We start from the raw sequence: 246,620 nt of genomic DNA, 5'->3' as shown, positions 1-246,620 counted from the left end.
TGCTTTAAAAAAATACAGTTTGTGTATGTAGCTTTTATAACTTTACTAACGGTATAATCATTGATTCGAAATAAAAATCTAAAGTATAATTAAAAATGGAAAAAGCAATAATGATAAAAATGTAGGAACAGAGGGATATTGTTCTCTAGAAATAGCTTAATAAAATTACGATGGAAATTATTTTCATCATTTACTACTTTGTCCAAAGCATAAGGCGATTAAATGTTTGTGATGATAGCTTCTGATTTAGTACGCGAAGAAGAAAATTTTGGCTCAAAACGGGACAAATTAAACAATTTTACGAAAACGCAAAGCACGAAAAAAAACGGGATTGTTCCGGTCAAATCGGAATATATAGTCACATTTACTATGTAAAAAAGTATCATTACATTCATAGACTTTCAGAAAAATAAATCAATTGTTTTTTTTTATCTAAATAAGTAACAATAGTCATCTGCATGACCAACCAAGGATTAAAAATAGTTCATATCATTAGGCATATGTGAAGTAAAAGTTGCGTCCGGGACAATGCCTTTATCTGGCACCCCCCTTTCTCCCAGAAAGAGTACTAATAAATATTTTGTACATGTACAAAAAAATAAGATTTTTTTGTGGCAATACAAGCCGTTATGGCTCTTGATAGTATAATTATAAAGCTCTAAACTGGAACAGGTAAAAAGGTCACCTCAGATATTTTTGTTCAAAATGAACGAAAATGTCTGAGATGTCCTTTCTTTTTGCATAAAAATTTAAATTTATAAGGACAATTTTGGCGCCCTTTGATTATGGTGCCCGGGGCCGTTGCCCCCCGCCCTTTTTGCACAGGCTTTTATATAATATAAATTAAAGTAAGATTTTCTGTATTTTTCCGCTTTTACGGCAGCGCTAGTGTATATCGTACACTTTATTAAACATTTAAAAAATAACATTCCCCTTTTAGAAGTTCTATTTAAAAATAATATTAATATTAATTATTTTAAAGTATTAGTTATTAATATGAATTAACATTATTTTAATTATAATTATTATTGTACGATATTATTTTAAAATACAAAAGCATATTTATAAACAAGAAATAAGATTATTCGCTCATGGTGACAATTGCAGCACTTACGGCCAATACTAAATCAGAAGAAAGTTGCTAGTGAGTCGTCGTTTGTCAAACACACCGGTTAACGATGGCTTTAGAAACGCTTTGTGGTTACAATCCCTTCGAGAAGACTTCGATCCACGACCAGGATCCGAAGCTCAACCTCGAAGTTCTGAACCATCAGACCAACCTAGCAGTTCCGCCCTACAGTGATGTAAGTTGAGGTTACGCTCTGCGATGAGTTGACGTTTTACTAATAACGCGATTTTATACAACATATTCTGTGCATTTCAATAATTTCAGCCAGCTGCAACGCTAGCTCAGTTGGATGGCAAAAATGACGGAATCAAAATGCATTTCGAACATGGTACCACTACTCTTGGCTTCCAATATCAAGTAAATGAGCAAAAATATTTTTAATGCTCTTTTATTAGATTTTAATGGCGATTTGATAACTAGGGAGGAGTTGTGCTGGCCGTCGATTCTCGTGCAACTGGAGGTCAATACATTGGATCACAGAAGATGAAGAAGATTGTCGAAATTAATGAATATTTACTCGGTAAACTGTTTGACTAATAAATTGAATCCGCAAGGCAAGAACATGTTAAATAAAATATGCTTTTAGGATACTTAATTCGATTTTTGACTTTAAATATACAGCTGACTCATACTGTAATGCCTTCCGTTCTTGTTTTTGCATTTATTTAATTGAAAAGATGATTGCTCATAATATTTTTATGAAAAAAAAATACATAACCACAAATATTGTATACAGGAACATTGGCCGGAGGAGCCGCAGATTGTGTTTATTGGGACCGGGTTCTGGCTAAACAATGCCGTTTACACGAATTGAGAAACCGTGAGCGTATCAGCGTTGCCGCAGCCTCCAAATTGATGGCTAATATGGTCTATCAATATAAAGGAATGGGATTAAGCATGGGTATGATGCTCGCTGGTTGGGATAAAAGGGTAAGAATCATATTACATATCTCTTAGTGATCATTATAATAATTTGGTGTATTCATTTTTAGGGTCCCAGTCTATACTATGTCGATTCTGAAGGTGCTAGGTCACAGGGCAAGAGGTTCTCAGTCGGTTCTGGATCTATTTATGCTATTGGAGTGTTGAATACTGGATACAAGTGGGAACTCGCCGACGAAGAAGCTTACGGTATTAAAAAATAGATGTTTTTCTATGCAACTTAATATTTTATGTATTAATATTTGTCTATTAAAGATCTTGGAAGAAGAGCTATATATCACGCTACTCATCGTGATGCATATTCAGGCGGTATTGTGAGAGTGTATCACATCACGAGCGGTGGATGGAAACACATTAGCAATAACGATTGTATGGAACTTCACTATAAGTATGCAGAAGAGAAAGCATTGGCCGCTGGATCTACTGATGTGACAATGGCGGAATAACTTTTTTATAATTGAATTCTTTATTTTTAAAGTATGGTAAACGTTTTTTAAATAATAAAAATATAAAAGTATTGAATAATTATTCATTTTAGTGACTCCTTTCCTTTTATGTTAGGAAACAGGATAAATACATTTCCTTATTATTAGATTTTAAAATTGATTAAAATATCTTGAATTTAAAATAATAAAAACAACTAATCTAGGTATTTAAATAATATAATCAACCAGCGGTTGACTACATTAAAATTATTAAAAATGTAAATTTTGCAATCACAATTGCGCTATTTCTAGTTTAATGCAATAAATTAATTACATACAATAGAAAAGGGTCTCATGCCAAAGACCATACTAAGCTGAGTGCGCTGGTTCTTTTTAGTACTTGGATCCGTGACTGCGTTAGAACACCACCGGATGTTGTTGGCGAAATGTGAAGTTAATCACATGTCCATCCAAATAATAAGAAATGGATGACAAAACCAAAAAAAAGAAGGTGAAGACCCATCTTAGGCTATAGTTAATAAAAAATTCATTCTTTTTAAATTCTGAAGGTAATTCCTTCCAGTTTAAATATTTCTAAATAATTTTGTATATTTGGTGATAAAAATAGGTATAAATCGTTTGAACTATAAATTAAATGCCCACAATGGCAGGATTGTCTTCAAAACACATACAAAAATAGTGTTTCAAGACAATGTATAATTGGGAAGAATAATATTCTGTTGTGTCAAATAAACACGGTTCGGCGATTTGCTTGATTTGCTGTGAAAATGTTATATTAAGAAAATATAGCATTTCTCATCACCATATCACGAAACACAAATTATTTAACGACATTTTATCCTCGTGGGTCTTTAAAATGTGAAAAGTTACCTTTCTTTAAGAAGTCATTGCAACTACAATAAAATATATCGGTGGCGATATACCAAGATGTAGGTGACAAAAGTATCATATGAAGTTTATTACATACACGGTAAACATAAGAACCATTTACTGATGCAGAGATTGTAAAGGAGTGTTTTATTAATATGTCCAGATATTATTAGAAATTAAAAAAATGTAGCTCTGATTTTACCTGCGTTAGACCCATTGAAGATATTGCAAAATATATTTTTGATCGCATAATAAAAGATTTGCAATATTGTAAATACTTTATTTTGCCATTGGATTCAATGTGATGAAAACCGTTATGAATTGTATCTGAATTGATTTGAATTGTATCTGAAAACAAAAACTGAAGCACAGAAAATTTTAAAATCGTTTCGAATAAATGGACAGTAGATATAACAATGTTATTTTAGATACCTTGGTGTGATAGTTAAGCAGAGGGATTTTTTCTTTACTGCGAAAAATTGTTTTGTTTTTACAAGAGAACAATAAAATTTACAGAGAACTGAAGAATGATGGATGATGGTGAATTTTAATGCTGTGTGACATCACAGAAAAACTTAGCGATCTCAATCGTAGTTTACAGGATGAAAATTAAATCATTTCACAAAAGGTAAATAATTATTTGCTTTAGAGAAAATAAACATATAAACCAAAATTCTGCGTAATATTTCAACTCTAATAAAAGCTAAATAAGATGGTATTGATATTTCTCTGAAAAACTATATTATAATTTCAAATTATTTAGCTGCATTATCGAAAAAATTAAATACCGAATTTGAGGATTTAAGAAATATTAAAAATTGTCTGTTGCTTATGCTCCCTGGCACTTGGAAACAAAAAGTATTGGAACAACTAGCAGCATTAGCCCCTCCGCACACGGAGCAACTGTTTTGCAACTCGAGTTGCAAACTCGTTGCATACTCGTCACACACACAACCAGTTTGCAACCAAATTAAAACCTCACACCGCACACAAGCGCAACTGATTCTGGATTATTCGGAGCAAAGTTCTCTATAAGTTTGTAGTCACAAATCTGTTTTTCGCAAAAGAAAGAATATTATTGACTGTGAGGTAAAATTTTTATTATTTTGATCCAAATACAAAATTACAAAACTCCAAAAAAGAAGTAAACATTACATTTTCAACTATTAAATATATGTATCTTATAATAGTTTCTATATTATATATTGGTGAAATTGAGGCACTGCCGAAAACGTTATTTTGAAACGTAAATGACAATCTACGAATTGGCCGCTTCACTCATTTCTTGAACTTTTAGTGAAGACACGTGCAACCATGCAACGCAACTGTTTTGTGACTAGGAAAAAAGATCGCATGCAACCAGTTGCTGACTGACTTGAAATCGGTTTGGTTTTAGTTGCTCGTGTGCGGACACACACTCCCGTACACAAGCGTGGTCACCAAATAGTTGCATGCGCAACTGGTTTGCACCTCGAGTTGCAAATTTGTTGCATACTAGTCACACACACAACCAGTTTGCAACCAAAATAATACCACATACCACACATGAGTACAACTGATTCTGAATCATTCGGAGCAAAGTTCTCTACAAGTTTGTAGGCACAAAGCTGTTTTCTTGCAAAATGTCAAGTAGTAGTTCAGATGAAGAAGACATAATTAGCTATTATCAGTACCGCCGAGTATGAAGAGCACTAAGAAGGGAATATTGGTGTCATCAAGAAGGGAATATTGGTGTCTATATAGAGAGAAATATCAAGTCAAATCTGTTTGCAGCAGAACAACTGAATCAAACAGACAGAAAGTTTATAGCATTCTATAGAATGTACCAAAGTTTCTTACCTGGAATTGTTGAGGATGCTTACTCCTTCCGTAAAGAAAATGGACACAAATATGAGGGAATGTGTGACTGCAGAAGAAAGAATATTAATAACTGTGAGGTAAGTTTTTATTATTTTGATCAAGTACAAAATTACAAAATTCTCCTTCGAACTCGGTTTTCCATCTCGCCTCCAATCTGAGCAACCATCTCCAGGACACGCGCTCGAGACAAATACCGACGATTACTAGAAGGGTTTAGCTACGTAAACAAAGGTTCACCGTCAACACTACGTCACAAATACTGAAAGGTTTCATAAGAGCCACTTTGTACAGTTCGCTGAACAAATGTCCTACTACTACAAGGGTTTATCACTACATAAACAAAGGTTGACCGTCAAACACTATGTCACGAATACTGAAAGGTTTCATAAGGGCCACTTTGTACAATTCGCTGTACAAATGTCCTACTACAAATCATCGACCGGCACTGCTGAAAACGTTATTTTGAAGCGTAAACGACAATCTACGACTTGACCGCTTCACTCATTTCTTGAACTTTTTGTGTAGATACGTGCAACCATGCAACGCAACTATTTTGTGACAAGGAAAAAAGATCGCATGCAACCAGTTGCTGACTGATTTGAAATCGGTTTGGTTTTAGTCGACTCGTATGCGGACACACACTCCTGTACACAGGCGTGGTCACCAAATAGTTGCATGCGCAACTGTTTTGCAACTCGAGCTGGAAAACAGTTGCTCCGTGTGCGGAGGGCCTTAGGATTTGATTATGCAACTTTATTTGACGAATTCATTAAACTTAAAAATAATACCAATCGGAAAGCAATTTTTAAGAAAAATAAAAAATTAGTCTAAAATAACTAAAAATTTTATTCATTTTGTGACACACTAAGATGTGCTAGGTTGAATGACGAGATGCTGAGCGTGCTAAATTTTAATAAATTTGGCTCCCAATAACAGGAAAATACCTGTATTTTTCATTATTTTGAAAAAAAGTTGAGTATGACTGGTCTAGTAGGCAATATAAAATAAAAATTTGGTTTAGTATACGACCGTTAGGTTAAAGGAGCTAATGTGTTTTTTTCAGAATCTAATTTATTCCTACCTAATTGCCTTTTTGCATCAACCGGCTTCAAAAATAAAATTTCGGGTATCTATCCCTAAGAGGTGATTGCAGTCAGTAAGACGCAGGTGGAAACTAGTGAGATTTTTATTAGATTATATTACATACTGCGACAGACTATGATGGGCGAGGTGTTTTTTCCAAGCAGTGGTGGAAAAGCTGGCGGAGGGATGATGTCAGTGGAAGATCCTCAGGGGTCTTGTAGGTGGCGTGGCAGCAACAGTATAGCGGAGGTTGATCCCTTTCTGTTGCGGTGCTTGAATGGTAATGTTCCTCTCAGGATGTGAATGCCCATGACAGTATGTTGTCCGCGGGCGGGCGAGCGTCTGCTAGTCTCTGCTGGAGTCTGCCAGGTGTGACTGCTTGTGACTGTCCTCTCCGCATCAGAGTCCAGGCTTACGTATCCAGGACTGCAAAGCTTGCTGACCAATCACAATTGTGCAGCGATCATCCAGCCAATCGCTGCACTCACTTCTTAGAACAACGAAATAAGTATACGCCTTTAAAAAGTGAGATTTGCTTAATGGATATCTCCGAGGTTGAATTGTGTATGTGTAACAGGAATATTGTGGCCTCACGGTGCTATTTGTCTTCCAGTGATATATTGTTTCCCATGACCGTTTCATAACAAAGAAATATTCATTCAATGCACCGAAGAATCCTTGCGTGTTATTTATTAGGGAACCATTTAGTTCTAGTCGTAACGAGAGCCTTTGTGTGTGATCGTACTATTGTCTAAATAATCACTTTTGGTCAGAGGAATTTCGCGAGTTTTAAGAATAAGACCCCCCACAAACGTGGACAACTGTGTAGTCCCCCATAAAATTATAAGAACAGTCTCTCAATGTGACTAACTTATTTGTGTCCTAAACAAAGGACATTCAGTGTTTATACTTACACAAATTAATGCAATATGGCAAAAAGGACCAATATAAGTGCCGATAGTCAGTGGAATGCGCTTATGAAGGTGCCTGGAGCACCTACAAGTACCCAGTGACAGCTATACTAAATCTTCAGCTGTTTAAATAGTGGTTGTTATGCAACAGTCTTATTAGAAATGTAACAAACAATAATGTAATCTGATTCCATCTGACGTCCGGGTTGAGAGAAGGAAACAGTTAAGCACCTTCCCTATCTTTAAAAAACGGTACATAAGAGCACTTCCATTCGAAATAAAAAAATCTTTTTCGAAAGTATCTTTCAACAGATACTTCCAACTTGAGGCACACAAGAGTTCAGCTGAACTCGCACCTAGTGAATAAGCTTAAGGCGCACACTTAAGCTAGCAGCTGCATTCCATTTCATGTCAACCTTGGTTCAGCTACAAAATCCGAAATCCAAGAGTTCAACCTGATCTACGGAGAGGACTTGAAAATTACGTGACACAGACAAGGTTAGAGGAACAATCACATATCATTTTCGTACCTTATGGACTATACTATTTCGACCTAAGTGATGAATGCTATCCATAACTTTACAAAAAACATATACTTTAGTAACTGTCACAGAATGTTATGTAATTGGGAATAAAACTAGGTACAAAAAGTAGTATTATATAAATCAACTGAGGATTGTTATTGAAGTTTTTACTAAAGACTAATTTTTAATGACGCGATTGAGACTATCAAGGCCATGGTGGCCTTTAAAGTAGATACACTTATTATAACTAATATTAATAAACCAAAACAATAATAAAATATGTCTATGTTTTAAAATATTTGTGATGATTGAAATAGAATAGGTATTTATTGTTAATGGTCTGACTCCGAATATTGCATCATTATTTATGGTCGGTATTGCTCCATAGATATGTAAGCATGAATAAAAGTAGAAAATATATTTAATATTTTATTTAAGTATTAAAATGGCAATATTCCTAACATATCACAATTGAATTCTTCGGCAAGTTGTAGTAATCTCTTATCTGGAAGTTCTTCAATATTTATATCAAAAACAGTATCTTTGATTTTCTAAAACAATAAAACGTATATTAATTATATATACAGCAATTACTTATAGTAAATTAAATACTTTACCTGAAATTTCATATAATCAAAGTTCGGTATTGTTTTATATATATAATGTTCAGACGTCAGATTATCGCAAATGAAGCAATAAAAATCCCAGCAAACTTCAATATTGCTTCCAGAGATCTTTATTTTTGGCATTGTGGAATCTGATACAACCTTGATATCAATCGAAGCATCCAAGATTGTAATTCTTAGTGATTTTCTATGAGATATAAAATTATCTTCTGTAAATTTTTCAGCTAAATCTTTTCGCGCCTTTGTTCCAAGCCAATGTGTCACTTTTTTATGGAATGTTTGAAGAAAATCTTTGTAATTTTCAGGCAATCGAATATAATAAGATACATGTTTATTTGTATTGTTACATTTCCTTATATCACATATTTGACTTGTATATTTTGAAGTCAAACTTAGAATTTTGTTGCTACTTATGTTTGACTCATTTGATGAAATACTTCTTTTAAATAGATTTTCTGATGTAACTTTTAAATGATATTTCGAATCAATTAATAAAGGCGCTGAGGGCAGTAAACACCATACGTCCACATTTTTATTATACACTTCCGGTATTAAAGCAATCAATTTTACATCTAAAATAGATGGAATTGTAACAATTTCTTTCTTGATGGGAATAGCAACGTTGAAAGAGATAATGTTATTCAATCTGATTGATGTCGATTGTGTATATTCCCCACATTTCATATTTATATGAACAAACCATAAGTTTTCAGTATGTTTCATGATTTCTTCTAATACACTTTTGAGTTCGCCGAATATTTCATATTTGATTAAATATATACACGTATTATTTGAGTAATAATTTTGTAAATCGGTAATCAACGTAACATCTTTTTCATCTAAATTTGCAATATTATAATGAATTTCAAATTTAGACGATATGTGGCTTAAAATAAGATTTGACTTTTGAGACAATCCAAAGATTTTTAATTTGAAATTTTGATTTATAATCTCTTTAACAACCTCTTGATTTTTACGATTCTCATCCAATATCATTTTAAAAACTAATTGTGTTTCATTCAAATTTTTAGGCAAGGAGAAGTATTCGTCTTCACGAATGGATACATTATTAATTTGATTCTTATAACGGTACAAAGAATTATAAAGAGTGACGCAATATATAAAATCATTAACACTGTCGTATACAAGATCATAGACATTTGTTAATTTTAACATTTTATGTCTAATTTTAAGTTCTTCTTTATCGTAATAAACGTAGCTTGTCCATGTTTTATAACCGTCTAGATATATAAATTGGTCATTTATTAAAATGATCTTTTCAATGGAACAATTCATATGTAAAACATCAACATTAATACATTTTTGCTCTGAATTATGCGTTAATACTACAATTGAACCTGTACATAAACATAAATACATTTTGGAACACTTTTCATCGCCAAATAAGAGTTCCTTTATTGGAACTGGGCATGTATGCAATACTTTGATAATGGTAAATTTTTCAGACAAAAAACATGCAAAAACAGTATCATTTTGTACAACAAATATTATATCAGATTCAATACTTTGATTTTTAAATAATAACACATTATCAAGAAAGGTTTTATCAAAAAAACATAATGATTTTATATAAAATTTCGTTTCATTATTACAGTTTATATCTGATAGTACCATGTCAATAACAGCATCATTATTAAAGTTTACATAATATTTATTATCAATTTCCTGAATCATAACAACAACTTCATCATATCTAATAATATCGTATACATTTTCATGTATGTTATTATGAACAATATAATTGTCTGAGTCATACATATCAGTGTTTTCCTCATTATATTTGATAAAATGAACTTTTCGCTCGGCACTCAGCAGAACTATACTATTATTAACTGCAATTATCTTTTTAATAGCAAAATCAAAATTGAATATCTGCGGTTGATTATTAAAATCACTACATTCGTAAATAAGCAGAGTAAACTTATTCCACAATATCACTTGATTCGTTTCGAAACACTTGAAAGTAATTGGATGAAAAGGTTCATAAGCTTTCACTTGAACATCGAATTGTTCGATTTTATCAGATTCTACGTATGATATATCCATTGTGTAGTTTTGTTAAATTAAAAATAGTTTATTAAGTTTGACGTTCAAAGCTGTCAAACGTTAGCGCTATTTTTTAATATTTTGGCCTTAAGGTATGTTTTAATGGCGTTTGACGCGTGCGCGTATACTGTCAAATAAAAACTTTATTTTTAAATTGAATGAAGATTAATAATTTAAAATATCTTTAATATTATTCATATATATATATTTGTAAATTATGTTTATAAAATATTTATTTTATCGAATGTATTTTTTGTGGGGCAATGGCATATTGAGTTTTAATTTTAATTAATTCAGTTCTTAAATAAAAAAATATTATGTGTTTTAATTTATATAAAATTTTAAATGTTATTATATTAATGAATTATAAAAGAAACATGTATGTATTATACACATAGATGCATTTGATCGCACATGAAACTAATCAATAAATTAAAAATAGATAATAAGACATTTAAAACCACTTATATTTTTATGTTAAGCTATATATTTACAAGGAATAGTAGGGTACAAGTCGGTATTATCACTGCCATCGCCGTGTTTGCACATATACACTTGGCACAAGCGCAAAAGTCGTGTTTTTATTTCCCAAACATTGGTTAAAAATCGCAAGTAACCGTTCATCAGTGGTTATTTAACCCCCGCTGGGTCACATTGACGAAATTGACAATGGTATGGCCCTAACGGCTATGAAAGAGGCCAATAAATTTTTGCTACATAAATACGTTTTAAAACAGCGTGCGTTGCTAGGAACAAATCTTCGCAATGAATTTACTTAAAATAAGAATTATATATAATGACAACAAGGTTTATCTTATATAATTATGTAAATATTCTGACCTACGCTCGCTCGCTCGCTCACGAATTCATGTATTTATGTAGCAAAACGTTGTTGGCCTCTTTCGTAGCCGCTAGGGCGAACGCAACGGAGAGTTCATAGCCAGTGGTTTCTGAGCGTGGCGCCGACATTCTTAACAAGTATCTTTTTTATTTTATTAATATCAAGTATCAAAATATTCAGTTGCTTTGTAAATATTTTTTTAAACTAAAAATAAAACAAACTTTATGATTTTAATTTTGATCTTATGCGACTCACAAATTGAAAAGCATTGATAAAATAGTTTTAATATATATTACTTTGAACAGCAAATGGACATTTCACAACTGTCAAATTTAGGTGTGGCGCCGTAATAATTAACAAGTACCAAACAAAAACATTTGATAATTTTTTTTTTAATTTCTTATAATTTTGTTGTTGTTATAACTCTAAGTTGCGCAAAGTTTCCGCGAAACAACCGTTTTCACACATCACGCAATGAATAAATGGCCCGTCGGTCGGTGGGTGTAAAGACAACTATTGCGCATATGCCAAATTGTTTCATTATATATGTGTTTGTATACGTGTGCAAGCGCGGCGGTGGCAGTGATAAAACCAACTTGTACCGAAAACAGTATAGAAAATATTTTAAAACATATTTATTTGGGATAAGCTAGTTTTATTCTTTTAAGCATGCTCATTATGAATCTTAATTAATGTTTAAAACATTTCTCTCTATAATATTTTTTGTTACTCGTTGTATTTTATATGGTCCAAATTTTGTTAGTTATTGACTCATTGCGAATTTTAGTCGTGGGTTCAAATCTCATACGAACCTATGAAATTTTTTTAATTTTATAGTGTAAAAATAAGAGAAAATAATTATTATTAATTATAGTTTCGATAGCTCACTTATGTAAGTCAGGGTTTCTATAGCTTTAGTCTAATATCATTAACATTCGTCGAAGCGGTTATTTACATTTTTACTTATGTACCTCTTTGGAGTAAAACTATCATATTTGCATGTATGCATTATGAAAAAATTAAATACTTTTTAAGATAAGCTAAAAACTGCAGTCTATTTGAATCAGTCGGCAGGTAATAACTCCCTTGCCGATTGACAAGGTTTGTAAAAGAGCAATCTGAAATAATCACGGTGTCAAATATCGAATCTAGATTTGCATATTAAAGCATTGTAAGTGAATGAATGGTAGCCATTTTATTAAATAATGATGAAATAATATCCGAGTGATTTTTACTGGTTTCTATCCTTTAAAGTTCATCAGTACAAAGTAATTTAAAGTTTTTTTTTAAATAATATACATTCAAGATTCTTTAATGTAGTTATATTAAATAACTGCTAATTTAATCCAACCTATCAGCATAAATAGAACAAGCTTTGGGCGTTTCATAAAGAACAGCCTTGGACATTTTTTGACATTGTTTATAGGTTCATCGATCATCAAAATATCGATAACGAATGGCCTTCTACGAATTTTACATATTTTTGTTCAAAATTCAAGACATAATTTAACCTATTCATAACGCCATAACCATAAATAATTCACAAAGAATTTCAGCAGCAATTTATTATTCTGCATAGAATAAATAAATCAATTAATCGCACTCAGCGGGATTATGAATTGGCACACATAACACAAATACATCCTGATCTGTACACGTCACGCAGACCCTAGAGGGAATGGCAGTATTGCCAACGAAGAAAAACCTAGCATTGGATCTGCACATTTTAAATATCCTTCGTTTATATACAAATTAATAGCGCGATAAACAGTAATTAAAAATAGTTTTATTGCAAAAAAACACATTAAATTAATTTTATTAAATGCCATAATGGTTCTCTACTCCTTTGTAAGCTGATTGTATGTATATATTTTATATTATGAGTACTGTGGCGAATCGAAAAAGAAACGTTTTTCGTAGGCTTGAACACAAATCGTAATTGGAGGTCGTACGTCCTGAATATTAATCTTGTACATACAATTTATGTATATAAATATAAAAGAGGAGTACAAGACTAATTGTGTACTAATTAGGTAAAAGTTACTTGTAGACAAAATACGTCATGTATACATTTTTACATTAAAATGTAAAATATAATGTTTTTACTACATATAAAAATAACATCTCTCGTTAGATATCCAATTCTGGATTTATAGCATGGTTAAAAAGTCCTGTAATTTAGTTTAAAAACTTTAAATTACCTACAGTTAACTCTCTGTATTTGAACAGAGAGGAAATGTCAAAGAAAATCACGTATCTTAAAGGCATGCTATATAATGTGAGAGAGTTGAGCGCTGAAAATCGTTTTCAAATAATTAAATTAGTGCCTAGGGGAATATTAATTTCGCGTTTTGCCTGCCCGGTAATTCATTTACACAGTGAGATTATATTGATTTACACGCGGTAATGACTAAAGTGATGAAAATTCTTAACGTTATTATAAAATCAGTTTAAATTTACACGTGTCATTATTCGTATCGCTTTCGCGAAAGATAACGGGCGTGATAAATTCCAATAAAGCAATTATCACGATAGCATATACAAAACAAACTGTAAAAATAAAATAATAAGTATATTGCATATATTTTGGTAATGCATCTCTTTTTTCGTTCCATTTATACAAAAGTGCTTTTGAGTTGTTTTCTTCGAAACTTTTAAAAGCTTTTATCATGTAAACAAACTATGCAAGATATTCTTAATAAGTTAATTTGAATGCCTATTCATAAAATAAAATCTATTAGTGCTTTATTTTATTTTTTACCCAAAGTCTTACAGCTTATATATTTGATACCAAATTTTCAAAAGCAGGGTTTAAAAGCATATTTATAAGTGCAAATGTATTTAAAATGTTGAGAAAAAGCAGAAAAATAGAAAACTAGCCATAATCGTTTTTAATGTTTAATTAAAGATTCATTAAAGAATGTAAAGTTTTATTGGCGGATTTACCTATGATAAGGTAACGTATGTCCTGGTCTATTGCCAAGGGTATTTATTGCGTGTTATTGCTGTGTTATAAATTATTATTGGGCAACCTTTTTAATTACGTTTAAGTACAGATTGTATGGTATACGTGAAGTCCTCTTTCCGTATCTGCGTCTAAAGCATTCAGTCTCGTCAAACTTAACGTGAAGAGAGAAGCGGTTGCCTCTTTGATCTTCGATGGTCTGAAGTTGTCGGTCTCTTCTTGAATTCGAGTTTAAACAAAATCATTGAATCCAAGTGGAAGAAGGGAGAGTAAAGTTTTAACGTTCTGTCTGAAGTAAGTCTCAAAGTGGAAGTAATATTTAGACTTTGTTTATCAGTCTTTTATAAAAATGGCTCTTTCTGAAGGAGATTCAGAGTTCAAAATTTTTTGCTGCCACTGGTTGTAACCATAACCAGCACTCGTTTGCCAGGTTTTTAAACGGCGGATAATATTGAACAATTGCTATTCTAATTATCTTTAGATTTATGGCTTAGTCGTAAACGTGCGGCAAGATAAACGTCCTGATTTGTCGGCATGCAGGGACATAATTTAGGTGTGGGGCTGGTGGGGTATTCCCCCTCTTTGAATTTGGCCAAAAATATACATGTCATTTAATTAAAAATTATAAATATTAATAAAATTTAAATATAAAAAAAACTGAAATGACATCCCTGATTCTAAACCAGAACTTCAAGGGTTATTCTTAAAATAGTCTCGAATCTATCCCGAAAATATTTCAACATAAAAACATTTCGTAAACAACACAATAAAAGATAGTGTATAAAGTGGTTTTTGAAATACCTGAATGTAATCAAGATTGTTTAAAAGCTTCTTAGTGTTTAAAACACGAAATATGCATAAACAGGCAAGCAGATAATTGGTTATAAATATCTGCAACTTGAGTCGAAATTCGATCTGCTTGTTTATTATATTTAAAAAAAAATAATACGAAGACGACAATAGTTACTACATATTCATTTAAAGAAAATATTTTGATACTTGAATCGCAAAATTCGCAAGCATGTATCTACATCCAACAATATATTATATTATAAACTTAGCAATAAAGCATTCAGTTTAACTTTTAATTATTTTTCGGTCTTTTTTATTAGCAATTAATAAAAAAAAATTCGAATAATATCTATACTGGTATTAACTGTTTTCTCTCTCGGTAATACCGGTATTATTGCAAACCATATCCGGTACACGTATACGTTTGAAACATTTTAACCTTACCAGAAGTCGCCCTATATCTATTTTTTGAAACGAAATTAGCTGGTGGTGTACAAGATTTAACAAGTACTGCTCACAACTGTCAGTTGAAAACCACAATTTACGTTGCTTTTTACATGTTTCACATCTGTCAAATGACAGTGTAGAGCAATATAAATTCACTAGTACTTGTCAGATAAATTATATTATCATTAGTTAACTGGTGAAAATGTATTCTAATATGATTCAATGATAAGTTTTTTTTACATTCACTGTAACATATTATGTAATATTATTATTTCCACATTTTTTTACAACCCAGAAATTCGCCTAATATTATCAATATTATTTTGGCACACGAACACAAAAAGGTTCGCTATCACTGCCGTATGTTGTATGCCAGGTACAACTAGTTTCTCAGTATAGAGACAACAGAGTGCGAGTATATCTTTCAATTCAATCAAGTTTATTATTATGTACAAATTAGATTGAGAAAAATATAAAAACTGAGATATCTCCATATTGCAAAGCACATTGCAATTTGTCGACATTGAACGAAAAAGACCGACAGGCATATAATTCGCATTCCCCAGACCTCTTTTAGATTATCTCTGTTTCTGAATAATGTTAATGGAACAAAATCAAATTATGAATATGTCAAATTGCATTAGTCGATCGTTTACGAATCGAAACGAAGATCTGTCCAAAATAAATTCGCACTAATTGGTAAGAGGTCGCACGCATCGGAAAAGGGGGACGGGATCTAGTGCCCAAGGGTCCCGGGGGGACACTGTGGCCATTATAACTCTTTACTTGGTTTTATTAGCGACTTTACGAGTCGGAAGCCATAAAGCTGATATAGAGTTTTCGTCTACCAGCATGTCCCTTGTGACATTTTTTCAGTACTCATTCTCTATATCTTTCCTGGATTTCGTTTAATTTTCTTCGTCGAACGAGCGCCACTGAATGGAAATGTGATAGCGCGTATTAAATAGCCGTCTGGATTTGACGCGTCATTATGACGTCATCTGGGTTGTGATTACGTGTGAAAAAGGAACGTTAAGTTTTGCGGACCGATTCTTGAATGTCGTTGTTTTTATATTTTGTTATCACGAGAGCGTCTCGTGGATTGTGTTTTATATATTCGTTAAGTAGTCTCTCTTAGAATTATGTATTTTTAGTGGTTGATACGAGGAAAGGTCTGATTTTTCCAATCTTTTACGGAAATACACATATTATGTATATTTTCGTCATAAAAGTTCTACGAAAAAGGATTTATATCGATTATAGAGAATTTTTATAACGTATTCTATAACACACGTCATATGATACATTACAACTCAATTGGAACAAATTGTTGAGATTTTCACAAATATCTTGTAAGGAATTTTAGGCTTTGACAAAACGAGCTGATGCATAAGATTGGACATAAATTTATGATGCTGACAAAAATGATATAAAAGACTGTTCATTTATATTGTACGATGCTAGTTATTATAAACACATGCAAAAAGATGAGTTTGAAAATTACACTAATATTATAAACAGTATCAGCTATAAATTCCTAAATAATTTCCTTTTTGAATTATAAATAGTTATGTACATGTACGTATATATTAATGTGATTTATAATAATTTGCTTTATATTTAAATTTGCATTACTGGAGACGCCTGGGTGAGTGTGTTTATGTGAAATCTGCTCTCTTTCGGCTTATATGGGGCGCTATATTGTGCACTCGATAAATACTTTACTCAAAAGCGAGTTTTTAGATTACCAAAGCTAAGATAAGGCTGATAGTTGTAGTTGAAAAAATCGTAAATATTTTGTTGCCATTCAAATACTTCCAATCTCTATTAAAAGCTTTCAAAGAAGCATGCATATTTTTAAGCATCTGGTACGGAGCCACCCTTTCTTATGCAGCGATATAAAAAATGTAGCAATAGTAAAATATTTTAAAATATTCGTATAAATTTAACTTTTAATAAAAAAATGCTATATGAAATATCTCGAGATATTAGCAAATTTCATGAAAAATGAGAATTTAATTTAATTTAATTTAGCAACTATTCGAAAATTTAATATTAGGTCACACGCTTCAAATTAGCTGTGGCAGCAATAAATGGACGAGCACTGAGTCTTCCTCGGGCTGGTTTAGTGCTCGTGTAATGGATACACAGCACCTAAATAAATAACTTTAGTTTGATACTCGCTCCTTACATTATCATCATGAACAAACGTGAAACTAGTGGTAAAAGTCAGTAACCGATACCAGAAAGACCTGAGTTAGATTTCCATATGGACTCTGTTGCAGTGGTGTATCTAGGGCATGTGCCGCCCAGGGCGATCCATAAAATTGCCGCCCCCCCCATACATTTTTTGCTGGGTCATAAAATCAGCATTTCTTAAAATAATAAATTGGTTATTATTAGGATCTTGTTATTCGTGAGTTTATATATGTTTTAGTGCATTCAGGGTTAAGAACCACACTAGACGATCCTATCGCGAATATGCCGCCCCCAAGTAAGTGCCGCCCGGGGCGGCCCGCCCCCTCCGCCCCACCATAGCTACGCCACTGCTCTGTTGTTTTACAATTTATATTATGTCTGGTAAATTTAAATTTGTGACTATTATATAATTATAATTCCGATCAGGCATCACAGATAATGTTTTCTTAGAATTTACTAATCTCACGAAGGAATATTGGGATGAATTGTAAAATTGATTTCTTAAGACTATAAGCTGTGATTAATAAAATATATGTCACTGATTTCTCGATTCAGTCACGAGTCGCACTTTATTTATCCCATTATACCGCATTGGGAAAAAAATCGTCATATTGCAACCATTATTGTGATTTATAATTTTCCCATGAGAGTTTCAAGTATTTTGTTATACACGTTAATTATTATTTTAAAAGTTTTCATATCACTTAAATTCATAATTTCATGGTAATTTAAGTGGGACACATTTAAATAAAATGAACATTAAATTATTATAATAGTTGAAGGTATTCCTTTGAAGATTTGTAATCCATTTATAGCGGAAGCGGCGAGCCATTTATACTTTAGCGCCCATTCGTATCCCTCAAGTCTTCTTACTTTGATCGATCTTTCGTTTGACCAAAATAGGACATGTCACATTGTTGGCAGATCGTTTTATGTGTGGCCCGAGATTCTACTTTATGGTCGGCTTTCGCATCTCAAAGGGTTTAATTTATGGTCCACTACGAATGTCATTTTGCTATTAAATATCTTCTGAACTTTAACGCCTATTTTAAATAAAACTGTTTTATTATTAAATTTTATTTTAAGGATTGATCGCAATGGTTGCCGTAATTGAGTATTCAAAGACAGTGTCTAGAATGTCTAGACTGTGCATGTGCATGGTAGTTTTTAGTGCTCTTGTCAAACTCTATTTTCGTTAAAGTGCGCTAGATCGAATACGGACGGTGAATAGACGCGCCGCCAAAACACGACCCCTTCTAGCTAATGAATGGATCAAACATTTTAAAGGTATCGTAAAAGCGGCGAATGGACCATTCGACGGAAAATGTACGCTGCTAAAGAGACCACAACAACAGTGGAGATTCGAAACAAACGGTACATCGTTTGCCTTTGCTACATGTACTGCCTCAAAGGAAATGTTTGCTGTACTGGATGTGAATTTTCTCTGATAATGAATATTTACAATTAATTGCCGAAAACATATTTATAAATATTGCCGTTAAAACTTCACAATCTTCCTAATATTGTTAATCGGAAGGTTAGATTTCTTTGTAATTGTAAACTCTGATACTTAAATAATTTTATTTAATAAGAATATTGTTTTTATTGTTTTTCAGTGCATTCCATAAATTACTACTGTAGTGCATTTTCAAAAGCAAAATTTATTTTCATATGAAGTAAATATTGATAAACCACATATAGTTGACAAAAGCAAGGTGTTTCCAAATTTAGACCAGCCTTTAAGATATTGCCTCTAAGATTTTAAACTTTAAGAGATTGTAACGAATATTATTGTATAATATTACATATATATTGTAACAAGCTATGGCGGGCGAGTATCGCTTTTTTCCGAGCGCTGGTTGAGAAGCTTGCGGAGAGATGATGTCTAGTGAATTATCCCTTGGAGATCGGCCTTAAGCATTATAAGTTCAGAAAGCTTTCTAACAAATCATAATCACGCCGTGACCATTCAGCCATTTGTTGCACTCGTTTATTGACCGACGAGATTGAAAAATATACACTGGTCCGAACACTAAAAATGTTTGAGTAGCACTAGCTAAAGAATATTTCTATGAAAAATATTTTTTTGTGGGTGGTAACCAAAAATGCATAGAGTGATATTGGGTCGTTATTTTATTTTTAACTAGTCGGTGCCAAAGCCAAATGTATTCGCTTTCATTGTGTGATTCATCGGCAATATGTAGATGAAAAAACCTCAGTGATCGCCTGCATATAATCAGAGTCTATGCAGTCGATGATAGATTGTTTGCAAAGCTTTGTATTGAAAACCACTGACGCTTCAGTCGTTTGATATTCTAGACAGAAGTACCATTACGGGTTCATGTTTAAGTCAATATAATTCAACTTCGACTTGCTTAAAAATAGATTTTTGATTTAGTTTTAGACCTATTCTAAAGTTCAAATACTCATTATTTAAATTACGGAAGGTATAATATTCATATTATAAAAAGCTACATTTACAATTTTTAAACGTGCACCAATAACTTTTATTGCAGAAGCAATGAAAATGATTAAAAAAACTCACACTTATCCTGGATAAAATGCTGTGGTAAAATAATATATAGTTTTCAAGAGGGAGGCGCTGAAATTTTGTTTTTGGAAAAAGGAGCGTTGAGTCAAACTTTTATTTTGGTGCTTTTATTTTGTTATGTGTCATTAATAATTTATTAGATATCAGTATTCAAAGGTCGTTTTTATGGTATAACATGTATAAATATGTATTTTTTTCTATAAATAAACAATATAATTACAATATTCAGATAATTTTGTAATATAAAACGTCGAGCAAGGTTAAAGCATTTATTAGGGAAAAAATCTGCTCGATTTGGAAAACATTCTTGACGAATGTAAATCCCATAATTTCGAGGCTATTATTGTCAGCGTATTTTTTAAAATATTTTATATGTATAAAGGAAAGTCAATAATGAGTTGCGTTATATTATTGTTTAATTTACTCGTCTATCGTGCTAGTTTCAATTACAGGTGCATACTATTTAAATTAATTTACAGTTATATATTCCTCTTATTTTAATAACACACTGTTGTTTAAGTTTACATTTGCAAATATTTTTAAATTCATTGATTGAACCACTTTTATATTCATAATTTTTTGTTATTTAATCATAAAAGGCCAATTCAGCACGTGATAAAGCGTTTTAATCATCACAGAAAAAATACGTTTCTTTGTTAAAAAGGGACACCACCGTTGAAAACCTATGAACAGCTTAAGTCAAAAGGTACATGTTATTAACCATAAAAAAAAAAAAAAAAAAAAAAAAAAAAAAAAAAAAAAAATAGAATATGCGTCGTATCTACATAGTGGCTTTGATAGTAGATTTCAGGTTGCGTTGAAAAATCATTCTAAAAGTCGTCGTTACTTGTTTTCGATCATGGGTTATTGAATTGACTGCTCAAATAAAAGGTCGAAGAAGTCCGTGTAGCAAAGTATTTATTGGAGCGAAGTAGTAGTCCGAGCGTCGATGTGTAGTGAAGTCAAGTGTGTAAAGTCCGGTTTTGTACCGCGTAATATACACTGTCGTTCGCGTAAACTGTTTACCCACTCCACACGTTGAATATGGTAGTCGAATTGCTGTATTCTTCTAGACACCTGCTAGGTTCGTATGCACAGTGGCGTGTTTCTTGACTGGTATTGTGTGTGAATCCCTATATCTTCAAAACCACCGTTCGTGATTTGTTTATCGGCCAACTAAAATTTCTTTAAAAAAAAAAAACTCTCCATGCTTTTGTAATTGTCGTTCCGCAGAAAAGCGACCGACAATAAGATCTACCAAGGAGCATTCGCACTTGAAAATCCTCTTCGGAGTGCAATAACTTTCTTCCTTTTTTCAGATCTTCAGGAACCGACTCAGCGTCAGACTAGCAAAGATCGCAGATATCGCCGCTTCTCTCTTCGCATCCACTGATCCAATTGCACGTCTGGAATTCAGAGTAAAAGCGCTTCGGCCACCTTGAGCCTACAGATGCACCCACGGACAGGACTTCTCAATAAAGAATACAACAGACAATGTCTTTAACCAGCGTAAAACCACAATTTTGATGTTTAGAATGTGTTAATTTTGCAAATTTCATTTATAAAAGGCATGAGCATATTTCCTTGATCATCCGATTTTTGCGTTTTTGTAATTCGCCAGAGGTGTTTCGAATCAAGAATATAAAAGATCTAATACTTCGTCACATCGGTAGACGATCTTGCGATTCGAGACAAGAGGGTCAGAGACGATCTTGCGAGTTGAGATGAGAAGGTCGGAGGCGATCAAGCACATTCAAAGCAGACGAACACGATTCAAGACGGCAGACAATCAGACATAAACCGAAACACGAGACCTCAGTGGATCATCCCGAGGATATCACTTCTGCACCAGCGCTCAATCTATTGTATAATATGTTTACTACTCGACAATATTTCGCTTTAGTAAATTGTACAATTTAACTGAATAAACTGTTACTGGATTTCCGGCGTCTATTTTGACTGCAAATTCACACCCCTTTTGCCTCAAAACCCAAAAATAGTAACCGCGTGCATATATGATATTAAAACGCAAAGCATATATAAATATATAAAATTAATTTAAAAATATTGTGTTGATTATTGACTTGTTCCGTGAGATTATGTGTTTAATTTTCCATGGGAAAAAACAATAAAAAGTACCCCCTACGGAACATTTTATCGCATTAGTATGATTCATTCATTCTGGTGCGTACCCGCGCAGGCAGACGGAAAAATAATGTTTATCTCTTGAAATTTTGTATGACTTAATTTGGTTTTATCCGACCTCCAGCCTTAGGCCCGCAATATCGGATTCGCCCTGCAATAAAAACCCGGCAAATTAAAAACGTGAGTTGCGAAAAATTCGAGTTGACAACGACTTATGCCACCGACGGTTCTTTTTCACACGGAGAAGAAAAAAAACAAATAAACAAACGGCACACGAGATGAGCACGAAAGAGAAACGGAGGGTTTTTATATACACCAGGACCAATTTAACCTTAAGTGATTTAGCACGCAGGATATGGGAGGTAGGTTTGTTTTTGTTTGGAATAAGGGCGAGTTCACACAGGGCCGTTTAAATTTGATATATGGTATGTAATGTGTGGAAAATGGCGAGTGGCGCAAGGGTCTATTTTTTGACATGGGCGATCAAGAACTCGAAAATGCTTGTTACGAAAAGTTCGAGTTTTCTGCTTCATGTGTTTTTTTACTTTATTATGAAAGATACGCGTATTTTTTATCTCGGGTTATTAATATTTATTATTTTTCTACTCGTAATGTTCTGCTAAATGTAATGCATTAGATATTTTCATTATTAAATAGAAGTATTAAAAAAAATAAAATAAATCAATAAACAGAGATCAACAAGAATCGCTTCATAAATAAATAATTGTTTATATTAAAATAAATTCCCTATAAAATATATATACATACATTATGTATATAAATATCGAATCAAAAATGCGTTGTTACTAAAATAATAAGAACATATTTTAAACCCATTGTATACTATGAAGTGAAATATTATTTTTTTTATTAATGGCAAGAAATACCTACGAAAAGATGAAAAATTTCATCTTTTTTTAAAATACGTATGTGTTTTTTATTGTTGTATTATATGATCAGATGGTGGAATTTTGCCAAAAATATTCTCCTGATAATACCGGTATTGAAAATCTCGTTATTATTGCTAAATCCATAAAAAATAATTTATTTAAATTTAAGATACAATTTTTAAGATAAGTTATAATTTTGTACAACTATCAGAATAAAATTTTAAATTATATTTATAAAAAAAACATTAAAAAGAATATAGTTTGAGCACCATCAAAACTTATAAAAATGTTACTTAATATTTTTTTTTAAGGATATGCGCTGGACGCACAAACAGATGTTAATCTTTTCTATAATAAAAAAATGATATGTAATTTATCATTTTATTTGACATGTTGGTAATTAACCCTTTTTTTCTCTCCGAGACCTTGATACAAATATAGTTACTTATCTACTACTACACCCTTTTACCTAGCCCAAAATTTGCAGCAATCAAAACCATGTTCTGCTATTTATTTTTATGTTTTATTATAATTTTTGGCGACCACACACAGTTTAAAAAGGTATTTGTCTCAAAACTTGCATTAATTTACTGTGACCAAAATGATCACCTATCAAAAAGGAAACAATAAAATAGTGATATAATTACATTACATTATATTTTTTCAGTTATCTTCCAGGAACCTGATAAAATTACAGTTACCCATCCCTCATTACATCCTTTTTCTACCTAGCTTAAAATTTGCATCACTTTTTATATTTCAAGCAACCCTTATCGTCAAAGAAATAATGCGTAATTAAACATTTACTGAAAATGTTTGTTAGTAACTCCCTTCACTATAAGCAGAGTGGCGCAGCGGAAGCGTGCTGGGCCCATAACCCAGAGGTCCGTGGATCGAAACCATGTTCTGCTATTTATTTTTATTTTTTAATCTTCTTATATATAATTGTTCTAAGTCTTATCTTATATATAATTGTTCTAAGCCGCTTTCGGATGCGCATATTTTAAAATGTAACATTCTCCGTTTAATTTTCTACTCTGTAAATCGTATCGCTTTGTATGAACGGTGTATAATTTTACACGTAAACAAAGGAAATATATTTAATTATAATTAATAAAAATAAAAATAGAGTTGAGACAATGATTTTCGAACCTCCGCTAATGAATTCTTTTGTTGTCGACCAATGAAAAATAAGCATTCAAATATAATATAAAACAAGATGGCTGACAGTTGTGAATAATTTTGCTACGCGACAATAGTTTTCATTATTTTGGCATGTGCGTTGTTCGATTTGATTGAATATATTCGGATTGCATATTAACTAGGTATGTTATAACTATTAAAATGAAATATATACATAATGTGTGTAAGGATTATAATAATGCATTGATTAAACTAGATAAACAATAAAAAAACGATCTTCGTAATGAAATCTTCAAATTTTGAATTCCCGTCGACGAGCTACGCGGCCGAAAAGTGAGTTTTTCCTTTTACAATACATAAAAATTATCATTGCTTCTGATTTAATGCACATATTCGTTGGATTAGACAAATTGCAAATTAACCAGGTACGTTTTGAACGTAAACGTGTTATATATCCTTAGTATGTATGAGGATTGAATGTTAATGTCGATCAAATCGATGCTGTCACAGTGTGAACGTTATATATATCAGGCAACGGACTGCTTATAAATGTGTACTTTCTTGAATGTTATCTAATGGACGACATTATACAATAATTATACAAAATATATGATTGCATATCTGTAATAATCGATAGCCAAAATATCTAAGAGTGGGTTATTTTTAATCCGATGTGGCAAAATATGTATCTACGGGCAGCCGGTCAAAAGAGCGTGTGTCAAATGAGCGCCGTCATATAAGCGCTGCGTCATAAGAGCGTTTACCAAAGTAGCGCTATCACAAAATAGCGTACGTCAAATGCGCAGAGAGTCATATGAGCGCTTAAAAAAAGAGAGCACGTCATAAGAGCGCAAAAACAACTTGATATATATCAAGTAATGAATATTTTAGGAATTATGTATACAAAATATAAGTAATTGCGAGAAATTTACTAAGAATTAAAATTCACAAGATATAGGCGGTAAAATTAGTATTTTATGTGCCAGAGCGCAATGACGATTAAAATGATTAGACAATAAAAATATTATTATTTATTAATTTTTACGTACATACGAAAGTATAGCTCCCCATCCCCATACATGCGATATATGCATATCAGTGTCGTGCGATAACTTTGAAACAGGGCATGCGGTTAGGGGGGATAGGAACAAAAACTATATTTTTGAATTTATTACAATTTAGGTGGAACTCGTAAAATAGGGGGAATGGGAATAAACACTATATTTTTAAATTTATTACAATTTAAATGAAGCTCGTAAAAAGTAAGAATGCTCTCAACCTCACATATGCGCTACTATACAATTAAAAAAAATTAGTAAAGAAAATCGTATCGATGATTTCTTCAGTGCTCAATTTAAGGCAAATGTTGAATTAAATAATAAGAAAGTTACTGCAAACAGATATATTATTTCCAAATTAATTGACGTGATTTGCTTTTTATCTAAACAAGAACTTTCTTTTCGAGGACACTCTGAAAATAATAATACCGTAAATGAAGGCAACTATGTTGAATTATTGTATTTTCTAAGCGAATCAGACACATTATTAAAAAAAGTGAGAATAGATTGTCAGCTCTTGCATTAATATCAATCGAAAAAAAACATTTAGACAAATTAAAGAAAGACAATATACTGATTATATAATGCGGTTATTGCTGACTTTTGTAAGAAGGAGCGTGGAATAAAATTAATTTTCAATAAAAATAAATACATAACTATATATGCCAACATAAATGCCAACGCTCATATGACTGTCTGCGCATTTGACGCGCGCTATTTTGTTACAGTGCTACTTTGGTAAGCGCTTTTATGACGCAGCGCTTATAATGCAGCGCTCTTTTGACACACGCTCATTTGTCCGCGCTTATTTGTGACGTTGCCGTATCTACGTCGTGGTTTTTTATCAATTTTTCTTCTGTGCAATAATTTCTCTTTTGGAACAGCCAAATTCAGGATATTAAATTACATCAAACTTATGCAGTATGTTCGTTATAAAAAGATAATACTTGCTGAGTGACTTCAAATTTTTGTTTATATGTACCAATTCCACGTTGTCGTCATATAGGTCATCAAATTGTTTTATTATTGCTTCTGAAAAATAATTAAAAACAAGACCTTTATCAAGAGTTAAACATTGAACACATTATTACTACTAATATAATTCATAAATTAAATTTAAACGACAACCGAAGAACAAAATTAAGTTACCGTAGAGAATTAAACACGTAGATTGGCATCACTTCTTAAACTGATTAGTTGTACGTCATATATTAATTGTTTGCCATACGTAAATGTTATTAGATCTTTCATTGCTTCCGAAACTTAACTGTAAACGATACTATATAGTGGGTAAAATGTAACTTTTTGTTTACATTAATATGAGATTTTTTATTGTTACTACCATTGTTATATGTTTATTTAACTTTGATACGTATATCATCAATTACCAAATCACTGCTGTTTGTCTTTAAATACTTGATCCTAGAAAGTCAAATAGTAGTTTTGTTAGAATAACCGTGATATATTATTCATATAACCAAACACTTACTGGCACACTCATAATTTAAAGTTTTGTTTATTTTTGCTATAATTCTAATGCTACAGCATTTTGAATCATCTTCAATTAACACTTTGTAAGAAAAAAGCTGTGATTATAACATATTTCACTGTTTATTTATTTGCACTAACCCGCGCGTGATGTGAGCTTGACAAATGGCAAGAGTTGTCATATGTAAGCAAATTTAAAATTTCGGGGAAGTCCCAGTTTTGAGCGCGCTTGAGAACGAACGACGCAATTGATTTTATCGATTTAAATTGTAAAACACATATCAAAATATGTAGAAAAATCATCAAGTTCTAAAAAAAATACTTTTGTAACTAAAGAAAAATATATTTAATTTATAAAGGATTTTAAATATATTATAAATAATATGGATTTGTATTAGCTTCACTATAAAGAAAAAAAGTCTAATTAAATTTTAGTGAACGTTGAAAATTTAAAGCTATATTTTTTAGAGAATTCTTAAAATTTCGCTAAAATAAATTGTCAACAAAAACCATTTACAGACGCGTTCATAAGACAGTATTAATTTAAATATTTTTAAAATTATAAAATTTCAAGCTTTATTAAATTTATTTTTTTCATCCTTAAAAATAATTTTTATTTTATTTTGGATTCAAAATATTTTAAATTTATTATAGATTTTAGATATGTTTAGTTTATTATAAATTTTAAATACAGTGATTTTTTTTTCACTTATTAAAAATTTAAATATTTAATGCTGCGCAAAAAAAATCTATACTTTAAAAAAAATACTTTTTAATAAAAATACAAAGGTCTCAACATTATTACTATTTTTAAAAGCACATATTGTGCTTACTGTTCACTTTTTGTCTAAAGTAACAGATTAGGTGGTCGATATTTTCAGTTAATCGTTTCTTTCTAATTACTAATTAGTTATTTTAAAACGTAATACAGTGAAATCTCTTTGTAACGAATACCGAAAAAACGAAATATCCAGTATAACGAAACTTCAATTTTTCTCCAAAAAACTTTCATTCAAAATGTTTTCATTGTAACAAAGACTGATCTCAGTATAACGAAATATTTTGATCTGAATTTTAAAATGACGTTACAATTATATAAATTTTTTTCTCCTTTGGACTTTGACTTGGCGTGTGTCGGATGTATTCACAAACGACAAAGTGTTTCGCCGATCCTCAAACTTTTTTTACAATTTTTTTTTACTAATTTTATTGTCATTCATTACATTATCTTAAAAAATTGACAAAAAACGATCTATCACTCTTATAAGAGGTTATTTTGATGCTGTAGTAATATGATAATTAACAATAAAATAAAAATATATCATCTTCCTTACATTCAATATAACAAATTTTCATTATAACGAAATATTTTCTTCAGTCCCGTTAGCTTTGCTATACTTAAATTTAACTGTCCAATGTTGAGTTTAATTGTTATCTAGGTAAGTTTTAAACCTAATCTTAAATTATAAACAATATTTAGTTTTATCATTTAATATCTAAGTTTTAAATCTAACTTTAAATAATATATAATATTTTCTTATGAAAATATTTAGCTAAGTTATAAACCTATTTTCAAATGAATTGAAAATGATAAGTAGTTTTTTATAAATTGAGCCAATAATGTCTAACTTCAACAATTAAATTTAAAAATAGATTTTAAAAAAATCAGAACGAATCAAAAATAATATTTAAAACCCAAGAAGTTGAGGGGTCTGATATTCCTACAATCGTTAGCTAGTATAATATAATTTGTCTATTCCTAATTATTTGAAAACATCTACATTACATATTTTATATGTGCTATATATGACAATACCTGTTTTATATGTGTTATATAATACTTGTTTTATAGGTGTTATATAAAAATAACTGACAACTTTGATAGAGATTTTAGTAAATAGTGTCTCCGCTATAAGCAGAGTGGCGCAGCGGAAGCGTGCTGGGCCCATAACCCAGAGGTCCGTGGATCGAAACCACGTTCTGCTATTCTTTTTATTTTTATGTACTGAATGTATTTAATTATATATGCATATATATTAATTTTTAGTATTTTAACGTATTTATATTACATCATTTTGTAGATATATTATCAAAAATATGACTTAGAATCAATATAGTTATTTTCGATAGTTTGTTTTAATTTTTTTATGGAAATAAACTAGTTGTCTTAAAGGTCATCATTTTTTCTTTTTTTCAATCGAAAACATCGAATGACGTATTAAATTATATATATCGAATTAATCTTGTATTAATAGCTTAAAACCAAGCTTATATATATATATATATATATATATATATATATATATATATATATATATATATATATATATATATATATATATATATATATATATATATATATATATATATATATATATATATATATATATATATATATATATATATATATATATATATATATATATATATATAACATATTTTCATAGTAAATGAAGCTGAAAATAATAATAAAATAATAACACGTTTTAATAATTAGCGTCCATTAGCCACCGCAATTGGTCGTACTCTTAGTAATATATTTTAACTCTCAATAATCTCTGCTCTTTTGTATATATTTTAACAATGAGCAATTGTATATAATTAAATAATTGTAATCCATTTAATGATACCAATTTCCAGCTCATTAAGAAAGAAGTATAAATGAGCAATAAAAGAAACTCATGCCGTATATTTAGAATATAAATTAGATTTGAACAATGCTGCACTAATTCAACGGAATGAATATGAATGAACGTTAATAAAAGGATAGACATGCTTAGCTTTTTTTCCTCTTTAAACATATTGTCTGGTTCACAAATTATAAGATTTCATTGTACAATAGATCTAAGTGAGGCTAAATTGGGTATTTAGTTTTTATCTCATATTAAAATTAATGTTAATATAAAAATATAATAGATATCATATAGTTAGTTGAAGTTATTTTACTAGTGGTTGTGAATATATAAACAAAATTCTGTAATTAATGCACGATATTTATACAGTATACTGTCGAATATTTAGGTTGGGGAGGAAGGGCACTGATAATTGAAAAATACAGATAATCTAAGCAATTATTTTTTATTCAATTTTAAAATAAGTCTGATATATTTAATCTGCAGATTATATTTTTTTTTATTAAGTAAGACAATCTGTAATTTTCGTTTGCTTTTTAAAATCTCTCAATTGTATTTGAATATCAGTACGATTTTTTTTAAAAGCTATTATATCGTTATATTCGTCAAAGTCGAAATATTAGACAGAAAGTAATAAATCACGGTTTTAACACTTTTGGTTTAAACCGACTGTAATAATACTACTTAATGGAAACAACTCTGTACTGCGCACTTTTACTCACTGCGTACTTTGCCCAATTCTATAGCGTTTTGTATGTATTTACTAAAAATATATAACTAATTGTATATTCCAAACACGTTTACTAGCCTGCTTGTGAAAAAGTAACGTTTTTTTTTCTATCATGTATCACTATTGCAATTTCGTGTCGATAAAACCCAACACTCTTGCAATGATTGGTCATACAACTCTGGCTCTTTTATGGTTGTATGGAGTGTGTTTTATTGTGATTTATTTTCGCCAATCGAAGCTCTCTACCGCACGTGTGTTTTCACAAAGTTTATTCAATACTTTACGGCGTTTGACAGGCGCTTTTGACACTAACGACCCTAAGGTCTATACCTTTTGACCTCTGAACTCGATGGCGGCTGTTAAAAATTTAAATGCCACTTGTACACACACAATGTTACGGGAAAGTTTCATAATTCATTTTTATGTGGAATATGGCCGCGTTAATTTTTATCGTCCATTATTCAATTTCACAGAATACATAAATCATACACAGGAATGTATATTTTTATTATTTTTATTAAAATTCAAAGTGTTTCATATATCCCTTATGATTAATTGATGAATTTTAAAGTAGTAAAGCAAACGAGATAATATGTATCAATTCGTTATTGTATCTTGAGTCTTCATATACATTAAAAGACTAGAAACAAATGTTTATATTTTAGATAAAGATGATTAATACATTTTTAAAATAGGAATATTATTTTGCGCTTAGTTTTAGCACAATGAGACGATGTGTGGAATTTTAAAATAATAAAATAATGAAACATTTTCAGAGCATGTTTTTCTTATTTTTATTGAAAATATTATAGTCACGCGACCGATTAACGATTGGCTATATCATAAGCGTTCCACTATAAAATGAAGACAATAATCCTCTTGTCGATTTGTTCACAATGACATATGCAGCAAGAAAGCTGGCTCATTTCCCTCTTACCAAACAAGGTCTGTCTTTGTAAAGGTACATTGGCTGTCAAGCCACTAGTGAAAATCCCAATGTCTAGTTGCAAAGTAAGGTGAAATCGAGGTGTGCTCGTGACAAGGGATATGTCAAATTTGAGCTTAAAGCTCGGGAAAATGTGCTATTTGAAAAATAAATAACATAACCCTTTCGGAAATACGTATCTAAAGATAGCAAATAAATTATTATGTGTACGATTTTTAGAACGTGTAGATTAAAAAATAATATAATATATATAAAAATTAATAAATGCTTTAACAAAGTAATTTTTATGATTTTTATACTTCCTGTATTAATTTATTACCAGAACATGTTCGAGAATCACGATCGCGTCCTCTTCTTGTGCTTGTTAAAGCCAGGACGACATATAAAAAATCGTATGTTCTTTACAAGCGCATACCTTACATTGAAGTTTTTTAAAAAGTTATTTACATTTAAGAATATTTATACCCACGTGCATAAATAAGCCACTCATAAAATTATGTGTTTAATTCAGACATCTAATAGACCAAACGCATAAGTGCAAGTCTCACAAAGAATGTTAATTCAACTACGTTGACGATTAAAATAACGACTATGTTAGAGTCGCAATCAGATTTTAAAAAAAAAGGGGGGACAAAACATTTGACCGACTGTGAATACGATAAAGCATCCCTTTGTATTTGTCAACTCACCAACTGGCCTTTGTTTATGGTCCATTTGAAAGATGCATGCATTTACCTAATGTCAGTTTATCCTATATATTCATTATAAGGATTATAATATTACATTTCATGCTAGTATTTATAAAAAAGTTATGATAGTAAAATATAATAAAAAGTATTGACAGGAAATATTTTGATTAGCTATTAAGTGAAAAAATTGTGAAGATTATAAAAAAAATAATGTTACTTTTCTAGTTTCTTTAGAAAGTTTATCATTACTTAGAAAACATGTTTTTATTACAATAATAACAATTTATCTTATTATATTGAATATATTTTATAATCTAAATATGTAAGATTAAATAATTCTTAATTGTAATAATGATAAATAAGTAGTTTATATATAATAGTAATATTTTATTATCAGCTATTATGAATATTTTGGATTTTATGTCTATAGATATATTTTTTTGTAAATTATGTTATTATCAGCTATTTAGAATATCTTGGATTTTATAAGTTAATAGATAGTTTTTTTGCTAAATTAGGTTATAATGTATTTTATTTTAAATTAATTTGCTTATAAATAATATTATATTTAGTTTTTTATTAAATTGTACTTTTGATTCAATTTTTATTTATTATCTTTACATTTTTTTTCTCTACATTATCTTAAAATGCCTGCTTCATTACTTATTTATTTATTTATAAATTTGGGAAAATTATTTATTTATTTACGTATAGATATAAGTTTCAAATTTTTATCTTCCATATGTTTTGAAAATATTCTAAATTATCTAAAATTATATATAATTTCTTATAAGAGCAATATTTTTTTTATTTTTTTCTCTCATACTAATTAAATATAATATTTTATATTTATAACCTTTAGGGATGTTGCTATTTACAAATATAAATACTTGAAGAAACTTTAGAGGACCAATAGCCGGTGCATCTAATATTATTGTCCTGAGTTATTTTCTTCATCTTTTAACAGGTCCTAGAAGTGTTCCACTAATCTTTGATGTCTTTGGTTTTTCAGTTATAATGGCTTCTTCTTTATCATTATACATAGAGTTCCTTGGTTTAAACTCTCTCCAAAGCTGGTCAACATTACGGTAAAAGAATCTACTGTTATTGATTTTTCGGAGTTGTCTCGTTCAGTGTGTGTTTTTCGCTTTGATATTTTTTCTCCTTATGGATTCTGTTTTTCTCTCTGCGTAGTTTTTTTTACAGTTTTTAACAAATGCTCTTCTGTGCATTATTATATATGCCAGGTTTTTAACTCTGATTACTTCTTGCTTTCTGTTCCCAACCAGTTCTTGTTTATATTTAATTAAGAAATTTTCTGCCGCTGTCATGCTTAGAGTAATTCAAATATGCTTCAAATTCTTTTTGTGTAGCATTTTTTTCGTTGTTACGCAAGTCCTCTTTTATTTTTTGTTTATACTGTACTGTTACGTCTTTATTTTTATTTTAGATGTTATATTTTCGTATAAGCGTTGATTAATCCTTTTTGGAATCGGATAAACGAGCACTCAGTTTTGTATAGGTTAAGTAATGGTCCAAATCCACATTAGCTCCACAGCAAGTTGCAAATACAAATAAAAACATAATTGTTTCGCTTATAAAGATTTTGACAGTGTCAAGATAGAGAAATAAATATACTATAAATAATCAAAACTATAAATATTTACTTTAGTTATATATACCTAAAAGGATATTATTCTGTTAATAATTTAATTAAAAAAAAATCTATGTAATTAGATTCTTCGTAAGTAATTTAAAAAGTAGAAAAAGAGTCAGTTTTATTTGTGACAATATTTTTTTTTGACATTGGTCTTGGGGTGAAATAACACATGGAAAAAATTACATGTGATAAAATATAAAAAAACTTGCTTTTTTTCTCGTTTATTTTTAACAAGTAACCGTAATTTTATATTATTTTTTTAATATATTATTTTGATTTTTAGGAATGGTAATCAAATCATTTATGATTTTTGATGTATACATTTAAAATTTTTTACATGGGTGATATGTCGGATTGAACTTAATTGGTTTAGTTTGCTCCACTTTAATAACGAAAAGTTTTAAATCATTAGGCTATTTATAAACCTTCATATATTTATATTTGATTATTTTTTAGTTGCGAGTATAATCTCAATGTCCGCAATGGTGCTCAAAAATTTTTATTTTACAACCAGATGGTTGTTGATGTTCGAATCAACTTCGAAAGATGTGTGATTCATATTTTATGTATGTATTGGGTAAATTATGTTCCTTTTCTTGGTACTTATTATTTACTGTGTAATGTTTTATTTCAATCTATGCGCGACATTGTAGTGTCATAAAATCAAAATAAGTTTTCATATTTCACAAGAATGGATTTACTACGTGACGCGTGTATAATTTAGCCTATTTTATAACTTTACACTTTATAACAAGTTTTTTTATATTTCTTAAGCACTTTGCATTAAATATACATTGTCACTTTGTAGTAAAAAGTTCACAAAAAATACCAAGATTTCCGCTTGTCAATGCGAAAACGTAGTAATAAAACGCATGCTTTTTATTTTTTTTTTACATTCCCCAATTCTTTGCTAGCTTCGCAGTTTCTTTTACGTATTCGCAATTTTATGCACGTACAAGGCGGTGAAAAGCTCTACAATGTATTCGAAAGTATCGTCTACAACTACATCGACGTAGTGATAATCTGGTCTCAAAAAATAAGTTTTGCTTTTCTACGAGAATATAATTCCAGAATGCAATTCTATAGTAGTGCTCGGAAGCTAAATCGTAAACAAAAGTTTAATCAAGTCACTGCAAGGCGTAGACTATTATTTCTTTCAGTTGCGAAAACTAAAAGTACCACTAAACTAAGACAATACCGCTGAACAACGTGGTTGAGGTCATAATTTACCTTTTAATGAATAAATTATACAAACTGTAGGCTTCAACGCTTGCAATACCTAATAATTACAATGTTTAATTACAGCACAATTAGTGTATGTATTATGAAAGTTAAATAAGGATATGTTATACGGCGTAATGAAATACTAACATTGAGATATAAGCAAGATAATATTATTTTATGCGAATTACTAAGTGGCACAATGGTTTTGTGGATGCAGTCAAAAGGAAGTAGATAAAAACTTTTTTCATTACAATGTAAAGTAATTTAAGATTGACTTTAATTTAGTTAATTAAATAACCGAAACTTTAATTTAAATTTAATTTACAATTATTTAAATTTGATAAATAAATATCAATATACAGCTTAAAGCTTAGCTATAAATAAATGTAATAAAATAAGTATAATATATTATATCATATATTGTCAAAAAAAAAGTTTTTAAATACTATAAGCATTACACAAAGTTTTTTGGGTTACAATCCACTTTTATGTTTTATTTATTCTTACATTTTAGTATAAAGTATAATGCATAAGAATAAGATAATGGAAAAATATGAAGGAAAGCCATTATCGTAAATATTTATGAAGCACATTTTTAACAACGTCCTTCTCATAGATCGACGCCTTCCTAGGAACTTTTACTAGAATGTTGAGCAATACATAAATATAATCGAAATTGTTCTGTGCACTTTGAGATTCCTTTATTGTTATTTCCCATTGTTGGACGAAAATCTCTCCATTCGTATGCAAGTTGGCAATCTCTGGTGGGAAAAATCTCAGCGTTGAATCCTTATTTATCCTAATGCCAAAAAAGAATAATCTAGCAATGCCGAAACATGGAAATTGTGTAGAAAGGGCGAATTTTTAAAGCACCGTCATCGACCCGCAGAGATATGATAACTCCATAAGATTTTCAGTGCTCAAGGATAAGGAATTCAAATTAAGCCCTGGTGTACGCTACGATAAGGAGTAAAAAAAACGTTCGGTGTCACGTAAAAAAATATTATACTAGATTATGCCATCAGCGGTGGAGTGTGGGTGTTTTTAAATATTTTAAAATATATTTTTATCTTCGTGTAAAATATCAGCTAAGACCACCTGTTATCATTTTAAGATATTTATATATATGATAAATGTTCTATAAGAAAACAAAAATAAATAATATTTGGAGTAATATACGAATTATATTTATATAATAAATATATTAAGTCTCGTGAAACGTTAATTATAGAGAATTAGGGTTCGATCAAACAGATACGACATGTGTCAAGACTCAAAGTTGTTACAGTGACGATATTTACCTTATATACCTTACATGTGTCGGTTAATAATATGACGCACTTAGGCACAACACGACAGCATGGTTGTAATGAAAACGATGCTACGTTCTTTGACTTTATAGAAACGTGCTAAAATAATTTTTAATTTGATATTATCTATATATCACAGCCAAAATAGTGTAGTAGGGATAAGAGTTTATTTTATTAAACCTGTTTATTCATAAACGAATTATCTAGTACACGTAGTTCCATATGATTCACCAAATTGTGACGTCACATTGTTTAAAAAATATTGCAATATTTAAAAAAATCAACCAAACACAAACCATAGTTTTAAAAACTATAGTTTGTTTTAGAACTTATCGATACATAGATTACCGTATTTCTTATAAGTTAAGCTAATTAATACTATGCATGTTACAATGAATGTGTATTACCAGTGATGATATATTTTCACTTAAATATCAATAAAATTATATTGAAATACATTTTTTTACTGGTTATATTTCTGCTAGTAAAAATATAATTTCACTGATGGGTACTTTTGAAATTATATGCTACGTCTATTTGCGTGGTTTATTAAAAAAATATTAAGTAACAAATATTAAATATATGTTATTTAAGTTGACTAGCAGAGTAGTGCTTATTTTCGATATTTTTTTTCTGAACCAATACATGGACGTTAAGATTTTATCGATGTGCTTTAAAATGTAAATTATAAAACTGACTGGTCCACCGTCACCTTGATAAATTTTGTTTCAAAAAATTGTAGGGGCAAAATGCTCAAACCCAAACCGAATTATCCAAACCCAGTTTGCCCTAATGAAAGTTTTGAAACTTTCATTAGGTCATGTTGGGTTTAGGTAATAATTGTAGGTTAGGATTATGTTCAAATAGTAAATAGACGTTTCATAACTATAAAATTAAGTTGCATGAACATTATAGAGCATCATATAATTTTATCAGCGCCTATAAGTTAAATGATTTTTTTGCTAGTATAAATACATACTATATATTTACTAAGGAAAATATGTTTGAATATGATTTTATTAAAACATAAGTAAAAATATAACTTCAATATAGTAATTAGTACACAATTACTGTGTCATATATAAAATGAAAAAACCTCAATGGAGTACTGGTATTATACGGAAAATTGAGCGTTCATAATTTTAGAAAACAACACAGTTACTGAATCTGGTATCAGATAGTCGAGGGTCTTATATTTTTGTAATTTTTAAAATACCTGATATTCCACACATTATTAAAGTTTTTTTTAGTAAAAGGGTCCGTACTCTTTTTCATTATAAAATTAGCGTATGCTCCAGCAAACCATTATGTTTATGTGTCGTAGGGTGATCTTAAATTTATTACCCAGAAAATATTTTTAATTATTATTTTAAATATTTTACATTATTACATATTATTACAAATAGTTTAATCCTGTTTTAAATGGTGAAATATACCCAAAAAATAATTATGCATAAATTTATTTTATTTTATTAATTTATTAAGCTATTATAGCTAATATTTATACTAAGCAAATTTTAACTAAAAATACATATAATATAATATATATAATACATAACAAACACTAAATAAAAATAGATATTATAATTTATTTCTTAATGCTCGAAGGTGTTTCATTATTCTATTTAAAAAACCCGCTTCATTTTTATTTTTGCGGATTGTCCTAGGAATATTATCACATAAATGCACACCTCCGTACATAATTCCCCTGGCCGTACTCATTTTCTTGAATACATACTAAATAAAATACTCTGCTAACAATAAATTTAAAACATCGTTTTACCTAATTTAATAAACATCAAATATTGTTGTAAAATAATTAAAATGGGGTTCTTTAATACTATGGTAAATTATTTTGTTTTGTATTTAAACTGAACATATTTTTCATTCTGCATAATATACCTATTTTCTACTATTTTTTTTATTTATAATTACTCCTAAATATTTTATATTATCAATAATTTCTATAATATAGTTATATTTATAATATTATCTGAAATATTTTTATAATTAATAAACATACATTTAGTTATATTCTCATTTAGTTTAAGTACATTATTTTTTAACTATATTTCTATTATATATAATTTATAATTTAAATTTTCCACAACTTCTTTAACAGTATCGCCAATGCAAACAGGCGTATTTTAAATTTTCTTATATTATTAATTATATCATTACATAAACAGGAATGGTCCCAATTTAAATCACTGTGGTACACCTTGAGATATTATTTTCTCTTTGGAGTACGCATAATTTTTTTTTAAATAATTTTTTAACCGTTTTTAAACTATTATATTTTACAAATTTCCTCTAATTTCCTTAATATTATTTTTCTGTCTATTGTTAGAAGGCTCTCTTGAAATTCTATAAAACTGCTCCAATGATTTGTTTAATACATATTAAATATTATAAAGATTATTTTCTATACGAATTACTCATATATTTACAAATATAAACATAAAATTATATATGTATCTTATATTTGTATAAATATATTTTAGTAATTATTATAAAAAAATCTCCGTTTCCATAAAAATATATATATATATATATATATATATATATATATATATATATATATATATATATATATATATATATATATATATATATATTTATATTATATATGCGGCAAACTATTTTATATTCATACATATATCTAAAACAATTTAATTTTAACGTTGTTTTGCAAAAATTGACCGATTTTTTTTAACGTCAAAAACAGACTACGAAACAAGACAAGACAAGTAAAAAACAGGTTGCTTTTTATAACTTAAAGGATATTGTTGCTCTTTTAAATTTTTCACTTTACTTAGGGGAAAAATTTGTTGTGTTTTTTTGCGCTACAATATAATATGATTTTAACAACAAATTAGTCTATTTGTTTTTTGTATAAGTTAAAATAAAGCGTATCATATCAAAGGTCACTGAAATAATCTAAGAATAATATTGGTACACTTTCAAGATATTCAAATGTCTTTACAACAAAAGTTTCACGACTTTTAAATACCATCGTAAAAGTAGAAAATGTAAACATTACACAATTTAATTTACAACTTACTATCGCAAAATTGAATAAGCTGTAGACTTTATTTTAATCCTTAACATTTTTTTTACCTTTTTATAAACATTTTGATTTTTATTTAATTTAAATAAAAATTGTGATATTAAGTCCGTTGGATTCAGTAACTTCTTAACTTACGTGATTAATTGCTTTTGAAGGTTTACGTGTAAGTCAAATAATTATTGAAGAAAATTTAAAATTAAACATTTTACGATATATGTACTAAAGTTATAAAGGATAGCTGATAATAAAAATAAATTCATGTAAGAAAATGAAATGTAAAATAAATTGCTATTTTTTAAATAAACTACTCATTGAAATATGTATGTACATATGTGGTGTTTGCCTTATGGCCCTTCTATAAATTATTTTATAACATACAGTAGAATCTTTCACTGCTTTTGACCCTTTTGCAAATCATTCTCTTTCTTATCTTTTTGCGTAAAAATTGCTTTGGTCGCTCATTTTATTGCTGTTTATCAGAATTTCGTTGCTCATTTCCAGTAAAAACTTAATGCTCTTTTAGATTTTACCGATATTTTTAACAGCAATATCATACGGTTTAATCATATGTTAAAGATTTAATGTTCGATTTGACATCAATAGCTCTAACTTTGATCCATTTTCTGAATAATAGAGAGTGAACTCAGAGGAAACAACAATATTTTTTATGTTTTAATAGCTATATTGTGGACTTTCAAATATTAGTAAATATATTATATATAGCATTGACAATAAAACAATTTGTATTATTTTGTATTAATCAAGGACAATTAATGCAATTAAATACTTTTTTCCGTCATCTAAAAGTCGTTAATATTTTTCACGTGTACTCCAATCAAATCCAGACACTAAATAAACTTTCTTTGTCTCTACCATCACGAACCAAACTTGCTAAAATTTCAGTCACGAAGTTCGATCGTTTTGTGACGCAACAACTAATGTCTATAAATATAATATGTCGGATATGTTAATTTTCTTACACCCCTTCGCAGTCATCCAGTAAGGTCTACGACCGCAAATATACCTTTGTAACAATTTCACCGTCGATAAGTAAGGGCGCATTAATACACACACTATCACTTAGTTTCCAACAGATTGCAAATATCTATCGCCCTTGTTATTATTCAAAACAAGGCATTGAAAAATCAAATCAGCATAAAGTTGTTTTCGCGAGACGGCATAGGCAAATATTGTTACCTGGAAAAGCTTTTAGAGAAAATCGAGGCAAGAAAAGCGTTTGTACGTATTACAGATAACAGCAACAAAATGGGAACATTTAGCACATTAAAAAATCGTTTTATAGTATATACTTTATATGTAAGTTCAACCTGAATAGTGATTTATTCAGAAAATTAGAATTAGAATAAGGAAAATTAGAGTCACAATTTATACGACAAATAAAATATTTGCTTAAAGTCAAAGAAATATTATATTATTAATATTAAATCATATAATTCAATAAATTATGGTTTGTTAATAAAATATTTAATATTAGATTCGCTTACTATTTGATCAAAACTTTTATTTTTTATTTATAATTCTTCCCGAAGAATTTTACATTTCATTCATATAATTCTATAGCAAAAAAATAAATTAAAATTGCCTTGAATTAACACTAATAGAGCTGATGTGTAGTGTAATATAACTCATAGCATTCTATTTATATAGTTATTGTATGTACCTATTAATATGACCTTATCGACAGTGAAATTGTTATGCGTATATGAATTACGTTTCACACTACACATATTTTATTACATAATTTATAGATTTTTTCAATAAATATTTTTAAGAAATGCATTAATAATAATATTATTATCGCATATATAAATAAAATAAACTTGCAATATTTATTCTATTTTTTTTTCTATGATGAAACTTTGATAATGGCTAAACTTTTCGTCTATGCGAGTTTGATTTTATTACTATTTTATGGCTTAAATATTATTATTAACGATAAAAGTATATATTAAATACTATATCAAAATTACATAACACTTATATCCATATTCCATATAAATATGTTGTTCCTCGTTCTTAAGTAAACATGTTTGCGGTTGAAAGATCACGATCCCAATTGTTTTTATGCATTCTGGTCGCAAAATGTGAACCGAATATATCGTTTATTAAATTCAAGAAAATATATTGATACGAAAACTAATTTAATTTATGTGCTTAGACAAATTAGATTATTAGGTAGACGAATATTCATTCATTAAGATGAAACAAATTGTTATTACGTTATAATACGATTCACTTGCAAAGTAAAGAAAACACAAAAAAAGTGGTAAAAATAAATACAATATTAAATCAACCTTAAAACTCTACGATGTTAATTGGATTTGGTTCAGAGCAATTCAAATAAAGGGCTGCGGTCTTTTAGAAGATGAAAATTACAATAAAAGGCTTAAAAATGTCGGTTCTATTTACATGATAATTACGAGCGAATTTTTAATTAGGATTGAATATAATAAAACGATCGTTAATTAATTTAGATTAGTAAAATATGAATAGTATTATTATTTAGTTTTCTATTTGATTTTTGTTACGTAAGATAAATATGTACAGTGTTGTAAATATAATATTTTGAAATTAAAACAGCTTTTATAACAAATCTGATGAAAACGTATCTCGATGGATAATGAATAATCTCATATTAGAATATTTTTTATACATTCCATATAAATTTAATATCCCTAATTTTTCATAAGGTTTTCTTATATTTCATCATAATTTTCTTATTACGATTAGCTAGAGAGCAAAATTGACACTTTTACGCCTCGATACATTTACGTCTCCTACATCATTATTTTTCTCTGCAATAAGGATTCACACAAGGATGGCTTCATCTTGCTTTGGTAATATTACAGATTGAGTTGTAATATTATTTTTTATATGTATGTAATATATAAAAAATAACACAAAGACATAAACTTTGTTTTTTAATTCAGAATTAAATTAGCAAGCATACTTAATATTTAATATGTATGTATGTATAATACATGATTCGCTTTACTATTTGTTTGTCGGTTTATGGACCTTGAAATATCATATATCATTGTACCTTAATCTATTTTTTAATTGTAAGATATTTTAATCGCCATTTTTAGTGTATCACTAAATATGCTAATTTTATACATAATTTTTTTTAATAGTTTGGGGATCTTTGTCGTCTGCAATTTTCTAAGAGCGTGGGAGTGAAAACAGCGTCTCAAACATAATTTTCTTATAATGAAATTATATTTTTTCAAGTAAACACTGCTAAAATTTACTATGTATTATATAAGTGAAAGCTTTGTTAGGATTATCCTTATTATTCACATGAAATATTTATAATAAAGTATAGTGGAACAATACAAAGCAAAACACATAAATAGCTTTTTTTAATGGCTAAATTTTTTATGATTGAGATAATGCTAGTGAATTAGTTATTTGTTATGCTGTTATTATATTTAACCATTAAATCATCTCACATTATTACTGATGTGATGGAAAGTTAAATGAAACATGTCGATTGTTTATCTAAAGTAATATTTAGAACATTGATCAACAAATTATACATTATTTCATATATTTCAATTACCCATCGTTTTAGCTATCGTAATTATGACTATATATTTTATAATATAACTATGCAAATTGTAGCTTATTTATGCATAAATAATTTTACCTAAAATATATTATTAAGATGTAGTCAATAATTTGACCTAAAATATATCAATTTATTTATTAAGACTTTGATCTAATAAATTATTCATGTGGAATTATTCCTTGTTTAACGCGGTTAGGAAAAAAATATATTAAACATACTCTGAATAAAATATTTTGTTTCACAAACAATGACCTTACTTACAATTCTTGCAATTGATCTACATCAGGAACCTCTCTCACTGCCTATGCCGTGTCCTGATTTGCGTTTTAGAGTGCACTCGCGTCTTTTAAAATTTTGATCGTTTATTTAATTTTAAGAAATGTTAAAAAGTACAACTGAAAAATGGATTTATGTCTGGATTTACGCAATATTTTCGGAAGCGTATCTATCGCGTTAATCGAGAGATAAATGTAGAATTATAGAATTCTCTTCTTTAGTAATTTATTTATATTAAACATGTTTTAAAATATTATTTAATTAATTCAGTTGGTTCAATGGGTTAATAATTTTAATTTTGTACGTGCTTTCGAACGGCAAATATGTATTAATCCAAATAAATTTGCAATGAAATGCATCTCAGTATGAAACCTCTTAAAGATTTTCGAATCCCGGTGCTGAAGTCGTCATTAGAGAGAAGTTTCTATCTTATTTCCTCCTACGGAGAATTTATGGTTACATTGTTTTCGATTCGATCTTGCGATTCAATTCCAAATCTGAATTATTTAAAAAAATTTTCCTTGTATGTTATTTTAATTTTCACATTTCAAATTCGACATTAAATTAATACATATAATATATCCATGACTTAAGTGTAAATTTGCTAATTCAACTGAGTGAAAATTACTTATTAATTACTTATCTTGCACACATGCCCAAAAAATTGCTAACCTAAAATCTTTAATTAAACACTAAAATCACTAAATTATAAACTTAAGATATTGTTTTATTTTTTTATTTTCAAGTTGTTTATTAAGTTTTTTGTTTCCTTGTAAATATGAAGTTAACAATTTTACACTTTAATGAGTAATCTTACTTTGAATAAATTAATAGGGTTTTATAATCATAAAAAAATAGACTAATATAATGAAATATATTGAGTAATTAGTTTTACTTTCAGTTCTAAAATATGTTTTTTATAGTTTTATAAAATTACATATTAAAACGCATTTTATTCAAAATATAAAACATTTTAAAATAGTGGCTTAAATATTTCAGTAACAATAAATATGTGAAGTTATTCTTTATCCCTTAATTAAGATAAAACTACTTAATTTATGAAGTGCATATCTCTTGAAAAATATAAAGGCTTATTTCAAAATTTTCTAAAGAAAGATCGCTGCAATTATGTATAACAATTCTTAGAAATAGTCTTATTATATGCTTTGAGAAATATAATTTTTAAATAATAAAATATCACTATGTTAATTTTGCCCTTGTTATTTTTAATGATTTTATTATTGTGAGCAAATTTCCTGTATATTAAATTACATAAAAATAATTTGTATTTTTATTTTTACAGTGTATATTTTTGCTCCTATTAAATGTGATATAAATAATTATTTTGTATTGTTGAATTTCATTTTTACTTTAAAATAAAGTTTATACATAACTTAACTGAAAAATTGTAGTATTAATTAAGCCAAAATTGTCAAAAGCCAGTATTTAAATTTATATTACAATTATTTTTAAAAATATATGATAGTATTAATGAACAACACTAGCTCTTTAGAAGAGAATTTTTGTTACCATATAAGGATATATGATTTTAATTATACCGATAGTCATCCACAATATTAGGAAAAGCTGTGAAAACCTAATCTGTGGTCATTAAAATTTATATACATGTGGGATTCAAACTCAGATCTCTCGAGTGTTGGTCATCGACTTACATTTCTGATTTATTGTGCTGTAATTTTGAAAAACTCTGAGAAATCTACAATTGCTTCATTAAGTATTTTTATTTTAAACTAACTTTATTGTATTTTTTTTTTAATTAGTTAACTTCTAATTATAATGATATTTTGAAGTGGTTACTCTATTGATATATTATTTTTAAATTTAAAATATTTAAGAATAATGGATATTTCCATTGTTGTAAATAACCGTTTAAAAGTTAACCATATGACACACGGCTAATAAAAAGTTTGTTCCTCAGTGTTGAGGATTTTGACCTCCAAAATCATGTTTGACTAACACAATGAAAATCTTTTGCTACCTCTTTCTTCCTTAACACTCTAATAGATTTTATATTTTTATTTTTTTCAATATATAAATAAAATGTTAATAGAACTTTTTCTAATTTTTTGAAAACATTGTTGTGCTCTACATTCACGTCACGCAATGTGCTTAAATATTTTAAAATGCGCATTAAACCTATATTCGACAGACAGATTAAAGTATTGAACTTAGACAGTATAGAGGCTGTATTTGTTTAGTACCCTTGACAATCTCCTTCAGCATTACATATGAAAAGCACACGATTCGGCTCCATAAACAAATATTGAGAACACGAGAATTTTCACAAGTCAAGTTCAGTACTTCGATTCTGCTTTTGACATATGTATTATTTTAATTATATTTGTACTACAACTTTTATCAAAAAGTTTGTTTGAATCCATATATAAAAAAAATACTTTTGTATTAAATAAAATACGTTTGATGTAATATATTATCTATTAATAATAAACACTAAAAAGATAATTTATTATTAAAAATGCATAATATTTTTTTATATTCTTTTTTATATTTAAGTAAAAGTGACATCTTAGATTCTAAACATAACGCATATTTTATTATACATAAGGTAATTGCTTAAAGCATTTGACATTAGATTTTTTAATATATTTAATTTTTATGTGGTTGTATCTAAAACAAAGTTGTACAATAATAAACCAAATGAAGATTTCGTGTATAAATTGAGAAAATTTACGTAATAATTTTAGACAGGTTTTCCAAAATTTATGTCGGCTGACAAGTCTGAAAAGTACCAACCCCTAAAGATGACAACAATTAATTTTCCATATAAATATATATATTTTTTATATAAAAAATATATTTGAAATGACCTTTGTTGAAAATACTCTTATTTTTTTTAATTAATATTTCTTAATAGATCATTTAGTACAGTGTTTATAAAATTCCATCTGTAAAGTATGATCCCATTGTGTGCTACTGTGGCGTTCGCCAGTCGCGCTCAGACTTTATCACGGCACGCACGCCTTCGCGCGCACTCGTCGGGAAAGTCGCAAATTTTCCGACCAAAGGACTATTATTTAGTCACCATAAACTATAATAAAGAACTGTATGTTCCTTTTAACATAAAAAAAGGAATCGTTTTTTTCGCTAATCGCGAGTTAATCAAGAACTTTTCCCCTCTATGCAACGACAGTGTTTAAAAGTACGCGAAATTAAATACGTGCGAATTTCCTTAAGCTTTCAAGGTAAATATTGTTTGTTTTTTCTTTTAATTTGCACGTAAAAATACTTTTAAAGTATCTTTTTAAGTGTTTCAAAAATATTTTAGATTTTCCATTTAAAATATTAAAATAAATTATAAAATATTGGCAAATATTATCTCACATGTAATTATTTTTTTATATATTTTTATCTATATTTAAATACCCAAAAATAAGCGGTGCCTTTAATAAATAAATAAATTATATCTAAATAATATACAACATACAAGCTTTATTGTATTGTTATAAATTAAATACTGATTGTTAAATAAACAATTATTTTGTTCTACGTGCTCAAAATTAATAACTATATTTAATATCTACTTTTATATTGAATCATTAATTTAATTTTTCCGTATATTATCGTTTGAAATTTTCTCACAATTATGTAAATAATAATTTGCGATAACATTATAAAATAATATGTAGGACTATAATTATTTGTAATAAAAAATATTAAAAAATGTCACAATATAAAATTAGAAATACCACCTATATTAAAATGGATTTAAAAAATATACTTTAAACTGATCTTAACCTCTTCTAATAAAAAAGATTTTCAACTTACTATTTATTATAAATTTACATTAATAAATTGATCGCAAATTAACGTCACTATCAGCTCATTAAAATAAATTCCTATATTATCTTTATCTTTTAAAAAACATAAATTGTATGTAATTTATGAGAATTAAATTCACTTTTACCTAGAAATTAAACTGTTTTTTTAAATCGATGTTAAAAAAACCAATGTTCTTAAAAACAAATGACTATTTTTTTATCATAAACTTATTGAATCAAATCTATAATTAATTTCAAGTTAGTTAAACATTTATTTTATTAAAAATATTATTTAAGATCAAAATACTATAAAAAAACTTGAATTGTTTCTAGTTTTGAATTATTTTATTTGTAAATAAATATATTTTTCAAATATACAATAGCATATAAATTTTTATTGTACAATCGCTGAATTAAATTACTTATTTGATTTATAAATATATATATTTGAAAGATTTTAAAGCTTTAAATATTAAATTTATTTCTAAGTTACTAAATTTATTTTTTAACTATTTTTCACATGGTAAAAAAATAATTTTTAAATAATCATCAGAGCTTTAAAAGATTTGTCTGTTGTCGATTTTTCAATTGGTTATACTCATGAGATTTATATCATTAGTTGTAAAAACTAATTAAATAATGACTGTATTTATTTAAATGACATAGAAAAACTTTGATTTAATCTTACGTAATAAAAACAAACAATGGTTCATTTATCAGCTTTTTAATATAGATCTTTATTTTTATCATTAATAAATTTGAAGAGAGTTATTCATGTGCTGTTCACTGTTTTGTCCAACGCTCATTTGCACCTAAATTATACATATTATATTATTATTTTATTATCGGCTCTACATTAGACACTCGCGATTATATTGTTCGTTGACGATGTAACTAGCTCACGTCGGAAGTTCACACACTCACTAGTTAAAGCATACATTATCTAGAGAAAGTATACATGAATTGTAAGCCTTAACTCATAGTTACTGCATACTTTGTCTAGTCATTGTATAGTTTATCGAGATTTAATACTTTAATTGTAATATAAACATTTTTATTTATTCAATATATTTATAATATGTAATCTTAACAATGAAAATAGATAATCAAATATAAATAAATTGGGTGCTATTTTACAGGGATATATGCATTTAAATAAATACTTTTTTTCATAACAATAATAGTTTATGTAAGTAAATCTTCGAAGTTTTTCTTCATAATTGCAGAAAACGTTTTATGGAACAATTATATTGTATATTGCTCATTTAAATTGTCCTCAAACTTTCTTTAATAAAATATATAACCTATCATACTAAAAATTTACCAAAGCGTTAAATTTGTAATCAAAATTATTTTTCACTGTTTAAACCGACATTCCGCTAATAAAAACAATACAAAAAATGCAACGCCAATTAAAATATTAAACGTGATTAACCAGCTAAAACTTTATAATTGGATCGTCAGTTTATTCGATAAAAATAATAATGATTGTGATGGACGAAAAATCGTAACTAGATATCTTTATTATTTAACTTTAAAATGACAATATTAACTTGCTTTTAATACTGCGATAAAAAAATCATTCGATTGAATGTACGCCTTTTAAGTTCACAAAAGAGCTTTCAACTTCGCATATGTGTGCTTATAAAAATATATTATTTACATCTAATTCGAATTTAAATTCTATGAAATAATTCGTTTTTTAAATTAAATATTGATGGGGTAAATTTTAACAAAAAATAGCAAATTTATAAATAAATATCTTAGAAATTCACGAAAAACAAATTTTAGCTCTCGTCTGTTCAACGTTATCTATGTTTGTATATAATTTATAGCATTATTTTCATTCATTATCCATTTCAACAGAATCTTTTTGTTAGTTATCGTAAATAATAAACGATCTTATATTATTTTTTTTTTATATTATATAAAAAAGCTTTTTGAAGATTTGTATTTTATGAATGTACACAAAACGTATTGGGCGTATTCAAGCGCTTTATATTGAATAAAGCAATTAATCTTGTCAGGTGAGTTTTTTGTAGTATTTTGACTTAAAAAGTGTTCTTAAAAATGCAGCATTTTATATATAATATTATACATACGTTTCTATTATCGACAAAAATAAATCAAAGATTCTTTTTTTTTCATATTACAACATCAAATAGTGCTTCAACGGGCAAATGGCGCAAAAATGTTTTCTATACCATAACCCAAAAAGTTGAAGTTAATATCGTTTTAGACCGTAGAGGCATAAACTAAAATATTTACGAGTTAGGAACATAATAAAAAGTCATCTCCATTTCCGTATCGTGCAATATATTACACATTATGTGCTGAATAGAACTGATTAACTTAATGTGATTTTGCTGATTTATATAATAATTTTTTATTTAAAACGCTTTCAAGACATATGGTTCCATTATTAAATAATAAAAAATGGTACAAATATATCAAATATCTAATAATAAAAATACCTTGCAAACACGCACGAAATTAAATCTTTTTTGTCCTATAGTCGAGATTCGCGACATTTTTATGCATCTTTATTATATACCTGTTTTATTGATTTTAAGTCAGGTGATATTAATATCATGTCATACACAGATCCTCGGGTATTATACGTCAGACTTTGACGATAAATATACATATATACACATGTATAATATAATCTAATTTAACTGTTAAACACATATGTACATACATTTATAAATATTATTATCAATATAATTTTAACAGAAACAGACATTGAAAGAAACGTATAACTGCTTGTTGAATATTTACGAAAAATTTTAACGTTTAATGTAATTACCAAATTCGTATACATAAGTCATATTTCGTCTTAATATTTATTTGATCAGTAAGCTTTACTTTTCCTTAGATATTTTCTAAGAAACGGTAATTACGTAGGTATTTTAAGCATCGATATAAACTTTATATCGCTGTACTACCTGGGGACCTGCTGAATAGATTTCAACAGTATATTTAAAACTTTTACAGCGTTTTATAGATACACAATTTCATATAAACTGTTGTAAAATTGTTTAAAGAAGGGCATCTTGATGTGTTTTTTAAACGGTTAAAATTAAACATGGTTCTATAATAATTTTGTCTCTGACACTCTTGTCTTAAATTGCAAGATAGTCTGCGAATGACAAAGTGCCAAACCTTTTATATTCTTGATTCAAGACTCATAAAAAATCAGAAATCGGTTGGTCAATTGCATCGCTTGCATATTCGACCAACTAAATTTGTTCAGCGCTGAATAAGTAAAATTTACAAGATGAACTAATTCAACTAATGCAAAAGGGTTTATCACAATGGTGGTTTTTACGCTAATAAGATGCATTGTTTATTTAATATTTTTTGGACAAAAGGATAGTTTTTCTCTCAGGAAGGAATTCATGTTTAGTTACGCAATTATATTATTAGATACTCTCCTCATGTTAGTTAAGCTTTTTGCCTAAACGAGTTGTTATTTACTATTTTTACATTTACAAGTGATCTTGAAAGTTACAGCGCAACTTGTTAGAACATATTGTATGTATTTTTTTTAATAAAAACACAATCTTTTAAATATATATATATATATATTTATGATTAAAAATATGTTCATTTTATGAGTAATTTTAAAACTATGTACATAAGATTTTTTATTTAAAAAATATATTTATAAATTAAATTGCTGTAACTTACTTAATTTTTTTTTACATATAAAAGTGCAACAAATTAAATATATAGAATTATTAAAACTTGCACCCTCTTGTAAAAATAATTTAAAATAAATGGCAAACACAGAGAGTAGCTAAATATTAAACAACATATATTTAAATGTGGAGAAATATATTTCCATATGTAACTTTCGGTTTTTATTGTAAAACTTTACTTTAACCGTGAATATGGTCCTTGATACACTATCTAGTATTTGACCTGCTTTTATACATCTTATTGTAGTGTCATATATAAAAGCACTGCACTAAAAAGTCAAAGACCTTAATCTCGTGAACGTAGAATGGATATAGAAGCTCTGGAAGGGTACAAAGTAACTTAACCCTTTTATAAAAATGTTCCAGGATTGTATTTTTTTAATACATATTCTAATACTCTTGATAAAATGTGTATATAACCTTATTGTAGAATGAGCTTAATATCGTATAAGTTACAACCAAGCTCGATTTTTAACTATTCAAATCGATATACATTCATGAGATTAGGGAAAGCAATAAAAACCCAATTTGAGATGATCGATCAAAATTACAATAAATTAAAATCATTGAACCCAAACTCACACAATACAAAATATTTTTAATATGTCTTAATAATTTTATTATATTTTCAAAAGAAAATATCATTCAAGGAGCAAAAATATTGAATGAATATGTGTTCAACAAAATTTTTGCCATAGAAATAATATAACATAATTTTCTGCATTTAATTTTTATTAAAGATTATAATAAAATTTATTACTGCCAAAAAATTAAATTTTCTGCTTTATTTTAAAACATTTTTATACAAAGTAGGAAATACATTTTTTGTATTGTAAGTCACTATAATATTTTATAACTATTATAACTAATGTAACAATTTTTTTTAAAAATATTTTTTTCATCTTAAATTAATTTTAAAGTGCACGTGAATATTGTGTAAAATTTACTTGCAGCGCTTTGCCACATAAAATTCGTTCATATAATTAAATTTCTCCTTTTGAAAAATTTGTCAAAGGGTTAAAACAACATTCGTAACATTACACTGTATTATTTTTAAAACGTTTTAAGATTTTTTTGTTTTTATTGGAATATATTATTAAAATTATAACTTAATTTGGAAAACATTATTTTAAATCTTTTTACTATGTTACATATTATATTAAAATAATTTATCGCAATTATTAACACAGTTAAAATAAAACTGCTTTTTTAAAAAATATACTAAAAAATTAACCCTTTTCGTAATATTTAGTTTTTTATAAGATAAGAGCCCTTAAAAATCAATTTAGTTTATCATGTCACATTGTACATCAAAGTGTTTTGGATGAGCATTTCAATACACAAATAATTTATTTACTTTACAAGGCAACTTACAACTCCATTTGGAGTCCTATAATCACATTGACTTGATAGGAAAATATTGAAAGAAATATAAAGCTATATTTGATGATATACATTGTACAATAGCCGACACGCTAAAAGCTTTAAAGCCAAATTGCATAATGCTCTTAACGGAGTTAAAAAACGTAAGAAACACAATTTTATGTTATTTGGATTTATAAATAACCGCTAAAGAATAAGTCATTTTACCTGACACCTAAGATTATTTAAAAGCTTTCTATACACAAAAAAGCTGTGTACAAAAGAAGCCGCTTCACTATAGAAGTACTGATATTATGCTGACACGTAAACGAATAAAGATACGAATTTAAACCACAATTTTTAATATCAGATACAAATGCGCAAAAAGTATTTTATTTTGACATGATAAAACTGTTACTGTTTACTGCATTTCAAAATATACCCACATCACAGTCGATTAACTGATGCCATGAAAAATAGCAAAAGTATCCCATTTCTTGAGATGCTTTGAAATATTATCCAGTTCACCACCATAGTTCTCAACTACTAGTAGTTATGATCATCTATACTTTAAATACTTCTTGAATTGAATGTGGTATTTATGAGTGTATGTTATTGTTATATTTATATTTAAATGTGACGTGTGTAAATAAGACGACTTTTCGAAACTAATTTTTGATCCAGAAATTACTGATTTTCGGATAGAATCTTTACCCACAGATGTGGAACCTTCGCCTCTCCCAAGATGGTCCAAAATTTTCAATTTATCCAAAGAAATAGCTCGTCTCTTTCGAATTGGAATTTCTTGAAATCGTGTTAGAACAAATAATTGAGTGTATTTATAAATCTCTGAAGAGCTTGTGTTTATGTGCTAATATATGGAATTGTTATTTCTTTCTGAGAGCTAACGAGATAATTTTGACCAATTAAGTTGTATGGTCACTCTTTACCTTCTGGTGATGCGTATTTATATTTATATGTATATTTATATTAAAATGGCAGTGCCGTATAATCTCTCAACTGCGCGTTTGAAAAAGTATCATTTTATTGATTAGTGATAGAGAAAGGGTATAGAAATATTAACTACAATATATATAATGAGCGTAAACATAATTTGTTTACGCTTTATAAAGTCTGTAGCGATTTATTTTTGTAGGTATTCTGATAAATAGCGTATTGTTTAAATGTTGATTTCTCTCAAATGTTAATTTATAAAGCTACTTTGTTTAAAAGAAGCTTTTTAATAAATTATATATCCGGAATTAATACGATTCCTTCAGGATTCCAGGTATTATATCTGTTGCGTGCTTTAATTATAGCCACATTTCATACTATAATCACTTTACATAACCAGATGCTTAACTTACAAGCGGTGAAAAGTGCCCACAACTACGAATGACAACTTTTCCAAGCATAAATAAGCTTATAAAAACACTACATTATTAAAAGTTGCATGTATTTTAGTTCGTTAATAAGTGTCTATTAAAGTTTTAAGCTTACTTCTTCAAAGTAAAAAAATGCAGTAATAATATTAAAATGCTTCATTTATTAAGTGAGAGTATAAACTATATTAAAATTTTAGTGTTATTATATTTTCCTGATCTTCTAGTCAGGGGTTCATTTGAGACGCGTTGTCCGTGGGATTGCTCTGGACCTGGACCAGTGGATGCGAAGAGAGAAGCAGCGCCTTCTGCGATCTTTTCTGGTCTCCTAGTCCAAGTTGAAGGGCTTTTGAAAATCTGTTGCCTTGAACTCAGATGTGTATGTTCAAGTGTGGATGCTAGTAGTGTCACAGAAAATTTGTGATAGGTGGTTCTCAGACGAACTTTCTAAGAGGAAGATTCCTGGTTCACGTTCCAGTATCAATGGTTTTTTATTTGTCGCTAAGACAGGTCAGAAACAGTCGTTTTAAGTAGAAACCCGAATGTACCGGGTATTTATTATTTAGGGACGCGGATATATTTATTCAATTTGATTTGTGAAGCGTATCCTGTGATTTCCACTGTGTTGTCCAATGTTTAAAAAAAAACATTTTTTTAAACGGCTAAACGTTTTATCACAAGTCAAACTGGAATTTTAGCGACTTTACAGCATAAATTAATCCCAACAGTAGGTGATATTAGAGTGATTTGCTTGACAAACCTGAGATTTAATATACTATAAATTATAAAGAAATTATTTATATGCTTTAGTTATTTTCACTTAAATTAAGATAAAATATTAAAATAGGCTTGTTAAAACTGTTTCGCTAACAAACTCATGTTTAGGATATATTACATGAACTAATTGTATGTCAGTAAACTTCATTAGAACTGAAATAGTTCGAAACAAAATGTGGTTATATAGCTAGCATATTATGGTATTTATTAATGTGAGAGCATTTCGGTGTAGTTCATGTATTTTAATTTAAAAAAAATACCTTAACATCATGGCAGGACAACTAAACCTAAGCTTGATATATTAGCAATTATAAAAAACGAAAAAATACACGACAATCCAATAAATCCAATCGTAAGCCACACTGAGGCATATTTAATTTAAAACGAATTAAAGTGTTACAATCCGAACAATTGTGTCATTCGAGTTGTTATCAACTGATACCGGGTCAATTACGTTTGGTTTAACGTTTATATTTTACGACCGTGTTACTCAAGCCGAACGTCGTAAAAGTACTCGCTGGCAAAACGCAAATGAAAAATAGCTCGCAAATCGCATTAGAGAAGTAATAATCAAGGCGTCTAAAGCTCGGCGAGGCGCTGACAGAAAAAAATTACAGGGGTGCCAAGAAAATGATCGAAAGGTCTCTCTCCGGGGTCTCTAGAGGGAGAAATGATTGAATTAAAATTGTAAGAAAAAGTATTTTACGCTAGCAATAAATCGTGCCTAAAAACTTCCCACTGCATTCATAGATCAGAGATTGATTTTTCTTTTGAGAATACTTTTTAGTTATGCGACTTGGTGTCTTGCTCTGCTTTGATGTTTCAATTTGTATGTAATACCGTCATTTTCCTTTATAAATATTTATTTATGTTAATCATTTTTTGTTTTTATGCTGTAAGCAATAAACAGCGAGGTACCACCCACGAATGTCGCACGCTTTCGTCGTTCGTTGTCGGTCAAAAATATCATTATTAGATACTTTGTATTATTATAATTTAATTATGACAAAAAATATATTTATAGACATTTTTAATTCTAAAAATAAACTAATTATTTTTAATAAACTCGAAATTATTTATACAAACTGAACCAATCATTTTCACCACAAGTATATACAAAAAAATAACCATTTATAAAAATCCCTTGATGAATACTTTTACTTTTATTTTCATCGCATGTTTTTTTTCTATAAATATAAAAATACTCGTATTCTATTTATTGTGATAAATTAAAATATGTAGTATATATATTATTATTTTAAGTATTGTTTTTGCGCTATTTACGTTTAACAACGAAAGTAAAATTTATTATCGAAGAATGCTAATAATATTCAAAATAATATTTCTATATCAAAGTATAACTTTTCTGTATTATTCTATATATTTCCTGGTACTTTAAATACTCTTTTTTTTAATAGTTTATTGCAAGGGTCAGCAACATTTTCACTAAGGCGCCACCCCCAATTACAGTTGTAACAAATGATACAATAAACTTTATTTTATAATGTACATAATATAGAAAAAATTATCAAGAATACAATATTTTATATAAAATACATAAAAGTAATTAAAGTATGAAATTTTATTAACGAATATAATATGTGTAAAGAAAATAAATACGGAAGCACGCCAAAACTATAACAATGTAATAACAGATTGTATTATATATAAACCCACAAATAATAGTTCAGCTAGAGGGATATACTAAAAACATTACATTTGTAACATTTATAGTATATTAAACTTAAACAAGAATTTATATGGCTTACTGATATATAATATGTTTTACTTTATATTAAATATATTAAGTTGTTTTAAAAACTAAATATTTTTCTGAAATATAACTTACTATACCAATATAATTTAATTAATTTCATATCTATACTATAAATCATAATCGATCATGAAAACGTAAATAAAAAATATTTTGAATAGTATAAATGCTGTTTCTTAAATTTTAATTAAAAAACTCAATGTCAGTATCAATAAAATCTAAAAATAACAAGCCAGTAAAATTAAATCTATTTTTATGACACATAAGTGTTTTAATTGATAAAAATACACTATATTTAGACTACATCTTTGCGCCTAGCAAATTAAAATGCTAGATATTGTATACATTTTTCGTAACTAACTAATAAATATATTTTAATTAAAAAAATATGTTTCACTATGCTCATATTGTCTTCAAAACAAATAAGATAATAAACTTAAATTTTAATCAAGATAATTATCGATTTATGCTATTTAAACTGTTTATTAAAATATCAACCAACCTTTACTGGTTCTTGCAACACATGTTTGTTAGCTTCATCTATTTGTTTTATTAACGGGTCATTGATTTTGTTAATGTATTTTTTCGATAGATTTATGTATATATACAATAATTACTCAAAGATGTTTATCAAGCGATGTTTACCCTTAGGTTCTGCTTTCATATTTGAACAGATAAGATAGTGATATAATTTCACCATGGGCCATTATAAATCAGATGGAAACCGATAATTATCCCGTCGACCCTAATCAATCGCAATATTGATCTACTCTGAAATTAACCCATATATAATATGTAATTAGTCTGTTTTCTTGAGTACCTACTTACTATAATAACATATTTTTAGAATTACACTAAGATATATAGAGTAAAATGCCACAGCATTTAACCGTAAAGGATACAATGTTGTGGGGTAATGTCGACGACACATTGGGCTTAGTGCAACTTTTATTATGTTTAGAGAACTGCAATTTTCTGTTCGTTAAAGAAAAGTTTTGTTACTAACTGGAAACTGTTTCTTGCAGGTTTAGCTTACGATTATTATTCAAGCAGCATTTGCTAGTTGTTTCAGTTGTATTGAAGGTTTGAAAAGTCGATGACTTGAATATAATTTTTTTCCGTGTGCTTTTTTATTTATTAATTATTGTTAAATTATATTCCTAATGGAGCATTACAGGCTAGGTGATTTACCAAATATAATGGTTTTTATTATGATTAATATAAAAAATATAATATAAAAACTGTTCGGCTCATATTAAATGGGCTTTATACATTTGTAAAAAAACTTTACTATCAGCCAAACGCAAAACCATTTATTTTTTCCATGTTTCGACTAAATCTGAGTACATAGCAAATATATAATAATTATAATAAAATATTATATTATATAGTCAAATTTTTCAAAGCCAAAATATTTTTTTATACATTTTGCAAATCTGGTTTAGTCACCTTTCTAAATAGATTTTTAAAACCATTTAAATCAACTATTCTTTAATGATAATATGTACCTAATTATAGCTATTTTTAGTAAAGAATATATTCTTAAATGTTATCAAATATTTCAGAAGCACGTTGGATTTTAGACCTTAAGTAGCAAAGAAGCTCGTGCGCGTATAAATGATTTATTTTTAGCCAATGCTTCTGTAATACTAACCAAATTAGATTTCTTGGAAATCTGAGTTACGGAAATTATTATTTATGTGAGGTACAAGATTACTAGAATTTAAAATTGTAATAGTTGCCATAGTTGCCATTAATGAGATTCGCATATTTTGTTTTTAATCTTTGAAATCTTTTAGCGTTTATATATTTAGTTTTAATCAAAAATAGTTTACACGGTAAGATGAAAGAAGCTCATAATAGAAAACCTTTTATTGTTGGAAGCTTTGATTTTTTACTGCGTTTTCTGTGTTATCGTTTGATGTATTATTTTTAACATCATCATAAGCTGAATAAAGATAAAATTATATTTTAAAAAATTGTACTGTGTGATTTTGAATTATTTTGCGGTTCTATATTACATCCTTTAATTTTAAAAGATCGTATTATTCTAACGCGCAAGTATATTTTTACTTAGGTAAATATATTGCTTACTCATAGTATTTAAAATGGCTAAAAAAAATTTTTTTACAATAAACTTATTTAAAAATACATTCAGTTATCTCTAGTTAAAAAGTATGTGCACACTACTTATAGCAGTGAAGTATAGTGCTACATATATTAATAGCATTGCTTATAATTTTGTAGTTAATTTTTAATACACACTAATAAATTTAATTTTAAATCACCATTGTCGTGTTGATAAAATATATTTTTAAAAACAGTGTTTAATTTTATTTTGCTGAAATACAAAAGTTCATCGTATAAAATACCCTTGCAACTCCAACATACACAAGGCATTTTTTTCGTGGAATTCAGTTTTAGTGGTGCTGTGTGGGGGCTTGCCTAAATATAGAACAATGTATTTTTTGATACAAAAGAGAGTTAAAGAAATAAATGTTGAAACACGGCACATTATTGACACGGCACGACATTTGACAAGAAGTTCAAATATCGTACCTCAAAACCATTACAATGCAATGCAAATGCCTTTCAAATGACTTCCAACTTGAATGCAATCTCCCTGGTATTTTTCTGCAGTCAATTATGACCTTTAACTTTTCATCGTCAAACTTCAAAAGCCATTCAGTACTTTATTTATTAACCATGATAACATCTTCGATTCGGAATTTTTAAAACGACATCTGTATCATCGTAAATGTTTTGTGGTTATAAAGTACATAGTATCTTAAATGCATTTTATCAGCAGACATTATAAAATTGCTATATAAATTTATATTATAAAATAAAACATATCAATTTATAAAAAATATTTAATAATGTGTAATTTTTTACTAGTCAATGTGATCATATTTAATTTAAATTGTATGTATGTTAGTTGCATTTTTAATTAAAACGGTGTCAAAATAATTGAAAAATGAAGAAATATTTTCACGAGCATACACCCTTAATTAAATCTTCTAGTCGTAAACATAATAAAATATGACATTCTTAAACCGGAAATAGACATTAAAACTCATTTCTTTATTAAATGCCGGACTTGTAAAAAAGCACAAATATAATAAAATGTGCCTTTGGGAGAAATCAGTATTTTTCATAAACACTTGGATGGTTTTATAGGATATTTGAACTTTCCCCTAACTTTTTTTATTTCTTTTTAATAAAACGGTGGCAAAATAATTGCGGGATGAATATTAATATCACGAATGGACACATTCAGTACAATTTTACATCTTAAATAAAATAAAGTATTACATTTTAAACTGAACGTAGATATGTCCCGTTATTAAATGCTAAGCGTATAATAAAAATACTAATAATATTGAGGTATTTCTCATGAACACATTTCCGTTTCTATATGATCTATGAATTTTTTTCTACGTATGTTTTTTGTGTTTTTTCTAAACGATTTGTTTTTCAAGTGAAATATAATAATAATTGCCTGTTATTTACTTCGTTTTTTATGTTTCTATCAAATATAATTAAAATTTTGTTGAAATTTAATAATGTATACAAATATTAAAGCGATTGTTTAATTACAAATTTCAAAAAAATAATACAGTATTTTATGTATTTTGACATAATAAATATTTGAATTGCTATACAAATACAGGTTTCTATATTGTAAATCAAATGAAAACAATGATATATCAATCTAAAATGCATATGTATATATTTACGTATATGTTACCTCATACATACACATGTATGTGAATACATGAAATTAAAGAAAAATATTACTTTTTCTAATATATTTTACGTAACGTGTGAAAATAGCAATGTTGTTGTTTCATTTATAGTACACAATAAATCGTATTGAGTCGAATGTCAATATTCGAATCTAGATGAACTTTTTTTTAATCAAAAAGAGCCCTCAGTATTGAAATAAAAATATTGTTTTAACTAAAACTACTAAAAGCTCATAGTTTATCACTATTTTTTTAACTTGAATTATTTATTATAAATTTATAGAAATAATGTAAAATAAAATTAATAAACGTACCATTAGGTTTACATAGCAATATTATTTAAACATATATTTATCGACATTAAAATAATTATTATTTATCAAATATATTTAAATATTAAAAAAGAAATATATTGATATCTAGTAATATATTTTTTTCTTCTTAATTTTATGTTTACTTATTTACTATAAAAAACAAGCATTCCTGACACATTTTTACTTTAAATAGTATAATAGTATTTAGTATACCGGGTCTCACAATATTAGGGCTTCATCTAGGTAATTAAATCTGTTAAAAATAATAGATCATGTAGAAAATTATTTTATAAAAATTCTCTTATCCATAAAAAAATTGTAATATATAAAAAAATCACATTTTTTTATAATTATAAATAATTTTACAAACATACTTATTACTTGCTTATAACCATTTTCATGACTTGATTTCTTATTTAAAATATTAGGTTTTAAGCTCAATAAAGTTTCAGGTTTATTCTATGAAATTAATAGCAAAAAACTAATATATAAACATGAATATTTAAATTAAATATATACTATATGTATGATTTAATTTAATATATATATATATAATATCTGATGTGTATAAAAGTTATAGGCCTATAAAATATTTTGAGAATTAAAAAGTATTTTTAAATGGTTTAAAATTAATAAAGAAGCAACGCGTTAAGATTAAAAGAGGAACAATGCAAAAAATTCAAAGTTATTGCTCTCAGACGTTCCAACCGTTGAACCGTTACATAAATTTTCCAGATCGTTGCAGTAAACTAAACCTTTTTTAGCCGTATATAACAAAAGTTTACTTTAAAGCATACGGAGTGTAGAGTGTGTGTTTTGATGTATTTAATCCAAAAAAGTAATATATGTAATTCATATTACACATAGCTTGAAAAGAATGAATTAAATTATATACAATTTATGTTTTAACATTTACGTAATTTACGTGAAACGTATAATTTTTTTCAATCGGGTTATTTTTAGATATATCTATAAAGGTAAACATACACACATACATTAAATAAATAATAATGGTTTTATGGAACGATTTATAACATGATATGTTACAACCTTTACATACAAAAGCTTTTTATAATCATTAAAAGTCGGATCAATTTACATATTGGGTACTTAATTCTTAAAATAATTTTTATATTATACTCCTTGATTTTTTAATCTATAAATTTATTAAAAATATTTAGCTTTCAACTTTTTAGTTTAACGTTACATATATAATATTAAATATGTTATTATTGAATCAATATTAATGTGATTTGTGATACTATTATACCGAAATTAAATTATTATTATTTATATTTTTTTCTATTACTATATCTGTTTACTGTATACAACATACATATAAGAAACAGGTAAGAAACAAATTAAATTTTTAGGGCAGGAATCTTTCATTATGACGAAAAAGGAATTCGTTCTTAAATATATGTATGTATGTGCTTACATTACATACGTAATATTTTTTGATTAAAAATATATACAATATTGAATCTCTATAAAACAGTACTATTGAAAAATAAATATTTTAGTAAATATTAATAATACTGTGAATTGATGTGCCGTCAAGCGCATTTAGTGAAAGCCGTAATTTAAATCTGTGGTCCTTCAAACAATTTATAGCCTCCGTCGACAGTACAGATTCGGCGTGATTTATGGACCAAATAAATTTTTGAGATGATGAGATATTAAACCGTGTATGCTGCAGACGTAGATGACACTATAACCGACTATCCGGCGCTTTCTGACAAATTACTTCACAAAACAGTTGGTTGCAGGCGATATCCTTCCATGCAAAACAAGTATGCACAGTTATATAGCAAAATAGAAGAATAAAAGTTTCCTAGAGAGTTTGTCCAAAGATAGAAATCGATATTTTATTTTCTAGCGCTTTCCAAGTTTATGAAAAGTTACAATTCACAATACGGCTCTACAATATGCGGTTTGGCACACGGGATGGTTTAAATTTCGCATAAATTATGTGTAATGTGTTTTAAGTATAATTTTTGCAGTTTTATTACACATAATTTCACTTTTATTACTCTTAATTGCTGTATGAAGTATTGACTTTGTCATTGTAAATATACATTCAAGTTTAAAGATAAAAGTAATTAACTTGAAAAAGAGATAACCGTAAACGTTTTATAGAGATGCAAATTTAAAAGTATAAAGGACTATCTAAATTGCCAAACTATTGATAATGTAATAAACGTGTTCTTGTTCTTCTTCCTGCCATTACTACTGCAAAAAATCAATGGAAACTTTATTACATCAAAAAAATAATTGAATGTATTGCTTTGTAAAGAAAGCGATTAATTGATAATATTTCATTATTTGTGTGTTAAACAGTAGCGACTTAAAAAAAATACAGAACTAGATCATATGCCTATTAAACTATTCGATAGTAATAACATTAATCCATAATAGTTAAGGATATTTTATTTCTTCTGGTTCTCATAGATCAATTTAAAAAAAATCCATGCAAGGAGCAGCTTATCAAAAAAATAAGAATATAATATAAAATGTGGTTGTAATTTAATAAAAAATACTAAATCACCTTTTACAATTTATACAATATAAAAACAGGGAAAAATAATAGTAGTGTGTTATTATTATTTGTATAAAATAGCATACAAAACGATAAAAATATTTTTAATTACGCTTTAAACTAATTCGAAATAAACTTTTCATTTTGCCTTAAATGAAATCAAAGAACTCCCTTACAGCTTAGACTAAGTCACTCTTCTTAGTTTTTTCATCTTTTTAACTCACCAAAGGCAAGATACTTGTGTATTACCCATTCAAAACTTTCACCTTTGAACATGTGTAATTCAAAATTAAATCCCTTGCCCCAAACAACAAACTAATGGTAATTATTCCGCTCATACATATTCAGCCGGAACGATCTATGTAGTTTGAAGCACAATAGCATAAAATTTAACTTGATAATTATTTTGATACAACACGCGTATGCTACATACTTTTAAATATACAAGTATATACATATTTTTTTCAAGAGTTTCTCTTTTATTAATTCCACCCCAGCGCTCTTTTTTTATTTTTCTCTAGAATTATTTCATAACTCGTAGCTCGTTTTATATTTGTTCAAAGTGACTATGTACACAAAAAGCTATACGTTACGTTACTACAACTGTATTTTTTTTTCAAAAAAATTAATTTCACTTTTAAATGATAATGGGTATAACTTATAAGATATGTTAAACAACAATAAATACGTCAAACTTATGCATCAACCAACCTATATATGATGTAAATGTAAATAATTTTAATAAAATCTATATATTAAAATACAATAATTATATACTTCGCAATTACAATTTTATATTTTATAAACAATATTTTTGTTGTTTTATGCTTTTGTAAAAATTTTCTATGGTATTTTAAATTGAATCTATTTTTTATATAATGTAATTTAAATTATTATATTTATTTTATTTTATAAATAGTTATTAGCGTATTAAATTCGCGTAAAATAAATAATATTTAATACTTTCAATTCATAAATAAATGTCACATTTTAATCAAGATACTGAAAAACACATAATCGAGTTACAATAACTTCACTTAATTAAAATAATACTGAATCTGTACTATATTTTAAAACAGCAAAAAATAAATATTTAAATGCTGTAATTAAAAGTAATTTATGTTGAAAAATAATATGTCTTACGGTCATTACAGAAAAAAAAAATATTTTTAAATAATATATTATCTACTTTGCATATTTTTTATAAAATAAATGATTTCATTAGCAAAATAATTGGTAAATGATATAATATGCCAAAGCCGGATTTTTCTATAAAATTATATATTGATCTTAGCATATTAATTAAAATAAATAATTGAACTATCGGTTTTTAACTATTTTTATTTATCGTCCTAATATATTATGAAGCATTTAACCTTAAAACTAGTATTGTAAATGATTGTATTTATAACAACTGTAGGAATTTTTAATTTTTGAGGTACACTTTCTCAAGGAGAGATGTAGATAGTTCTGCTTCTCAATGATTATTTGTCGAGAAAAATACCTAATCAAAAATTCTCATTCTCAAGAAATCAGCAAAATTCCCGTGTCTTTTTTGTTAAAAATTAAATTTGTACCAATGTTTTTAAATGTATTAAAACCACTGGACTTTTTATATCGCTGCATAAGAAAGGGTGTACCTGTGCCATATGCTTAAAAATATTACTGTATTTTAAAAAGTTTTTAATATGTAAATTAAGCTTGTTGTTTCTATTTCATTGTTTCTAGAGAAAAATTCAAAATTAAAATTTATTATTTTTTGAATAATTTAAAAGTTCCTCGAGAATTCTTACTAGAGAGTTCTCGAGAAATTTAAATAAATTTCTCATTTATCGATAAATAAAACATATCAAGATATGAGAAACGCTAATATACTGCTAAAAATTGTATTTTATCACAATTAAATGCACTGTTTCACGAGAACATGTCTTATTATATTTGTTACGAAATCAATAACATAACTAAGTCGTAAATGTCGTGTGACAACAAAATTGATTTATTAAATTGTATATACTTTAAGATCAATCCGTGTATTTTTATCAAACAAAGCGTCATTTTGACAAATATCAGCACAAAGAATATAAAGTATCAATTTTGTTTGCGCATCCGTATTAGAAAGAATCGAGTGTATAGACAACACAAAAGTGTGAAAAAAAAATTTTAACGCACGAATGACTTTATTTTCCGAAATGAAAAGACACGCGATATCATTAAGTATTCACGTTGGTAACCGAGCGTGAATATTTACCTTCAACCCTTAGCGAAGGGGTGGAAAACTTCGGGCTATCTTTGTCAAGTCAAGATACGCTCGCGGGTGCTTCTTTTCCGCTTGCCTGCGGGAACAACGTCACAATTTGCAATCTAATTGCCGACCAAGAATATGTACAGTGTAAGGTGTGGTACCTAATGAGTCCAGATCCTCCTAGTCGCGGTGCACAGTGTAAACTTTTGATATATCTACTATATGGGTCCGCTACCAGTCGCACATTTGTCATGTCTGCTGCATAGCTTTGCCTTCCATGAAAATTGTTAGCTCAGGCTCTGTATAAATTATATCTCTATATATGTTCCCAAACATATATGTAGTTTTAAAGCCTTTGTCTGTGTATGTGAAGACGCGAATTTTTGAATGATTAATTGCGAGAGCATGTGCGAATTGAATGCCAAACTTTCACGAGAGCTTTCACGTGGAACGTTTGGTAAGACAAGAGCGAGCTTTGGTTGTTTATTGTCATTGATGCACTGAATAGATAGAGGGTAGATGTTTGAATATTTAAAATATATGTAATAATGTTTGTGTTTACCTGGAACACACAATTTTGTAAACAGAATTCCTGCTGTTTATTTATAATTATTTTCATGCAATAATGAACATTCTGTTTGTTGTCAACGTCATTCTATAGAAATACATATACATGTATATTTCAATGTTACTAATTTATACTATGTCTTACTTCTTAATAGACTAATTATCAAATTTGAATAAACTTAATCGACTTAGTCAAAGACATCGGGGATCAACTATTCCTTTGCATTTAATTTTAATAACACACATTTTTTTAGTACACCCTTAATAGTCTTAAAACTTTATATTGAGTTCTTAATTTTGTTTATATTAGATAAAAATCAAGAATATTTTTTAATACTAGTTTTATTTTTCAAAAAAAAGCAATATAAACAAACGGCAATTTATATATTTTTTTGTAATCCTAATTTAGTTAAGAAAGTTTGAATGTATCTTAATCTATAAGGCAAAGGTCATGTAGTATAGAATGTAAAGTAAAGTTTAATATTTCAATTCGTTCACTTTTCTACTAGTATTTTATGAATTATGATCTCCAAACGATATCCATTTGCAGGTATGTTTCGGACGACATCTCTACATCTCAAATTTTGCTGCAATATACATGATTTATTGGATCGTTTGCGACTAGTTCTTCTTCTGAGAAACTATTTTTTGAGAATTGCTTAAAAAAAGGCCTTACTTTAGTTTAAAATTAAATTTATACAAATGTTTATTAATGTTTTTCAACTGCTGCATAAAAAAGGGTGGTTCCGTGCCAGATGCTCTAAAATATGCATGTCAAAAGTTTTATGATTTTCTCAACTACCTTTATCGGCCTTATCTTTGCTTTTATATTAACTACCCTAATGTTTAGATCGGAAGAAATCACTTTGAGTGAGAATCAGGAAATTGTAAGAATGTGTGGGGGCTTTTCACAGCGCTATCTAAGTAATATAATGTATTGGTAATTTACATAATATATATTACATATACTTTTTTTTTGTTTATCAGAATTTCTCGAGAATTCTGATAATATCGAGAAGTAAAAATGAGAATTTTTACTTTCCAAAAAATTAAAAACTTGAGATGATTCCTGGTTTACGGTGCAAAAACTGTACACTCAGTGTTCATGACAAAATGTGTAAATAAATAGTAAAATACGACTATTTTTTCAAATTTTATTGCACTCGGTTTACTAATAATATACTTTCTTACGATTTGCCATAATGTAAAGTACTCGAATTAATAACTTTAGACATTATTTCATTATTCTAAAATTAACTTTTATTTATAGTTAGCTCTATTATTTTATTTTTGTTTAATATTACTTTTTGCTATGTTCAAAAAAATGTTTCTTATTAAACGTTACGTGAACTTATCTTGTTGTTTTTTTTTCAATGCGGATATTTTTCCGTTCATAGCGAATACCCATATAGCCAAAAGCCATTTTCCATATGTATATAACTTTGATTCTGAGAAGTATCGCAAGTATATTTTATAAGTTTATTTGATTGCAATTTTTTACTATATACCTATATTGAATATACGTCACTTTAAGATGCTCTTTATAAATACAATTATAGAAACATGAATAAATTATGGTTACTAAAATGAAAATGAATTCATCCGTCAATATATTAATTTTCAATGTTGTTTTTAAAACTTATGATTATGGCCTTAGAACTTATGATTGGTTATACCAGTTTTTATAATGGCCAAATTCATAATAATATGTTTTATTCAAAGTAAATTGTGGACAGCTCAGCATAAAAATTATCTAAATAGTATTCACTAAGTAAGTTGACGGTCAATTGGCTATGTAACCACTTAAAAACCCAAACTTGCCATCTCTTTCTCAATTAGGAGTAATGACGGATTGGATAGCCCTCGAACTGACTGTGTTAACGCAAATATGGTATATTTTCAATCAGTTCCGATCATTAAAAAAAGCTTATGAGATAGGAGTGCGTATAAAATTATAAATCTGATTGCTTAAAATGCGACATATTTTATTTGAAAAACAGATTTATGTAATTGCGATGTGATTTATTATATAATAATAGTGTAATTGTTGCACATTTATTATTTCTTTTTGAATATTGCAATAATATTTATTTTTTATAGATTTATCTATCGTTTACCTTTTTTTTCTAATTGTAACAATATAGGCATTGTCTTCGTACTTCTAAACAATGGAGATATCGTTTTTAACAAATAAAATGTACGGATTGAAAAAAATGGATATGCTATAAAATATTCTTTACTACTGGTATTTTATTTTGTAATACCGGTATTATCAAATGTCAATTTTTTCGAATACCAGTATTGCAATCCCTACTAAAAATTTATCAGAAATCCAATATAAGATTCTGAATATATCTTATTTTTGTATGGTTTCGGAAGTGATACGGTTTTTTGCACGCTATTGCGCGCATACACATATTCACACAATGAACGTGTAAGCTCGGTATGCATCAAAGAAGAATAATCTATACCAGCGAGCTTTTTAAAGTCATGCGCGAATACCTTTCAATATAAAAAAATTAGCGGTGCTAACTGTTTTCTTCTCATTAATAACAGTTCTTGACTTACACTCTAAGATAGAAGTCTTTTTGATATTTTTTTGCGTTTTCTACTAGTTTGTGCTTTAAGCTAAAATCGTATATATTTTATTAATACAATTGCATTTCTAGGACGTATTAGAAAATAAGTATTAAAAGCAATTGGCAATAAGTATAACATAACAAAACATATCATTTGACAAACTATAATATAAAACCATAAAAGATTAAAAAATGCGTATTAAATGAATATAAAAAAATTAAATAATAAAGTCACAAATAACAATGAAAGTCTCGTATACTTAAAAATGCTAAAATTACGACATAAATTAAACTGGCAACTGAAAAACGTAAAACACGAAAACATGCGGTAGTTTTCACAGTCGGCAAACACACGTGCATGTCACATTAAACTGTAACATGCGATGTTATCAAAAGTTAAACATTTTGAACGCGAGAATTTCGTCGTCGGAGCACTCACCCCTTTGGACTAGCAAAAATTATTATAACGTAAATTAGAAGTCAACCCCCTGAGTCGCCGGGAGACTCGTGCATCTCACAATTTCTCACACCGGCTAATCTGGCAGCCCTGTGGCGTAGCCCTATCAGACGTGCCGCCTTAATTAGAGCAGACGTGACTAGACGTGTCTTGAATCTTAATGAAAGAATCGAACGGTCGATCGATACTTTTTTGCTAAATGCTATGACGTATTAATATATTCAGTACACACACAAAATAATGTTACTCTTACCAATCTTCTCATGTTCTCCTTGACATATCTTTCCTTCTCTGGCTGCATAATAAGACACGGATAGGTCATTCTCTTCACGTGTCAAGCCCATCTGAGACTCTGCCCCTTACAAAATCTCAGACTTGTGTCTCCATGTTTGAGATTGTAAAATTGCTTTTACGAACACTGACAGTGGATTCGCAGTTAAAAAAAAAATATGAAAAAAACAATATTTAATTAAACATTAAATAAATAACTTGGTGTGTATTTTTACTTGTGTGTAAAAAGTGGCATATTGCTATACAGCGTTTTGTTGAAACGTAGTTAAAATATATATACGTATCATCGAGCTTCTACATTATATTTATTATTAACGAGACAAGCTTATTTATAATATAGTACATAGCACATAGACCAAGAAATAACCATTTGTCTTTTATCAATTAAAGACAAAGACACGCAGGGCTTTGATCGAAAATGGAATTCCGCGGAAATAGGCATCCATTAAGAGGATATCCGCTGCGAAAAGCGTTCGTTCGACAAGTCTCAGAATTTTTCAAAATATTTATCTTTGGTGGTTAGATCCGACAGAGCTTCCGCAAATACATCCTCTCGGTCAGAAGCTAGTATACCTGTCATATCCACATTAATTAAGTTGGTTTGTTTATAAAATATGTAGCTCATAATTCGTTTTAAAAAATAGTGTTGTTAAATATATTAATATTACTTAGATTCTTACAAGTCGCTAATAGATTTTATGAGTTCGTTGACTATCTTGTGGAAAGATATATTCAATTCAAGGAAATAAAATGATAGATGCTTTCATTCAGTGAATAAATTTATATAAATATAAATAGGTTACTGTTGCTTAAATAACATTACCCTCATATTTTTATTTTGTATAAATAAGTTTGCGAGTTTGCCTAATAAAATTTCCCGTGAGAGAGCTATAATATTTTTGGTACTTCTAGTCACATTCAGCGTATATCTTTGTGACTTATTTATAATCGTATTTTAGCAAGGCAGTAGGGAATTTAAAAAGATGAAAATTAGTGATTATTACATAATTATAATTTCGATCGAACATTACAGATTAGGTTTACCTAATCTCATGGATAAATATGTGACGATAAATTAAAATTGAGCTAGGTAGTAAATATTGATTTCACGACAAAAGCTCCACGAACTTTTGGCCCAAAGACAATACGTCCACCACAAAAACTCCAGCCGACATTAGTAGACAGAGAGCGTTAAAGAAATCGATTCATCGAGGCGTACCGGTAATTTTTATGTTTTTCTTTCGCAGATTACTAAATATAGATAAACCAAGGAAATCAAATCCGGTAATGAATTCTTCAAATTTAAAAATAACGTCATAATTACACAAAAAACTGCTAAATAATAATAAAACCTTCTTAAATATGTTTCAAACGTTTAACAATGCACTTACACTCACAAGCATGCACATATTTTATATTAAAACATGAAAATGTTTTAATATGCAATATGTGACAGTCCAATCTTAGAAATACTGTATTTGTTTTATTTTTTACATATCGATAACAATAAATACATATTTAATAAACCTCGTAATTATATGGAACTGTTGATAAAATAATCTGTTAATGCTGAATGGTCACGCACATATGATTCAATCGACTTACGTAAACATTGCTTTTAACGCACTATTAAAAAATTATAGCAATGAGCAATGAGAACGCTCGTTACCGAGCGTTCCCACTGTGACGGCGACGGCACGATTTTTTTGCTTTTGGTGTGATTTTTTTGCCTAATTAATATATTTCGCATAAAATATGATTTTAATAAATTAGCCACAACGATGGCTTATTTATTTATTTATTTGTAGCATAGAAAGAGTTATATTTATTATTATTTTTTCAAGAAATTTTATTACGATGTTAAAAAATATTTTGTCACGAGGTCCGGAATCATTGTTTTCCCTTTCGGCGACCCTGCTTATAACCCGCAAACTAAAGATAAGGAAGTATGAAGTTTTATCGTGATTTAGCAGCGTATATGTTTTTTGTATAATTATGATGTTATTTTTTAATGTATAGAATTCCACAGTCTCATTATAAACTTTTAATTCGCGATCGAATTTCATTTGATTGCCTTACTTATATTTAGTAATCTGCGATAGAAAAAAATCAATATACAAATTTCCGTCACCCCTTGATTCATAGATCAGCTTACCGTTCTTTAATAAAAATTTTAATATATTTTTTATCGTGTGATGTCGTTAGATCTATTGTATCGTAGATGAATGGTAGGCGTAGTAATTTTGTCGTAGACGTATAATCTATGGGTCAAAAGTCCGTAGAACTATTTTTGTGACACTGTACATATTAGGTATTCAAAATTTTCTATTAATCAGCTACTCTAGCTTATAGAGAATATTATATATGTATTTAACATAAAAATAAAAAAAAAACCATGAGCAATGAATTACCAGGATTTCATACAACCTTTTGGTATGCATTTCAGGATCATTGTCTCAATTATATATGTATTTTCATGTGTTTTTCACATACGCATTGTTCTAGTGCATTATTTTATTTAATTTATATTCCTTAGCATAGTGTTTGTTTAGATTTTACTCTTAACATCCAATCGAATCCATGAAATTAAATAACTTAACTAGATAAATTGTAGTTTTTTTATGCTACTTATTTTGCCAATTGGGCAAAATAAATATGACATTATCTTTAATAGTTAATAATGAGACTTAAAGCTTTCAGGACCACACAGAGGCTTAATTAGTCGTGCAGCAATTATTTTTTATTAATAAATTATTCTTTATTGTACTGTATTTTGTAAATAAAAATTCATTTGTTTTTATCTAATATCTAGTTAATTGCTGACATATACATGGCAATTGTTCCACTATTGTCATAACAGTAATTAAATTTTATTGCTTGTCATAAAATATTTGTAATATATTCTACTTACATAAACACCATACAGTATTATGTGTTTCCATAACATACATTACCAGCATATTCTAAGAATGATACCCGAAAGGTCAAGGTTTAAATCCCATATGTACCCTGTTTTTTTTTGTCTGGGAGATCAGAATTAGTGATTAATGATTATTTATAATTTTGATTAATAATCACCGAATAGATTTTCTTAATATCACGGATAAATGTCTGCTACTTGCATTATCTCTAAATTAAAAAATCACATTTTTTACAAAGCTTTAAATCCATTTATGTACTTCTAAAACTAAGATAATATAAATAAAAACTGTGAATGAAAAGCTCATTAATAAATATATTGTTGTAATTAAAATAATTTATGGTGTTTATCTACAAAATTAAGTTGTTTGAGCTATAATTCAAAGCAGAACGTTCCATAAACAGAACATAGAATCTTGTTAATAATATAAACAAACAAAAAGACTATCACTGCAAAATATGTTACAAAAGAGATTTTTATTAAAGTCGCGACTATACTTTTTATTTGTATTACAAAAAAATGTTCTTTACTGTTTTAATGAGTAGAATCATATGATCACTAAAACAATTGATCCTTTATTTTGCAAGCTGTCCAGGGGCAATAAGCAATTATTTTTAAAAAATGAAAAGAAAAATAACATGCAGGAAACCTTCCACTATAGGTTTCTATTAAATACATTTCTATAATAAGTTACTCATTAGTAAACAAAGTATACCTTGAAATTATGTTAGTTTAATATGTTAGTTATTCTATGCTATTGTCTTTATTCAATAACCTATATATAATTGAGCATGCAAAACGCAAAAATAAAATGCAATATAAAAGGCAGATTAAACATCGACGATAAATGCAGGAATGATACTCATAGTACAATATACGATACCGTTTTTTACATATTTTATTACTAAAGCATTTTTGTGTGAAATATCATGATTGTGATGTAATAAATCTGTCAAAATAAAAATCAGATTGGATTGCCAAGTTAAATGTGCTTTTTGAAACTACTATACATTCAAATATCTATCCAAATTACGTTTGTGTATTGAATTTTATCATTTTTCATGGCTATGAAAATTCAGCGTGTAATTTGGTTAGTTAAAATGGCACAGGCTTACTTTCATATAATACGCATCAATATGATCCAGAAAATGAGATTACCTAATGGTTCAGTGTACAACCGAATTTGCGCTTCAGTTAATTATAGATTAATTGAATGACTGGTAACAATTAATTGGCTTCTAAGCAAAATATATTTATTTATTTTAAAATTAATATAACTTGGAATGTATATTTTTTTTATTTAATGTTATTTAATAGATACAATTTTAGATATTTATCTTAAAATTCAACTTAAATATAAAAAAGAGTTATTTTAAATTTATTAATCTTATATTTGCGATACAAATGTATAGTATAATTTTCAAGTTTGTTATACTTTAAAATCAAGTGGTTTTAAAAATGTTCATCATTGATATTTATTTCCTCATATTTTTTCGCTTCATTTATTAATTTAATATAATTTTATACAATTTTTCTGAATCAGAATATTTCAATGATCTCTGTGAAAATTTTTTTGCTAGAGACACTTTCACTAAAATTCTTAAAATAACATTTAAGAGCAAGTGAAGATTCTCTCTACAGTGTAGAGAGAATCGTGAATGCAGAAGTCGTTTACGTGTAGAGTCTACACGTAAACGACTTCTGCAAAAATATTTCAAGATGCTCGCTTTTCACTTTGTTTTATGATATTTTAATTCGCAACATACTAAAATCGAGATTTATTATTTAAAATTCTTATGTTGACAAATACTCAAAAAATATAAAAATGTTTTTAAGATACATTTTTATAAGTATTATCCGTTCTTATATTTCTACGCTCTTTTTATGAGCTTTTTGGGATTAGACATATTTATAATAAAAACAGAATTAATATAAATTTATTTAATTGGGCATATATATAGATTTTAAGTACCGATCACATAAAAATATGATAATTTTATGGTTTTATTATAATCTATATTAAAATATTATTGGCGTTACTTTCACTAAAAAAATATTTGTATAAACATTTTTTATTCGATAAGATATAGCAAAACAATATTATGTATACACTTTTTTTATCATAAATAGTGATTTATGATTCCAAAAATACGAAATAAACGGCTTTGTACAAATGTGAAACATTCCGTAAAAATGCAAATATAAAAACTATTTATTTTCGACATCCGCGTCAAAGAATTTTGAAGTAAGATATGTGGTTGAAAGGAATTGTATCCGGGTAGAACTGTTGGCAATAAATTGAGGTCGAAGATATGTAAGGTGAATAATTTTCCAGACACGATATTGTGTATATATGCTAGTTTCAAGCCCAAAATATTTATATATTAATTATTTTATTATAGACATAAAAATATCCATAGTGTACGTTGAAAGAAATGACTTAATAATATATAATCGGACTTGTATAATGTGTATTAATAGCAACAACTGCAATATCTCTGAAATTCATATTTTAAGGTAAATTTATTAATATGATCCGGTGAGTTCGCTCAAAGATGTTGGCAATGTTGCCAAAGAAAAACTGTAAATTATGTTGTCTAAGAGAGTTAGGAATGAAGCTGAGTTTTAAATTTAAGAAGGAAATATAAATACATAGATTTATTTTTATTAATCAATAAATCAATAATAGTTTTTATTCAAACACAAATTAATCAAGTATACTTTTTAAGTTGTGCTTTTAAACTTGACTCTTTGTGATTCTAATTTATGTGTAGTGCTTAACCCATGTTTCATTCATGTTAATTTGTTACGAAAGTTGTCTGTTTTTATGGTTAAACTAAATTATTAGTTGTTACTCTATACTGGCAATTATGTTCTACGCTGTTAAACAAGAATAGCTATTAAATTTACAAAGCAGCATAAAAATAGAGAATTTACATACCTATTTCTAATTATATTTTGATTATTATTTTATTTTGGTGAATATACATTATTTTATCCCAGGGCCTAAAAAATGTCAATTCACCCTAAAGTTTAATTTCGGATCATGAGAAACGTTGGTCATGTATATTTTAAGATAAGTGTGACAGTTCAAGAACTACTGCCTTAATTTGATTATATAATGTAGTACAAATAATTACTTTGCTAACTTGTTTTAGATTAAATTGTATGTGCCCTTTATTGAATCTTAAATATTCTGATAATAGAAGTAATTTTTATTTTATAATGATTTTATCCTTGCTTCAGTTCAAACCTAGAGAAATTTTTGCACTGAGCACATTAGGCAATTTACGATGTACCTAAGCTCTTTTCTTAAATCGCTGCAGATTTTAACATCAAAAAAAATTTCAAGTGAAATATACGATAGTTGATATTATATTTGCTTGTGCTAAAAAGCTCGCATGCAACACTTTCAGTGGTTTTCTGCGCAGGTGTAGGTATTCGAAGAGCCAACTTTGAAAGCTAATTCGATTAGCCTAAGCCGAGCTAAGAACGTTCGCTTACCGTAAGTGGACTTTAGATAGAATTTATAGCTTTAATGAATATATTCATATTGATGTTACGCGAATTTGTCACACTGATCGGATCTTATAAAACTATTCAGATTATCAAATATTAAGAAATTTAATATCGTTTTCTTCTTCCTGAAATCAGTTATCGTTACCAATATTTTTGGTTATATATAGTGTTCATTATTGATCTAAATAACAATTTACATTAAAAAAACTATTCCTTAACTGCGTTGTAAGGAGCAAATCTTCTTCGGTTGATTACAGAGCATCGATTAACCAATGAATTTTAGACTCCTGTATGTATACCCGAATCGTAAAAAAAAAGTCAAAACAGCTATTGCTACTTTCAATTTTTTTTATTTCGAGCAAAATACAGATAAAACTCTACTTTGCATTATTAAAAAAACAAGATTAAAGTTTGCCGATAAGAAAATTTTATGGCGTATCTTGTGCCCTCAAACAATTTTACAATCTGTAGATTTCTACGTGACACGGTTTTTTTCAATATCATTATCATTGTAGTTATTAGTCTACTAAATCAAAGACAAGGCTAATTGGAGTAATCAAAAACACCATAAACAATTGTTTTCCATTAAAATACTTTCAAACTCAACTAAAAGCTTCTAAGAAAGTATTAATATTTTCAAACATCTGGCACAGACCCATCTTTTCTTATTCATCATTTAAAAAATGCAGCAGTTAAAAAACGTTTACAAATATCTGTTATTTATTTTTAACAAAATATTTATTTTTTAACAAAAAAAGCTCTATGAAAATTTTTGGAAAATCGAAAAATTTTTCATAAAATAAGATTCATCGATTTATCATAACGTAAGACTATAACAGGCTTAAGTTAATTAAATTGCATTTTTTATCATCCCATAATATTGACCATAAAACTTGAATTGAAAAATATTTATTTTGATTTAGCAAAAGAAAATAAACTTATATCTTATTTTGTATTGTAAAGTTTAATCATGTCTTTGACATTTTTAAATCTATATCGGTCCATCATGTATAACAAGATTTAAAAACTTTATGGAAGAGAGTAATTTTGTTGAATTTATGTTATGGTTGAGATTGTATTATATCTAAAACTTTCCGAGAGCGCTTTAAAATATGAATATAAAATCAAACGCGAATATTTATAAAATTTTATGCATGTTTGAATATTTGTATTAATACAAAAAAATAAAGAATAATTCTTAATTTATTTATAGACAAGATATGTCAAATGATAAACTTAATTATAAAAAGAGTATTGAGTTTATGTCAATAAACCATTTATGTATTTTCGATGCTCTATATAGATAAGCTCTCATGTTACGAATGTATAATATAACGCCTATTTTGAAGGTTTAATAATTATGTACATATTCATCACAAGTTCGTTTTTTATGTTTAATAGTATATCATTCACGCAAATGTATAATTATTCACTTCTTTTTTTTCAATTTATTCAAAATTATCAAAATAAGATTTACCTTCAATATTTTTATATTACAAAAAAGTGAGAGGCGAACAAATTTAATAAAACTCTTAAGGATTTGTATACAATTTTTATATTAGTGTTTTTTTTATATAAAAAATAATATAAGGAAGTCATATACATTTTATATAGTGCATTTTATTTATAGTTGTTTTTTTCTTGACTTAATACAGGGCTTCTTAATTCAAATTAGCAATCAGACCTCTTTAAGCCCGATAAAAATGAAAGTCCGTTAAAATGAACTTTACGAGCCAAGCTTAAAAAGGATCCTTTAGTTAATGATAATAATTAAATTTTATATATAAACAGCGCTATGTTTACTGAGTTTAAAGGTAAACTCTTGAATTTTAAAAGCAATAATTAACGATAAATACTTCGACATTTAGAAATAATTTATATTAAAGTTAAAATCTTTGTTTCTTGCGTACTTTTAATTTATGTTTACCTTAAGTTATTTATTAAATGAAATCATATACAGAGTAGATAATATTGAATATTTAAAAGAATATGCTATATTTCGTTATGAAATGAAATCTTTTCAATTTAATTAAGTAAGCGTTTGAACGATAGCTTCAGTCAAGCGTGAAATCTTGCGCATTACTCTTACAAAAAATTCATTGAATAAAGTCCAACATTAGCCAATAATGGCTTTAATTTTTCTTTCAACTTTTCAATCGCACAGCTGAGACGCCATTAATTACATCGTTTATACAACAACCCTATTTAGGAAGCATGCGAATTAATTTAAAGGGTTTCGCGGTTCAGTGATTAACAACAATGACGATTAATAGTGCACGGCTAGCAAGACATAGATTCAGTTGATAATTACGGAAGAAATAAGAAACAATGGAGCTTTCTGCATCTTTACAATTTACACCATCAAAGGTGGATGCCATTATTAAAATGACAAATTTAATTTTAGCGAAGCAAGACACAAAAGAACGATTGTCTTTGTTTGCGAGCGGCAGTCCATTAATAGAGAACTTTGATCACGACTAAAAGCTGCAAAAATCAAAACCAAGAAACGCTTCAAATGAATTTGATATAATCGTGTATATGACATAACAATTAAAATAATACTGATCTTAAATTGATAATAATAATATTTGTGTACAATAGTTGTAAAACACTGATTTAAATTGAATCATACAGTTTAATATAAATAAGTTTATATGCTTTTAATGTAAAACAACTCGGCTTAAATTAAATTAAGATGTCATAAGATCAACGTATATGTACATATATTTCTAAATGTAGTCAATCATAAATAAATGGTTTTATATTAACAAGCCCCTAATTAAAAAACATTACTAACAATATCAAAACAATTTTTTATAATTACGAGCTTTTTGCATATATCGAGCTATATAAAAAAACAGAAAACTAAAAGAACACGCCACGTCTCAAAATAAGACAACATGGGTTCAAATCTGTTTATTTGAAGTGGTGCATAAATATTTACATTTTATTTCAGCTGGACCGCTAGCGAACGTCTCTATGTTACTACTAGATATTTTATACAAACGTTACATTCCTCTGGATCTATCTATCATACAATCTAATACGTTGAAATCTACACATAGTTTTTATGATGATGAGCAATAAAATTGCACACCGATGTTCGTGTTTACACATAAAAATCTAGATTGATCGATTCCGTTTAAAGGTGCGGCAAAATCTACCTAATTAATTTATTTATTTGATGTACTTTTATTAGGGGTAGAGAATCTGAAATGGAATTGTTGTGTTTAGATACATTGTAATAAAATTTAAATTAAGTATTTAAGGACATAAAGATAACGAAATTAAAATGTGAATATGTTAGATATCTTATTTATATAGAATATTTATTTTAGTCCTTAATACATAAACGTAGTAAGTTTTTATATTAAATACGCAATTTATTTGTTAAACATAATTAAATATTAAGAAAAAATATTATTATTGTATTTTATAAAAACAGTGCATGAAAATAATACTGTATTTTAAAAATCAGAAAGTATTATATAAAACTATTAACTTTTTAATTTTATTGTATAGGTGTTGTTTTATTGTTTAGTTACATTTTTACATCGCTATTGTTTAGCTACATTTCCTGATAATTGCTACTACGATGTGATGTGTTTTAAAATTTTGCAGTAAATGAAGGGTACATTTTTTTATTGTCCCTAAAACTAAAAATCAGCATTTCATTTTAAAATGCGTTATTTAATCTTTATAGCAAAAAATAGTAATCGTACATTAGTACATTAGTACAAAACTTTAAAAGTTTATGATTTTCAGATGAAAGTTTATTATTTTATTATGTTCAAGTTACAAGTATAAAGCCATTTACTACGCAATAACCTTGTTAGTTTTCTAAATGTATAAATACAAAAGTAATAAAGTTACAAAGAAATTGGCCAAATCGTGCTCAGTGACCCACGCATGAAAACTTTATAATAACCATTACCAGCAATTGTTAGCATTTCTTTTTTTTAATTCATCCCTACTTCACGCTTGAAAAGAGGAGAAATTACACATATAAACACGTATTGTTTACTTTAGACCAAAATTAGCGTAGATGTGTAAAACAATGTGTAGCTTGTCGAAGAATTCCTCATGCGAAACATATTGCCGGTTGACGAGAGATAAGCATTTTGAAGCCTGTTTAATTTTTACGTCACCTAATGTTTGTGCTTAGATAAAATTACTTTATTGAAAAATAAAATAAAATAGTAACAGCTAGTAAGAAAGCACGCGATGTTCTTCTGCGAATTCAAAACATTTGATTATAGTTGAACAAATTTATTACACATCTGTATAATAATAAATAAAAATATTGATTTATTGTGTGTATAACATATTATCTAACAAGTGTATATTTAAATGATAAATAATTTAAAACAATTTAATTTTCTAGTGTAGTTGTAATATGTAAATATTATATTTCTTTTTTTATATTATAATTTATCTGCTTAAATAAACTAATAGATAGCAACTAAGTTATTTGTATATAACCATAGTATATACGTACGTGCATATAAAATATAATATAGGACTTGATAGCACCAGTATGTTCCTTCATTTACATTTGAAAACCCACAAAAGTTTTGCAAATATAAAAATCAATTTAATATAAACTATTAGTGATGAAAAATGATGGTGCTAAAAATGTTGCTAGAATATTTGCGGTATTTTATAAATCTTTACCGAATTATTGTGCTATCTCTCTTATATAAAATATGAGAATATGGTAATAGACCATATTCCCAATCAGAAAAAAAATTTCAAAGCCTTATAGTTCATTTCAACCATTTATTTAAATATTTTTGTATACCAAGATGTTTTTAAATATACATAAAGAAGGTACAACTATACTACATATAATAAATAAATTTATTGTCAACACACAGAAATAATATAAAAAAGATTATTAAATTATTAGATAAATTTGTTGTAAAAATGAGCTTTGAAAGCTTCGCTGGTTTTACTCAGTAAATTTCCCCTTTAACCCTTTGAGTAGTAAGTTAATTTATAAACATTTACTAATTTGTTACAATAGTATAATATACGCCTAGGAGTGAGTTAATTTTACGTATATTTCTATAATTATTTCTGTTGTTATTTTATTTATTATTTATTTATTATTACTTAATACTGAATTTATAATAAATAATAATAATAAAAAATCAGTGATTCTATCAGTTTTATTGCTTTGATTAGTTTTACTATTTTTTGTGTTAGTATGTTTTAATAATTTATTTTAACACTTCTAGTATTAAATTTTAAAATTTCTTATATATTATTCGGTTTTCGAGGATTTTTTTAAAGCAATACAGAGGCTTTCAATATCTTATAAAAAATTAATATAAATAAATTTTTTGGTATTATTTTGTATAGAAATCATTTACAAAAATTTTAATTTAATTTTTTTTTATATAAAAACGTGTTTTTTATTTATTATTTATTTAGTTATATAAATAAATATATTACAATTATATTGTATGTAAATATATAACTATATAAGATACCTTAAAACAGTGAAAGATCTACCGCCGTACATGTACGGCGAAACTCCTCAAAGGGCTAATATAAAAAAATTATTGTTGGAGGTATCAATTAAACCACCTTTTTATTTGACAATTGGATTACTTAATAAAATGATTGAATTTGCAGGTTTTAAAACGAAAATTGTGTAGCAAAATTTACAGGCGACTATTGACACTTATTTAGAATTTTACTGACGATCCAAATTATTGCACAAAAGTTTAATAACTACAAACTTTGTCTTAAAAAGAAAGATCAAAACCTCTAAAATGAAGGCAAGGTTACTCTTTAATGTGCAAATTCAGTAATAATTTTATGCAATAAAATTAAAACCTGTATTTTGATTCTGTAGTTTATATTTATAAACAAAACAATAAACCACTTACTATAACCTGAAAGAAATGTGTTTAAATCCCGTGTGGAACCTTTTGTATTCGAGCTAAACATATGTGAGCTATGACAATTAATTGTCGCTTTGATGAATATTTTTCACATTCTGGAATCCACAGGGATTCAATCTGGGTCCCCTGTTCTATTTTCTATTTATTAACGACACAAATTAAAATTCTACCGTGTCTGAAAGATCAGAATCATTATTTATTTTATAAATTTTAATTATACTCTATCATCACAGATTAGGTTTTTCTAGATTGTCCGAAGTTTCCGAAATATAGTGACGTCTATTGCTTGATTTTAATTAGTAAAATATCTATCAATGATTTATAGACTTATATACTTGAATGTGTTGTAACGTATAGGGCTATTATTTTTCATGCTATAACGAAAAATTGACTATTAAAAATAAATATATTTTTAATATAACAACGCAAATTAATAATGTTCCGATTTTAAACTGACACAATAAATTACGTAATGTCTGGACGTTTTTAGTAAAATAGTAATTACTTACAAATATTAATAATGAACTCACAAAACACGTTTCTGTTTTAAATTATACTTCGAAACGCTCCTATTTTTTATTTTAATACAAAATGTGCTCGTATGTTTAAGTTACATTTAATTTAATTTAAAATGTTCACTGTAAGTAATAATATATGCAAAACAAACAACTTTAGTTATAAAATGTCTCATTAAAATGTTGACATTATAATAAATAGTATGAAACTTTGTACATTTAATATATAACATTTCATAACACGTTTATAAAGGTTTATTATACAAAACAATTACAATGAAAGTTATATAAAAATTGCATCATCTGGATGAAAAGTAGTTGTTTAATTGAAAGCGTGGATAATAAAACGCCACAAAGTGCGGTATTAGTGTTTTTATGACCTCTGAATCACTGTTAGTGTAACAGTGGTAAATACTAACGGCACAAGGTGTAATGGCAAATTACTTTTTGGATTAGACTGCTCTGTTATTTTTTTACTGCATGTAATACATACATACATTCCGAGAAAAACAATCTCCGACATATTTAATTCATACAATTAATCACAATCAACAACAGCAAACAGCCTGTGTAGACAATACAAAAGACTTTTCGCCGAGATTTCAACCTTTGAACAGACTAACTCGCTAAACTCGCGAAAGGCCTGTTATTTGTGAGCAAAATCATTATTTTTCGACAAATGTTATTTCGTAATCCTTTAACAAATGAGATTAAAGGCTTAACTTTAGATTAACTTCAAATATGGATACTTTCAACGAAAAAGTGTGTGTAAAATTATGTGGCAGTAAAAAACTGTGTGTAAAATGATATGGCGATCATTTTTGGCACGAAGTCGAAGATATTGATGTGGTTCCAACAAGAGGGTGCAGCGTTGAATGCTTTGCATGAAAAGTTCCCATGTTGCATTATTTCACGTTTTGGTGACCGTCAAGATCATGCAGCTTAACGCCGTTGGATTTTTTTATAAGGCTACGCTAAGAATCGTGTACACGCCGACAAACCTAAAGCGTTGAAGCACCTAAAAACCAACATCTGGCAAGTTATAGCTAAATTATCGACCGAAATGATCTGTTGCTTTAAAAGGTTCAGAGACGACCATTTAATTAATATTATTTTACATTAAAAATTAAATATTTTAAATGTTAAAATATTAAAAATATATTCGAAGATATGCTTAAATTTGTGAGTGTGTGTGTTTTTTTTTAAAGTTCAATAAGTACAGTTAGATGACCTTTACAATTCAATAAAACCAATTAATCGATATAGTATATGATGTCAGTTTTAGTAGATCCAATTTACTAGACTTACAAGATAATATAAATGTATATATCTCACACAATTTTTTAGATGCTAAATTCATTAAATAAATCGAGAAGCAAGAAATAATATAATATAATTACACATATTATTTTACAATATATTTTTTTCGTTATCAATATTCATATAAAATTATTGTAAACAATTCAGGATTCAATTTCTACGATGAGGTTTTCTGTGTCGAAGCCATTTTGTGTGAATGATGTATAAGTCGTCTCGAAAGTTGCTCCTCGTGCGAATGCACTCATCTAAACCCATGCTTTTATAGGTTGCCGCGACAGGCAAGTCGCCTGTGCATCACCTCTGCGCAGGATCGCGCCTGACGCTCCGGCGACTCGGCGCCTGCGTGCGTATGCACCCATTTAAAACCATATAAAGTACAGTCGCCGGGCGGCTAGTTGCCGGCGGCTAGCCGACAGTGCGTATGGGCCCTAAACCCATGCTTTTATAGGTTGCCGCGACAGGCAAGTCGCCTGTGCATCACCCCTGCACAGGATCGCGCCTGACGCTCCGGCGACTCGGCGCCTGCGTGCGTATGCACCTATTTAAAACCATATAAAGTACAGTCGCCGGCGGCTAGCCGACAGTGCGTATGGGCCCTTAGTATTTTGATCAAGATTTCAAGATTTGGATGACTTAAACGTCACATCAAAATAAGTGAGTAAGTAACTGAAAATATCAACATATTATATTAGATTGAGGGTTAAAATCATAAAAACGACAAGCTGACGGCTTCTCAGTTAATTTATACTAAAACACATTGTATGGAAACGAGTGTAGCAGCCATATACAAAGCGAAAGGGTCAATTTTGTATCTAGCTTTTATCCAGTCCATTTGCAGAGGAATGGGAAAAGTTTGCTATTGTTGCCGGCGTAAAGGCAAAAAAGACGGCCCAATGTCCAAGAGCCATACAAAAATTGCCTTTTAAGTTTCCGCTTTTTCTTTGGTTATTGAATTATGAAAGGAGAGTTATTCGCAACTTTACTATTTGTGTATGTGTATAGCATTCATAAAAAAATACATTTGTTGTAGCGGAACAAATTTCGATAGCATATTGGTAACTTGACCCTTTTTTTGTCGACGTTTGTAAATAATCTTTCATCTCTGGGTCATTGAGCAGCCGTAAACTTTTATTATTATTTTTTATAATCGTTTTTTGACAGTTTCATTGTGTCTTATGTCTAACGTATAAATTTTCCTGTATTAAAAACAGGTAATAAATATATATTAAGAAACTACAGATGAGTTAATTGCATAATAACTATACAATACACAAATGGACTAGTATAAGTAACATATACAAATAAAGCTTTTTATATTAATATTTATGTATCTTAAATTTTTTACCGATCAAAATGTTTTTTTTTATTTATGAATCCTATCCTAAAATAATTTTTTTACTTAGCATGTACAAAGGTATTATTATCAAAAAACTACAATGTCATTAAATACATTGTTTTCGTAATAAAACTATTTATCTTAAATATTTATTATTATTTGGTACAAAAAACATGTTTTTCAAAAGATCAAAGATTGTTTTTCATTTATAGATTGCTTATTGTTAAAACACATTTAATCGCGAATTTTTAATTAAACTTAAAAAAAATAAAACTAGTTATTCTATAAGAATTTTAATTAAAAAAATCGTACAATACATAAAATTAAAATAAAGATCACAATGAAAAATATTAGTTTTTATGTGTGACTTAAACTAAATGTATTAAGTTTCACATGTAAAGTATCTTACTATATTATAAAGCATAAAAATGTATTTTTTATGAAATTTATTAGATTGCGTAAATACTGCATATTTATCTATAAGTATTAGTTAAAATTTTACTTAAACAACCACAAATTAAATAAAATAAAATAAAGCTTAAGACTATCAATAATAATATTTTAAATATAATTGTTAATACATGTTCAAATAAACCCTACTTTATTATAAATTTATTTGATAAAAATATTGATTTATTATAAATAAATATTATACTGCCTTAATATACTACATATTATTTATTAGTATATATAATCGAAAGAGGTTTTTAAAATTCCTTTGAAAGGGTTGATTAATCATAAATTACACACCAAACAAATTCCTATAAATATTCATAAAATTCTCTGATAATTTATAACACACGTCAAAGCACGTAGTTAAAATAAACATTAAACCTCAGCTTAATTTATAAGTGTACTACAATTGCCCACAATTGTGTAAGCTTTTATTTTCATCCTTTGTAATATTATTATTCTTTAACAATGTATATTTGTACTCATTAATACAATTCAAGAAAACATTGACAGTGAATGTCACACGTTAGCGTCAGTCAGTCTATTTTTACCGAAACGATGACGATAAAGAAAATAATTGTTTTACCAATCAATCGAATGATTCAATTTACGAACTTCACACATAAAGTCTATAATAATAATGATAAAAACAAGCGTACTTTTATGTGTGTCATTAATTTTCTTTATTATTATATATCAAACATAATTATAATAACATAGGTTCGTAGCTCAAATTTAATGCGTCATGAAAAATATCGAATATGAGACGATAATGATCGTCGAAGTAAAGCATTTCCATAATTAAAATAAATACCTAATGCTTTGTTGGTATATCTGTTACACGTTAAAATTGATGAAGTGCGCTATAGATTGATTGATTTGATTAAGCAAAGATAGTAATTTAAGGTGTGACGCTATAATGATAATATAACATTATTGTGTAAATAGATTAATAATAGCAGTAACGTGATTTCGCTTAACTTGAATATTTAAAAAATATATTACAATGCAGAAAGATAAAATGTCTTTGTATAAAATTAAAATTATTTTGGGTAAAATCTGTGTCCTCAGCTTTTCACGTTATTAATAATGATAAATACAGCAGTTAAAATCAAGTTTTCTGTATGCAGATAATTCAAAATTATATAAATTCTAACTGATTTAAATTCTCTATGGAGATGGGCTTCCGTTGCTCTTTAGTGTCAGAAAGTGTCATACTGTGTCATTTTCTCAATCCCATTTGCCATTTTACGATATCGGTAGAACCAATTTGGCTAGAAAAACTTCACTTTTGAACTTTTGATAAATATTCCGTCTGTAATACGTCTTCGAGAATCACGATTGCGTCCTCTTTTGATCCTCATTAGTGCTAGAACGCTGGTACTTGCCGAATCGTTTATGACATTGAATTTTGATTTATTTAATGTCAGCTACGAGGAGCTGTTCCGGTTCATAGCACTTAACTTTAATATAATATAATTTTTTTTATTGTCTCTTTCAATCTATTGTTTTTAATATATACTGTTAGGCCACGATGGTATTAGTTTAATTTAAATAAATAAATAAAATTAAAGCTGTTTTTTTAATAATAAAAGTAACACATCAGCTGTGTGAATTATTACTACGACTACATAAACATACAAAATATTTTTAGGACATTTGTATTAAATTCATCTTAAGGAAATAAAACAGCTTCACGTAGATGTAAACAATAATTAAATCAACACAATCGAAACACAAAAATTATACATGTCAAAAAATAATTAAATCTATTGTTATATATTAAACATACAGCGCGATGTATACAAAAAAACATGGACCATGGTATCAGACAGATTTAAAAGTAGAATTCTACACATAATATGAATCGAATTGTCTTTTATTTGTAGCAAAACTCAGATAAACTAAATCGATTTCATACTTTGAAAAAACAGGTCTAAATATTTAAAAAGGTTATAATCTGCAGGGAAATATGGGAGATGAGGTAAAATTTTCAATTCTAATACGTTTAATTTTGCAACAGTAATTAGTAAAAGATGAGGTCCTGCATTATCATGGAGCAATATCGCCCAAAGTGTGTTTACTAACTTTCGATACTCTGTGGTTATTTTAATATGCATGATTTTAATTTACATAAAATATGATTTTGCTGTAATAGTTTTATCCTGATAAATAATTCCTCCAGAATACCACAATATTATTACTATAAATTTTTCAGGTGCAAGGTCGGTTTTGGATCATGTTTTGGAGATTCCTTCCTAGCTGTCTAATCATTTTGAATCAATTCTGAATGTCTTTATGTCATCGCAGGTAATGCCTATCTTTTAGAATGATTTTCTATTGTTTCTGAGAACTAATAAAAAACAGACTTTTTGACATTCGAATAGTTCATGTGAATCTTATTTGTCGTTTTTAACCTTTTATATGCCTTGAGATTCCATAAAACGGTTGTAGGAGACACCTTTAACAATGTAACGAGCATACTTAATTTTTTATATTATATGATAACTCATACTGATTATTATTTATTCAAGAAATTATATTACGATGTTAAAAAATATTTAAAATTATATTTTTGTCATGAGGCTCGGAATCATCGTTTTTCCAGTGAACCGATATACTTATTCTTAATGTAATAATTTTGCGTTCAATTTTTTTTAATCCATCTTTCCCATTAATGGATATCTAATGTATCACCTACCGCTAAAAATATTTTTAATAGCCGTAATTGCCGATATTTTTATAAGAAATTCATATAACATGCAATTTTGAACACTTAAATTTTATTGCCTATTATTTTTAAACCTCAAAGTGTATAGTTCAGTAGTGTAGCAACACATATATAACGTTAAAATTTTAATTTTATTAAAATTACTTTTTTCATGTACTGTTCTCTAATGGTTCATCGGAATTATTATCGAGGTATCAAATTGTATTTTTTATTAAATTTAAGCTTTTTGCTCAGTATCACAGTTGATAATAAAAGTGTATTTTATATGATCTAATATGTACATAAATTAAAAGCTGAGGAGCCCCTAAACCATTTTATTTAATATTATAATAAATGTAATATAAACGCTAATATATGTGGATGAATAAGAGGGTTAACGCAGGGTACGGTATTTAAAATAACTACGTTTAAAAAGTGTACCCTTTGCGGTTTTAACTATACGCTTTTAAGTACCATTTTTGCACGCAGTCAGTTCTAGTTGTACTTTTTCACAAGCTATAAATGTCGGTTTTAAGCGTTTCGCTGGGAAAATTGCAACAGCGAACTCAGTTTCAAACGCATATAAACTCTTATTAACTCGAACAGGAAAAGAATATTTGATTTAAAATTTTATAAAAGTTTTTATTTAATAAAAAAAGCAATGGTTTTCGTAACATAAATCTGCTTAATAAGAAATTAAATATGTTTAATATTATTTTACCGTGCTATCATTTTTTTACGCCACACCCTTTACTTTAATGTATATACTATTATCGATGTATAAAAAGGTATGAGAAACGCGTAAAATTCCGACGTGCCCCCATCTCACCTATTCCGAAAAAAACTGTTTTAAAAGCAGAGTGGGAGAGAATGTTAAATCGATGTTCAAAGTATTCAGGTTTTTGGTGTGAGTAAACATTTATTAGTATTAGTAATAAAAAAAATATTTACAGGAAAAGTATCTTATCTGATAAAATAATTATGGAACACTAATAGTTTATAATAGATTAACTTAAAATCTCGCTTGAACCTTCAATTTAGTAATAATTATATTATATTAAAATGATATATTATTTTAAAAGAAATTTATTTTCATACCTCTGACTCGGCATATAAACAATAATATACATAAGTCCTGTTTTTTTGGTTCGGTGTCAGAACGCATTCTCGTACCGTTACCAATTTAAGAAACATACATAAAACACTTTTGTCATGCTATGTAGTCAGTAAAGACCATTGCAAAGACTGGATTGCACTTCATGTTGTTAAACTAAGTGAAAGGTTTAGTACTACGAGCTACTGCCACCAAACCAAACTATCGATTCCACTTACAATTGACCAAACTTATGTCATTACCAGACAGGCTTTTCTTAAGACTCGGAAAATATTTACTCTATAGTCTGACCTTTTTACAGACTACGATTTGTTTCGAGCTTTTCAGAACATTCTTAATGGAGTAAATTTACCAGATGTGCACTCTTGTCAAAACAACTTGGATCAGTTTTTTGCAGACTTTTAGCTAAAATAAACAGGAAATAAAGCCATTAATTAAAGTATCATTAATGTATATACAACTTATTTATATATTAGGAAAACAATTAAAATGTGTATATATAAGTATAGCTATTTGAATTGGTTTTTTCGCTATCAAGTTACAGCATTGCTTAGAAAGAAATATTATATAGAATAAATATATTATGTATATATATACTAAATTAAAACTTTTACCTAATATTAAAAAATCATGATTATGTTATAAATTTTATTTTATTTCCATGTACTATTACAGATTTTCTCAACTAATTTTAGCGTAGAATAATATTGTTGTTATCTATAAAAGCTGACATTGTGTTATTTGCATATTGAAACAACAAAATATATTATACATCGAATATATGTATATGGCAAACTTTTGATCCTATCTCCTCCAACGCAGATTTTCTGGCTTTGTCGTTTTCGATTTGATCTTGCGACTGATTACTTTTTTCTACGCAAACAACAAATGTATTAGTTTCTACTGCAATGTGTAATTTTGGTATATGTCTTTGTTTATGTGTAAGTATATATTATATAAATATGCTAAAATTTAAATAAGCGTTTCTTAGGGTTTTTTTTCAAAAATATACTTCTTTGTTATTTTTTACTACTGACTTTGTAATTTTGTAAAATGTAATTAAAATGTGATATTTATACTAAAAGTATTGTCTGTTAAGGAATATTTTTTTTTGAATAAATAATAATTCTTATCTTACCACTATGAGACATATCAAGACATTTTGTTTTTGCAATTTAAGGAAATGATCCAATAAAAATATATATATCAGGATACAAGTTTATACAAATATAAATATTTATCAAAGACAAAATTGTTTCAAAAAATATATTAACCTATAAAAAAAATAAAAATTACTAACAACTACAATTTTTGGATTTTATGTGCTTTTATATATTCGATTGAACTCGTTTCTTACGTTAAAACCACTTTATATGATGCGCATGTTATTTTTAAGCCGCATAGTTTGTATTTGAGAACGACGTATTTGATTTCCCTCTATTTCTGTATTTTTAAAATAACAGAATTTGCATTAAATATAATATTAAAAACTAAAAAAAGCGCAGTAAATTGGCTCAACCATTGAAAATACTTTTAAATAGACCAAACGAATAGTTTATAAATTATATTGTGTGTTGCACTGCGGTCCACATATTGTGTGTTACCCTGCGGTCTCATTTCATAAGAAATCATTGGTGGAACACACTATACATTTTCTTATCGAGAGCGGTAAGGGCTGCGTTTTGATTGTCGCACCCATAGACTTTGGTATGTAAAAATTGACATTTTCGAATAAACATTAAATCTGAGGGTTCTAAAATGTGTAGAATTACATAATCGCTAAATGTTAAATCGGACTTAATTGCTGGAGCTATGTAAAAATTATCTCTCGGATATTTAATTTTTGCATTGTCTCTATAGAAACATTAGCATAATATAACATAACACCTCTTCCATTAGCCAACATTACTTTTTCCACTCAAATGCGAAAGTTTTGTTTGGTAGCATAAGCTCGTAGTACACAACAACTGATATTATATCAAAATGTGTACTTTTAATATATTACAATTACAACAATATTGTCCTTAAGGTTATACAACATAATTTATTTTTAAATTTTTTGTTTATCATTAACTAGGTGAGCATTTCATATAAAAAAAATTGTATGTCATACCTTCTATACATTTATATTTATTACCAATATATTATGCCAAAATATTTATCAATACGGTATTGCTGTCTATTTTATTTTGAAATAAACACCCCTGCTTCCTTTTCACAATATATCGACACATTTAGCACCCCTGCTATACATTGTCACCGTTAACAATACATTCTCGCTATCGTTTTGAACGACAACATCGTTGAGTCACTCAATGAGTCGGCGAAAATTTCTTAACAAATATGAAATAACAACATACATTCTCAGATTAGCTGCGTCTATATATGTATATATGAATGCGGCGATCATAATTAACGGTCGCTGTAAGCTAACTTGGCGGTCACGGTAGATTTAGAACAAAACCGAAACTAATCGTCAGCCGTTGATAATGCCACGATAAATGCATATTGTTGACATTTCAGGTTTACGACCGATCTTTATCGCTCTATGGACCAAAATCTTATTAATATGAGGCTATACAGCAGCTAATCATTATTACAGTATTAAATAAAAAATCAATATAAAAAAAATCACTTGTCATTTTTTAATTATTTGTAAGCAGGGCTTACAAAAAATGTGCCGGAAATCACTTCTTGTCAAGCTTTGTTGAAAAAAATTATATTTAAATATCATTTATATGAAATTTTAAGCAACGAAGCGCATAAAAAGTTAGGCAAAATTAATTATATTTTTTTTAACTTTAGACATGTCAAATCTAAAGTTAAATAAAGACTAAATCATATCAGCAAGGATAGTCATCATATTTTTAAAACATATGATGGCTATCCTTGCAGACTAACTATGAAGCAATATGCGAAATAGACGTCTATCCGTTCTTCTGCTTTCGCTTATTTTCCCTTAGAGTTGAGTTGGCTAAGCTTGTATTTTATATGTCAAGTTCGGTTTGGTTAATTCGTGAGTTTAATTGCGTTTCAGAGACATTTTAGAACAGCATATAATTTCACTTGCACCTATCAGTTAAATTATTTTTTCGCTACTAGCAATATATATCTACTAGAGAAAATGTATTTGGATTCCACTGTCATGTACGCTGACGGGCTCGCACGCCGGTGCGGGCCCCGCGCCGCTTTTTTTCTGTATATATGTAACTTTAGCTCGTCACCTCGCGTCGCTAAATATTTTTTCGCTAGATTTAAAAAATGTTTTTAAACTTCCTTTTTTCAGTTGCAGAAATAATTTTTAAAGCTGGTTTGTGTGCAGCAGATTCTCTATGTTCGAAATATTTTTTTTAAGTGATCTAACTTGTAGCTTCTTATCCTTCCCAGAATATGTGATTTCATTGTTAGTCTATTATTTTAAAAATTTTATTCCCATCGTCGTTTCAGTTCCAAAAGTTCCAACATTTCTTCAAAGTGTGCAGCCAAGTTTCATTTGTTGTGTACTATCAACCATTTAATCTTTGCTCTAATGACCAGCACTCTCACTAATTATTCTGAGCTCGGCCTTGCTGAGATGATTTAGAATCATCAACTTGCACAATATTTCAATATTTTCTGTCGTCGATTCTGTTATTGTTTTGGACTATTTTTAGGGTGACCGGCGGTTGAGAAGATTTTTGAACTGAGGGTAAAACCTTTACACTTAAAAATAAAGGAAAATAAAAAATAATGACGTCATATTTACGTAAAAATATACAAATAAAATGTTCCTAAGATTGTCAATCATTAAGCACGTGTATTCATTAACAATTGCTTTTGAAATGATAAAAATACCGTGAAAAAAGGTGCCGGAACGCCGTTACACGGCGTTACATGACAAAAAAAGCCCTGATTGTAAGGCTTGTCTAAATTATAATGAATATGATACGCAGGTGAAAGGGCTATTCTTGCAAATATTGACAAAAACATTTAACTTCTAAAAATACACAAAGATCAGTGTGGCTGCAATAGTGTATAGCTTCGCGTTACACCAGATTTGTTGATACGTGGGAAGATTATTTAAAGGTATGAGGCTTTGAAGATAATGCCTCGATACAAGTAAATTGTTGACATTTGCGTCACACGCATTCTCGCCGAGCTTATCGCTTTATGGACCGGAATAAATGCGCATGTGCGCGCGCTCTACCATCTGTTGCCCGTGTCGTGTAATTAAATCCTGTACGCGATACGACGGCAGGTCGTCAGATAAATCGCTAATTGAAAACGCATTATAACAGTTTTTTCAGGCAGATTAGTCCAAATTTGTAGATACATGCGTATATTGAGAGATAACACTGTTATGAATGGTATGAAATGACCAATACGTATCTGAAACAAATTGATTAAATGCCATATAAGCATACTTAGTTGTATATATGTAGATAAAAAAATTATGAATGAGATATTGTTATGCGTTACGGGAGAGACTGAAAGATTAAAGCAGTGTACATTATATGAAAACTATTACTGATATGTCATCACTTTGAAACATTAAACTTGTGTGAGTGTGGCTATAGCAGCCCACGTCTCGCTTCATTGCTATTGACCAGTGGGCTGTGGGCGCTATCGTGTCGCATCCCGCACATTTCTGACTGAACTTGAATATTAACACGTATTAAAATACGTGAGCTATTATTTTATACCAAGATAAGGTGTCTAGGGTTCCACGACAAATGGCACATCAATCTTTGGCCCAACGACAAAAGGCCCACGACAGTTAGCTCAGACGACTATCGGCCCATACGACATTACACCCACAAACAAAATTAACAGAATAATTTTTTTACGAAAAAACAAATTCAATTAAATTTAAATATAGTTATTTTTTAAATTAATAATAATAAATATGCCGGACTAATTCAATTCCATTCACGAAGTACAAGTATTTATTAATTCAAGTTTATTAATTGTGTATATCAATATATGTGTTAAAATAAAAATATATGTATGAAGAAAAAATACACAATTTTGGTTCCGTTTTTAATTTTTATATGCACACTAAAGGGGTTATTTAATAAATGTAATTTTAAACACATTCAGTGCACGCAAAAGAAAAAATAAAAAATAATAAATTCGCGCAAGCTTAATAAGTATAAAATTTTTACTATATTTAGCATCATATATGTTTTTCGTTTCGGTGACGATTGATCTCCGGACAGTTGATCCCTCGACAGTTGATCCCTCGACAGCTGATCCCCCGGACAGTTGATCCCCCTAACAATTGATCCCCCAAAGTTTCTTTGCGTATTTATGTTTGTGAATAGCAGCACACGTGAAGGTTATAAATGTATATTATTATATTTAAATAGGGTGGGAGCAAATTTATAAAAATATAATTTAAGAGAATTAAAAATGTTTTCATCTTAACAAACCGGGATGGAATATGTGTGTAAATAATTAATTTATAAATAAACAATATTCTTATATTTATAAATAGCAAACGTTTCAAGATATCGTAGAAAAAATAAAAATTGTATAAAAAGTACTATTGAATAAATAAATCAATATACACAAATGCGAATTAATTTAAAAAATAATACATATTAAATTAATAAATAAAAAATGTATCTATAAAAATATAAAATCCAAAATAACTCAAATAGCTGATATTAAATTATTACTACAATATATATTGAGAACATAAAAGATATTCAATATTAATAACTAAATTATTAAAGTGAAAAATCTTGTTTTCCAAGCTACGATGAACTAATCGAACACGTGCAACTTTACTTTTAAAAATATACCAGCGTGTTTGTTTTAACTGAAACAACAACCCTTTTTTAGAAAAAAATATCTTATGATAATGCAATGTAAAATAATTTTACACATTATTTAAGTAAACAATAATGTTGAACCTTATTGTAATTCTTTCTTCTTGATAATGGAACGTACATTGGTATATATGTAAATACATATTGAAGGTTTATACATAGGTATAAAATTAACGGATAGATATTGTGGGAACGTATTGGTAGAATATAAAGTATTTGTAGTAATAAAATAATAATAACGATGAGCTACAAAGCAATACATGTGTGTATAATTGGTATACAAAAAATACATAATACGTGAAAACGTTGCATAGATAAATGCAGATCATATAAAATTACTACTTAATAGGGTAGGATCAAATTTCGATTATTATACTTAAAAGTTTTGGCGATTTACAATTTTTTAAACATTATTATACCGTTCTTTTATTATCGATTTTTAATTCATAATTCTGCAAACTTCTCTCTGGTTTAGATTTTTTATCGTACTTTGATTTAATTATTTTTTTATTAACTATAATATATTTTTTCTCGTTTTAGTTTTTTATCGCTTGGGCAAATTTTATAGTTCAATAATGGTAATTTCTTCATTAAATATTTTTGATGAAAATATATTTATATTTTATGTGAATTATCCATTCATTATAAGGAATATGATATAATATTTCGAACTTGTATTTATGGATATTTTTAAATAGTAAAATATACGTTTTTATGTATTATTTTAATATGTATTTTATGTTGCTTGTAATTCTTAATATATTTACATGTATATTTAATTGTACTTTGATTAAAATAAAATTTATATTTCTTATAATTCATTTCTACAATTTTTTTATTTACGATATCTTTAAATGTTTATTTATAAATTTAAAAAAATATTTATGTACTTATGTATAGATATAGATTTTAAATGTAACTGTATGTTTTAATGGTTTATAAATATGAACATATTCTTACTGATCTAAAATTATATATAATTTCGTACGAGTGCAACATTTTTATAAATTTCTTCCCACCCTTTTTAAATATTGAATATTATATTATAATTTTTTTAAATTTTTATAAATTTCTTCCCACCCTTTTTAAATATTATATTATAAATTTATATCCTTTACGAATGCTGGTATTTACGAATATAAATACTTGAACAAACTTTAGTTGTCACGGGTATCAACTGTCCGGAGAATCAACTGTCAAGGATAATAGTCGGTGTACCATGTTTCTCGTATAATTAAAAGGCCTTCTTTCGTTTTACTATAAATAAATCGACAGCACTAATAATAATATTACACTTTATAAATAGATTCTAAATAGTCTGGATGATCTATATTTATAAATCTACAAAATAACTATATTTAAATTTTCATTATCCCACAATTCATCGAATTCTTGAACGTTTTTTCATAAAAAAATCATTCAGGACATTTTGTCTGTGGGTGTTATATCAGCTGGGCGTAATATCGTATGGGCCAATTGTCGCTTAAGCCAACTGCCGTAGGCCTATTGTCGTTGAGCCAAAGATTCATGGGCCATTTGTCGTGTTACGGGTGTCTAGATATCTAGAATTACGGGGGATAGACCGGGATTTAAAATTGACTTTCTGCGTTATTAATTGCACATTTAAACCATATTTTAAAACTTCACTCAAAGAACTTGCTGCCATTGCGGCCCTTAGACCAATATTTATTGGAAATAGTGCGCCAACTATAAAAAAATACACTATAAACCTATTTTAACATATGCCTGCCCAGTATGCAGTAATAACAGTAATATATAATACTATTTTTTGTAAATTCAAAATAATATGTTTATACTAATCTTAAAAATTTTACTACTAGAAAATATTTTTTAAATATTTCGCGAAACCACTCTAACCCAATAATCTCATTTATCAGTGACTACAATAAAGACAACCTTCCAAAAATTCCAAATCACATATTGCTTTGGAAGCAAATAAATGGTTCCAGATCTTAACCCTTTGCACTCCTCAATAAGAAATAAATTGGTTTCTGAAAAATACAAATTTTATTATTATACTTTGTTTAAATGCTCTGATTTTTTTTTTTTTTTTTATTTCTGCCTCTTTCGGTAGAACGGCCAATTACAAATGGATATCGAGTTTTTGAGACCGAATGAACCGTATAGGATTGCAATCCTAAATGCACGTGCTAACCTTTCCTAATCTGTTTGCGGTGAATACTTTCAATCTTTTTGATTTATGGCGGGTACCTAGATTTTATCTGCAAAAATATGTTATCACGGTGTGTGGCCTATTTGGACAATGTAGCTTTCTGGTTCTAGATATATGAAACTCGTCTTTGTATATCACATGCTGAGACTGTCTTTATCACTATTTTTTAAATTATCATAATTTAATAGCATACTGTTCAGATTCCCCTATAAATTTAATCGTTTTTATACCTGCAGATTTAATTCCTTCATTGGCGGATTTAATTGTTAAATAAAAGGATGGATCAATTAACGAATTAGATTTTACGTATACATAGTCTTCGTTTTTAACTATGAAGTTGCTTGAAAAAATATAAAACAATATTTTTCTAATCATCATTTTCGGTATTTAAAGTTAAAATACGCACGTGAAAATGTTAAAAATGTTTACATATTTTCATCACTTCTTGGCTAACCGCTTGTTATAAATATCAAAGTAAACAATAATAAATATATTTCCTTAATAAGTGTTGGTTAGCACAAATTAGAACAAATAAGCAGTTTTGTGAAAAAATATGTCTAACCTTATTTCTAGACATTCATTAATTAAAATTTTATATCTTTAATCAAAAAAATACTTCAGTAATTGGCGTAAATTTTATCGAACATGAATAAAGAGAATATTATTTTTAATTATTCGATATTTTATGTTAGCTTTATAAATAAAAAAACTACTTGTTAAAAATAATTGACATCTTGATAAAATGATAAAAAAAACAAATTTGAGTCATTAAAAGTAAAAGATATTTTTAATATTGAATTATAAGAATTAAATCAAGTATTTAAATATTTTACAATAATTAAAATCTTTTTCGTTTTCGATAAATGTGTTATCTAAATAAAAAAAGTTATACCATAGCCTTTGTATTTTCAGCAAAAAGAATGTGTTGATAACATTTTTTTTAAATCAACAATGCATTTTTTTAAATTATATATAATATTAATTTCTGAAAAAATTACATAAAAGTCAATAAAAAATGTTAAAAAACGTATAACAAAAATTTTATATAAATATTAGCTTTTATTCATGTTTTTAATACATACAAAGAGAGGTTAAAGAGAGGTTTTTCCAAAAATTTTCCATATATATGATAATATACCATAAAATTATTTGGTCAATAATTTTAATTAGTATATAATATAATTTTGAAATAATCAATGGTAATAAAACTTAGTAATATTTATTATAAAAATAATGTATACTTTGAATAGTACATATATAGAAAAATTATAATTTTATTGTTACCAGGACAATCGGTACTTTAATTGGTTGACTCACATCTGGATTTAAATTCCATAAAAACTTCAATGTTTTTCAATATCTGAGTAATCAGAATTAGTGATTATAAATTTAATTCTGATTGAAAATCTAATACTATCTCTTTATTCTATGTATAATATATATATACAAAAATAATATTATAAATGATAAATCTCCTTCACTATAAGATTTTATGATAAAACGTATCCATTTATAAATTTTAATGAAGTGTCACATTACATTAATGGTTAAAGTTGATGGACCCATTTATTTATAATAGGTAATGTTTTTTCTCTTTTAAATTGACTTCGTCACTGCTTTTATTGTTAATATGAAATATATAAGAAGGTCCTTGACCAAAACTACTAGATACATATTACAATATATGTTATATATACTAGTTCTTAAAAAAATAATATGTTTAAAAAACCTGTCTTCTTTTTGTCCCTGGTTTTATAAAATTATGTCTTACAATAACATAAAACATCTAGGAACCTTACTCATGGAACATACAAAATAGTTTTTAATAATTGTAAATTATCAGATAGACAATCTGGTAATAGTTTTCCTAAATAAATAGTTCACAATAATTTATATATATTATAATGTTGGTATCAAGTGGTTGAGTTAAATAGACTAGTCTTAAAAACCCTATGTGTCTTTGTCAGTTGTCATTTGGTTCATTTTGAGTATTTGGTAATGAATCTCAGTGATTGGTGATGTGACTAAGTAGCACATATTTTATTCAGGTCTTTTAAAAATGTTGGGACAAATATCAGACAAGGACAATTGAAAAACAAATGCGTTTTTGTCATACCACACCTTTAAAAGTCAACCCCTTAAGTGAAAGCTGGCTAAAGATGGCCTATTGTTCGATAATTACAAAATAATCCGTAAAACAATGATATCTGATGCAAAGTCAATTGTATTATTTTTAAGCCTGTATCGAAACATATAAGGGTTAGATTTTATGTTGCGATAATTGATGACTATTGTTTTTTTTTGAAAGTTTGAGTGGCTATTGTGCATTACTGGGTGTTTTACACGATTTCTAACGTTTAATATTGATGATAAACCATTATGTATTTTATAACTCCCACATTATTTACAATTTTAAAGTAATAAATCTTGTGCTATTAAGTGTTTCATTAATAATTTAATTTAAAATAAATGTTTATTTAAAGTAACATTTATGTTTTGTTCTTTTAATCTTAGTCAATTTTAGAGACAAAGATTTGTTGGTATACACCTAAAATTAACGGAAATTTTTCGCTACGCAGCAAAATAAAATAGACCGATCTAATTTTAATACAAGAATTTAAAAAAATATTTTACTATAGCATATTTCTATAAGAAATGTTTAACTAAAAAAATATTTAATATAAAGTAAATCAACTTATGCAAATGACAACCAAGATTTATTTCAGAGTGTTATATTCTCATTATTTATATTTTATTTTAATATGGGGGATAATATAAGCATGAATCTGCGTATTTATTTTAAAGAATATTATATATTTAAATATGTAAAAAGCTACATTATACTCGGAAGAGATATCAGCCCATGTCTGAATTCAGACATCTATTATACAGGATACCAAAATAAACTCTCTCGACGTGTTCAACGAAAAAGTTTTGATAAAAATCGAGGCTGTTATTGTTGGCAACATCTCAAAAAATGCATGTAACCGTGATAAAATATTACGTTGTGTTAAGTAAAATGCCCGCACGAAAATAAACCAAAAGGTTTTTCCATAAAAAATATAAATAAATATGAAATATAACAACACAAAGAAATACGTCAATAGCTCATCCCACTTACGTAGTTGATAAGCAAAACATACTATGTACCTTAATTGGCCAATTTGTTTAATCGTTTGATTTAAACTTAGTTTATGATATATTATTAACATGAATAGTTTCAACGAAAGGAAGCAGTTTTCAGCATATTATACTTATGATAGATACACACATAAGTTTGTGACAAGCGAATCCACATCAATCTCTGTCACTAACTTGATATATCCTTTACAAACTCTTCAATCTGATTCAACGCCAGCTAATGTACTAAAAATAAGAGCATAACATAGAATATTTATACAATTTAAAAATAAGAATAAATTTATTCTAATTAAGAAATAAAAATAAAATTGAAATAAAAGCGATATTTTGTCGTAAACAATCTTTAAACCGTAAATGTACATTTTGAAATACGCAGTTTGCAAGGAAAATGTCCTTCAGTTCACTAAGTTTATATTACTAATATTTTGTATAAATAGTGAGCTACAAGAAACAATATTATATTACTACTATAATTTTGTCACATAAAATATGTTATATTTACAGAAATATTTTTTTTATAACGATTTAATAATAAATTAATTAGTTCTTCATAAAATTCTTAATTTGTAATCACATTTATAAAATTAATTAATTTTATATATGTGCTATTCTGGTGGTAAAAGGATAAAAAAATTAAAAAATATGTCAAAACTTCCAGACCTAATTTCTTTAATTTAGTGAATTATAAGTTCTTGCATTTTTATAAAGCAAAATCACCTAACAAAATCTGATGTTTTATGGTTAATTTTTCATGCATACAAAATACCATATTTAATTTTGTACAATATAATAAATTAATTTCTCATATTGTAGAGAATTAATTTTTAACAGCAGATAATAATTTTCTTTATGAATGGATTCTTATTGTTTCTGAGAAATAACCAACAGCAGATTTTTTCTCTCGATCAGTTTGTAGTACCCATTTGTCCATTTTTTCACCTTTTCTATGGCATTCAGATGTCATGAATATGTTGCAAGAGTTACCTTACGCTTTTTTGGAATTTTAGTTGTGGATTTGTTTGAACAATTATTCTTATTCTTTTTTTATCAACAGCAGATGGAGGTCTTTTATAAGCCCGTTTTCGAAGTTATTATCGCTAGTATGAAATTCCTCGAGCTTACACCTTACAGTTCTCTGACTAATAGTACGTTCACAAAATCCCGAATTGATATTTTTCGTAGCCTGCGCCGCTTTGTGTTTCACTTTAAACTCGTACAAAATATTTTGTCAAAACCATAACAGTCTGACTAATTAAAATCTTCTTGATATTAAACAACCCAATATTATATTATATTGAAAACATATAAAAATCAGTTAATCAGTTATAAAAATATACAAAATGTTGTTAACTAAAAATAATCAAGAGCTGCACGTCATTTTAATAATTAATAAATGATTCAAAGTACACAAGGAAAGCAGTATCCCAGTTATTAAGAATAATATTAATACTGAGGTTGTAGGTGTGCATAGCTGACATATTTCACTTTAAATATATTGTGAATATATACAAAAAAATAAAATTAAATATATGTAATAGTAAAATTATTTTGTATAAAAAATAAAATATTTTTCTCACAAACTGGGCTATGAGAACAAATAACACCGGTATATTATTATATTGCGTATGTGCAAAATATATATATATACATACATATATACAAAAAATATAACACCTACAAAAACCCAAATCTTTTCCCGAACAAATCGTAATATTAACATTTCGCTTTCCATTTTGTATCAAAACATAACATCGGATGATATCACTTATAATATATAACTAGTGCTTTATTATTTTTTCTATATTATAAAAAACATGGAGCAAGGAAAATACGTAATTTATAATGAATATATTTCAGGTTGTTTTATATGTGTTGAGATCAGATGAATTACATATACTTTAAAAGTATATGTAATTAATATATATATAGCAAGAACATAATAACCTCTCATACTATCATCGCGTATTTCTGTCTTTTGTATTGTGTTGCTATATGTCATGTTTTGAAACGCTACCAACACAAGTTCGTATAAAATATCAACAATGAAGTATATAGTTCTTCTATCTTTGTCATAATATTTAGCTGTCACGTCCTACACAAAAATTATAAAAGATATACATGATATATTATATACAGTGTAAAGTATTAAATGTATATATTTATACTTAAGGAATAATTTTAATTATTTTGAATATTATCTAGCTATATATGTATTTATGTATTTTTAATATTAGAAAATTAAATTTGATTATAATTAAATCTGCAATCAAAAAAATAAGAGGAAATACTTTACTGAAATATTTTTTCTAAGCATTTTTTGTCGATTATTAAAATTCTTAAAGGAGTTATGCTAATCGAATAAAAAAAACATTAATCAGATGATGTTAGTTAAAATATATTTTTTATCACCTTACAAATTCTTTAAATGTTTTATTGAAAAAATATATTCCATTAAATTAAGTATAGATATATTTTGGATCAATATGCATATAATATATATATATATATATATATATATATATATATATATATATATATATATATATATATATATATATATATATATATATATTTATTTAAGATACTTAAATACATATAGTATTTAACAATTTTTACACACCATAAATATTCACTGATTTAGGTATTTTAGTTGGTTCAACCGATAAATTATTATTAAGCATAAAAGCGTATGCATATAAATCTAAAATATTAATAGTGTAGTAGTACTTGTTGAATATGTCAGCAACTGGTATAAGACTTGCAACTTTAACAACAAAATTCAAGTGTTTTGAAAGTTGCAACATGTGACTAGTAAAATAGTATTTTTATAGAAATTTATCTAAAAATAAATATAATTTTTTTATACAAAATTATTGATTTTTAATACAAAACTAAATGTTTCTTAAAAAACAATATCTTCTTTATCTTCCAAAAGAGAAGAACAAAGTTTAGCGAACATAGAGAAAATTGAAACAAAATTTTGAGTGAAATTGAAAATTATAACTTAACAGTGCATTGATTGAAAAAATACTGCCAAAATTTTATAATATCTGATTATAGTTATTTAAAGGAGATACAAAGTGATTTAATATTAGATAAAAATTTAAGTTGTAGTAATGTTTTTTTACACTTACTATAACTGGCATTTGCGACAATGAATTGACTATAAGAGATGCTTTTCTCTTTCAATTTAACATTTGTCACATTGAGCGATTGGCACTGCGAGTTATTTATTGTCAATGCGCACGTCCTTGATATTTCGAAGATAAACTTATTCTCTCCTTTTATTTGTTTTATTAAACGTTGATATCTATTATATAATTAAATTTATGAACATACTACTCTTTTATTTTATAACCATTTTCATGTTAATTTTTAATTAGCAACAATATATTAAACATTTCTTTTTAATAAAATGTCAGTGATTATAATTTAAGGGAAAAAAACTAAAACACATTTTACAATGTGAAAGAAGAAATAAAAAAGCGTTGAAAATAAACAATAGATTAAGCGCTAATTTTAGTAGCTGAAAATATGGAACTATTATTATTTATTTAATTTTTTTATTACTAATTCAACCAGTATAAAATTCTGTCAGGTAAGAAAATCGGGAAAATGTGACAATGTCACACTTGACGATACTTAAAGGTAGTCAATCGTATATCGATCACCTCCACAGCTACTCTAGATCTTTCTGTAAAGAGAGTGAATTCAAATTTGTGCGAATACTCTGAAACACTCTTAGTTCATCCGAGCTATTAAATGCCGCATATATGTGTGTTAATAAAGAGAAAAAATAGTAGGGGACACAAATTGGATCTATGTGGTACTCCAGAACGAGCGAAATATTAATCAGAACGACTTACGTAAGTCGTTCTAAAATGTATATTTAAAAAAAATTATCGCATTCTCAGATACATGAGATTTGTGATTAGTTCGCAATGTCGGCAAGCTCTTTAGAGCAAAGTTCCAAAATATTATTCTCGCCCTTAAATATTCCCGTTAGTAACATCGTTTTTATCTCATATAAATCCAATACCCTTACTACAAACCACGTACTATTGTAGTTGTATTAGATTTGAAATTCTCATAACCATAGTGGAGCTACTATTATTTAAGGTAGCTTAGTGGTGTGTTAACTTTATAGGCATTATCTTTGCTTGAATTTTTAAGTAATTTAATTTAGATGCTAAAAAAATAGAAACCAAGCTCGGATACTGATTTTATTATATTATACGATGTAGTTAATCTAAGTTAATAATATTTTAAGATCTAGAGGCATACAAAAAAAGCAATATGGCATCCTTTATTGTTTGCTTAATTGGTCAATATTGAGCTAATTTTGACTCATTCATAAAAGATAAAAAAAAATGCCACACTTTCGGTCACTTTAGTAAAGTAAACATAAGTGAAAATGAATGTATTGTGTTCACAAATTTTCGGGTCACGTTTGCCAAAAATAAATCTAATATAAATAAGCAAACCTTTTCTGAAGTTGTATTGTTTTCTCTTGCATTTTTTAAATCTTGATATTGTACACGGTTTGAAAGGAATTGAAACGAAAAGTAGCACTGACATATTTATAAATAAATTCTATCGAAAATAAAAAGTATTGCTATTGAGACATATTAAATATTCATATACATATATGATTTATTATTAAGGATCGAATCACGGATTCTTTTCACGGAACACAAGTGATTTTCGGTGCCAACGGTGCATAGATCCGTGTTAATTCTTCGTTCAGTTCATTGAAATTCTACCAGAAGATATAAATAAGCATCCGCGTTCCAAGAAAAAAATATGTAATTCAACCTATACTTATTACTATTTATAAAAAAAATATATTCTAAAAATAGCTTGCGACATATAAAATATCATAATGTGTGGCAAAATAAGACTATAATTTTCAATAAGTGCACACTTTAAGACTCTATAACTTTCAATAGAATCAAGAGAACTATAGCTTCACTTAGTAACTTGGTGGTTGAGAGGGCAAATGAAGAAAAACGTGCAGTGTCGATAGTCTATATTCTTTCCATGTTATGGGGATATATTTATTCTTAAGTTTCTTTCTTATTTCGCGTGAGGGATAGTATAGCTAAAAATATTTTCTGACAAAATATTGCTACAATGCTAAAAAATTATTTTATTCTACTTTAGTAATCTGCAATTTTATTTATATTATGATAATATTTTTTGCGTTAACATAGTAATTTGTAGCAAAACGTTCATAAAAAATTTAATATAGCTAAAGTTTTCCATTCGCAATGTTTTAAGTAAGACAGATAAACGGGAGGGCAAACTTTAAATTATATTAGAACTCGACTTCCCTATCCAACGGGAAATCGAATGGTAATTTTCAACCCGGCAATAAAAAATAATAGTATGTATATAGTTTCTCGATTTAAACACAAATTAATAATAACTAAAAATGTAATCAATATTAAATGTGGCCCTTGAGTACAAAAATATTTTCTATCTATTTTATAATTTTAAAATGACCTTTAATAAACTATTATTAAATTAAAAAATGTTATCAAAGAGGCCTTACGAAAAATTTTGAGTGTTTCCTCGCATGATTATTATTCCTATTAAGCCTATTTTTGCGGCTCTCAAGTTTTTATTACGTTATCCTCTACCTTAGCATATTTGAGGTCAATTAGATCGAGGCCATTCAATTTCATTACTTTACGGTCGTATTAAAGTAAGAAAGGTTAAAGTTCCCGCATCCTTATGTCGTATTTTTACATTTGTTTTGCCATCGCTTTGAATCTTTGATAAATATGCAGCTAAGCGAATAAACTGGTCAAGTAAGCTGCCGGAAATCCTGGGGTTAATTAATTTTGCATTTACAAATAGTTGTATGACTGAAAGGGTCATTTGAAGCAATTACAACACGACCGAATAATGCGTCAAACTTTAAGTTACGAAGTTAGTTTGTTATTATAACAGATAATCTGAAAGATCCACTTAACATATTATTTAACTTGGTTATTTATTTTAAATATTTATAAATGTAACGTAATCTATTTAAAAATTATTTTAAATTGTGTCTCTGGGTCTATAAACTTCATCTTTGCGCTTCGTCTCAGGATAGGGCTTATTCTTTTTCACAAAAACTTTTTATATGGTCTGTCTGCTAGTTTCTATACCCCTTCCATTTCTAGATCAATTTTGTTATTATTTTCTTTTCGAAGTGATCTGCCCATCGCAGTATTTAGGACCTACATTTTTTGATAGTAATTTATTTTTTAATTTTTTTATTTCGAATTCATGCTATTCTGTAAGTAGCATTCTTGAATTTTTTTAGTAGTTTAGTAGTTCTAAATATTTTCTTTGGGACTTTTTTTCATAAACCGCCAGAAGTAGACCTTGTGTCCATGTGTTATGATTACTTTAATATAATATAATTAAATAGGGAAATTTTTGAACTATTCTTTAGTATCTTAGACCTCAAAATGTGTTAACTGTCAAGATATAATTTATTACCAAGCAACCAGGTCTTATTCTCTTTTTTAAATTATTTTAGAGGTTAAAGTTTAATCCTAGGAATGTGATTTTACCAACCTTTTCACATTTATGCTGGTATGTTTTTTTCGAGTCCGCCACTAACCATGTATTTAGCTTTGCTTTCATTATTTTATAAACTAAAAAATTGGTTCTAATTAAACTAACTCAACTTAATCAGGTATTTGTCTTTAATTTCGTTAATTTATAGACTCGATTCTCACTGTGCTCCATCATCATCTGCTTAGAGCAACTTAAAATATGCACATTTTTGGGTTGTATTAGAATAAATACAATACCTAATATTAAGTTTGTGGATTCTAACACTAGTCATGTTATACAACGCGTCTCCTTGCCTTACTCAAAATTAAATTTGATTTTTTTTCCATTTACCACTGCTTTTGATTCCAATAGTGTGTTGTCTTGCGTATTTTATTGGAATTCCCAATATCTTCAGACATAACAGTATATTTTTTTCTATTAAAGCATTCAAACAATTAAAAACTTACAAAAATGAAATAGCAACGCATTTTGACAAAAGGCCTAATAACAATAATATGATTTTCAATTCTTCAATTGAATATACAATGCGTCTAACCTGCGTAAAAACCGCTATTGTAATCTATACTTTGTATTAACGAGCTTTGGAGTGTGCCATTGCCCAACCAATTTGCTAGAGACATCTCAAATCAACAGTATAAAAGATCCGACACTGCCACATTAGAGACGATCACACGCATCGAGAGTAGACGATCACACGATTCTAGACGGCAGACAATCAGACAGAGACCGAGAACAAACAACAACAAATACGAAAGACCTCAACGGATCCACTTCCACCAGCGCTAAATTAAAAAAACCCAACTGTTTTGCTTTAGTAAATTGAACAACTTAAAAATAAATTGTTAGCCGCTTTTTTATTTGTTTGAAGTTATCTTATTCTTCCATATTTTGTTGATTAATTTATGAATGTACTTATTTAGGGTTAGTCTCCCATTCTTCAGAATGCTTGAAAGTAGTTGAAAAAATTACAAAGTAAGAATTAAGCAACTGATCATGTATATATTTTAGTATTTTTATACAAGTAGCGATACATTTAAAATATAAATAATATAATTGAAAAAAAACGGTTTTATTAAATCAATTACAATAAATTTACATTTTATTTTGCGTTCTTATACCTATTGTTTATGTATAACAATACAAACAAACAAAACTTTTAAACTGAATAAACACACAAAGACTTGAATCACAAAGCGACTGAATTACTTAGCAAAACTTCGATTGTTTTTCTCAGAAAATAACTACATATGCGGGTTAATCTTATTGAGGGCGCTTGAAACGGTTTTTACTCAACTGGAATAATATTCAATCGACACAAATTCATCCTAAATAAAATTCTTTAAAATCAATGTAAAATAAATTAATATTCGCAACAGTCAAAGGCGTTTCCATTGCGACGACTACCAGGAAGCTGTTAGATTTTCTTGCATAATTAACGCGTAAAGCCGGCTCGACGTTCTTAATTGAATCATCAAAAAAAAAAGTTGACATATATAGGTTAAATTATTAATAAGAGCAAGACAAATCTTTCATAATTATGTAAAATCGGTATAAAAAGGTTGTTTTTATAAATGTTATTAAATAACGTAAGCACTCATAATATGCAAAGCATAAAGCGCGATAGAAGCATGACGATCTCGTTAAGTCAGAAAGCGACGACAGTAATGAGCTTTCGCTAAATTAATTTTAACACAATTATTATCGTGTTTTAAACTTCTATACCAGTTGCCTTTTTGCTCTCGTGAAACTTTTCAAGTATCCTCAGCGAGACGACTTAAATTAAATTTTATGCTGTTATCATGCAAAACGTATCTTTTCATAGAAATTATTCTAAAATTATCTCACAAGGCATTTCAACCGTATGCTTTAAGATAAAGAGATAAATGAAAATATCAACTGTGAAATAAAGAAGTTTATTACTCGCGTATTGTTTTTATCATCTCGCTTTGCTGAAAATGTATTTTTATTGATGCTTTCATACTACTTTAACGAACAAAAAAGAAAATATGAAATTGGAAAACTTCCGTTATATATAGACCGTTTTTTCAACATCCTACAAAAGCTCCAATTATAAAATATATACATATATATATAATAATATAACAATCTAAGCCAATATTTTTAAATCGTTGAAAGCATTTATATAGTGAAATCTAATATTAGCAGTGTAATTGAACTGTAGCATCATTCATTTGGCTTTAAACTGTTATAATATCCAATAAGAGGTTTCAGTTAAAACAGTGATATCCTCTAATTTCCTGTAATAATAATATAAACTAATAATGCTTGAGTTAAGCAATATATTTGTTTAACCTAAATAAATAGCTCAATCTACACTAAAATGATAAACACTTAATATTTTCAGAAATGTTACGTGAAATCACTCGTTTTTAAATTAAAAAAGGAGAATTAAATATAAGCTGAATTAATTTAATATAAGCTGTTTTACGTAACTATTTATTTTTTAATTGTAGATATGTTATTTTGTATTATATTAATGTGATTTTATGTAAGCATATGTGAGAATTACAAAATATTGTCAATCAAGATTTATAAAATATATTTTAATATTCAATGCAATATAAGAGATTATAAATTGTTTTAACTTGATCATTCAAAAGACATACAACTTAACTCAATACGCTTAGAACTAATACTAATAATAATAGTATAACCAATTCGTGTTAGTGTTTGCACTAAAATAAGGGTTAAATTCAATAAAACCATACAATCCACAAGTTTGAGACAACCTGCTGTATTCGATAAGGCGTCCTTTGGTTATTTTAATCGCAGGCATGGTTATACACAAATATTTACTAGAGTACCAATTTAATCAAAGGACCAAATATTACGGTTCTTAGCTTATATTATTAAATTAAACCGTTTATTATTCAACAATAAAAAATGCACAGCACAACTGTTACATACAAATTGAAACAATCCAGTTTTCAGTTGTAAATATTTAGCATTTGTTACACACTTCGTTTGGTCACATCTGGCTTTAAAAAAAACAATAAAACGTGTATACCTCTTGGAATATTAAATTTAAAACGCATATATGCAATATACGAGCATAGGATTTTTTTATATCCGGAACCAAAAATATAAGTTATAATTCCATTCGCAACGTATTTTTTCGTACGCGGGAATAAATTATTTTTTTATTCTCAAAGTATATACATCAGTGGCGTACGGTGGGTGTTAATATTGGGTGTGCTATAAAAAATAAAAAAAAAGTACATTTTTTCATTTTTATTAGCCGAGGTTTTGACATGCCTAAACTGCCTTACAGCTTTTTCCCATATATAAATAAATAAATAAACATCAAACCTAATCTAAAATATTATTATATAAAAATATCAAATTTCCAATAAACATAAACTTATAATTATTTATATATAAAATCTAATCTTCTTTCTTTAATCATAAATTTTTCTATCACGCTGTCATAAAAAGTGCTCATCTTTTTAATATCCATAAGGATCCCTTTTTCTATTGAAATCAAGCTAAGGCCACATAGCCTTTCTTGGCCTTGGGTACTTCGATAACAATTATTAATTCGTTTCAGAGCAGAAAATGAACGTTCTGCTGAAGCAGTACTGCTTGGAAGAGTTAATATTAGTTTGCCTAATTTATCTATTTCCTGAAAACCTGACTCAAGATTATTTGTGTTCATAAATTGTACAAGCTCATGAACAGATTTTTCTGCAAATTTAGGTAAATGATAAAGAACAGCAAGCTCATTTTTTGAACTTATATAATCAAATAATGCTCCATAGAATTGTTGCAGTTTGGTAAGTAATTCATTTGGAAATTTTTCTTTATATTGCTCATATTTATCTTTCTCCAGAAGGTGAAAATATTCCAATTTAGACATTGAAGAAAAACGGTTTTCAATTTGCTTACATATATTATCAACTATTGTATTAAATAGTTGGCAAAACGCGTGCTTTTCTTCAACAAGCAAATCATTACTCAGTCTTGGATAATTTTCTTCCATTACATAAGAATCCCATAATGTTTTATAATTATTTTCCTGTTCATGTCTGAGTTGTTGCAAAATTTCGGTAAACTTTGTTACAGCAATATAATATGTCAAAAGATTCGGATTGTAAAATGTTGTATAACACATCAATTTTTCCAAAAAGGTTTGAAAATATGTGGAGAAGTTTTCTTGTTTCAAAATCTTCCAAAAAGCTAAGAAAACCTCGTGCTTTTATTACAGTGTCGGGGTCCCATAGTTCACAATTTTTCACGACGTCTCGAAAAAAGTCCGTAAATTCATTTCTGTATTTTTGCACTGTGTTACTTAACCGTGTGTATAATTCCATCTTGTAGGTGTAACAGAAGGAAGTCTTCTAGCTACAAACTCTTGTAAAATATTTATTCGTTCGGAAGATTTCGAAAAGAATGCAGACAATCCATTTAAAGTTTGAAAGAATGATTTGCACACTTTTATATTGGAAAGACCTTGTTGTAATGTTAAATTCAACATATGAGCATAGCAGTGTGTAAAAATGGCCAATGGATAAACTTCGAGTACTTTGGCTTGCAAACCATTAATATGCCCACTCATTACACTCGCCCCATCATAAGTCTGTCCAACTAATTTTTCTTGAATTTGAAAGTCTTCAATTATATTTACAACGTGGCAAAATAAGCCATCGGCTGTTTTATCAGAGCTAACGTCTGTAAAGCCAATAAACCGCTCGTAAACTTTACCTTCATAAACAAAACGCAAAACTGTTGAGAGCTGTGAGTTCGTCATTATATCTGAAGTTTCGTCAAGAATAATAGCGACAAAATTTGCTGAATTTACTTCTTCCTTAATATTATCTTCAATTTAATTTCATAACTTCTTTTTGAAAATGGATTATTCAAAATATCTTCAACAGTATTCTTCATCATTATTGGGGTAAATAAAAAAATATAATCTAGAATAGAAAATTAAATAATGATCATATGTAAATAAGATAATAAACTATTTTACGCCAAAATATAAAAAAATGAGTGACCTGTTATTGTGATATAATGTAATAAAAAAGCAGCGACGGACGCAAGAGTTTTTGAAGTACGCGCACCAAATTCGATACCAATTTTACTACTGAGCGCTGCCAGCCGACAGATCGACTTCAGCCGTTAAATCTCGGAACAATTTACTTTAGTCGGCGGCCGCGCGCAAGGTCGGCGCGTTATATGTGTTGTTCCAAAACGATCGCTCGCGCGAAAACGTTCAGAGCGAATGACAAATACCAATGCATACTATACACTGCTTATTAAAATTTTATAATTTTGCATACTACTGTATGCAAAATGATGTCGCTTTACGCCCTAAATTTTTTAAATTTCTAAATTTATATTTTAGATGGTTTTGCGGGTGTGCGCCGCACACCTAGCACACCCTGAATATACGCCCCTGATATACATATGTGTGTATATATATGTATATATCCCACACACGTTTCGCTAGCTTTTCATCACAATAAAAGAACACCCCCTGCGAAGGTGTTTCGTAGAAACGACTATTTTTCAAACGTAATGTGCCAAAATGTTATAATGTGTAGTACTCCAGTGTATTGCAGGATTTTTTCATATATTTTTTATACAAGTGGACTACTAAAAATAAAAATCTTATTCATTTGGAATCTATAGATTATAATGTATCAGTCGACGATGAATACGCGAAAGTTGCTTTCGACATTGCGGTTCGTGTCGTATAATTTTAAATAGCTGTCCTTCAACCTTCCGCTGGTCACACGTAAATTGTTTACGGCATATTTATCCAAAGGATCAAGAAAAAAAGTATTTTTATACAAAATCAATTTTTTTTAAATATTAAATAATAATAATGTTAAAGTACCTGAACACATATGGACCTCAGTTTAAATACAAATGTGAACGATGTCCTATCTCGATTTTCGATGCAACACAACTAATACGTAAATGCTTATAAAAATAGCAAACATTTGTCTTAACGTGTTTGAGCATATAATATTGCGCAAATCAAAATTGTAGGAAAACAGACGGATCCTTCAAGTTATATCCTTTACACAAAAAAAATGGCAGCAAAAAATCTGACCGGGTGAGCGTTGCGCCGCAGCGCGACCAACGGCAGATTAAATAATAAAATTAATATACTTTGTTGAGAATTTAACAAATTCATTTCATTCGTACTATTTTTCCGAATAAGTTCATCATACACTAAAATATTTTAATATTGTACTAGTAATTAATACTTAAAATATGGAGGTCAATCAAAATAGGTGGATATTTGAGAATACCATTTCTTTTGACGGATCAATACAATGTTTTCATAAATATTTTTATTTCTATCCTTTGTTTTTAAAAAAGATTGAATACAATTAACACTATTATTGTTGTTTGTATAAAACTGGCAATTTAAAAAGCAAATACCGAGTTATAAAAATGTGCATATTTAAATAATGTAAAATGTAGTTCCCAGATTGGTTGTTATAATTTTTTTATTTACGTAGTTATTAAGTAGTTATTTTAATGAATTCTTTTTTTTTTACATATTTGTACATTTTTTAAGTAATATTGATAAAAAAATTTAGAATTTAATATTTATTATACGCATACTTTTACCCTAAAACCTTATATAAATAAAGTGTGAGGATCACAGATTGTTAAAAAAATCGCCGAAATAATATCTTGTACTTGCATGATAAAATTAGTTTCCAAAGAATAGGCTCCATTAAAATGAAAATCAAGATTATGTACCTATGTCAGGCAATGAATAAAGATTTTCTGATATTTCAGCATCTTTGTCATAAACTTTGCCTGTCTCTGCCCATCTGCCGTCTATCTGAGCTTGTATGCTAACTCTTCTGTTGTTAAACCTTTTGTCCAGATGAGTTGCTATTTCTTTTTCATAATGTTTGAAATTTTCGTTTGAATGGCCTCTAAGTTAACAGTGTAGCTATATGATATCTCTACAGTATACAGTGACTATTATTATCCGACAATTGCCAATTTGCAATGAAGATTTTGATATCCAAACTTTCACCGAATCATTCGTAAATCAATCAATAATCTAATTTATTGTGTACGTAGCTGTGACTTGTATGTTTTTTTAGTTGATTGCATCGGATGCCTTTGTAAAAATACGTGTATTATTGTAATACAAGTAGAAATAATAAACTTAGCGCTATCTGACTTTGCTTACGTGTATTACGTCGATGATCATTTCAACTGTTTTTGTGGTAAATTGTTTTGTTAAATATGTTATTGATTTAAATTGCGCCTTAATTAAAACTAATAGCCGATAGGCGCAAAAATATAAAATCCTAAAAAAAATTAAATAATATTACCAATGAGAGACTAACGTAATTGGATGAAATCAACTAGCATTTTTTTCGTTATCGAGTTAGTAGTGGTATCTAAAAAATAATTACATATTTTCCTATATTAGCAATAACAACAAAAGTGAATTGTTTATATTATATTTCAATGCTTAAAAATATTTAGATTGGTTCAAAATTGTACCAATAACTGCTGATGATACACGCAGGAATATGGTTTTATATATTTAGAGAATATATTTGACAATCAGTTCCGGGTTTTAATTGCATCGTAAATAAACTGGTTAAATGTGCAAATAGCAGTTTCGAATCGCAGGCTAATATTATGAACCTTGTAACCAAAATAGTAAATTTCATATCTGCACGCACAAAAACGAAAATGTCTAGCATCGTTTTAAATTATATAAATTATTATACGAAGGTTTACTTATTCATAAAACCTTTAATAGTTACACATAAATTATTTATACGATTTAACAAATGTTTGGATAAAGCGTACACATTTTTAGATAATGAGGAAAATAACAAATAGTGTAAATATATTCAGTGGATTTCCAAATAAACGTTATTTACTGATTTGTGCTTACATTGAAATGAAATAAATTTCAGATTTTAAAGTTATACACACACAAGTTACTAAAATATTTTTTAGATCAATAATTTATTAAAAAAAAAAACAATGTCAAGTTTAACTGAATCAATATTCGGCAATTTGCAAAAACAGGAAAAAGGTATTTTATATTTTTATCATCAGCAGAATGGAATTAAGATTATATAAAAATAACTTAATATATAATATATTTCTACATATAAAAATTGGTTAAATATATGTATATAGCTATAAACCAGCCCGCCCGGACTTCAGTCGGCTTTAGCCGCTCCGTCGGTACGGTTGTTTATAGCTGATATTCTGAGCGATTACGTTTCATAATTATTATTAACATACGGACCGCACGCTAATAATATTCATATATATAAAATAGAAATATATATATATATATATATATATATATATATATATATATATATATATATATATATATATATATATATATCGATAGGTGGATCTAAAGCAAACATGGTATAGCTTCGTTAAACATTATGCATAACAAATTTGGATAGGAGAACCCAAGGCCGCTAACAACATCTTGCCATTGGTGGTGAATGTAGTATGTCTAAACTATTACACTACAACGACCGTTTGTCATTAAATGTCGATCTATAGAGATAAGTAACACAATTTGTGCCTTCCATCCGAATTAATAATGACAAATCTGAAACATTCTGACTGCTCGATAAGATACGGTAGTGTTTTGGCCATATGGCGCAGACCACACTTTGTCATCCGCTGGATCGATCGTGTCACGCTTTGTGAAAATTTGATTATGGTAATAAAACGATGAGAAGGATAAGGGATCAAATCTAATTTGACTAACTAAATAAAAATTCTAATTATTACCTATTGTGAAGATAATTCTGTTGTAAAGTATTTTGTACAGACATATATTTTTAAATATCTTTATATAAATAATTGAGGTTGTTTCACATGAAGTGGCTAATTTTACTTAGTCTAAGACTAAATTTTGATACATAGCTAATTTGCTATTAAAAATATTTTCTGCAATTTTCAAGCAGCTATAATTACATATAATTGATAATCTTGATGTTACTGTAATTTATAACAAAATTAAAAAATAAATAAAAAGACATTGTTGAAGATAATTTACAGACATAGTGTACTGATAAATGTATATTTCTATATAAGGCAAAGATATTTAATTATTTAATATTTATATTATTATGCAACATTATTTGTGTAACTACTATAAATGCGCCTGTAAAATCCAGTAGTCTTTAAAGATCAGATTATAAAAACATATTATTTAAAAACCTAATAGCTTTATATTGTAATTTTTTTTATCGTTTGGTTTGGTTATAAACCTAATCTAATAATAAATAGATATTTTTTTGCTTGAGCTTAACTAAACTTTAGTAAATTTGTTCATCGTTTTAATATTCAAATAATGTATATACATAAATATATATTTCTACTATTCATCTACAATATCTGAAATTGCATAATGTCTACCGCAGTATTGCGAATATTTAACAAAGTTCTTTGAAACTTCATAAAACTTCAAACGATTCAATTTGAAACTCCATCTGCAGACATCGAACCTGCACAATATGAGCCATCGAACATCCAATGATACAGCAGCAAAAAATGATAATAAAACTTTTATAAAGCTCCGCGTATAACCAGCGTCATATACTGCTGTTGTGAGACTTTTTGAGGGCTTAGCATGCATTCACGTACTAAGTACCTTTGTACCTACAATATAAGATTGCCAACGCTTTCTCTATTATGCCCTTGTGTAATCACGTTGCATTGTTCGCGGGAATATTGCTGAGGATAGTATGTTGCACGACAAAATTTCATACAAAATACCTGGGTATGTGTTTATATGTACAGTTTACGTATATGTTATTAGGATTTAATTTCAGCGTGTAATTTAGCAAAATAGGCGTGGGTTTAATCTTCAATTCAATTTGGTACACGTATATTATATAACGTTCACGGTTAACCCTCTCGGTTAATATTACAACTCCTTTTTTCGTTTTATAGCGTATTATGTACAACGTACATACATTCACAGCACAGCTTCTTAGAATGTATAATATGTATTACATGTACGAAGTTTATGGTTATGCAGTAAATGAGTCCCATAAGATTATGATGTATAAGGTATAATTTACATTTGTTTGTATAATTTTTTCTCTTGAAATAAATTAATATTTATATTATATTATTTTTTAACTAGAAAATTTTATTAAAAAATAAATGATATCTTTTTATACATAAATTTGTTATTTCAACGTTAACCCAAAATTAATTAAATTACAAAAATATTACCATGCTACTTATAAATAATGTAAATCAAATTGTGTTCTTTTAGAAGCGAATATTATAAATAATTTAGTTTAAAAATTTTAAATTAGATATTATTTTTAATTACCTTAAATAAAATCTACACTTCTTAAATAGTTTATTATGCTTTATAATATTTATACAACATATTATCAACGCAATAAACAGCAATCCTACATAAATTGATTCGCTAAAATAAGAGCAAATCTTTTTAATATTAATAAAATCTTCTAAATATTTTTTGTGAAAATAATAACACAATAAAGTGAGTTGCGTATAAAAGATAATCAAGTTATCTTGTATAAATATTATATTAAACAGCGTTTAATATTCGTTTTACGACTAAATAAAATCATTTATTGTAATGCGAAACATCAATTTAGACATGCTTATAATAACGGATATAAACATATTGATTAATTCTATGATTAAACAAAACTTATTAAGTGAAAGCAAGTTTCTAAAATTAACTTTGATTGATTTTTTCATTTTGTGGGGCGTAGACTCTCGGATAACGCAGCATCTGGGCTTGGGGTCACTGGAGTCTAGAGTCTCTTAAAAACATAATTTAAAGTTTATTTTATAATTTTAGTTTAATCTATTTAACATACGTACAACTTACATACAAAGTCACTATCCGGAGTAACTTTCTAAACTAGTTCTATTCGGGCAAGGGCAAAGCACCGAGACTTATATGGAGACCTAACAGGCCTTAGACAGATCCTTCAGCGGTTGCAACGAGGGTGTAGAACGTGATTTGAAATACATTATTTGCCAGAAACTGGGAATTTAGAGATTTAAATGGCTTACCAAAAATTACATTAATGAGTCATCCCTTATCTCACTGTGGATTTTCGCAGTAATATTATATTTATAACTTTTTTAATTTTTTTTCTATGAGACTAATATAAAACAGATAATTTAGTGTATACACATATGCTATTATGCATATTAAATATATTTTAAACTATAATTGTCTATACCTTAAAATTTAAAAATATATAAAATAGCTAATTAACCGTAGATTCCAATTAATAGGCCTACATAATTCAACGTGCTAATAAACCTTAAAATTCAAATTTTAAACTAAAATTATATTATTGGACACAGCAGCCAATGCATTGAGATTGTTATCAATTGCTGTACCATCTTATGATTGAGTTTATATTTAGGAGCCTCGCTTCCGTTTTATTTACATTCTAATTGTATTGATTTTATTCGAGAAATGTCATTATTTGGATTGTTGTAAAAATATGGAGCAATAATTATTTTTAAAATATCCAAGAATAACACATGTTTTGGTAGCAATAGTCATGCATCACAACATATATCTGATGATGCTCAATGGACTCCGAGTTTAAATAGGCACGTACTGTATAACAAGAGACCCAGAAGTGCACCACACGATTCTGCATTTAGCTAATAATTGTCCAGATGGAGTTTGATTAGAAAATTATCCAAATCCGGTCATGCTACAATAGTATTACAAAGCAATTTCGATGGTTGACACAGTTTTGAGTCGTTTGCTTTCTAACGAAATGCTATATCAATCAAATATTGACGAAAGGGTACTGAAAATTTACATCGAAGCCAATCGAAATGCGAGAGCTTTTAAGCTCTTTCGCTGAGTGGCTAAGCCTTAAATTAATATTGTAGTATCTTAATGATTTCCGATTATCTTTTATAACACTATACAATAATATAACTGTATTATATAGTAATATAACAAAAAGATTTTTTACGATTTTTTTTATAACACATAAATCATAAATAATATATTATTAATTTTACTAAAAGCACATTACTTTAAATGAGTAATAATTTAAATATGTCACAAAAGCGTGTGTTATGCTTTTGACAATTTAATAAATCACCTATTAATATTTATCTTCATGTATTAAATATTTTTTAAACTAATAAAAATGTAATATTATGATTTTTATTGTATTGTTATAATATATTATATGTAAAAGCATATTATTTTTAATACATGCCTTCTATTACAAAAAAATGCTAAAAGCACTAAACTTACCTTTCGCGTATTCTTGAACACTTACCCATTGTATTGATAAAAGTATATATACGTTTCATTTTATGATTCACGAAAAATCTTATGGAAATATGGTAAAAATAAAAATATATTATTTTCTTTGATAAGTGATTTTTCAAGTTACTAGTGTGTTACAAAATATATATTTCTCATTATTTTTATCAGAACAAGCTTATTACGTAATAGATTTTTTTATTTATTGTATAAATAAAATATAAAGACACTGAATCTGAATTTAAATTAAAATATTAATTATTATTTATTTAAAGATTTATGCAGCCCATGTTTTTGCAACGCAAGGCTTGCTTCAAAATTAACTGTGCGAAAACTGTATCTTAATATTTTATAAATAAAATATAGTTCAAATCCACTTTTAACAATATCAAATAAATTCACTAAAATGTATAGTATATACATATATCATAATAATTCATGCAATACAAAAAAGTCAATAAGACGTTATATTTAATGCAGTTTAATTATCTTTAAGTAAATTTTATAATAATTTTCGCTACACACATTCGTCGTAAATTTACAATTAAATTACTTTCATTTACATGGCCGGTTGATCTCAAGATAAAGTTTAAATTTCATATAATGCTAGTCTAGCAATTTCGCATCTGAAACTCTGCAGCCAACCAGACAAAGAAAACGAAACCTGATGTGATAAATTTCAGTCCATTATGAACGTCAGAATTAATGTCTCAACGTACGTTATAATGGAAGAGTAAGCGGTTATTTTTCAAGCTAAATTTGCGATACACTTATTAATTTCTGGGATATTAAAATATATATTTTAATAAAATTTGATATTAAAGTTATCAGAATCTTGTGTATGTGTCGGTGCGAGTGTTTATCGTTCTGCTTAAATTTTATTACCCGTGACCCTAATGTGTCATTCATGGGCATAAAACATGTTTACAAGAATGGAACCCATTATTACTAAACGCATTCTATGTACCCGTATAGGTATTTTACAAGAGGCTCTATATAAAGATTTAATATATTAGGAGTAAACTCATTTAACGTAAATTATTATGTTAAAAAATGTGTAATTTCCACGAAAATTTATATAACATATCTTATGTATGCATATAACTACATAAATACAATAAATATATGAAGCAAAGAACAAACAAGCTTCTTGAATATAAGTTTGATTTGCATAGTAAGTTTGTCACTATAATTTAAATGGCAACTTAATACTAAAATTAAACAATTTTATAGTATACATTTATAATGAAATATTTCCCTTGAATTTGTCAAGCTGAGCTAATAAACAACTGCTTTCTGCAGTACTTCACTAAAGATACTGTAGTGGATGAATTATAATGTCAATAAACATATAAATATGCCGCATATATTAAATAATAAATAAGCTGCTGCTCTCATAAAAATATTTATTTAATCAATCCCGTCTATCAATGGTAGCAATTAATTAAAAAAAAAACCTTAATGTTTTAAAGATTGACAGATAAAGTTGATGCAGGTAAAGTTGTCACTATAGTTTTACAGTAAAAATCCCATGTTTTATTTATAACTAAATAATAAATTAGATAAATAAAAGATTATTTATTTATTATTTAATTTAAAATAATAAATATAAAATCATTGCTACAATGATATTTATTATGAAAAAATGTTTAATTTCTTACAATTAAATAGCGCTATGTATCACAAATTAAAGAGTATATGTCACACAACCCATAACAGTGAAGCATAATAACAAAATTGTCTCGGATTGCGTTGTGAATTTTCTACTTTATATTAAATTTATACCTAGAGGTTTTCTTACAATGAATGTGATTTTACCTAAATAAAATTAATAAAATTAAATTACAATGCTTAAATTAATAACTTTAAATTAACGAATCTATTTTGGCTTTATTAAGCAAATTAGTGAAAATTTATTCCGATGTATTTAGTTTTGATTTATTATCTGGCAAATTGTATGTTTAATTAAATAAAAAAAATATTACAGTTTTTAATAAATTCATCGTGCAAAGCAATGCTATAGTTGAAATTTAGACTTTAACGATAAAGATATAGACCAACACGATACTTTAACGATAAAGTTTAATATTCACACCAAAGGCATTTAACTTTTTCACAATTTGTATATATGTATATATAAATATATATCTATAATAGTTCGCTGGACTGAAAGCAGTGCGATTTGTTTCTCTTTTTAACTCTCTCTCTCTGAAACAAAATTGTAATTTCTGTTCAACTCGTGGTATACTAACACTATTCAATATATATGTCATTAATACTGTACATTTGTATCTAAAATTATGAACCACCAATTACTTTCAAAAAAATGTAAACTCTTTTTGCAGTAACATTCGCCTATATATGTTTTACATTTATCAAACTTATACTATATCAGTACGTAAATATAACTAATAATTTAATTATGTATTAAAACAAATAACTTACAATCTAACTTTAATTAGTTTATTTCATAGATATGCGAGGTAATTATAATTCAGAACACGTAATCAAACATTCTTCATATTATATTTGTATTTACAGAACAAACCGAATCCTATATTTGAACAAATTATACAAGCGTAAAGTTAATTCCAACTTTAAACTTACCATATCCGAGTCAATATTTTAAACAAAATCATTCAGATAAATTTATGATCAAATAAATTAGTAAATATTAATATATTTTAACATACTTTTTTTTAAATAGTTGACATCAATTGCTAATTAGTAAAGTTGGGACCGAGATAATCCAACAGTATAGAGTTCGTATCGTTGTGTTATTTTCGATACTTAAATCTTAAATCTTTCGATAGATTTTTAATAAAAAAAGTAAATACTCATATTTCCTCGTGTACAAAAAAATTCTGTGACTTAAATTTACTTTGGAATATATTTGAGTATAATGGTTTTAAATAATTCGCATGTCTTAAAATGCAATAAAAATAATAATAAAATATTTATTTTATTGAGCGAAATGAGCTTAAAGTATTTAGATTTATATAAATAATTTTCAGTATTACGACCGCCTTTGTTTCGCTCAGTTGTCAAATCACCACAGAGCCATCTTAATACAAAGAGGATTACCTCTGGATCTGGTAAAGAATTGTTTCCTAATTTAAAACAGGTAATATATAAAAATAAGTATATTATTATATAAATTTAATTAAATAATGTAACCTCTTCTCTACTAATTTATTCTTCCGTACTTTTTATAGGCTATAATAATAATAAAATAATAAAATACCCTTCATGCAATCGATGCAATGATGTATAACCTAGCAATATTTTATTTTAATTATTTATCCATGAGATTAGAAAAATCCAGGTATTGATTTCGATGTTTTGAGCACAATACAAATTGAACAATATTAAAGTCAATTTGTAATTAGTACTACGAGTAATATCTTTTATGTATTAATGGCTGACCTTGATCATTAATGTATCGTGTTGGTGTATAGATATACTAATAATATATAAAAATATTTGTTTGTTTTTTGACATATATTATACATATATTTCATGAAATGGTTAAACTATCATTGAAAGCTATAAACTAGTTCATATGATCCTCAAAAGCATCATAATGTATGGTCATAAATAAACATTGAATTGTTCTAAAAGTAAAACAGAAATTTTAATCTTTGTAAATCTAGGTTCTGAATACCCTTCATACATACATAAGTGTGTACAATAGTTTGTATATGCATACATACATTCAATGCTTTGATTATGCCACTTTATAATAACACGCCGAGTCACAATTGCGATTGAGATTGTGACAGCAATAATACCTTAGCTTTGACCTCATTTTTTACTACTCGTATGATCCAATCTTTATAACAAAATTTTACTACACCTTGTACCATAACGAAAGCATAATATCAAGTGTCAGACAGCAAAGAAACATGATAAAACAAGAAAATAAGACTAAACTAACTTGAATTGCAAATGAAATTTGCCATATTTATGGCTTTTATATGTATTTAATAATATGGTCTGACTATTAATGAATATTATATATATAGTTAACTTTCATTTAAATTTTATTATTGACGTCTGCGAGTTTAAATATAAAAAGTCAGACAAAAAAAACCCAGAGCGAAAATATTTTACATGCTAAAATTACTTTTTTACCAATTCTTTAGGTGCTTATTGGTTTCCTTCCTCACCGGATTTTACCTAAAATATTCAGGAAATGGACTTTTTGATGATGCTATATTGAAAATTACACAAAAGTGAGAGATTTTATTGTTGAATAAAAGCCCGCTCGATACTCGACCGCTACTTTTGTGTGTATTTCTCCATATTGATCGCTGGCCATCTGAAACCCGAACGCTCGTCACTTTAATGGCTCCATTGTTTGCAGTTATTTTCCGACAGGAATGCGAACCAAGAACAGCCGCATTCTCGCCAAGCTGACGCACACACACATACATACGGTGCCATTGAAAAGTGAACATTTTAATGGGACAGGAATACGAAACGATAGTGCTTTTGTACTCTGGAAATATCGGCCGCGGGCTTTAACTACCGAATTTATTGACCGCTCTGCGATGACGGAGCAAGAAAATTCACATAAGCAAAATAATACATTTCTTTTATTTGCTTCGTAGGCGAAAATCTGAGAAAATCTGCCTAAAATGGGTTTTTTATTCTCTTGTTGAAATGTCGCTGTTTGTACGATGAAATTTTATTTTTTTGCTAGGAAATAATCTATCCTGTTTATTATAACTATGCAGACAGAGCGGAGACGTTAATCAACTTTCAAAGCATACAAAGTGAAAATGTCAGTTTTCATCCATAATTTATGATTTATTATATATTATGACTCTCTGAAAATAAGTAGGAAGTAAATCAAAAGTTTGATTTACATTAAATCATATAACATAATCGATTGTCAAATAACAAGTTGTTTGATTTTAATGGATCACAAAAATATTGCACTATAAATCGATTTTAACATTTTTTACATTAAATCAACATATATTTAGATGATTACAAAAAATATAGCTTAAACACAATTTAAAAAAAAACGTTTTTATTTAAAAAGATAATAATATATTAAATTATTATATACACGTAAACAAAGGAAATATATTTAATTAAAATTAGTAAAAATAAAAATTGGCTCGATGGTTTACTAGCCTCCGGTAATGAATTCTTTTGTTGTCGACCAATGAAAAATAGGCATACAAATATAAAACAGTAACGTGACAACAGTTTTAAATAATTTTGCTACGCGACAGTTATTTTGTTATTTTGTCATTTGCGTTGTTCGATTTGACTTAATATAAATATTCGGATTTCAAATTACCTAGATGTGTTATAACTATGAAAATTAAATATATATATATAATGTGTGTGAGGATTAGAAGATTACATTGATTAGACTATATAAGCAATCATCGTGTTGCGAGATTTTTAATTATTACTACCATTGTAATATGTTTAATTAACTTTGGTATGCATATATTTAATTGCCAAATCACTGCTGTCTTATGATATTTGATCCTATACAGTTCGTAGTAATTTTGATAGAATACCCGTGATATAGTATTTATATAACCAAACACTTACTGGAACACTCATAATTTAAAGTTTTATTTATATTGTCTATAGCTCCAATGCCACATCATTTTGAATCATCTTCAATTAACACTTTGTAAGAAAAATGTTGTGATTATAACATATTTCCCTGTTTATTTAATTGCACTAATCTGAGCGTGGCGTTCGCTTGACAGGTGACAGAAGAGTTGTCATATGTAATCATATTTGACAGTTTAAAGAAATCCCGGTTTTGGCGCGCTTGATAATGAACTATGCAAATGGTTTTATCTAATTAAATTGTAAAATACTTTTTACCTTAATCAAAAGCTAGTTTATAATAAGTACCATCTACCATAATTACATATATTTTTTTTTTAATGAACAACATTATATATTGTCTATAGAATTAAAAGATAGATAAAACGCTAATTTTTTTCTAAGAAAAAATACTGAATCATAACCACAAAAAAATTAGAACTTATAAACTGCCATAAAAAGAGATTATGACCTACGCAAACTCTGTACAACTTTTTCTTTACAATTTATATCAATAAATCTAAATCATTTGACCATTATTTTTTAAAATTACTTTCACCGTCTCGTAACATCGCATAATATTTTAACCTTTGATTTTATAATCGAGAGCGGTAAACTGAAATTTGGTTATCTCTAATGGACAATTTATATTAATATCCTACGCCATTATACTATTACATCTTCTATGACTGCCAACGATTGTATCACACCGCTCGTTATTATTTATTAAAGGCATTCCAAGCATTATGCAGTGAAGCTGTCGCTACTATCTGATGGTTTATTTAGTTAAATTGTAACTACAATACGATAAATAACTTATCTAGTAATTTAATTTATTTTAACTAAAGAATTTAAATAAAGCAGCTTACATTAGGAAAAATTAAGATGCAGGTAGAAATATTGCAATAAATAAAAATAAAATTAAGCAGCAATATGGTTTATTGCGATCTTGATAAGAAAAAAAGTTAGTCACGCGCTAAAAATATATATCAAAATGTCCAAAATCTCATGCCAGTTACGTGCAAAAACTACTGCTCTCTCACGTAATAATGACTTTTATTTATAGCCGCCGATAACAATACACATTTTTTTATTTGTTAGTTCGAAGGGACCTTCGATGTTTAATAAAAGTCTTTTCATGCATGCTTATAACTCTCTATAACAAAAAAAGCTAATTTCAGAGCTTCCAATAAGCAATACTTTTCACGTACTTTAGTTTTGTATACATCATTTTTTCGCTCAAATAGTGACGTAAAAATCAATAGTATTTCAAACATACAATCACAATATCCACATGCAGATTGCCGTTTCCTGTATTGTGAAAAGTCTGGCTTACAAAAAATAAATAAACTTTACTGTAAACGTGTATTGTAATTATATTTAAATCGTGTTAATAAACATTAACCTTTTCATTAAAATAATAATTTAAAATGTTTTTAAATCGAATGTATTGCTTCCATTTTAATATAAAACTTACTTTTGTAAATGCTACACCTAATATAATTGTCATTCACATTTTTAAATGAAAGCAAATAATATTTTTCCTATTATATCAAATCTCAATAAATAAGGTATGCTATATATTCTGCTGTATAAATGCATGTAATTCAATTTGCCAGACAGCTAATTGGATTAGTCACTTCTGCAATGCGAACGGTGATTAATCACTAGTTTTTTCACTCAAATAGGCTCCGTGTCAATACCTAGACATCGCTTGAAATCAATCAAGTCGACTAAACAACCATCCACTCAAATTAGTAGATAGGTATTTGAGTATATGTTAGTAAATAGACCAGCATTATAATGGTAAACATATAAAAATCATTGCTTTCCAATTTAAATCTTATGGCCATCAATCCGATTATGTTATATGACTATTAAATAATAACAAAATACGAATCGCTGATAGATAAAAAAAATCTTCTAAGCCTAATATTTTCACACAAAAAATAAAATGGTTAATAATATATCTTAGTAAGCTCATTATTTAATGGTTACTAATACTGTGTGTACAACACTTGGATTGCCCATCTAAGACCATTTCCGAGAAATGTTGTTTGAGAAATATGTTTTCAATTAATATATAAAAGGAAAAACAATATCACAATCTTAGAGTAATTTACAAGACAAAGAGAGAATTTTCATATTATTATAAATATTACTGAAGAAATATGTTTTTAATTAACAAAATAATTATTATAATAATTATTTTGCTTTAAAAACTTTTGCACTTTTATATTTTGAATTTTTAATGTTAATGAAATAAATTTAAATATTCATGGAAAAACTGTATTTATACTTATGATCAAAAATCAAAAAATTAAGAATTTTTCGCTTTGTGACTAATTATAATCATTTTATTTTGTGACCAATTAGAATCGTTTTTTTTTTAAATAAGCTGACTTCTTACTTAGACTGCACAAGGAGAGATCTTTATAAATTGTATCTAAGCTATCTACGTTTTTTTCGTTGCACATTATTTAAAATAACGTTGATTTATACAATATTATTTATAGAATTATACTGAAATGTATATTTACATTCACATCATTAAAAATATATTAATATTTTAAAATGTCGATTCTATATATGTATAAGATATTTGGTTTAAAAATGCAAATCAATGTTTTTTTAAAAAACAAATTTCGCATATGTTTGGCTAAATTATCTGGAACTAAAAGGGTTATGAAGTATTTACGTATTTTTTATTGTATAATATTCACATAAATATTTACAACGGAAATGAAATTAATGTTACTTTTAACATGGGTAGAAATCAATAAATATACGAGAGATAAATCTTTCGAAAATAAATATTGTTGCGATATTCTAAAATTATTAATAAATCTGGAATAATATAAATAAATTACATCTTAATTACATAAATATCACAATCATTAATCATGTAAATATGTTTTTAAAAAAATATTTCATACTTTGAACAAACAGATTTACAATTTTCTACTCACTTCTTTCTTATAAGGTTCTTTCGGATAATCATAACTAATATATTTTATTAGAATAATTTGACAAGAGGTGCTCTAGCCTCTAGTATAAAAATTTAAAAGGCATCCAGAAGCAGTCGATCAAAGACAATATTTTGTCAAAGATTTAACGCCCGAATTTTAAAAAATATTTTTTGAAGGTGTTTTATATAACATAATTTGCAATCAAAATAATTTTTATATCGAAACAATAGTTGCCGGGGTATTTAAATGCTTTGGTTTTGCTAACCAATAAACCAGTGTTTTTAGTGTTTCTCGAAATCACTTTAAAACTAAATTTTCAGGAAGATAAGAGCGTGATCCTTCCTATAAATTGGTTTATCATTACTAAGGAAGCATAATGCGTTACAATGAGGTAAACCAGTACCTTTATACAGGTATATAATTAATAATATATAAGTAAACCACTACCATTATATGGATGTACATACATATATGTCACAGAATATAATTGATTATTATGTACATTTATTTATAGTTATTATATATAACTTTACAGCTAGGGTCGTTTATTTTTTGTTAATAGCGCATTTCTATAAATAAAAATTTGAGTTTGCTGCTGGAGTCTGAACCAGTGGCTTCTGTATTACCAGTCTAGATCTTAGAAACTACGCTATTTCAACATTTTGAAGCATTTTTTTTAAAGTCTATAAATGTTGTAAATGTTTCTAAAAATAACCCACCCTTCCTAATTTTAAAATGGCTATTAATAAAGTGTTATGTTTAATTACAAATTATCTTAAAATATGCCTTTTCGGTTATCCTCATATTTATATAAAGCTTGCTACTATTGTTAATATTTAAAGATTCTTTATTATCCAGCATTTATAAGTATTCATAAAAAATTAGGTGTAATCCAAAATAAGTATCACAAGGCTCAACTACAATAGCTTCTTTTTATAGTAAAATTTTCATAAGGATTTTCAGGTCAAGCAGATTTGTAAGTTTATTACAAAAACAAAAATGAAATGTGACTTATACATATCTTATCGATTCTAACAAATATAATATGTGCGACTTACCGTTTATAAGCAAACATAAATTTCCTGAACATATCTTAAGAGATGAACCATTCGAGTTTTATTATCTGTTTCCAGGTGATTACTGCTGGAATCCCTAAAGAGCGCCGTATGTTCAATTTCGAATCCACCACCATTGTAATACAATATATAAAACATTTTGTTATTATACAATTTTATTTTAATAAACAATATATAAAAACCTCATTTATAATATTATACAAAGTAATATATTTAAACGTCAGATATATCAATAGTTCTTATTTAGTTTAAGGTATTTTAATAGATCCCGTGAATTTGTTGTAAGAACTTTTCTTTAACTGAAATATATTTCCTCTTAAAATAAAATTCGTAACACTTTTTAAATTTAAAATGAAGGTTATTTTTAATATTAAGTTTTTAATAATATATTACTAGACTGTTTTATAATAAAATTAAGAGTTGCTTATTATTTTTTAATAAAAAAAATATATTTGAGGACCAATTTAGGTGTAGTAATTATTATATTTATATAGCTGTATATCGTAGATGTTTTATAATAATTGTATTACATAATATTTATCAGGGGCACTATTTCACAAACACATACTCTACCCAAAAACGGATTAACTTCAAAACAGTCTTATCTTATACACCCATATTTCTCTTGACATACTATGATTCATCGGAGGATGTAATAAAAGTTTGTCAAATAAAAACAAAAACCGCAAACATCAGAAAATCGAGATTTATATTTTGAACCCAGAGAGAAAAAGCGTTCGTTTTACCTGGTAGCAGATAAAGTCTCAAATAAAAATACGTTATCTTCACAAAAATACTAATTTATCTTTTGTTTTTGTTACAGAGCGCGTCGTATAAAATGCAGACGCTCATTTGGCTCGAGTGCACAGTCAAATAATCTAAAGCAACACCATGTCTTGTCTCAAATTCTCCATCGCCATGATCTTGGCTCTGGCATCATTGTCGCAAATTGCATTCCAAGGCGCGCGAGCGGATCCGTCGTGCTCGCAAAACGGCCCTGTAACTTGCGACGATAAACACCCTGTAAATACTTATGTTTACGACTTGCCTCCCAACGATTACGCGATTGACTTACAAAGCTACGAGAGCCACTACAAAGACTTGCTTCTGCAGAAATCTAATAGCAAGAGGAGTGCCGAAAATGATCCGAATCCAACCACCAAAAACGACCAATTCTCAGACTATTTTCAAGTTGCGTTAAAATCGAAGTATCAAGACGTTACTAACGCAAGCGATATGGAATCTGAAAAATATGAAAGAGACAACGAAACTGATCCATACAACAACACCATGCAAGAAGAAGAATGCATAGGAGATCGAGATTTTTGCAATTTGACTCACGAAGAATACTACAACATGCTATTAGAATACATATTTCCACAACCCTACGAATGGGTATTAATAGTATCACACACTCTGGTATTTCTAATTGGACTTGTAGGAAATGCCCTAGTATGCGTCGCTGTATACAGAAACCATTCTATGAGGACTGTTACGAATTATTTCATCGTCAACTTGGCCGTCGCTGATTTTATGGTTATCCTTTTCTGCTTGCCTCCTACCGTGTTATGGGATGTGACCGAGACGTGGTTCTTCGGAAACGCCATGTGCAGGATCATCCTATATTTTCAGGTAAGGATTTAATAATTAATTATAAAGTGTATACCGTGAAGCAAAACTAATTCGTTCGAGTAATCCATTTCAATCTGTCTGCGCTCCTGTAATAGTTAATTCTAAACCCGTCTTTAATTAATTAGTACTGTTAATCAAATTAATGAAATTTCAACAATATATTTAAACCAATAACTTTATAAGAATAGATTTGTTTATTTGCAATTATGTTTGTAATATCATGCGAATCTTTATGAATATGCAACTAAAATAGAAACCCATATTATAATTTACATCCAAATTTGATTTTGACAATTTTTTATTCAATGCAAAATTTTTGAGTGGAAACATTAGCAAATCAATTTCGCTTTTAACGAAGTATAATCGTGTTAATATGATTACATAACACACGCCTCACGTGCCCCAATATGTGAAATTATACCACATCGCAATTATCAACTACACAGAAAATGCATTTGCCAAATTCTCATACTACACTTTTTTAGCTGTATCAGAATGTATAATAAATATTTAAGTTGTATCAGAATGTATAACAAATATTTTTTATAATGATGGAGGCAACGTTCCATTATTGAATATTTGCCTCTAAGTACATCCTAATATATATCTACTAACTATCAGCTGCTACATACTAGATACTTTTTGAAACTTGTGAGGATCTTTATTATTATTTAAAAATAACATTATAATTTATTTAGTACACAAAAAAAATCACTGGACTAAACATAAATAAAATTCGCTTACAAACACGATTCATGTAGCATAATATCTAAGACCGCAGAGTAGGGTTAGTTTGCAGGGCGCGTGGAGGAGGTCGTCTTTAAAAGGATAAAATGGTTCAGACTTCTGAATATCCCTTAAAGAACTGTTTTGTGAAGGCAGCTCTGTAGGCGCCATTGGTGAGCCCTCTCTGAAAGTCTCCTGGATGATATTCTAAAAAGGACCTCGCTCCATAAATGCAGCAGTAAAGCAAAAGTTTATTTTTTGAATTTAGCTTTACTTAGGACATATCCATGACACCTGGCGTTGGGAGGGGATTTCTCTGAACCTTTCAGAAACGCGTAATAAATCATGTTTTTTTTATATTTTTTTTATTTTTACCTCAATAATGCAGTTTCATTATCTCTAAATGCAGTTTTAACGCGGTTTTAAGAACGCTATAAAGCATTTAAAAAATTGGTTCCAATAACCGTCGTTACTTTGTTTAGCGAACGATTACTTAGATTTTTTAATAGTACACAAAAAATTCAATAAATTAAATAATAATAATAAATGCCATGAAATCAAGATGCTTAGAAAATAAATAAATGGTCTATTAAACTATTGACATTTATTATCACTGTGAATTTGGACAGTTAGTTAAAAAAAGTACGACATATACAGCAATTAAAAACAAATTTAATGTTTTAATAAATAAAACAGCTTCAAATCAATTGTATTTTCTGTTTCAAAATGTATATAAACAAAATATTCTCCTGGTATAATTTAATTTACATGACATCTTTTTTTGTGCTTGAAAATTTTAATAAATATAATTTTTTAAAACAGTTTTTACAATTCGAGAGATTAACCCGTGTTATTAAATCATAAAAGGACCAGTTCGGCCGGTAATAAAATATTTTCACCGTCCAAGAAAAAATATTTCTGGGTTAAAATGGGACACCACTATGAAAAATCTTTTTACAGCTTGATTTGCAAAGTACGCGTTATAAATCTAATAGGATTAAAAATATATGTCATCTTGTAAAAATATGATGTCCTTTAAGTTTGCTCTCGAAGTGACCGTTCTTAATCTGCTTTAGCGGGCAACAACAATTTGTTTCAAAAACTAGCCATTATTATATAGCTGAAAAGAGCGGACAACATAATCCTCTATGGAGGAAAATTACTTCCCGCGGACATTTCGTCTCATTATTTCCTTTCAGACACTTCCTCTCAAAAACCTCTTTTTTTATTGACTTTTACTGACATTGAAAATTAAGCATCCACTTCGGAGCTTAGAATATCAGATGTTCAAGAGCCGTCCAACTTGCAATACAGTCAATAGGAGGCCGACTCAATTTCAGAACAGCAAAAATCGCAGAAGCCGTTGTTTCTCTCTTTGCATTTGTAGCAAAGCATTAAAAGACATTTGTAGCAAATCATTAGACATTTAAATTTAAATAATTTTTTATCAACATTTTTTAACCGACACTTATTCTTAATCTGCCTGCGTTTTTCATGTTTATTATATGAACGAAAATAAAAATACACAGAATATAAGCTTAAAATTATTCATAACCATCTACATAACTAGGAGCCTAGAACTACAAAAAAATAAATGTACACCTCTAAAACAAAATGTATTAAGGCATTTTATGTTTACAGTTAAATTTAAGTTTAGTCTTGTCGAAGTCACTAATTCTGGGTTTTAAAGAATATGGTTTCGCGTAATATCTTTATAGCCAACATATGCGTTTAAATTTTAGTTTAAATAATTTAATAATGGACCATACTTGTGTATAATACACCTAAAAATTGATTAACAAAGTTTTGATTATCTGAATATTTTGGATTAGAAAATTGATTATTAACATTTTATTAATCTAAGCTTATACATATATTTTCCAATGAAATGTTTTTTAAAGAGGTAAAAGTAAAACAATTTCTTTATAAATTAATGTAATAATCTTTCGCAATATACTATATATAAATATTCATAAATATAAACGGGAAACATTTTTAGGCTTGATAAATGAAGAACGTGGCTGCCAATCACAGTCGACAGTGTCAAAAAAATAAATGGTTAGCTTAAAATTTTTCATAAAGCAATTCGACATATTTGGATTTAAATTACATTACATTATGATAACAATATTACTTAAGAAAACATGAGTTTCCGTTACGCATAACCGTGCTTAAATTTACATCTTAAAAAAACATCTAGATTTTATTTCTTAAAATGAAAAATATTACATTAGTTTATTTGACTTTAAATCAAAGATTCACTGAACCGCTATAAATGAAAAAATCGCGTACAATAGTACGCGATTTTTTTTAAATTCACGCTACAATTCTTTGATCCTTTTTCGAGCTTAAATTTTTATCTTTGACAAGACGAGACCTAAGACAGAATTTGAAATGACATCTTTCCATTTTGATAAACGAAAACGAGTGATATTCAGATGCAAATTTTCGACTTGTTTTAATTATTTTTCTTCGATTTTCTCCGAATTCGGCTAGATGGCAGGTGAATAATTAAATTATAACCCTATAACATTAAATATACGTACATGATGAAGTTTTATGTGCATTATTTTTGTTTCAAAAACCTACGACTAAAATTCTATCAATTAATTAAATCGTTGGGATCGAAAGCTCACGCTTGAAACCCTTTTCTGATACTGTACAAATGAAATCCTGAATAGCGATCGTTAATTGGAATTCTATAACAAAATTCCGTGTGGATACGAAGCTTTAAAGCTCTGTCCGTGAGGGGTGACATGAAAATTATTTGTGTGTAAAATATATTATTAAAAAAGACCAACACGACACAGCTGCGTATAGTAAACATAATATATTGTTATTTTGAAAGATCGTTATTTAAATTCAGTATACGTGGGCTTTGAACATACAAACAAAACATTTTAATTTAGACTATATACATAAAATATTAATTAAAAATTCAATACATCACCTTTTTTTCTTTATATATATTTTTTTGGTAACAATAGATTGGCTTGAATAGATTTTCAGACCTTTGTGGAAAATGTATTATCATTCCCGTCCAGAATTCATTGAACATATGTTTGTCGTACATAGTACAACAAACATTTTTTTCACTTAATGATATAAGTTTTGTTTCAAGGATATTGCTAATTAAATTTTATAAAATAATATTTAAATTAAAAATAGCCTAAATGTTTGACTGAAATTTATTTTATTATTATTATTAAACTATATTGACCACCCATAAAATAATATTAAAAAAATTTAAAAATCGTTTGTATAGCAATAAAATAAAATATTAAATAAACAGAATATTTAAGAAATGATATTTTCCATGAGTATCTATTGTATAAAAATATTTATATATTATATCATAACTGTACATATATTATAGTAGATAAACGAAATCATATTTAATTATAATCATAACTTATAGTCACAAACTTTTACTGAAATACAAGTAGACCAAATATAATTTAATAATAACTACATAAAATAAGTTTCTAATAACATTGGATATGTATCAAATAAACAGGCTAATTTTCTCTGACCACATAAGCTGCTATGCTTGTTATTTATAGCGATATTTATTTTCAGTTCATTCATAACAGAATCTACGTGCAAAAATAAAAAAATAGCAATCGTCTAACACATTCAAAACCATATTTTAATTATAGTGTTTAAACACGAACCCGTCGTTAAGCCGCGGTCGTAAACGGTTCAAATATAAACCGTACTAGATTTACTAGGTCGTATTTCATTTTTGAAGCAATTTTGACCGATGCGTATTTAGCTACATAAAATGCTATTATTATTATTGTATTATATAATGGAAAAACATTAATTATAAATATAACATTAGATAGGTCTAATAGTATTCAGCCTGAGTAAGATGGAGATGTGTGAATCGTCAGACAGTGAAAATATATTTGGGGATTTATATTGGATTTTTGATTTATGTATATGAAATTAATCATTGGGTTATACAATATTTTTTTCACAAAAATAATTGTATCAAGAACTTAAAAAAATATGAAAATGAACGACATTTCTTATTACTTTTATTAAATTCGGTTGATAAGTTTGTAGTAAGCACTACAAACCGTCATATTAATATGACAGAAATCTTGTATTATTTCACTTATGTTTTATTTATAAGACACATGGTGTTTTCCGTTCAAAATTAACTGATTAGCAGTTAGTCACTAGTCTTAATATAGTCTCAGTTATGTTTTTAAATTTCGTTAGATTGAAATTTCCTTAAAAAAATATTTACAAATTTGTAGATGTAGATCACCAAAATGGTAAGGAGCCACTGCTCTTATGAATTTTCTCTGATATTGCTTCATAAATGAGTGTAGCGAATTTGAGATATGCAAGTAGGAAGTATTTATATCGAAAACTACTTATGTATGATTGACTAGTGGAGAGAGCTTACACTTTTTTTTAAGCTTTGGTTAGTACATTGTAACCAGAGCCGGGGGAAATGGAGGGGGAAAAGGGGGTGACAGTTCCATGCTCCGTAATCGTTATTACAAAATTATACTATAAGTATAAGTTTTAAACGAATTAGAAAAAATAAATATATTGAAGGCAATAATAAACACTATTCTTTATTGTACATAAAATAATTTGCTTCTCTTTATATGATATTGATAGTAAAGATTTTTTTGTGATAAAGGTACTGTATTAAATAAAAGAGCTATAACAAGAGGGCCTCTGCAATAGATAGATTATAGAAATCTATCTATTATTATTTAATTATATAAATCCAAGTTTTTGTGCCGTATTTCTATACAAGCTCTAACATATAATTCGGTATATTCATCAAAGGCTTAATATCTAAAATTAGTTTCTTTCATTGACAATTTTATCAACACAACAACTAACGAAAATTATAATTCTATATTATTATTTATTATTATTATTTTAATAATTTATTTAGTTTATTAGCTAATTTTTACGTTAAACAAATTTAAACTAAACATACATAATATATAACATAAACAGAAAATAAAAATATAAAAAAGGCTTAATATTATAATTTATTTCTTAATGCACGAATGTGGTTTTTTTTATTACATTTAGGAAACCCGCTATAGTTTTATTTTTGCGGTTTGTTCTAGAAATAATAATATATAAATTAACACCTCCGTACATAATTCCCCTAACCGTACTCGCTTTCTTATACCTAACTATCCTTTAATTTTCTCTATTTCTAGTATTAAATGAATGTACATTTTTATTTCTTATTAAATATTTAATTAAATGTATATATCATATTTTTATGTGTACATAAAACTGTTTGTAACTACCACCCGAATGCAATTATAGAAATATTATTTTTATATTTGTTTTTTTAACAACTTGGAAATAATTATTTGGAATCCATGACAAATCCGAGTAATTTTGGTAATCCAGATTTTCCGGCGAATTTTCCATCGAATAATATTTTCAACTGAGCGCTACTCAAATATATATGACGCTCAACCTGATAGACAAAATAAATGTTTATAAATATATACTCGTATATGTTCCTTCGTATAAAAACGTAGTACATGATATATATGAAAATTCCGATTCGCATTTAGAAATTAAAATTTTCGCACATCAACTACGCCGTCGCTGTAGTGACATTACTCATCCATCACGTAACCGCGAATTTCCCTTCTATCGATTATTATCGAAAATTGACTGGATGACATAGCGAAACGACATGTTTCCCCTACGTGTATATCATATTTTCCTCAACTACATATTTATTTTTTAGTCAATTACAATTTGACGTAAATTGGATGATGATATATAATCATTTTTTATTCACTCTTGAAATGGTTTTAAAATTTCCGCAACAGAATTCCATATTATTTAATTATTTTAGACTAAAATAAAATACTTAATTATTATATAGATATTTAATTTTGCTTTATTACCAGAGTTTTTAAGTTAAATTAATAATTTACTAGGTTATATACGTGCCAGTGATCTTAAAACTAAATTAAGTTATGTATATATTATATTCATTGCTCAGAGAAAAATAAATTTCTATTTACTTATTTTTTTGAATATTTACTTGAAATAGAAAAATATATTTTTTAAATATTTTATTTATTATAATTATCATTTTATTTGCTATTGCCAAACGTTATATTAACTGTTGTGTTTATTAAAAAATAATAAAAATATTTATGAGACTTGCGATTTAGTTAACGCTCCTGATTCCTTTGTATTTATGACTGAGAATTGAATTTCTTTATGATATAGAATTCTTAAGCACCCCCATAAAATTTGATAAAGAAAAAAAAAGTCGATCGGCCTTTCATACAAACGTATATAAGACTTTCAATATAGTTAAGGCTGGTATATGCTTCGTTTTAATGATTAAAAATATTTTTTGTACCAATATAGAACTCTTCAGCACCCCTATAATATTTGCTAACAAACTCAAATACATTACATTTTTGCAAAACTTAAACACTCAAAAATCCGTTGGATAAAAACTTACATAAAAGTTTGCTAAATAAAAAACGTTATTAAGCTAAGCTTTTTTTTTAAACATATTGTTTTGCTTCTAAGCAAGCTATATATTAGATTGATCGGAACCCCATACAATCATTTATGGGACTTCCAATTTAGTTTACGCTCTTAATTACTTTGTTTTAATGACTGAGAATTGAATTTTTGTTACGATATAGAATTCTTAAGCACCCCCATATAATTTCGTAAGAACTTTGTGAGAACAGCTATATTTTTAGCTGTTTTTTGTAGCCCTACAAATTATTAAATATAGGTTGCCCCATAAAACCAATATATAATCAATATTTTAACTTTAAATAGCAATATGAATCTTTATTTTGGACGGATCACAAAATATTTCCAACAGTTATGCGTGATATTTATATTCTGTTTTCTGGGAACCTTTTTCGCATTCCATTCTGTCCTTCTTTGTATACTTGATTTTTAGTATTGTCCTCGTGTCTTAAATACGGCTATTAAAATTATTTTTTAATTATTATTATTTATTTACGTGATTCTGCATGAGAAAGAAATATCTCATCCAAGGGTTACAATTTGATACATTTATTAAAAATTGAATTGAATTCGTAAACATTCTAGAAATTTATCCTTTTAATATTTTCATGACTTTTGATCAAATTTCAATGAAATGTAAAATGAGACGATAAAATAAATATTTAAAAAAATTATAATAATGTATTTTTTTACTATCGTGACGCATTGGGGTAACCTGTAAGGTTACAATGGTTTTTATTTATTTAATATAAAAAAATCTCTTTAAATTAACATAATAAATTATACATTTATAATTTTAATTTACTTACTTAATAAAAGTTTATCAGTTAGGTACATTTTTATATGCTTATTTTGACAGTTAACTGCTGATTTTGGTCTATCATCAAAATCAGTGGCCCATATATTTTTTTTCGTTGTACATATAATCAAATGCTTAGTGTTTTATTTTTATAATATAAAATACATATTACTATGCAAAATTAAACATGCCTTAATTATTTTTTAAAACAGAACATTTTTAGGACGAATATGCTTTTTAATTATATTTTAGATATTAATAAATATATTTTTTACTAGATTTTGCAAATATTTGTAATCGAAACAATAACATATTGTTGTTTAATTTTATAGCTACTAATCTTGAGCATGTTTTTTTAAATCTTAATCAAAAATATTGTTGTATAAAAATATATTAATATAGCTCTATTTAAAAATTGATAAATTTATTGAGCTTTATAGAATATTGTTATTAATATTAATATATACAAACATAAACTTGTAATATATCAAAAAATAAGACCAGTTAAATAGATTAATATATAATCATGCTCCAATTTCTTTAATATATTTTCACAAAAAGTACAAAATAATCTCACAGCAACAACGATTTCGAATCGCTAAAAACCGTCGAGAGCTTTTATTATATATTTGATATAATCAGCTACATCGAAATGGTGTGCATTAAACTCAAAAAGAAATACATTATATGCATACAAAATTAAATGACAATAATATTTAAATTAAAGGACCCGAAATTTTTATGGCTTTCATAATAGCTTCTGAAGGGTGAGGAATAATTATTAAAAATAATAATGGCGAACCATATTACGTGACGATGAGAATTATTATGATTTCATATTTATTTTAATAACTACCATACTATAACGTGGTAGGTATACAAAATTATACGGCAGGAGTTGGATATAATTCAATACTTTACGGATGGCTAGCTTCCGACCCTCGAACTAACGCAATTATTTTATAGATAAATATAACAAATATACTATAAGGATTCACGTAAATGAATTGGAAATATTTTGCTCTTATCAGATATATGTATGTACATGATATTATTTTATTTATAATATTTTTATATATAATATAACGTATCAGTTTTGTATGTGAGTGTTTACAACCCAAAAACCATGATAGGCGTCCATATGTGAAAGACACGATAATATTGTATCTGATACAATTTATTGCTGAGCTTTCTCCTTTTGTCGCGATCGTAAACCAAAGGGTGAGCTTTTACGAATGATATCATAAATGTTTGTGTGTATGTGTATTCTCATAAAAAATATAATACAAAGCCAACAAAAAAGCTACTTATGTTAATGTCTGAATATTCGCATCGTTAAATTAAACGCCGCATAATTCAAAGCCTCCCAAGAGTGCTGATAAATTTTGCGTTATTTTTAAATATATAGTATAAAAATATCTATACATCTTAATAATTATAAATTAAAAATAAAACCAAAAGCTTAATATTTTAATTAAATAATAATTTTTCAGTAAACAATATTAGTATACAACACGTTATAAACTATTATTTTATTACGGAGAAATATTGTCATATGATCCCATAATCATCATTAGCAGAAAACATGCTAATAATGATGAAATGTATATTTTAATGAGTGTTTTTTTTAATCATGCTACACGTGCTGCTAATTACAACAACAAAACTATGAAATACATACTTGACATAATATCAAAAGCAATGTTGAAAATATCAAATTTCAACTATACATTAAAAATACATTATGTTCATCAGTATTATTTTACTATTTATATAATTTATTATTAAATTTTATTGAAAATATTTAAATTTTATTGAATTGAAGAGATGAAATATTAATTGAATCTTAAAAATTAAAATCAGGCAAGATTTAGTTTTGATAGATGTGGATTTGATGGATGACAGTCAAAGTTGCGATGAATATTAAATTAATTTAATTAAAATACAAGAAAGTTAAAAGAAAGTTATTCAAAACTCATGATTTATGAGTCTTAAATAATATAAAAGGCATAAATAATAATCTTTTTTTATCTAAAATCGTATAAATATATATATTGTTTAATAAATAAATAGATACATATTGTAAACATTGGTTATGTCTTTGAACCATTTTGAATAAATTAAGATTGTTTTAAATTCGTATTCTCTGGAACTTATTGATATATGTTCAAGTATTTTACCTTTGAGCCCATTACGTTTGTGAATTTAATATGAATGAATCCTTCGATATAGGGAGATAGATTCAGTGACGTGAATTGACATAGGTCAGGCTGAATTTTAAGAAGTACTTAGGCGACGTAATCTGAGAGCTTAAATACAATATCCTCTCTAGTTAATGGATGATAATAAGTAGATCGAAATAAAACATCTTTTGATTTAGGTACAGTTATAAATGGATCAACTGAAGTTCAGATGTACAAAAAGCTAAGACATGGCAGTTGAAGAATTAGATATAAGCATTTTTAAAGGCACTCAAGTTTTAAATATTTTGATTTAAATTATATTTATTATAAATCTTAGGGTCTTAGTATATTTATATTATTAAAATAATCATTTTATCGCAAAAATGTAAAGCTGCAAACAGCACATTTACTACAAAATACTTTATTAAGCGCGAGTTTAAATTGAAAGCTATCGAGATGCATTTTTAGATTGAAATAAAGTGAGAAACTGGAATATAAAAATATCTAGATACATGGAACTTTTAAAGCAATCTTATACGATATTCTTTTTGTGACACGTAGTGCAAATCCCATCTTTGTGACTATCTATAATAGTAAGAATGTGTAGTTTCTTATATTATATTTTAGCAATAAATAAGAAGTGGTTTAAATATAATACAAAATTTAATTTAATTAGCATGTAAATGCAGTTGAAAATTATTTCAGATATAATTAAAAATATTTTGTTACTGCAGAGGGAAATATCTTTGAGGTATTTCTATTGAGATGCATTTTATAAATATATTTACTATACGTCAACGTGACATGCTTTCGAAATATAAGGTGAGCTAGTATATATTTTAATACATTTAAATATGTATAGTATTCTAGAACTTTTCATCTCTCATCTTTATATGTGTATGAAGCACGATGTTATTATATTATATATAAGCTCTGGTTCTGTCCGTTATACTACTTTGATCACATATGGCGAATTCTCCATTTGCATATAAACGATCTGTTTATTAACATGCAAAAGTTTGTTTTATATTTTGCTTGTCCCATATTTGGGTTCGTAAATTAACCATAATATTTGTAGTTCCCTAAGTTATCTAACACGTGTCTTTTTTTGTTTTAAATTCATACGTACGTAAAGTCTCTGCAAGTTTAATTTAATAATTCTTATTTAATTGCAAGTTCTTGTTTTATCGAAGATTATTTTTCGGAATTTAAGATTTTGCGTAAATATTCAATTTACGCAAAATCTTTGTCGGCTTTTGAAAAATGCCATAAAGCATAAAAAGTATACTTCTGAATACAAACACCACATCTGTGACTATCCTAGAATTTGTCGCCATCGATTCTAAATAAGAATTTGTTATGGTGTGACATTTATATAAACCAATCTAGGAAAATACGAAACGATTTTTTAGCAAAATCAAGTACCACTAATTACTTTTTAATTATTTAATTTTATATGAAAAAAAAATAATAACGATATCTGCTGGAATAATTTACAATCAAAAATATAAATAATCCCATTTGGTGCCCTAAAATATATAAATATGTCAGTAAGAGTCGGTTGAAGTCCCCGATAAGCATGTGGTATTATAACTTGACCACGTGACCACGATGCAGCTCTCGACATGCGTGTTAACCATAAGACGCCTACGCGCATACTAAAATTGAACCGAGTTACTCGTTTTATCTCAGTTTGCGAAACACCATATCATTATCTCTCTCACTCTCGTCACTTAACATGCGAGAGAGCGAAAGGGGAAGTATCTCACCGCTCGCGCTTGAAAGAGTAGCTCCGATTTCGGTCCTTTTGCCGACAATGTTCGGAAGCGCTCGAAGCTGGCCAAGTCGACTGAATTACCCCCACTTTACTTTCTGTTCATGGTAACCTCGGACAACTTCCGAGAGATTTTAGAGCTGGCAGAACCGAACTCGACCGAAGTAACTTATTATATTCTCCGTCCTTGGCCAACCTTGGCCAACTTCCAGAGAGTGTAGTGCAGGCATAACTTTAGGCGCGCTAGTGCCTTAAGTCGCTTAGTGATTCCCCACGGTGTCGCATATTAACAAAAAAAAAACACTTTTACTTAAACGGTTAAAATTCTATATCACAAATCAAACTAACCTGTTTTTAAATAAAAAGTATTGATCCTTTTAATTGTGAATGAATGAGTGGTTCAATTTATAAACTCTACAAAAATTTAATTCTGATGTTAAGAGGAATGCAGTTTACAGGGAGAACAACAACATATATCTAAACGCTGGGCATCAGCGACTAGTTCTGCGTGACCATGCATAGAATGCCGACACCTCTCCTTGCTCTAACACTATAACTATAATAGAGTAGATATTCTAGATTTAGGCACAAACAATTAAATAACAATTTTAAATATACTTATATAAAGAGCTTAAAAATAAACTAGGCACATTTAAATATACAATTCCATTAACTTTTCCCAAAAATTCACTTTAACGAGCCTTGTCATATTTTGGCTCATCTCGCTTTTAAACTGAGTAAATGAGTTAAACATATTTTTGTTTTATAATATATCATATACATACAAAGAATAAGATTTTGCAAGACGAAAAAGAAATGTTATTATGAACATACATAGAATTGGAATTTATTTCAGCCGCTTTTATAATTTTCTATACAGTTTACAGTTCTCTCTTGATTTTTATTCTATCACTGATTTAAAATAATAATAAAACATACGGTTTTATAATAGTTTGCTTTGTAAATTATTCTTTGACGTAATTTATAAGGCCGTGCCAGACTTGTTGACATTTGCATATTGAGCGAGTAATAAACTCGTTTTACCTTATAGTGTTATTCGTTCATCTAGTCAAAGTAACAACATTGTTCCAAAATCAGGTAGAAGAGGGATAATAAAGCGTTTTTATGCTCAAAGTAAAAAGTTAATTCAAAAATATATGAGAAAAATAACGGGCGGGATTCGAAAATTAATTAATATTCAGTTTACTTTAAAAATATATAATATCTAAAAGTATGTGATGGTCATATTAAATTTTTTTTTATTAAATTTAGCAAATAATATATGTATTTTATATAAGGCTTATAAAATTAAAAAATCACAGTATTCTTTAGTACTCGCGACATTTATTTGTTTTGTATCAGTCAAAGAATGTATCTTTATTTTCGTAGCTTATAGAGATATTTTTAGACGAGCGTAAATAAATTTCGATTCGAATACGTTTTTATTAATATAAATTACGTTCAGAGGTTTGCTTCGCTATTTGCTAGAAATAAAATCTAATCATTCAATTTGATGCATCGTAAAGGAAACGTACTTTGACTCCGTGCTGCTATTAACGGATCGTTTAGATTTAAAGTTTATTTTTGCTCGTTATATAATTCAATAAAAGCGCTTCGTTTTAAAGTGTTATTAGTTTTTGATCGAAGTTTAAGATTGATGATAAAATTATTCACAGACTCCACAACATTAATGTTATTAATTGCAAATATCAAAGCCATCACACTAATGAATACATATTTATAAAAGTAATTGAACGAAAAAAATTGAATTATGTCAATTTGCAGAAAATTCTTTCTAAAATGGGGAGGAAATTTTATTTGCTTTTTTCGAAAAGTACTTGCTTGTTTTATAAAAAAAAGCGTAAAATTACGTCTGACTGGCAAGTCGACTTTAAAACATGTAAATGACCGGAGGTTTCGTGTCAAAATGTCATTCGACTATGACTTATCCGATTAAGAGTTGCGGTCATCGGTCAAAATGTCAAAGCTCTTATCAAAGCTCTTAAAAATATACTAAAATAAATAAGAAAATATAATTATAAACATTCAGAATAAGATATAAATTTACCATAAAAAGTTTTTAAATATAAAATTATGTTAACATGAAAAATTATGTACTTGGAAAAAAACAACGTAAATGTATTTTTACTACTGTTCTTTGAAACAAATACACATTTTTATGATTAATAAAAATGCAGGATACGCTTTCAAGTCTTAAAATTGTAATATTAAACTCTGATTGCTACATGCCTGTATGTAACAGCAAAGTATATTTCAATATATCTTATTTCACACAATTTCCGATTCACCTAATAATAGAAAATTATAATTTAATGACTGTAGAGTCTGAACTTATAAATACATATTAAGGATTTGTACCTTTTGCCAGGCCTTTTCAGGTGCTAAGTAATTGTGATATATTTTTCAATAAAATTTAAGAAATGTGTTGCGTAAATGCCTTTAAATTGTCAAAACTTCCGTGAATGATACGATGTAGATTTTTCATTAATTTTAAAAGTCTTACTAACAAATACGATTGTTTAAATAAATTGTTGTTAGTATTATATATATAACTGTAATTAACCTCTTTATTAAATACTAAATATGAGTATTATTTTCTCAATTTTTTTGATCGATTTTTTGTTTTGAACTTAACCAATAATGGTAGTATGTGTAAAATTTTATTTAATTTTATAAATATTTAATCACAATCATGAATAAAGATATTTATGTGATTTATAATCAAAGAGCGTTTAATTACAGGTTGATTTACAAAAATCGCTTAATGAAAAAGTTACATGGACTAATTGAAATCAAAAAGTAAACAAAACTTAGTTTAGCCACATTTGCTACTGTAAATAGCTTTCAAGCCAAATTAGCTTTATTTTTTATATTATTAATATATGTTTAATTAAACGGATTATTACACTAGTATAAAAGTCAAAGTTTAAACGTATTAATTTATCACCTAACGCTTAGTTAAATTTAAATTTGTGCATTCATGAGTCTCGAGAGTTAAATATTTATATTCTCATAAATATACAGCGGCCATTGATCAAGCGGGTTTTGATTTAAGCACTCTAATAAACAACTTAAGGATAACATTACGATAAAATATTATATTTATTCTGATTTCAAATATTTCATCAGCTTTTCAAGTCACTCTTCATTTTAATGTTAAATTTTGATTGAAAGCGAGAATAAAATCAAAAGTTAAAGGAAATGTTTCTTTATTTACTTTTTATTTTATATCTTTAAAAAAAATAAAAACAAGTTTCAATCTAAACTTTTAAACATTAGCATGCTTTTCTATGTATCTAATTTATGCATGGATGAGCTTAAACAGCGACCTGGTTTAATTTTAATTAATTATCAACGATATTTATTTGTGAGACTAGAAAAATCTATGAAAACTTCATCTGTGATAATCGATTGAAATTATAATTATATAACAATTACTAATTCCTATCTTCCAGATACGATAGAAATTAAAAAAAAACGTCTTTCAGATAATAATCACTGACTTATCGTGCTGGTTTAATAATGCAATTTTATTATTACACATAAAATCTTCGCACATAATAATTGTGCAATCCAACATGATGCCCTCGTAAAAAAATGCAATAATACCCTCTTGCGTTTTGTGGTATATAATAAATGTGCGTATTGCCCTTGAGATGGAGTGCTTTTAACCGAGAGTGGTTTGCTTTCGTTCGTGACATCGACACACTTGAAGATTTTTCCCTTTTCAGCGGTTTACCCATAGTCAAAGGGCTCGCGGTAATTAATTTCAGAATTCTCGAACATCGGCACACTCTCACACTAAATAATCCTGCCAGAACTTGGCAAATGCCTCGCGGTCCAACTTTTGCCAACAAACATTCGTTTTAGTAAATAACTTTTGAATGGCGTTAATTATTGAACCGTATTACAATCATATTCCTCTTCAATTTTCAACTAATGAAGGTCAGTTATTAGCTTAGCCAAGCTGATGTCCTTCGACTTTTGGAAAAGTTCAGCTGTCGGAATATGTATTTATGCATCAACTTCATGGTTTTGCCGGATACGTTGATAATATAGATTATATTTACCCCATTTGATATAATCTTGGTTCTATTCTTAATTAAATACGAAGTCTATTTATCTTAAATAAAATGCACAGATTTAATTTGTCGTGCTGTTCTTTTTAGTATGAGTTTTTAAAATATTGTGGTATAGAGGTACAAACCAAGCGTAAAAAATTGCTCCTAGAAAACTACTTCAAATTTTTAAAATAATATTGTGGTATAGAGGTACAAACCAAGCGTAAAAAATTGCTCCTAGAAAACTACTTCAAATTTTTAAAATTGGGCATATGTATCATTTTTTTTGCAACTGAAAATAAATTGTGACCACTGGCTAGTATATTAACAAAAAACTTATAATAATATTGTAACTCTTACGACAAAGGGCATTATATCTAAATTTTGCTGAATAAAGAATCAATAAGCTTAAAGTAAACTTAAAAAAATGTAAGTTAATTCAATAAAATATTTTATACATCTATGCACAAATTTAAGTAATCCAAAAATCATTAACCCTTTGAGTAGTAAGTTAATTTATAAACATTTACTAATTTCTTACAATAGTATAATATACGCCTAGGAGTGAGTTAATTTTACGTATATTTCTATAAATATTTCTGTTGTTATTTATTTATTATTACTTAATACTGAATTTATAATAAATAATAATAATAATAAATCAGTGATTCTATCAGTTTTATTGCTTTGATTAATTTTACTACTTTTTGTGTTAGTAGGTTTTAATAATTTATTTAAACACTTCTAGTATTAAGTTTTAGAGTTTCTTATATATTATTCGGTTTTTGTGGGTTTTTTTATAGCAATACAGAAGGTTTTATTATCTTACAAAAAATTTATATAAATATAATTTTTGGTATTATTTTGTATATAAAAATTTTAATTTAATTTTTTTTCATATAAAAACGTGTTTTTTATTTATTATTTCTTTAGTTATATAAAAAAATATATTGCAATTATATTATAGGTAAATATATAACTATATGAGGTACCTTAAAACAGTGAAAGATAATCCGCCGTACATGTACGGCGATACTCCTCAAAGGGTTAATGTGACATTTTCTAATGCAGATCATTAGCTAATTTGTTATAAATAGGCACATAATCTAAATTTTCTACTCCTAATAAGTGGTCTAAATATGAATCAGTTATCGGTACTGAGATTTCAAATGCAAGATTTACGTGTATCAATTCACAAAATAGTTTTTTTTTTAATTTTGTTTAATAGAGGAAAATGTTTTCATCAACTATGTAATCCTGAAATTAACTTTTTCATTTACTAATTATATTTTAAAGTTTTCTGTATTACTGATTCTCTGATTCTCTACTATAGATGTTAAAGGCCTTATAAATAAAAAAAATCTGAAATACATAGCTAGATTTTTTTTCAATGTATCAAATTTGTGCGTAAAATAAACATACAATGTTTTAATTTCGGTTAAAATGTATTAACTACTCTTATCATTTGCGTATCTCTCGTATTCTCTTATCAATTTAATATTTTTTAAATTATAAATTTTCGACCAATTGCAAAGAAAAGGAAACATGATTCTATGAAATATATTTTTTGGACTAATAAAAGCTATATTTTAAATTATATATTTTTCTGTTTTTGTTTATGAATGTATATTATATTTATTTCAGTTGTTTTTTTTCTTTAATCTGTATAATCGTGAAGTGTTTCTCAAGCCATTATTGTGACTTTTTTTTCATTTACTAAGCATCTACTATTGGTTTATTTTCCTCAGGTAAGAAATTAACAATTATAAAATATCCGGTCGTTGCTTTTATTAACTGAAATTGCTCTAGTTAAAATTCTATGGTAGAAAAAACACGCGATGTCTGAACAGGGGAACGGCTAGACTCTGAAGTCTTATCCCAACATTCTATTTTTCCAAAACATTAGATAACAAAACCTGTATATGCATTAGTATGAATAAAATACACCAATTTGTCAAGGATGTTAAATATTTTGTGTAACGATATTTATAAAAGTATTTGTTTAACATTGTTTTCTATACAAAACAAACCGATCATTTAAGTGAGCTCTTGCTTTTCTGTCATTCTTTATAAGTAAAAAATTGATGTGTTCTGTTCTTAATATTTTAATTATTGAAACATAATTATTATTTGTGAATTTGTGATATTTTTTACTACTGTTTTGATGACTTTAATTTTCTTAAACAAAATCTATTATTATTTTTTATTGACTACGCTCTTCAATCTTTTACTCAGTATTTTTTCCTTTCTTAAAATAAATACTTTCAATGTAGCTTTATATACATTTATATTATACATACATACATTACATTTTTATAAACATTCTAAATCAATGGTCATCCACCTGACCCACTTGACATATGATGTTTTTGTCTGGTGTTACAAATATTTCATAAAACATTGTTATATCAACTTGTCACATGTTTGCCTTAAAAACATGATTTTATAAATTATTTTTCAACTACCACTCGCCATTGCGTAAAAATAGATTAGAACATTATTCATTACAGCTGTTAAATCTGGCATTTTTTTCAACTAAAAATATAAATAAAAGTAACTATTTTCTTTTCTTCTAAAAATGATTTCACCACAACGTCAGTAAGGAAATTTTATTATCATTAATATACAAAAGTGGGCGATAGGTATAAAAAGTTTGGCAACCCCTGTTTTATTTAGTTAATCATTTACACATTTCCCTAAAATAAGCAGAAACTCGAATTGCTAATAGTTTGAATATTAAATTAGATCAGATTATATCAGACTCGATATGCTTTATATTGTAAACTTTACACATATGATACAAAGTTTGCTACCATCTTAGTTTACTGTATCTTATTATGTTCACTATATACACTATGTGTGTACTACATGGATGTGTAAATAATTCGTTCAGTGTAAATACACTACGGATACAAATAATACCGTGCGGTATTAACCTCTGGGAGAAAATGGGAAAATTACACGAGCTTTGAAGCATGACAAATTCCATTGTTACAGTTTTCTCACGAGTAAGATTCATTCAGTCATTTTGCCGGGTTTATGACTTAAAACGGCGGAGGTTATGAGGAAGCTGAAATAAATCTATCGTCAGTCAATATAACTAGATGTACCAGTGGCGCTTCATGGTATATGGTTTAAAAGGAAGCTGGTGAAAAAGTATCAATTAAATTAGCATTTATTTAATGACTGTTTTTTATTAACTAGCTCAACGGTATTTTTTTATAAATTTTTCATATTAAAAGTAGACACAATCATGATACATAGGTAACATTTGTATGTCTTACAAATTTTAAATGGCTTTTCGCGATAAAACGTAGTATATGTTTTAAAATTCTTGTCGAAAGTATAACTCGTTACATTCTTAAGTAAATATTTTAAGTTAAACATTCCATGTCTTCAAAGTTGTTTAGAATTTAACATATCAGTATTTGTTGTGTTAAAATTATGAAATTTATAATGTGTTTCCAATCTACTTAAGAATACCGTTCTTTGAATTATAATTTATTCGATTCCAATGCTCAATATATTTTAAACGGAAATATAATTTATTTAAGATACTTGATCGCTTACTTTTTTGATTAGTTATACACATATAATTAAATAAAAATATTATAAATTTTGCAATATACAAAATTAGCCATAAAAAAAGATATAAATAAGACTTTACGTAGTGGACTTTATTGCTAGGTCAGCTAGTTAATATTTTATTCTTTATTATAGTACATCACACAGTATTGAATCCGTTTTAGTGCCACTAAATAAAAGCATCAGTGTTTCGTATAAAACAAATCCAAAAAATCCTAATATATACGATTGTGTCCACTTAATATATTTGATCTATCAGCGGACATATCATTCAATAATTAGATTTGCTTCATTTAAAATATAATTTAACAATAAAAATATATAGTAACATTTAAATGATATTATATATGTATGTACTATATATAATAAGACTTACATATATAAACATAACCATCGATTTATTATGATTTATTATTAATAAAATAAATCACGTATCTTTGATTTGTTTATGTTGTTCATTCATGATAATAGAATTATTAGAGATTTTAAAATGTATATAATATATTAAAAACATATATTTATATCATATAAAATTACTTAAAATAAACGATTTATTATTTATTTTATATTTATTACAAAATAAAATAATTTTATCAATAAAAATATACCTATTTTAGAATCATTTGAATGCACCATAATATAAATATATTTTATATAAATACTTTAGTATTTAATCTTTTATAATATATTTAATCTTTAAATATCTAAAAACTCGCTGAATAAATTGCGATACTTTTCACTTTGTAACCCAAGAGCTTTTTATTATTCGTTATGCAATACATAATTTAGTGATTCATTAAGGGTAATCCTATATTCTACAATACAACCAAAAACAATGCTTTTTGCATAAATTATTTATTTAAATTTTAAACGTGAGTTAAGCAGTACTTGACATATGTTTTTACCATAAATAAATCGTTATTAATAATTATTAGATTGTATTCTATTTTTTTCCCTTAGATTACTGAAAACTAAAGTGTAATAATTAATTTTATTGTGTTTATTGATAATGTGTATCTCAATTTCTCGAGAAATTAAAAATTAATCTAAATTTCTCGAGAATTCTCTAGAAATTTAGATATTGAAATAATATATAATATGTAATATACAGTATGTATTTTATTGTAATATTTAGCTTTGTATATAAAAAATATTTTTATTGATTTAAATTACCAAAATTCAATTACTGCAAACTTATTCTTGCAGTTGTCAACATTTATGTTATTTTTAAATGTTTTTAAAATACTTACTGGTATTATCCAAGACCAATCATCATTAAGCCATCATATTTTTAGTATCACTTAATCTTAACCAAATGTATTTTTTTATTCTAAACCTGATTTAACTAATGATTGGTTATAACTAACAAAACTTAGTCATATCGGTTACCCAGTTGACGAATACACAATTATATAATTAAAATTTACTCAATTTGTAGACGATTTGGTAAATTAATTTTTACAAATATTTTTACCACAAAAGCTTATGATGAATTTTCTATATAACCATTCAAATACATATTTTTTAACTTATTATATAATAAAAAAAGTACTTCTTTATCCCATTGTTATTATTTCGAAAAGTGTATCAAAAATGCATGAATGTTTCTGTATCATACAATAAGATTCTATTTTCACCTGCATATATCTAACGAATTTATTTTCATACCAATATAGTAATAGTACAATAAATCAAGTTTATAAAATATTAAAAAAAAACATTGGAAAGGTTTCGTGTGGTGCTGATATTAGTCGTCGGTCTTATGTTTTTATGGTAAAAAAGACAATCCACTTTTTCTGGCCCCTTGCCATGGTAAACTACATTTCCTTTTTGCTTTTATACTACGCCTGACCGATATGATCCTTCATAATACTTTACAAAAAGATTTTTGCCACCAAGATAAGTTCAATTTATACGTAGAATCTTTTATAATGTCCTAGGGAATTGAAGAAAAATAGGACAAGCTTTTGCCTAAGAAAAACTGTGCATAATAATTTTTTTAATAATAAAATATCAACAATCCTTGTCAAACAATACGTTTATTATAATTTGTATTTATATTACAACTATCATGTGTATTAAAATTATATTTTATAAATCGTTACGGTATAAAATTAAACTATTTAAATATAATTTATTTTATGTAATATATTTTACATATTTTATTGCGTGTCACAATACATTATTAATAAATATCAAGTAATCTAATTCATTATCGATGACTATTTATTATTAATCATTCAATATATAAATTTCTAGCTTCATTATAGAAATTATATGTTTCGCTTTCGTGCCCAGTTATATACAAAATGTCGTGAGCGCTTCTTACTTATTTTTACATCCTACAAAACATCAAACCATAAAACAAACTTATATATATATTGTTGCCCGAATGGAAAATTAATCCGAACCGAACGATACCTTCGAAAGCCCTAAAGGGCGATTCGCATTAATTTCGCAACTCTCGTCGGGATGTTGAAAGTTAAATAAATATTTATACACTCATAATTTCGCTTTATGAAGGGTCCACGCGAATGTTGTCACTTTATCTAGTCCTACTCGAACGATGATATTTAAGGGATCAAAGCAGGGGTTTACAGTATTATCAGCCGCACTTGCCTCTTGCGGAGTGTTTGCTTTCGCGCTTAAGACTTTTAATGTATATAATCTTTTCTGGAGTATTTTTGGTAATGTTAGATTAGAGACTTTTTGCCAGTAATGTACGTTAATGGCATTTGACGCGATATTTTTTTATTAGTATTCATAAAAGCTTTATGGACTGTTCTTATTACATTTTTTGACTGGCACTTTTGAATTTGATTTAGTGATTTACAAATTCATGTAATATTTCATTTACTGAGTAATTATCAATTCGCTTTAGTTAGATTATGATTTATTTTTATTTTTTTTGATTTAATATAAAATTTAGTTGCAATATTTTTTTGGGTTTGCTATTAACTATTAAATTTTCATAGCATGTTGCATTATTTTTACTCAAAATTTGAGTTTTAGCTATTAAGTATATCTATATAATATATACTATATGTGATTCAATAATATATTTAATATACAAATTGTGATTTTTTAATTTGCTTTGTCACGATTCGTGTTTCTTTTCGTGAATTATTTCTGGTATCAAAAAACAATTTTTATAAATTATGTTCAAGTGAATATTTTTAAACGATTTACAACCGCTGCATTTTTTATACTGCTCATAAGAAAAGATGGGCTCGTGCCAGATGTAAGAAAATATGCAATGTTGACATATTTTTTAACTATTCTAATCTGGCTTATCTTTGCTTTAATAATAATAATCAGATAAGAAAAAAACAGCTTCGCTTGAAAATCGGCAGATTGCAAAAATGTATAGTGACATTCCACAGAGTTACGCTATCAAATTTGCCTGTCGGCGAACTTAAATATTATTTTTTTAATAATACCAAAAGCTTTTCTTTATTTTGTTCGAAATTTAAAAGATATTAAGTAGCAACAGCTGTTTTTGACAATTTTCTTTACAATACAGGCATAAATACGAGAGCCCGAAAATCGTTTATAACTTAACGCTCTGTAATCTTTCGATTACTCCCGTCCATATAACAAATCAGCATTCTATTAAAGTTTGTTCTTTTTAACGATCATCCATTTCTTTGTTTATCAATAATATAAAGATATCTTTACATATATTTTTTTATTTAACTAAATTTCTCGAAAAGTGAAAATCATCGAGGCACTTAAATCCTTAATTACTATAAATTAAGTAATCAAAAAATTATGTTATTGAATATTACATTATATTATATATTTAGAATAAAATTATATTTTAAAGCCTTAAAATAAAAATCCACTTTGAAAAGTGATTTTTACTTTTAATTTATATTGAAAGCCTCGTTGCATTTTTACAATTTTTAACTACATAACTAAAACGTATTTACCTCTTTAAAAATATATAAATTTTATTAAATTATTAGCTTAAGATTTTATAAAATGATGCCCATATATTTTATTATTACTAAGATGATTAACTCCAGTGTTTTCAACTCACTTCATCTTTCAATTTAATTTAGATTTTATAAATTCTGAGAATATTTTAAATCGCGATTACCGCCAAATCTTATTAATATTTATCACAAAATTACATAATTAATAACCGGGCTTTCGGCATCTCAGCTTTTGATCTGCAAATAATTTACATCGTTAAGTCTGAGACGAATATTTCGTGACGAAAACGTTTATCAGATCAAAACGCTCCTAATGGATTTCACGGTGAAGATTCCGATAGATCGCAAGCCGTAAATATTATTTATATTCTTCAGCAATAAAAATAAAGCAACGTCGAATACTTCTGAATAAAAATAATTTTCTCCATTGAACAGCGATGGAAGTTTTCGCATAGATTCGATTTTCCATCTTGCGTCTCATACACGTGGCAGGATTTCAAAAGCTCACCCGTAAGCTGAATCTGAACAATCCGGGCAATTTTCTCTGGATTTACTCTGACCGTACAACGTTCACGGATTAAGCCTTTTCACCTGGGACCATTATTATATTTTAAAGGGGAAAGTTCCAATTCGTGTTATACGAGAAAGCAATTAATACCAATGTCGGTATATGGCCATGCTTGGCATGTGTTTAATGGTATTTATGTACAGTTATTACTCTTTCTATTCTAAGGGACCTCATCTGTCACTAGAACGGGCAGGTACTCAAAATTATGACCATAACAATAATATTATAGTGAGCTTATTACATCGTAAAAATATGATAACAATTGTTTATCCTAAATCGTGACCTTCTATAGATTGACAGGTTTAGAAATATAACAACGCAATATAGTTTACCCTTGGCAAAAAAAAATTGGAGGACAATGTAATATTATTTTATATAATATTATATTATTACAATTATAAAATAAAGATAAAAAATATATTTAAAAAAAATTACTGATTTTATAAATGCATTTAAATGTTATGTCTTCTCTGAAAATGTTTTAATTTCCATGATCTATCTTACATGATATAAATTGGAAAGGCATGTATTTTAGGTTTATTCACAGACTTACACCACTGGTCCATAAATTTAGTAGCTTTTAGCTGAAAATTGAGGATAGCAATTATCGCTGATTTATCGTTATGATTAAAATATTAAATGATACACATTAACTTGCTGAATCGATGCAATTTAAAAAATTATAATTTATGCTCTTTGTACAAAGATAATAAAAATGTAAAATTTTGCATATATTTTCACTGATTATGCAAATAAGATTTTTCCTGAATTCATCCATTATGAACGACACTAAAAAATATAAGGTTATACCTCTCTTACTCTTATCCACATACTACGTTTATGTTGACGCTTTACATTACAAGTATAACATATTTATTTTTTGTAATAAATATTCATGTAAAATTATCATGTTTCTATGTCACGCAATAATTATTAACGTATTGCTAAAAAAAACTTGAATAAAGTCTGTCTTTTATTTTAAAACTTAAAATTGCCTTAACATATGTTGATGTAATATTTAATATTCATCTGGTAAAGTTTCAAACAATTTCCACATTTTAACGTGAATTAATTATTTATATATAACAAATAATTGAATACACCACAAAAAAAAACACCTCAATACCCTTAAATATATTTGCTTTTATAATACAAAGCAGGTGGATGGTAAACACGTCGTTTATGTTAATATTTAAAGAACGTGCGCTCAAAGTAGGATTCGATCTGTTTACCAATGATCTTAAAATTATAAAATAAAAATGTGGAAACGATATTCTTGTTTATTTAACGAAAAAAATAATCTAACTTCTTTTTATAATACTTTAACGGGTTGAGACCGATTTACTTAAAACACAATTATACAACACAGCCGCAGGGATAATGAGAAAAATTGAGTGACAAGCTTGAAAATTAACCGGGAGAAAAAATTTTACATAATATCAGGGAAAAAATATAATAGCAATCTTTTAAATTTATATTTTTAATTTAATATAACGTTTTTAAATAAATACAAAATTATTTACATCAATTTAAGTTTTATATAAAACATGTAATGTATTTTAATCGATTTTAATATTTTTTCATATCATCGCTTTTAACAGCATTCTAACTAAAAGTAAGGGTTGAGGTGAAAATAAGCACTTTCCAACTAAGTGGCAACCTATTGGACAGGTGTCATGTTAAAAATTATTATATCAAAAACATATTTTAATATTATAAAGCGTTCGAACTTTATTGGTTAGATCATAAATTCAGTTTGTAATTTTTTGACAATTTCAATCCAAACGTTGAGATGAAATAAATAATTATGCACGACAATATGTTTACGCTTAAGATTAGATAACGCACTTAATGTGTTAAATTAAAACACATGCTGTAGCTCAATTTTTTCTTATTGAATTTTGGTAATTCATAAAAAATGATAAATTATTGTTTTACTATGCTTAAAAGGATTATTGCAATATAATATGATACAAAGGATTTAATGCATTTATAGGCTTTACATTTAATTTATTTATACAATAATTGCTCTTAGCCTTTTGAGTTGTGAATTAATTTATAAACATTTGTTAATTTCTGTTATTAATTTATTATTATTTTTTTATAAAAAAAAAGAAAAAAATTAGTGATTATTATTAACTACTTTTTTGTACTAGTATGTTTAATAATTTATTTCACACTTTCCTATTATTGAATTTATTTTACATATATTTTATATATTATTCGGCTTTTGTGGATATTTTTAAATCAATTTAGAGGCTCTTATTTTTAATAAAATGAATATAAAATATTTTTTGTTATGTTCATTCATTCGCACTCTTTAATTTGTTGCTATTATTTTCTAATAAAATTATTTACACTAAATCAAATTAAAAAGATTTAATATAAATATAATGTTTTTTATGTATTATTTCTTCAGTTATATATGTTAAAATAATATAATTATCAGAGGTACCTCAAAACAGCGAAAGAAACACTATACCACCAAAGGGTTAATATTTTATTCACTTTCATGCTATAATCGGTTTAATGGTTTATATGGTTACGTTTAATGTATTAATTAAAAATTTTTGCTATTTCCAAGTTTTTAATGTTAAAATTAGACATAAATAAATTTTTGTTTATTTCGTTACATATATACTACGTTATTTTTTTATACTTATGGGTAATTATGAGTGATTAATGTTTCAAGGCAAATGGGCGAAAATGTGGTTCGTGAAATATTATCAGTTATCAACCCCGAGATCTCTCTTTCTCTGTTATCCTTACTTTCGGACGTGATGGTTTATATTTTCATTTGTTTGAAATAGTCGTTATTGCCCTCTATATATAATAAATTGTGCATGTGGTTAAAGCTTTCACAGAAGATAGTCGGTTACATTATTTGGCGACAAGACTAAAGAGAAATATTCTCGAAGGCACACAGTGCTCTTGAGCTTCTTAATTGATGTGTTTCTTAATATAAATCCCAACATCCTATAGGCTTTATTGTGTATAATTTCCATGTAATGGTAGAATCTTTACTTCGCTTAAAATACGATAAAGCACTGCTATTTATTTCATATTGAACTTCAAAGTGGTACTTTTACTCTAGAATATGTCATTAAATGATTTTTTTTTAAATACTCATACACATAGATTTTTAATTAAGTTGCTTACAATTTAAGCTATTCTAATAAATAATTGTATATACATTTATTAACATCATTATTAAACTTGAAAAATTCCTGATGTGGCAATATATAAATATAATTTGATATTTGAGATAACAAATAATGATCCATTGTGCATCTCATTATTGTTGATCTGATTTAATTTAATATAATCTAAATAATGTAATTTTAGCATAAAATATTTAAAACCTCCATACACTAAATATTCTGCTAAATTAATTTAACCCTAAAACTCAATCAACAATTTTCCCATTACAAATTGTTTGCTTTAGTTACAGTACGAGACCCGCCCTTTTACTCGTGCCCTTTTCATCCTTTGACTATTTGACTATGTATATTGTCAGCACTATGTTTTACAAAATTGGTTTCCACGTTGTTTTCCATTAAAACGCATCGCTGCTTTTGGATTCAACGTTTATGTAACATTTGATAAAGAATATATTTCATACACAGAACGAGCATGATAAATTAATATTTACTATGATATAATTTTCAAATGTATCGCATTATATGTATATCAAAAGATACGTGACTATAGTATTATATATATTATACCCACAGTGATCAATTATATTATAGACACATATTTGTTATAGTATATTTGCTTCTTTATTCATAATTAAGCATACAACATCAATCTTGCTAATATGTCGATATTACCGTATACTCTTTTTCTTGTAACCATTCATATATAAATTTGTTATATATTGTGACGTATTATTTATGTTATTGACAACTTAACAAACTTAATGATTCGTAAGTTTTCTAATTTTATACAAATTTAACCTTAATGCATGATTGATTTTAATATTTTACATGCAAGCGTTTTAAGGCCGTGATTAATGGGCGGAAGCAATGAAAAATGAATTACGCAAAAATCAGATTAGGTGAGGGATTATGAAGCAAGTTATTTTGTACCTAGGGTAGTGCTATCTATTTGACGTGTATGAAAAGTGTTTTCATTTCCTTATATATGAGTTATAAAGTGCTATATTTTGCTTACATGGAAAACTGCGTTTTCTTATATTTGATTTATATATATACATAACTGAAAGACTTAAATATGTTGTTTAACATACTTTATTGCGCAAAGTTTTTCCGGAACGTTAGAGTCAGGAATAAATATATGTTTATGTATTTTAACGACTATATACTTTTTTGAAAGCTTTTTTTAGAATTTTTAAAAACCACTTTCAAACAATATAGCAGATTTGCAGACTGGTTAACGAAACCTGTTTTTTAAATAAACTTTTTGACGTAGGGTTTAAATGTTCTATTGATCATTGTCGAATAAAGTATATTAAATGTTACGGGATTAAAACTTGTGCGATAGATTGTGCTAATAAAATTTATTTATATATATTATAGCAGCATTCCAATATTTTAATATCTTTCAAATAAAGTGTCTTTGTAAATCTACGAACTTGACTCGTATGATAATACATTTTCATCTTCTATAAACTGAAATTTTATTCCATGTAAATAGTTATTATATAAAAGATTATGGAGTTCGGCTTAATAAATTGTCTTACATACATATATTTAACTGCATCAAAATTATATTTCTAATATATAAATTTAAGTGTTAAACTGAAATGTTAAGCCCATATATTTTATGTAAAGCCAAGATTTTATTAAATCATAAACAGTTTAATTTTCTTACTATTAAATTCAATCAACATAATAGAAATGGCAAAAGCAAAGTTTATTATAAAGGTCGCTGAGTATGCACTGTGTAAGATCCATTAGTTTCATTTAATTTCCAACTTTCTCCATGATCCCGCCCAAGGGCTTATGGAAATCTCGACAAGTCAAAAGATGAATTGCGAGTCGAGCTGGTGACTTTTTTTATATTCTTGAAAATCAGCTTCATATTTTATTCATCGTTTTGCTGCGTAAATAGAATTAGGCTACGTTTTTTATTGATATGGTTTTATGTCTAAATCGCGTGGTAGCATATTTTTATAGGTTTTTGTATAATATTAAATATAATATCGCAAGTAATTTGACATCAGAGAAATATAAAAGAGAATGAATTAAATGTTTGGTTTGATACATATAATACATGTAGCTAAAATAAATTTTCGTATAAAACAGCTTAATCTAAATTGCAGCAATATAGCTTGAAATTATTATTTATATTAGATTTGGTTGTATTAATTAAAACAAACATGAATATATGAATTGTTTAAGTACTTTTACAAGTCTTACATATATCTTGTATACACAATTTATATTTCTCAAAAGCCTTAATATGTGATTCAGTGCTACGTGCAAACTGCGAATCCTTTTAACCTACATATTTTATTTCTTCATGCTTAATAGTAATCGCATTACAAACAGACCACTGTATAAAGCTAGGAAAAGATATTAAATATCAAATTTTAAGCTTATACTACATTGAATTCATTGCATATATGTGAAAATAATAAAATTCAAGCATTCCATGAACGCATGGATAATTCGAATCGCAGATATTGAATTTTTCATCGATGCTTTAGAGCGTTTTATAAATTGTTTCAAAGGTCGCAGAACAACGTTAATAATAAATTGTCTTATTATTCGCCAATATTACTCAACATTGTCTTAAGGCTTTTGTTTATTTCAAGCACTCGTCTTAATGTTTATCGAGTGCCTCTGTCAGAAATAGAACACATTGTAAAGATTTTAGAATAAGTGTTTGTACTTTATTGATTTATGTTAAAAGTTTTTACTTTGCCGAAGCTCGGGTTTGATAAATTATTAATATGTTGTTTAATTATTGTTATATATATATATATATATATATATATATATATATATATATATATATATATATATATATATATATATATATATATATATATATATATATATATATATATATATATATATATATATATATATATATATATATATATATATATATATGGTTAATATTTCTAGGAGTCGGATTACTCCGCGTACTTTTTTGGATTGTGAGTGGTTGTTCAGATCTGAACAACCACATGCTGGGCTTTGCCCACACCGGATGTTCATATTCTCAATTTTCCCCTGAGGATGGCTGGGCGAATCTGGCCGAAACGTAGGGACCATGATTCCACACGGAATCAAAAAAGTACGCGGAGTAATCCGACTCCTAGAAATATTAACCAAATATTTCTCCGCGAAAATGCATTCAACCACATATATATATATATATATATATATATATATATATATATATATATATATATATATATATATATATATATATATATTTTAAAATTTTAGCTTGAAGCTATCAAAATGAACAAAATATTTACATTATCATTAAAACTGAACTTAATATCCCTTGAACTTCCTGTATTTTTGTGGCAATATGTTACACATTTATATATTAATTCGTTATCTAACAATGATCACTTGATAAAAGAGACTCCGATTTGTATATTTGATTTCTCGAATACTACACATATTTGCCTTATTCATTATTAGTAGTACATATGGTTTTGATTGGTAACTCGAAATTTTTCTTATAAAAACCGGCCTCAGCTGCAAAGTGTAATTTATAATACTGGGTGTATTTATATAAAATTATATATAAGTCACCGATTTTCAGTTGTATATATGTCACTATTTGTAGGTGCTCATTATATCTGATTGACCCAGTTAGTACAGATTTACTCCGTTGTAACGCATTAGACTTACACCTGTCAGTTTACAACGGAAGAAGGAAAATAAAATAAATTGGAATATTTGTGCGACTATTTTTAGTTCTAGTAGTAAATATTGGTTCATATTTATAATACAAAAAAATAAATCTATATCAAATATACTTCAAAACACATTTCAATAATGCAGGTAGTCAACTTTTTTACAAAAGTATATTTTGTGAAATAAAAACAGTTTGTAATTAAGAAAATTTCATAAATTATTCATATTTCCGAGTTAATATATTTGTAATATATAATCGATAATAATGTTTAATTTTAGGTATTTTCAAAGTAATTTACTATATAAAAAATTTCGGTATTTTTAGTGGAACATTTTACTGATAATTAAACCTACATCAAAATCAACTAAATGAGTCTTTTAAGCAGTATAAATAGTTAAAATAATATTTTGGTAAAACATTTATTGGTCTATTATTTTTTTAATGGAAATATATAGTTTTTATACTTTTATTGCTAACATATAAATATATGTGTATGAACCTGTATTTATTATTATAACTGTATTTTTAGATTCTTGCTTACATCACAAATATATATTCGAATATTTTATAATTTATTTTTCGATATTCGAAAGTTGAATTACAATAATATAAAACTCTACTTCGTGTGTTATGTACATAATATTTATACATATTAAAACGTTTATATATTTATTTTCTCTACAAACATAAGTATAAATATCATATTATTCACAAGACTTCAGCGGTAGCATTTCTGGTTAAAACGCTCTCGCTTAAAATATGAGGGAATTTTTCTGGAGAAAGAGATCTGGAAAATGTTACTAATAGACCGGTGATTCTGAAAGGTAGTTGAATCTCCTTTATAGTCGTAATTTTATTTCATTTTTAGTTCATATATTAGATTTATTTCTAGTATTATATTTAAATCTTCTTTGACATAGCTTAATAACAAGTCATCATCTAGCATGATCATATAAACAGCTATATATCATTCACATACACACTCATGCAATATAAATATAAAATAGCCTCTCACTTACTATATTTATTACACTTTAAAACGCTTTCACTGCTCTAAAAATATTATTTTAAATATAAGGCTATAGCTTTTAAATATGCCATAATCAATTCACCGTAATATATACGGGTTATTGCATTAAATTACAGTAATTGATCTCTAGCTGTGAAAAAAATATTCGTTCCGTCAGAAAAGGCTTCGTGGCACTTCGATATTATTTTCTTTAATTTATTATGAATGAGCATCTAGCCCGTCTCAGCCCTGATATTGACGATCAATTAACGGCTATTATTCAGACTTGATCTCTGACATCAAAGGGTTAAATTATGAGCTTAAATTAATTTTAGTCGTTATACACTCAAACTGGTTTCCAAAAAACGTCAATAATCAGGACCCTTTATTCACGACACACGAGATGGCTTAAAAAACTAACGATATTTTAAATACTATTATGAAATTTCATTTTAAACCCTTTCGAGCAATTTATGTATTTTTTAGTATATTTTTTTTATAACACTGGTTCACGATTTATCAGCATTTAAATTTATATTTTCAAAGATAAAACCGTGTTATAAAATATTCAATCTCAATAATACATTTTAAGCTTGTCGAATATCATTACGCTCGTCGTGTGGTGCAAATATTTAATTATATACGGCTTAACGCAGAAACGAATAACATCAACCATAAAACTTAATAACCAAGAATATGTCTAATCCTATTGTCTATTTCCATAGCTTTGTTGATCCTTCAGTAAACGTGTCCAAATATAATAGGCCCTTTCACGTAAAAGTTGTGCTTTGTGGCTATTAATTCCTTTAGAAATCAATATTTCAGTGAGTACCATACATACATAAATATTATTATGTTTAACAGATACAATTATTGATAGTGAAAACTTATTTTTTACGATATTGATAACAATTCATATTTGACATGTGCATTATTGAAAATGCAACGAAACTCTATTATGTATATAGATTACGAATATTACATCCAATATCTCTCGCCTGTAATCAGAGCATTATTTTCTACGCCATATCTCTCGAAAAATATTTACAAATGCCATGTTTGTATTTAATTCAGTGAAATGTTTTTTTTTTATTATCGATGACTTCATTATCATATTATATGTAATGGTTCTATTTTGTTAATGTATGTAACTAATTTTTGGGTCAACCTCATATGCAGATTGCTAATAAATATTAACAGTTTTAAAATAATGTATTATTGGTGTAAATGTGTGTTGTTTTAGTAGTTTTTTCTGCGTATCGTAGTCTTCTCCAAAGATCGGTTTGAATTCTTAGCTTGACGGGAAGTGGGAAGCGGCTGCTTCCTCGATCTTAATCACTACTCAGGTAGCTCCTCTTGGTGCGTTTTTAGCTAAACTCTTGTTTCTCAAGTTGGAATTGAAGTAGTAAAAAATCCTGATTATGCTCTTATATATTTTACTGAAGCTGATATACCCTATGGGCAGTGCTTTCATTCTTTTCTATTCTCGACTATGGGGCCAATGCAATGATTTGAGATATAAGCTGTAACTTTTCTTATTATAATAGATTTTTACGCAACAGTAATATTTAAATCAGCTGGAGATTAGGCAACAATTTTACACGGCACTTGTAATCCAAATACCTACTAGCCACATTTCACCGATTTGTCAGTACTTGTATTATTTCTTTCGTATTTATACATACTGACCTTATTTTAGATTAATTTAAAAATTGTATTTGTAAGTGGTCTTTTTAAATGATTATCGCATGCGATTGTAAAGTATTTATGACTTTCAATACGCTTTTATTGCGACAAATTTTAGTTTTAGTAGAAAAATTAAAAGTGTGTGACTAAGCGATACATATTTCATAATATTGGTTTGACATAGCTCTGGCGATTCGCAGATGAGAATGCTTGCGAGCCAATTGCATCGCTTCTCCGAAACGTGTTAACGCCGTAATAGAAGTATATTAATCTTTCACGATATTATGATTTAAAATATGTTATGTTTTTAAATACATAATACAACATGAATATATTTTTATACATATTTTTTTAAATTATATAAACAGTAAAAGGCTAAATCATTTTAGAAGAACGTATTTTCAAAAATACATTTTTAAAAACATCAGTTTATAATAAAAGATAATTAGTAAATCATAATAAAACTAAAATTTTGAAATAGTTTAATTAATATAACATTTAAAGACACTGGTTTATAACTTTTTTTAAATATTTTTTGTTAATTAAATAATTTTTTAAAAGCACATTTAATTTCGTATATTTAATATTTTAAATTCTGGATTTTACTATTTTGGACTTATGTTTAAATCACAACAATATTTGAGACTTTCAAAATACATATTATTGCATTAACCGTTAATTACCCATTTTAAATTTTCAATAGTAGCAGATTTTTTTAAATGTAATATATTTTCCTAATTTTGTGTATGACACTTCTTACTTATAATTGTGTCGTGAAGCTCTAATTTTAGCATCTTTCGCAATTTTATATTTCAGTCTTTGAGCCCAATAAGGTCGCAACATATTTATATAAATGAGTAATTGATCGCTATTGTTATTTCAATCTACATCGAAATATAATTAATTCTACTTAACCTCTTTGCTTATTCAAAAGCATTCAGAAACAACCATTGACGCACATGGCTGTAACAGCAGATTAAAATAGATAATAATATAATTTGTGTATATAATTCAATAGCATGCCTACACAAATTGTGTCTCATGTTGATATATTATTAAAGATAGTTCTAAAGAATTTGAACCATGACTTTTCGAGGTTGCATAAAATGTAATATGCTATATATGGCGACAAAGCTCTGAATCGAACGATTGTGCCACTCGCAAAGCTTTCAATCTCGGTGTATTGAATCATTAATGCGGTGCTTTCTCATGCATGTATGCATTAATCCCTCAGTGTTAAAGCATTGCAGGTGTAGTACCACGATATACTCAATACACCATCTCGTGTCATGAGATGTGCACTCCGATGTATCATGTAGTATATCTAAGTATATACGTGCGTCGCCTTGTAGTACATCTAAAATTTCATATCAACGACACGGCGCCAACTTCGATTACACCCTGCTGGGAAGAGAGTGTACGTGATGATGGCAGGGATGTGTGTGGGGAGGTTTCGCGTTAAAATTCAACGAATGTATCCAGACTTGATAAGGGGAATGACGTAATGCAAAGCTGGGGATCGAATCGGTTCTATAGCAGACTTATCAATATCAATATTTCATGATGGCGTTGCTAAAATCTATATTATATATAATTTAATTGAAATTTCCTTCAAATAATAAAATTCATGAATAAAACGTAAAGCGTACGCATATTGGTTTGTTTATATTTATATATTCATACCAAAAAAGGTTATGTATACATTAGACTGCCCTTTATTCTATAAAAATCGGATTTATTTTGTGACGCATTCTAGAAATACACCACTTAGTTATAAAATAAGTCTTTCACAGTTTCAAATTAAACAGACCCTTGGCACAATAAAACACGATATATTTATGTAAAACTACACTCTTTTAAAGATTTTATTCATAGATAATATTTTTTCTGTAACTCTTACTTCTTACATATAGCTACAATATCGACAAGAATTGTTAAATTTTTGTTTGGTTTAATAGATTCAACTCTAAAAACGTTTCCGTAACACACCATTTCTTAGAAAATCTAACATTTTAAAATAGACCAGGAACCCGACAGAAACTTTTTGCTACCCGCAAAAATATAAATAAAAGCATATTCTACTGATACAATAATATTTTATTTTCTAATAATAAAAATACAATAGATATATTTTTATTGAAGCTTTATTTTTTTACTCTCAAAATTCATCAACTCGCCCATTTTAATCTTTAAACACCTGCTCAAACAATGAGATATCAAATTCATATACTAATTAGAAAAATAATGGTTATTTTCCACATATTCTTCCTTAAGCTCAAGTGTTAAAATAAAACTTTTAAAGCTCTTAAAAATAAAGGTCAAGTCATTAATCTTAAATTTCTTCCGAAAAATAAATATTTTTAGTGATGGCCAAGTCTCGTTATTATAAAGCATGAAAATCAATTGGAGATTGAGAGATTTTACAACTCTTTTTATTGACAAATAAGCTGGTAATTTTTTACCAATGACGGTTCATTACTTGTCTGGAAACTCTGTTCATTACTTGTCTAAATATATATTTCGTTGGCTTATGCTTATACCTGAACGGTAAGTTATTAAAATTGTATTTGCCAAGATCAGTGATATATGTGTTATTTATGTTTCTGCGTTTTAAAATTTTGTGGAAGTTAAGTGTCTGTATTTAGCAAAAGTTCTTAATCGTTTATAGACTTCTTTGACGTTAGTAATAGGGTGGGCATTTAAGGCGATTCTTAAACACTTATTTTGCGGAAAGAGCTATAGGATATGCTGAACCATACAATCTGTCAATGCTCAGTGCCTTTCGGCGTGCTCTAGAGTTGCAATCGCATCCCTTACTCTTACCCATTGAGAGAAGAATATGGGACACAATCGCGACTCTCTAGGTCGTGCCCTGTCGCAATCTCGTATAATTCACAGTTGTGAATTAAAATATTTTAGATAATACTCCTTAGCAACGTAAAAAATATTTTTTTATGAATACACACTGCTTCAAAAATACAATGAGTTCGAACCTAACAAAATAATTTAGTACATAAACAAATCAAAAAATATGTTTATACTGGCATCAAGTCTTAAATTGCGAAAATAACATATATACAAAAGTAATCTATTTATACTATGAAGTTTATGTATAAATTTATAACTTCATTAAATTAAATATTTCTATAAAGAAGATTTAAACATTGTTTTTGAACAATGTAATGCGTTGTGCAATATATAATATTATATATACATATTAATTTGAGTGTGTTATGTTTATCTAGGAATTTAATAAGCTACTATTCTAGCTTCAACTTGCGTGTTCAAAATTACATTTAAATAGCACTATCCAGGAAGTTATGCCAAAACAATTATTTTCACGCAAAAGTACTATAATTTAATATTTTATACATGTAAGTAATACAAAATAATAAATCAACTTTAACCTTCGTTATATTGTATGAGAATTAATCAAAATATTATTAAGAAAAAATAATTACTTTATGTATCTTGATTGCAAAATAAAAACTGTGTTGAATAAATTTGTAAAAAAAATATTATACATCGATTGAAGGCTACTTGATTAATTCTAAAGAATTCAGAGCGTTTCAAAGAAATTCGATATTTTCTTCTTGTTTTTTATTATTTCGTTGTGGAATTCATCTTGCATTATTGAAACTTATTTATTATTTTTTCTTGAACTATATTATACATACACTGTAGTAACATGCTCGTATTATGAGAATAATGTTAAATCAAGCGTTAACAGTATGAGAAGAGCAAAGAACTCCCTAGACAACGTGTCAAAGGCATTCGAAATATTAATGCCAATTTCATTATTTACCCACCGCGGAAATATTATGTAAAACATTTAGATAATGTAAACTAAAATGGCATATTTATTTAATATCGAATAAAATGTAGGTACTTAATTGTACAATATGGCATTCTATAAGTACAATAAATGATACAGGCGTTTAAGACGTAAAAAGAGTAATAAAAAAATCGTTAGAATTTTATGTAATAGATGATTATATTTAGTTAAAACTAATTTATTGTTATAATTTTAAGATAAGGTTAAAATTGTCATTTTGTTGCATATAAATATATGATATACTGTCACACTATATTTTAAAATAGGTTATACATATAAGTATTATAACAGTATTTATGAATGTTTCATCCCATATTAAAGCTTTAAGAATTATGTCACTTTATTATAATGATAAAATCTACTGTTTAACTAAATGAGAATTTAAATACTCCTGACCCGTCTGACTAATCTAACTCTCTATTGTGGTTTAATAGCATAAGTTTATGGTCATGTAACTGCTGAATAACGTGGTCGTGTTTCACACATGCTGCTCATTTATTTGATTACCTTTTATTTGTTTCAGTCTGTATCTGTGACGGTGTCCGTTTTAACGCTGACATTCATTTCGGTTGACCGCTGGTATGCCATCTGCTTCCCACTCAAATTCAAGTCGACCACTGGAAGAGCCAAGACTGCTATTATCGTGATATGGCTACTGTCGTTAATTTTCAGTAAGTATTTCTTAATATTTTATAAAACCTTATAAAATTTCAGGTATTTTTAAATTATTTAAAAAATCTAAATAATATTTAGAAATATATTACTTTAGCTGTAACTTATAACAAAGACGGAATAGCGTAGTTCGTAAAGTCTCAGACTAGTAACTCTGAGGTGTTACGGGTTCGAGCCCCAGCAGCGACACTCGAATTTTTATTTATAAAGAACGGCCCCAGCTGCAATAACATCTATTGGTTGTAAATTATATTACACATAATAATTTATGATTATTAATATAGATGTCACCGATTCCCAGATTTTCAGTCTAGTGGTTAATACTTATTTGATTGACTTACTCAGTTGGTATATATTTACCCCGTTGTAACGCATTGTGCTTATGCCTGTCAGGTTACAATGAAATCCTATAAATACTTAAATATTCTTTACGAAGTTACATCAAGCTCTCTGCTACCGGAAAATTAAAATCAGTTGATACATTAGAAACGCGTCTAACTATATCTAGTTATCTTTTTAAATTAAAAACTACTGATATTTAATAAAAATAAATAATGTATCGTACTAGTAAACAAAACTAGTAAAACTGAGACAAAATTCACAGTTTAAACACTAAGGTTTGGCTTAAATGGATACCTTTTAGACGATGTGTATGTAGATAGAAAGCTACAAATCCATATTGAAATACATAAGTTTTAAATAGGTCTCAAGCTTATGGTTGGTTATATAAAAGAGTGACTATTCATGTATTTTAAGTTCTGAGTGGTCAAGCAATAGTTAGGTATATTTAAGTTATTTAAAATTATTATTTGAGAGCAAAAGATACACAATTCTAATAACTAATATTGCGGCGACCGATTGACACGGAACCTTTTTAAAAAATAAAAAAACTTTTTATCACTAATACGTTTCTGAGTGCTTCCAAAAGAACCCTTCCTTTTTTGAGTTTTGAAACGGTTTTGACATTTGCTCGTGGATAATTGAGCAAAACAGAGGGGACAGCATACTTTTATTTTCTTAGCCCGGCGTCAGTGTTTTTCATACCATTGGATTTAGCTGGTTATATTCTAGATTATGTGTTTGATATACAGGTTTTTCCGAACAAATATAATTCATCCCGATATATAATAACAATGCAGGAATCTAAATTTATAAAATAAGTGCTTGTGTATCGAAATGATTTTTTCCTACATAATTATTTAAAGAAATATTTTTAGTTAGGCTAGATTGGGCTACATTATTGTACCGTAATGTTTAAGTTATAACTTAATCATTATGGTATATATGGTACACATACAGTGATTATATCGTAATCTAACCTATTTTTATTAAAAAAATGTTTGTATTAATACATTGCCAAAATTAGATATATATAACTTATAAATTATATATTTGTAAAATTACTTATACATGTACCTAAATTTATAAATTCAGGTATAACATGTGAGCCTAATCTAACATAGCCCACCTTCTTAACTCTCACTTATAATAACAGTAATAAATTTAAGTTTTAAAATCTTCAAAAAATAGTAAAACAATAATCTATATATTGATAAAAATGTTTTGTATCTTAGAAATAAACTAAATTTTATAAGAAAATTTTGTCATAGTTTTTTTATTATATTGTGATAATATTATGACTGTCGTTTTTATTATTGTATCCTTACTTCTTTCTTATAGTGAATTAGAGATAGATTCAACGCTTAAATAAGCTTTTCTCGAAAATACATAAATGTATTTTTAAGTTCTCTGCGCGTTTTTGTCTAGCTTGTTTTTGTCGTTGCGTTCTTTTGACGGCGTGCTTTTGATGGCATAACTCTGCGTTTTTGTCTAGCCACCGTCGTTTCATTATCGAATTAAACCATCTTTAAAATCCATATTTATAATATATGTTTTATGTATCTTTTCAAGAATACTAAAGTCCGCATCTTATAAATAAATAAAATATAATATCTCCCAAGGTCAAACGACAAACCCATGTCTCGAAAATGTACATATGTACATACAGAATACTGTATAGTTTGATAAATAACATATCGAGAGAAAAACAATCTTCATATTTATAATAATAGTACAAAAATATAACTAAAATTTTATGATTTTTTGTCGCATAACACTTTTACTTTTCACAACATATAACAAATCTCATAGTATACTTTTTATTCAATTAATATGTTTTATCGTTTCGAACAATAAACGTAATCAAATGAGACGTGATTTATTTTAGTAAGATCAAACGAAAGCTCCATTCAATTTCTTTGACTAACAAGAGTTATAAATTTTTATTTGAATAAATTTTGTTTGACATTCGAGTGATCAATCACAATGTAAACTCCATTTTAAAACGTTGATTTAAACAGTTTCGCAGACGTAATTTCTCTGTATTTATGAGTTTAAAATAAATTTAAATACATGTTTTTTCAATACGAGGTATACTTCGAACAAAATTATTATTAGAAGCGGCCGGTCAAAAGAGCGTGCGTCTAATGAGCGCCGTCATATGAGCGCTGCTTTTTAAGAGCGTTTACCAAAGTAGCGCTGTAACAAAATAGCGTACTTCAAATTCGCAGTCATATGAGCGCTTGACAAAAGAGAGCACGTCATAAGAGCGCAAAAATATTTGGATAAAGTTAAGTAATGCATATTTTAGGAATTAGGTATACAAAATATATGTAAATTGTGAGAAATTTACAAAGAATAAAAATTCACGAGATATAGGCGGTAAAATTAGTATTTTCTCTTTCTTACAAAAGTCAGCAATAACCGCATCATATAATATAATGTCTTTCTTTAATTTGTCTAAAAGTTTTTTTCGATTTATATTAATGCAAGAGCTGACAATATATTCTCAGTTTTTAAGAAATAATTAAATGTACAAGATTTAAAATTGGTAGAAATAGTCTTAGCATGAACGTGTCTAAAGCTGATGTTGAACCTTCGTTCAGGTCGTTGAATCGCATAAAATACATATGATAAATTTGATTTCCTATGATGTACTAAATACCCTTGCTGCACTATCAATCCAGAAAGTGTATTAAATAAATCAAATTAAAAATTATATTAAAAAAATTGTAGAATTTACAATTTTAAAAGGGGACCATATATAAACTTGTTTAAGAAACAATATTTTTATTAGCTTACAAATAATAATAATAAACTATTATGCTATTCTCTCTTAGTAAAATGATTAGTGTTTTCATAAATCGATATATTACTCTATAGTTTCGGGTCTCTAAGTATCTGGACAGTAAATAAATCTCTTGGTGCAGAGGTATTATATTAGGTAAACAATATTTACTTGGCGCACCATACCAATTAATTGTCATAATATTTAAGATTATAATAAGATTCGTATTCATTATTTGCATCAAATATTGGCATAATCCATCTTCTTTTAAGTGGTTAGATATCAATCCTACTACTATTACTGTCACAGTAATATCAAATTCATCGTCACTTCCTTAAATATCCATTATTATATCGTCATTCGTAATTATATGGATAATTTCTAAAAATAAATCAATATATGTATTCTGTTTTACATAACTTAGTAATTTACTAGCTCGAAAAGACTAATATTATTATTTGAGTTGCCGCTAAAAATGTCGATACCCAGGTCGATAGTTGTCAATCGGTGATTTTAAGAAAGAGCGAAATAGCGAGCTCTGCTTGCATCTCGCTCTTACTAAATTTTATAATCGTTTTTATTTCATAACAGACACACAATATTAAGTAACAATTATGCACAATTAAAGCATATAATCCCGTTTCATCCCATATCATAAAAATATAGACACGCTTTGAAGGAAAAAATCAGTTTAAGAGCGATACATAATTGACTCTGTAAAACTGTCAAGTATTGCGGTCTTAACACTAAATTGAACGTCCATGTTCCGATGAAAAATTTTACAATAAACTTACACTCGTAAATTTAAGATTATTCACTTATTTGCATAAGTTAAAAATTCAATATTACTAAAATGTGTTTACCACAACTCTTTTTACCATTAATAAATTGAAATTGGCAAAATTAGCTCCAACACAAAGCCAATAAATGCATTTCAAGTTTTGAGTGCAACGCTTGGAATACACTCGGATGTCGACCAATTGTCGACTTACTAGCACAAAGGGTTAACTATATTCGAAAGACATTACCTTGTCTAGAATTGTAAATATCACTCCTTCCCGCCGCGCCCCCCGCGCCCCCCGCGAGGACCGCGAGGCCCGCGCTAGAAGGGACGCCGTGGAAAAATACTGGTGCAACGCCTTGCATACACAAAGCTTAGCTATAAACACTAATTTCAATTATACACTGCTTAATTCTAATACATACACTAAATTACACTATCACTTTATAATTAAAAACATCGAAAGGGATATTATTATAAACGAAAACACTTATTCGACAAAAATGTAACGAACAGTACGCGACCGATGACGCATAGCTACTGATTTTTTTTTTTAAATGCATAAACAAGTTCAAAGAGTTCAAGGTTATGCAACCATAAGGATTAAAATGTCGTGCATCTCAGATTACAAAAAAAATATTATTTAACAAAGGTTGACAATTTGTCTATTTTTAAAATATTTATCTCTAATTCGAATTATTTTAATGCAAGTTGTTTGTTTATTTTTAAAATATCTATCTCTCGTTCGATTTATTTTAATGCGAGAGTGACACGAAGGTCACTTTTGTTGTTGACTTGTTGACCTTCTAAAAGTATAATGTCTATGATTTCAAGTTTTATATTATTCAAATCTAATTTATATGTGCCAAATTTACGACATTTTTAAATGACGTTCTTCTGTTGAAAATAGTGAAAAAAATATATATTTTTATTACATATTGATAATATGGGATTATATAATATATTGTCTTTCTTTAATTTGTCGAAAAATTTTTTTCGATTGATATTAATGCAAGAGCCGACAATCTTTTCTCACTTTGACTATTTCCATTGAATGTTTTAATTCTTTTCACTGTCGAAAATAATCTTTCTACAGAAGCATTTGTCGCCGGTATGGTAAAAATTAATTTTATTAAATTTAATACTTCCGTTAATGGCGGCCGGTCAAAAGAGCGTGCGTCAAATGAGCGCCGTCATATGAGCTCTGCATTATACGCTCACCAAAGTAGCGTACGTCATATGAGCGTTTGAAAAAAGAGAGCACGTCATAAGAGCGCAAACATATAAATAAGACGTAAAAATACCCACATAAGTACGTAATAATTAATAAATAATAATGTTTGCATTGGCTAATCATTTTAATCGTCATTACGCTCCGACACATAAAACACTTATTTTACCGCCTATACCTTGTGAATTTTTATTCTTTGTAAATTTCTCACAATTTACTTATATAATATTTTTTATACCTAATTCCTAAGATATTCATTATTTGATTAACTCTAAGTATTTTTGCGCTCTTATGACGCGCTCTTTTTTGACAAGCGCTCTTATGACTGTCTGCGCATTTGACGTACGCTATTTTGTTACAGCGCTACTTTGTAAACGCTCTTATGTAGCAGCGCTCTTTTGACGCACGCTTATTTGTCCGCGCTCATTTATGACGTTGCCATTATTAACACATATGTTAATGTTACATATTATCGGTATCTAAAATCATGTTACATGTACAAACAACACAATTGGCTCTTTTGTCTTTTGCCATTACTTGAAATAGTAGTATCAAAGTCGTTTTACCATTCGGTGGACAAATTGATCCGTGATTCGAATTTCTGATTAACAATGGCGAGAAATTGTGGAAATATACAGAGTTTAGTAGATAGATAAATGTTATTAAAATGCTTCGCAAAATTACAATAATACACAGTCGATGCAACTTGAATTAAATGTTTATTACATTAAAAATATGTTTAAATCTATGTTGTTATATAATATGTTTTGCTATATGCAATATCATTTTTGCGTGAATAAAAACTATTTATTAATATATTAGGATAAATAATACATTTTAAACTTTTTTCTAATTAGATGTTAAGTTTTAAAGTAGAATTAAATATAGATTTAATATTAGAAATAAAGACAATTGAAGGATTTTTAGGTATAAGAAAACGAGTACGGCCATGGGAATAATGTACGGAGGTGTGAATTTATATAATAATATTAATATGAAAATATAGCGGGTTTTCTAAATTGTACGTTACTATCTACATAATCTTATGTTTGTACACCTCTAAAAATACATTTTTAAACACAGTATCGTCATTTAATGTAGTGCTAATAAACTTAGATAATATTTTATGTACAAATTATCTATTTTCTCTCGTTTTGAAGTATCTATTTACGTTTTAAAACGACCCAATATTCGCTGATTTGCATCCATAAAAATCTCATAAAACCCCGCGGTTAAATTTCGCTCGTAAACTATATTGAACCAAACGTCTCAGATGCGATGTTTATTACCTCATACAAATCAACCTTTTTAAACAAAGAGGCTGACAACGACTCGGTAATAGAGTCGCTCTTTGCCAAAAGTACAGGGCATTTGTCTTTAGAGGTGAAATTGCCCTCCGCAACATAACAACCCCATATCTGCGACTCCATCTGAAAGTTGGAAATTGTCTTTGTGCCGATTTCGTGAAATTTAGCTGAACGTCTTCGAATAAAATTCCAATCGTTATCGTACAATCTCTTCACCTTTTCAAGTCTTATTCCGCGCGGACAACCGTTACTTTTAGAAACTTTTAAACACATAGAACCTCGCACGTGTGTCTCACGAGTATAAGCTTCTAAAATTGCAAAAGAATTTCCAATAATAAAAATCCATCTGATATAAAACGCTTGATTTCACTCAAGAAACGTAACATCTTATAAGTTTAATATTAAATTATTTCGAAATCCGAATAAATATAATAAAAATCAAATATATATATGTAAAGTCAGATTTTTACAAACGCGTTTTCCATTTTATATTACAAGCTTTTTTCTAATGTATGTATATTTATTTCGTATATATTTTCGGCAATTTCAATCTTTAAATAAAGAGAACATTTGGTCACTTGATTAAACATTACTTTCTGTAATTTGTTTTCCATAACGCTCGTTTTAAATTTCGATTTTAATCTTATTGTTATTAGGTCTATTGTCAAAACGCGTTGAAATTTGTTTTCATAAGTTTGAAATTGTCGTTTTAATGACATTGGCATTAACGGCACATTTAAGTAGACCTCAAACATTTAGAATTAAGTAATAACTCGACTTGACAGTGATGTAAGAAAAATTATTTTGCATAAAATTCATAAGGCAAAGTACTTTTTCATTCCTTTCGATTGTACTACAGAGTGCTCACAGTGCTCAAATTATAATATATGTTAAAACAAGAAAATGCTTTTTGTTTTATCGAGGAAAGATTTATTCATGTTATATAATCAAAAACATTACACTGGAGAGGGGCTGGCACAAATATTTTTTTACAATTTTTAGGCTGATAACTTTTTTATTGTATATTTCAGACCTCAGTGTTATGACAATGGCGTGAATACGGCTAGGAAATATAAATGAGTGCAATCTCGAATAATTGAATATGCTACGCGAATAACGTTGTAAGCCTTAAATACGCAGTCAACTTTACAGAAGATGAAAAATTTACAGATTTACATACGTTCATTTTTGGATTTTTATAATATTAAATTTTACAATTTTTCCATCTGAAAGTTTTTTTATACCTAACTGTATTTATATAACACGATATTGGATTTTGACAAGAATGAACATTTTTAATTGTGTAATAATGTAAGTTATGATGATTGTACGTTGTTCCACTGTACTACAACAAGAACTTATGGATCATTTATTATATTATATAAATTTAAAATTAAATATAAAATTTGTCTTTTAAAAAGATTTGACAAAAAATATTTAGAAACGTAATTTTTTTAGAAAACAAAGAATTATAATTATCCATTAAATTCGTTATCAAATATACGAGAAACTCAAACGGACCAGAATTTTTCAGTGTATAGTTAGTGCAAAAAAATTGTTAAATAGAATTTTTTTTAAAATGATCCATTTAGAAATCCTTCAAATAACATTACGATTTAATTTGATGTAAAACTATAAACATATAGAAACAGCATAAAAAATTATTTTAACTATTTTATTAAGAATTCCAATAACCGCCATTTCAGCTAAAAAATCAGTTAACGTAAACTGGTATAAAACTATTTAAATATTTAATATCTCATGCTAGGCAGAGCAATTTTTGTATACTTCTGATTGAAAATAAAGTAATACAAATATTAGATAAAGCCATAATTATAGACTATTTTTCTTTCCTGAATTTTTTCCACAGGTGGTTGTCAATATAAAAAAAATTATTACTAAGGTAATATTATTTCCAGAGTAAAAATAATAAAATACAATTTTGTAGAGAACAGTGGTTTTGTTGTTTCTAGTGATAAACAAGTCGTAATAATTTAAAAAAATTCTAGCAATCTACCCTTTTTATTATTTAATTACAAAAATCTAAATCAATATATTTATCAGAAGCTTAATATTTAAATTTAATTAATTTATGCTTGGCGATTTAGTTTTATTGACACAAAAACTAACGAAAATAATAAGTTCATATGTAGATTTTTTTTTTATATATATAATATAACGAAACGTTTATCAGTTATATTTTCTTAGGGGAGATCAAAACTGAGGCTTTTCCCCGGGGGCAGCATTTTCTTCTGAGCATTAGATAGATATTAATATTTAACAATATTAAAATAACAAGACCTTCGAGGTTCAAATGTACCCGAAATGGGGATGAAAAGCTAAATGTTTTAAATGTGTAAAATTCTCCTGTTTTTAATTATATTTTAATTACATACGTGTACATAATTAAATACATAAATGTATATATCATAAGGATACGTATTTAATCTTATTTTATCATATTAATTTATAATTAAAAATAATTAAAGTATAAAGGCTTATTGAGAGAAAAATAATGTATAATATAAAACGAACCACATCTACATACCTATGAATATTTATCTCATTTTAATAATTATTTTTAAATCAATAATTTGTAAAATCATGTATGTGTTATATCTATAAATGACCTTTTTGTATATTTCTCTATTTTCTCTATTTTTTTCCAAACTGTGACATAATTGTTATATATTAATATTTCCAAACGTCAGATAAGTACGAAATAATGAAACAGAGCGTTTTAATTAAATTATAAATGTGTAATTTTTTTGTATGTCAATTTCCGGTATACAAAGATACCAAAATAATTTTGCTAATTATGCTTACGACATATTTAAATTATATTACTTCCAAAACAATTATTTTTACGTTCAAGGAGCTGAGTAAAAAAAATATTCTTTAACAGTATTTTTAATTAATTTCAAGAGAATAGCGGTATGCGGATAATTAACTCTTTTTAATTTTCACAAACCATTTCTTAAACCAGATATTAACACATTATTTATAATTTTTGTTTCAGATGTACCAGAATACTTGGTACTTCAGACGAAAAAGAGCTCGATAGTCAGATTCGACTTGGACTTCTTTACGCAATGCGCGCCGACTTGGACCAATGACTCCGATCTCAAATGGCACATCATCAAAGTTGTCTTCTTGTATTCGTGAGTCTATTTATTTACTAAAGTGGACTGGTAAAAAAGTTCTCGAACTTTAATTATATATTATTTGCTATTATTTACAACTTAGTATCGCCTTTAAAGTAGAGAATGTTTAAATTGAATTTAGTTAAATATAATTTCATTTAAATTAGCAAAGAGCAAAATACATCAAATTAATCAAAGAGCTGTAATTACTGTTCTGATTATATTTTAAGTCATGTGCATTATTAATCGTCTATAACGATAAGTTACACGTACTATAATATAATAGATTGAAATAAAAAAATTAAAAATGGCGCATCATTTTACATACTAATGAGTTTGTCAAAATGATATAACTATGCGTCACGTTTAGCCGTAAACGAAATTTTTAATAGCGATTTTTACATTAAAGATATTTTTTCCATTAAAAATACAAGCTTGCGACATTTAAAATTCAGCTTATATTTTATAAGAATTTGGCTCTTAAATGTCGTTTTTTCGCATATATAACGATTTTTTTTATCCAGTAAGACATGCTTATCAACAAAAAACAACTAAAAAAAACAATTTTTTTTAGTTGCAAGAAATAGATTATGTACAACAGCGATAAAATATTTTAAAGCACCACTAGAAAAATAATTACTAATGTTTTTAGGGATTTTTTAGTATAATATATATTTATAAAAGGCAAACTTCTATGTCAATTTATATTTTTTTAAATAGAATATAAATTAACGAAAGCTATTCTTACTACTTATTCATGATAATATAATATATAGTCGTGCCTCTAATACGTTCCACAAATTAGTCCGTGGTTATTAAACGTAATTTTTCATAATATCATTTGAGAAATAAATTAATTAGAAATAACCCCTTATAAAAAGGTTAGCATTTACAGTAGTTTAATAGTAATGAAACTAAAATTTTCCTGAAAAAAAAACAAAAAATCTCAGAAAATTATTTTTTTTTTAATTAAATTGACACAAATATTTTTAAATAATTTACAACTACTGTAATTTTATTATTATTTTTAATTAAGTGAAGAGATTGGGATTTCCGGTTACCACTTCAAAAACATTGTTTGACGGTATAAGTTTTATGACCGACTCTAAGAATTACGATTCGCAAACATTTTGTTTCCACGCATTTGCATTTGCAAGTTAACAAAAAATTACGAGTGCAAGGATTATTGACTGTCTTTGGAAGTATTCGTTTGCCGGAAAATATAACAAAAATCAATACTTTCGTGTAAATGCCATATAAATCACACGATAAGTTGTCATTTTTCACAAAATTCTGAATAAAATATCAAACGATAAAAAGTGATCAATAAAAAGGAATGCATTAAATATTTTAGCTAAAATCATGAAAAACTCACAAGAATAATAAATTTGTTATATTATATAATCGTATGTTTTGGTAAATGTTTTTCTATTCTTTGCGTATGTTTATAATTTAGTTATTAACTTTAATATGATTTACAACAATATACGTATATTAACTAATTTTTTTTAAATGAAATCAGTAAAAAGATTTTTCATATACAAAAATGTATCACAATTGTCTGAATTTCACGAAACTTCTCAAAAACTTCCTAAAAAAATTCTTAGAAAAATTATTAGTGACTTATATGATATTTTGCGCTTTCAAACTTACCATTCTCTATGACAGTAAATGCTAGTTTTTCCCTTTAATTTTATGAATCACCTCATGCTTTTTAACTTTAAGGAAAGCTTTTCTTTAAAGTGTATATATAATATATATGTGCTTGCCTTTTAGTCAGATGACTTCTTTACTTATTCTTATTTTGGTGGATTCACAGTAGAAACGCTTTTTTGTTGATTTTTTAACTGATGTAGATTCTCAGGTTACTTAATATGTTTACACCCTCATTATTCTTGATCATATTCTTATTTTTTCAACATGACCCAATGGTAATTTTTTTGACTTTATGTTCAAAATATTAAGATAATCAATTACCTAAGTTCCATATTCATAGTTGGTAATGATGTTTTTATTCTAAAACTATTCAAGCCATTTTATATTTAAACAGATCACTTCATTAATTGTAATTTTTATTACTACAATATTTTTTTTATTCTTCCGTTAAAACCTGAGCCCAATGCGTTACAACAGGGTAAATCTGAACCAACTGGGTATGTTAATCAGATATAATGAATATCTACAAATAAGCATTAACCACCAGATTAAAAGTCTAGGAATCACCAACATCGATATTATTAGTTATAAATTAATACAATTAATTTAATTTAATATAAACAAATGTAACAGCGGATAGAGTAAATTTTGAATAATAGTGCATGTATTTATAAACAAAAATTTGAGAGCCGCTGTTGGGGCTCACACCCGCCACATTAGAGTCACTAGTCTGAGAAGTTACGAGCTGCGCTATTCCGTTCCTATAATATACTATTACAATATATGTAATACACGAAAATAAGAAAGCACAAGTTAACATTGATAAAATCGCTACTGAAAGCATGAGTTACGGAGTACATTGTTCAGGGGCACAGGCCTTCGGTGCCGCGGTATGGGGGCTGTTAAGGCGAGATGGTTCTTGTGTTATTTTATGAGAACAATGTGCTGCAGATTCTTGTCTGACCCTTTTAGATGCGACTTATTTCATCTCAGAAAACTTTGATGAGGGGGTTTTCTTCAAATTTTTTTTATTTGGTAGCCGAATTACCGCAAAAGCTTGGCAAATGGCTAAAATGTATTTAATGAGGGGCTCAAAAAGCCAAGGGTTAAATAAACTTCAGCGTTTTTAAAAAAAGCTTTAATCATGCTTTATTATCTTTCTCAAAAATCAGTTTTAATGTGATTTCGAGAAATGTTTCAAAATTTACTTTCCAAGAAACGTCGTTTATTTTGCTTAGTGAACGGTCGCCAAAATGTTTTTCTTGTTTCGAATAATTATATTTTTAGTGTTTAAAGTACGGTAATATCTCATTTAATATTAATAAAAAAATTATCAAGGCTCCACTGTATTGTGTTTAAACTTTAGAAATAACTTGCAACTTAACTAAGAATATAAAAATCGTTAAAATAATATTATTTTTAAAAGAGTACTGATTTTTTATGTGTTTTATTCTAAGCAATTCAGTTAATTCACTAGCATTTTAACCTTCCTTCGTAATGGTTTTCAACGCCCTTTCCACTCTTTAAATAGTATTGATAAGCGTTTTTCGTGATAACAGGTACTCTCTACTTTCCGATTTTCTCTTGATGCTTCAATCGTGTGGAATATACGTACTTTAAATGTAAATTCTTAGAAATAAATATGCTATGGTAAACTAATAAAGAAGTTACAAGTACAATTTCCTTAGTTTTGTTGCAAAAGTTACGTATTGGAGGGGATTCGTTTGCGGAAGAACCTAATTATTAACACGTCCACAGTTCAAAACTTTTCCTGGAATTTAAACACTTCCAGATAGCACCGTTATTTATTATTTATTAAATAACGCAGTTTGAAAGGGGCTGAACTGATAATCTAAAGCCGTGGATTCAATTTTTGCGGCAGGAACTATACATACATAATACATTTGTTGAATAGTATTTAAGAAAAGCCATCATACTATACATATGTTTTCCGATTTATACATGTAAATTTACGTATTCAATATTTTATTAAAACACATGCAAAGGTCTCACTGATAAGATTAATCAGTTATACGTACTATTTAAAATTGATTTTTTATTTAATGGAACATTATATGTTTATTAAACTTTGTCAAAATATTGATTTAAAACAGTGAGAGCCACTGGTGTGAACCATGTAATCACAATAAAATGACTCGGTTAACCGTTGCCAGTCAACACCACATATCCAATATCGTTGTAACTTTTACAATTTTCAAAGTTCGTGAACTTTCTGATCAGCCTATTTACACTACAACATTTATAAATGTGCTCCCGTAATAATAATAAATTGATATTTATATTCACTATGTACGAGATCGCGTTGAATAATTGCTACCGAAGAATTTCGACCTCACCGAACTAATTTCCTGCGGAACTTTATCCCTTTCAGCGGTTACGACGTTAAAAAATCATTTCTTTGCCCTTGCGTGATCTTTTGGCGGTGTAAAATGGTAAATCGTAAAGAAAAATGGTAAGGGTTTGAACTAGGGTGCTTTTTTCTGTCTATTTAACGACGTCGTTATAATTTAAAGACCATTGTATTACCTGTTAATATGTCCGACCCTTCTTTTCGGTAAATATATTTGTTTGTTTGCCACTTAATTAAGAGAAAATGTTGTTCATTATTTCGTAAATTATGATTCTCAAAGCTCAGCTTTACTGGAAATAATTGTAAAAATAAGCATAAAAACGACTTAATTGGTTTATCAAAGAGAACTAGTCTTGCTTTAAACCACACCTTTGCAAATGAAACTTTGAAAGCTTAAGGAACTTAAAACTTTTTATTTTCACCGCCGCACTAATCAGACACCTTAATATAAGAGGATTTATTTAGCGTCAATATACTTTTAGCTCTATTAAAAACGTACGATTTATATGGATAAACATTTTTATTTTATGTTGATATTTATTAAAATTTTATATTTCCTATCAATTGTATGGTATTGCTCTACCTCGCAGCTTATAAATATAATACACATATTATTGTATTATATAAATGTTTTATTGACTAATATTGATTTATTTGTAAAGCGCCCAATAAAACTATGAGTAGTTACGCCTTAAAATCTTAAAATTTAATTAAATCTTTACAATAATTATACACAAATTTTACTTTTGTTTGTTCATTTTTGTATTCATAATAATAATATGATGCTAACAAAAAGCTTTATTGGAACGTTTTCTATTTTTATGGCATTCCTAGAATAAGCTTCTCTGGACTCAAAAGGTGTCATCTGTGTCGATTCAAAGTTGTAAACTCACGTTTAGTGTGAAGTGATTTCTTATGTCAGCGTTACAGCTTACATGGTATTGTGAAAATAAGATTAACGATCCTCCCTTCTTACCTTCTGGATCAATCTTAAGTTATCAAAATTAAAACTTAAAAGTATATTTAAATATTTTAAATATATTATTAGATTTTCTAGTTTCAATGAGGTATCTTTATGTTTGATAGATTTAACGTTTATTAAGAAATATAAATATTACAAGAGTAGCTAAATATAATTAAATGGGAACGGATAAGGAAATATTGATCGGTGTAGGTTTAGAATGTATTATCCCTAGGATAATCCAAAGATGTAAAAATTTAGTCGGTTATTCATTGGAAATGGAGAAATATGATTGTGCTTTAAGAAAAAAATTCAATTGTACATTTTTTTCATGATGTGATTTTATAAAAATTCCTAATAAATAAATATGTTCTTTATTTTCTTTAAGTAACTGAATATATTACAATTTCTCAATATTGTATTACATATTATGGTTAAAACATAAATACAATCATAAACAGTACACATGAAAAGAGATTTGTAATAAAGTTTGCTATTAAGGTTGTCACGTAATGTCAGAATAAATCTTAATATAGAACTCAAAACCACGTCTGATTTGAATAATCAAATTTCGTCAAAAAAACATTCGTGTCAATTTTTTTTATTTATATTATAAATATAATATATTATTCTAGATTAAAATATATACATATAAATTCTAATGCATGTACATTTATTTAGAAAATTCATATGCCTTATTTAGAAAATTCAATATATTCACGATACATTTTTGTATTGTATCGAAAAAAAATTCAATTGAAAACGTGTCGTAACCCTCGTCATACACGTCTAATCGTACTTTATTGACTTTGGAAAACCACAAGGGCCACAATTTGGTCGATGGTCGCCTTATCCGATCTTTCTCTCATAGGATTGACACTTTTGCTGAATCGCCTATATCAGTGCATAGGTGATAGTGCGAAAATCCCCAGAGATATCCGACCGAGATATAAAACTTTTGTGTTACAATCGATAATATTAGATGAAATCCTTTATATACGAATACATACATAGTATATGTAGCAACATCTTTTTTTTACGATTCTGACATATTGGCATAAAAGTAAATTTTATTTTTGTATTGAAAGAAATTATTTCCTATTTGATTTACCTATTTTCATATTAGTTATTTATATATGTATATTAAATATTATTAAGTGTATTTTATGTATGTGTGTTGACGAATATTTCTAAAATAGATTGTCTAAATTTAACCCGATTTGTCCATTGTATTGTACATTTCTCCAAGAAGGTTTGTAGTTTATGATTGCTATTTATTTATGTTAGACAAGGGTGTTTTCATTTTTTGACCTTATTTGGAATCGAATGTATTTCTTATTTATTAAATTGTTTGATCATAGTGAATAAATTAATTAATATATACAATATTATAAAATCCATTTTTAATACAATACATGATATTTTCAATAAGTTAAGAAAACTAATTATTAGATAATATTGTGTACCTAATATTTACAACCTATCTCAATTTTAAATATTTGTTTTCCTAGACATAAATAAATAAAAACAAAGATTCATATGAAATTCAAACCAAGGACTTTCAGGTATAAGTCAGTGACTATATCGTGCTGGTATAAAATTTATAATATAATTTAAATATTTTTATCAAAAACTTACATATTAATTGTTATAACTACTTAATAATACAATATTTATAAAATAAGGATCATTATATGACTAGTATCTGTATAAATATAATAAATGCTTTGAATATATTAATCACAAGTAATATAAAGCATTCAATATTATATATGATATAATATGCACATAATATCAGTTTTTTGTTTATATTATATATGTGTACATATAAGTAAAAATTATAAAATATTTCATTTTATATCAATGGTAGACCAATATATTTATAAAAATAGATTTGCTTATCGTAAAAACACGTGAAAGGGCTCACCCGTCGCAATATATTGTCGACAGCAAAAATATGTTTCTACTATGAGTCAAAGGATTAACAGAAACTTTATGAAGTGCCGATTATTGTCAATTCTCGCAGATTATAATTTGAAGGCATCATACAATTTTGAATAAAAATTGTATAATCTTAATAGATAATAAATATTAATTAGCTAATCAAATAATTTATTTTGTGTAATTGATATTGAAATTGTATTGGAGTATTAAAAAAAATATGTTCACATCTCTTGCTAGAGAGCTATCCATCAACTTATGGATAATAAGCGATCAAGATTAACGATCATAAATCATTGACGGTAAATAATAACAATAGACTTAAATGTTTTTTGTGTACAACCGTCCCCCGAGTATGCCGTGTGTATTTTAAGCAAATACAAATACGGTAAATGTTTGAGGATACCGAAACGAAATGTGTCATAAAACTTATATTGTGAAACAATACTATCGGATTGTTGAATAGGGATTTCCTGTCCCTTTTTGATACACCGCTTCCAATAGCCACATAATCTATAAATGGGTTTTGCAAAATAGAAGAATAGTCGGAGAATTTTGCGATATACATATATATTTTATATGGAGAAATCAATAATTATATTGAATATAAAATAACTGGGTACCCGTCAAAAACAACCGGGTACTTCATTAAAATAAGAAGACTTCGGTGGACAGGTCACATTACACAAATGGACACTACCCAACTATCGTATCGAGGCAATTTTTGGACTTCAATGATGGCCGAAGATCATCCTCCAGACAAACTCTTTGGTGGTTGGACGATGTGGCAAAAGAAGGCTAGTACAGCTGGAGCCAACAACTTAGGAGATGGAGAATATTACTGAAAAAAGTGAAGACCCATCTTAAGTTGTTAGGCCAATAATGATGATGATGATGAATATTTTATAATAATAAATATAGATATCGTTTTATATAAAAGATCGTGGGTTTGAATGCTACTTGAACATAGATTGCTTTTATTAGTGTAATGTATGATTAATAATGACAAATAATTATGCCGTAGTATATTGTCTGGTAAGTCACCAATCTTAAATGCCAGATGACGGCATTTATCTAAAGATTGTATTAACTATTAATTTAAATGTGTTATCGGTATAATATGGTTCTTTTATTATCAAAAGCTTCTATTGTATAAATAATGCTTATTGTCAATTACCTTTATTATTTTAAGCGATTGTTAAAATAAGCGTTTAATAAGAAGATTATTTTAATCTTATTTGATTTAATTCATAATTTATTAAGACATTTACAAATTGTCAAGTACAATTAAAATTCATGTTCGTATAATATCGTATCATTAAAATGCGTAATTAATTTATTATAATAAATAGAGATATAAATTATTCCATAATTTTATCAGAAAACGTATTTTAAATCGTTGCTACTTGGAAAAATAATTTGATATACAATTTATGTGTTTGTGTGTATAAGGCGAGTGGGTTCAACGACGATACTCAATATCAACGAAAAATAAGAAAATATATAAGCAATAACGAAGTGCGAATAATAATGGACGAACACGCTTTACAGGCTGAAATTAAACAGCTTTCAAGCTTTTCCTCGGGTGTAAACGAACTTTTTTAAATCGCGACCGAAGCTCTCCGCCAAAATACACAACGATGAAATTTATTACCAACAAACATTGAACTTTGAAATGTATGTGCGTCGAGAGAAGAAAGTGAACCTTCAAGAAAACTCGACACGAAAATATTTCAACTTTTACACAATACAGCCGCCGAATAAACATATTAATATTTAAATTAATGTTTTTTTGTGTACATTAATATCGAACACGCTCTGCGAGTGTTTATTTTATTTATTGCCGAACTCGGATCCGATCGAATCAAACCGATATTTTATGATCAATCGCCTCCTTCTAGAGTGCTTAGTGAGACGGAATGAGATGAGCCACATCAGCTTATATTATATGTAATAAACCGAAAATAAAATGTAAATATTAGAAATCAAGTTATATATATATGTGCTTTATTGAGCCATAAACTATTGTACATTAGAGCAGTTAAACCCTCATCAAATATTATATAATAAATATAAGAGACATTCAAAAAATAAATATACAGGCTTAAAATAAAAGCGATAATTTTACTTAGTTGGCGACATTGTGGCTAAGATCTATGTGACGCAGCAGGGCTTGTCAGACCTAAATCACATTGGTGTTGTGAATGTAGTATGTTTAAAATGGCCAAATGAATTTCAAATCTTGTCAAATGTGATTGCTGTTTAGTAATCCATTTGTTCTGTGCGAAAATGATTCGTGTTTTAGTTACTGTTTTAGCTCTTTATCTTACCACAATAAAACATATACATATGTATACTAATATTTACTTACATAAATATAAATAAAAAAATAGGAAATGTAACAAAATAATATAAAATAATTAAGGTTAAAATAAATGATAAAGGAAAGAATAAAAGCTTTTCGTTGACATTTGCACAAAAAAAAATTTTTGATAGGATCGATGAATTTTATAATAATTGTTTTAAAAAAAATCGAAAAGGAGAGCAGGCGCTTAACTTATTGGAAACATAAAAACTGGTCTAAAATTCAATCATTTATGTTTTAAACCCTATGTTCACACATTGGGGTCCAAAAATTGTTTGTTCTACACTACACAATCACTGATATTAAATGAATTCTAGTAATGAAAACTGTTTCACTTCAAAGTGCTTAGTTCTCTTCAGCGTATTTTTAAGTTTTCCATATTGAGGAGATTGCCTGCCTCGATGTTGACGTGCTATTAAAGCCTCGTTTCGTGTACAGTAGCAAAACTTTTTAAAATAGTATTATTTAAAAATATTTAGGAAGTTTAAAAAAAGGATTAATTAATGACTTGCTTGTAGCAGGGGTATCTAAGCCGCGGCCTTCATATTAATATTGTTAAAAATAAAGTTATTATCAAGATTTTTTTTGCGTTATCTGTTAATAAAAAGTAGTATACTTAAAAGGCAAAATACACAACAAAAGAGCTAATTGTTGTTGTAAAAATAAACTTTTTTTTATGCTATCATTAATAGCTGTAAATGCAATATATTCTAAAGAATTTGTGGCAAACTTCTAAGAAAATAATTGCATTAATAAATAATCGATTATTTTTAGCACTTCTTTAGTACTTATTATTAGTTCATATATTGATAGAATAGTGATGGACAAAGTTTTAGTTTTCATATTTAATAGATGTCTTTTGTGTGAGCATCGAATGGCAAATTTACCAATTTATTTATTGCACTACTTTAAATAATCTGATGCGGTTTTAATTAAAATTTAGTTGTAAATCCTCAAACTCAAGACAAATATGTTAGATAACTATGAATATGGACATGAAAAATCTAGTCTTGTATTAGAATTTTTATATAAGTTTTCCAATATATAAAAATTATGCCATTGGTGAAAAAAATATTACATAATCGATATGGTCATAAAATTTTTAATTCGTATCTTAAAGTAGATATATTATCACTTAGTTAGTAATTTGTATCTTAAAGTATTATATATTATCACTTTTTATAATTAGAGAATTATTTACAGTTGAAATTGTTTTAGAAAAAGAGATCTCTCGTTCCTTTTGAATAGGATACTAAAACGCTGTACACTATTTTATCTGCATCTAGATAATATAAAAATCCATCGGTTTTTATGTCTTTAAATGGATCTTGTACAAATTTTATGCAACAGTTATATGCATAGATTTTTATAAATTGTGTTAAAGTTGCATGTTATATTTAATTCATATAATTTATAAATCAATACATTTCTTTTTTATTTTTCATTGCTATTTAATATCTCAATTATTACCTTAGTTTATTTTAAAACATATTAGTTACAAAATAATTATTTACGAAATTGGTATTTTTAGATTATTCGATCAGTATTATCAATTATACATTGATATCCTATTTAATAAACTACATTAAAAACAACTATATAAATTTCATGAATATGGTAGCTTAACCGACCAATAATAAAAGTGATTTGAGATAAATCCATGCTGACTTTTTTGTCACCATTTTTGTTTGAGGCTTCGCGTTTGTAATTTGACAGTCATATAATTGGATTGCTAACAATTGATTTTGAAGCATATTTTGACAGCGCTAAATAGCTTAAAACTTTGATGTCATAAGAAAAAGTAATGTTATGGAAACCTCGTTTAAAGCTTGTGCACATAAAATCGATATTTTCCTGACATTTGTATTTTTTTAACTGACATTAATTCACAAGTTTTACGACATATTTGCTTTCAATGTGACGGTGCAATATCGCAAACAGTTATATTCTAAGAATTAATTAACTAGCTCGTTCACCTATACCTGATTCGTTTTCTTTTGTGTTACTTGACTGAAAAAGTCAACGGTGACAAGCTAACAATATATTATTCGTATGAAAATCGAAAATGGCTAAAAATGTCATTAACAGAATCCATATTTTTGTAATGTCAAAAAATCTATCAAAAAAATCTATTATGTTTTTAATTGGATATTTTACTAGAAATCTATGCTTCAGTGATGTTTATTTTATAGAAAGAAATTAAAATTAATCTGAATTAAAATCTGAATTGGAAAACCATTTCATCTTTTGTGTTTCTCTATTTCTATTATGCCTGTGAGATTTTAATAAGTAATTATTATATTAATATACATAATTTCAATCAAATTATGTTGTTCTAGATTTTTCTAATTTTACAGATGAAATCTTGCTGATTAATTCAAATTGAGCTAAGTCGTATTAAAAATTATAAAATAAATTAGATACATTGAAACATTTATAAATAATCTTATATTATAATTGATATGTTTAATATGGGCTAAATACATTGACACAGTATCATTTTTTAAGGTTTAGATATTGACATATTAATGTTTCTTATATTCATTTTTGTGACAAAAAATATCAATATATTTCGTATATATTATATATATTTATATATGCCTTTTTTCTTAAAAAAATATATGCTTAGTTTTCCCCTTTAAATTGATTAATTGTTTTATCATACTTTTCAAATAAAATCTGAATAAATTGCTACATCAAAAATTCTTCAAAGTTCTAATCTTAGACCACTATTCTATATAGAATCTAATCTACTTGTTACTGTAACTATATAATTTTGTATCGGTGAAAATTTATTAATATTAATGCTAGATTATCCTAATATATTAACAATATCAACTGTTTACCTGGTGCGTATTTCGCCTGCCTCAAGTCTAAGTATATGTATTATAAATATAAACTCTTCAGAGCCGCACATCTAAAGTTTAAGCCGATTTCAATTTATAATTCAGTCCGCCTTTTCTGATCGAAGGTGGGCTCTTCTGACAATGAAATAAAGTTCGGCATTCAATTTTATTGTGAATAAATTACGTGCCCTGGCAACTTTCGCTCCCCTTTAACGATAATATGGCCGCTGAGCAGACACCGTGTTCGGAAAGTCTTTGTGCACCCTAGGAAATCCATTACGAACACCATCAATCATTCGCGAGCTTTTCGTCGCTCGATTGGAATAAATGACTGCCATGCTGATTTTCGATATAATAATAACCTTATTAGAGTATCCATATTTTCATTAGCTATTAACATACTTATTTACTCGATATTCATTAACCCAAACGGAGATTTGCTTGTAAACGTTATAGCGATTTATTCTCACTTTCTACCAAATATGTCTGCTAATTGCTCATAAACGTCTTCAAATTGATTATATTGAAACCAATATAAGCTGCGAATGGTGCTTATGGCGCTTAAAGCTCGTAGACCTAGTGATTAGAATCTTATTTATATATTTTTCTGATTTATAGCTAATAAAAAAATTTGCAATATATTAATAAAAAAATAATGCAATATAAGGACAACTTGAAATTGAGATGTTACTTTAAAATAATTCAACTTGTATGATTATATTTTTAATAATATATGTACTGTAGTCTCTAGAGAGTTACTGGATCCGTATAACACAAATATATTTCCCTTTCAGATTGCCACTTTCTTTGATGACCATCGCTTACTGTCAGATCGTCAGGGTTTTATGGAAATCGGACAATATACCGGGGCATTGCGAATCTCACAAGTACTCGTCGGCGACACCACAAAATAACTGTAAGTATTTACAATGAATTTTTTAACAATTATGAGAGTAAATTCACATCTATGTTTGTGTCATATAAGCAACTTTAAGGTAATTTTTAAATATTTAATAGACACATAATGTTTAAACATATTTAATACAATATCACTAATCGATCTTGTTTGTATTGTGACATTCTTGACGAAAAAAGGTTGTGACCATTACTCTTTTGGCGATTGACGTGACCCAAAAAATTAGACCCTATTATACAAGAGAGAAAAACCAAAATTTTCATTCAATATATAAATAAAATTATGTATAATATATAGATACGTTACAATGAATATGTTTCACCAATAATTTTTTTTCATTTGTATGAATATATTTTGAAAATTAAAAACTATGAAGTACACTTCTTCTTAAATGTAGGAACGGTACATTTGATCGATTCTCGTCGACCTACCTCGAGATTTAGCTGATTTAGTCTATACTAAACGAGCTACATATTTTCTTGTCGCGTCTTCTTAGTTGCTCACTCAAATATGGCACTCAAATATGGAGTTCTAGTAGAATGTGTAAAATATCAGTTTTTATGTGCACATTTGTATGTATATATAATCTATATATTTGTATCCGAGCATGTCTTGCATAATTATTGTATATGCATATATCTAAGAAATCTTTTCTGAACCTTGAAGAAACCGTGTAGTCGATTTTATTATTTACTAGAACATTGTAAATATAATATTTATTTACGATCATAATATCTTAGAAGCCTTACTGCATATAATTTCTATAATTAATATTCAATGAAAAATGCGTTCAAGGACATTGACATTTTAGCGTTTCATATCTAGGTCTTTCACGCTTAGATCATGACAATTACTAGTGTTGTAAGACCTATCAATAAGGTTCAGTGGTCGCAATAATCATGGACAAATACCCGACAGTAGGGTCGATCGTGAGGTTACTGCTAAATCCAAATCGTTTGAACTATACTTTTAACTATATTTTAATGTTGAATTATTAGTATATGATCACGCACTTAAAAACCATATTTTTAATTACATAAATTATATATAGCTATATTTAGAAAATATATAATATATCTATTGACGATGCTGCTATGAAAAATAAATGCATATTAATTATTTCTCACCCTAATATCAAACAATGTCTTAGAGCCTGCTGTTGGTTCAAACAATCTAGATTCTAATCTTAGTGATTACAGTAATCAATATAAAGTTGGTCTGAAGTTTTTGATCGGAATTTTAATAACTGTTATTATTAGGCGTCAGATCTGTTTATATAAAATTCCTATCCCATTTCTCGCATATTAATTTCGAAACCTAAAATATTGAATATTGATAACAGAATTTTATCTTATAATGCATATTTTTTTATATTAACTAAATAAGTGCGAAAAATGCTACTTTGTGCTATCTAGATTCGTAACTAAAAACATAAATTACATCAACACTGTTTCAGTCTTTTTTTGAATATTCTTTTATAAAAATAGAGTGAAAAATTGATATTGAGATGAAAATGTTTGTGCGTTACGGTCGCCATCGAACCGTGTGATTTCTCGAAGGGTCGACAAAAGAGCCGTTCGCAAAGTAACCGGACTTTTCACGCAAGCACTCGCGCGCGAAATAGCCGCACCCGGAGAAGGGGCGGCGCCCTAGAGAGTTGTCGGTTAAACACGTGAAAGTGGGATTTATAAATCAAGACGTTTTGGACACACGCTGATATTTTTTTCGACTGTGCTGAAACAATTGTGGCATTTTTCTTTGTGTCGCTAGTAATACAGCTTTAACGGTGTATTATTATTTACTCGGCGACAAATTATTGGAATCTGACATCTTAAGAGCTTTCACGTGCATGGAAACAATAATAACGGGTAAAATATATAAAATAAATCAAAGTATTAACGTGTAATTTATTATAGATATATGTTTAATCTGTATTATACATATATGTATAATACTTGATCACTTTTAAATTAAATCATATTTTATTTGATCTGGACTAAAAATAAAAGTTTGAAGTCACAATATAAATATAAAACAAGTTGTAAATTTGCTTCACTAGTCCTTCGATCCATTCTCAACAACCTAGCTACATAAGCACCTCCCCTTTTTCAAACAGTATACATAAGCGCGAACATAGCGTACATTAGATCATCGTACAAACCATCTCAAGTTAATTTTGGAATATACTTTAATCAAAGTAACTAAATTTATTCCAAGTTTTTCTTATTACATTTTAATATATTATAATAATTCTCATTACATTTTAATATATTATAATAATTTTAAGCATACACTTGAAATAAAATAATATTTAAACCGTGAAATGTTTTATGTGCTTTAAACAATAAGGTGCCATATAACTCTTGAAATGGTTAGATAATTTAGCACTAACTAGTCTTCGTTAATTTTCTATGAAATGCAATATTAATTATTTATAGATATTTGTGTACTTATTCACAGTTCCACAGAGTTCTGTATTCTGGTCCTACTTGTGCTCATTAAGTTCTGATGAAAATTTTTAAATCAACGAGGCTGATGTTTAATGGAATCAATATAACAACTTATTATATTATTTGAATCGAGGTCCTAACCTAATCTGGACATCTACCACAACAACACAAAGTCTGCAAAGTGGTTAATTTATATTAAGCCTGAAGGTAAAAGGAACTTTTGGTTGAACAAAATATATAAAGACTTCCAAACGCTCTGCATCAGCAACAAATCATAAATACTGCCTGCATTATAGCATTGACTTTCGAGTATAAAAGGTCACAAGTCGATGAACGAGACTCGAGAGTTCGCCACTCTCGCAAGCCTTTTCCTACGCGAAATAAAACGATCATAAATTGTGGTTATCCTTGACGGCTCTTAGTGGTTGTCTACTTTTAATATCCGAAAAAGCCCGCATGCTTACACTACTTGTTTCGGGGATGATCCACCCACGGCTAGCAGCTGACCTTTTTTAGGTTTCGCTTTTACGACCCTATAAAATTCTACGCCTTCGACCCCGTAAAAATGCGTCATCATTCTTCCAATTCGATAATTTCGCAGACGACTATCGGAGAGTGTGATCTTGAATAGCTACTGTTTGGTTTTACTTCTGATTGAGGCCCTAGAAATATAAAACAAGATGATTCAGAATACTCGATGGAGCCTTCGCCATAACAGTTATGCTATACTTATTTTTTCTAATTTAAGAATATTACAGACATATTATTTATTTCGACGATGTTGATCATTTTTTTACGTTTGAAGTAACCGTCATTTAATTTTATTAATAATTACTTTAAATATTATATAATCATTTCATGAATGCAGAAGAAACGCTATTTAGATGAAGATTGCGGAGCGAATATAATTGAATTGGATTCACACAAACTGAATCAAACCGAGATCAGTAAACGAATTCAATATTCACGTTGCACTATCCAAATTACATTAAAACGGCTCGGTGAATCTAGTACATTCAAGTCTAAACTAGGAACTAAACCAATATTAATGACAACTGCCCAGTGAGAGACGTAAAATTTCTACATGAGAAATATCACAGACAGTGAGCAAGAAAGATATATAAGAATATAAAATAACAATTAGAATAGGGTCGGCAGCACCGAGACTCAACACTTGTAGATTGGGTGAAAGCAATTTCATCCAACAAATCCATATTATATATGTAAATTAGCCCTTGTTTATTTAATAAAATGATTACTGTTAAATTAAAATGAAAGTCGTGACATTGTTTTTAGGATTACATTTTTTAAGAACTTTTACTATTAATGCTTTATAAGTGCGTGTTAGAGAAGTATATCTGGTCAATTGCGTCATACATACAGAAGGTGATGTTGAAGCAGAGGCAGGAATTATCTCATGTGCAATGGTCTTATAAATAGTACTTTAAAAAACTATATGTTTAGATTCACCAATATTTTTTAATTTTAAACATACTTCTTGAGTAATCAGGAGTAGGTTTACGTCAACAAGGTTGTCACAAATATTGAGAAAATTATATTTGTTAATCTCTAAATCAGAAGTTGATTCTATGCCAAAAGAGATTGCAGTTGTAATTAATACCAAAGATGGCTTTTTAAATAAAAAAAAAATATTTTGATCGTTCAATGATATGTTAAATAAAAAAGACTATTTATTATTTATTTTGTATATTTAAATATTTTGATATTAACATTATTTATTTTTTAGGGTCGAACGCTACTAAACGTAATAATATCTCAGCCAATGCTAGTACTGAAGGACAGCTAAGATCAAGAAGGAAAGCTGCCAAAATGTTGGTAGCTGTTGTGGTGATGTTTGCCGTTTGCTATTTCCCTGTACATCTATTCAATGTGCTGAGGTGAGAAACAGTTTATAAATGAACCATTATATAATATTGTATGTATTTTTACTTATGTAATTGTAGTAACCAATTATTGAAAACGATTAACAAAATACTCGCAAGCTAATTCTGATTTTCAAAGATATAGCATTATGCTGTTATACGCTTATAATCCAAACATATTATTCTAGTTTAATTAAGACATAAGAATTTGTATAGAGCCTTTTTTGTGAAGAATTAAATTTGTACGAATACTTTTAAATGTTTTACAAAAGCTGCATAAGTAAAGACGGGTTGAATCATAAGATTCCCTATCGAGCTCGACGGTTTACCGTTACATTCTAATTAGAATCCACTACTATTTGCCTCTCAGCCATACACCGTGGGGATGTTACCCTGCGCTTCTAAAGAAATATTGACCTTTTTATTTTTATTATATAATAATGCTCTTTTCTTATAATAAATACAAATATTTTATTGCTTTTGGAAGCAACAATAGTAGGAACACTTTTAATAATGTCTATAATAATTATATTTATTTAAAAAATCTTTGAAATTCTGCGCAAAATTAAAAAAAATCAGATACATAAGTAGCAAAATTATGGAATAAAGTTAGTGGTATTGTAAGTTAATCAAATTTATTCATTTAACAATCCAGAACTGATGCTCATCCCCTAGAAATAGAAGTGGGAGGGGTGTCGCACGCAACGAAGAAAAAGATAAAGCATACTATTTCGTGTAACGGTACTTCGTCCAGACGACATGGGAATCTTATGAAGCAGACGGGTTCATGCATAATATGCATACTTCTTAGAAAGTTTTAATAGCGGTTGGGAATGACAAAAAATTGATTACAAATTTTTAGCACTCGCTTTATGTAATAAAAGAATACAATCAGATAAGAAATCTTTCTGAAGATGTTTGTGCCAATTGTTTGAAAATATGCATACATCGAAAGTATTTAAATTACCAGCAATTTTATTGCGATATTCCTTTACTTTAACCGGCCGGCGGCTTTATCTTTGCTTTGATGATCTAAGAACCTGCTCCAATAAGAAGAAATGACGCATTGGAATCGGCAAAGTGCAAATCAATTTAGAGCTATTTTTGTTTTTCGATAATCCAAAAAAGTTTTTTATATTATTTTTATAAAGTAGTAACAGCTGTTATTGACAATTGTCTTAGGATTATTATCGATAGCCGAAAGGGTGTTAAAAATTTTGCTCGAAATTTTAACGAAAAATTACAGAAAAATATATATATAATTGAAGAAAACAGACATTGATGCCCTTAATTAAATATTTGCAAAATCAAAAATCTTTCACTAGTCAAAAAAAAACTTTTTTATTTATTCTTCAAAAGCAGAAATATGTAAGATGTGGAAAGAAATTATTTACAGATTATTAAATTGTTTAATGAGTTCTAAGGTCCCTCGCAACTCCATTGAATCATTAGAATCCATTGAGGAAATAGAAAATTTATCATTGGCGCAACAATTAGAGAAAGAAATTTCTTTCAGCCTTACAGATAGTGTAAGAATACCGAAATCTTACGGATTAATAGTGAAAGAATTCAAAATGTTTGAATCAATGGGAAAGAGAAAAAATAATTTACAGTGCCTATTTGAAGCTTTGTTGTCAATTAAACCAACATCAACACAAAACAAGAGGAATTTTTCTACGGTCAAAATTTTTTTACAAAAAGAAAAAAACGATGATATTTGATTCTACTTTAGATGGCATGTATTTTTTAAAGGGTTATTTTAAGAATAAAATGTATTAATGTTGCTGCAATACTTGACTGTATTACATACATTTTTTCAACTATCAAAATTTCTCAAGAAATTTAAGAAATGATGTCGAGAATTCGCATTTCTCGAGGAAAGAAAATCATCGAGAAATCAGATTGCCTACATTATAATAATCTCACAAAGCTGCGATTAAAAAAATCAGTAATGTTGAGTTTAAAATACAATTAACGATCTTTATAACTAGATGTAAAATATTTACATAAAAATTCACGGAAAAAAAATAAAAAATACTTTAATCCATGAGCCTAATATTTGGTCAACTTTTATCATTAATAATCTCATCGATCAACTGCCCAATAATTATACTCATGCGAGTATTCCCGATTGATATGGGTTACAGTAAAAGTTATATCTGAAAAGTTTTCAGTAGATCTGATATTCATTTTAGAAGAAACAGTATATAAATCAAAACTTTACCAATCAAATAAATGCTTCGTTTCATATATTCATATAATATACAAATGTATAGAGTGCTGACTAAAGTAATATATTTTATAAATTGTTAAATATAAATGACGTGGCACAAATAAATAAGTCATACATAAATGATCTAATACATCTTAATTATAAATTTTATATTTATTTGTATATTTTACTACGAACGAATATCATGATATTTTGAGCGCGTGGGTGTTTTAAATGCACATTTTTATATTTTAAGTTAACCCCAAGTGAATCTGGATAATGTATTTAGTGATATATGAGATTTTATAATAATTTATTTTATATTTTCAGATATGTATCCGATATCCAGCAATCTGATGTGGTTTCATTCCTCGCTTTATTGTCCCACTGGCTATGCTACGCTAACAGTGCCGTTAACCCTTTGATATACAATTTCATGAGCGGTAAGTTAATTATATATTTTCAGGGCGATTAAAAATAAACATATTATTGATGTGTTTAATCTTCTAATATCATTGTTATGGTCTATCCTCCTTGAGATTAATTTCAAAGATAATCTTTTCTGTTTTTATTGTTATAAAATTTGCATGGTCTTTCAATAATCATTGTTAAAATCATATTCCAAAATGCAAAAATTTAATACTCGCCGATATAAATCAGTGCTTTTCAATGTTTTGCAGGTTTGCCTGGATTTTCAGGTTAGTTGAATAATGAACGCGCACGACCACTATTTTTGAGTTTTAAATTTTATTTTTCTGCAAAGAAAAGCACTTTTTTATAAATTAAATTATCATCATTTACTTTATATATTAAGCATGATGTGTGTTCATTTTTATTATTTTAATTTAATGCTAAAATACTGCTTAATGTAGTGTTTGAATTTATGTGGAATTAAAATGTTTATAACACAGTTTGACATAAAAATCTTAATAACGCTTATCATGCATGTAAAATGCTTTAGATAAAAAATCTGTAACTTTACCTGACAGCACTCCGTCACAACACCTTACAGACTGATTCAATATTAGTGATATTAATTATATTTTCACTACATAAATTTACTGAACTCTTCTGTTATTAATCAAATTTATGACAATGTTAAATAAATGATTTTAATATAATTTAATAAATCAAGCAATTTATTTACTTCCGTAATTAGGTGAAGTTACATAGTTAATTCCATTATAATGTGTTTGTTTTCGCCGAATTTAATACTAAACTGCAAACTAAGTAGAGCGAACGATTTTAATTGTTAACTAGTATTACGTATGCACATACGTTTTGCGTGTGATAGTAAATATGGAATCAAATTTCAATCTACATTACCCTCGAGTGAATTAATTACCAGTGAACTGCGTATTTAAGACCGGGGTAATGGTTCAATTTATGGTAAAACCCACGCGTTTTGTTGGAAGCATAAATTCCGAAGACGTTGAACAAGCTTCTAGGTCGATTCGCATAATGCATAATAATATCGGATGGCACCAAATTTATTTTGTACAAGCAAAAAAACACCGCTGTGAAATGTAATTCCTCCGAGAGAGATGGATCTTAATGCTCTGCTCGTAGCTATGTAGAAACGAACTTCCTTTTGTCGCTTATATTAATTTATTAGAAAATTATAGGCTGCAGTCTGAATCTAAATCATATATTCTCTTCAAAGTACAATAATTTTTTTATGTCAGTACAATAGTTTTTCGTGTTATCAATTGGGTTATGGAAACACATTTGTGTCAGACAGGTCGATTTCTCAGTCACATATGACATATATCTAAATGCTTTCACAACCAGACGCGTTGAGTAGTAGTCATGACGTATTGTACAAATAGCCCCTCCTGAGGGAGATATAAAGCTCGCCGACTTTTGCTGCCCCGAGTAATTACTGTTTTCAAACAGATTGCATTAATGTAGGCTTAAAAGGCTATTTCTAGCAATAAAACATAATGACACTTGTTTTTCTTAAGATTATGAACCACTAATGTGATGCATTTTTAAAGTATCCTGACTGACACTTTTAACTAATTCCTCTAATTAAAGGCAGCTGTATAACAAAATAAAATATTTCAAAACCGAATATTTTTGGGTAAATCCTATTGTTTATAGCCAGATTTTATTAGGCGGCATATATATTATTATATTATATATAAAAATTTTAATACAACCAACAAATTTCTTTATTAAATTTTAATATGTTCAGACCTGTTTATTTTGGATGTAACTACTTGTTTTGGTTTATTATGCTTTGTTTTAGGATCTGTTTGTTGAAAAGTTAAACGCTTTTAAACCTATTTTAAAAAATTGCATTGCGTGATCTAATTGATAAAAAAAATTGCGCATAAAAATAAATATTAACAGACACGTCTTTATTTATATATTCAATTTATATACAATTTATACAATTTATATAAGATACAACTAAACTGAGAATAGAAGTGTAATAAATTCGTATTATAATTTTGCATGTCTTTTTAAAGTATTTTACACCATTGGTCTCCACAGTACTCCCCCCTAGCAATTTAGAACTGCGAAATTAAACTAAGAAGCGATACGTGAAACTCTTGAGAATTTTTTAGACTGGCTCGGTTTGATAATTCGGTTAAACAGATTCGAAGCTCTGTTGTCTACAAACGATGCTGATTACAGCGAACGGCAAAAGTAGTCTTGCTCGGCTTAATGGCAGTTGGAAATCTGGTTGGCCAAGCTCAAAGCTTTGTTGGCTAAGGCTCTGCATGACTTTGGATAACTTGGCTCGAAACTGCATCTTCGTTAGTTGATTTATCTTACTCTATATTGATATTTTGCACAAATTGTGTGCTAGAAAGCTTAACGCGGTCCCATCATGGTCCCACATGGTCACCAATGTACCTTTAGTCCCCACGATTAATATTACTGTACATGGTATTAAAAATACTTCAAAGATCAAATATTTGCGCGTTTCATTAGCTACTTATAATATTCCATTATCTTAGTAATTTTTTACAAGTGTCACTTAATCAAAAATATTTTTAATATTCGACTATGATTTACAGGTAAATTTCGGCGAGAATTCCGAAGATCCTTTTTCCACTGCAGCTGCTGTGGTTACGGCAACGTACGCAGCACTGGATCTGCGTCCCAACTGGCCAACAATCGAGGAACGACCGTCTCCAGAACAGGAACCCGAAGGAGCGAGTCCTGCGCCAGCTATCGCCTCACCCATCTATCGCCATCCAACTACAAGAACAGGGACCGCGACAGGGAGTTCGGCAGGACCCATACGTCATTCATAGAGAACAACAACTCCAACAGGAAGAACATCAGGTCAGACTCGGTGAGCGAGAACCCCATGACTAGGCTGACAGTGGCCACCGACTTAGACTCGAGGCAATGACACAGATGCTCGACAGGATTTGGTTCCCAGACACACGTCACCTTCGCCGCTGAGTCCGAACAGTTCGACAACGGGACGGTCGAGTTCGTCAAGACTTACAGTGTCGGCGACAACACAATGTCCAGGGTCGACAACGAGTTGGGCAGAATGATGGAAATGAACGGTGCGAGCGACCATGCCAAGAAGAACGGCTGCTTTTCCAAGAAGAAGAAGTGTGTCAATTTCGAATGAATAAACACAGAAACATATCTGCGGCGGTTTATATCGAAACTCGTCTTTGATTATTCTTGCGTTATTTATTATTTTTATGTCACATCTATATTGACGTTTCCATTTTGGAAACACGCCGCTTGACTAGATTTCCTTATCGTTTATCTAGAACTTTCCTAAAGTTACAAATATGCCTATAGCATTTTCTACTGAATCAGTCCTTCTTCAAAGATATGTACATCATGATTTTAACTAAGTAGAAGTCTTGTGCCTTCTCTCTTACTGCTTATATTTTAGTAACCGTTTAACAAAGAATAATTCTTAGCACATCTTGACTTAACATTATCGATTAATAGGTTTTTCCTGAAGTAATATTAAAAACTTTTTTCAACATCTTTCCTCACTTCTTTCTGCTTTGAATTCACTAAACAATTTAGCGATGAATCGACTAAAACTTGATATACTTTGGCACGTTATATGTACTCTAACGGAAGCAACTTCTTGGAAAAATAAGTCTGAGATTCTATGTAGTTTACAACTTGAATATCGACAGGCATAGAGCTGAGTATATGATGATGTAAGGTACCCCACTCTAGTTACGCTGCATATCCTTCACATATTATATGCATATAAAATAAATGTGCCAACAGTTTCCAAATTTGATGAAATATGTTAATGGTTATCAGACGTTTCAATATTTTAGTACGTGTTATGGGGAACATCTAGTGTAAATACAACTTTTACCCATTTTAAGAATTTATAACCGGCCGGGTCATAAAATCAGCATTTGGTGTTGTTTATTATTTTCACATATTCAACTTAACACTGAACTAATTCTGGATATATATTTTTTAGCGCATTCAGTTTAAGAACCGCATTGCACAAATGGTCCTTACATCACGAAAATGCCGTCCCCAAGCAAGTGCCGTCTGGGGCGGTCCGCCCCTCCCCCTACTTCCCTTCCTAGCTACAGTAGAACACCTACATGTACATGAAACCTAATTAGCTAAAGCATATCAGCAACTATTGTGATTGTACACTTAGTACACGTATCACTGGCATATCTTAGCTGCTAAAAGCATGTGGCATTTAACTTCATTAGTTCGTTAACCTCAACCTGAAATAATGATTGCTCGGGGCTAAGAAATAAATTTAAAAAAACTACTAATGTGCCAGAAATAGCATTTAATATTTTTATAAAATAAACCAATAAAATAAAAAAAAAACAAAAAAAAATTAATTGAAAGTAGATGAGACGAGTTTCAATATGATCTGTCTCATCCATAGACAAGAAACGATTACATTTAATTTTATCAATATATGTATGTATGTAAAAATAATATGTGTGAATTTATATTATATAACCAATTATACGTGTATTAGAAATAATTATATTTATGTCAATGTTAATCTTAAAATAAACATACCATATATATTATATATTGTAAATACATAAAACAATAAATGTATTACTATACTTAATGTGTAAATATAATATTCAATCTATTGTAGACTGATTGTAAATGAAGTATCTATTCTTGATCAAAAATCTTTATACTACTGGGGAACAAAGCGCTAAATATATATGTATATTTATTTATTATATCATTAATAAATGTAATATATACTATCCATATTTTATGAATCAATAATAACTTATTTACGCTACAGTTCTATATGTATTTATAGCTGATAATTGTACATATTTTGTATTATATAATAAATTATTATAATATATTGGTAGCTAAACATAAAACCCGTCCCAAATATTATTATAAATAAATGCATAAAGTAAGACCAAATAAGCATGTTTTATATAATATGGATATATGATTCGTCAAAATTTAATTACACATAAGATTTTAAATTAATATGAAAAAATAAACTGTATATATGTACTTATCATACATGTTTTATGCAAAAGTCTTTGAACACGGCAAAAGCTCTTTTTAATATGCGTAAACCATAAAGCGCGTTTGTCCGGTTAAAAAATTACCACATGAAGAAAATGCTTTTAAATCATAAAAAGTAACACGTATAATAATTATATAAATATTTAATAATATGTATGTATATACACATATATCATAATAAAATTCTTGTTATTTTTAACTGCTGCATTATTTGAATACCATTATATAAAAGATAACCCACAATACCCTTTCACTTAATATGTATGTATATAGCTTGCTATTACTTCCCTAAAACATCGGATGAATAGAATGTTTAATTAATCTCATACATAGTTTAATGAGGTGTCTAAACCATATCGCCTTTTGTCAGCTTTTGCCATGTAATTATGAATGCAAAATGCACCTACTATAGGGGAAGTTTGGAAGACATATACCGCCTTAATACCAAAACTGCTTATGCAGGAAACTTCCATGTACCCATATATCTAGATTATATTGTTGAATATCAATTTAAGGCCATTGATCACGCTCGATAAAAGTTGACACTTAAAAAACGTCATACAAGCAGTCCTATTTATTGCTTAGTGATTTTTTAAATATATTACAATCGATTTTTTTAAACATAGTACAAAAAAAATTGAATGAAAGCTTACTTTTATAAATTAATCTATCTTTTGTGCGAATGTGTGGTGATGGACAAATGAGTCACAGGTATATAGCCGCTGGAAATGTTTATAGAACAGATACATGTGGGGGACGCCGATCGGTGAGGCACCGATCGGCTGTCCTTTTCTTGTAATCACCAAGAAAGATTGAGTTGTGTCCTAGAAAAATATCCTAGGATAAAGAATAAGAAACAGCTTAACAATTGGTGATAAAAAAACTGCATGGAAACCATATAGCAAGAAAATCTAAATATGATTGAAACAGCTCCCAAAAAGACCATTGAAAAGTAAGATATTTTTATAAAAAAGTTAGTTAAAAATCTAGTAACAATGAGTATATCGAGTAAAATCTGTGTCTACGTCAACTTTTTCAAAATTCAAATAATATTTAATCTATGAAGATTATAATATAATATTTCATGCTTAAATTACTCTCTTTTATTGCCTTAATGATATCTAGATTAAATATGTCAAATTTCATTATTCATGGTATGATCCATTCTGAATATCGTATTTAATTGACCGTGAAAGCGCTTTGTGTATATTAAATTAAATAGTTAAATTAAAGTAATAATTAAAATTTCTGCCATGAAACTAATTTTAAGTTGATCGGAAACAAACTCCACTAAATTCTCATATACATAGGGTCAAAGCATATAATATATGACTAGGTTAGTAAATAAGCAATTAGACGTAAATGGACGAGTCACGTAATTGGAGGGTTGCACGGTAAATTAACGGGCAAAATCCAAAATGGTAAAGGAATAATCAAATACTGAATTAGTGTTTGCAAATTTATGTACATTGCATACATATACATAAATATCCTTTTATATAAATAAATATATATTATATTTACAAAAACACAAATATCATATATAATAATATATTTTGCACTTTAAGAGATTTTGATAATATAATATATATTAATTAATTTCTTAAAAAAAATATTATAAATACCTACCTGAACTACACTTAAAGTTTTCAACTTTATCCCCCAATGTTCGCTCGCTAAAACTGAAAACCACTTAAAACTTTAAATATCCTGAAGCTATGAACAATAGGTAAATCACAAAACAAAAATGATAATCGAGTCACCTAATTAAAAACTTATAATACAATCTTATTATTTTTTTAATACTTAAACGTGTATAATATTGTTATTGGAAAGTTAAATTAATGTTCGTATTAGGTATTAATATATTTGAATAATATAAACCTAACCTTATGAATCAATAAACTGGAAAATAAATTTATTTTAATAAATTCCTAAAATAATAAAATACATATGTACCGTATACGTTATATGTAAGTAATATACCTTTAAGAAATATTTATGAATTGATATCGCCAATTTCTCTTTGATTAAATCCCAATGATCTGATGTTTTTCAGAGATCCAGCAAAATATGAAATATTGTCTTAGTGAAGATGTTTCTCTAGTTCTCACGCAGATCAGCTGTTTAGACTAATCCGGAAATTTAGAATTTGGATAAAAATTCTTCTCGCTATCAAAGATAATTCTGTTTTTATAGTTAGCACTAATTTCACTGATATTGGCTGTGAGGCACATTTATTATAAATCTGACTTGACAAGTTTTTATAATAAAACTTTTTATTTTTTTATTTAACAAATTTATACAAATAATTTCAAATATACATGATATTATGGTGAACGGACTATTGCTCATATGGCAATTGGTCACACGAACATTGGTCATAGGATAATTGCTCACGTGGACTTTTGCTCACACGAAAATTAGTCACAAATCGATTGGCACAAATCAGAGGCGATTACTCATACGATTATTGCTCACGCGATATAAGATAAGGTAAGTTTTTTATGGAAAGTGATTTCATTTTAACACTTTACCAACCCCTACATTTAATTAAAAAGATTACACGAACTACCGACACTTTTTGTGCACATAAAATTATAAAATTTTGGGATATTGTTTAAAATATATCATGGTATCATATATCATATTTTATTCAACGGTTCTCAACAATAGGTTCGCGGAAAATTGTTAATTCGAAGTTGTATTTACCAAAGAATTATTGGAAACACATTAGATTAGCCAAATTTTAATATTATCTAATTCCAGTGAAATTGAACCATACTTTTTTGGAAAATTTTATAAAATTCATCAGTGGCTCTTAGCCTTAAATATTTTTTTAAAACCTGTCACTTTAATTATAAATGAATTTATTATTTAACTTTAATTTGGTGAAAATAGACATACTTCAAGGTAAACATGTATTCTAAAAATTTTGCCAAAATTCATCAATGGTTCTCAAACTTATTTTATTTCATGAAATTCTAAAACATGTTTTAAAAACGAATCATTTTATTATTTATTTTTCATGTATATTATTGTAATTGAATGTTTACGATTATTTAAAAAAATGACACAAATTAAACACTGATTCTTAAACTTTTTTGTATTATTAAATTCTAAAACCTATTTGAAACCCGGATCATTTTAATATTTAACTTTAATTAAATGTATATTATTGTAATTGAATGATTACGATTATTGAAAAACAATGACAAAAATTCAACGGTGATTCTTAACCTTTTTTGTTTGAGATTCGCCAGCGATTCTCAAAAAATTTTAAAAGGCATTTAAAAAGCGAATTTGATTTAAGTTTCAAAGTCGGTTGATTAGCAATTCATTTTATTATTTGACTAAAACTTGTGTATATGCTTATATATTTAATATTTAAGATTATTTTGAAAATGTCACTCACCAGAAGAAAGCGCCTCATATTTTTGTACATGGTAGACAAATAACAAATTGTTCACTTTTTATATGTGTATAAACACAAAGTTTAGCTATAAACACTAATTTTAATTATACACTGCTTAATTCTAACACATACACTAAATCATATAGTTATATACACTAAAATTTATTATAAACACTAATTTTAATTATACACTGCTTAATTCTATCACATCTGAAATTTGTTTATATTTAGAGCACAAAATACTAATAATTATTTTTTAAATGATATGCTGAGAAACACTCCCCGATGTGCAAAGGAACATGACATTCTTTGTACATGTAAACTATTTTTTAAAAACCTTCCCCTTTTAAGAATTATTTCACACTTGCACTAAAATGAGTAACTGCAACGTTGATGAGCTGGAGCTAGCATAAACTCATAGAATTAGAAGAAAATGAACAAATTCGTCTTAGAAATGTACTCGGAAATAGATAAAAAGAAAAGAAGAGAACCCCATTTTATATAAATATTATAATAAACTATCATAAAATGACATATTGGGGTAACCGATGACGTCCACATTTTAAATAGACAGAAAAAAATATTATAATCTGATCAATTAGGTAGATGTTGTATATAAATAATTGAATAACTACAATAAAAATATATTTTAATAATAAAAAAACTTTATTTACATGTTATTTATGATGATCGCTTAAATTATTAATTATTGTGTAATCCATATGAAATGCATTATTTAAAACTTGTCGACCATCTGAAGAATGTGCTGCTGCTCTTGCTGTCTCCATTCAAGATTACCAGCATCGCCCAAATTTCCAGCGTACTCTATAACAATTATAACGGTAGATTTAAAGTAAAAATATCCATTAAATAGACAAAATCACATTGATTAAGCTTACCTCTCATAACATGTCTGATGGTCTTCAAAGAACCACCTCGTAAAGACAAGACTCTTTGGACACGTTGTTTGATCGTAGGTAATCCAGAAGCGCAGACTTCCAATATTATATGATCAACCAATTGAAGAGTGAACAAACCACCAGACAATCGCCTCAAATACAATTCGTCTTCTTCTCCCTCAATTTCTTCATCCTTATATAAATAATTACAAATATAAAAAATCATACATATATTTAACAACAATAGATAAATAATGCATACCTGTCTTTCTTGTTCAATCTCCTGTTCCACCTTATCGACTTTATCCAAATACTTGAAATGCAATTCCATCAATCTGTCGACTTTCTCCAAATCATTTTCTGTGAATTTAGTCAGCAATCTTTGCCTTTGTGATCCTTGACAATTTCTTAACATTGATGATATTATAGAAACAACGTGTTCTAAAAAAATATTTATTTATAATATCATCTAGAATAAGACATTATTTATGCTTAATGTATACCTTCATGCTGATCAGTAGTCAGCACGCGTTTTCTTTTAGGTGTTTTCATAAACAGTGGAAATATGGTACGAAGTCCCAAAATATCGACAAATTTATTGCAATTGTCTTTTCCGTCAGGACCCGACATGCCATGATCCAAAACTTTAAGAGATCCATTACGCGATAGCTTTTTCTCTCTGAACATACATCAAAAATTATATTAACAATTGTTCTTCAAATTAAATTAATTCAACAAAAATAACGATAAACCTCAACATCAGGTTCATAAGTTGAAGGCCCTCTCCTCTTAAAAACCTATCACGATTTGGAGTTAGCATTAAAGCAGAACAGAGACTATTGAATAGATTTTCCATCATCTCTTGCTCCTCACTACTGTTCGGATCGTGACGTTTGTAAAACTAAAACATAAAATATACCATCAAATACTGTTCAATACATATGTACTTTAAAATTTTAGGGACACTGACAGCCAATTCTTGCAATAGAACATCGATTCCATCTAAATTCCCCAGAAGCTCTCTATTTTCCATACAGTCTTGAAGCAATATTGACAATATTTCGCTAACGTACAATTTGTTTGCATCAAACGGAGACTTAAGCTGAAAAATATGTCAATAATTAATAATATATTAAAATAAAATACTGTAGTCATAATAAATTAATACTTTAAGTCGTTTCAAGAGCCACTGCAAAAATCCCTGTTTTGCCACTTCGATGCAGAGTTCAGGTCGAAACTCAGTGATGTTTTCTATTATACCTATAAGGATATTTCTATATAATATTGTTCATCACATAAAAAAAATTTGTCATTACCTAAAGTATTATGAACGCCGTCTCTTTCTTCTTGTACTTGCTCATCGAGTCTTGCAAGATTTTGCAATAGTAACGGAAGCGCCTGACATTCTTGCAAAGCTTCTACAAGAGTCTCAGCACCATCGGCACTTTCATGCAAAATGTCAACATCTGTTAATTCCTATTATAAATACAAATTTATTATAATAAATACATAATATATTAAATAAATTAACTAACTAACCTGAATAAGATGAACAACTTGTGTGGATATATCAGTGTTGTCGTGTGATAAGAGTTCCAGTAAAGAATTGATGCATTTCATCTGCACCAATATCGGATAAAGATCTGGTACTGTAGCTACTACGCTCAAATCCTACATTGAGAATAAATTAGAATTGATATTGAATATATTTGATCCAATAATTTCGATAGTCTACCTGTAATGATTGATGAAGCTCAAGTTCGCTGTCCATAAACTTATCGGCCTGTTCCGGAAACTTTATTCTCATCTCTCTGTTCTTCAGTGACTTCTTTTCAAATGCCAATATTAACTTTTTTACAGTTGTCTCGTCAACGACGTCACCCTATAGTAAAAAATATAAATTTATCTCTAATAAAGATGATATTCTCCACAACTCGCAAAAGTTTAAATAAATTGTATCTGACGAATACTACTTATTCACCAGATATAGTTTATTCAGACCCTTTCGGTCCCTCAATAAAATATGTCCAGTGATTTCAAAGATAAAGCAATTTTTACGCAATTGACCAAAGGACAGAATTTTTAAGCAGTTGCTCAAGAAAACGCCGTTACAATGCAATAAGTATACAGCGAAATTACATAGACCACAATATGTTAAGAAGAAGAAATTAAGGTAAATGTAATTACCAAATTGAAAACCATTTATCTTGTCGACATACTAGTGTCTGTAGTATGTCGACAAGATAAAAAAATAATGATAAAACACTTTAAGTACGCCGACGACAAAAGATTCCCTAAGTACATAAGTACTTACATTATCACAAATAAAATCATATGAATAATGGAGCCACCCAAATATTACACTTAAGCACAAATTACGTCATGAAAAATGCCTTCCATTAATAGACCTTTAAAGGGTACGCTTGTGCATTGTTCAGAAGTAGAATAGATATTTACATGTAATACGAAAAAAGGAATTTGCTAAAAGATAACATCATATTCAACGTAAAAAAAATACAAAATAAACGCATCTTATAAATTGCATTAATAAAGTCAATCCGAAAATCATGTAATAAAAAATGCCGTTTGAAGTTCGGAAAAGGGTTCGAGAAATACCCAAAGTAATTGTTAAATAATTTTGGTAGAAAACCATCCTCTTAGCATGTACATACCGTGGGTAGCAAAAAAAAACATCAATAGAACCATTACATCAATAATTAATAATTTCTTTGCAAATTCCATTTAAGTTACTTAAGTTGGAAAAAAGCACAAATAAGAAGACGATCTTCTCACTTCGCCACTTTTCCAATTCTCAACGGCGAAAATTTTGAGAATAAAATTGAATACTCAACTTTAAGAAAGACATTCAGATTCAAACTTTGACGTCTGAGCAACACTAGCTTTAATTAGGCAAGAAGTTTGGCTCAAGGTTTGAGACAACTAGCAATTCTACTACAATTGTGCTACCATTCTACTCAGAGTTACAATCCTGGAAGATATACGATTCACGCAGTCAATAATAGTTTCAAGAATAATAAAAATTTAAAATAAATTAAATATTCGCAAAATTTTGTATAGACTGATATAAATTAAAACATACAAAACCCATCTTGGAATAAAATTGCCAAACCCCATATGAATAATTAATGAAAATGATGTTAAATTATTATTATTTTTGAATATCAACTAAGAAAAGCGTATGTTATATTGCTACATTTTTTAATTGACAAATATCTCTGTATTTTTTATTATAACATCAACAATAATTACTGGCGCTTCTTCATTTTCAACAAAATTTATAATATTCTCTTTCTCAGAGGCCGTTAATTGAGGTTCCGACTGTAGTTGAGTAGGAGTTGGTCGTCCGGCACGGCGAGGAATTTTCTTAGGTCCTCCGCGCTTCTCTTCTTCTCCTTCACCATCGTCGTCAGTTGGACGTTTTGGCGTTTGTAATGGCTGTAATATAAAATTAATATTAAAATAATTAAAAATAAAAACATGTACATATATCAAAATGACATTTGAGGTTATGTTATACTGTGTCCTATGATTTACGTTAATATTCATTTAACTCTATTTTCTTAACATTACGTGCATTAAAATGTATAGATTTTAAAAATTAACTTATTAAATGACATAAAGACATAGATAAAACGTTCAAATCAATTGTTTAAGAATCTTTTTTCAGTGAGAACCAATTGGAGGCAAATATTATATATTACAAAATATAGTATATTTGCATACATATATGTCGTATATATAATATTTAATTAATATTTTTCACCTTAAACGCAAGCAATTCAGTTATATCCATCGTATTAGCCGCTAAACTGACACAAACCAAAACAAGCACATAGACGCAGGACAAAACACGTTAAATTGTGACCATGTATTACAACTGTCAAAGTGTTCGTTAATACCTAGTCTAAATGTGAACTTAGAAGAGAAATAATTATTAAATATCAAAGAAAAAGTAAAAAAATTATTATTTTATTTGCAAACACTTCTATAAAAAATAAAATCAAATTTTATTTTGATATTATTTTAATTATTTTATGGTCGCTTAAAATGCTAATAGTAAAATCTAAAGCAGGAAAAATTATAGAAATTCTAAAATGTTATTGTGCCAAAACACTCATTAATAGACATTTCTAAAACCTGAATTATTTGTTAAGAGCTTTCATTGTATTCAGAGATGATAGAGTTAATTTTATAGCCAGCTCTCCGAGAAAAACATGTAATACTATAAGTGCCCTGGGGTAATGTTTAACAATTGGTTGCACGACTTGGATTTTTTCACTACACCTAATATTTGCTAAACTTTGAATTGATAATAATACGTATTTCCTCAACACTTCCTAACGGTGTGAGGAAACAAAGAATAGGAGCTTTCTATACATCCAAAAAATGTTATTATTATGTTATTAGAATCTTGATTTTGTGATATATGTACAGTAGACCCCCTAATAACACGATAAATTTGGAACGTGCTATTTGGGTGCGTGTAGTTGTAGGACTAGAAAATACTCATATATTTTTTGCAATACGTACCTACGAATCAGGTGCGTGTGGTGAGATATCCTCCCTTTGGCTCGCTCACACATAAAATAACCCAAATAACACGTCTCCAATTTACCGTGTTATTAGAGGGTCTACTGTATATCTGAAAATTCAAGCATTTTGTTCGTCGTGTGATATATCTGGGGTTGCATCAACTAATATTTCATAATAAATCGCTTTTTTTCATTGTTCTAGAATAGTTTGAAGAACTTTTTCATCATACAGACTAATAAACTCATTTTGAGAATGCCATGACAAATGATGTGCTCATACTCTCCTATTTTTATCTTAAGTTAAAAAAATGTATTTTAGCGAGATATTGCAATGTTACCAATTAACTAAAAATTCCTAAGAAATTTCCATTGTGAAGTTCTTTACTCAGTGTGTTACCCTTGAAATGATATACCTCTAGATGATAAAAATAAAAATAACACGAGAAAAAAATATAATAACATGTTTTTTAACATTGTTGGTTCGTTTTCTTATTTCTTATTTTGTATTATTGATTTTTTTTGTATAAAATCATATTTTTTTCTCTATCTCTCCTTGGTTATTTCAAAATTTCAAAAAATTCGATTTATGGTTAGAAGCTTATTTTTTTATCAATATTTTTGGAAAATAGATTTAGTTTTAATTTGAAAATATATAATTTTTAATAAATAATTAAATTTAAATATATAGATTCTCGGATTAAAGTTTTTTATTAAGTTTATCGATCATTTTTTTTTGTTATGCTGGTATGTACATATTCGAAAAATCACGAAATCGTTAATTTCGTATAATCGACACTTGATTTTTTATTGCAAGTTTTTTCAATAACTAAAATAAAAATTCCTTTACCTCTTGTAGAGGCGGCCGTGAGGGTTAACATATGCTATTCAGTAGGAGGACTAGTCCTCCTCTTTTAATTAAAATTTAATATCCTCATTTTTTTGAAAATGTTTGTGTAGTTTAAAAGTAACAAGACCAGCCGCCTTAGATACTATATTTATATTTGTGATTCACGCATATTTGTGATTTACACATTATTTTTTATAGTTATGATTCACACATTCTTTAATGTCTGTCTTTTAATCAAGCAAACATGGCATTTGCTGAGCAATAATATATTATAATAGTCTTAAAATCAATATTGCGGATGCTGTGAAACAGAATTATAGACAAATGTGTGCCCTTAAAAGTGAAGTAGCTTGTTTTTAAGGTAATTGGTTCCAAGAAAGAAGAGCAGAGATAAAAACAGATATTTATAAACCACTTTATTCACTGTTATCCAGTCTTTTGTGTAGAAGCTGCGATCAGCACTAGGATAGTCACTGAACGTATGTTATTTCTTATAAACTTTTTATTGTAGTGGACGAAAATAAATTGCATCTACCATGTTCACAACTTAAGTACGTCACAATATTTGTTTGGATCGTTTAAGCACATACACGTATGATTAATTTCATTTTATTACACATGATTTACACTAGTTTTTATTTATTTTTAATTTCAACTAATCTTTAATCGATTCGTACTTGTAATTAACGTAAAAATGCAATTTATATTATATACTGTGTCTATGAAAAATAAGCCATTTTAAATGTGTAAAGTTAGTTTAAACGCATAACTAGAAATGCTATCAACATATTTGAGTGTCGTTATATTTTCGGTATGCTGTTTAAATTCAATAGTTTTATCTGACAAGGCCCAAATAAAATATTGGGAGAATCTTGCTGCATCGGAAGGTTTTCCTTGCCAATATCCCCAGCCACGTCCGATTCGTTATTGGGAATTTGATGAAACTACGGTATATAGAGGTGACATCTATTACCCTTATCAAGCAATAGTTCACAGATGTATGGGAGCTGGTTGTTGTGAAACGGACGAGGAAACTTGCGAACCAACAAAGGAAGTGGATGTCGATATTTGGTTTTGGGTGTTAGAATCGAAAACAGAAAATCAACAGTTTTCTACTTACAAGAAAATATCTACAACGAACCATACCGAATGCGCATGTAGTAAAAAAAGATAAAAATACCTGAGTCATCCCAAATTTTTAAATCCTTACAATAAACTGTTTGTACAATGTTGGTTAATAAAGTTTGAAGAATGATGTTTGTTGACTTTTCACTATATATATTGGCAAAAAAGTTAATATAATTTATTTTTGCATAATTAACTAACGTATACTGTAAACTCCTATTTTAAAAAATATTTAATTCAAATTTATTTTAAAATTTACTCTTTTCTCCAAGCTTTGATTGCTTCGGCCTGAAGATCTCTTTTTTGTCGATTTGACATAAATTATACTGTTGGTTTAGATGCAGGCGTTTGAAGAGCAACAACACGGTTTTCGTCTGCGTCGTTCCACAGTACTACGTTCGTCTGATCTGACAATTCTAGATTTTTTCTTCGTGGTTATCTTAAAGAAAGAGTTTATATAAACAAACCTCAAATACTAAGAGGTGAAGAACAATATTCAAAAATAAAATAATAAAGTTATTCAATTTTTTAAATAGAAAGTGAATTTTGCGCCACGCTAAAAAAATATTTTATATTTTAATAACAGATTTATTATATCAAATAGTATAATTCATAAGTCCATGTAACTAAATTACTTTAAATATAGTTGGAACGCTTATGTGCACACACATTCAGTATGGTTGCTCGCCGTGATATTAGTATGATGGATAGTGAAATTCTGCCCGTCTATTATTACGTTGACCAAAAATCCAAGATTTATCACATGTTCGTTGACTGGAGTACAAACCGGTTTTTCAGAGGTGCAAGATCCAGACCCTTCGCATCTGAACAGATCAACGTGAGTGGGAAAATAAAAATGACCCGGTTTCTCTTTTTCGGCCAGTTCATACGCACTGTACGACCTGCGCTGAGGCTCTTTGCATCTGTACTTGCACGACTCGTTGAAATTTACATAAAACTGCGACTTTAAAAACCGAACATCGTCAGGCGTTTGTATGATGGAAGGTAATTGAATCGCCATTTCCGGCGCTTTCGCCTCGAATGAGATCTTCAAATGCTGTTCAGGTGACTTGTAAGCTTTACGCATCACGCAACTACATTTCACATCCTCAACTGTCTTCACGTACTTAATTTTTGTTTCATATAGTCCAGTAAACATGTTGTTTTCAAATATGGGCATCTGCACTTGAAACGCCAATTCTAACCTCTTCTTATAAGTTCCCATACATGTAGGCAGATTATGGGTGCAAGCTCCAGATCGTGCACATCTTCTCAAAACTGCATAAGCCGGTGACCATTTTTGATCAGACGAATAGGCAGGGGTCAGTTCTCTAACTGGAACTGCCCTTAAACTGGGATCCTTACATTGACACGTTTGTGTGTTGTGAAAGTTTCTCAAATATCCTAAAGTTTCTTTGGCTAGACAGCATCCCGTAGTGAGATTCTTATCCGTAATATATTGTGATAAAACATTAGAATGAACAATAGACAATGCGATAACTAAGAATTTTAGCATCTTGTGAACATCAAAACCGCACTGAATTTTAAATTAAAATATGTATGTATTTAACACGAATCAAATTTAAATTTTCAACGCATATTTTTTCAAAGCTATAAAATTAAAATAATATATAGAACCAATAATAATATAATGTATGACATATAATAATTAGCTACGGTTATTAAAATATCGAAAATATTTCAAACTCTAACTCAAACTTTTCTTAGTCACTTTAATATGATTTAGAGCGTTTTGCCCCAATGTGCGACGGCCGATGGCGCCTTGTCTAACCGGCCCAATAACATTTAATACCATGTAATTATTCTTACATACAAATAAAATGTGTTACAGCGGCCAATCAGTACTAAGATTGTTTCTACAATATTAACGAATCAATTTGTCAAAATGTCAATTGAGAGGTTTTTTAATTAAATTAACAAATAAAAATGCACGGAAAAGGCAAAATTTACATCATTGATTCTAAATCATATATTCTCGGGTTATTTTTCAAAGAAAACATAAAAAAGCAGTCTCGAATCTATCTTAAAATTATTTTTTTTAATATATATTTTCCGTAAAATTATATGAGCAGTATATTTTCACCGGTAAATATATATTTTTATCAGTAAAAATATAATTTATCTGGCAAGTGCTACTAAAATTATATGATTTTAACTTTTCAATACATACATTTATATACATTTACATACTAATCATTATTTACTTACATGTGATTTTAAAATGTTACAGTAATTATCTATTTTTCAGTGAAGTTATATTTTCACAAGTAAATAAATATTTCTACTAGCGAAAATACAAGTTAACTAATAGGCGTTAATGTAATTATATGCTGCTCTAAAATGTCTATGAAACTCAATTTGACAGTTGCGAAACGTCCATTTTTCGTTCAAACCCAAACCTAACTTACATGAATTAACCAAACCCAACTTGCCTAATGAAAATTCTAAGACTAATTATAATTTTTGAACTTTTATTAGGCAAGTTGGGTATTCACTTCGAGATGTTTTAAAAATATAATAGCTATCATTACAGGTATAACTAAAGACTTCGCATATGAGTGTATTAGTCAAAGTATATTCAAACCGAATTTTGGTCGATAGGAAAGCGAAAAACAATTTTCACTTTTCAGAAGTCAAAAATTCACGTCAAAAGCAATAAAATCGTGACGGCGACGGCACGATTTTATTGCTTTTGACGTGGATTCATTTGGAGGGACAAGTGGAAGAATTTGCCTTCACTTAAATTTCACCAGAAAATCCATGTCATTTAATTATTATTTTTTATAAAAGGTTATTGCAAAAATATACATAGATACAATAGCATACAGACACATACAATTCAAAATACTGGTTCATAACCATTTCCAATGGAAATGGTTATGAACCCTTCTGGGAAAATCTGAAATGAAGTCCCTGCTTTCTACTAATAATCGATTATAAGTCAAATAAACTATCATTAAAATGACAAAGTAATAAAAAAAACGTATATTTTAAAACCACTTTATTCATCTTCAAAATAAAAAATAGATGTTTTTATAATTCAAACACTCAGTATCACCAAGTCTACTTAATTTTCGACTTTACTGTAGAAGCTACGATCAGCTCTAGGAAAGTCACTAAACACCATTTGACACCTGCACTCTGTATGATTTTTCGCGTTAATTTGAGCAAAATCATTAGTATACTCTTCAACTCCAGTAGCTAGAAACCAAAGTGTGATGCTTTGAATTTTCGATTTAATAGGCATGCACACCCGCCTTAAGTCGTTGCAGCATCCAGACCTTTGGCATCTGTGTAAGACTACGTGAGTCGGCTCATAGGAGAAACTCGTGGAGACATTGCCGAGTTCAAAGACCGAAAATGCTCTAGGCTGAGGATCTTTGCACGAGAGTTCCTCAAAATTACCAAAAGTTTTATTGACCAGCTCCTTCGCCGATAGTGTGGAAGAATGATGTTCATTTTTATTTTCAAATACTGTGACTGTCTGTGAAGTATTCGATTTAAACGGACCCATCGTTTGCGGTAAGGGCATAAAGTTAGTTATATTCATACGCTCTTCGGGTGTTACATTAGGTCTCACGCAACTGCAGGCTACATCTTCCGTGAAATTCATAGATTGGAATTTTTCGTAATACTCCCCGGTGAGAATTCCTTCATTATAGACAGGCCATTTTACTTTAAAAACTAACTGTAAGGTCTTCGTTTTAGTCGCTTCGCATACTGGTTCATTGTGAGTACAACTGCCCGATCGTTCACACTTGAACAAAACCACTTGAGCAGGAGACCATATATTAGTGACCACATAGTATGATATCAGTTTACTAATTGGAAATGCCGTTGGAAGCGGTTCCTTGCATTTACACGTATTCACAAGTAAAACGTTTCTATCATATGATTTAATTATTTCTGTCTGGTTCAGACGTCGTGATAATACAATAGAATATGGAACCGAAATTAAAAAGAATACGATAACCGAGAGTTTTAGCATCTTGTAAATATCAAAATCATCACTATACTGACTCATAAATTAAAATATGTATACTTATTTAATTCACATAAAACTTAAATTATTATCGGATTTTCATGCAAAGTCATTAAATTTAAATTACAATGATTAAAATTATTCATATATTAAAATGAATGCATTAAAAATGGTTAAAGCTAAAACATCCCTATTTTTAGAGGTTATTGATCTCATGAATGCTATAAAATAAAAATAGAAAATTTATTTTATTTAAAACCGAAATTAATTGCTGGCTTATCTACAATTGAGAAATGCCGAAAACGAGAGTGAGGCACGCTTCATTATTCTTGTAACGTACTCGTTCTCGCTCTCGTTCGTTCTCGGATCGGTGTAGGTATTTTGTAAAATCTGTGAAAATCTTACCGAGCGTTTGACAGGACAAGTTATCTTTGATTATATTTCGTCATATTTAGAACAATTTTAAATATCATAGGAGTTATGTATAGCAATTTGTATGGACGGTAAGATCATTTAAAGGATTTGTCACCCTTGCCAAAAAATACTTAAATAATATATCTACTCACTGTTTTTTTACAAGCACCAAAAGTTAGAAATGATTGGTATATAATAATACACGTAGACAAAGAAAATATATTTAAATATAATAATAAAAATAAAATTTGCTCCGATTGATTTTCGAGCCGCCCGTAATGCATTCGGTTGTTTCGACCAATGAAAAACAAGTATTCAAATATAAAACAAGATGGCCGACATCAACGTGACAACAGTTTAAATAATTATTATTTATAAATAAAATTTTGCTACGCGACAATAATTTTCATTAATTCGTGTTTAATTTCCTTTGTTTGATTTGACTGAATATAAATAATCGGGTTGCAAATTAGCAAGGTGTGTTATAACTATGAAAATTAAATATATACATATTGTGTTGAAGATTAGAAGAATACATTGATTAAGCTAGATAAACAATCATAAAACAATCTTTGTAATAAAATCGTCAAATTTTGAATTTCCGTCGACGGGCTCCGAGGCCAAAAAGTGAGTTTTTCCTTTTATAATACATTAACATTATCATTGCCTTCGATTTAATGCACATATACGTTAGATTTGACTGAACTAGGTACGTTTTAAACGTGAACATGTAATATATACTTAGTACATATGAAGATTGAGGTTAATGTCGATCAAACCGTATAAATTCTAATAAAACGTATTTTTTATCTATTGATATTTGGGGATACTATCTATATAAAATATTCGAATTCAGTTCATCTATGCCTTGGCATGTGCCGGATGTGTTCACAAACGACATTCAAGGTGTTTCGCCGACCCTCAAGCTTTTTTTATAAAACATTTTTTAGCATGTTTTATTGTGTTTATTACAGTATCCTTGAAAATGGACAAAAAACGATCTGTCAATCTTATAAGAGGTTATTCTGATGCTGTATAATATCATCTTCCTTAGATTCAATATAACGAAATTTATTCACTGGTCCCGTGAGCTTACTATATTGAGATTTCACTGTAAAATGTTTAATTTAATTATTATCTAGCTAAGTTTTAAACCTAAATATAAATATATACAATATTCAGTTTTATCATTGAATAGCTAAGTTTCAAATCTAACTTTAAATAATATTAAAGGTTTTTCTCTGGAAATATTTATTTAAGTTGTAAACCTATTTTCAAAGGAATCAAAAATGTTAAGTAGTTTTTTATAAATTGGACCATTTTGACTATCGTTGAAAATCCTAAGTATTGTTGTCTAATTTGAACCATTAAATTTAAAAATAGATTTAAAAAATCAAAACGAAGCAAAAATAATATTTTAAAACCAAAACTAGCTTCTAAACAGCTAGTTATAATATATTTCATTATGACTAAAATGTGATAGTAACAAAAAACATGTAGTATTTTTTTTTACAATAACCCTTTATTCATATTAAAAATAATGAAAAACCTAATACTATTTGTAATGTATAAATTATGGTTTGTTATCCTCCGGTCTAGGAACATATGTTCTTGTCTTGTTGTTTCTGTAGAAGCTGCGATCAGCTCTAGGATAGTCATCGAGCAACATTTGGCACATGCACTCGGTATGATTTTTAACCGTGATTTTAGCAAATTCATAAGAATACTCTTCAACTCCAGTAGCTAAGAACCAAATCGTAATATTATAAATTTTAGATTTAATGGGCATGCAAGTATGCTGTAAGTGGTTACAGCATCCGGACCTTTCGCATCTATGTAAGACAGCATGAGTCGGCTCATAAGTATAATTTTTGGAGACTTTACCGAGTTCAAAGACCGAAAATGCTCTAGGCTGAGGATTTCGGCACGTAAACGCCGCAAACATTTCGAAAGTCTTATTGGTCAACTCCTCCACCGAAAGTGAAAAAGAGGGGTGTTTATTTTCGCCTGGGACTGTGTTTGGCGTATTCAAAGGAAATTTGGGCATAAAGTGAGTTAAATTCATACGCTCTTCGGGTGTTACATTAGGTCTCACGCAACTGCAGGCTACATCTTCGGTGAAATTCATGGATTGCAATTTCTCATAATACTCCCCGGTGGGAATTCCTTCATTATAGACAGGCCATTTTACCTTGAAAACTAATTGTAACGTCTTCGTTTTAGTCGCTTCGCATACTGGTTCATTGTGAGTACAACTGCCCGACCGTTCACACTTGAACAAAACCACTTGAGCAGGAGACCATATATTAGTGACCACATAGTATGATATCAGTTTACTAATTGGAAATGCCGTTGGAAGCGGTTCCTGGCATTTACACGCATTCACAAGTAAAACGTTTCTGTCATATGATTTAATTATTTCTGTCTGGTTCAGACGTCGTGATAATACAATAGAATATGGAACCAAAATTAAAAAGAATACGATAACCGAGAGTTTTAGCATCTTGTAAATATCAAAATCGTCACTATACTGACTCATAAATTAAAATATGTATACTTATTTAATTCACATAAAACTTAAATTATTATCGGATTTTCATGCAAAGTCATTAAATTAAAATTACAATAATTAAAATTATTCATATATTAAAATGAATGCACTAAAAATGGTTCAAGTTAAAACATCCCTATTTTTAGAGGTTATTAATCTCATAAATGCTTTAAAATAAATATTGAAAATTTATTTTATTTATAACCGAAATTAATTGCTGGCTTATCTACACTTGGGAAACGGCGAAAACGAGAGTGAGCACGCTTCATTATTCTTGCAACGTACTCGTTCTCGCTCTCGTTCGTTCTCGAATCGGTGTAGGTATTTTGTGTCGGAGACAATGGGTTCTCTCGCTCTCTTTCCAATTGTTTCATAGAATTCCCTTAACATCTGTCCCTTTCTTATCTGCAAACAAATTGTGTTGTTTATTCAGTACTTCAGTAAATTATGTACATACAATTATATAAAATAAATAACATACAATTATATAATAAATTAAATTATGTACATATACTTATTTAATACACATAAAACCTAAATTATTATCGTCTTTTCATGCAGTCATTAAATTTAAATTATAATAATTATAATTATTCATACATTAAAATGTATGCATTAAAAATTGTTAAAGGTAAAACATACCTATTTTTAAAGGTCATTATTCCCGTGAATGCTATAAAATAAATTTAGAAAAATTAGTACAACCATGTTCTGTATTATAGGCGGATTATGGAATGTCTACATAATGATTTAATTTTTAAAATGTTGTTTATATTATTTATTCTCTTTGAGCTACCATCATCAGATCACTAGATCGTGATGCGCAATCAAAACGAAGACATGCACGTCCATGGGTTTCTCGAACTGGATGATATATTATAGTATACAGGTGCTCGGATTTTTCCGGGCACGAATTTTACGGACAGGAACTTTCTTTTAATTACTGATACTGATTATTTCGGACATTGATTCTTACGGATTCTGATTATTATATTAATAAAAAATTAAAGTAAACATTTGTATTGCTGATTTTTTAACTACAGAATTCAATGTAGCAATCAACTTAAATTAAATCCAATGAATCAATATTTTTACTCTGTGATAATAATCAGTTTTTTAAGATATCCGTCTTAAGTATTTTGATTATTTTTATAACATTTTAAGCTAGTTGATGTCTTTAAAACGGACAGTTAAATCTTTATCAATAAAAGGCAATGTTCGTATGTGTATGTACTCCAAACTCAAAAACTACTGGACTGATTTTGCTGAAAATTTCACAGCTTGTTCTTGTATCGGGAGTGTTTATAGAAATCGGTTTGAATGAAATCCGACAGGTAACATTGTTGTTTATTAAATGCTGTCGGGCTCAAAACGCTCTCGATAAATATATTCACAAATTGTAAATTTTATGCTTCGATTCGAATGGTTTATTTTTTTTATAAGATAAATTATAAATTATTATGTAACTGGGTTAAACCCAATAATAAATATAATTGTACATAGCTTATATATTAAAAACATAAATAGTTTAAGAGTAGCTAAGTAGAGGTGTGAGCTTATACTATAACATTTTTAAAGGATAATCCGCAATAAATTTAACAGATTTTCTGAGTAGAATAAAAAACACATTTGTGTTTAAAAATACAAACAAAATAAATAAATAATTTTTATCTATCACACATGCACTCAGTATGATTCATTGCAGTGATTCTGGAATATCCAAGACTGTAGCTTGAACCAGTTCCAGTAGCTTGAAACCATAGCGTGACGTTTTGCATTTTTGATTTGACTGGCACACAATCTCGTCCCACATGACAGTTTCCGGCCCTATCGCATCTGTACAAAATCACGTGAGAGGGCTCGTACGAAAAATTTATGGGGACTTTTCCGAGTTCAAAGACGGAAATAGCCCTGCGCTGTGGGTGCTTGCAATCATCCTGCGCCTCTTTGGCAACAGTATCTTCAGATAATACAGTCGAATAGAGACACGTTACATACAAGATTATAATTAAGTGCACGTTAAACAACATCTTGAATATCAATGCGTATAAAGGAATAAAAACTAATCTACAAAATCGGTGAATATATATCCGCGAAGTGCGATAAATTAGATTTTGAACGGTTATTATAATATAAAGCGGAAAAATAAAAAAAATACATTTAGTGATAATATTAAAGTGACGTTAAAATATTAATAATTTATTTAAAAAAGAGAGTAATACTTAATTAAATACCATAAAACCGCAACTTGCGGTAGAATATATTTTATCACACACTCAGCTTCTGTCATATAAATGGCGAGTATGTTTAAATACATAGAATGAAGTCATTTTGATTATGCTATTATCAGTATAGTAGTGTGAAATATGAAGCTAATTATCAAAATATACGCTTAAGTGTATAAAAATATTTGATCTAAGCAACTTGTGCCCCACAAAGTCGTATTAAATTGAAAATATTTTTTTTTTCTATGACTTTTACGTTATTTCATGTTAAGACTAGTAAAATTAAAAGAAAATAAATGTATAAAAATAATCGTTTAATGAAAAACAGACGAAAAAATAAAGCGCTATATTTTTATGCAAAAAACATGATTTTTGATGTATTATGTTTATTTGCATTTAAAATCTAATATATTGCAAGGAATGTGTTTTATATATCTTAAAAATATGTTTGTATCTGAAAAAATCTTACGTCTCAATAACAGATACAATAAAAAATTACATTTAAAATTAATTAATTTGCAACTTATGTGGTAGAAAATGTCTTTTCTAAGCAATTTATTTTTTTGTAGGTTTGATAACCCTAAGGGGCGTGACTTCGCAGCCAGTAAGACGCATGTGGAAACTGGTAATAATTTATTTCTAAGTTTATTGTTATGTTACATATATTTATGGTCGAAATGTTTTTTTCGAACAGTGGTGGAGAAGCTGGCGGTAGGATGATGTCTGTAGAAGATCCTTAGAGTTTTGATTGGTGTGGCAGCGACAGTATGGTGGAGTCCCTCTCAGTATGTGAGCGTCCATGACCGCATATTGTCAGCTGGCGGGCCGAATCTGCTAGTCTTCAAGTGTCTGCCGGTGTCGTAAGTATTCAGGGCTGCAAAGCTTGCTGACGAATCACAATAATACAGCGATCATCCAGCTAATCGTTGCACTCACTTCTTAGAACAACGAAATATGTATACGCCTTTAGAAAGTGACATTTGCTTGCTGGAAACGGTACTTTTTGTACTCCGGTGATATATTGTTTACCGTGCAAAAACAATTTGCAGAAATATTCTGTGCAACTACTATTATATCATAAGACTTGGAGTGTAGATTTAAAACAATCAGAAATAAACAACTACATTTCATTATATTGCCTAATTGATTAGAGCAGTTAAAATTACCGTAGTTGCAGCAAATCTTACTCTTATAAAACTTGTATATAAATTAGTGGATATTGTTAATTAAAAGTGTGAAATATTTATTAACATACTTTTTATTCAGTTATAAATTACACATTCATAAATATTAAAACATAAAATTGTTTGACTAGAACCTTCCGCATCCACATTCCAAATGATTAGTAGCATTGACGGTGATGAACTTCATATTTCTTTTGTATCTGCTACGCCTGTTGTTATATTCCAAACCTTTTTCTTGTACGTTGAATGAGAGCATTATTTCTTCTGAGCGTGTTTCACGACAAAATGGAGTACTGCGAGAGCAAATCCCTGCTCCTTCACATCTTAATAAAACCACTTGATTCGGCTGATATGTTTCTAGGACTCCCACATTATTGTCTAATATTTGGTCCTTCAATTCTGTGAGTATATCAAAGGCGGAAAATGCCCTTGGCTGCGGACTTTCACATGGAAACTTGACTGACCTCAGTAGCGTTTGCAAAAATAGACGCTTTGTCTCCTGAATCGAATGATCCTTGCAAAAGCAAATGGATGCCGAAAAAAGGACGAAGGCGACTGTCTTGAGATACATGTTGTGCGTTGTCCGTGTCAGCACTGTCCTCACAGAATAAATGTGGATATTTATATGAAAATGGTGATATTACATAGACCGCAAATTATCACATTGGTAAATTTAATAAATTCCACTTATGAGTAACATAATAAATTATCTCTAAAACCACATTCTTTATCAGTGGTATTCTGGTAATAAAACTCTCAACATCCGTAGAAATTTTACCTAGAAATTTGTAATTAAAAAATATGGATCTATAAATAGTGATTATCTATAAATACTATTGTAATGTAAATTTAATTTTTAATATCTACTTAATATTTCTTATTTTTAACATCATCTGTAATGTATTGTTTATATAAATCAGTTAGGGATAAATGAAGGTACCTTATCTGGTTGATAAAGTACCATTATATATTCCTAACTCTTTGTAGTCCAAAGTGTTACCCCAAGTCTAAGCTCTTTTGAATGAATATATATAATTAAATAATTCAATAATCATTAAATATAATACCAAGAAAAAACTATTTCTTCTATATTATATCTATCCAAGACGAAGGACGCTGCATATATTCACTCTTTAGAGACTGAATCAGAAGAAGGCTGATATCAACCAACTATTTTAAAATGTGGAAAAGATGGACCATAAAATAACAAAAACTAGAAAACGCAGTTTAGACAGATGTTACTATCTATGCTAAGAAGAATACCGATGCCGACGTTGTTAAGCTGGTGCAACAAAACAAGGAACTTGTTAGAATAGGCGGGACTAATCAAAATTCGCAGCGGTTTGATTGCTACAAAAAAACTCCAAAGTTGCATAAATTTTGGATTGTTTTACGACACAGCTGTTGATGGTGAAGAATTATCAATGGAAATTGAAATTTGCAAAATGTTGCTAAGGATGCGAACTGAAAATATACCAAGAACTCTAATTGATCTTCTGAATTTTATTGTTGCATATGGAGATGATGTATTTCCGAATCTACGAATCTACTTATTTCTCCCCAAATTCTTTTGCGGTCTTTCAACAAATTTGTTACGTCGAAGTCAAGAAAAATCTAAATTTTTTTGTCGAAGTCAAGAAAAATATTTTTTTTTTAATTGTAATTGAAAAATTTTCTAAATTTTCTAACTTTTAAAATTTTTTTAATAATAACCCATGACAATTAAATTATAATTAATTAACATCGGCTGAAATCATTATTTTCATATTTTTTAATTAAATAAATATTTTTTATTTCATCTCATATGTAAACCCATTATAGCTATTTACTTCTCTTGGATGTTTTGCTTTTCTGATGCCTTGCAATCGTTTTTTTTTTTTTTTTGTGTACTCTTTTATATTGCTTTCCTATCGTATTTTATTTAATGTATCCTCTCTAGTGAAGAGTTATGAATTTAAATGCTGTCCTGATAAATAAATACTTTATAATTATTGCTATTTTTAATTATATTAAGATTACAATCTCATAAGATTAAATATTAATTAGAATGTTACACATCCTAACTAAGTTGTGATTTTGAATTTCATTCATAATCATTTAAATTCATACTAAAATTTGATGTAGTTGAATTTTATTGAAAAAAAAGAGGGAAAGGTGTAGTTCATCTCCTAGGAACGACGCCACTGGGTAACAATATATGACTTACCTTGCAAGGTAAGTCATATATTATCATCTTGTCCGTTTATATGTTCATTTAGTGTGTTAAAGTGCTCTTTACATCTTTTCATTAAGTCCTTTTTCTCGAAGAGCATTTTTTCTTTCTTGTCTCTACGTGCAATTAAACTATCTGATATTATTTTCTTATCCATGCGTTTTTATATCCACTATTTCTCTGTTCATCATTCCTCGCTTCTTTCTTTAGCATAGTTATGCTGCTATTTCTCATTGTAAATCAAAATTAAATATAAAAAAATATAATTAAAAGTTTAAAAACTATGAAATAAATTACTAAAAACATTAAAGAAATTTTCCATTAACGGGTAAATTTACATTTACATTCTATCATTGTGCATAATGTTAATATTACAGTCGATGTGAATATCATTATGGTTTTCCTTAACCTCAATGTTTAATTAATTTTAAAATACAGCTACTCGTTCCTTCAGATTAACAGGAAAATTATGATTTCGGCTTGTTCAAACATGCTTTACATGAGTGTACAAACTTTAGGACTAATTAAATATGTAATTAGTACAACATAGATCAAAAGTTGATGTTAATTTATTATAAGCGTAATAATATATTTAACAAGAAAAAAAAATAAACACATTTTGCTGCGAAATTGAATTTTATTTCAATATAAATTATAAAGTCGTAAAACAAAATAACAAATAATTTATAACTCCTAACATATATAAATAATTATTTGATAGTAAATAAATATGCATATGGAAAAAATAAATATAAAATAAAAAAATCGTTTCTTACAAATAAATGACAACACTAGTAGCTAAAATAAATAAAATATTATTCTATGAATAAATAAATATATTACAAAAATAGTAAGTAGTAGCAGATTCCCTTTCGCTCGAGTCGATAGCCTATATTGCTTGGCATCCACACTCCACATGGTCGATAGCCGTGATGGTGATAAACTCCTTTTTCCCTTTCTTGACGTTTCTTTTATTTCTCTTACTTATATTGCTGATTTTGTTGCTATACACTTGAACAGTTAGCTGTATTTTCTGGGTGCGCGTCGGACGACAATTGGGAAAATTATCAGAGCATGTACCCGTTTCTTCACACCTATACAAGATCACTTGATATGGGTAGTAAACTTGGTTTCCCAGCAATTGTTGGTGACTCTGACTTTGGTTATTCAGTAACTCGATAGCATTAAACGCCACTGGTTGTGGATTTCTGCATTGGTTCTTCCACGATCTGGTCAAAGTAGCTTGAAATCGTTGCTTTTCACCTTTACTCAAGTTATCAATGCACTGACTGGCAGCAACAAAAATCAGAAGCAAAGCAAGCGACTTGGAAGACATGATTGGTTGATGGTCTTGTCAAGACTGTCCTGCTTCATATCCAATGCGCTAATTTATAGCAGGATAATTGGACGTGAGAACGCTATAATAAATGTCGCGAAAATTAAATATTAACAACAATTGACTCATGGAAACATTTTATCAGCTTCGTTTCTCATGCCCTTTAAGTATATCAAACAATGTGAGTAATGTTTATTAAGACTTATGTATTCACAATATAATTTCATATTTAGTACCATCCATTGTTATTTAGGGAAATATACCGCGTTTTTGTAACAAAATTCCCGATGCCATAAACAATTTATTACTCATATAAAAAAATAAAAAGCGATATATATTATTAAGATATCATAAAAAATCGTATATCTATATTAAAATATAAATAATAATAGCGGAACTTTAACAAAAACATTTTTTTCTTAACCTTATTACTTATTTATAAAGGTTGCTAACTCAACTGTGAGCTTTTTTGTAAAACGCTGAGTGTAGCTTTTTTTCCATTCAAAATTGTATATAGGACAACCGAGAAAGGCTTTTTTTAACAAAAATATGATATATGCTTATAGAGACACCAATGTGAGTTTATTATACATTTTAATTATTAGTAACGATCGAAAAAGTAAAGAATAAAGTCGTATTGTATTTATAGAGGCAAAATATGAGAATTCCTTAAAAAAAATTTAGTAGTTTAATAAAATTATAGAGTTACTCTATTGTATTATATTTTATATAAATGGTACAGAGTATATACTATAATTATTGTATATTCTCACACCATCATTTTTATTTTAAAAATGTTCTCATAATCAGCTTCCATACTATCTATAACTTCCATACTATCATAATATCTCATGCGCTCAAGTAAAAATAATATTCGTAATATTAAAAATATATGTATAATCATTAAATTTTAATATTTATTACTATATAATAATTGATTAGACCAATCCTAAATAAATAAACTTGGCAAACGTGTGTCTAATATAATGGTTTTTATTTATATTAAGAGCGTTAATTATTTTTTAATGTCATAAGCAAGTTTTGTCCCAGATTCTTTTTTTCTGACAACTATTTGTGTCTAGATTAAAATATTAAATCCGGACACCAATAATATTATTGAATTGAAATCTTAATCCCAGAAGGTGTTTTGCATGCAATTTCCTGTACATGCTTGTTTGTAGTATTTCCTTGATTGTGTCGTATATTACGTTTTTCAACTCTTAATCACTTACCGTGTCCATCCCCAACCGCATAATATTTAAATTGTGTATCACCGTCGGTTAACAATTACATAACCTATAGATAAATTCTTATCAAGCCGGCCAGTAGTACATCGGTCATTGTCGCACCAACATGGCTCGTGAGGTTTTCCTCCTGCTGGCGCTGTGCACGCTAGTCCTAGGTCTGCCCCCCAAACAAAACGAGAACCAAAGGCGATTCCTAGAGAACATGAACAGGTCCTCCAAGTACAAGTGCGGCAGGCCCCAGCCGAGAAGCGTGCGCGTCTCTGACTTTCACGTGGCAGCATCAACAGAAAAGTATGATCCTTCTCAGGTGGTTCTTCACAGGTGTGAAGGTTCCGGAACTTGCGGATACTCCAGCCACGACTGCGTGACCAAAGAAAAGGAGAATGTCACCCTGTGGTTCACAGTGGAAATATTCAGTCCGGATGACAAGCGGCTCAAGAGGTACGAGTTCGCCTCCTTGTCAGTGACCAATCATACTGAGTGCGAGTGCAAGTGAAACATTGAATATTAATTAATAAACATATTTAATTATGCTCGCCCTCGAAGAGGGAATTTCGACTGATAAAACGCGCTGTGCTGCTATAATGGCGACGAGAAGATAGCTCTCTGATACAATCGACCTCTATAACTTATGAATATAGATAATATAAAAACAGGGTTTATCGCCAGTATTCTAACGTTAAACAGTATTGTGGACGTGTGCGTATAGACCGTGTTGTTACACTCCAAGTATTATTAATTATTTAATATTGTAAAAATATTTATTTATTTATTTAATTCGTATGTGTTTATCAACTTCTCAGAAATAATGTTAACGTGAGTACGCAATTTATAATTAAATTTGTTATCGTATTATTAAAGTAGCGAAACGCAACTAAAATATCTTGATTTCATGTACTCCTTGACCACAACTTTTCAAGTTTACCAGATACATACATCAATGGTCAATGACACTGATTGCACTAAAGTGTTCAAATATTAACACTGTACATTTTTTTTCACTTTTAAAATAACTAGATTTAAATATGCAATTACACGTCCATTTCAAGTATTTTATTTTTTTCAGATAAGCCACGAAAATCCCGGGGCAAAGATCATTATGGGTCGAATTGCATTCTTAATACGCTTTTACAGCAAACGTTTTATTTTGATAATATGCTACGCATAAATGGTAGGTTATTTGTTGATTTTTAAATTTTTAACGAAAATATCATTTCTAACATCAGTACGCAAGTGAGTGTATTTTCACATTCAGATTTTTGTAGACTTATGCAATAAAGTATTTTTTGTAATACATACAATTACGTTTTTTTTTTCTTTTAAAAAATAATAAAATAATATATATACATCCATATACACATTGCCTAGAATTCTTGGTACGTTTTATACAATTTTTAGTAACTTTTAAAAAAAATTTACTCGTTTTGAGTATACGTATGTTTAATCTTAGACAAGGCAAGCAAAATTGTATTATCAATACCATTTAGTTATATCTTCTTTCTATATAAAATCTTATTGGTTCCATACATTTTTTGTCTTGGACAGAATGAGAAATATTTGATATATATGAGTTTTTTACATATATTTGCTATTTAATATTTTCAATAATATTTTTTTATTCAGCTAAAAAAATCTAAATATTGTTAAAATAGCTGAGTGTAGTGACAATAAAACATTTTATTGTAATTATTGGACTTGGAATTAAATTAATACCATTTAAAGTAATAATATCTTGAACTTTGTTTCAGTATATTTTTTTTATTCAATTAGCTGTTTTAAGGACAATAAAAAAGTTACAAGTCATCCTTATAAGTTATTAATACAGGGCATATCAATTATATAACTGAGAAATTTGATTTCACCAAGACTAGAATAAAAAGTGTATATTCTTTAAATGAATTTATAGTTAATTACACAGAATATTGAAAAAATACTAATTTGCGTAATATTATAAGATAGATAATATTTAGCAAAAAAAACTATTAGCATATATATTTTTAATTTTACAAGTAAATTGATCTTTAATTTGTGACTAAAATTTATACAGTAACATCAATTCGTTGTTACAGTTTAATATAAGTTAAAAATATGAATCAGTAAATTCTATATAAATAAATTTAGGGTATGTATTTTGCTTAAAACAATTTAACCAAAAATAGCAGCTTTTAATAATTAAGATTTCATCATGTATTCACAATAGATAATTCTATTTAATATTTCCAAAAACAAGCATATGTATTAATTACTTTTATTAAGATATAAAAAATATGTTTAATATTAAACACGTTTACTGAAAATATTTTATTTATCTTTCAAATAAAATATTAGTATATCTAAATAAACTCTAAATTGTGTTGCAAATGAATTAGTTTTTATACAATTGAGTTAAAACAACTAACAAAAAATGCATATGCTTTTCTCTGCAAATATTTTTTCTTAAAATTATTGATAAAATGAATTGAATTTATAGCTAATTATACTAAATATTAAAAAATAATGAAAATTTTTGTAATATTTTAAAGTAGAAAATATACAATAATCAAAACCTAATAGACAAAAAAAATAATAACAGATATACTTATACTATTACAAATAAATTGATCTTAATTGTGACTAAAATTTGTACAGTATAATTATTGCGTTGCTCAGTGTAGTTGTATGTTATATAATATAAGTTGAAAATATGAATCTGTATATACAATATCAACAAAATTAGGGTGCTCGTATTTTTTATAAAACAATTTAACCAAAAAATTGCAGCTTTCAATAATTTATATTTTTTAATTTATTCACAATATATAATGTTAATATGTATTTCTACCACCTAACATATGTATAAATTGTTAAAGATACATAAAATATGTATAATATCAATCAGGTGTACCGAAAATATTTGTTATTTAATTTAACTTATTTTGCAACAAATGTATTTAATACTTAAGATGTGACATTCGAATATAAATATATCATACATATTTTTTATATTAGGTGAATTTAAAGAATTGCTGCATTTATTTATTATTAATAGTATATATGTATGTACATATGATTATAATTTTTTATTTGCTACTGTAAATCGCAAAAGGTAGCTAGTATTCCTACAGCTAATATAATAATGCTTGTCTGTACAATATATAAGAATTAATATATATATTAGAACCTTATGGAACAAATTGTAATTTTCATATTTATTTATTTATTATTACACTATGTTTTTATTTTAAGAAAAAATGCATCAATGCTCAAAATAAAAAATATAGAATAATAAAATGTAACTTTCTAGTACTATTCAAATCATATTTATATTAAGTGTATAGCAAAATATTTCGAAATATGTTAACTTTTTTCCATCAAACAGCACTTAAATGTAAGAATAATTAATATAATAAATACGTGTTTTAATTAAAATAAAACTAGTCTATAATTAAACAGCAGCTAAAATATATTTCTATTGATAATAAAATGCATACAAAAAGTTACAAATGTATTGTAAATATACCAATGTTTTCATTATTTTAATGATTTACAAATATATAAATTTCACAAATACTATTGCTTAAATAAATTTAATAAAAATATATGTTGAATGTAACTCTAATTAGTTAGTTGAAAATATATAATGTGATTGAATTTGTTAATTTAGCATTTTTTTTTATATATTATTCGTGCATTGTTAAATTTTCATTATATTAAACCTGTAATGAAATTTATAGTTTTAATTGTTATTTATTACATTTCAAATATTTAAACATGTTTTATTTTATATATACCATATAAAATATTTAATTTAATATTAAATATATTTATTACTTTTAAAAGTTTAAGGTTTATCTCTTCAATCTTTAACATGTAATATAAAACTCGTACTTAAAACTAATCCGTTTAATATTCGACGTATTATGGATGATATATCATATTTAGCAACTGTTTAATATTAACATCTTAATTTAACTGCAAATAGACACAACTTTTAACAATATTAAATTTAATACGTATTATGATAAATAATATGTATATTGTAATTCATAAAAATAATTAATAATTAAAAAAAAAATCGCGATAAAACCACAATTTTGAGACTATTTTACTAGCTTTATTGAATTATGTTTTCGTTACAAAACATTATTAATTATTTAAATCAAACATTTTAGTGTTAAGTGAAATTTATTAAGAAAATAAAATATTCTTTCAGGTGTCTCATTTTTAATGGTTTATAACCGTATGTAATATAATTTATACCATTTTAATTTAGCCCTCATGTATTTCAAATCTTGAACGTGTATTTATCGCTTCGTGCTTTTCGATATAAATTAATGGCTTTCGCACATTACTATATATTTACACGGTTATGTGTCATAAAAACTCTTTTTCATTCGAAATGGATACGAAAGGTTTGTTGGTTGGTATTATTTCGCTTGCGTGTAACTTTTCGCATGTTTTGTCTGAGACTAGCGACGAAGAATGGTTTATAAAAACCAACAATAAATCATTAGCACATAGGTGTGGAAATCCACTACCAAGGGCATTTACAATTTCAGAGTTATTGATAGAAAGCCCTTGGGCGGAGCAGTGGATTGATGCTGAATACACACGCCACCCCTCGCAGGTGATTTTGCATAGATGTCAAGAATCAGGTACGTGCATCCATGTCAAATCGCCACTTGGAACATCTTGTTACGCAGATAATGTAAAAATGACAAATCTATGGTTCAAGTTAAAGCATTTTAACGGTTCAGAAACATACGAATCCATACGTGCAAATAACCATACACGATGCGCTTGTAAAAAATAAATATATTTTACATTGTATGCAATTACTAAATAAATTTTAATTGATAAAAATACCTGTTCACAATAATAATATTTATCCTAAAAATTAAAAATATAGTTAAAAGCAAGACTAATTTCCTGTATGTTTTACTGATTTTTTACATGGAACTTTTATAATATTAGACGAATGTATTTTATAATAAAAAAACTCAAGAGTGTCAGCAGTGGCGTAGCTATGGGGGGGCGGAGGGGGCGGGCCGCCCCGGGCGGCACTTGCTTGGGGGCGGCATTTTCGCGATGGGACCGTCTAGTGTGGTTCTTAACCCTGAATGCACTAAAACATATATAAATCCACGAATAACAAGAGATTAATAATAACCAATTTAATATTTTAAGAAATGCTGATATTATGACCCTGGAAAAAATGTATAGGGGGGGCAATTTTAAGGATCGTCCTGGGTGGCACATACCCTAGCTACGCTACTGAGTGTCAGTACAAGTGGAATAGTGGTAATTTGGCTTAATAATTATTATTAATGAATTCAGGTAAGATCAATATCTTTAATAATGTATAAGCATACCATATTAGGTAATCGCTTTTTAGTTTTTTATCTGATTCAAGTTTTAACTGTATGTCATGCTTCAGACGTTGATACCTGTTAGTACACATGTAAACTTCACATTTCGACATTTAAAAAAAATTGGGCTCCAAACTTTACGATGGCAGAATTTTTACCAAGTAAACAATGAAATTGCATGCTGAATCATTCGCCAACAACGGTCACTTAAAACATTTGTAATGTAAGAGGTGATTTATTAGATATTCTTTAATGTCACAGATTGTTTAAAAAAGTTTGAACTGTAAATTATGATATCAAGAATAAGTACAATACCAGCAAAGATAGATTATTTTATCATGGCTGCAGAAATAGAAAAAAATTCTACTCAAACTATCCATCAGCTAGCCCAGAAACTAAACCAGTCCGATTCAACAGTGCATTGACACATTAAAAAAATTGGGAAGGCTGGGAAACAAAGTGTTTAGATTCCACACAAGTTGGCGCGTATATTTATGCTACAAAAGCTTCTAGATTTTGAAGCTGAGTCGCCTTTCATCGATCATTTGATAACTGGAGATGAGCAATGGATGTCGTATGACAGTGGTTATCCGAAGGTCAAGTAGGAAAATCTATATCATAAATGTAAAAAAAGTTATTTTGTGTGTAATTGTATTGCAAAGATATTAAGCATTACGAAACTCTTAAATTTGGCCAAACTATGACATAAAGCTTATTTTTGATCAGATAAATCATTTGAATGAGGAAGAATAAAAAAAGCTTGTACTTTTCAACTGAACACGGATAGTTATACAATACGACAGCGTGCTTCTCTGTGTTGCGGAATTGACTTTTGATAAAATTAGGGAAAATGGCTGGAAGGTTTTACCTCATCCACCTTATTCTCCATACCTTGCTTCTTCCGACTACAATTTTTTTTTAATTTATTGTATTGGTAGAATTGTGAAGAGGTAGTTCTTATTTTTTTTAAATGAATTAATTATAATAAAAAAGTCGATAGAGTAAGCCTAATATAAAAAAACTAAACTTAAGCCTAATACATTGTATATAAAATTAAGTATATGTTTGAAAAATATAATTGTGTTACAAGAAACGATCACCTAATAAATAATATTTTTCCTTAAGACTCAAATCTAGGCGATTCCACAGATATTCCTAGTATTCTTTTTATTACTTACAAAAAACAACCTTCCCATTTCAAAAGCTTTATTAAATTGGCAAATTAGTAAGTTATTACAAAGAAAAATTATTGTTCGAGGAACATATATACATACATACATATATCTCATATAATTATGACTATTATTTATTATTTTTAAATGTTTGTTTTAAATATTACATACAAAAGTAGATGTGTATGCCGATATCGATATATACATATAATCCAGGCCTGTCGAGAGGGGGGGGGGAAATTCCTGGAGCCCGTTCTCCTTGAGAGCCCGACTTTGGAAAAAATTATAGGAATAAAATATTTATAAAAAAAGTAAAAACCGACCTCTAATAATGAATTTGAACTAAAATATCATACCTTAATTTTTTGCTTTTTCTTTTAACTGAAGAAATGTATTTAAACAGTGATTCATTACTTATTGTCAAAAACACTTATAAGGAACATATAACGACTGCAGATGAGTTACAGGATGCAATTTTAAGGTAAATGATAACTACGAAGAAAAAGAAAAAAAACATTTTGTTAAGGAAAAAATTTAGATATTGAAATAAATGGATCCGGAACACCGAATATGAATCGCTTATTTATAACATTAATAAAAATCAAACATACGTCATCGGAAAATGAACGTGAATTTTAAAATATAAATATGTAAAGGGGCAGGTATAATTATGAAAAAATGTCATTTTTTATTTTATTTTATTTATATATTGTATATAAATAAATATTAAACATAATCCAATAACATACAAATTCATTACATTTAGTATTTATCAAAAATTACCGAAAGCCAGATTCTCAAATTATGATGCATACGTTTATATAATGTAAATGTAAAATGAATAAAAAATGTGTATAAATAATTTACAAAAAAAACAGAATTTTTTAGAGACCGAGAAAGCAGCCGCTTCTCTCTTCACGTCCACCATGGTCTAGCTACGACGTTTTAGTCAGATCTTCGGTGACGACTGTATATTGTCAGACGCAGTATTTACAATAATTATCCAAATTGTACATAGACTTACATTTTCATACATTTTTTTTCAATATAGTAATAACAAACAAATTATTATTAGAAATCATATTTTTTAACACTTTTGACACTTAAAGTTAACTAGCAATAGGGCTAAAATACAAAATATAAAATGCATGTAAGTTACTCAGTCTGCCAACAACATTTAAGTGTATATTATAAAACGTTAAAGTGGATAAAATAACAACTAAAATCAAAAAATATTTAATAATATATTTGTACATAAAAATATGTATGTATTCTATATATTAATATTAATAAAAATTTTGGAAATCTGTTTAAGAATATGACATGCAAAAATATTTCTATATTTTTTTCGTTGTGTGTTTTATGACACTTGTAGTAAAAATATGTTACATTGTTCATTGAGTTTTCTATTGATTTATAACGAACAGGCACACGTGGTGTGATTAGTGACCGTTAAGTTAAAGTAAACATCAGTTATATCTTGATTTCTTAAAGCTTGAATTTTAAACCCAACTAAGACTTCTTCCGTACTTACTGGCTTGCAATATCTCTTATTGTTGCCGCACGTCCCCGACTCTTCGCACCTATACAAAACCACGTGACTTGGTATATAATGATGACCTAATCTATTCACAGTATCCAGTTCGTGTCCTGAATAAGCCCTGGGTTGTGGAGCTCCGCATCTAAGAGAATTCGATGTATTGTTGTTTATTTTAACTTCATTCTCCCATCCTAATTCAGTTTCGATTGGGTTATAATACTTTTCGCTTTCGTTTTCTATACTCATTTGCGGAGGCGAATATGCCTCCAGTTCCTTATTGGGTCTATTGTCTTTTGGATATTTAACACAGCCGCATCTTACATCCTCGTCGATTCGGTAAACCACGTTGATATCATATTCTTCAAATCGTAAGGGGCCTCTCGTTAGCCTAAGGCGATTTTTCATTATCGCCCCAACGTTAATTATCCTCTTCTCTAATGCAGAGCAATATGAAAACGAACCTAAACACGTCCCCGAAGAAGCACATACATTAACAATAAACTCAACAGGCTCATCAGTGTCTACAGCAGCAAATGAAGAATAAAATGCAAGGTAACGTAAATTAAAAACCCTGGGCATCGGTACACCGCACTGACACTTATTTGATCTGTCTAAGTTTTTCAGATATTCTTCATGCATTTCATTTATTGTTAGCTGTTTTTCTAACATTATACCGTCAATAGATACCATAAATATTAAGCAACAAATAAACTTAAGTGACATATTGAAAATTATGTATGTGCTTGTCCATACGAAAACTAAACTTAATATAAATTTATACATAACAATACGTTCCCCATGAATAATAAAATTTTCAACGTACATTAACATAATGCGTTTAATTAGTTAAATTCATATAAACTTTATAGCCGTTACAGTATAAATAAAAGTAATACAACCTTTTACTATGTTTTGAATCAATAATACAATATCTAAATATCATTAAATTATTTTATATTAATATCAAAATTTAATGCTTAAAAATTTTAATTTCAAAATATGATATCATAAAATTTCTTACTGCTAAATTAAATCAAAATAAAATACAATATATAAAAATTGCCAAATTTTAAGTATTTTTTTAATTAAATACTTATTTTGACGTAAAATGTTATAAATGAATTTATTTATTACTTTAACAAAAAGTTAAATCCATACTTGCAGTTCATTAGATAATGAAAAGCAAAATTATAAAATTATCTCAAACAATTATTCCCATGATTCACGATTCTTGATTTATATGAATCATTGGAAATTAAATGTTCTTTTATAATATATGTTTTAAGATGTATATAATGAAAGTCCATATACCTTGTTACATATGATTCGAAAATTGGAGGTGTATCAGATCTATTAAACCATCAACACCAATTTATTATTTGATATTTATTATCTATTATGACCTAACAAGTTACACTTAATGCGTCTTTATTACCTTCATATATAGTAATCAACTTTAAAAATTAAAAATATACAATTAACCAATTAGAAAAACAAATAAATTACACATCATAGTTATTGTTAAGCATTTATTTGTGGTTAGCGTTGGAAGAAGCTGAATGATACGAGCCTGGAGGGAATTAACGAGAATTGTGGTTTTAGCCTGTACAGGCTCGCAATAATGTACGCAATCATGATTCACAGGAGCTTGATCTATCAAAGAATTTTCAGCGAATTATTAACGCCAGTAAGCAGTTTCGCGAAATGCTTTATGGCATAGTTTATTTTTAAGAGCCTGTGCGGCCCTTCACTAAAATGCTTTGAGACAATCTGGTCCTAAGTGATGTTAGACCAGTCTAACATATACTCTATGTAGTGATAAGACAATGATTTAAATATAAAAGACATACCTCAGGACGTCCAACAATAAAAGAACACTCGAATACAAGTATGGCTACGTTCTGCACTGTCTCTTGTAGACATACCTGAGAAATTTTCTTTGATTTTCCTATAACAATAAAAATAGACCCAGCTTCATATAAAAGGCATACAGAATCAGAAATCGCAAATCGCCAATTACTTATTGATACAAAATAAAACATCAAAAACACTCAAACAATTCACAGATCTTAACTTTATTAATGCCTTATTCGAAAATACAGCAGCATCTTTATTTAATGACCTAATTGTTTTTAATTTCTAAAGTATTATGATGGTTTATCTTTTTCATTATTTTATATGTTTTTTAACACCTTGCATTATTCCTAAAAATTAAGCTATGCTAAAAATGAGGCGGGGTTTATATGCGAAAATTAATTTCTTAAACCATCATAACTTTTTAATTAATAAACGTTTTAATGTTAAATTTAAAATATTGTTCCTAGTGATTGTTTTTTTATTACTAAAGTACTAAAAATAAAAATTACCAAAAATACATATTTAAGAAATAAAAACCATACAGATTATGATATAATGCTAGTTAAATAATTTTACTCGTTATAAAAACAACAAATATCAAATTTTATGACCTTTATAATTTTTATTTATTTTCAACATTTAATTTTTTTTACACTTGCATCATAATTTGTTGATGAAAATATTGTTTAATCTAAACTTAATTTTCCGAAATAAATTTAGAAACTTTACCATTGCTTTGAGAAAAACTGCATAATGTTTAAACTATATTAACATTTTATTTCTGAAAGTCTGCAAAAGCTACCCAATTTTTTTAAGTGAGATGATGTTCAAAAAATATCTAAATTCCTACCACCCCACTAAAAAAAGTCTAAACATTGACCAAATTCCTCGAAGCTTCTTAAATAAAACCAGCCACATGAATTTTTATCTCACAAATCGACATATCATTAACTAATCTTTGAGGCCTGAATAATAATATTATTAGTAACCGCTGTTATATAATGTGGTTATGTGAATTAATATTTCACTTTATAATTGAAGTTGCTATTTATGGTAACCAGATTATTGTGGACACTAAAATTCCGCGTTTTTTTTTTACTTATTAGAGAGAAAAAATGACTTTATAATTGCATAGCACATGATTAAATATATTATGGTTTTCGATGATTTGTGCTTATTTATTTTTGTTTTATTTATGTTTTAGGTTGCGAATATATATTAACATACTCTGGTTTTTTAAAAATAAAAAATATGTTATAATTGTATTAATTCAAAACTTGAAATATGCATAAATTGCAATACATGACAACAAAATATATAACATAAACAATAAGGAATATACTACAAAAAATAATAACACTACAACACAAAGAAGTTAATATAGAATTTAAAAATAAATAAAAGACTACATGCTACTGTTTCTGCTGTTTCTGACAAATTAAATTATTTACATATTTTATCTAATCTAATTTTCATATTTTATCTATTCTAGTTTTATGCTTCTTTGTTTATTATTAAATTGTCAATGTAAACATTGTCATATATTATTTTGTGCTTCGATTTTTCTTACACTTTGTGGGTGTAACAGAAGGTGAAAGATTATTTAATGTTCCGAAAATAATCGATAATAAATCAAGAACGACTAATGGACTTGCAGCACTCAATTCATTATATTATTATATAGCACGAAATTTTGACTATTCTGAAATAATAATTTAATTGCTCTGGTCTAGATTATTAGACTAATTATTTATAGATAAAGAGTTGTCATTAATTGCATTGCGAATCTGTTTTTTTTAATTTAAACATCATTTAAATAGCTAACAATTGTCACACTAATTTCGGCGAAGCATCAAAAAAGATTTTAAATACAATTTTACTTATAACTAATAAACATTTTTTACAATTATACTAATGGATGTACTCGCAAGAAAAGGTTTACATGGTATTTTTGAAAGATTAAATTAAAACAATACCTGGGATGACTGAAGTTTCGGCGTTTAAAAATATGAACGGTGTATATAAAAATACACGTAAACAAAGGAAATATATTTAATTATAATAATATATTTAATTATTTATAAAAATTGAATTTACTTGTTTGAATTCAGAGCCACCGATAATGAATTCTGTTGTTTCGACCAATAAAAAATAAGCATTCAAATATAAAACAAGATGGCCGACAGTCTTAAATAATTTTGCTACGCGAATGTGCGTTGTTCGATTTAACTGAATATTCGGATTGCAAATTAACTATAAAAATTAAATATATACATAATGTGTGTGTGTGTGTGTGTGTGTGTGTGTGTGTGAGTGCATGGATTAGAAGAATGCGTTGATTAAACTATACAATCTTCGTGTTGAAATCTTCAAAATTCGAGTTCCGAGGCCGAAAAGTGAGTTTTTCCTTTTACAATACATAAACATTATAATTGTTTCCGATTTAATCCATATATTCGTTGGATTTGACCGAATATAATTACTCGAATTGCAAATAAACCCAGTCAGCATGTAATATATTATATACTTAGTACGTATGAAAATTGATGTTAATGTCGATCAAACCATAAAAAAATGCTAATAAAATGTATTTTTTTATCTATTGATATTGAGGGATACTATCTTTCACGATAATCGTGTGACAATGATTGTAATGCAGTCGGTTATTTAGCTTAAGAAGTTTGGTTCCATTTTTACGTAGCATCTTATTGCTCGCTAGTGGCATTTAAAAATAATTATAAACAATAAAAATTATATACAATAATTAAAATCTAAACACAATGATATGACATAATAATTTTGCGAGGATGCAAATATTTCAACTTTTAAATTAATTTTATATTTATCCTAAAACGTCAGTCATGGGCTCTCAACTTTCTGATTTTTATATTTTTGTGCCATATAGTGGTAGTGAGTGAGTTGTTGTATACACCAAGGTATGGTACATAAACAAAATAAATTTAAAGCATTATTGCAGCAAAAAAAATATCTAGATCATTCCATTCCGAGCGACGATTCGCAATATATCAGCCAATGGACAGCTTATAAATGTGTACTTTCTTGGATGTTATCTAATAGACAACATTTTACCATGATTATAAAATATGTGATTGCATACCTTGAATAATCGATAGCCAAAATATCTAAGAGTAGCTTATTTTTATTTCCGATGTGACAAAATACGTATCTACGTTATGGTTTTTTTTCAATTTTTCTTCTGTGTAATCATTTCTCTTTTGGAACAGCCAAATTCAGGATATTTAGTTACATCAAACTTATGTAGTATGTTCTTTATAAGAAGATAATACTTGCTGACAGTGACTTTAACTTGAGATGATTCATTTTTTGTTTATTCTACGTTGTCGTCATATAGGCAGTCAAATTGTTCTATCGATGCTTTTGCAAAATAATTAAAAATTGAACACATTATTACTACTAATTTAATACATAAATAAATTAATGGAATCTACCGTAGAGGATTAAACATGTAGATTGGCGCCTCTTCTTCAACTGATAAGTTGGAGAAGAGATGCCAACAGATGTCGCAATACATCATATTTTAATTTCTTTCCATGTGTAAATGTTATTAGATCTTTCATTGCTCCTGAAAATTAACTGTAAACGATACTATATAGTGGGTAAAATATAACTTGTTGTTTATAGCGATTTAACGATAATATCAGATTTTTCATTATTCCTACCGTTGTAATAAGTTCAATTAACTTTGGTATGTATATTTTTAATTGCCAAAACACTGCTGTTTGTTTTTTAATATTTGTTCCTAGAAAGTTGATAGTAACCGTGATATATTATTAATACAACACTTACTGGCACACTCATAATTTAAAGTTTTGTTTATATTGTCTATAATTCCAAGGCTGCATCATTTTAAATCATCTTCAATTAACACTTTGTAAGAAAAATGTTGTAATTATAACATATTTCACTGTTTATTTAATTGCACTAAACTGCGCGGCGTGCGCTTGATAGATAACAGAAGAGTTGTCATATGTAAGCAAATTTGACATTTAAGGGAAATCCCTGTTTTGATTTTGTAATTGATCTACGCAATTGATGCTATCGATTCAAATTGAAAAACCGTTATTAAAATATGTAAAAGAAATTCAACTTCTAAAAAACATATTTTATAATTTCAGAAAAATATGTTTAATTTATAAGGGATTTTAAAAATAATATAAAAATTGTGGATTTGTTTAAAATATTTTTTAATAAAAATAGGCAAAGGTATCAAAATTATTAATATTTTCAAAGCACATATTTTGATTAGGAGTCAGATTATGTAGTCGATATTTTCAGTTTATTGTTTTTTTCTAATTAATAAATGTTATCAAAAACTGGCTTTTATATTTACACATATAACATATAAAAACTTTTTTAATTATAAAATAACCTTTGGTGTAACTAAAAAACGTTCTTATTACTGAAATTTTAATTTATGATTTAATTGTGTTACATGTAATTTACATGCTACTTATATCACATAGTAATATAGAAAACTATTTTTTATATTGGTATAGTTATTTAAACAAAAACACATTTTTGGCCCTCAAACACCTAAAGTACGCTTAAACACGAGCACTGGCTTAAAATCGCTCACATTTCACCAACTATATGTAATCGATTGTGTTGTAACGTCAGTAAGGTGTAACAAAATATTTTTTAATATCAATCCGATGGTATTTACTATTATTAATAATTTAAACTGCAAACCTACTTTTACGATAGTGAGATACCGACAGCTAATATTGTAAAATTGTCCATAAAAATATTTATTATAAATATAAATAAAAATACTAAATTTTTCTACACAAAAAATTTATTAAATTTAATTTTTAATAATTAGTAGATCATATTAATAATTAAATTACCCCGTAATAGCTTAAGGGTAAAACTTAACAGTCTATATTTTAATACACATCCAGTGATTCTTGAAAGTTCGTGGAAAGCGTAGAATGTGGAACGTAGAATACCCAAATATAAATTAGCAAAAAAAAAACAAATTCAAATATGTGGCGTATGATCAATTTATTTTCCCGATAATTTCCAGTATTCTTCTCCCGGTTCGTTTGAGCAAGCACACGCAGTGTGATTAGTGACAGTGAAGTTGAAATATACTTCAGTGAAATCTTCATGTAATAATATAACTTGTGTTTTAAACCCAACAAATACTTCTTCCGAGCTTACTGGCTTGCAATATTTGTTTCCATTGTTGCAAATTCCTGAATGCTCACATCTGTGCAATACCACGTGACTGGGAAAATAATTATAGCCCAATCTGTACACCGTGTCCAGTTCATATGCTGAATATGCTCTAGGCTGCGGAGCTCCGCATTTGAAACAATTCGATGTATTATTGTTTTTCTCAACCGCCCTCAACCGTTCTGTTTCAATTTCTATTGGATTGTAATAGTTTTCGCGTCCGTTTTCTATTTTCATCGTCGCAGTTGAATTATTTATCCCCATTTTCTCACTGTTGCCGCCTAAACGACCCCATGGATCTCTAACACAACCGCACTTTACGTCCTCGTCAATTTGGAAAACTATATAAACATCATATTTCTCAAAATGAAAGGCGGTTGATTTTGATCTGTACTGATTCATTTCGAATCCGACATTAACTTTCCTCGTTTCTACTGCAGTGCAATATGAAAACGAATTTAAACACGTCCCTGATGAAGCGCATACATTAAGAACAAACTCTTGCGGGTTATTTGACACTATAGCGGGGTATTGAGTAAAAGACGAAAAGTAATCTAACTTAAATACCTTGGGGGTAGGTGTTCCGCACTGACAGTTAACCGAACTGTTCAAATTTTTCATATACATATTATGCATTGTATTTAATGATAACGGTTCGGATGTCCTCATACCATAAGCATATAACGTGCATATGGAGCAATAAACAACAAAAATAACTATAGCCAAAAAATTCAACGACATATTGAAATGTATGTATACTACCATTATGTTAACTGTTATAAAATTTTATAATTATATATGCAAAACAATACGTATGTTCATATAAAACGCTGCAACTTATATGTTTCAACGTACATTTACATAATGCGTTAAAAATCAAAATTATTAATACATAAAATAAACAACAATTATCGATAACAGACCTTGATCATCTGATAACAACAGCATTATTTATTATTTAAATAAATACTAATCATTATCGTTGATTTTATAATAATATCATCGTTATACGACGACGATACGCGGCACACGTATCGTCGTCATTTGTATTTAAATAAAAAGTACATAAAACCATATTTAGATGATAACAAATTAATACACTGCCAGATGTGATTAATGTAAAGATGTCCAATACTCCTGTTCTTACATACGGTACATACAAAAGTGGTAGGTGGCATGACTTACAGAATTTACGAATTGTGTATCTCATATACCAGCAACTTGAAAAAGTGGTTTTCCAATGCGACTCGTGTGAATTATATCCCAGCATACCTTGTAGAAATTTTGTAGAAAATAAAAATTAATAATAATTATATTTCTCCATATATAAGTATCTGAAAAACTTTCTTTGTACCTTTTTTATTAGAAGCAAGTTAGATGCATTATTCGGCAACCAGGCTAGAGAATCATGCTCAAGTGTATATTTATATGTATTTTTTTTTTATAAAATGTTGTTTAAAATCCGCTAAATTTACAGCTCCATTCAGAGCAGGTAGCTAAATAAGGGACAGAGATTTATGATTAGTACTTCAACAATACATGTTTTATAAACGACTTTATAAATTATGATCAGCAAACTTATCGTTTTGACTTCCATGAACGTTTGCCAGTCTACAAAAAAATTTAAATGCAAGGACCAATTAGTTGTTTAATTTACCCGGCAAACGAATTATTTTCTCCTGTGTTTTCAATAAAATGTAATATCTCATCATATGATTTATACGATAAGATATTGAATTTTTTTAAATACGAGAGAATTTATTATGTGATAGAAAGTGACCGTGAATTTAACATGTACGAGGTTTCATCAAAAAAGTAACGAGAATTTTCGTTTTTATATAAAATAAAATAATATTCTTAAAAAACCCTAGGTTTTCAGCTTCACACAACTGAGCTTTTTCTAGACTGTGTTCTATGACAATTTATCTGTACTATGTTCTATAATATTTGCTTGGCTGTGTTCTATGAATACCTATTTGTTCTATGAATATTCATAAATATTATTATTCAGCCTGTACAGTGTTTGAAACTAAATAAATCTAAAGAAAAAAATCTGAAGCAGTCAGATCAAACGAACGTGGTGACCAGTTAATTTCCGTTCTATGTGAAATTAGTCTGACATTGATTATTTGACGAAGAATCTCTATTGTTGCTTTTGTAGTATGGGCAGTTGCCCCATCTTTCTGAAACCATGATTTATTTCTGCGATCTATCTTTGGACGAAGAAAATGTTCAATCATCCATCGGTATTTCTCTCGTGTTACCCTCAGTGCATAACCATCAAAATCTTCAAAAAAGTAGAGTCCAATAATTCCGCACGTACAAGTCTTGATTTTCAGAACCCCAAATTCTGCAGTTCTGTCTATTGATATCACAATTAAAGTGAAAATAGGTTTTTGTGACATAATTAGTCTGGAAAGAATCCATTTTTATTTCTTGCTATTGATGAAAATGGATAGAAAAATCTAGCTGTTCTGGAAAGTCTGTTGGTTTTAATTAATATTTTACGGACAGAAATGTATTTCCTTCAAAATTCGCTGCAATGCTCTACCGTATTAGAGATGATGCTAGTGGTTCTTCTGCAATAGTTCAATAGTTGCCTCATTTATCGCAAATAGTGGGAATCCAAACCATGGCAAGTCGGAAACAGCTCACATTTCGGATGGTTGGTCTTGATGGACTATTTCTGCCATTAAAATTTAATTGAATGGTTATTTTTTAAGTAAAATAAAACAATCTTAGTCATTTGCTCTGTTGTATACTTTTTTCCTATTATAAATCTTTTAAATTTTTAATAAAATCTCCGCAAGAAATAAGTAAAAAAAAAGAAAATAAAAATAATATATTTCGT

At 28.0% G+C, this 246,620-nt stretch overlaps 5 protein-coding genes and 1 non-coding gene across 8 annotated transcripts; 4 read left to right on the top strand and 2 right to left on the bottom strand.

The window, feature by feature from the left end:
* The first annotated feature begins 1,103 nt into the window (after positions 1-1,103).
* On the top strand, positions 1,104-2,593 carry Prosbeta5 (Proteasome beta5 subunit). Its single transcript, XM_088201768.1, has 6 exons — positions 1,104-1,304; positions 1,394-1,486; positions 1,550-1,649; positions 1,866-2,059; positions 2,122-2,260; positions 2,327-2,593. Exons 1-6 carry the CDS (start codon positions 1,179-1,181, stop codon positions 2,515-2,517), a joined length of 843 nt encoding a protein of 280 aa, XP_088057894.1. The 5' UTR covers positions 1,104-1,178; the 3' UTR covers positions 2,518-2,593.
* Positions 2,594-8,183: 5,590 nt separating this feature from the next.
* Positions 8,184-10,533, bottom strand: LOC148227548 (uncharacterized). Its single transcript, XM_088201992.1, has 2 exons — positions 8,383-10,533; positions 8,184-8,316 (listed from the first exon to the last, which is right to left on the bottom strand). Exons 1-2 carry the CDS (start codon positions 10,456-10,458, stop codon positions 8,206-8,208), a joined length of 2,187 nt encoding a protein of 728 aa, XP_088058118.1. The 5' UTR covers positions 10,459-10,533; the 3' UTR covers positions 8,184-8,205.
* Positions 10,534-28,891: 18,358 nt separating this feature from the next.
* On the top strand, positions 28,892-28,963 carry TRNAM-CAU (transfer RNA methionine (anticodon CAU)). Its single transcript has one exon. It is a non-coding gene; the product is annotated as a tRNA-Met (tRNA).
* Positions 28,964-46,076: 17,113 nt separating this feature from the next.
* On the top strand, positions 46,077-201,944 carry LOC148227546 (orexin/Hypocretin receptor type 1-like). Its single transcript, XM_088201612.1, has 8 exons — positions 46,077-46,331; positions 128,911-129,719; positions 167,790-167,937; positions 177,404-177,545; positions 190,462-190,583; positions 194,781-194,931; positions 197,459-197,571; positions 200,158-201,944. The coding sequence occupies exons 2-8, from the start codon at positions 128,979-128,981 to the stop codon at positions 200,496-200,498; spliced, it is 1,758 nt and encodes a 585-aa protein (XP_088057738.1). The 5' UTR covers positions 46,077-46,331; positions 128,911-128,978; the 3' UTR covers positions 200,499-201,944.
* A 4,739-nt stretch (positions 201,945-206,683) lies between these two features.
* Positions 206,684-210,824, bottom strand: LOC148227545 (beta-catenin-like protein 1). Its single transcript, XM_088202301.1, has 12 exons — positions 210,720-210,824; positions 210,206-210,391; positions 208,671-208,817; positions 208,475-208,606; positions 208,252-208,411; positions 208,104-208,195; positions 207,906-208,037; positions 207,688-207,836; positions 207,439-207,614; positions 207,198-207,376; positions 206,936-207,128; positions 206,684-206,861 (listed from the first exon to the last, which is right to left on the bottom strand). Exons 1-12 carry the CDS (start codon positions 210,747-210,749, stop codon positions 206,773-206,775), a joined length of 1,665 nt encoding a protein of 554 aa, XP_088058427.1. The 5' UTR covers positions 210,750-210,824; the 3' UTR covers positions 206,684-206,772.
* Positions 210,825-226,706: 15,882 nt separating this feature from the next.
* On the top strand, positions 226,707-232,199 carry LOC148227544 (uncharacterized). 3 transcript variants are annotated; one of them, XM_088201781.1, is made up of 2 exons: positions 226,707-229,073; positions 229,699-232,199. In XM_088201781.1, the coding sequence occupies exons 1-2, from the start codon at positions 228,739-228,741 to the stop codon at positions 229,700-229,702; spliced, it is 339 nt and encodes a 112-aa protein (XP_088057907.1). In that variant the 5' UTR covers positions 226,707-228,738; the 3' UTR covers positions 229,703-232,199. The 3 variants fall into 3 exon arrangements, 1 of the variants encoding a protein (XP_088057907.1); XR_015811938.1 differs by having other exon boundaries at positions 226,724-229,448; XR_015811937.1 differs by having other exon boundaries at positions 226,724-229,618; positions 229,699-232,197.
* Positions 232,200-246,620: the final 14,421 nt, after the last annotated feature.

Source organism: Plectrocnemia conspersa, unplaced genomic scaffold (genome assembly GCF_051122295.1).
Source record: "Plectrocnemia conspersa isolate PC_06_02 unplaced genomic scaffold, ASM5112229v1 ptg000013l, whole genome shotgun sequence".
Taxonomy (NCBI): domain Eukaryota; kingdom Metazoa; phylum Arthropoda; class Insecta; order Trichoptera; family Polycentropodidae; genus Plectrocnemia; species Plectrocnemia conspersa.
This window is presented reverse-complemented; position numbering and strand designations above follow the sequence as displayed.

What these genes read in the sequence shown, in the direction of transcription:
- Prosbeta5 (XM_088201768.1), top strand. Translation starts at nt 1,179, where the DNA reads ATGGCTTTAGAAACGCTTTGTGGTTACAATCCCTTCGAGAAGACTTCG. An exon ending in CAGTTCCGCCCTACAGTGAT is followed by an intron (nt 1,305 to 1,393) that starts GTAAGTTGAGGT and finishes CAATAATTTCAG; the next exon opens with CCAGCTGCAACGCTAGCTCA. An exon ending in TCGCTGGTTGGGATAAAAGG is followed by an intron (nt 2,060 to 2,121) that starts GTAAGAATCATA and finishes ATTCATTTTTAG; the next exon opens with GGTCCCAGTCTATACTATGT.
- LOC148227548 (XM_088201992.1), bottom strand. Translation starts at nt 10,458, where the DNA reads ATGGATATATCATACGTAGAATCTGATAAAATCGAACAATTCGATGTT. An exon ending in TTGATTATATGAAATTTCAG is followed by an intron (nt 8,317 to 8,382) that starts GTAAAGTATTTA and finishes TTATTGTTTTAG; the next exon opens with AAAATCAAAGATACTGTTTT.
- LOC148227546 (XM_088201612.1), top strand. Translation starts at nt 128,979, where the DNA reads ATGTCTTGTCTCAAATTCTCCATCGCCATGATCTTGGCTCTGGCATCA. An exon ending in CATCTATTCAATGTGCTGAG is followed by an intron (nt 194,932 to 197,458) that starts GTGAGAAACAGT and finishes TTATATTTTCAG; the next exon opens with ATATGTATCCGATATCCAGC. An exon ending in GATATACAATTTCATGAGCG is followed by an intron (nt 197,572 to 200,157) that starts GTAAGTTAATTA and finishes TATGATTTACAG; the next exon opens with GTAAATTTCGGCGAGAATTC.
- LOC148227545 (XM_088202301.1), bottom strand. Translation starts at nt 210,749, where the DNA reads ATGGATATAACTGAATTGCTTGCGTTTAAG. An exon ending in CGGCGTTCATAATACTTTAG is followed by an intron (nt 208,196 to 208,251) that starts GTAATGACAAAT and finishes ATATCCTTATAG; the next exon opens with GTATAATAGAAAACATCACT. An exon ending in CTTATGAACCTGATGTTGAG is followed by an intron (nt 207,615 to 207,687) that starts GTTTATCGTTAT and finishes ATGTATGTTCAG; the next exon opens with AGAGAAAAAGCTATCGCGTA.
- LOC148227544 (XM_088201781.1), top strand. Translation starts at nt 228,739, where the DNA reads ATGGCTCGTGAGGTTTTCCTCCTGCTGGCGCTGTGCACGCTAGTCCTA.